At 25.0% G+C, this 247386-nt stretch overlaps 26 protein-coding genes and 1 further gene across 29 annotated transcripts; 12 read left to right on the top strand and 15 right to left on the bottom strand.

The window, feature by feature from the left end:
* Nucleotides 1-762: 762 nt before the first annotated feature.
* On the bottom strand, nt 763-1971 carry Bm17594 (Uncharacterized protein; the record flags this gene model as incomplete). Of its 2 annotated transcripts, XM_043079625.1 has the most annotated exons (5): nt 763-832; nt 1258-1308; nt 1401-1422; nt 1602-1694; nt 1845-1971. In XM_043079625.1, 5 exons carry the CDS (start codon nt 1969-1971, stop codon nt 763-765), a joined length of 363 nt encoding a protein of 120 aa, XP_042935559.1. The 2 variants fall into 2 exon arrangements, with proteins under 2 accessions (XP_042935559.1, XP_042935560.1); XM_043079626.1 differs by lacking the exons at nt 763-832; nt 1258-1308; nt 1401-1422 and having other exon boundaries at nt 1594-1694.
* A 5196-nt stretch (nt 1972-7167) lies between these two features.
* Nucleotides 7168-14265, bottom strand: Bma-asd-2 (the record flags this gene model as incomplete). Its single annotated transcript, XM_043079624.1, has 10 exons — nt 7168-7250; nt 8686-8882; nt 9042-9292; nt 9410-9595; nt 9901-10044; nt 10183-10299; nt 10695-10828; nt 11071-11196; nt 11985-12060; nt 14257-14265. The coding sequence occupies 10 exons, from the start codon at nt 14263-14265 to the stop codon at nt 7168-7170; spliced, it is 1323 nt and encodes a 440-aa protein (XP_042935558.1).
* An 11810-nt stretch (nt 14266-26075) lies between these two features.
* Nucleotides 26076-26198, bottom strand: Bm10198 (Uncharacterized protein; the record flags this gene model as incomplete). The annotated part of the gene is made up of 1 exon (XM_001894129.1): nt 26076-26198. One exon carries the CDS (start codon nt 26196-26198, stop codon nt 26076-26078), a length of 123 nt encoding a protein of 40 aa, XP_001894164.1.
* Nucleotides 26199-36045: 9847 nt separating this feature from the next.
* Bma-tre-1 (Trehalase family protein) lies at nt 36046-40930 on the top strand (the record flags this gene model as incomplete). Its single annotated transcript, XM_043079623.1, has 13 exons — nt 36046-36074; nt 36311-36411; nt 36930-37153; nt 37530-37630; nt 37847-37939; nt 38106-38226; nt 38502-38679; nt 38876-39073; nt 39365-39483; nt 39684-39788; nt 40005-40154; nt 40289-40429; nt 40787-40930. 13 exons carry the CDS (start codon nt 36046-36048, stop codon nt 40928-40930), a joined length of 1704 nt encoding a protein of 567 aa, XP_042935557.1.
* Nucleotides 40931-43898: 2968 nt separating this feature from the next.
* On the bottom strand, nt 43899-44649 carry Bm1383 (S1, putative; the record flags this gene model as incomplete). The annotated part of the gene is made up of 2 exons (XM_001896710.1): nt 43899-44032; nt 44574-44649. 2 exons carry the CDS (start codon nt 44647-44649, stop codon nt 43899-43901), a joined length of 210 nt encoding a protein of 69 aa, XP_001896745.1.
* A 4264-nt stretch (nt 44650-48913) lies between these two features.
* Bma-mam-8 (Uncharacterized protein) lies at nt 48914-53729 on the top strand (the record flags this gene model as incomplete). The annotated part of the gene is made up of 13 exons (XM_043079622.1): nt 48914-48962; nt 49310-49471; nt 49580-49722; nt 50194-50316; nt 50513-50611; nt 51157-51260; nt 51546-51674; nt 51803-52026; nt 52130-52212; nt 52385-52784; nt 52961-53124; nt 53343-53474; nt 53622-53729. The coding sequence occupies 13 exons, from the start codon at nt 48914-48916 to the stop codon at nt 53727-53729; spliced, it is 1920 nt and encodes a 639-aa protein (XP_042935556.1).
* Nucleotides 53730-56132: 2403 nt separating this feature from the next.
* On the top strand, nt 56133-58289 carry Bma-aho-3 (MGC83647 protein, putative; the record flags this gene model as incomplete). The annotated part of the gene is made up of 6 exons (XM_001895500.1): nt 56133-56296; nt 56521-56616; nt 56808-56965; nt 57376-57504; nt 57734-57930; nt 58077-58289. The coding sequence occupies 6 exons, from the start codon at nt 56133-56135 to the stop codon at nt 58287-58289; spliced, it is 957 nt and encodes a 318-aa protein (XP_001895535.1).
* Nucleotides 58290-62376: 4087 nt separating this feature from the next.
* Nucleotides 62377-75387, bottom strand: Bm10200 (PAN domain containing protein; the record flags this gene model as incomplete). Its single annotated transcript, XM_043079621.1, has 20 exons — nt 62377-62463; nt 62820-62945; nt 63078-63256; nt 63382-63529; nt 63783-63910; nt 64034-64128; nt 64258-64333; nt 64519-64676; nt 65225-65352; nt 65565-65650; nt 65884-66159; nt 68144-68273; nt 68553-68728; nt 69269-70068; nt 70221-70512; nt 71520-71655; nt 73136-73270; nt 73533-73647; nt 74779-74950; nt 75282-75387. The coding sequence occupies 20 exons, from the start codon at nt 75385-75387 to the stop codon at nt 62377-62379; spliced, it is 3549 nt and encodes a 1182-aa protein (XP_042935555.1).
* An 8085-nt stretch (nt 75388-83472) lies between these two features.
* On the bottom strand, nt 83473-90566 carry Bm7352 (uncharacterized protein; the record flags this gene model as incomplete). The annotated part of the gene is made up of 14 exons (XM_043079620.1): nt 83473-83625; nt 83900-84054; nt 84176-84279; nt 84442-84501; nt 84914-85036; nt 85233-85357; nt 86133-86227; nt 86747-86826; nt 87095-87186; nt 87527-87632; nt 87954-88061; nt 88800-89024; nt 89427-89625; nt 90539-90566. The coding sequence occupies 14 exons, from the start codon at nt 90564-90566 to the stop codon at nt 83473-83475; spliced, it is 1653 nt and encodes a 550-aa protein (XP_042935554.1).
* Nucleotides 90567-105874: 15308 nt separating this feature from the next.
* Bm3861 (GDSL-like Lipase/Acylhydrolase family protein) lies at nt 105875-110171 on the top strand (the record flags this gene model as incomplete). Its single annotated transcript, XM_001893723.2, has 12 exons — nt 105875-105979; nt 106147-106210; nt 106455-106599; nt 106968-107193; nt 107565-107664; nt 107796-107923; nt 108027-108119; nt 108357-108502; nt 108585-108699; nt 108937-109143; nt 109406-109621; nt 110094-110171. The coding sequence occupies 12 exons, from the start codon at nt 105875-105877 to the stop codon at nt 110169-110171; spliced, it is 1623 nt and encodes a 540-aa protein (XP_001893758.2).
* A 2032-nt stretch (nt 110172-112203) lies between these two features.
* Bm6011 (Uncharacterized protein) lies at nt 112204-113473 on the bottom strand (the record flags this gene model as incomplete). The annotated part of the gene is made up of 4 exons (XM_001893722.2): nt 112204-112373; nt 112635-112716; nt 112794-112880; nt 113345-113473. 4 exons carry the CDS (start codon nt 113471-113473, stop codon nt 112204-112206), a joined length of 468 nt encoding a protein of 155 aa, XP_001893757.1.
* Nucleotides 113474-113690: 217 nt separating this feature from the next.
* On the top strand, nt 113691-115824 carry Bm5095 (Uncharacterized protein; the record flags this gene model as incomplete). Its single annotated transcript, XM_001893721.2, has 6 exons — nt 113691-113762; nt 114106-114229; nt 114384-114493; nt 114908-115001; nt 115131-115293; nt 115620-115824. The coding sequence occupies 6 exons, from the start codon at nt 113691-113693 to the stop codon at nt 115822-115824; spliced, it is 768 nt and encodes a 255-aa protein (XP_001893756.2).
* A 1337-nt stretch (nt 115825-117161) lies between these two features.
* On the bottom strand, nt 117162-118965 carry Bma-fitm-2 (Protein C20orf142 homolog precursor, putative; the record flags this gene model as incomplete). Its single annotated transcript, XM_001893720.2, has 6 exons — nt 117162-117320; nt 117681-117797; nt 117913-118069; nt 118263-118326; nt 118533-118644; nt 118756-118965. 6 exons carry the CDS (start codon nt 118963-118965, stop codon nt 117162-117164), a joined length of 819 nt encoding a protein of 272 aa, XP_001893755.2.
* A 1137-nt stretch (nt 118966-120102) lies between these two features.
* Nucleotides 120103-122667, bottom strand: Bm9589 (Uncharacterized protein; the record flags this gene model as incomplete). The annotated part of the gene is made up of 7 exons (XM_001893719.2): nt 120103-120328; nt 120993-121068; nt 121336-121403; nt 121504-121592; nt 121841-121968; nt 122231-122353; nt 122571-122667. 7 exons carry the CDS (start codon nt 122665-122667, stop codon nt 120103-120105), a joined length of 807 nt encoding a protein of 268 aa, XP_001893754.2.
* A 942-nt stretch (nt 122668-123609) lies between these two features.
* On the top strand, nt 123610-125783 carry Bma-oxy-5 (Uncharacterized protein; the record flags this gene model as incomplete). The annotated part of the gene is made up of 7 exons (XM_043079619.1): nt 123610-123623; nt 124011-124077; nt 124317-124514; nt 124781-124845; nt 124964-125013; nt 125235-125374; nt 125748-125783. The coding sequence occupies 7 exons, from the start codon at nt 123610-123612 to the stop codon at nt 125781-125783; spliced, it is 570 nt and encodes a 189-aa protein (XP_042935553.1).
* An 873-nt stretch (nt 125784-126656) lies between these two features.
* Bm6766 (NADH-ubiquinone oxidoreductase 39 kDa subunit, mitochondrial precursor, putative) lies at nt 126657-129394 on the top strand (the record flags this gene model as incomplete). Its single annotated transcript, XM_043079618.1, has 8 exons — nt 126657-126696; nt 126849-127048; nt 127251-127453; nt 127554-127691; nt 127917-128046; nt 128439-128629; nt 128719-128901; nt 129256-129394. 8 exons carry the CDS (start codon nt 126657-126659, stop codon nt 129392-129394), a joined length of 1224 nt encoding a protein of 407 aa, XP_042935552.1.
* Nucleotides 129395-129999: 605 nt separating this feature from the next.
* Bma-ccpp-1 (Zinc carboxypeptidase family protein) lies at nt 130000-142280 on the top strand (the record flags this gene model as incomplete). The annotated part of the gene is made up of 23 exons (XM_043079617.1): nt 130000-130034; nt 130379-130508; nt 130789-130926; nt 131436-131511; nt 131937-132080; nt 132203-132331; nt 132881-133009; nt 133252-133413; nt 133569-133699; nt 136078-136208; nt 136333-136409; nt 137136-137386; nt 137540-137643; nt 137884-138027; nt 138239-138317; nt 138397-138556; nt 138809-138950; nt 139291-139387; nt 140039-140249; nt 140809-141023; nt 141298-141465; nt 141649-141810; nt 142170-142280. 23 exons carry the CDS (start codon nt 130000-130002, stop codon nt 142278-142280), a joined length of 3126 nt encoding a protein of 1041 aa, XP_042935551.1.
* A 2825-nt stretch (nt 142281-145105) lies between these two features.
* On the top strand, nt 145106-148929 carry Bma-ceh-8 (Homeobox domain containing protein; the record flags this gene model as incomplete). The annotated part of the gene is made up of 6 exons (XM_001893714.2): nt 145106-145196; nt 145444-145546; nt 146454-146562; nt 146922-146963; nt 148017-148211; nt 148735-148929. 6 exons carry the CDS (start codon nt 145106-145108, stop codon nt 148927-148929), a joined length of 735 nt encoding a protein of 244 aa, XP_001893749.2.
* Nucleotides 148930-154969: 6040 nt separating this feature from the next.
* Bm4240 (glycine cleavage system H protein) lies at nt 154970-156401 on the bottom strand (the record flags this gene model as incomplete). The annotated part of the gene is made up of 4 exons (XM_043079616.1): nt 154970-155079; nt 155420-155615; nt 155863-155942; nt 156287-156401. 4 exons carry the CDS (start codon nt 156399-156401, stop codon nt 154970-154972), a joined length of 501 nt encoding a protein of 166 aa, XP_042935550.1.
* A 1565-nt stretch (nt 156402-157966) lies between these two features.
* Nucleotides 157967-160128, top strand: Bm5986 (alpha-1,2 glucosyltransferase, putative; the record flags this gene model as incomplete). Its single annotated transcript, XM_043079615.1, has 3 exons — nt 157967-157982; nt 158458-158593; nt 159006-160128. The coding sequence occupies 3 exons, from the start codon at nt 157967-157969 to the stop codon at nt 160126-160128; spliced, it is 1275 nt and encodes a 424-aa protein (XP_042935549.1).
* Nucleotides 160129-160989: 861 nt separating this feature from the next.
* Bma-sqv-5 (chondroitin disaccharide polymerase, putative) lies at nt 160990-167824 on the bottom strand (the record flags this gene model as incomplete). Of its 2 annotated transcripts, XM_043079614.1 has the most annotated exons (13): nt 160990-161205; nt 161374-161556; nt 161675-161836; nt 162189-162327; nt 162705-162941; nt 163106-163260; nt 163492-163900; nt 164148-164360; nt 164625-164701; nt 165525-165659; nt 165817-165924; nt 166611-166801; nt 167818-167824. In XM_043079614.1, the coding sequence occupies 13 exons, from the start codon at nt 167822-167824 to the stop codon at nt 160990-160992; spliced, it is 2232 nt and encodes a 743-aa protein (XP_042935548.1). The 2 variants fall into 2 exon arrangements, with proteins under 2 accessions (XP_042935548.1, XP_001895395.2); XM_001895360.2 differs by lacking the exon at nt 167818-167824 and having other exon boundaries at nt 166611-166769.
* An 11003-nt stretch (nt 167825-178827) lies between these two features.
* On the top strand, nt 178828-182275 carry Bm5676 (Protein kinase domain containing protein; the record flags this gene model as incomplete). The annotated part of the gene is made up of 4 exons (XM_001893704.1): nt 178828-179331; nt 180119-180369; nt 181102-181484; nt 181950-182275. 4 exons carry the CDS (start codon nt 178828-178830, stop codon nt 182273-182275), a joined length of 1464 nt encoding a protein of 487 aa, XP_001893739.1.
* Nucleotides 182276-184581: 2306 nt separating this feature from the next.
* Bm6864 (ATP-dependent helicase DDX1, putative) lies at nt 184582-191597 on the bottom strand (the record flags this gene model as incomplete). Its single annotated transcript, XM_001893705.2, has 19 exons — nt 184582-184703; nt 184849-184969; nt 185183-185321; nt 185760-185832; nt 186089-186161; nt 186291-186361; nt 186522-186618; nt 186709-186810; nt 186880-187020; nt 187493-187636; nt 188061-188220; nt 188536-188735; nt 188942-188995; nt 189315-189541; nt 189901-189984; nt 190159-190290; nt 190809-190926; nt 191052-191115; nt 191530-191597. 19 exons carry the CDS (start codon nt 191595-191597, stop codon nt 184582-184584), a joined length of 2190 nt encoding a protein of 729 aa, XP_001893740.2.
* A 1447-nt stretch (nt 191598-193044) lies between these two features.
* Bm9586 (LIM domain containing protein) lies at nt 193045-197173 on the bottom strand (the record flags this gene model as incomplete). The annotated part of the gene is made up of 10 exons (XM_001893706.2): nt 193045-193176; nt 193473-193541; nt 193738-193920; nt 194180-194278; nt 194532-194872; nt 195034-195127; nt 195332-195469; nt 195645-195965; nt 196079-196234; nt 197015-197173. 10 exons carry the CDS (start codon nt 197171-197173, stop codon nt 193045-193047), a joined length of 1692 nt encoding a protein of 563 aa, XP_001893741.2.
* Nucleotides 197174-213648: 16475 nt separating this feature from the next.
* Nucleotides 213649-219943, bottom strand: Bm5143 (transporter, putative; the record flags this gene model as incomplete). The annotated part of the gene is made up of 11 exons (XM_043079613.1): nt 213649-213855; nt 214503-214595; nt 214789-214865; nt 215120-215246; nt 215374-215481; nt 215955-216130; nt 216700-216802; nt 217007-217150; nt 217253-217375; nt 217687-217800; nt 219710-219943. 11 exons carry the CDS (start codon nt 219941-219943, stop codon nt 213649-213651), a joined length of 1506 nt encoding a protein of 501 aa, XP_042935547.1.
* Nucleotides 219944-223546: 3603 nt separating this feature from the next.
* Bm16777 lies at nt 223547-223638 on the bottom strand. The gene has a single exon (XR_006228093.1). The product of XR_006228093.1 is annotated as a pre-microRNA Bm16777 (primary transcript).
* A 17141-nt stretch (nt 223639-240779) lies between these two features.
* On the top strand, nt 240780-246522 carry Bm7205 (PH domain containing protein; the record flags this gene model as incomplete). Its single annotated transcript, XM_043079612.1, has 16 exons — nt 240780-240866; nt 241204-241223; nt 241688-241803; nt 242199-242290; nt 242593-242703; nt 243122-243255; nt 243487-243586; nt 243742-243852; nt 244034-244153; nt 244368-244542; nt 244709-244824; nt 245078-245171; nt 245283-245368; nt 245609-245720; nt 245850-245944; nt 246184-246522. The coding sequence occupies 16 exons, from the start codon at nt 240780-240782 to the stop codon at nt 246520-246522; spliced, it is 1908 nt and encodes a 635-aa protein (XP_042935546.1).
* Between the last annotated feature and the right edge of the window lie 864 nt (nt 246523-247386).

Here is a 247386-nt window from a genome sequence, read left to right as displayed (position 1 = left end):
AGAAACTGAATACTTGAAGAACTAAAGTCTCGTTGAAACTCACACTCCTCTTCTGTTCGAGAATACTTCAAATGCGAAAAAAAAAGAAGGCAATGTCCAACTAGGTACAGTCCAATTCTTTGTTATTTAAGATTTCAAAATTTATTTCAATAATTTCTCATTAGCTTCAAGTAAACAACCCCGCCACAGTTCCCCTTCTTGAAAACCTAACACCTACCGACTTACCCATGTGACACTGAGGCAAATATTACGCAAACATCAACTCTCGTCTTCCCTCTCTTCCCCAGTATTCCCAGTTATTTCTCGACCTGAATTCGATAGACGACAAATTCAGTAGCATATTAGTACCGATACCAGTGAAAAAGGAAGCCCTGGATTTTCATTTTGGGTGTTTTCCCCACCAGTTATGGTAACTTCGTCACTTCCGTATGAACCAACGACAATTCCACCATCTCCAAGACGACAACCCGGCATATGAATTTGATGGATATGTAAAACAAGAATCGATAGACATTTTATTGTGCGTTTGAACTTCTCTTGCAAAATATTTAACTTGAACATGAATGATTGTATTCACTAGGATCACATATTCACTCTCGCCATAGGATCAATTTTCGGATTGCTTGGTCACTCGATCTCGACTTCTCGATTATCCGACCAACACCAGTCATTTGATTGCTCGACCACCCGGCAACCAACCCTACACTCGACTGGCCATCCGAACTCGATCCATCGATTAGGAATGACCACGGATCATATCACTTATGATTGCACCGTCACGCGGAACTGCTGAGTACTATTCATGACAAAAAGCTTGAATGATGGATAAAATCTGGAAAACTGACGATACATACATGTCATAGATTACTGATCACTTACCGAAATGGCAATTGCACTGGTCTCGATGTTAATAAGCGATTTCCGTCGAGATTTTCAGGAATCGGCAAGTGTGTGTAAATTAAATTTCCTGTTCCCCAAAGCGCGTTAGAGTGCCACACTTATAACACAATTTCCCGAGACTCAAGTAAACTAAAAAAAAATTCCAAGTAACTTTAACATACTGGGAGGGATGGCAGGCGATTTAGCTTATCCTGTTGTTCTTGCGATCCGACGATGTTAACTTCCTGCAAGTATTCCGAGATAGCAGACCTTTTCAGTCAGGTTTTTGCATAATTTCTGATATTCGAAGACCTCCCCAATTGCAACAATCTTCGCATGAATTTGTTTTATCAATAAAGCAATCTTGAAATCATGTACCTTGATGTTGCTACCTTGATGTTACTTGACAGGAATACACCGATTTTTGGGCTGGAAAAAAAAAAGTTACATTTGCAAAATTAGAATGTTGCACTCACTAATGATGCATGGTACTCTTTACAATTAACTCATTTCCAAAAAACCTTCTGCACACACCTGCCGATCCTGAAATAACCTCAAATTTAACCTGATAGATAGCTTCATAAAACTTTAGCGATTTAATGAAAAAAAAACCTTACGACTTAGACAAGCGGCTTAAATCTTCAACATTTTAGTAATCAGAGCTATTATTACACCAGGAAATCTTGGTTGACAACCTCTTCGTGTCGAGAAACCTTACAAACCGCAGTTTTTACGGAAACTGCCATTCACTGTTTGCCCTGAAATCCGTGTGTGAACCATCAATTCCGGTCCTGATTTCAAGCCACTCCATTCGTCTGAATGCTTTAAAATTTCCAATTAGCTCATCCGACCAATTTACCCATTAGACAGATCCGCCACATGAATTCATACCTTGGACGATTCGTGAAGTTCGGAAGCCCTACCAACTCACCGCCCAACCCTTGCCCAATCAGCTCATAGTCTACCTACCCGCAGAGATTCGTTTCTCCAAGCTTTGCCAACCAAAAACGTGATCCTCTGCCCAACTTTTGCCAAAGCAAACCTCTCCAACTCACTCGCCCATACTGCCGCAATGCTTATGCCCGCAACCATTTCAACCGATATCTAACCTCTACCCAACCCACGGGATGCCCGTCACGTCGTTACCCATCACTGCCCGTGCAAATGTTGTGACTGGAAGAATCTCATCCTTTATATAGTGGTTGTTTACAAAAGTATAAGCATGGCATGAGAGTTTTCCTTTCTTTTTTTTGTAATTCAGCGAGCTAATAGAACAATAGGAAAATCTGTTTACAATTAAGTATAATTCTCAGAAACAAAGAATTTACAATTATAATTTCTTCAACAAATAATAAGAATGAAGTAAAATGATTGTTCATCATATGATTTCTAAATACATTTCAACAAATTATGTTTTAAATTAAAAACAAAAAAGGGATTGTGAAATTGGAAGATACAATATTTGAAATGCTGGAAGTTTCTAATATTGAAAAAATGATCGGTTGGATGAAATGATTCATCATATTACGTACTGAAATGTTTTGTCAATTTTTTTTTTTTGTTTTTGTTTTTGAAAAATATTCGAAATGAAATAATATTTATGCTCAAAATTTCTGAATTATGAATTTATTTTGGTTATTTCAATATTTTATAAAACATTTTGATTTTCACACAGTAACTCAAAAACTCAAATTATTAGCAATGTTGGCAATTTGGTCGAATTTATTATTCAGCTGAAATGCTTTAAAATATCGAAGGAAAAATTAGTTACATTTGTAGTTAACGCACTTTTTGTGTTAATTTTAAAAATCTATGATAGTATAAAATTTAATTATAAAATTAACATTTTGTATGTATATATACAGTTGATATCAGATGTTACTTATTATTCTATTCGAAATTCTTCAGAGTAAATATTCATAGTTCTAAAGTAAGCAATTTTATACTTTTGTAGAACTAAGAAGTTTTTTTTTTTTTTGCTACTAGTTCTATACTTAATAATACTTTTGATAGCATTCTTTGTACCTGTAATGTGCTTTTCTTATTGTTCATAGTTTTGTACATTTATGATAACTTATCACTGATATCGCATTATCACAATAGGTAAGCTTTATCTAATGAAACTGATATGCTTTTTTGTACATTTGTGATAGATCACTTATCACTGATATCGCATTATCACAATAGGTAAGCTTTATCTAATGAAACTGATATGCTTTTTTGTACATTTGTGATAGATCACTTATCACTGATATTATATTATCACAATAGCTAAGCTTTGTCTAATGAAACTGATATGCTTTTTTGTACATTTGTGATAGATCACTTATCACTGATATTATATTACCACAATAGGTAAGCTTTGTCTTCATTAAACTGATATATTCGTCCCAAGCATTTCTATGATCACATATTGTCCGGAATCATATATTACTAACAGGATTGAATTGTATATTTTCTTCTCAATTTAAACACTTTCCAAGCTCAAAAAAAAGAAAGTAAAATGATTGTGCAATGGTAAATTGCTCATCCATATTTTTATCAGTAATATGTAATTGAAATCGAATTATTGATGAAATTTTAATTTTTTCTGCTAATTCTAAATCTTTCTAAAAATATAAATTGTTCTTCTCATTTTAAGGAGACTTCTTTGGATACTTATCGGAATTACTAAATTATTTGCTATTTTGAACTACTTTTATTTCCACATTAGTAACTTTAACTTTTTCTATTGCTGACTAATTTGCATATATTGATTTGAAATAATCCATAATCTCATTTCTCTTATTCAACCATCGCTTTTCGAACAACAACAAACCAATCAATCTATGAATAATAACTGCTAAGCTTCTTTATAGATGAATGTTGGTTATAGCAGATTCTATCAGTTCAAGCAAATTCGTTTTACGATCATAAATTTTTAAATTCTCAATGCTATCACTTTTCTTTTCATTTCTTTATCTTTATCAGTGTCACAGAAAATTTTTAGGTCAAACAATTATTTTGCCTTCTTATGCACTATTGAGTGGATATTGTAAAAGAAATATAAGTAAATTTTTTAAGTTCAATTTTAAAACAGCAATAAAATCTAAGTTTTTCCTTTTTTTTTTTTTTTCAAATTAAAATAAGAATTTTACATATGATATTCTTTGTTATTTTGAAATATAGAATAACTTATGGTTTAACTGATTTGCAAATTTAGCATATCTGGAAAACAAAACAGTCCAGTTACTAGGGTTACGAAGTTCTAAGTGTAGTTTTGTATCTTAGAAAGTAAAATTTGAAAAAAAAAAAGGTATAAATTGAGAAATCGTCTTCATCTCTCAGTAACATTTCAAAAATTAATTAATTATCAACTAAGTTATTAAATAACTTAGCTGGTTGTGATACATTTCCTACAAAATGTTATCTGCATAGAAATAATGGATCTGTAAAATATATTATGACGGAATTTGAGGAAAAAGTCTTGGCAAATATTCTTTGGATATAAAAGTTTTGTAGAAGAAATTCGGGTAAGTGTATTCTTTCAATTATAACTGTAATTTTCTGTAACGGAACTGTAAACAAGAAAGAAGAAAAAATTTCTATGACAATTTTTATTATTTCCACTAAAAAAAAAAAAATTAGAATTCAAAAAAAAAATTAAGTAAAATTCATTGATCAAGGCAAATTTTAATACAAAAAACAATTGAACAATGGGGAAAAAAAAAAACTCAAAATACAAAGAGTGCATCTTTTAAAAGGCACAGAAAGAAAAACATATATAACAAAAAAGAGGAAAAAAGAAAAAAAAAAAAAACTGATGAAAAACACCCAAGGAGGTTTCACGCATAACAGCGATCAAGGTGTGCAAATATGATAATTAATGATTAAAACAATTGTGGACAGTAAGACTTAATAAGCAAACAAAGCACAAGCATATAAAATGACAATGATAAATAGAAATTGAAGAGAAAATACTGAAAATCAAAATAAGCATAGTATATTGTTAATTAAAATTAGAACTTTTTTGAAGAGTTAATGAGATGGAGAAGTAAGTAGATAGTTCCAACGGATTCCTTCAAACGAAATGAATTCTTTTTTCAAATCATACTTTTTTAATAGATTTTAATATTTGATTGTTTTATTAGAGTTTCGTAAATTGAAATATCTATCAATTTATTGCAAATATTGATATTAAAATGAATTGTTGAAGAGAGAGAGAAGGAAGGAAGGAAGGTAGAAAGGAAGCAAAAATTCTTTCTTTCATGGGATACTTACTATCGGATCCGCAGGCACTTCAAGGCATTTTTGAAGAGAGACTACAAAAAAGGAAAAAAAAAAAAAAAAAAAACAAACAAACAACAATTTAGATAGATAGGAGAGAAAAGGAATATAAGAGTAAAAAATGTGAAAAACAAAAATTTTGGGCACCAATTTCCTCAACATTTATATATATATACATTAAGCAAATAAAAAAGAGAAAATATACAGTTACTGCTAATTCATTATGCTTATAGATATTCATTATCATTTAAAAAAAAAAAAAAAATCTAAAAAAGTTCATTCGTTTAAACTGAAAATTCTCTATCTAAACTTAAATTTGTTTAACCAATTCTTATGATACATATAAATGAATCTAGCCTATCAAATTTTTCATCCCTAAAAGAAATTATAAAGACTAAAGAGAAGAAAATTATGGTCTGAGGAATAGGTGAAGCCAAGAAACTAAGAATTTGAGTAAGTTAACCTTGTTTAGACTACTGTAAACATGAATACTCAAGTAGTAATATTGATCAATAAATAAATGAATTAATTCAAAATATAGTTGATATACGACGTTAATAAAGAAGCATAAGGTTGCTAATAAAGACTTATTTTTGACTTACTTTTTTTAAGCTACTTTTCTTGCTCTTCTAAACTAATAATTGAAGTGTATTTTGTCAGCAATAGAGCTAAAAAAAAAAAAAAAAAATAATTTTGAACAATTTGAAGCTAAGAGTCTGAATTTAAAGATGGATTTCAATTCATGATTGTTACAACAAAAAATAATAATACATTATGAAAATTATAAGATTACGCGAGTTTCCGGATCTTCCCACTTTGCTCCTAACAAAATCATCATCCCAACGGAGAAGGAAATGTAAAAACTAAACATGCATTTTGATTTGGAATGTTAGCAATGAAGCTTGATAAAAGCTATTGGATAAAAGATATGCACACAAACCGCTTTTCATAATTTTAATTAAATTTAAAATTATGGAACCAACAAATCCATGATAGAAGCAAGTCCGGAAATTGATTCTTTACAATGTCATGACACTTCATTAAAAAGCGATTTTTCTGGATCATGAATTAGATTAATGTGAAATACAGAACTTGATGATAAACCACATCAATCACCTTATACAATAAAAACTTAGCAAAACTGAAAAAGCATGAGCTAAAATTGCAACAAAGTTTAAATTCATAAAACAAAAATCTAAAAATAAAAGAACTGAACAATGGAATTAAACCCAGCAGATGTGAAGATTCAAAAAAAAAAAAAAAAAGTGGAAATTATGCTAACAAAAAATAATAAAGTTAAGGCACTTAGTGAAAGCGCTACACGACAAATCAGTACGAACAATGATAATAGTAGCAGTAAAAGCAATACTAGTAGTAATAGTAGTAGTAGTAGTAGTAGTTGTAGCTGTAGTTACTAGAAGACTGAAATAATGTTTAAGCATATAACCCAGAAAAATACCTGATCCAAAACAACAATCCTGTAAGGGATATGAGGTTGTTAGTTGTTGTAATTTTATGGTGGTAATTTTATTATAAGATGCATAAGAGGGCAGTTGCGACAATGTTGCTTCTGCCATAAAATACACTTCTGCCATATATTAGCACAACGGCACATCTAGGACTAAGCAAACTGTCTACTAATATTTTAGATTTAGAAGTATTCAAATCAAAAAAGATATGAAATAATTTCTCATCCATCTAAATTTCAAACATAAAGTAAAACAAATCGAAGTAACACAAAAATGACCCAGATGTGCTCATACAAGTTAAAATAGTATTTGTTGGAAAAGAATACGTTAACAGTAAGATGTAAACACAAAATTTTATCACGTGCAATCAGCGCTAGCCAACTATTTCAGATGACATTTTGTGATAAGCTTTCTTTCTTCTACAGGTTACTTCAAATGACAGAGAGTTGAAAACAAACCGTGTTGGTTGGTACTTTGTTTGTTTTTTTTTTTTTTTTTTTTTGCTTTTTTTTTGTGGTAAAGAAGAAGTAAGTTTTGTTTGAAGTGAGAAATTTTATGAAGTGGCTGACTTTCCACTACCATATGGATGGTCCCTGGACTGACCAAGCACACGTCGTTGATTACACAGCATTGCACCTATAAACAATAACTTCTGCAAAAATCTTTCTGGTTAATTTTGGTTAAATGATAATGAATAAGAAGTTAAGGGTTGATTCCCTAAAGCTTACTATGTTAGGGCCTTTGATTAAACAAAAACAATAGTAGGAAAAGAGTGGAGATGAGAGGAAAGGTGAATACTAAATCTTCTATACCAATTCCATCTAAAATTATTTCTGAAACAATAAGATGCAAATCTAACTTCTAAATGTCACATATTCTGTCCTGTTGCCTTTTATCATCTTGGATTAACTAAACTAAAAATCCACTTCATTTCCTTAAATATACTGTTATAATTTACTTTTAAAATCACATGAGAATCACCACTTCCTTTCCTTCCATTCTTGGAAACCTAACTTAACTTCGTAATAAAGATATGACCAAATCAGTGCTATGGTATAAAGTGAATATGAGTGTTACTATTGGGTGAAAAAGTGAAGCCAGCAAACTGGTACCTCGTATAAGTGAGAATAAGTAAATAAGTAACTTAGTAAACAAAAAAAAAGATTGAAGTGAGTATGTCAGTACCAGTGAGATCAAGCGCTAAAATGAGAACTAATTATTTACAGATCAGTAGACATTTACCCATCTGTATGTTTATATTTGTTAATAATTTCTCTGCTATAATATATTCCACTAATATCAATAAATAAATTATCCGCGAAATTGGAAAAACTGTTGTTAATACTTATGAAAGATTGAATAAAATTAAGATATCCTATGTTTTATAGCATATCTTTAATAAAGCTTGTTCATTCGACATACTTATCACAAGCACTTTAAATCTGAACAATTATAAAATCCAATATAGGCCGCTTTCATCTATGGATACTTTTCATCTATGAGTATAAGAGATCAAAAGAAATAGGTGAAGAAACAATATCAGATCTCGAAATACAATAAAAATTTCAGAAAAAAAAAAAACCTGTAGGATATGTCTCAGAAAAGTTGAGATCTGTTACTAATAACAAAAACAATAACATTAAGAGAAAAATCCGAAACGGACAGAATATGAGATGAAAGGAACTAAATAAAGCACTTCAAAAAGATAATTTTTTTAAATACAATCGAGTAAAAATTTGTAAAAAAAAAAAAAAAAATTGGATTATGTGAAAGATCGTCATCTCTTCAACTTAATTAACTAGCAAGAACTGATCGATAAAATAATAGATTTTATCGATCAGCTTTAAATCTTAATCTTGTCACTGCTCTGACTTCAGATTAATATTTTTTTCCTCGTTCTATACAGCTTAAATTTTAATGATTTCAAATAAATTTCATTCAAATTCCGTTCAAGCGTTAACAATTATCCCTTTCCATTACACTTAAAGCTTATTAATGATAAACGTTAACATCCATTCAGGATATCAAAGCTCATTTTCCTGATTTCTCAGTTAAAAAACAATTTACTGACCGGCATGCGATATATCGACTGATGTATAATCGCCGATATATGCATTGGCACCAAGCATGGCAGCCGCAGCCGCAGCTGCATATTGCTGCTGCTGTTGCTGTTGTGCTTGCGCTTGAGCTTGAGCTTGAAGGGTTGCGGCAGTGCTGCTTACCGGTGCTCCATAACCTGCTGCACCCGACGGATCATATGATAACGAGCTGAAAATATTGAAATAAGTTAAAAATTGCTAAATTCTTTTCAAAGATTGCACACGATTACAGTATAGTAACATCCGAAAAGCAAATCAACATGATGCATTAAAGGTAAGAGAACGACCTCAGTACATCTACCACATAAGTTATTACTGAATAACTTACCTGAGGTACAGTTGACCATACTCATTTTGCGCTAATGCTGGATTCTGCAGTAGCTGTGCTGGCAATGTAGCTACAGCAGCTGGTCCTTGTTGTGTGAATGCAGCTGCAACATTTTGTTGCTGATTTGCTACTGCTTGCAATTGTGCTGCAAGAGCTGCGGCTGCTGCGGTTGCAGCAGTAGGTGCAGCACCACGTGAAGGCGACAGAATAATTGGTGCTCCAGTTAAACCAGGTGATCGGAGATTATTCGGCTAAAAAAGGCCATTTATGCAACTACAAATAAAGATAAGGATGATAATTATTAAAAAAAAAAAGCACTACTACAAATTGCTTATTGTAAAATATTTACAAGAAATTCATGAAATCACCTGTGTAGCAGCAAGAGGTAGCGGTGCCATCAGACGAGCTTGTAAAGCAGCCAATGAATTTTTGTTAACTGCAGCCGCAGCTGCAGCTTGCGCAGCAGCTGTTTGATTAACAGTTCCAGATCGATAAGTTCCATTAATGATCGCTAATTCCATCAGCTGTTTACGCTTTAGCTCATCATCGTCTGACTACAAAAACGATCAGTTGAGAAAGCTCTAATGATATCATTTATGAAATGATTTAAAAAATCATGTTAAGTGTATTCCCATTGATTTAATTTGAACAATTCAAAATAACGAGAGGAATATCTACAGCTAGTCATTGTTAATATAACTGAATCACAAAGAGGTTTCAATTGAAAAATTCAAGCTAAAGAAAGCACAAACATATTCAAGAATACTTGGTACCAATATTAAACGATACCATTATTCTTATATCGAAAGTTTAAAGCACATTCAAGATAACATATTATTTCCAGAGGAAATGAACTCACCGAAGGCACAAGTAACTTTTTTACTTCAGCTGCAGCTCGTTTTAATTTTAACAATGCACGATTAGGTGTGTCTTCACACTGTATCAAAACATGTAACTCTTCTGATAAATGTTCCCAGTTAGGTTTTCCGCGGTTTGCTTCTTCCTGCAAATTCAAGATACGAAATTCTTGAAATTTAGATGTAGATAAAATATATATTTATGAATACAATTTTATGAAATTTTAGAAGCTGAAACATGAAATTACTAATCTAAGAGATTAGACATAACAAGAAGTTCAAACCTTAGCTTTATCGCGCATTGAACCCTTGCCACGTACCATTATTTTACAGCCAGTTTCTTGTTCTAGTTGTTTCGCTGTCATACCACGTGGACCCAGTATCCTTCCGACAAAATTATACTGAAAAGAACTTATGAATTAAAAAAAAAAAAAAAAAAACAATAATAGCAACTAAAGAATTTTTTTTTATGCCATTGAAATTTCGCTTCAAATATTGTAAAAAATGAGGATTTTTTTTTAACAACAAAATATATCCGATTATCATTCAATACAGCATTTTATCCATCTGTAACTGAAAATCGAATACGGTCGCATGCCGCCGAAATGAACCGATAAATCATTTTTATTTTTTTATTTTTACTTTACCTTATTACTGATTAAAGATCATACTTCTTTAGAAAGTAAGCCATTGTTATAATGAAACTTTCAGTCAACTCAAATACATGTATAAAAAACACATAAAAATTAATAAGGAAAAGCAGTGTATTGTTTATGAGTTTGACTTAAACACTTACATCTGGATGTTCCTTCACAGGAACAAATATTTTTTCCGTCATGGTGGTAACGTCACCCTCTGGTTCTGGTAAATTTGACATTGCATCCTTTGCAAACTCGAATTGAAATAACGATACTCGAACTCTGCTGATTTCTGTATAAAAAATTTGTAATTGAAATGCTGAATTTTCCAAAAAAAAAAAAAGTCACTTTTAGAATCAGGACTTTCAGTAGGATTACTTTCTATCAAATATAAAAGCATTCTCTCAGATTTGAAAAAAAAAAAAAAAAAAAAACCAAGCCAAAACGTTTGAAATAACATCGACTGCTATTTCATAAATATTACAGATTTACATTATACGGCTATTTCTTCTAAATAAAATAAAATAGAAGAACCTTCTTCAGCGAGACGATCGAGATGATGGAAAACATTAGGGAATGCTTCCAGCTGTTTCTTGTCTTTCAGTAACTGAGCCAAATATTCATACGTATACTGCGTTTTGCTACCACCGCTCAATTTCCCTGAATTAAAATATAAAACTAATTCATGAAAAATTCAAAATAAATATTTTTCTCTTAAAAAAAAAAAAAAAAAAAAGAATTGTTTATAATAGATATTTTTTTAATGCTATATATTTATTTTTTAGCTAAACGTAACATCCAAATAGCAACGGTTTTCAAACACAAAGTGCTGTCTACAGATGTATGGAGGAAGGCACTGAAGATTAGGCATTGATCAGCTAAAAAATCAAATATTCGAATTATAATCAATTAAAATACTTCATTTTTTCTTTATGATCAATTCTGATCAGACTGGTCCTTTCTTCATCAACATATTTAATGAAAATTGGCTCATAACACTCTTTAAAAAAATTTTTTCTTTTCACATGTGATATGACAGCTGATAGAAGATTTGTCTCAAAACATTTTGTCTAAAATGATTCTTCACGAAGACTACATTTCCAATATATTAAACTGTTTCATGATATTTCGTAGAAGGAGACTTACTCATTTGTCCCTCCTTTTCTTACTATTCGACATTTTCCTTCCCTTTTCTTCTCTTGTTACAGTTTAATATTTGATAAATTTTTGAAACTTTAACTGGTTTTGAGTTTAACTTTATGTCGTCAACAATTACAGTAATGACACAAATTATCAATGCAAATGAAACAATTATAATGAGCTTTTGTGATGATAATGATAATGATAGTTTTAGGAGCAGTAGTAATAGCAATAGAAAAAGATAGAAGCAAATAGCGCGCAGTAAGTTATTAAATTTGTTAATATATTATGTAAGTAATTAGGCTTACCATTTGTTGCGGGGGCGTTTGATGATTCTGATTGCGCATGCGGTGAGATTGGCGTGTTTGTTGAGGGTAGGTGCCCCTGCAAAATACCAACAGAGCCAATATTAAATTAAGGAATAGAAAATAAAACTGATATATTACTAAAGATTATGATGGAGAAAAAAAAAAAAAAAAAGAAAGAAAACACTTGTTTGTTAATATTATAATTACCAGTAATCGTTATTATCATAAATTAAAACGCACTGCTTGCTTTTTTCTGTAGCAAAATGTAAGCTTATGTAATGTAGTTAATGGTGTGAAATCCATTTAACTTTTTACAATATTTAAATGCTTGAAAGTATAGGTATCTCCTTCGCACCACATAGCAGCAGCAATAGACAAAAAGAGCTAATAAGTTTGATTTGTTGTAACATTTGCAAAAGTTTTTTAACACTTCACAGCGTGATTCAGCATACCCAAAATTTCAATTTTAATTTAACATCTCGTTCACTTCTTGCTTTTAAAATTGATTTTACGTTGACTCACCTGTCTTTCTTCCCTGTTTTGTTGGGCGGAAAAAATTTCATACTGATGCAATAACCAAAAAAAAAAAATTTTCCTTATATTGCATGAAAAGATGTATTCCCTTTATGAAAATAATCATTTTGTAAATGCAACACACAATTTAGTATGTTTCATCTTACTCAAAAACATAAACACATATATATGCTTTATTCCATGTCTATCACTATGACAATTGAATGTTACAAGAAGTATAATCCAATTGTTTCCTATGAATAATGAAATATCTTCTATCTCTCTACCACTCGCAACACAACCATCTTTTTTATCAATTTTATTTTATTGAATATAATTTTAATTTATATTTTATGTTAAAACTGCAAAGCGCGTTATTTCATAAAAGAAGAAGAAAATCAATTACAGTTTGTTATAGCTCTGAAAATATACACTTCACAGAATTAAAGTGCAGTGCAAATGCAACGAGCATAAAAGCAATGTAAAATGCTGCCATTTATTCTCATAGAATTAAGAACGAAATCGTAATTTTCTATTAAAACAATCCTCTCCCAATTATTATTGTTATTATTATTATTATTATTATTATTATTATTATTATTATTATTATTATTATCATTTTCATTATTATCAATTATCAAGTTATAAACATTGAACTATAATTCTATAATTCTTTCTATATTTCATCTTATCATATTTCTTATCCTGAAATAAATAGTAATTTGAACATTCCATTCTTTTTATGAAATTAATTTCACTTCATTCCTTTTTCCAGGCTCAAAACTAAGACAAATAAACAAATAGCTTAACTAAATCTTTTTATTTCTCATGCATTTAAACACCTGGCCACTGTAATTCAAGCTATCAATATATATCTTATCTTAGAATAGATAATGAGAAATGCAATCATGACTAAATTATTAGATAAATTCAAAAAGTTTTTGATTATAAAAATAAAATGATGTAAGTTGAAAATAGGAAAAAAAAAAAAAAAAAAAGCATAACAAATGAAATGAGGAATTATTTGCAGCCAATATGTGCAAAAATTTATGGAAGAATAATATAGGCAGGCGATGGTGCAATTTGCTTTAATATTTGAAAAAATATTCAGTACAGATGCTCATTTTTGTTTTCAAAAAACAAAAAATAGTACTATTATTATCTTTTTATCTAAACAAATTTTCCTATCCTAAGATAATCATTCAATAAAATTTTTTCAGAGACTAAATGATTAATTGAACGTATCAAATAGCTAATCCGAAATGAACGATAAAATAACTAATTGACATTAACAATATTAATGCTATGTATATATATATATATATATATAAGGGGATCAAATTTAGACAATCCAAGTTGAGTATTCTTATCAACTGAAATGATAATGTAATTTAGTCTTAAAGGGGATCAAATTTAGACAATCCAAGTTGAGTATTCTTATCAACTGAAATGATAATGTAATTTAGTCTTAAAGGGGATCAAATTTAGACAATCCAAGTTGAGTATTCTTACCAACTGAAATGATAATGTAATTTAGTCTTAAAGGGGATCAAATTTAGACAATCCAAGTTGAGTATTCTTATCAACTGAAATGATAATGTAATTTAGTCTTATCTATTATCTGTTATTCATATCTGCTTAAGCTCTCTATGTTTCAAAATTTCGAAAAAAAAAAGTTATTGGTGTAATTGCTTAATGTTTGCAAAATTTTTCTTAAAATCAATAAAATTTTATCAAATAAAAAAAAGAATAAACATACGTTTTCCATTGTTTATATGCACATATCATTCATTAATCAGGACTAGCGAATTTACAGTTTCGTTTGTCGCTGTCTAAAAAAGAAAAAATATATAAGAGCTTTTTTTATCCGTCGTCATTTTAATCGGTTTTTTTTTTTTTTTAAATTATCATTAGAAAAACGAATATCGAATAAGGTAAGAACAAATAAAATTAATATCTGATTAAACAAAATGATAGTTCAATTGTTGAAATAGCAGAATTATTACATTAGGTAAGGACACGTGTACTTTTTTTATTTATTGAATTTGTCTGTCCTATTTACTTCATTGGTATTGGCATGGTATAAATTAAAAAAATTAAATAAAAGTTTCATTTTATCAACAAATCAGATGCTAAAGTGTAAAAATCAAATTTAAAATACATTCATCAAAGTTGGTACAAAAAAAAAAAAAAAGGAGAGAAAAATAGGGAGACGTGAACCTCAACAAAGTCAAGGTCAGCAAAAGATCACAGCGCAATCACCAGTGACATCTTTTACGTTTTCGTTTAACCTCTTCTTCATCATTAACTCTCTTTCTATTCTTTCTCTTTATTCTACTTCTGTTGAAAGAATAAAAAGTTGAAATTTACTAGCATTGATCAAAATGAAAGAATATCAAAACTATTGTAGTAGACTTCTAAGCAAGTGTTTTGTATTTTAAAACAAATCAAAATGAAAAAAAAAAAAAAGACAGAAAAATTCTAAAATTAGCAGAAATAAATGAGTTGTTGCGTTTATTTTAAAGACTCAAAATCAAACATTTTCAAATGACACTCACTTTAAAGAAAAAAAAAAAAAACGAAAAAACATTCCATTGGAAAAGGAAAAAACGAAAAAAAAAAAAAAAAACTTCTGAAAGAAAGTGAGAAGTAAAAAAGATTTAAAATTGTTGAAAAATGAAAAATTTATTTTTGCTACCTTAAGAAATCTTTCTCATCAATATGATATCACAATATATTAAAACATCTGGAATTTCAGTACATTACGGCTGCTGCTAATTTCTTTGAAAAGCTTTAAAAATTTTTTTTTTTTTTTTTTTTCACGCAGGGACAGATAAAGTAGTAGTTAGTGTGGATTTTATTACTCAAAAAAAAAAAATAAATAAATAAATAAATAAATAAAAAGATGAAAATGAAAATAAAGTAAACAATATTTCCATAAATACATACATATATGAATAAAAAAGCCACTGAAAATTTTACCTTTCTTTACTGAAATTTCCATGTTAATTTTAGAGAATTAAAAAAGCAAAAAAAAAAAAAAAAAGGATATTTGAAATTAATAGCTATCTCATAATAATAACATTACTATCACCACCATCATCATTATCATGTTAAGAAAGAAAAAATCTATCCTCTTGATGTTCGCTTGAAAGTTTTTGTAATCTGAAAGGAGAACAAGAAAGGAATCTTGAATATACTACTACCCTACTGAAACAACTAAAAACAAAAAAAAAAAAAAAAAAAGAAAAAATTTAAACAAGAAAAAAAAAAAGGGTTAACGAGTTTTATATAAATGACAAGTCTTCCTTCTTCTTTTTTTCTTTTAACGATCAGATGCTATCAACAAAACATTCATGATTTGGTTTTGGAAGAAAATGTATAGCAAAAGAGGCAAAAAGAGGAATATACAAATGACTGAAAGAAATAGATTCTATTTTACCGGAAATTCCTGATGTAATTTAAATATTATAAGTGAAGTTTAAAAAATTCAAATTAAATGTACCAGTTTTTTTTTTTTTGTCACCTTAAATAGAATTAATGCAATGCAAACAAAATTTTGCCGATTTTTCACCAATTAATATTGCTTTTGCGTTTTTTTTTTTTTTTTTTTTTTTTTCATATAACATTCGAATTTTTAAATTATTGACGCTAATCAGACAATATTTTTTTTTTTTTTTTTAAATCATTTAAAATTCACTATCCCTCGTCTAATGATCAGACAATTTCGATTATGGAAATTATGGAAGAAATAAAATAGTAGCTAAATATAGAAAGCAGTGTTTGATACTAAAAAATTTCAATCATTTTTCCGTCCTGTAAACTAATTCAGTAAGATATAATCAATTACTGATAATATATTAGACATTTCATATTGTACAGATTTTCAAATTAAATTGAAAAGAATTTAAAAGCCCAGAGAGAATAGATCCATTTATTAGCGATGTGCACCAAACACAAAATGCTTCCTGTAACTCCGGAAATTCTTGCTTGCTAAGTGCCAGGAAATGTGGAATGTTTAAAATTATAAACTTAGTTGAAGGGCAATAAAAATTGTATCACAAATACCAGCAAAACTAAAATAAATATTAAACTAAGCTATTACATCTAACCAATGAGATGAAAAGAAAAGAAAAGAAAACGGTTAACGAGTCAAATACATCGGTCACTTTTGATACACTCAATGATGTCATCCATCAGACAATTAAATTAATGATTACAACTCCTACAAGGAACTGAAATTTCATAACTTAATCTGAACTGTTTAAAGTAGGAAGAATCTTCAAAGAGTAGCAATGATGTGTCTTGAAAAATTTGAACAGCTGGTTTGTTTGAAAAATATGTAAGAAAAAATTTTTTTTTTCGATTTAAAAATTGAGAACAGATGACGTGACGTGTTCCTTTCTATCTTTGAATGGATAAGTCAAAGAGAGCATAAATGTAATTTTTTTTTTTTTTTTGTAATTTAATAAGCATACATCTTACTAATAAAACCAGTGCAAATCCTTCTAATGTACTTTTCCATTCAAGATTTCCTCCTAAGGTCAACCAACCACTGTTAGTAGGTGTAAAAAGCAATTCCAACAAAATTGGCTAACATCTTTTCTCGCTGAAAAAAAAAAAAAAAAAAAAAATTAGTAAAGAAGATTAGTAAAATAAAATTAGTAAAAAAAAAAGAAAAAAAAAAGTAAAATAAACATAAAAATATATAAGGCATCATAAAATAAAAATACAAATAAAGTTTGAAAAAGCTTCGAAACTATGCAGCAGGTATTATTCATATCACATAATTAATAGCTTTATTTTTTTTTACAAAATGTTAAGCTTTTTAATCCAGTATGGAAGCTTAATCGATAAATCTGAGTTAACAACCTAAAAACCATTTATTTATTTATTTGTTGATTATTTAATTCGAATGCAATATATTATTGAAGAGGAACAATTGAATAATTTTAGAAATGGTATATTAGTAAATGAATGAGAAATGCAAATAATACAAAACGAATTTAACAAATCCTATCACTTAACAATTCATTTTAAAAATTACAAATTGATATATCTATGAAATTGAATTTTGTGGTGCAAAAAAATATTGAAACATATATATATATATATACTTCATCTTATTTTATTTCATTGCCTACAGTGGAATAAAAGAATTCATGTAACCTTCTTCCTCTTTTCATTTTAGTGATGAAGAAAAGATTTGTGAAAAAGATGCTAAAAAACAAGTTTGTAATGAAGAAGAAATTACTTCAAAAAAAAAAAAAAAAAAAAAAATGACAGAAAAGAGAAGTAAATAAAAAAATATACTATTATCGCAATATGGATAGATAGATAGATAGATAGATACATGGATATATTAAAACTGCTAGTGCTACCTACCACTTTAGCTCTTGATTAATCGTTAATCGCTTTATGTTAATGCTGCGTAAATAATCAAATTAACCTTGTCGCAGAAGAATAAACGGAAAGATTTATACACAGGGACAGAGAGAAGGAGAGAGAGAGAGAGGGAGAGAGAGAGAGAGGGAGAGAGAGAGAGAGAGGGAGAGAGAGAGAGAGAGGGAGAGAGAGGGAAAAAAAGAGAAATTCTGTTCTGCTGTAATCTGCATGATAAGTATCTATTTATCGAAGCGGAAACTTTCAATCTTTTATACATGGATGGGTTATTTGAACAAAGCATAGATAGCATTTCTATTATTCATGTTTCTTTTTTTTTTTAAAAAAAGTAGCTTGTTCACATTAATAAATGAAATGATATAACATCAGATTAGTTAACAATACACACCTATTCATAATTGTCATTGTCATTTAGCATATGTCAACCGTTATTTATTATTCACAAATAATTGATAGTATGCAAATGAAAAGGTTGAAGGTAGTGATTATCATTCAATCATATGACAAATATTATTCACTCTATCTATCGCTATTATTAATTATTGGAAATGTCATCATCAAAATCAAAAAAAACATTTCAATATCAAACTATCACCAGAGCTGCAAAACTTGAAACATAATTTATATTATTATGATTATTATTGAATATCATCCTTGTCAAATAGTAAGTTATACAAGTCATCCAAGTCATCATGAAAAGTAGTATAAAATGAAAGGATAACAGCTAAAGGTTCAAAATAAACACAAAAAGATATAAATGTCATTGTTTTAACACAAAAAAAGAAATTCAAGAAAAACAACATTAAATATTTGGGGCATATTCAATATATCGAATGGAACAAAACTAATTAATCTTTCTATGTTTTCTAAAGCATGCTATATCTCTCGATGTATCAACAGAGAGAAACATATATACAAGGCTAACTCTGAGTCCCAATACTCAAAAAGTTTATAGTTTTTTTCATTCCGATCTAGCTTGGCCATGCAAAACAAATAAGAAATGTCCAAATAAAAATTGCATTCAGTTAGGCTAAGAAGTTATTAAATGCCAAGAATAGTTGACAAACAAAAATGACAAATTGATAAGTGTAAATTAGGTATTCGAGGAAAATATTAAACTACTAACACATTAATTTTTTTTTTTTTATTCAGAAGATCAAAAATAAATTAAATTCTCTTAATTCATAAGAAATGAAAATTAAAATTCCAAAAATCATTTCACATTATAGTGCAGGAAATAAAGCAAAAATATTTTATCATTACCTAAAAATATACAAACGCTTTGTCTTAGTTAAATTTAGTGAAAGCAAAATTGACGATAATAAAATCATATCGATAATCTTACAACTGAACAGTTTAACTCTATGGTATAAGTTTTTACAGATTGACATTCTATATGCAAATATTTTCTTTTATCATTGATAATTAAAAATTAGATAGCATAGTGTAGGATATATTTTACAAACTAAAAGTATCCAAATCTTCATTTCAGTAATCATTTATTTATATTCATCTTTCTTCATCTTCAACATTTCAATACTTTCCTACATTTCATCGCATTTTTGCATATATCACTCAATAATAATACAATGTAATATAATATCATTAGGTTAAACAAGCTTATAGCTTATTGATTAGTAATATAAAATAAAATTTTGATTAAACAAAAAACAAAATCTGACTAAATGAAATAAATAAATAAATAAATCAAATTTAGAACGATTAAAATAATTTTGATAATAAATCGAAATGAAAAATTATATATAACAGACTAAAACTACACTATAAGTAGACATTTTGTTATGATGAAAAAGCAAAAATCTAAAACTTAAGGTTTGAAATTTTCAACAAATGTTATAGAAATCAACGAATGATAAACAATGCTACTACATAAGACAATTCGTGCAAAAGTGGGAAAGGAGAAATGAAGATGAAAAAGGTGGAACAGCAAGAAAAGTAGCAGTTGCTCTCACTTTACAACAAACATCAAATGAGCTCGAATTCCGCTTCACTTCAAGCTAAAGCTAAAGCTATAGAAGTTGAAATACGACAAGGAAGAAATGAATGATTGAACTAACTGTTAGCAATTCCAATAAGCTCAAATTTTAAATTTATTCCTTACTTGTTACTTAAAAACAATTTCGCTTTCTACTTTAACTTTCTATGCTTTATAAAAAAAAAAAAGAACAAGTTGTGAGTGCATATTTCGGTTTATTTGAAAAAATATACTATGTATTAAAATAGGTTGAAGTATTCATGCATCATTCAAGTCCTCAGGAAAAAAAAAAAAAAAAAATTCATCAGTTTGTCATCCTTCTTTTTAATTTACAAAATGACAGTTGGAGAGGCTTCTTCGTTTGAATGATTACAGCCAAAATGTAATGAAACAACCACGTATTAATATGTCACCTTTCATGACTGTCATGCCCCTTGTCACGAGTGATGAACACAAAACAAATGGAACGAAGAGATGTTTTGTTCTGACATTTTTAATGAATTACGACATGTCAAAATGGAATATTGGATGAGCATTTATAAAAAAAAAAAAAAAATAAAATAAAATAAAATAAAAGTGCAGATTATAAATAAATTTTTAAACTCTACAACAATATCAGTACTGATATTCGAGAATTCTCAAATATGTGACAAATTCGAGAATTCCCAAATATGCAACATATTTTATCCTTAGAAATTATTATAGTCTATTTTTCAACTTCATTCATTCATTCTAATACTCCATCAAGTTTTCCGGGGATTTCCATACTTTTTGTAAACATTACCATTACCAGTCTTTTTTTTTTCTTCGCATATTCTGGTACATAGCATTCTAAAATTGATGTGTGTAAATCCCGGAAAAACTTGATGGAAAGAAGGAAATTCTGCTCCTTAGCAGTCCTAGAAAATTTAAATTGATGCCATTAGGCAATGTAATATGCTATAGAATCAATTTAAAAGAGAACAAAAAAACAAAAAAAAAAAAAAAGTGATATTAAAAATTTGAATAACATTTAAATTATCCTACACAAAAGAAAGCTTCAGATTAATTAGCATCTAACAAGGATAAAAAAAATCACCCATACTGGATGATATGAATATTTCAAAACAATCATTTCATTCACATAAATTGTGACAGTAAAGTTATCAGCCATAAATTTCATAAAATACAGTCAATAAGAAATCACTGATTGAAATAAAATATAAAAATCATTGATTGAAATTTTTTAAATTGAAAAAAATCCCTCCTAAAATGAATGCATTACTATCGTACATCACTACGATCATTTTTTTTTAGGGATAATTGCTAAAGCAGAAAGGGAATAGAGCCAACTTAACAGCAATAGTTCGATGATTTATTGCTCTACTTGGAAACTTAATTATGCAATAATAACAAATTTGATATTGAATATTGAGAGTTATTACATCTATTTCACTTTTTTTTTTTTTTTTTCATCAAATTCTTTTAGAAATTATTAAACTAGAATTTCAAAAAATTGTATTTCATTTTTTTCATTGTTAGTTGACATATAGAAAATCGTTACTGTTAATACAACAAAAGATAAAAAACATTTACATGAAAATATTTAAGAATCATTTTAACCAAAATAGAAGCAATCAAATCTCATTAACAGGATTAAACATGTATAGAAATTATACAATAAACAATATTTTTGATAGAATGATTTAATTTTTAGGAATGAAATTTTTATAAAAAGATAAACCTGAATTTAATCTAACCAAATGTATTATTTATTTAGCAAATTTATGTACTACAAGCAAATCTATTGAATTTTTCGAGTGTTATTTTGAAATGAAAAGATTTACTTCAGCGTATTAATAAAATATTCAAAAAATAGAAGTTATTTTCATCTTCATTTTATCATTTAGCCAAGGAATTCTTACTACTGTTATCAATAGTAAACAGAAAAAAATAGCTATGATTAAGTATCATGCTAAAACAAAGATCAGGGAAAATCCATAGCAATTAAAACATTTGACTCAGTCTATCATCATCATAAGAGATCATTAGTTGAATGATTTGATGGATTAAATTTTAGCTTAGCAACATATACCTAAAATGCTTCATCACATTTCAAGACTATTTAACAATTGGTTCAACAATAGAGAGATAAATTTCAGATAGAAATTTTGCAAGTAAAATATCAATTTATGATATTCACTAATTCTAATTTTATATTTACTATTTATAAGACACGCATTAAGGAAACTATATAGTAGTATCCGTTCGAAAAGAAAAAAAAAAAAGATCCATTACTAAGACTACTAGTCAAAATTTACAGGCAATTTTTGCCCTTATATAACTAAATTAAAAGGCAAAACCTGATAGCTTTATTTTTCATCACTGAATTCTCAAAATAATATTTCAACTAAAGATCTATACGATACTATCTATTTTCATGAAAGTTTCAGATTTTTTTTTTTTTTTTTTTTAATCCATTTCTCTTCTTTCTTTCTCGTTTTTATCTGTTAAGAAGAAAAAATTAAGAAATTGAATAACATACTTAATGAAATATCCATTGAAATTTGCCCATCTAAGGAGAATAAAAGTTCACATAAATATATGCATACAATTATAATTTTTTCTTTTATCATTAATGAAAAAATGAAACAGTAATTACATTCTTTACCTTTTAGTACAGTTATACTTTAAACTAATTACAGTTATACTTTAAACTAATTACAGTTATAATTTAAACTACCTATAACATTTGGTAATTCAAAGTATAACCGTATTATTCCATTTTCTCTTCCTATGCATTCCCCAAAAAAAAAAGCAATCAAAAATTTTTTTTAGTCCTCATTATTAGAAATTAACACTAAATCAGTATAAGTGAAAAATTTCTAAATGCTAATCCAATGTTTCTATAAAGAATTATACGACCGTTTAAGCAGATAAATATACCAGAGAATACTAAAAGAGAACCAGATAACAATTGATATAATTGGAATGACCTGCAAATATATGTATATTCGAAGGACACTTAAATCGGTTATTACGCCTTGCAGTTGATAAAAAGTAACTAAAGGAAAATCGATGAATAAATAGACAATTTTTATAAATTATTTGCAAAAAAAAAAAAAACATAATAACAGTGTAGAAGTGCATTTAGCCTTTTGATAAGCAATCTTTCTAAAAAGTAGATGGAAGTTTATAGGAATCATCCAAAACACCAGAAGTTTCTCTTATGTCAAACAAACAAAACAAAAAAAAACGCCCTATGACCTCTACCCTTTGCAAAGATTCAAAGAATATTCCAATTTAGGTGCTGCACAATATGCTGGTTAGCATTATCTCGAACTAAGTCACTCTTCACCTCACATCTAATGAGACCTTACTAATTTAAATGACATCCTCATTAGATCATGCTAAATTCCATTTTTTAAAAAAAAAAGTGAAATTTGCTGTTTTTTACAAATAAATAATTTTTTTTTTTTGCATTTTTATAGAATAATAATTTTTATAAACAAATTACACATATAAAATCAGCAATTAACAAATTTAGAATAGAAGATGAGAGCGAATTTGAAATTGATGCGACAAATTATTTCTCTGATCATTCAAAAACCATAACAATAACATTTCTTAAATAATTATTTAAATAATAATTATTATTATCATTAAATAATTATTATTATTATCGTAGAAAATAATTATCAGAATCATAAAATTTCAGTTCTCAATTACAGGTAAATTATACAGATATTTTATCAGAGGATAAACTAAGACAGTAATAGAGAAAATGAAATGGAATACAAAAGAAGGACCATAAACAGAAGTAGTAATGAGAAAATTCCATTTTTTTTTTTTTTTTTGATTAAAACACCGTAACATTTCTTTACATTCATATCAAGCGATTATTTGTCAAAATTTTGATAAAAAATTATTCAGATTATAAAAATCAATCATGTTATTAAAAATTTATAAACTGAATCACAAATAACAAACTACTATTATTGCTATTTCACTTACTTTCTTCACTAATGAACCACCTTCCTATACATCATATAGTGAATGATAAATGTACTTATCAATTAATTCATAATTTAATGATAATATATTCTCAATTTTAGCTTAACATAACCAATATCAATCTTTATAACTTAGACAACATGCAACACTAATCGTTTAAGCATTATACATTGATGCTTTTTCAATGCTAACAAAATTTAACTGTTTCATTGATATATGTATGTATTATAGAAGAAAACATCAATACAATACAATTTGTTTGTATTAGAAGAATTATCCTATTTGTATTAAAATTGATTCAATCATTAAATGAACCAAAATTACATATCATTTTCTATTATAAATAACAAATGATGCATATTTATAAGTTATATTTCAATTACTGCAAAAAACCACTTAATAGTGCTATCTACCTAATAAAGCGCTAAAAAAAAAAAAAAAAAAAATTCCATCCTATAATAGTAGGAAGGATGGAATTAAAAAAGAAAGTTGAGAAAATTAATGTTCAGGAAGTTATAATTTTACAGCCTGCAAACACTGTAAGACCACCAACATCTTTACGGCGATTTAATTTCGCTACTTGACAAGAAAAGAAATTGGAGGACATTTATCAATATGCAAAAAAGAATGAGATGGATGGGAAAAAATGAAGAGAGAGAGAAATTTAATTTAATAATTTTAAATTAGTCATTTCTAAACTTTTTCACATATTTTTTTTTCAATTTTTACTCTCTGATTATTTTAAAATCATCACAATTAACAAATTTAACTTTAATAACTTAACATAAAATTAACTTAAAACTTAAGACTAACATAAAGCTACACCAATTGTTTAAGTTTAATTTTGCAAAGCAAAATTAAAATAAGAGATAAGTTTGAATTCAAATAACCTTGACTCTAAAAGATGTAGCAGTAGCCTTTGAATTTCAAATTGCATTCAGCATTCAAAAGCGGTAAAATCTAACAATACAGAAGCAATAAACAACAACTAAAAATTGTAACATAAAACGATCCAATAATAAAAGTTTACATATATTTTGTGTGTTGTTGACTTACATATTCTATATTTTATAGTTATACTTGTACACAAATATAATGTAATAGTAATTACATCAATAGTAATATGTTTTTTAAAAAAAAAAAAATCATTAAAAAAAAATTTTGCACCTAACAAAAATCCCTCACAATCCATATTTATGAATAATCTATTGGATTTATTTAAAATCATTCTCCTTTTTTTTTTTTTTTTAAACCGATATCTTTTATTTTCTTACATGATATGTGCAGCAATATTTTATGTTGATTTACATTTTTTTTTTTTTTTTTTTTTTTTTTTAATAGAGAAAATGTCCGCAATTGAAATCACTAACACTTTTTTAAAGAATGTTTGCTAGGTATAAAAATGAAAATATTGAAAAGAAAGAAAAATACGAAATAGCTCTATGATGATATCAAATTCATCATTCTCGATGATCATACCAGTTTCAATCAACATTAATAATGGATATTGAACATGTCGAGCATATCTTCAATAATCAACACTTCAAGCATATATTTTCTTTTTCTCCCTCCCAGAAAAAAAAAAAAAAGTGCAACAATCACAATTTCCTTTTTGAAATATTCCGTTTCATATCACCATCTAATCAAAAGTTAATAATGTTAAAGTGAAGTTAAAGAAAACAATTAAAAATTAATAAGTGAGAAAAAAGAAAGTGAGAAAAATAATCGGCTTCCTCTTCCTCTTCATCATCATCTTCTTCTTCTTCTTCTTCCATCTTTTCTTTACTTTCTAATTTTCTTTTCTTTTCCTTTTTTTTTTTTTTCTTGCCATAAAAATCAATAAAAACAGAATTAGTAAAATAAAATAGTACACGAAATGTATGTAATACTCAATAAACAAAACAAGCAAAAAAAAAAAAACATTTTTTTTTTTTTTTAAAAATACTATCTAAATTGGATGGTTAAATGTTTTTTTTTTTTTCTTCTTTGATTTTTGAGAATAAAAATTTCGAAAAGAAATGAAATTTAATATGTAAGAAGTAATGGAGGAGGAGGAGTATACAGAGAGAGAGAGAGAGAGGGAGAAAAAGGGAGAAAAAGGGAGAAAAAGAAGTATAAATATAAATAGATTCATATATATGACGACAAACAAACATTACGGATAGACATAACAGAATGTTAAATTTTTAAAAATGGGTGAAATAATTCTCGAAAGTAACATCAACATCTACATCAACAGCAGCATCAGCAGCAGCAGCAGCAGCAGCAGTAGTAGTAGTAGTAGCAACAACAGCAGTACTACTATACATACTGCCATCGAGAAGACATCAAATCTACTTGTGAGTGAGTGAATGGAAGATGGCAAAAGTACCGCTCACCCATTTGATATTGGAATAAATGATCAGTGGAACAAATAATGATCAATCGTCAATGAAAACTGCCAACTCCACCCTAATCGAACTTCTCTATACATTCCTCATTTTTCAATCTTTTTTTTTTTTTTTTTTTTTCATTAGGTATCATAGCATCTAATTTCTTTTTTTTTTTCTTTCATTTATCATCTATCACCTCATTATCATTATTATTATTATTATAAGCATTTTGTTTATCAATCATTCATCATTACTGCACAGCAAGAAAAACAATTTTAATTGTCACACAAACACACATACACATTATTAATTAACCTAACAACATTCATTGCTTATCCAAGAAGTTTTAATTAAAAAAAAAAAAAAAAAGAAAACATTCGCACAATTCAGCTGTCTTCTTACATCGATGAAATGTCATTTCCAAACGACATCTGAATATGAAAAGAATATTAAATTAAAATAAATAAATAAATAAGTAAATAAAAATTTCGAACATAACACCTCTTTCACTGCTTAAAGGAAATAAGAAAAATAGAAAGTTTCTATTACAAAGAAATTAAATATATGCATAACTTTTAAATGTTTTTTTTTGCGCTTTTCACAAAGAAATAAAAAGTTTTTTATAACATTGCTACTATCTTATCATCCTTAAAATGTTTAAATTTCTTCAATTAAAAAATTTAATACATTTTAACTATTGAAGAGGATCTTCTCCTTTTGTTTTCGATTTTAAAAGTTGAAACAATAATTGATAAAAAAGCAAATATAGAACGAATTTAAAAATAAACTATCCACAAAATTTACTTATAACATCTATTTTTAATTTAGGATTTCGAATTAAATATTTAATATATATAGCTTTACTAAATCAAATTACTATCGTCATTTAAAAAAAAAAAAAAAAAAAAACACAAAATAGTGATGAATAGAGCAAAAAGATAAAATCACATTTCGTGCCAATTAACAAATTCATCCATGCAATGCATAACATATCATTAACAATCTCACAAATTTTCATTTTCTAAAAAAATACCTCTCTCAGTTTTCCAATTCATCAAACTTTAAATTCGTTAATTCAAACTTAATGAAGGATAAAGTTTGTGCAATTTTCAGAAGAAAATTTTCGCAAAATACAAAAAATTAGAGTTTTTTTTTATTATTATTTTTTTTTTCTAATCATTCGAATTGTCAACCATCATCATTTTAGGGATTCAAATTACTGAATAACATCATGTCATTTAAAAAAATTTATATTAAAAAAAAAAAAAATATATATTTCTTGGATGCCGACTATTTTAATGAAAAAAGAATGAACTAATACTTTTGATCGTATTAGAAAACTTTTCCCTAATCGATTTACACATTTTTTTTAATATTGTAATTAGCAACTTTTTTAATTCATTTGTTTATTTCTTAATGAGACATAGAGCATCATACTTTCAACTAAAAATTTACTACTTTAAAAAAACAATATTAACTGTTATTTTCAATATAGCTAATATTACTTTCAAGTTTCTTCCATCTTTCCGTCTCATTTCATAAATCTTTATTCGAGTATCTTATTTCATTTCTATCTTCATTTAAATATGACATCTTTTTTTTTTTCATAAAGTTTTTTAAAATACATCTGGAAGGGATATGCATTAAAAAGCATTTGAAAAATGAGATGGGAAAATAATTTAATCGTTTTGCATTGACGGTAAGGATACCAGAATTAAATCAACAAACAGATAAATTTTTTTTTTTTTTTTTAACGCAGTTTCTGGATAATAAAATTCATGTTTCATTCCGATTTGACAAGAAAAGAGACGGAAATAGAAGAGTAGGATAAAATTTTATATACGTTTCATTTTTTCAGTTCAACTAAAAACAATAGAATGACTTATCATATTATATCAAAATATGAAATGATATTTAAATACAACAGAAAAATTACAAACATATTCGATTCATAGAGAGAGAGAGAGAGGAAAAAAAGTGGATGGTAAAAGATGGAATAAAATGGAAAAGTTTATCAGTTGTTAAAAAAAAAAAAAAAAAAAAAAAGGAAAAACTGGAACCGGAAATGATTGCTGATGGCTAGGATGAAGCATGATGTATTTACGATTTTATTAAGATGTCATCAAAAACTTAGAATAGAAGAATAGTTTGCTAGAAAAGGAAGAAGAAATGAAAATAATATAGGTAGATGTGACAAACAGAATTATTATTCGAAACCGGTTTCACATTTCAGTTCTACTCAATTCACCTATCTACTACTATACTGCACATAGATAAACAGTCATATCAGTGTCAAAGTGCGAAATTACCAACTGGACATCAAAGCTTTTTAAAAAAAAAAAACACAGGAAAAAAAAGCTATAAAATGAAAGAAATCAATAATACAGCACATTGGAAGTTTACTATTCAATATTTCGATTTTCATACAAAGGTAAATTTTCATCTTTTCATGCAAGAAAAGATGAAAAATAACGGGAAAAAAAAATCATTATTAGTGGAAATTGTTGAAATTCACGGAAATCTTTCAAAACTTCATTAAAAATTTACTAAAATCAAATAAGACTGAATTCACAAAAAACAAAATGTAGTAGATTCGGGGATTATTTTGGTCTACATTTAGATGTCGAAACATTTAAGCATTTGAGATAAAAGAATTTGTAACTATTTTAAATTATGAAAGTGAAACTTTGCAATTCATTAAAATAGAAATCAAAAAGTCTGCATATGAATCATATCATGTTAGAGATATTTCAAAAGAAAAAAAAAGAGAACTAAAAAATAATTGAAAAATTTTAGAAATGTCTTATACTGAAACAAATAAAGTAATTAAATGAGGTAATTAAGTTCCTAAAATCATTCTTGCAATATTGTTAGCATAAGTACAAATTATTTTTCACGAAATTTCGAGGAAAAAAAAGATTAAAATGAATTTCCTGAAATATTTTTACACATTGTATTTAAAGAAAAAATATGCCATACATTACAACCTCAACTTTTCCACTTTTTTTTTTCGCATAGTTTTTGCTTTCTCAAAAATATCTTCAAATTAAATTCAAATTTCTAATCAAATTTTAAATTTTAACCAAATTAATTCATTCATTTAGAACTTTATATTTTCCTATTATTTACTAATTAACACTAAACATTAATATTATTTGTGATATTACAAGCTATATCAGTATATGATAGAACAAAACTTTATGTGAATATATAAAAATAGCAAAGTTGGAATGAGAACATACCATGAATAATATGATTTTCATATATTGAAAGTTAGATTTTATAGCTAATAATTACTAATGCTGAGATTAGGAAAATAAAAATGAATTATTCTAGCATATTTCATTTGATCTCTGATATTTGTATGCAAATTTAGAAAAAATTTTATTTCTGTCCACTCTTACCTATTTACTAATATCATACCTTTTAATTTAACCATCAATTCCGAAATATATTTTTTTTGCTATTTTTAGATACTTAATGACAGTCCTCATTTTAACGACTATTTCATGTTTCACGATTGTTTCTCATCTTTCATCTCACTTCATTTTTTTCCCTCCATTCATTGGCTTCTGGTTTCTTCCATTTTCATTTTATCTCTCTCTCATCTCATTTCCAAATATTATCTCCCGAAAGACCTTGGCACAATTAAAGATGCAAATGAAGAAAAAAAAAAGTTTTTTTTTCCCTCTTATTCGTTGACTAATGTGAATAATCAGAAATTAATTGATATAACCGTTCCAGAATACTTAATGCATTTAATCATCAACAAATTACCACTAAAAACTTTTTATGAAACATGAAAACACTGGAGGAGGAGAAGTAGTTGAAGAAAAAGCAATCATTTTTAGCTTGCAATATGTTCACAAAAGAAGTTGTAACTCAATTTAGAATAATTGAAAATAGATGCTAACAAATTGGCATTATTAAACTTTAGAAAATAAAATTAAAAATCTTGTAATATTTTTTCATGGCTTTTTTTTCAAAAAAAAAAAAAAAAAAAATCTAAAATACAGGCTTACAAGTTAAAAAGTAGAAATAATTATTACGAATTGTATAATTTTGTTTCTGAAAATAATACACTACTAAAAAAGATATTGAATAGTCCTAATAGCATATATAATAATCTAATTTCTAACATAGAAAAAAATCAAATCAATTTTGCCTTTTCATTCATATAAACTTCTCCGTCAGATACTTTATCATTGAATTGAAACAATTTTCAGTTTGAATAATAGACAAAATTTTCTAATGCACCAATTTTTGATAAATTTTTGCTCATTAGCAAATTTTTAATTTAATTTCATTTATGGAACAGAAATAAATGAAAAATGAAAGATATCCAATTTATACATACAGCTACTCATATAAAATAAATGAATTGCAGAAAAAATTTCAATTACTTGAATTGAAAATGAGAACATCAATTTATACGTAAAGTATTTTTTCGAAAAGATTTGGAAAATGCATAAAAATTCCTAGAAGACTACAATTTGTTGAGAGAATAATTTATAATTTAAAAAAGAGAAATAAATTCAGATGTCGATCGAGTGAACAAATATAAAAATCACAGCTCCTTTTAATTTTTGAGAAATACGTAAAAATTCAAACGTTTCTATGCAATGAAATATTAAAACTAATTTAAGATTTAAACGAAAAAATTAAAATAATGCAAAATACAAAGGATTGATGCAATCTTCTTTATTAAGACAAAACTGAGCAGCAAATAATTCAAAATTTATATTATTTTTGACATTACTAAAATCCGATGTGTTAATAACGTTAAAGTTTTTTTCATTTAAGGAAATCAACCAACCTACCAAATTTGGTTTTAAATATTACCAGTTTAGAAAGTTTAATCAGATGATTTATGAATTCATATGTTATTCCTTGTTATCTAATATTAACTTCAACAACATAAAATATCACCAAAACTATCTTAAAATTTTAGCTACTCTATTATTTGCGCAAAATGAATTTTTTTTTTCCCGAAATGACAAATTTAATTTATTGAACAAAATTTGTTTGTGAAAGAAGAAAGAATGGCAGCTATCGCAGCTATTGAAGTAATAACAGTGAACGAATAAAACTTTTTTAAAAATAAAAAATAACACAGGAAATTTTGTAAACTATTTGTTTGAGTACTACTATTTTACAAGAATAAGCATTTATTACTCCTATATTCAATAAATATTTCATTGATACTTCATCACAATAAATACTTCATTGAACAACTGTTCAGTTTAGTCTAATTAACTTCTTAAAGACAAACTTTCTTTTCTTTTCTACTAATTTATTTCTTCCGCTATCAACTATCCCCTACTCTTACAATTTACTCATTAAACGAAAGCCAAGCTAATAAATGATATTTTAATTATTATCAACACTACCATCACTAATTTAACTTGGAAAAAAGAACAGATCACAAAAATACAAGACTGTTCATAATCGTTCGAGAATTTACCAATGTGGAGGTAAATATTTAACTAAAAAAAAAAAAACATTTGTTACTATCGTCCCTCTAATCAATATTAAATTATAAATAATTGATACTAATACTACTAGTACTACTAACACTACGATTAATAGTATATCTATCATAACTATTTTAAGTGCTACCAATATTTCACAATTGGGATTTGATGAGAAGGACGATGACCGTACAAACTACTGTCGGTCAGTTCAAATATATAGAACAAACATTTTGCTACTGGTTTTCGATAATTAATCATAAACTATGCCATGAAAGGCTTTCAAATGATGCATCAAAATAGAGAGAAATAGGATGAAAAGAGATTGTTATCAGTGAGAAAAGATAGACGATAAATCAGGCCAAATCGATCTTTTTTAATTGTGATCCAAATCCAAATAAACAAAAGCTATATTGATACTATTGTTACTATTATTTTATTATGAATAAGTTACGCATTGATTAATTTTAATTTACTAATTGAATTTAATTTTAGGAAAAAAGAGACAAAAAAAAAAAAAAAGAAAAAGAAAAAAGGAAGAAATTAAGCGAAGTGATATTCCCTAAGAGACTTTTAGCGCACTATCTTCACTATATTCAAAAGCTTTTTTTTTTTTTTTCATTTTTCTTTTTTATCAATACGAATATAAAAAAAAAAAGAAGCATTTTTATTGTTCTGAAAAGATTTCTTTTCTTTATTCCAAAAAAAAGAAAAGCAACATGTTTCTTTTTCTGAGAAATATTTTTTCATAAAAAGGCTTTTATGTTTCAAAAAAGAAAAAAAAAAAAAAAAAGTTTAACCCTTTTTTTTTTGCAGCAAAGAAAACTTTTTTGCTATTCCTTTCCTTCATATTGATTCTATTATAAAAGCTTTTCCTCTTTTCGAAAAAAAAAAAAAAAAAAAGAAAAAGAAAAACAGAAAAGAAATTAGTTAACATATGAAAGTAAGGCTGACATAAATATGACACATATACTTAATTTCAAATCTTGTCTTCGACTAACTTCACTGTCTATTCTATGATTTGCATCATTCAGTTATTCTTGCTTTTGTCAATTGCTTTTCAAAATTTCAAAAAAAAAAAAAAAAAAAAAACAGGATTCCATCAGAAGCAAAATTTTTCAGCTGGCATTTTTAAGCAATCAAATATATGACAAATAGTAATGCAGTAAAACAGCTGGTAGATTTGAGATGAACATTTTGGTTGTGTAAAAGTTTCAATAACTCGATATCTGAGTAAAAAGTTCGGTAAAATTGTCAAATAAATCTAAAATAAATATGTTAACAAAAAAAAAAATGATTTCATTTACTACAGTCAATTTACAATTTAACTACAATGACTATTTAAATTCAGTTAGACTGTTTGCTTTTAACAAGTAACACAATCACCAAATGATTCCCACTTTTTTACTTAAATATGTTCAAACATAGCTAAAGCATAATAAATTAATCTTACTTCATATATAAATATATTATATAATTCAGAATTTGCCTACAAGAAAAGGTGTAAGTTGAAAAGATTTATTTCTTGTTAACAAAAAAGAAATAGAAAGGAAACAATTACATGATAATGTGAAAACATTAGTTTTCCATCTTGCTTTGCAATATTGAACTTATTCATCAATTTTTTAACATGGCCAAACTTAAGTCACTAACACATTGATGAAAAGAGGGAAACAACAAATAGTCTAAATCAATTCATTTATTTCTTTCTCTTCATTTTTACTTATTGTTACTTCTTGCATTTATAAAGTTTAACCATTTATAGCTGAATATATTATTAAAGCTTTAAGGAAGAGAAAGAATGAAACTAGTTTTGAAACATATGCGATGCAATCTTTATTCTTTCCTCATCAAAGCTAAAGCTGACTGATATCAAATGAGAAAGATTTTGATCTGTCAAAGAAGTGGAGAAGAAGAAGAAGAAGTAAACCAGATCTAATAAAATAAAAAGTAGTAAAACCATTTGTTGATTGATCAATTTGTGAATATCTAACCCGAATTGAGCATATCGCAATTATTAATAAATTGTTTTAATTGAAAGCATTATGAAATTGGCATTTTGGAAAATTATTTAACAACAATATTTGCTAGCTAAGTGATAAGAAAATCTATTTTAGCAAATCAGGAAATGATAAGGGAAGCAATCATATATAGCAATAAAATGTTTGTATCTATCTGACAAGTTGAATCATGAAAGCACTTCATTTCTAAACCTTTCTCATCCACTCTAATGCAAGTAACAAATACGTAGATAATTCTGCGAGTTCGATTAACACATTTAGACAATTTTATTATGTAAGCTTGCAAAACGAAAATGCTTATAAAAATAAAATTTAACAAATTGAATTCTAACTTGAATGTTGCAGTGGAACAAAAATAGTTTTGACAGATTTTTTATTGTTAAAATCTGAGCTAAAAAACTATGAACTAGAAAACTACTAATCACTAATTAATCATTTAACAGTTTCGAAAAGCTAAAAATAAAAATGATAGCAGAAATAGTACGAATAACTATTCAACAAGATCTCAAAAAAAAAAAAAAAAAAAAAAAAAAAAAGGAAATTCTGTAAAAAGAAACAAATAATATTCAAAATTTTCATATCAATACAATGCAATAGATAATTTATCGCTGATAAATCGGAGGAGTAATCATTAAAACTTGTATCATTTCACTATTAGAAATGTTTAAATTTAAACCAATAACTAATCGTTGCATTTCTAATTTTTACTTTATTCAATTAAATATCTCTGAAGCACTCTATATATGTGTTAATTCCATCAAAATCGCAACTAGGAAAAGAAAAAAGAATAAAATAAAAAGAAAGAAAAAAAAAACTTTTTGATAACAAAAATTATGCATGAAAATAGGACCACCGAACTATCATCATATCGAATCTGAATTTTAAATACATTACGATTTAAATTTCGTAATACGGATCCCGTGATACGTTATGTCATGAGATGATGGTACTGTAATTGTTTAGCAATTATTGCTTACGATCTAGGGAACGGTGTACTTTGCATGACTTTGACAAAATTCTTCTCTAATTATCTTTAGTTTTTACCGTTCCTATCACGTAACACGTACGTGATGATGATGAGTTGATCGTATCAAATGCGATGCTGTTAATATGACAGTGAGAAATTAGTGTGTGTGTGTGTGTGTACAGGTGTAAAAAAAAAAAAAAAGAAAAACGCCAAAACTTTTTCGAAATGTTTCTTTTTTTGAATATTGTTGTAGCTCTCGGATTTTTTAAAATTAATTTCAAATCTCTTACATTCTTTGTCACATAAACACTTGACATTTGTTGATTACTTTTAGATATACGTGACGTAGTTTTATATAATAGCTTCATATAACTTATCTTATGCTCGTTAAATGTAAGAAATTTATTCCGTTTTATACATTGATTTAGACATTTAGATATAGCAGACAGTTACTAATGTTAAAGAGAGAAAATGAAATTAAGGGAAAAAAAAAGGACACCTTTCCACTTTATCAAAGATATAACTTGATTTATATTGCTGAGTAAATGGCAGTTTTCTTAGATGACAATGAATATAGAGAATGAATCAGACAGAAGTAGACTAGCAGTTAATCTAAAGCAGTTAGTCTGGCATATTTCATATATGATTGATCACATCTCAAAATTTTTATGTTTGATATGTAAAACGATAGATTTATGAAGGCGAGAAAAAAAAAAAAATTAATAAAGAGTACATCTTGAAACACATTTAGAAATATAATCTTTACCTGAATAGCTTCGTAATTGTATCTTTCTTCTATTTTCTCTGAAATGTCATTTAGCAACAAAGTAGTTTCATAATATTTTCTTTTTTTCTTAATTTTCATATTTCAGGAATTTGCTCTTTCCACATCATTAGAAAAGCAGTAACAACTAGTTAAAGAAATTATGAACAGATGGTTTAAAATTTTGAAGCTTTTTGAACACCTGCGGCAATGATGAGGTGATCTAATTGCTTCTTGTTGTGAATCCATCATCATGGTATTCAGTGATGACGATGCTGGCAAGAGATATTTGAAGAAGTACACATTTCGTCCATTGCGCTTCTCCTCTGAGACTTATTTGCTCTTGTTATGTTTGTATGTTTCGACCATGTTTTCGCTTCTCAACCAAAATTCAACTTTCTCCCAGTGATTTTCTTAAAATCTAAGTCAAATTTTATTTTCTGAAATTCTTCATTTATTCTTGGTCAGTATTTGCTTTAATTTGATTTCTTTCTGATCTTTTTTTCATTTCTTGGTGATATAATTTGTGCCAACTCGTGTTTTAATTTCTGTTATAAAGAAAATGCTTTATTACGTGATCACCTTATTAAAGTAAGTTTATGCTTTTGACGGTTTTTTTTTTTTTTTTGGAATCGACTTGATTATTATTAACAGTTGTAATAAGATAAATTATTGAATTACTTACACAAGATAGTGATTAAATGATAAGGAAAGCAAACCAACTACACAATACAAAAGGAAAGTGTAATGAAGTATTTAAAGTGTTTTACTTTAAATTGTTAGGTGTTGGATTCCTTTCTGATCTCATGAAATTGATCCGATTTCAGTCAAATTTACTGTGATGGGCCAATTTTGAAAGCTGTTCAGGATGCACATTTATATCCGGATTCGAAGCATTTCGTTGATATGCCTTTAAAATATGATCCAGGTACGAAATATTTTTTCAGAACCTGATCATCTTACTAAACAAATCTCCAAACTTCTGGAGATATCAAAAAAGCCGAACGAAGCTTCGTTTATTGTGGCGATTATAACAGTGCTTTGAATTTCTAAAAATCTTTAACATTTGCAATATGTTTCCAGAAGTTAATCTCTAGAATTTATAAAGTAAAGAGGAATGAAATAACAGTTAAATCGATTGGAGTTGACGATTATCAGTAAATTAGAAAGGATTCAAGGTTCAGAGATGAAAATTTTCAAAATTCCTATTTCTTTTGAAATTGTTTTAAGGTTGACGTATGCAGCATTTTTCAATTACTTTCACTAGTCGTCAACTCTGGCTTCTAACAGTTGATATCACCACATTTTTTTTTTTTGAAATTCATACCGGCTTATAGTGACTGCACGTTGAAATGTTCTTGTTTATCAAGTTCAAAAATTTTGAAATTGATATCTCCAGAATGTAGAGTTCGATCCATTTGAAATTTTGATGTTTCATTATTTAAGTGACAACTCTGAAAGATTTTGGTGATTTTGGCGAAAAGTGGAAGAACAAAACGCTATTGCAAAAATTCGTGGACGAACATTTTGATCCTCCCGGGTTTGAGCTAATGGAGTGGTACCCAGAAGACTGGATAGCCTTCCCTTCCAGTTTTCTCAAAATTGAGAATTATCACCTGAGAAGATGGGCATTACATTTGCATAGAATATGGAGAGACCTTTGTAGAAGGGTAGGTTTTAATTTAGAGGAGTTTTGCAAAAGTAGTGATAAAAAATTTTTAAGTATAATTTTTAATAGCAGTGAATTATTTTTATTTTACACCCTTTTATCTTCAGTGCAAATATCTGAGAGGAAAAGTTAAAGTCGATTTTGAGTAGGTTTATTTTCAGTCGATCATAAAGCGAAAAAATCTTATAAGCAAGTGCTAAATTTTTTTGGCTTCAGTTTTATATAAGATAGAAAAGATTGAATTGCACCAGGAACTACGATTAAAATTATCTAAGCTTTGAACACTTTGAGCAATCAAAGTCATACCAGTGATTTAATTTGGATTTTATTTTTACATAATTTATCTCTGTTTCATTTTGATCTTAATTTCATATAAGATAAAAGAAGATGTTAGACGGCATCAGGAACTTTATTCTTTGCTTTATGTTCCTCATCCTTTTATTATACCAGGCGGTCGATTCCGTGAATTTTACTACTGGTAAGTTTCTTTTTATATTCAGAGGTATCACTTATAGTTTGGGAAAGGATATATGGAGAGTCCTCCTGCAGCTTTTGATTTTTTTTGCACAAGCATCAAAGGGGTTCAAACATTTTACTTTTTTTTATTGTAGTGTGAGCAGTTTTCTTTGTGGGTAGAAGAATTTCCGGTCAATCAGGCAAACTGTTTTCATCAAATCATAAATGTTATTTTTAGGGATTCTTTCTGGATAGTGAAAGGCTTATTATTTTCGGAAATGTATGAAACAGCAAAAGGGATTGTTCGTAATTTAGCTTATATGGTTGATAAGTGAGTTATCTTTTTCTGACATATTTTAGTGTTTTAATATATACTTGAGGTGATAAGTTTCTTTAACTAGCATTGCCTAATGTATAATAAATGTATATCAATAATAATTGGTAAATTAATGAAATAATAATTAACGAAATAATAATTAGTAAACCAATACCTTCAGTCATGGTTTTGTACCGAACGGTGGTCGTGTATATTATTTGGTCAGATCCCAACCACCATTACTCGCTCCAATGGTTTATGAGTGTTATTTAGCTACCGGTGATTTAGATTTTGTGCAAGAGGTTAGCGTATTTTACCATATTTTATATGATCATGATGTTCACTACAAGTTTTCCCTAATAATTTTTGATTTTTTTGATGGTTTCCGAAAAATCGCGAAGGTCATAGCTCAAATCGTAAAACTTTAATATGATATATATTGTTTCGTAACTTAATTTTCTAGCAATAGAGACTAAAGATAAGTTCAATTTTTCTATGGAGCGAGCTAATTAAAAAATCATATAAGCAGTTCTATCCTTCACATAAATTGTGACTTTTTATTTGTATATGCTTGTAGATTCTTCCGATGCTTGAGAAAGAGTATAATTTTTGGATGCTGCAACGTGCCCAAACACTTCATGATGAAGAACGTGGTGTAAATATTTCATTTTTCCAATATCGTGCAAGCATGAAAACACCACGTCCTGAATCTTACAGGGAAGATTTGGAGTTAGCAAAAGATCTTCATTCGATGGGTTAGTTTAAAACATTAGCATAAAAAGTACCAATTTTATTACGTTTAATACTTGTTAACTGCATATATTTAACATTTGTTATTCATTTCATATGTTAATTTATTGTCCGTTATCATTTCAGTCATTTTTTTTCTTTGATTTTAACCTCTATATTTTATTGGAATAAATGAACAAAATTGACATTTCTAATTTCCAGCCGAAAAAGAATTGATGTGGTCAAATATAGCTTCAGCAGCTGAAACAGGATGGGATTTCAGTACTCGTTGGTTTGCCCAAAGTGGTCCAGAAATGCATGACATGAAATCAATTCGTACTTGGTCTATTGTACCCGTTGATTTAAATGCTTTCATTTGTATCAATGCCAGAATTATGGCTTCGTTTTATGAAATTATTGGTATGTTTTTTTTTTTTTTTTTTTTTTTTTTTTTTCCTTTTTATACAATCTTCTTCTTACATTGACTATGCTTTGTCAATAAACGATTTGATTTGAGATAATAAGCCATGTCAAAACCATATCACTATGATTTTTTTAAATATTCATCTTTTATAATCCATTTCAGTTACTTGTTCCTTCTTATAATACTTTTTAGAGAAAAATTTTTCGTTATTATTCTCTTCCAATATTTTATAGTATGTACAGCAAATCGAAATGAGCATGCATTATCAGTATGAATTTGACTTTCAGGTAATTTCCCGAAAGTATTACTATATCAGTCGCGCTATGAAATGGCAAAATTGGTGATGAAAATTCTTCACTGGAATGAAACCGATGGGATTTGGTATGATTACGATCTGGAAAAAAAGGTTTTTTTTAAAAAAAATAGAGATAATATAAGTTTCAAGTTTAAATAGAGTCACTTTTTGGCATGAAGTTTTTTTTTTTTTTTTTGAATGAAATATGTGTAGTGAGTATTAAGTGATATTTCTTATATTTTATTCATATTCTTTTTGACTGTGAGAAATTTACATTGAGCAAATTATGCATTTTAAATACAAAATTTTAGCTTCACTCCAACACATATTATATTTCGAATGCTCTACCCTTGTATGCAAAATGTTACAATGATGAGGACGAAATCATTCCACACAGAGCTTACGAGTACTTGAAGGTATGTTTTCTGGGTTTCTGAGTTTTATAATAATAATATTTAAAATCCTGATAAATTATAATCTGTTCATTTAAATTCCATCTTATCTTTATTTTGCATTATATTCTTTTAGCATCATTCCTACTTATATTTGAAAACAGTAGTATAGAGATACTTCATGCCTATAAACACTTCACGATTTTTTTTTTTTTAATTCTGATTTTAAAAAGCATGCAGAGAGAAGGAGTGTTGAATTTCACCAAAGGTTTGCCGACTTCTTTGGCCATGAAAAGTGAACAGCAATGGGATAAGGAAAATGCGTGGCCGCCAATGGTACATATGGTCATTGAAGGCTTTCGTACTACGGGTGATCCTGTACTAATGAAGGTCTGTGTTATAGTTTTCAGTGTTAATCATTCTTTTAAAGTGTTTTCCGAAAATATATTTACTCTTATTAGTTTATTTGGCATTTGATATTTTCTACTCTGCATTTCATTTTGATGAATTGGAATATTTTATAGGCAGCTGAAGCTATGGCAACACAATGGTTAAGTGTAACATATAAATCTTTTATTCGTACTCATTCAATGTTCGAAAAGTATAATGTTTCGGCAATTTCTGAAGAATGTAGTGCTGGTTCCGGTGGAGAATACGAAGTGCAAGTTCGTTAAACTCTAAATTTAAAAATTGATTTCTATTTTAACCTGAATCAGAGTACAAGACTTTCCTTCAGTGTGAAGAAAAGTTCATGTATTTTTCACTTCTAACTTTTAAGTTCCCTACATATAAACCCAGAATATTCATTTGACCAATACTCAAAAATAACTCAAAATAAAAGAAAAAAAAGAATACTCAGAACAAAAAATTACTCAAACTCAAAAAATTGACCATTACTTAATATTTTAACCGTATATTTTCGAATTCCTGGGCGTTTAATCTGTCAACAATGATGCTCTCAATTGCAAGCTCTGATTGTACAAATACTAAACAAATAGAAAGTTTTAAATAAATCTTTGCAGACTGGATTTGGTTGGACAAATGGTGTTATACTAGATTTGTTGGACAAGTATGGGCAAATGATGACTTCAGCAGCGCCTGTCCGGACACATTGCATGTTTTTCGTTACTGTTTTCTTTACTTTGTTAGTATTTTCAACTAATTAAAAGTTTTGTTCCAGCTCCTTTTAAAATTCCAAAAACTGGTAGTCTATATTGAAATATTATATTTCTTTGATAATTATGCTAATTTGTATTTAAACAAACCTTTGAATGTGTGTTTGCTTTCTATCATGTATATTCTCAATAAGTTTCTCCGTTTTTTTTTATCCAGATGTCATGCTTGTCATACCAGACCCTCCAGTTTAACACTTGTTTTTATCTTCTTTCTCCTTGTGACTTATCGTTTTCAACAATACTTTTGCATGTTTTATTTTTGTAGTAAATTCACAGATAAATGATTCTGAAATTTCAATTCATGTGATTTTTAATTTTAATATGTGTAATTAATAGTGATTTTTTAGACAGTGTTAGTTGTGACAATTTTTTGTGAATACGATGCATTGGTGCCTTTAAATAATCAGTTCATTTAGTTTATTTATTTTATCATTTTTCAGTGTAAATAGATTGTAGAGTATTTTTTCTTGTGGTATTAATCATATTGCCTATCTCATTTAAATGATATAGTTTTATTTAATATAGTTACAATAAATCGCATTGGTTGTGTCAAGAAATTTGCCGAACTGTTTGACGAATTAAACTGATAGCACTTTCTTTGTTAGATAAGAATGTTAAAATGTCTAGCTTTCTCCTTCATATTTTTGTATTTATCAATCACTGATAAATTCAGCATTAGTAGTAAATGGACAAGAAAAACATGTTTTAACTTTTCGTCTGAATTTTACTATGTAAAAATTAAAATCTGATTTTTTATTTTTATTTTTTATTTTTTTTTTTTTTTTGAACCATTAATCACGTTTCTGAGCTAATTTAATCAAAAAAAAAGAAAGTTTCACATACATTTATTAGTATGGGGAAGTTCATCATTACTAATTCGATAATTCAGCAAATCAGTATCTAAACTTATTGCTAAAAATAAAGCAGCTACGACAGGTTGCTAATTTACCGTATATTTGCTGTCTCAATGATCTTTTTAATGACGAAAGTAACTGGGTGCTGTTGAAACTTAATTTTGTTATGCAAACAAACTGCTATGGATTACGGTCAATTTCATTACAAAATTGCTCTTAGCACTTCAAAAAAGAAAACAATTCGTCATTAATTATCATTGTTTGTTTGTTTGTTTGTTTTTTTGTTTTATCAGTTCATCATGACAAATCAACGAAGTGTTGGATAGTAATGTGAAGTGTTTGTTTGTATAGTATATATTGATGAAAACTTATCACTTCACTATCCGATGAAAGAGATCCAAAAAAATATAGCAAATATTCGTTAGAAAGAGAGAAAAATTAAAAACTGTTTCAATTAGTGAATTTATTACCAGAAATATAGTAATTGAGAAATGAATAGAATTTATTTACAAATGGAAAAGTTAAGAAATTAAGCACCAATTCAATTTAATGATAACAAGGAATTTTATCATTAAATTAATTACTTTAAACTAATTTTACATTATATCGATAGTATAATTGATGAAAATTGGAGGAAAATGAACATGATTGATTTTTTTTTTCCAAAGTTTCATTTTCTTCGAATTCAAATTTGAATTTGTTCCAACCGATAGACATATTCGATAGATTAGTTTTTTTTTTTTACCAAAGTTAATTCTCTAAAATCTTTTTTTTTTTCCATAGCAAATAAATAAAACTTTCAATATTTGATGAAACGTTGTATTTCATCATCTTATTTCAAACAATTCAATATAAAGAGCATTGATTTAATATCATAAAAGTATAACTTTGATCCATTTTACCAATTACTAAATTTCCCAGAATTTCTAGTCATTTCTTTTTATACATAGAAATTTCTCGCAATAAAATTGATTAGCTGAATTTTATTGATTTTTTTCAAATACATATTACTTATCTTATCTGGAATTTCTATTAGCCACTATAATTGAATGATATAATTTGGAAAATATCATAGGTCCTTAAATAAACATTTGAGATTTTCAAAATTTAGCCTACTGCATATTCTGAATATTGCTTGACCACTTTTTGGTACCTTTTGGTAGCACAGCGAATATTTATACACGAATAACTATAAACTAAAATACTAAATAAGTATGTAATGTATTTTTTTTCATTTATATTTGGAAAGAAATAAAATAAAATTCGAAGACATATTTTGAAAATTTGATAATTTTATTTTTAGTTTATTTTTAAACTTTTAGTATGATTTATTAACTGTTAATCGATTCTGTCTTTTTCTCTTTTTTTTTTGTATGAACAATTTCAGTATGATAAAAATGCTTATGCAATTGTTGTATGAGTTATTGGAATATATGTATTGATTATAAGTTTGATGATTGGAAATAAAGATGAGAGTAGGATAAATGAATGATTCATTAGATTAGACACTTGTGACAATCATTTTTATTCATTTTATGTGACGAATGATCTAAGATGAATGAGAAATATTTGTAACATAAATTATTTTATTATTTAGATATTTTTATTATAAGTTATGCTGAGGTTTACGATAGTTAATAGTTTTATATTTTATTCATTTTTTTCTTTTTATTTTTTTTTTTTTGGTATCTGATTATTATCCTTGAATATTTCACGTAAGTTTTTCTGAAAAAAAAAAAGAAAGTATACTATTTTTAACTTTACTATAATTATTTTGTTGATGATATAACTGCTAAAGTAATGAAAATTATCTTTTTCGGGTTAGTTTCCAGAATTTTTAGTTTTAGTTTAGAAGTAATTAAAGAAATTGATAATGTTTGTTTGAGAATATTTCAAGTGTTAGAAGATTATTTATGTAATATTATTTCTGTATGCTTTTTTTTTTTTTTTTTTTTTTTGTATAAAACTCATTTTGTTTAAAATTTGTATTCACGCATAATTTTACAATGAAATATTTCAAAATTAAAGAAATTATTGAATTATTTGTTTAATTATCTATCATTCTGTAAGAGATGGACGATCTTTTCCAGTACCGACATCTATGTCTATGTCAACGTCACAAAGGTCGCATGTGTTCTGACAAAATATGGCACCTGTTTCGAAAGCAGTTTCAGGTGCACATCTCTTTTCCAGTTTAATTTACAGTTCACATCTCCTTCCTCTTCCTCATCTACGCATTCTAAAAAAGATTCATAAAATTATATTTTTGTATTAAAATATAAAAGTTTTAGATATGTGGAGCATTAAATGAGGAATAATTGGTTTAGAAGTCTATACAAATCCGTATAGTCTGAAGTAGATTTGAATTGTTGCTGAACTAAAAATTAAAAAATGAAAAGCTGTCAAATAATGAGCAAATTTAAATATTTCAGTGTTGTGCAATGACCAATTTCCTTTGAAGTATTTTTCAACGAATTATTTTTATGAAATAATAAACAAATAGCAAAAGTATTTCGAACTATTCTGGTAATCATTCTAATTCTATTCCATCAACTTTTGTCAGCTAATAATGACATAAACGATTGGTACTTCTGCGACAAATGGCAATCTCATTTCACAATACAATGTAGAAGCATTCTTAAAATTAATGAAATGAGCAAAGTAATAATAAATTAGCATCTTTTATTAAAAAAAAAAAAACACAAATGTGCTTTATTTCACTACCATTTTTAATGTAAATTAGTAGGTGAAATTGTTTTCATACTGTAAAAACCTTTTACCGTAATCAGAAAAAGCTTCTCCTTTGCCAACGATGAGAACAATGCATGCTAGAACGACTGTAAACGTTGAAAACATTGTTGAAAGTAAGTTGTAATTGAAACTGAAAGTGATATATTAAGATATAACGTGCTAATGAATGAAAAAATTGATCAAAATCTAAATTAGCAGCTTTTACGGGTTACTATCAACTTGTACCGTATGCAAAATGGGAACTGTTGGGATTACGGTAGGCGGCACTCTTCCCAAAATGATAATCGCGGTAAATTAGATAGACTTCTTGGATAGAATTTCGTTTGAAATGATATGTTGTGCTCAAATTTTGAAACTTTTAAATGATTGCGAGAAAGACAGAAGTGAAACTAACCTTCTATTATAGTAAACTATTTTTTAGTTTATACAGCCATTTCTAGAAATTTCATTTAGAATAGATAAAGTATTTCGGTTTACACATCCGCTCTTAAAAATTTCATTTAGAATAAAGAAGTTTTTTTTCTCCTCATTAAATTCCATATAGAATTTATGTGAAACAATTAACTACATAGCATTTTCATCTTACATCTTTAAATTAAACGTTATGAATTAATCATATTTATACTGAAAATGGAAAAATGGAATTGTTTATTGTTTGGTACATTTAAAATATGATAGAAATAAAATAATCAAAACATATGAAAGTTTTATCACAAAAAATTGCATTTAATCATTGCAATCAGTAGTGTATTGATAAAATGCATCAGTGCATCTGCGATAAAATTGTTGCACTGATAATCTCTGAAATTAAACTTTCGCAAACTGAATAATCTTTTAGGAATTGATGAAAAATATTGCTATCCTAAAATTGTTTTTTTTTTTTTTTTCTTCAGAAAATAACAAAAAGATAAGAAATAATCTATCTGCTTATCACTTTAATCGCAAATGATAATTCTTCTAGAATATTATTTGAATATTACATAACATCTTTGCTTCAATAAAAATTTAGTATTTCTCATTATTTCATAAATATGATATTTTTATTTTAAACTTAATGATTCTCTATATTTCTTGATTGAACCTTTCCATATAGTAATGTAAGGTAATGTCACAAACTCTAACAGCATTAGATAATTTATTTCTTGACTATTTCTGTTTTGAATATGACATTAGATAATTTTAATTCTAAATATCATTGATATAATTTGAAGATGCACCACTACAATTATTCTAGAATTGTCTTCACTGAATGTTGATAGTAGTAATTGCGATCAATTTATTGCTATCTAAGGAATTTTTTTGTGGATTAGTTAATTTGTTGATTATATAATCTTGAATTAGAACCTTGAATCGTAATCTTCTCGAATCATATTCGTGAATTTGAATGTAATCTCGAATCATAATCTTGAATTTGAATATAATCTCGAATCATTATCTTGAATTTGAATGTAATCTTGAATCGTAATTTTCCCGAATCATAGTCCTGAATTTGAACTAGTGCTGCAATGGTTGAAATTATAATCATTGTTAAACATTTTTAAAATTATTTTTTCCCTTCCTTAATTTAATAATTTTGAAATTCTTTACTTCTTTATAAGTATACATTCTCTTTTTTTTTCTTATCCAACATATCAATATATCATTTAAGTCATACTAACGATTCTTTTTCTAACTTCAATATTATTAACATAATTCTTCTCTTGGTAAGCGTTTATTGATTGATGTCTTCCTGAATTTGTTTACACTTAAAATTTCGCTGAAATAATTAAAAAATGCAAAAATAGTTTGATTCTTTGAATATAATTTTATAATATGATAAAATTACTTTGATTATTTTGGCACTTACTTTATGCAATTTTGGGTAACTTTTAGTTATTGCATAATTTTTATTAACTTTCCTTCTTCCATACTTCATTTCAATTATTTTTACTTCTTTATTAAAATACATGACATTCGTTATAACTTTATTTTATCTTTATTATCAGAAAAATTCGACATTATCAATCAATATTCTGATCTTCTCTTATCTTCTTACATTTTTCACTTTATTTTTGAAATATTTCCCTGATTGTAAAATAATATGAGATCACAATAGATTGCAATATTTTTGATACACTCATCTATTATTTAACTATTATTAAATTTAAATGATAGTAATAATATCAGCAAATATCGGATTATTTCCAGTATCTACCAATGAATAGAGTTATGTGCCATTTGAGGATGATCACTTCCGGAAATGCATTTCTCATCTTGCAAACCGGTTTATTTCAATTTAATCCTAAAATTTCATATTTCTCATATAGATATTATAATATTTTAAGTTAGAATCATTAAAATTTTTAATAAGCCATGCTTTAAAAAGTATAGAGATAAACAAAGATTAAGTAGAAGCGATCGTCGAGAAATAACCTTATTTAAATTTTTGCAAAAAAAAAAAAATAAATAAATAAATAAATCTAAAAGTTGACCGTAAATTCTGTTAACTCACCAAAATAGGTCAACTTTTGCGCAAGCCTTATTTGGGCCCAAAATTAAATCGTTCCTTTTCATGAATTTTCAAGTAATTAAAATAAAAATTAAATATATACACAAACATCTATATAATGAATATTAGGTTGATTATGAAAAAAAAATATATATATTTGTAAATTTTCAAAAATTTTAAATTTCTCTTAAAACTTTGAATACTTAATTGAAACAATAAACAGTTTCATTCTATTTTTAAATTTTTTTTTTTTTTTTTTGAAAACATAGAATTTAAATAGAAGCAAAGAAGAAATATTCATTCATTGATGAGAAATAATAATTCAATGATGCGATTACGATTAAATTATAATTGTAATAGTTATTGTTCATTGTCCACAATTAGTATTATTGTCAACAGCTCTAAACAGAACTCTTTGTAATCGTTGCAATGTGCGCATTTGCGCATATTGTCCATTAGCCTAATTACGATGATGAAAAAATTTAAACATTTCGTTTCAGTTTAAAAGCAATGATCAATGCAAATTTAAATTGAACAAAATTTTATCGCAGCTTTTTTTTTTTTTTTTTTATTCAAAAATTTTAAAAAAGAGAAATAGAAAGAAAAGAAATGTGAAAAAAAAAAAAACAAAGTTTAAATGTATAAAAAAATCGTAAAGAATCGATATTTGATCGTATTTACTTACTATTATTATCATTTCAAATTCAGAAAAAACGGAAAAAGCAAAAAAAAAAAAAAAAGAAAAAGAAAGTATAAAAAGGAAAGAAAAAAACTATTTTGTATACATTTTAAATTTAAATTTAAACAAAGAAAAAAAATTATTTTGAAGAATAAATAGTAAATTACATTGAAATAATTAACTGCCATAGAATTAAACAGCCATGTTTGTTAACAATAATGCTAAAAATTTTGTCTTAAAAATAAAAAAAAAAAAAATTATTATTGTAGCATTAGTAAATTATTTTTGAAACTTAATGTGAAATGAAATGAAAATGAAAACGCTAAAATAAATTGTGAAATGATTCTTAAACTAAATTATTTCATTTTACTGACAGAAAAGTAAATAAATCTATCATTGAAAATTTAAAAAAAAAATTAGTAACTTTTTGAAATTAAAATTAGTTTTAAGTGATACAGATTTTTAATATACAAAGTATTTATTATATCAGTAACTAAAAAAATTCAATAATTTCAGGAAAATGCCAACTATCAGATTTGAAAATGTGACGTAGAGGAAATAAAATTGTTTTCAAAAGTGGTTTTTTATTAAAAGTAAAAATATTTTTCAAAATTTTAAGTGCAATTTTAAATGAGCTTGGTATCTTAAACGAAATAATGTTGTAATTAATTCAAACAAAAAAAAAAAGAGGAAAAGAAAATTATACAATAAAGAATTCTACGAATAAAAAAAAAAAAAACTAATGTACAACAGAATTTCTTTTTTTTATTAAATTAAATCGAATCAAATTTGATATGATTGTTCAATGGAAAAATGAATTTAAAAAATGAACATTAGTTAAAAATTAAAATTTCATTCTAATATAAATAGCTAGAATGATAATTTTAATTGGAAATAATAATATTTCAAATTTAAAAAAACATTCATCAATTTTTAAGTTTGATTTTATTTTTAGCAAAAATATAATTTTCATTGTGAAATATTTATTTTGTAATGTATTATTAACTGACCATTAGCACTTTTCCAATAAATTTTATTTTTAAGCATTTGCTTTCAGGTAAATATGCCTCGAATGACCCATTTTATTATTTATTGATGTATTTTGTGGGATTTGAATTTATGCGTTTCCATCCAGATTACATTGTCATCTGTTGTCACCAGCTAACAACCGTTGTTGATTCATCGTTTTACCTACCACAAATATGAAATTTGCCTCAATTTTCTCTCTCATTTCCATAGTAATTTTCCATGGTAAAATTTTTTCATCTAAATATTCTCAAATATATATGTATTTAAAATTAAAATAAATATTTAAAATTATTTTCAATTCTCAAAAAACTTGTTCAGAAATTTAAAATTTAAATTTATTCTTATTTTTTTCAAAAAAAAAAAAAAAACAGAATTGTGAGTTTTTTTTTTAAATAATAAAAAAAAGTTGAAAAATCATTCATATTTATTTAAAGTTTAATAAATTGTCATTTTCTATAGAGTAATATCTCCTTCAAAAAAAAAAAAAAAAAAAATGAAGAAAAAAACTTAAAAACTAATTTTTAAGTTTGAAATATTTCTTCACTAATTTAACATATTTTTTTTTAAAGTAGTAATATCAATTAACGAAACTGAAATTCAAATATCAAATCTATCGTGTAATTTCGATGATGGTACTTTATGCAAATGGCGATCTGATTCTGATCTATGGCTTATTGGTGTTGATATACCAATTAATTCATTTCAATTTATTCCACATTCCTCAAATACAAGTTAGAATAATTTTTTCAATTCTTTAAATATTTTATTTTAATTTTTTCAATTCAAATTTGATATTAATTTTTATAATGTAAAAATATGAGTTATTATTTTGATTTTAGATGGTCTTTATGCATATGCAAAAGGTGGTAGAGCAGTACTAGCTGAAGGACATTTGATTAGTACTGAAGTGGAAGAGTATGATGAACGTCAGGCAACCTTATCATTTACTTATTGGAAAAGTAATAATATATCCAAACTTGACGTAAGTTATCACTTTTTACTTATTCAATTACTTGATGTAAGTTATTATTCTTTACTTATTCAATTACTTGATGTAAGTTATTATTCTTTACTTATTCAATTACCTGATGTAAGTTATTATTCTTTACTTATTCAATTACCTGATGTAAGTTATCACTTTTTACTTATTCAATTACTTGATGTAAGTTATCACTTTTTACTTATTCAATTACTTGATGTAAGTTATCACTTTTTACTTATTCAATTACTTGATGTAAGTTATCATTCTTTACTTGTTCAATGATATAATTATTCATTTTTAAAATCTTTTTCATAAGTTATTGCAACATTTCTTTCAATTTTTTCATTAATTTATTTTCTTCAACCATATTACAGTATTACTTTTATTACTTTAGTAATACTATTAATAACCAAATTTGAAAATTTTAATTTTCATAAAAAGATAAAAAATATTATTTGCAATATATTTAAGGTATGTATTGCACAACAAAATGCTTTTATCTGTACCTATACGGCTCCTGATCTAATCCATAAAGAATTGCGATGGATAAAAGAAAAAATTATTCTTTCCAATAATTTGTCGACGCCATTTAAGGTTGAATGATTTTATGAAAGTTATGAATTTAATAAAATTTAAACTGAAATGAATAATAACGAATTTGAAAAAAAAAATAAATTAATAAAATTATAATAAAAGTTTAAATTAAAAGGTTAAAAATTAATTAATTTAAAAGTTAGATCAATGGAAATAAAAATAATTGGTATTAATTAGGCGGTAAAATCATTTTTAGATTATATTTCGAGCGCGAAATATTTTTACATCGGCAGATATTGTAGCTATAGATGAAATCGAATACAATAATAATTCTCCAAAAGTACTTGCATCTTTGGTTTGTTTTCATACAAATTACTTTTTTCTTCTTTTTAAAATATTCTTATCAATAATAGTTAATATTCTTATCAATAATCAATAACAGTTAATCTTTTTGAAATATTTCTTATCAATAGTTAATTGTCACATTTCAGTGATGCAATAGCTTTTGGTATTTTTTACATTATCAGAAATTTTCTGATAAGCACAAATTATATTTTAGCTTATTTTGTTAGCAAAAAATTAAATCGAATACTAAATTACATTCTTGCTAGAATTATTATATAACCGGAATAATTTGAATTAAAATAATTAATTAGCATAAATATTAAAACGAAAAGATTGAATCAACTTTATGTTTATCGATCGCCATCATAGTATGCATTGATCAGGCGGAAAAATTTTTTCAAATTATATTTTATGCAATCAAATTTTGGCATTCTTCCTTTGCTTACTTAAAAGATAATAAATATTTTCAAAGTAATACTTAGTAACTAAAATTTTTAAACTATCTTTTTGATATTATACCAAATGAATAATATTTTTTTTTTTTTTTTGTTGCAGATTTCGAGAAATGTTGTATTAGAAAAGATTTCATCCAATAAACAAGCAATTTCTAATTCATGCCTTCCTATTCAATGCACATTCATTAATTCATCCTGTGCATGGTATTTTACTAAAAATTAAATAGGAAAAAAAAATGAAATGAAAAACTGGAAATCAATCATTTAGTTGTATTTAAGTTATTCTTCGTTTTTTTTTTTTTTTTTTTTTTTTTTTTTTTTTTAGGATTTTAAATGATTCTTAGGTTATATTTTGTATAGCTTAATTTTTCATACTAATTCTACTAATTAAAATAAAAAATCCACTACATCTTAAAATTTAAAATTCTCTTAAAATTTCACTAACTTCTCATCTTAGTAAATATCCAAAAAGTTTTTATATCATATCAGGACATTGGGATATCCATGGCATCGATTAACAGGTAATATAGCCATAGATGGTGAAGGTGAAGGCCTAGTGAAAAGTGATTTCTTCATGGTTCCTCCTGAAGCATTCGTCGAAATGGATGTTTGGATGAGGTGAAATTACTGATTATCAGTGATAGTGAAGTGTTTAACTAGCTGATAATCGTTGATAATGTCACTGATTACTGATAAAAGATAGATAGCTGTTTTATTTTTAACAAGAACCAATAATTTTATTTCAGTGAAAATGCTTTATTGACTATTTTGGAAAATATGGAAAATGATTTGATGATTTGGAATCGAAAAGGATTGTACAATGATGATGGATGGTATCGTTTACGAATTCCAATGAAAACAAGCAAACAACCAGTTCAATTGTTAATAAAAGGAACAGTACCAACTAATAATTTCATAACTATTTCTAATATTAAACTTGTAAACAATGATGGGAATGAAATTAGTTGTGGTAAGTTACTGATTTTAATCTTTTTTTTTTTTTTTTTTTTTTTTAAAAATAAAATTTTTAATATCTTTTCATTTGCTATTGTTGATAGTAAAACTTCTTGCAGATGTAAGCACTTTAAATTTCATCAAATCACAATTTAATAATACAGAAAGGCTAACTGCATTTCAACAACTGCACACAAATCAGGTTATTTGTTATAAAGCATTATTTATGATGTGTGACAGGAAATTTAAATTTTAAGTTTAAATTCGATTTTTTTTTTTCTTAAAAAGCTAAACGAATGACACATGAATTTAAAATACATATAGCAAATAAAATAAGAGCTAATTCAGGCACTATAAAAAAAAATTATTTACAGATAAAACCTACAACAATAATTCGGAAAGACAGAGAAAATGAATCCATTCGTTCACTCATCAATAACATCATTCCGGCACAGAATTTCATTCGCAGAACATCTTTTACTGCACCAATGATAAATTCAAATTATACTTTAGCATCTAATTCGAAATTCAAAGAAATCCGGAAATTACAATTGACAAACAATAAAAATGGAGAATTTTTAAAGGATCAATTAGGGCTTTCATCTAAAATCATAAATGATCCTATCAAGCAACAAGGTCAACAACAACAACATAAGTTGAACCTTACCTCTCCACTATTACCATTTCGAGAGCATGATGGTCTTACTCCGGAATTTGCTACCTTTACTCAACCATTACCAGAAAAGTTTTATGCAGAAAGTGATTTCTCACTAGGTTAATTTTTGCATCATTTCAAGAAAAAAAGTTAGCTCGAAATTTTCATCCTAAATAAGACTCTTTGATATGTATAAGTTCAAAATCAAACCTGAATAAGCATGCAATTATTTATTGCTGAAAAGAAAATTACGGAACTAATACTATGTTTCCTAAAAATGAAATATACAATTTAGGACCAATTATAAATCAATATAGGAGAACTAATGCTTCGGCAAAACATAGCATTATGAAAGAATTAAACACATTGCTATCACAAACTGATGGACAATCCGTTCCGGGAATGCAACTCCGGCAACTTGCACAACGTTTCGGACTTACAGGAATGAATGCTGAACAGGTTTAATTATCGTTAATATTAGTGTCTTCAATACAAGATTTACCAGATGATAGCAGATTACCATACCGGAAATAGATGTATACATGATTTCTGAAGAATTCTTATAAACTGTAAAATGATTTCTTTTTCGTCGATTAAGTGTGTTTCATTATCATTTGTTACACTTTTTTACACAAAAATTTCACTTCCAATCTTTTTTTTTTTTTTTTTTTTTTCAGAGTTTGGAATTGGTGAAGAATTTTATGAACTTAAAAGGATTACAGTCTAAAATAGCAGATGGTGATGATCAAGAACAAAATAAAAAACCTGAACCAATAAGGCCTATTAATGCACCACCTCATTTTATATCAGTAAAAATTTCCACTATGTAAAATTATACAAAATTTATTATAATCTAATTATCATGAATTAAAGCTTTCCAAGTCATATAGATCTACTTGAATTGAAACAAATGTCACTTTCATTACCACTAATAATAATTTTAACTATTATTTCAGGGTACACAATTTCTCCCTCACAATGGTCAGTTGAATTCTCTCCTCTCTTTGCTACCATATGAATTGCGGAAAAATTTTTTGGGTGAATCGAAAAATTTATTTGGTTGAAATTTAAGTGATGAAACTATGAAACGTTTAGATGTCGTATTGTTCACTTGCATTTAAACATTGACAAACAATTGTCATCCAAAATCACAATGATTTTATTATTCATAATTCAAGTATTGCTAACGCAACTATTTTGTTACATTTTTAGTTTATAAATAAATGAAATAATGCATTTGTCGCCTTTAGTTGACATTTTATTAATTGCAATAATTATTAAACTCACTACTTTGTAATTTATCAAGCAAGCTGTATTCTTTTCGTCTGAATTGATTACTCTCTAACAATTAGTAAACAAAAATGAAAAAAAGAAAAAATAATGCAGCTAAAGATTACTTCATCTATCATACTACCAAGTTACTAGTCGTTACACACTTTAATTAAGCTTATTGACACTAACCTTTGTAGCTTTTTTTTCCAACTTTTAACTAATCATTCTTCATTTAACCCTGCAAAAACAAAAAGAAAAAAAAAAGATTAAGCAAAAAAAAAAAAAAAAAAAAAAAGAGAAAAGAATTAATCCATTTGAGAATTCAGTGATGTATTATTTTAAATCAACGATGTAAATAATACTTTTGTCGTCATTTACAGCAGCAGCTCTATCTATTGTCAATTATTTATTGCAAAATGTCAAAGTTATTAGAAATTTCAATAGAATATGATGCTTAAATGCTTAGAAAAAGATTGATGAACATCATCAATTTGCGTTATTTGCGTCATTTGATTAAAGCTTTAATCCTTTTTTTTTTCCAATTGCATTATTCTATTCAAATCATTTATAATCTATCTCATTACAATCAAAAGATTCAAAAAAGAAGGAGGACTAAAGTTTCATTTATCACATATTGAAAGAAATGATAATAGAAAGAGTAGAGAAATCAGATAACAAAATTTAATGATATTTAGAAAAAAAACAAAAAAAAAAAAAAAAAAAGGTTTGACACATCATTATCTCTTTCATCGTTTTATAACAAAGCATTGAATGTGTACATTTCTTTTTTTTCTCTCTCCCTCTCTCTCTCTCTCTCTCCTTATTTTCATGACGTCATAAAAAGAGTAGAAAATACTTTCAGTCCATAATAAGTGTCACCTGCAACAATTAAAAATATGTTTCTTATCCTACGGTACATCTAATTTTTTTTTCTTGCTTAATGAATTATTAATTTTTATCCTTTTCTATCTTTTTATTGAACATTCATTTCTTCATTGAATAAAATAAACACTTTGTCATTTAATTAAAAACTTTTATTAAATATACATCAAAAAGTTTTATTAAAAAAAAAAAAAAAAAAAATATTATTTAAAAAAATGTCATTTCTTCATATAAAGAATTAACTATTTTACATATATTTTTATTTTCAACGTTCTTCACCACAGAAAAAAAGGGATATTAATGACTTTAAATAACCAATAGTTTTATTTCATATAATTTAACAATCGTTTAATTCATGTAATAGATTTTTTCAAACTAACTTTCAAGATAATTAATTATTGTCAAAATGAGCGAGCAACTGTTTAAGTGATTGTTTGAAACATATAAAAAAAAAAAAAAAAAACTTACAAGTTATATAAATCAAACAAATTGTAAAATAACTGACGTAATATAACGTACGCCTAACAGACTACCAAACTATCACGTTAAAAGACGTAAACGTATCACTTAACTCTTATAATTCACGTCAATAAGAAGTCACTCTGTGCTGAATTTTACTATGACGAATATTACTATCATTGTTGATGGGACGAACTTTACAAATTGATGTGTTTGTGTGTGACGCGCGGGGGTTTAGTTCCGTTTGTTGGTGGTTTCTTTTTTTTTTTTTTTTTTCAAATTTTTCAAATATTTGAAGAAGCAATGGAATTCTTTACGTAATTATGTGTCAACCATTTTTAGTTGTAAGTATCATTGCTACAATATTACATACATTATTTTTCTATAATTCATAAAATAGTGATAAAATTTTGCCAGATTATAATCATTTTATGAACAGTGGTTTGTAATTTTATTTCTTTACTTAAGAAATTTACTCTATGATTGGAATTTTCTCCTTCTTTAAGATTATTTGTAATAGTGATTAGATAGAGAGATTGACTTAGAGGAAAACTTTACATCTTTGTTTTGCTTTTTAATGGTAAAGGTTCAATTCAACTCTACGAAAAATCTTCTAAATGTTTTACAATTTTGAACTTTTTAAATTTCTTCTTAAGTAGGTGCTTTTAGATATTGCCATGATAAATTAAATGGATTATTATTGGTAAATCTCTTAATATGAAGAAAATTGATTTCAGTGCTAAAAGTAGTGATCTATATTTTTAGGACTTTATCTTTTTTTTTTCTGGATCTCTCATTTCGATTGACGATGGTTTACTATTGTGTCACTGCAATCAGATGTTGAGGTCACCACGATGACGACACAATTAGCTTCTCAGAATGGTGCTGGTGGCCGAGTATCCATGAAAGATTTATGTTGCCTTTTTTGTTGTCCTCCATTGCCTTCTTCAATTGTCTCCAAATTAGCCTTTATGCCGCCCGAACCAAGCTATCGCATTGTAAAGCACGATTCTCAGCTGTGAGTATTATTTGCTTTGAAATTGTCTGATTTAAAATATGTGTCGTTGGTAAAGTGATTTTTCAGTTGATAATTGTGTGCGACAAGTAAACTCAACTTGACGAGATTCGGCTGGACATGTTATTAAAGTTTCTTAGCTGCGCAAGCTATGTACTTTCTTTTAATAACAGCTTTACTTTTAAAAGCTTATTGATAAGATTTTCTCTATAATAATGTTACTTCAGCACTTCACTAGAGTTAATGGATGGACGGGCAGATTGGCCGCATGGCTACGATGAACTCCGTAACATCGATGTCTTCCACACTCGTACACGAAGAAGGTGAGCTTAAACATACTTTTGCTGAAAATTTTGGTCCCTTTGTTATTTTGTTGCAGAAAATGAAGTAAGGAAATATGTGGCTGAAAGGTATATTTAGAACGTTAATTTTTATTAATGTCTTCAAAGTAGTAAATGGATTGTGTAATATATCATTTCAATAAGTTTTAAAGGTTTAATGAAGTAAATTTCAGAAATGATATTGTTTGTATGTATGTCAAGCCATGTGGCGATGCTCGTTTCACCTTATTATTCTCACATGGCAATGCAGTTGACCTCGGACAGATGTGTAGCTTTTATTATGGACTTGGTTTTCGTCTCGGATGCAATGTTTTTAGCTATGATTATTCGGGTGCGTGCTGCTTTGTAAATGCTTTATTAAGAAAATCAAAACTTTAAAACCGAAAAAAATTGTGGTAGAATAGAAAAAATGCCGGAAATGAAATATTTTGAAATCCTTATACCTCAAAATTTTATCGAGCATTAGTCAACATAAAATTGGTCAACTGAAGCGTCAGAAGTTACGAAAAATACTTGGTAGATTTTGTTCTGCGGTGATATCTTTTTCGTTTTTAAAACTATTTTTGAGGGCTATAATTTTGAAGGTTGTAGCGCATATAAATGTTCTGCGAACTTATTTAACTAAGCGATTTCTTCTAAAGTTAATGTTAAGTAATTTCACCTTTAGATGTTTATATCCTTTCCGACTTGCATGTTCTTCATGAATTTGTCAAAAAATTCTATTATGTAGTGTATTTCCAGGATATGGCTGTTCTAGTGGTAAACCATCAGAGAAGAATCTTTACGCTGACATTGCAGCAGCATTATCAGCATTACGTTCAAGATATCAGATGCCTTTGAATCAAATCATTCTTTATGGCCAGTCAATAGGTAGATGTGGTTTTGTTTGATGTTTGATTTGTTATTTTATTTCTTTATTTCGTTTATTTTAAAACATCTAATAATGAAATGTATAGTTTTTAAGCTTTATAAAAAAAGAAAAAACTAAACCTTTCTGTAAACCATTAACCAAAAATAGTTGAACATGTTCACTTTTTATTAACATAAATTAAATGGAGATGCAATTTCTAAAAACTTTACTCTACTTTATTCATTTCAGGGACTGTCCCAAGTGTAGATTTGGCGAGTATCGAAAGCTCTGTAGCAGCACTTATTTTGCATTCTCCACTAATGTCCGGAATGCGTGTGGCATTTCCTGGAACACAACGAACGTGGTGTTGTGATGCATTTCCATCTATCGACAAAGTAGCACGTGTACGTTGTCCAACACTGGTTATCCATGGAACTGACGATGAAGTTAGTTGTTATTGCAGTTTACTTTTTGTCGATTATAAACTCGAATTTATGTTTGTGGTTTCCATTTTCTGTTCATTGTGATTTATGATTGCATTGTATTTTTGATTAATTTATCTGGTTAGATGATTATAGCTGAAATTACTTAGGTGATCGATTTTTCACATGGTGTGTCCATTTACGAACATTGTCCTTCATCAGTTGAACCACTTTGGGTACCTGGTGCAGGACATAACGATGTTGAACTGCATGCAGCTTATCTCGATCGCCTCAGAGCATTCATTGAAAATGAAGCTTGTAGAGGGAAAGAGACCAGTACTACTACAACAGTAACTTCAGCTGTATCTCGGGCTACTTCATGATTAGATTGGTAATATCTGCTGACTTTTTCATAGAAAAATCTTAAAAATCTTAAGGATTTTAAAGTGACTTTTTCATAGCCGCTTTAAAATCCTTAAGATTTTTAAAACTAGAAGATGATGGGTAACTTTATAAAACCAACTAAATATTTGATGAATTGAGTCAGATTTTAAATTACGAAAAGTTATGTTTTATAGGACATTCCACTTTTGTTTGATATTTCCGAGTTAACTATAAAAGTACGCTTTTGAAATTTTCTTTAGCATAAAAAGATATTCATTAGAAATTGTTGTTTGAATATGAGTTATTGTTTCATGCACCTAAAAAGAATTCTGAAAAAATTTTCAATTTTTTCAAACCTTTGTATTATCATAGTATTTAGAGCAGTCCGTTATTTATTGGCATGTTTTTAGAAGAAATCGGATGGAGCTTATCACAGAAAAGGAATTATGCTGTGCTTTAAAAGTTTGTTTCATTGAACTTTCGAGTATTAAAACGTCAATGTGATGTGTGCAAAATGATAACTATTCAATGTTTCTGGAATGGTTTAAAAAAGGATGCAAATATAATCTTTATAGGTGGAATCATCTTTTTTGACTTATTACTTTAGTTTAAAATGAGTATGACTGCGCTTTTTCTTCAACTTTTTGCTACTCATCGAATACTGTTAATATTTTATGGCAAATATTTGTTCATGTTTAAGTGCTTTCAAACTTTGTCCTTTTTTTAATGCAGGAGTTAGCACTACTTATTGAGGTTTTCCGTTTTTCTGCATCTAGTACCATTCCGCTACAATTTCCTGCTGCCATTCAATATTTTCATTCTTTTACATCCTCATTTTTGCAGAAATTTGGAACACTGTTTCATTACTCCATTTTGTCATCATAGATTCTTCATTACATATGTGTCTTTGTAACCTCTGTTGTTTCGACAGAAATAGATATAATGTTTGGGTAATGACTACTTATCACTTCTGATTTTAATAGTTAATACTATTCTAAAATTGAAATTAGAAATACGTTCAGTTAACATTCAGATTTAAATTTTGAGTATAATTTCTATTCTAGCTTAAAATCTGATTGCAATTTTTGATTGCAGTTGAAAATTTCCAGGAATTACCATATGTCAGCAATTACCAGTTTATGCAGTTCCTCACTTTTCTTCTCTCTTTCATTATGCTGTGGCTTATCTATCTGCACACGTTTAAGATTACTCATAATAGTGGGTAAGATAAGCCAGGAGATAATTGCTTAAAAATAAAGCAGTTTTGTAAAACGTCTACTTGTGTTAATAAATCGGGTCCTGTCACTTTTGATTTCAATTTAGTTGTAAGCAAATATTTAGATGGTTCTTCACTTTTCTTTAATGCACCTTATTAGCTGACTTTGCTTGAAAAATACGTCTTTATTCACTTGTCACAGGTCTATGTACTTATGTTATTGGAAGTTACTTGATTTCGGTGATTCATTGTAACACCAACTTAGTCCTCCTCTTCATAATTCTTTTCGCTTTAAATTATCTAGAAATGTTATTGTTCTTTTTTTCTTTTTCTGTTCAAGTTAAGGAGGTTTCAGAATCTCGAATAAATCATGGCGGACCAGTTTTTTAATTACCATTCTTATTTTTTTACTAAGAAATTCGGAAAGCATAATATTTATTTCAATGAGGATTTTTTGCGAATAAGAGGCGCTTGAATTTGGGAATCTCGCAATTGCTTTCAAAACGAAGCTTTTCCTTTTGTGATTAAGGACTTTGGTGTCAGTGAATTATTAAAAGAACTAATTCAAGAGACGAATGTTCCATGGTTGCATTGTATGGACAATTCTAGAAAATGATCCAAAAATGCTAGAGTTTGTGGTCAGTTTTTTGTGCTTGTTGAAGACTGTAAACTGGCTATTTCTGATTGACAAAATATTAGTGATATAATTTTATTTTGTATGGAAATGTTGGGAGATCTTTAATACTGGTCTGGGCAAGTTTTACAAATTTCTGCTATATTAATTACAAAAAAAGAAAAAGACGAAAAACATGCAGCTATTGCATTTTCATGGTAACGAAATCACATCTTCAAATATTTGTATTAATTTATTTTGATTTCATTTTCCAATTTTTTAAATTCACCTTAAAGCATTATTAACTATCGGATTGTAAGGTTCGCCCTTTAATATTTAAGAGGAGATGTCATGGTTTTGCATTCCAGCTTCATTTTTGGCCTTATCCATTATCATTATTTAAGTGATCATCGTCAACATGTATATGTGTTTTGATGACAAATATTTTGTTATTAGTTTAATTAGTGATTTTTTTTTTCTTTTTCTTTTTTTGTCCACTTGCAAATATGGTTTTTGTATTTGTTCTTGAATTAGTATTTCCTCTATTCATTATGGATTGTTTTTAGTTTGCTGTTGAAAAATTGAAATGTTTAACACGTAGTAGTTGGACGAAACTTCCAAGAAAATCTTACCTCTCAGCAAATCGTTTTTTAAAACTTCCTGTAGTTTCTTCCATTTATCATTTTTAGAAGTTTTTTTCTTTGCTGAGTTTTTTCTTGAAGGAATTTTTGTTTAAATGTTTGTCTAAATCATTCTGAAATTGCAAATAATGATCAAGTTGAAAAGAAAGAAACAAGTATTCCTTAGCCATTATTCTGCTAATAAGATATTTTGCTTTCTTATATTTTTGAATTAAATGATTTTTAAGAAGTAAAATAATTTTCATTTATTTCTTTAATTTCTACCATCAATTGTTTAATTTTTTGACACTCCTTGTTTTTATACTTTGGTGTCATTTTCTTTTTTTTTTTGATTTACTGAAACAATTCATTCTTGATATTCTGGAATGAAAATCATTTTTTTTTTTTAAATAATTTTCAGCGAATTGTTGATTTGATCAAAATTTTGGCTTCAGTTTTTTTTTGTTTCGTTTTTGAACAAATGGTTCTTTGTTTTCACTATAATTATTCTGGCATTTCACTAAACAAATAAATTAAAAAATTCTGTTTCAGTGGTTTTCTTGATATCGCAAGTATAAAAGTAGAATGGAAAATTTTCTAGAAAGGAAAAACACAACGATCAATTAAGATGTCTAACTTAGGATGCTCTATACTTTTCCGATTTTTCCAAAAAAAAACTTTTTAATGGCTCATTACTAAAACAGCAGTTATATATATATACGGAATATCATGTGACGTGAATTGGATCCGGAAAATATTTTATTACTTAAAATATTCGGATTCAGTTTATTGTTGCACGAACACATATTATTCCTTCATTAGCTTTATTATAAAATGAAGAATTTGTGGTGAGAAGTTTAATCAGGAAAGCAAAAAGGCGTTGACAAATCGTTGCAAAATGCATTGATGCAGAAGAGCAAATGAAATAAAGTAATGAATTTATTAAATCTTTTATTTTTCATTTTACTAAAACAAATATGAATCGTTAAGTGTTGATTTTCAGTATGTTTGAATTCAAATAATTTTGAGTGTTAAGAAGATAAGTCTTTGAGTTATGTGATCATGAGTCATCGTTCGAATAGATTAGCTAAAATTTTGTGAATTTATTTGAAAATGTAATACGTCATAGAAATGCGCTACAATTTGATTAATGTTTGAAAGAATTTACAAATGTAAGAACTAACAAGAGCAAATTATGACTTATGAGTGATAATCATCTTCCCTGAATTAAAATTTTCTCATAATTTATAGATTAATTGTGATGTCGAAGTATGGCAAAAGGATGCGATCAAAGATTGTAGTGTAGCTGGATGATTATAATAATATGGGAAAAAAATTTTTAAATTATTTTTTAGGTTACTTTTTCTTTCAATTAATCTTCATTTAAACTTAAATGTGAAGATAAGATTGAGAAAAAGATAAGGGGATGGAAGATGAATGGTAAATTTTTAGATATTTATTTTATTTAATTTCCTACATTATTTATGTGGAATCACAACTTCAGATATATGATGCTTATTACTTAGTCCAAATTCTCTAAAATAAAGATTTCAAAGTTCTTCAAAAAAAAAAAGAAAACAAAATCTTGAAACTTTAACAACTGAATTTATCATTATTTTAAAACTTAATTTGAGATATTAAATATGCATTTTTCGCGATATTAGAATATTCTGATGCTTTTTATATCCATATGTCCGAATCGGATTTGTTTTGGACACTTGATCCTGGAAATTTGTTGAAAATTAATAACTGTTTTGAAAAAGCTATTTCAAAAATCTGTATACTCAAACATTAGATGTTAATTTGCCTCAAAGTAGTAGTAATATGTTCTTTACAAAGGCTTTAAAATAATCTTCTTGATAAGATGACTCATCAGTAATGAAGTAATATTCTTAGGTGACTACTCAGCATTAATGAAATATCTAAGTGAAATAGTATTCATAGATGACTCATCACTAATTAAATAATATTTTTAGATGACCCATCAATAATGAAATAATATTTTCAGATGACTCATCACTAATGAAATAATATTTTAGATTACTCATCACTAATGAAATAATATTTTTAGATGACTCACCACTAATGAAATCTTTAAACAATCATCCAAGCCAAAATAATCAACAACTGTAAGTGTTTCTTTCCTTAAACTATTTGGTTGGTTTCGTTTTGATCGGCTATTCAATATACAATTATCTACTTTTTGCTGAAAATTTTATTTTATACTTTTTGCAGAAACATTTTAATTAATAAACTAAATGAAATTTTTATTAAATATTTCACATCAACAGAATAACCAAAAGAAAGTTGGAAAAAAAAAAAAAAGAAAAAAAAATACCTCATAAAAGTACATTAGTGAATGGCATTGAAATGTTTGACCATCTTGAAGTGACCAAAAACATTTCAATAAACATTTCACTAATGTTGACGTAGTTAAAATTGCATCAGGAAATGTGACAAGTATTTGCTGTGGTTGACGCTCAATTAACGCTCCATCACATAATTTAGCTAATTGCTCTAAAAGAAAAAAAAAAAAGTAAAACACCTCTAAAAGGTAGTTGAAAAAGATGAAAAAAGGATAAAATTTTATAGAAAAAAAATGATTTGAAATGTTTTAAATTTGAAAAGAATGATTAATTTACCTGAAAAGCAATGTTTTTCATAGTAAATAGTGGAAGTGTCACGAATCAAAGTATTATTTGTGGGTTGAATTGTTGAATATAAACTACATCGACTTGAATCTTCGTCAAATACTGCCGAAGAACAATGATAAGCTATATTCTTTTTATACTAAAAGTTTGAATTATAATTTAAAAAAAAAAAAAATTTTTTTTAAATTTAATTTTATAGTATGATTGGAAAAAATAAATTGAAATAATTTCATACTATTAATTTGGTAATATATTTACAATATGGGGCACTTTTTTTTTTTTTTTTTTTAAAAATAAAGTTAACTTTTTCTATAGGAATGTGATTTTATTCTTGAAATTAAATGAAATGAATAATATTTGTAAAGTAACAAGGAAAAGTTAAACAATTTTACTCGATTATTATAGCATGAGTCTAAGCAATCTGTTTCAGTAGTCAAATATTTTCGTATACGACCATTGAATTTTGCTATTCTCCATCCTGGCGCTTTTGTCACCACTACATTTTCACCATTTAAGCAATCTAAAAATTTTCAATATTTTGATTTGTCATACAAAAATCACTCAATGCATTTCTAATCTCTAATTTTATTTTTTGCATCTAATCATTAAATGATTAAATGATAAAAGAATTTAGGAAATTTACCGTATTGTTTTTTCATTTTGCTATAATTTAATAAATTATCATGACGAATGGAGGATATCTTCAAATTCATTCCATTTGCATTCATTTTTTGCTTACTGAAAAAAAACAAAAAACAAAAAAAAAAAACTTTTAAATTCATTGTCATTAAATTAAAAAATAATAAAAATGAAAGTTTAAAATAAACAAATTGAAAATAATTTATTTTTCAAATATAATTTCAATACAAAAATCTTTGCGCTGCTATTGGTTGCTTTCTCTTACGAATTGCTTTGTTCACTTTTAGTTGCTTTAATGAACTCTCTGAAAAATAGAAAATGTATATTAAACTTTAAATTAATTTTGAAAATTTCAACAATTCTAAAGCATATTATGATTGCTTATTTATTATAACATTAACATAAGAATTTTATTAAAAAAATAAAAATTAAGTTTTAATTGGACAGTATAAATATTAAATTTAAAATATAAAATAAATAATAACAAACCTATAAAACATTCAGGTGCATTATTATTTGCTTGTGGTTCCAAATAATAATTCCATGCCAGCTGCATCATTTTTTTTCCTCGTGAGCCAAATTTGAAATGAAATGTATCACAAATTGAAAAGCGTGTTGAATACGAAGCCGAAAGACAGCCAAGTAAGCTTAAAATTTGAAATTAATTTAAAATTTGAAGTAAAAAAAAAATTTTTTTTTTCAGCAATAAATAATAAAAATTTAATATTAAAATTTTTTTCAACAACAAATACTAAAAATCTAATATTAATTGCAAGAAAAAATCATCTAGTATTACAAAAAATTCCAATATTAATTGCAAAAATATTTTAAAAAAAAACGAGAAATCAAAAAGTTTTATAAAGTTTAATTTAAATTATAGAATTATTTGGGAGAAAAAAAAAGGAATAAATAATATTCAATTTTATGGGAATAAATAATATTCAATTTTATATAAAAATAATATTCAATTTTATAGGAATAAATAATATTCAATTTTTTTTTTTATAAAAAGGAATAAATATTATTCAACTTTATATTAAAAAAATGAATAAATAATATTCAATATTTGATAATATTCAATTTTATTACTGCATATTTATCGTCTCAAATAAGTTTACATTACAGTTTATCACTAAAGCATAAATTATTTGAAATATTTCATATTTTTTGAAATTTTATAAAATCTTCGTCAAACCTTGAACAGAATTGTGCGCATTCCATTAAGCTAATTCCGATCCGTCGTTCGAATGGTGCCGTTGCGGAAAGAGCGCAATTGTTCATCACATAAAAGCACTGCTGCGCATTTTGATATTTTCCTATACCCTTCAATCCATTCCTTATTTATTTCTCTTATTTACCAGGCATTTATTTCTAATAGCCAACTAATTGAATCGATTTGTAGGCAATTTGCACTGAAATTCTGTCATTTAGAAAGAAAAAACAAAAACTCAGTGAAATGCGAAATTTTCGAGAATTATCTTAAAAAAAAAAAACAAAAAGAAAAATGAAAATGAAAAAAAAAAAGTGTTTCATACTTGTAATTTATTTCTAACTGAATTATTATCCATTTCAGTATAAATTATCAAAACAGTGCTTTCCTGTTCATCACTATTATTAAAACCTGAAATTTGCTGCCTAAATTTAACTTTTGAAAAAGAAAAAAAAAAAAAAGAATTTGAAATTATTTCTTATTAATATATTGAAATAATTTGTGTGAATTTTTTATTAGTAAAGGAGAAAAAAATGTGATATTTTTGCAAATAATTATTATATTTATCAAATTTTAAAATATTTATTTTAATTTTTTTGTTTAATTATTCATTTTCACTTACCTGTTATAAAATATAAGCTAACCTTTCTCATCATTTAAACAAGCTTTAGCTAATTCTTTTTTTCGATTCGTTCGATCCATAATTAAATTTTCATTTTTTCTTTCCTTCTTTCTCTCTTTGCTCATTTCATTTAATCGTTTATCATTTGAAATTGATTTTACGTCAAATATTTGACGTTGTTGATGATAACGATTATTTCGTCCATCCATTTGCGTTCTTTCAACGTTATGTATTTGAGCTTGTAATGGCTGTAGAAAGCCATTTATTATGGCACCGGGATTTGCTAACCAGTCGTGACCTACGTGAACATTACGTATTAGTTTAATTAGTCATGAATATTACGTGTCACTTTAATCAGTTGTCAACATTACGTATTAGTTTAATCAGTCATGAATACTACGTGTTACTTTAGTCAGCCATGAATATTACGTATTACTCTAATCAGTCGTCAATATTACGTATTACTTTATTTTAATCAGTCGTGAATTACGTATTATTTTGATCAGTCATGAATATTACGTATTACTTTAGTCAACCATGAATATTACGTATTACTCTGATCAGTAGTGAATATTACTTATTACTTTAATCAGTCATGAATATTACGTATTACTTTAGTCAGCCATGAATATTACGTATTACTTTAATTTCATACAAATAGATGAACTAGGTAGAATTAAACGATATTTATCTATATTCGTTGCTAATAAAAACGTATTTTAAATTTAAATGAAAAAGTATTTCGGGATGCCTAACTGAAAAAAAAAAAACAATAGAAATATTTGAACAAATAAAATTTCAAAAAAATCAAAAAATCATAAGCTTAACTGATAAGTGATAAAAAGAAAAAAAAACAGCAAAATTTGTTTAATTTCTATTGTTTATATCAACAAAAGTTAGCATATAATATAAAATAAAAAATGGTTAAAAAAAATTGATAATTTGGATTAAATATGAAATTAAGCGAATCTTAATAATATGAAAATTTTGTTAAACTCAATCGAATTCATTTTCTATGGTTAATAATACAATCAAATGATTTGCTACAAAATCAAACTTAAAAAAAACTCATTTAGAATAATAAAACTTATAGAAATGTTATATCAATTAAAGTGATCAAAATATCATTATCAATTGTGATAGATCAATTTTGTGATAAGAATTTAACGATATAAACAGTGAAATCAATGTTAGGAAGAAATATTAGAAAAAAATTAATGAGCAATTATTTCTGTATTTGTGTTAAAGGATACTTAATGAAGTATTAATTAAGCTTAATGAATTGATAATTACGTAATTAATTACTTAATTGATAATTTGATAATTACGCATAATGAAATGTTAATTATATTTAATGTGATATTAATTACTTTTAATCTATCATTACACAAATTCCTTTCACATTTTCATATTTCAAAAAAAGAAATTAATTTCATTTAACATACAATCACTTTTTATCTTTTAATTAAGTACAAATTAAACGGTTTCACTTTTTTTCTAATATCATTTTATTTATTTATTTTATTTATTATAAAATTATTTATTCTTTAATAATTAATTTCCATTTCGTTCTTTTTTTTTTTCAAGATCAAAATGAAATATGAATGCACAAATTATATATGAATTACCTTTGGTCATTTGCATAAGTACAGTGAAATGATGATATTTTGAATTGTAACGAAAAAGAATTTCGATTTTATTTTATTTTATTTATTTTTTTTTTTTTGAAAACAATTTCAAATATTTAAAAGAGTAATTTCAACTTTTGTTATGAAAAATGCTACAAAATAATTTTGCAAATTGCTCAAATGCAACTTTCAAGAAAATGTTAATTAGCTTATTGAAATTGGCTAATATGCAATGATAGAAATTTGATATTGTAATTAAGATTTCATGATTAATTTATTATTCTTATCACTATATCACTATGCTTATCAGCATCATTCATCAATGTTTTTATTACTTTTGGATGAAAATTCATGATGCAATTTAGAAGACATATAAAGTTATAATAGTGATAGAAATTAATTTGAAAAATTTTTAAATTGATGCAAAAAAAAAAAAAAATAAAAAGTTTATTCAGTGAATAAAAAGAATTTCATTACATTTGACAAAAATTAATCTTTTCAAATTTATTTTTAAATGATAAAAAAAAAAAACAAACAAACAAACAAATAAATGACTAATTGATTTATATTTTTGAAATGTAATATATAAAGTAATAATACAATTTTAATAATTTTTAATCATTTTAAAATTTATATATAAAATAAATTTTTTACCGTATATTATTGGATTCCATAATTCCAAAGTGACAGGTTTACCAGCAATAAATGATTCTTGTTTTTCTAATATTTTTCCTTTTGTTATTCCACGTTTGATTGACAGGCCTGTGTTATCAGCTGCATCAATCTAAATTTTAATTTGTAATTTAATTTTTTTTTTTTAAAAAAAAAAACAAAACTTTACTCCATATATGAAAATTTTAAATGATTTCAAAGTTGAAATAAATAAATTATTAAATAGGAAAAGTTCATTTTTCCTTAAATTCAATTTATTATTACCTAGTAGCGTTTTTTTTTTTAATTTGTTTTAAAAATTCCTGAAGTATCTTTCTTTTTTTTTTCTGGAAAAAAAAAAAAAAAACGAATTTGTTAAAATTAATAAAAATATAAAAAATATTTTAAGTACCATGACAGTGTTGATACCATTTTGTTTTGGTAATTGTGCAAAGATTAGCCCTCTTATCGAATTTTCATATTTTGGTATTGATATACCCATTTGTTGCTTCTCGAGATGAATCAAATTACTGAATGCGTTATCAATTTGATTACCCAAAATGGATGATAACTCGACGGAATTTGAACCTATCATAATGATAATAATAAGAAGAAGATGAGGAAAAATGATATGATAATGATAAAAACGATATATTTGAAATAAGCTTTTCAAATTTAACTAAATGAAATTCATTAGAAAATAATTGAACTATTGAAAAAATTTCGTTTTAGAAAATAAACATTCCCACCTTAGTAAACTTTTAAGCCATCAATTTTTATCATACTTTTAAATTTCAGACACTGTCTTCCTGGTTTTTTGCAGATTGTAAATGAATAATTAATACAAATATATTAAAATAAACTGATAGCTTAAAAAAAAAAAAGAATTTAAATTGTTCAGTTCAGTTCTTAAGTAAACAAAAAAATTTTATTTTGTAACTAAATTTTATTTCAAATTAATTAAATATGAAATATAAATGTTGAATTAAATTTAAATTTCTAAATCAATATTTTAGTATTTTTTTTTTTTAATCATTCAATTAGCAAAAATTTTTTCTAATTTTATTTTCAATTCTTAACTTTTTTCGTTTTTTTTTTTTTTGATTAAATAAAAATTTGATAACTAACTTAGTTTATTGTTTGGTAAATGAGTTGTTGAAATTTTATCAATCAATATTTTCGCTTTTTTTGTTTGCCATTGTTCATTTGAATTTTGCATTAAATTAGTTTCAATTTCCTTCCTGTTTAATTTATCAAATTCAACATTTTTGGCAAATGTCGAATCTAAATTTATTTTTTTTCGATCGAAATGTTTTTCATTTGCTATTTTGTTGATTTTTTGATTGTTCTCAGAATTTAATTTAATTATCTTTTCATCATTATTTGATAGAAATTTATCAGCTGGTGAAATTTCCATTAGATTATTATCATCGATAGCTGCTATCGTTGTTGTTGTTGTTGTTGTTGTAGATGATGCTGATAATGATAGTGATGATAATGATGATAATGTTGATGATGGTATTGTTGATGTTTGTAAGTGAAATACAGAAAATGATGAAAATTCCGGAGGTTTTTGTGATTTTTCGAATAAAAAATTATCTTCCCTCATATTCAATGTCAACTCTTCAGCATCAATAATTTGATTAAATTTGGAAGAATTAATTGATGTCATTTGCATTTCGTTAGAATCAACATTACTCTCTGTCAAATTAATTTTTTCAGTGGTAAAATAAAATTTATCAGTTTGTTCTTCAATAGTTAAAGTTTTAGAAAGTAAATTTTGACTATTAGTAGAAATAGTTTTGATATTGAAAGCAGTTGTAGCAATGAATTTATCGTCTGAAATATTCAAATTATTTGTTAAAATATTATTGTTGGCAGAAATTGTTGATTGCTGATTAATTGTTTGAGGAAGTGATGAATTTTTCCTGAAATATCATCAATATAAATTATATTATATAGCATTAAAATAAACACTCAAATTAGACTGATAAATAAATTTAGGTACACTGATAAAAAATAAACTTTAAAAAACAAAAAAAAATGCTAAGTGATTAATTTTTTAATTAATTTAAATTACTTGAGCATAGTGAATTCATTTCGAATAATGTCATCAGAATTGAATTTATTGTTGTCATTGTCACCAACATTTGTTGTGCTATCATTTTTAGCAATATTTAAATGATTGAATTCATTTCTTCCAGTAGTAATTTGAAGTGCTGTAGAAGCTGTCGTAACACGGATAATTGATTGACCGGAATCGGTTCGTTGCATTTCCCAGTATTTTAGTGCAAACGGTATAGTTGAATAATTTTTTTGAAGTGTAAAATTTCTATCTGATATATTCACTTTTTCATTTGTATTATTGAAATCTAAAAAAAAAAAAAAAAAAAAAAGTGCTAATAGTAATATTAGCTAAAAAATAATAATTAAAATTGTTGCATTTCATCAAAAAAATAAAATAAAATAAAATGCTGAATGATTTGTTTAGCTTAAAATATGCAAATGAAATTTTATTTTTATTTCATTTTAATTTTTTCTTTCATTTTTTCATTCTGATATTCTCATATATATTTTTTTGCAGCTTTTTATTCTGTAAATAATTTCAAATATAAGTTAAAAAATATTTCAGTAAATAATTTTTATCATTACTGCAATAAATTTCATTCGAAATTTGTAAATATTTTTTTTTTTTTTTTATAAATATGAATAATAAATAGCTGTTTCTTATTCGTTTTTTTTTTTTTTTCATACTACCACTGATAAGTTTCTTTTTTTAGTTAAATTTAAGAGATTTTTTTTTAGTTAATTTTAGAAGATTTTTTTTTTAATAAAAATTGTGCAAAATTAATGTTTTTTTTTTTTTCATTTGATGCTTAAAACAAGATTTTAAAGTTTAATTGAATCAATTTTAAGTTTTAAATAAGAATTTTACAATTTAATATTTTACTTATTTTATGTGCTATCAAAGAAATATTAAATTCAAAGGACAATTCTCAGTAATATATTAAGCAATAAAATATTCAATTGCAAACTTTTGAATTAAATTTTTTGTTGTGAAATGATAAACAGCAAAATTGTTTCAATTATTTGCAATGATATGATAAGTTGTTAAAATGATAAGTGTTAGCTAAGCACAGAAAAGTCGACAACTTTTGAAAGCTTTTCTAATTTATTAGCACTTTTTATCATCGATAAAATGAGTTGCACATTTTTGTTTAAAGTAGAAAACATTCATCAAAAATAAATAAATAAGCAAATAAATAAATAAATAAATAACCATTAGCAGCTATTAATGATATCATTCTTTTTTCATTCTAAATTAAGTAAACAAATTTTTATTAAAATTTAAACTGAGAAAAATTGTCAAGAAACATACCATCTAAACGAATTGTCGTAGATGTTATTAATTCTAGTAGTTGTGGTGTTGTCACTGCTAAAGGTGACAGTACTGATTGCAAATGTATTTTGTTGACATCAATTATTGTAGCAGATGGTTCAGTGGTTAAATAATCCTCAAATAAATATTTTCACAAGTAAATGTATAAATTTTTGAAATGTTAAAGTAAGCATAGATTTTATTTATTTTTAATATAATTTTTTTACGAACAAATATATCTAAAAGATTTAATTTATTTATTTTTTTTTTTTTTGTGCTAAGAAACGATGCAAAAATCGGAATTTCCGGAATATCTGATTTTGATTAAAGAGGAAAAAAAAATTTTTGAAAAATGTAAAAATTGTGTCAATGACAATGATAATAACATTTGAAAATTGGAAAAGGAAATAGCTATATTCAATGATATATTATTATTATATTTTCTCATACAATGAAATGAATAATATTTTTTTGGATGATTTAATTTCAATAAATGCAATTGATTTACTTTTTAAGTGAAAAGAAGAAGAAGAAGAAAGAATAAACACAAAAGAAATCAGAAAAAAAAAAAAAGAGACACGTAAAGAAACGTAAATAATGAACGTAAACGTTTAGAAGCGTAAGTGTTGAACGTAAAAGAAAAAAGAAAAACGTAAGTGTTGAATATTAAATCTTATGATATTAGCATAAAAATTTTGAAAAACGATTTTATATGCAACAATAAATGAAAATGATAAGAGATCAACAAAGATAATAATTAATTTGCATCTAATAGTTAAATGTTAATGATAAAAATTCATTTTATCAGTAAATGCATATAACTGATAATGCTGTTAGTAATTTAGAATATAATATTTAGAATTATTTAAACTGTTAAATTTTTGATAGCATAGTAAGAAATTAAAATAATTGAAATATTAAATTCTTTTTATTAATTTCATAAATTATCTCTAATTAATTTCAATATGTTAGAAAAAAAAAATATTTCTTTAATTAAACTGAATAGTGGAAATTTCATTTTTTTTTTTGTTATCATATCACTTATTAAATTGAGAAATTTATTTACATATTATTATTACTGCAAGATTCACTAAATGATTAATTGGCTGATTGATTGATTTATTGATTGATTAATTAATTAATTGATTGAATGATTGACAGTTAATTAACTTATTGATTAACTGATTCGGTTAATTAATTAAAATGTGTAAAATTGCTCCATAAAATTGAAACTTTTTAAATGTTAAAAGTTTAAGCGAATAATATTTTTTCTTCAGAACATAGCTTAAATAATAAATTACTTTCACTGTAAATACTTGTTAAATGATAATAAAATTTGTAAATTACTTTTTAAAAATGATAAATTTATTTACATATTATTTTTTATTGCAAAATTTACTAAATAATTGATACAATCGCTGGGCGAATTAATTTTTAAAATTCAAAATTTAGGACCATTGGCACTTTATAATTTTGCTTAATTTGCATAAATTATTAAATTTATGTATGAAAGTTTTTTTTTTTTAAATTTAAATAATCGAAAATTCTAGAAATTATCTTTTTGATGAAAAATGAGAAAAGTAATAAATGCAAGCAAAGTTAATAAAATCATATACCTGAATATTTGTTATTTGAGGAATTTCTTCGTCTCTATTAATCGCTTCCGAAAAGTAAGTTTTATTAATTTGTTGATAGCTTTCATCAAAATTATCATCTTGAAATGAACGAAATATTGCCTCATTTGTTGTTATCTGAAAATATATACAACAACAAAAAAACAAACAAATAAACAAACAAAACGAGAAATGAAATAATTGTTGAAAATTTAAACATTTTAATGATTTGATGAAAAAAAAAAAAAAATAGTTTAGAATTTATAAATTATAGATAAAAAAAAAGAGAAGAAAAGAAATAAAGCAAAGAATGTACTTTTCACATATTTGACAATTTCAATTTTTAGAATTTTTTTTTTTAATAAAAATTTTTTTTTTTTTTTTACAAATGAATAAATACTTCATCCTTTACGTTGAGATTTTTTGACTTTTCGTAAAAATTATTTGCTAAATTTTCTTCTTGTCTTCTGTATTTCGATGTCAAAATTGCTGATTGTTTGTTATCATTGTAAACACTGAAATTAAATATAAATTTAAAATAATTTTAAATATAATTTGTGAAATTTCGAAAATTAATTTGAAATTAAAGGAAAGAATATTTCACTTTAAAAATCAAATAAGATAGTTTTCAAACAATATGTACTGTAGAAATGGAAATAAATGATTTAAATTTTTAAAATTCATTTCAAATTATTTCGTAATATTCAATTGAATAATTTGATAAATTATTTTTAAGTAAATTATAAAAAAAGCAACGTATTGTTATCATATGTCTTTTTTTTTTTGAACAAAACAGCATAAATTAGTTAATTAATATTTATATATTTTAATTGACAAAAAAATAAATAAATAATTTCATTTGCAATAAAATGAGTAAATAAAATATTTTCACTTATTTAAAAGCATTTTTAGCAACAGTTTAATGCATAATAAACTAATTTTTCTTTTCTCAAATTACTATTTAAAAAATGAAAAAAAAAATATGCAAAATAATTTATTTAATACACTAAAATGCTAAAAAGGCGCAAAAGTGTTTAATCAATTATTTAAAATTTATTACCCACAAAATTACTATTTCAAATTTCAATCTTTATACTAAAAAAAAAAAGTTAAATGATTCATCATTTAATGCAAAATATAATTTTTATTTTGAGAAATTTATTGGCGACATGTTGGCATATGCAATAATTGAAAAATTATCAATGCCTAAAATCGTTTTATCAGTATGTTTCAGTGAATAATTACTGATCATTTGATGATTACCTTAGAGAACGGAAAGAATTAAAGGAATTAAATTACCTAATTTAAAATTTGAATCATTAAAAGGTATGGGAGAATTGAAGAAAAAAGTGTTATAAGGAAGAAAAATTAATTCATTTTATTTTTATCTAATTGAAAAAATACAAAAAAAAAAAAAAAAAAAAAAAAATTAAATAATAATCGAATCTAATTAGCAAATAAGAATTTTTGTAATACAAAATCGAATCAATCAATAAATCAATCAATATTATATCCAAAAATCTTATTTGTTTAATTTTGTATTATATGCAGAAAAGTGTTATCAAAAAAAAAAAGAAGGAATTCGAGAATTAATTAAATTATTATTTATTACTATTGAAATTTTAAATTTTAACTGTATTACTTACCTTATTAATGGCAGTTTTTGAGGTAATGACGGAAATGTAGGATTATTTGATGTTAAATTTGATATTTGATCCAAATTGTATGCAAGAGTTGACAATTGATTTTGTTGACTTAAATTAAAATGAGAACTTCCAGAGAGTAAATAGATCGGTGCTGCTGTTGGTACATATGGTTCTATAAGTTTTCAATTATTTTTTAAGAATTATTTTAAAATTCTTAGAAAATTTTGATGATGGCTAATCTTTTTAAAAGTTTTATAACTTTTGCAAAACTTTTTTAAAATTAATAAATTTCAAAATTTTAAAATAAATCGTACAAAAGTTTACTGATTGAATGGATATGGAAAAGTTACATTTATTTTGTAATCTTTTTCGAAATAAAATAAAAATAAAAAATAAAAAACAGATGATAAGAAGATAATGAATGTGTGCGCAAATGGATGAGAAGAAGAAAATGTACAAATTGCGCTTTTACACATTTTAATAACTATTTATCAAATTTTTACCTGAATTAATAAATTGCTTAACAAATGATAACAGTAAAATCAAAAAGATAAGTGAAGGCGTTCCATTCGACATAATGACAAATGCGCTTTTCATAACATCCATCATATCAACGTTGTATTGTGATAATTTCCTTTCACTTTTTATTGATAAAGAATTTCTTATCAGAAAAAAAAAATCGCCAATTTATTCCATCAATCACTAAAAATTATCAAAATGTTTTTTTTTTTTTTTTTAAATTTTTGACAAGAAAATTTAAAATTTTATTTGTTACATTTGCATTTAATCTTTAATATATTTCATTTTTTAATTTAAATCCAAAATTAATTTTGCTAAAATGCAAATGAATTTTCATTTTTCTCATTCTAACATTTAAATTCATTTTGACTTTTTGTTAAAAAAAAATAAATAAATAAATTTTTGATTATATTATTACAATAAGAATGAATTGAATGATTAATTGCTGAACCGTAATGTATTAGAAATGATATGCATATGAGCGCTGTAGTCTATTTCGTTTTGAATTTTAAATGCGCAAATGTCATTCTCCTTATTATTATTGCAGAAAAGATAAATGCTCGGTCAAAGAGAAAAATTTGCTTTCTCAAAATGATCAATAAATGATGATTTATTTATTCATTGCTTATAATTTTGATTTCAATTATATCTTTTTAAGAAATTTCAATAAAATAAATTTATTTAAACATATTACAGTGCTTGAAAAAAAAAAGGATTCAATTTCAGGTTTTATGAAAAGTAAGTTTCAATTTCAAGATTTTATGAAAAGAAAAAAAAAGATTTCAATTTCAGGTTTTATGATAAGAAAAAAGATTTCAATTTCAGGTTTTATGAAAAGAAAAAAAAAAGATTTCAATTTCAGGTTTTATGAAAAGAAAGAAAAAGATTTCAATCTCAGGTTTTATGAAAAGAAAAAAAGATTTCAATTTCAGGATTTCATAAAGAGAAAAAAAAAGATAGTATAATCGTTCATTAATATCAAAATAATGGATCAATGATAAAAACATATCAATAATATGTGAATTTTTTTTTAAATTAACATTGTATAATAATATATAATGAATGATTAATATTATCTTCATTTGAAATTAATTATTTTATTTTTGTTATATTAAATTTTATATTTAAATATGTAAATTTCAATTCGTTGGATTATTTTGACGATTTTTGCAAAAAAATGTGCATTTATTTCTTTTACTTTGAATTTTCAACAACAAATAAGTAATTAATATTATTTCAAACTTTCAACAACGAATAAGTAATTAATATTACTTTGAACCTTCGATAATAAATAAGTAATTAATATTACTTTGAACCTCTGATAATAAATAAGTAATTAATATTACTTTGAACCTTTGATAATAAATAAGTAATTAATATTACTTTGAACCTCTGATAATAAATAAGTAATTAATAACACTTTGAACTTTTGATAACAAATAAGTAATTAATATTATTTCAAACTTTCAACAATCGAGTTTTGGTTTAGAAAATATTCAAGAAATAACAAGAAATAATAGTAAAGGTAAATTAATTGTTATTTTTCCTTCACATTTATCGTTTCATTAAATTTGCATGAAAAAACTGCATGCAATGTCCTTGCAGAAATTTATGCATGCATTTCTTCTGCATGCACTTCAATTTGAAAAACACTATGATCAATGTAGTCGCAATAAATAATTTTTTTCGAATTTATGATTTTCAACAATTTTAGACTAAATCTTAACATATTTATAACTCGACAAATTTTATATTCAATCATAGTTTGAAATTCAAAAAAAAAAAAACTCTTACAAATAGAATTTAAAAAAATAAGAAGAGAAAATTCAATTTATAATTTAAATTTAATTTATAAATTTTAATTAAAAACGGTATAATAAATTTAGTATGATGAAGTAAAATGTGAAATGAATTGAAAAAAAAAAAAAAAAAATCATAAAATTGACAGACAATTATGGGAAAAGAAGAATGGATGAACGAACATGAATATAACACAATGAATTAACTTAAATAATTGAATTAATAAAAGAAAAGTTAACGATTTTTTTTTTTTAAAAAAATGTGAGAAAAGTTTTTAAAAAAAAAAAAAAAAAAATTGAAATGTAAAGTAGCTTTAGTGAGTATTAGTGAAGAAAGATTTAAATTTTGTGTGTGATATCGTAGTATTGGTTGAAAGATGAAAAGAAATGTATTTAGGCCACATTTTATTTTGTGAAATATTCAATTGGTGTATTTAATTTTGTTGTTTGAAATTTCATCGACTGAATCAAATTGAAATTTTGTTATGGAAATGATTATCTAAATATGAGTCATCATTATATGAGTGGTGTAATGATAGTATTAAAATTAATATTACTATTATTATTATTTTTCAAAATTTTTTTTTATTTGTAAAAAAGCTATTTCATATTAATATTTAATAAATTATATCAAACAATTATTTTTGCTCATTTTTAATTCCAATTTTTTTTTTTTTTATCATCAAAAAAATAAAATTTTAAAATTGTTAAATTTTGATCAATTTGTAACATAATGTTATCATTTTATTACTATTAGTAGCAGCTAGAAGTACAAAATGCACATTTGATTAATTTTAGGTTGACAATGAATAAATAATTACATTAATTTTAGGTTGTTAATAAAAAAAATTTTTTTTTTATTTTTTTAATTTGATCATCCATTATAAATTGTTATTATAGGTGACACTCATTAATTTAATAAGTTAAAATTTTTTTTTTTTTTTGTATGAATTGATCAAATAAATCATTCCAATCGTTGAAATCGTCAAAAAAAAAAAAAAAAAATTTACTTAATAGTAAATTTTATTGTATAAGAGAAAATTAATTATAAGAAAAATTATAATTAATTCTTTTTTCAAGCATAAAATTTTAGCTGTTAAAAAAAGTTTTAATTATTTGAAATAAATCTGAAATAAAAGATTATAAATGCAAAAAAGAGAAAATACTGATTAATTGCAAATTATAAATACTTGAAAATAATTTTCAAATATAATAGAAAATTAATAAGATGAATAGAAAAGTAGAAAAAAATTAAAATGAAAGATCTTTTCTTAAAAAAATTCATTCATAGATATAATCACTTTCATTTTTATAATTTATCAAAATGTGACAGAATAGTTGCAATGTGACAATTTGATGTGATAGTTGTAATAATGCAAAAAGAAAAAAAAAAAAATTGGATAATAGTATACGTCAATTGCTGGTAGGCAACTATAATAATAATAATTATAATTATTATTATTACCTTTTTTTTTTTTTGAATAATTTGAAATTATTTAAATTTTTTTCTCTACTTAATGTGATGATTAAAACTACTTATTTACTACTTCGGAAAAAAAAAAAAAGAAATTAATATTTTAAGGGAATATCTCAAATTTATTTTGTATAAGAAAATAAAAAATAAAATTTGAATCTCAAATTTATTTTGTAAAAGAAAATAAAAAATAAAATTTGAATTGATAACAAATGATAAGATAATAGAGAATATAAATATTATTATCACTTATCACACAACAGTTTTTTTTTTTTTTGATATTTCTTCCATTTTATACGTTTATTTCATTAAAGAAATGATTAAAGTAGGAAGTGATAAGATAAAGAGAAAGGACGAGGGAGAGAGAGAGAGAAGAGAAAAAAAGAAAGAGAAAAAGTTTTTATTCCTAAATTTGGGATAAATTAAAGTCTAAAAGGAAAAAGTGATTGATAATAATAAACATTGCTATGACATTTAAATTGAACTTAAATACACTTATACCAATGAAATTTAAGTGCTCCATTTTGAGTGATAAGTTTTCTTAACAACAATGATAGAAAGTATTATCAGTTGAAGTAAAATGAAAACAGGATGAAAAGCAAAATTTTCAAGTTTTAAATTTAGCAACGAAAATTCGAAAATCATTAATGAAATTCATTCATTCACGGAAATTAACAAAAATATGAAATAACTTGTTTGAACAATTAAATTGTTAATTAAAAATAAGTGATATGTTAAACTGTGCTACACCTGAAATTAATTATAAATTTCTAAAATTTGTAACGAACAAAATAAACTTATAATAATGTGTGGATGGAAAGAAAATTGATGTAAAAGAATTTTAATTTTAGTTTAGATTAATTGAAAAGATATTTGAATTCATCATGAATACAAATTATTTCTTCTCACTTCTATTATCCAATTAAAATTTGTTAATCATTAATTGCTGAAAATTTTTAATTAAATTTTTGATTGATGAGAAATAGGAAATATTCAGAACATTTTTCTCAATGATATTGAAAGAATCACCTAAAAGATATCAGTTATCAAATAATAATAGTAACAATAACGGATGCAAATATTTTAATTTAATTTAATTTAATTTTTTTTTTCTTTAAAAAATTGAAGAAACGAAAAAAATTTTTAATATTATAAAAAAGAAAAAAGATTTGTATGAAATTTTTGGAAAATGCATACAGTTGTATAATAAAAAATAAAACTTTTTTAAAAACAAAAAAAAACAAAAAAAAGTTTTTTTTTTTTAAATTTTTGCTAAATTTTAAGTTACTTTGAAATTTTCAAATATATTTTTCTTCTTTTCTTCTTTTTTTTTTGCTTTTCAACATTTTGTAAATGTATGTTTGCGAGATTTTATGAGCAATTATTGATTGATGATAATTGAAAGTATTTTCAGTGATGATAACTGATAAATACTGATAATGATGATAAAGTTAAATTGATTGAATGAGGTCAATAATTGCTGACAGTTAAATTTTTCAGCATAATGCAAGAATGGAAATTAAATTTAACAATTGTAGAAATTAACAATTGCTCTGTTAAACTGAGGAAAGAAGAAGAAAAAAAAAATTAAACTAACGATGAAATCTGAAATAATTTTTTAACTATGAGTTTGTCCTCAACCTAAATTCAAATTCTCTGTCTTCTAGTTTTTTTTATTTTTTTTATTTAAATATGATATTGATTTTTAAAATGAAAAAAAGAGAACTTTTGAGTGAAAAAAAAAGCAACCAGTTTTTTTAAGTAAACTTTTAAAATATGCCAATGAAAATGAGTAATTTTACTTGCATAAATATTGAATTTATTATTTCTTTTTTTCAAATTTTTATGATCAAATAATATAATTTAAATAAGAAGGAAAAATTTTTTAATAAAACTTTTATTTAAAATTACTCAAATTAAAGAGAATTGTAAGACAATAAAAATATGTATTACAAAAATATTGTGAATATTGGAAATGAAAAAGACATAATTAATTACTAAGAAATGGAATAATAGAATATGTGGCATTCAAGTTTTATAATAAATATTGTATTTTATCAGTATTACAAAATAATTATGACATTTGTCACTGATATTCATTCATTTCTTTTCAAACTAATTAATTAAAGCTAATTTTGAAAATACAAAAAAAATTAATTTTTAAAAAGATTTCAAATTTTTTCAATTTCCAGAAAAAAAAAGAAAAGAAAGGAAAATTCAAGTATGTTAACCTTTTGTTCTGTAATCATTTTGTTAATTTTTCTTATTAAAATTTTTTAAAAACATTTTTTTTTTTTTCGCAAATAAATTTGAAAAGTTTTTGATTGTTGATTTGAAAGAAGAATAAGAATTAAAATTATGATTAATTCATTTTGCGAAAAAATATTTTTTAAAAAATGTAAACTTTTGAAAAGGAACAAAAATGAGAAAGTTAGAGCAGCAGCAGCTCTTAGTAGAAAATGAAATGTAAAATGAAGTGATCCGATTTGAAATGAAGTGATCCGATTTGAAATGAAGTGATCCGATTTGAAATGAAATGATCTGATTTGAAATGAAATGAAATGTATGAATTAATTCATACATTTCATAAAAATTCAATGGAGTAGAAAAATAATTTTTAAAATTACTTTATTAACTATTATAAATTTCCTATAAGTAATTTTGTGTGATCTTTCTCATCAATTAGTTGCTTTTAAATTAAATGAAATAGTTCATTATTTCATTTAAATTATTTTAATTTATGCATGAAAGATTTTCACTATGAATTTTTTGAAAAAAAAAAGAAAAAAGTTGCTGTTATCAGTTAAATAGTGTAAAATTGTGTAAAATGATTGTTATTATAATGATAAGAATACTGATATGAATCACATAATCATTAAGTAGTTCTTTAGAATTTAAAATTCCATAAAATTTCATTTTAGAATTGTATTTCAGTATAAACTGGGAACCACAAGTAATAACAGTGCAAATGATAACATTCAATCTAATCATATTATCAGTATAATGATAAAAATACTGATATGAATCACATAATCACTAAGTATTTTTAGTGTAAACTGAGAACTACAAGTGATAACATTCAATCTAATCATATTATCAGTATAATGATAAAAATACTGATATGAATCACATAATTATTAAGTATTTTTAGTGTAAACTGAGAACTACAAGTGATAACATTCAATCTAATCATATTATCAGTATAATGATAAAAATACTGATATGAATCACATAATCATTAAGTATTTTTAGTGTAAACTGAGAACTACAAGTGATAACATTCAATCTAATCATATTATCAGTATAATGATAAAAATACTGATATTAATCACATAATCATTAAGTATTTTCAGTGTAAACTGAGAACTACAAGTGATAACATTCAATTTAATCATATTATCAGTGAGTGTTTTGATTGCAAAATTTAAAATATTTTTTGAATTTGTAATTTCATTGTTAATTGCTCAGAAAATTTTATCAATTCCTTGATATCTTTTTTTTTTCTTGAATTTTATCAATGAAATTGAAAAATGAGTTCAAATAATAATCTCCACTTGGAATGATTTAAAATGAAGTGACAGTTTAGTTTGAGGCAAAACTATTGAAAATTTTTTAAAACTTCCTAAATCATAAATCAGATTTTGAAATTTAAAAATTTTGTTTGTTGTAAAAATATTACTTTCAAGTTAGCATTTTTCAGTGAAAATTTTATCAATATAATATTTGATTTTTTTTTTCTTAATTTCAAGTGAAAAACATATGCAAATTAAGAAATTTGAAATTATTGCATTCCTCATCGAATCGAATCAGAAAATTTCAATCTTAGTAATCCCAGATATATTCAAAATAACATTATAAATTAAAAATTATGTATGTATTCAACAATTTACAAATGTTTAATCTAGTGAATAAACAAAACAACCACGAATGCTTACCGTTTTTCCGGTTACGAATAACGGAAATTCTTTGTGGAGTATTTGAAATTTTTGATTTCATGTTTTTTTCTATTAAAAAAATAAAATTGAATCATAAGAATTTGAATAAAATGATTTTCTCAAATTTAAATGAAATACAAATATCACTTGTATTCATTTAAAATTTATTACATTTACTTACTTATCTGCAAAAACAAAACAGAATGACAATGTATTTTGTTTATTTATAAAAAACAATAAAGCATTTCTTTAAAAAAAAAAAAATTAAATTAAATTAAATTTTGAAAGGAACAAATTTTGTTGTTTTGAACATTAAATGAAATTTGTCAAATAATTACAAACATAATTCAATTGAAACAATAAAAAAAAAAAAAAAAAAAAACAAATTCATGGAATGATATGTGCATGCTAAAATAAATTTTTATAAAATATAAGCCAATAAATTCGTCTTCTAATTTTTAATATTAACATCAAAGAATTCAAATTTCTATATTCGATTGAAAATTAAATAATAGTTCATTCTTTAACATTAAAAATAATCTAAATTTTAAAACAATGAAACACTAAAATATATTTCATACAACAATAACTCAAATTATTACTTAATTTTTTCTGCTAGAAAAAACTATCTCAAAAGAACAATGTGACTAAATAAAATTTTAAATTTGAAAAGTTCTAAAATAAAATACAAAACAATTCAACAAAAATTAATAATAATCCCCTGCTGCTATTGCTATAAAAATTAAAAATTATATTTCTTGCCTCTTTTCATTTATTTTAAAAAATATTAAATTTTCAAGAAAAAAAAAAAAATTTCATAACTTTTAAAAATTTTTGTAAAAAAATTTGTCATATGAAATGATAAAAATTTGAAAGAAATGAAAATTAAATAAATATCAATTTGAGCATTTCAATAATTCAAACCAGTAATTATACAATTTGAATAAATAATAATAAAAATTAGTAATTAAAAGGTAAGAAATGAATATTGAAGGGAACGTATTTTTGGTAATGAATAAATTGAAGCAGTCGGTGGCAAAAGATGAATGCTTGATGGAAAGCAACCAAAATATGGATGCATCATTGCACCATTTGCTGATATACGATCTGTTGGATTTAACTTTAAAAAAAAAAAAAAAAATTAAACTAATTATTTAAAAAAAAAAAATATTTATAAATCAATCAAATTTTAAAAAAAAAAAAAAAAAAAACAAACCAAAACAAATATTTCAAATAAAAAATTGATGAGAATAAAAAAAATTTTTTTTTTTCAAAGTTTATTAATTTTATATTTTAATATTATTAAATTTTGTTAAAATTAATAATAATTCTTTTTTTTTCTAAATAAAAAAAAATTTAATAACAAAATTAATAATAATTTAGATTATACATACTTGTAAAAAATTTGATAATAATGATTGGCCACTTTTTAATTTCACCAATGATTTATCTATTTCACTCCAATCTAATTCTTGATATGGTGGATGAAAATTTGGTGAATAATGTGGTAATTTAAGTACTTCAGGCCATTTTTTCGGATCAGGAATACCTGAAAATAAATTTTGTATTTCTTTTCTGTTTTTTGTTTTTTGCTTTTTAATATAAATATTAATCAATTAATTTTAAATTTTTTTTTTTTTTTTTTTGCAGTCAACAAATTTCTTTCTTACCTCTAATACTAAATATTCGATCTAATTGATCGGTGACATTATTTGTGACACCCTGAAAAAGAGCTTCACCGGTACACATTTCAGCGAATATACATCCAACACCCCTGAAAACATTTGACAACTTCTACCCAACAAATAACTTCTACCCAAATTCTACCCGAAATGTAGACAAATAAAAAACAAAATTTTGCTTTTTTGCTTTTTAGATATAATATTTTAGGAAAATTTTTGATAAATAAATGATCAACAAGAGAAAAAAAGCTAACCATAAATCGAGTGATGTCGAATAGTCCGTTGAGCCGAGTAATACATCTGGTGGTCGATACCTGATAAAAAATTTACTTTAAAATTTATTTAATCATTTTATTAAATTATCACTTTTATCATTTATTTACTATCAGTGTTTAATTTCAAATGCTTTTAATTAAATGCTAAAAATTGAAGTTACAAAATATTGAAAGTTCATTTGTAAATCTGCAAAAAGACATTTTGTGAAAAAAAATAAACAATTTCAATTTGAGACTATTAGCCTAGCAAATGAATTCATTAAATAAGATAAAGTTTGCAATAAAATTGCACTTCGTTTAAATATTTTTTTTTTCATTTAAAATTACTGCAACAATTATTTTAAACTCAATGCTAATTAATATTTATGATTGAATTTATTTCAACAATTTTAAAATTTAATAAAATCAATAATTTTACTAATATTTCGTATACTATGAAAGAAATACTAACCATAATGTTACCACTTCATGTGAATAAGTTCGACTTGGTACTGATTTTGCTCGAGCTAAGCCAAAGTCAGCTAATTTCAATTCACCATTACCATTTAATAATAAATTTTGTGGTTTTAAATCTCTAAAAAATAAAATAAAATAAATGAAAAACAGATTAGACATTAAAAAATTACTTCAAATATATTAAAAAAACAAAAAATTCATTTTGCAATTTTAATTTCTCCTCAAAATTTACATTTTTCAGTGAATAGAAAATAACAATTTTGTTATTTTTGAAATTTTAATGATTAAAATGAATTAAATAATATGGCCAATACCGATGTAAAATTTTCTTAGAATGGCAAAATGCAAGACCGCGAAGTAATTGAAATAAAAATAATCGAACTTGCATCTGCTCTAAGCCAGTTCTATGCTGTTCCAAATATTTGCTCAAATCTGTTTTCTGTAATTGTAAACAAAACTTAATTAATTAGCATAATAGCATTCATATAATTAAATATTTAAATTTAAATTTATTCAATTAAGTAAGCATGTATATCTTGCATGAAATAGTATGCGTGAATTAATCGCATGAACTATCATTTTTAAATGTTAATTAAATTATCATTTAATAAATAATATATTTAATATTATCATTTAATAATTGATTAAGACTCAATGATAATTTGTTTATCATTTAATAATTTATAAAAAAAAAATAAACAATCTATCATTTAATAAATAATATATTTAATATTATCATTTAATAATTGATTAAAACTCAATGATAATTTGTTTATCATTTAATAATTTATAAAAATATAAAAAAAAAAATAAACAATCTATCATTTAATAAATAATATATTTAATATTATCAGTTAATAATTGGTTAAGACTCAATGATAATTTGATAATGCTCAACTAATACTATAATTTATTTTAGCTTTTTTAAAATTGTATCCAAAATTTTGTCTAATTATCACTTTTATCATAACAACTTTCTCAAAATTTACATCCATAAATTGCTATCATATCTCTAAACTGAATTTAAGCTTAGTTTTTATCTAATAAAATGTTACAATTCTTAATTATACCTTCAAAATAAGCTCAAGTAAAGTTTCATTTATTAATTTAAATTATTCTTTCCTTTTTTTTTTTAAAAAAAAATAGCATAAAAATCATTAAATTATATATAAAATTTTTTTTTAATAAAATAATTGTAAGCACAACTTACTTACCATATATTCAAAAACAAAAACCAATGAATTTTGTTCATGCACAATGTCATGTAATGTGACAATATTGGAATGTCGCAAAGCACGCAATAATGATGCTAAAATGAATAAAAGTAAAATTAAAAAATTTAAATAACAAAAAAAAAAAAAAGATAAAAAACTTTTTGATTAATTAATATATTATTCCCTTTCTCTTTTTCATATTTGCTTCTTTTTCATTTAAAACAAAAATTTTCAATTCTTAAAAAAAAAAAAAAAAAAATTGGCAATTGTCAGATTATTTCATTAAAAAATAATTGGAGAAAAAAAAAAAGAATTTATCCTAAAATTTAATTTATTAAAAAACCAAAAAAAAAAAAAATTAATCAATTCAAAAAATTTTTCAAATAGTTATTCGTTAAATGGAATAAAAAAAAAAAAAAGCATTGTTAAATTGATTACAAAGAAATGAAATTGAATTTGCCATCGTTATGTGTTGCAAATGTCATCACCGATATTTGATTAATTTTTAAATTTCATACAAAAAAAAAAATAAAATAAAAATAAAAATGATGACAAAAAAAAAAAATTTTTTTTCAATCAAATGATAAAAAAAAAAAATGGCACTTTTATCTGACCTTCTCGTATGGCAGTGAATGGTAATCCTTCTTGATTATGAATTTTAATTTCTTTCAGTGCAACAATACTTCCATCACTTCTTCAATTACACTTTTTTTTTTTTTTTTTAAATTTAAAAATGAAAAAAAATGAATATTTAAATTAATATTTGAATATATTGTTGTGTAAATTTTAAATTTTAATTTGTATAATTGCTTCATTTTAATAATTGAAATTCCATTTTTTTCTTTTTCATTTTTTGACATCAAAAAAAAAAAAAAAAAAAATGATTGATATTGTAAAGTATAAATGAAAAATAAAAATAATTGTAATTATTTTGATGAATGCAAAAAAAAAAAAATTCTTACCGACTTTCACATTTGTAAACAACAGCATAGCTACCTTCACCTAATTTCTCAATTCGCCTATAAAGTTCGCTAATATCTTGCACCGGCATTTCCTAGAAATAAACTATTCAATTAAAATAAAATTTAAAAATGAAGAAAAATTATTTTAATAATGAAAAATTTTTGCTACATAGAAGCGAAAATATACAATTGTTTTTTATTTTATTTTTGTTTTTCATTTTTGATAGCAAAATTAAATCAAATAATCATATTTTTTAATCACTTAGTAAATACTAAAGCAAATGATTAAATACAAAAAAAAAAAAGTTTTTCCTCAGATTGATAATTTTAGTTTGTATCAAATATGCATTACATTAATTATTCGAATTTTTAACTTATTAAATTTGAAATGATAAATTTCAAATTTTAATAAGCTAGTGAAATTATACTTACTCTGGGCGGAAAGACTAAAGTATTCGGATCCAAGTGCGCTGATCGTGGCCTTCGTCGACGAATAATTGATGAGCTACGCTTTTCTTCCATTGAACTTAACGTAGATCTAAAATATTTTTAAAAAATTCATAAAAGAAATCCATTATAAATTCTAAAAAATTTCACAAAATATTTTTTTTTTTTTTTTTTCTGATAAAAATTCGTTTTTTATTTAAAATTACTATATCGTTTGTTGCTGCATTTTTAAATTTTGTCAAAAAATTAAAACAAAAATGAAAGAAGTGGCAAAAAAAATTGGTTTTTCTTCTGAAGAAAAAAACGATTTTTTTTTTTTTCTTTCAAAATCTAAACATTTTTCTTCTCATCTCAAAATTTAAAACTTTCAAAATTTAAAATCTACTAAAACTAGCAATAATAATAATAATACCTCGGATCGGAAGCAGATGATGAACAACAAGGATCTGGATAAGCTGATACAATGCAATTATTGATGCCCGAACGTGATCGTGTTGTTCGAAATAAATTAAACAAACTTCTAAAAATAAATAAATAAATAAACCAATTTTACTAAACTACAATAAACATTGTCACTTGTCACTATCATTACTATAATCCAACTCAAAACGAGACTTTTAACATTTGTCAACGCTTTTTTACGACAATATCTATCGATAACATCATCAGCACTCGAATTGGCTAATGATAACTATCATTATCTTAACTGTTATCATTACTACCACCGTCGTACTATGATTTTTGACTGCTCTCACTAACGCTGCACTGCCGATTCGATTGAAAAAATTTTGAAACACAATTACTGTCATCAGAGACGACAAATGTATTTTTCTTTTTTTTTTTCAGATAAAGACGAGAAGATATTGAAAGAAAAAAAAAAAAGAAAAAGTGGAAAATTTAAATTGAAAAAGGTACAGAAATACTTATCATTTGCAATGATTTATGAAGACATTTTCAAAAAAAAAAAAAATTTTAAATTACATTTTGAACGAACAATGAAATGAGATTAAATTTTAAATTTAGCAAATATAAATTTTTCTACTAATATTTATCAGTAAAAAATTGTAATTTTCATTTATCGACTAAATTTTTTTTTTTTTTTTTTTTAAAGATAATTAATAAATAAAAATATTAATGTAAATAGATAGTACAAAAAAATATTTGTTAAAAATGAATAGAAAAATAATTAATTAGTAAAATAATTTTTCAAAAAAAAAAAAAAAAAAAATAATAAATTTATATAATAATAAATGATTACTTTGATGAACTTAAATTAGACGATTGCCATGATTGTGCCATATCATCATTTTTTAGATTGGATAAAACAGCTGGTAATGGTGATTTCTTATCATTCCTGATTTGTATCTTATCAGGATGCTTCTTATAAATACCAGAAGTATTACCACAAAATTTTCCCTTATCACTGTCATTCTCGTTTGCTTGTTCATCTTTTTTACTACATTTTTCACGTTTTCTTGATTTTCTATAACAAATAAATAAATCATACATTTATAAAATGATAAATGATATTTATTTGATAGCTCTTACTTCTTTTTTTTTAATCAAATTATTTAAATTTATATATGTATTATAATTAAAAGTTAATCAAAATTATACATGCATACATTTTTGCCAAAATAATTTTTGATTATAATTCATTTTAAAATGCACTCAAATATAATTTTTATTAAGAATGCATCATAGTAAATAATTATTAGAAAAAATTATTTTACTAAGTTTAATTTATATTATAATTGAAAATTTGTTAATTGTTTAAATGTTTAAGAAATAAAAAGAGATAAATTTTCAAAATTTCTATAGATTTTTATCAGCAAATAAATTTACATACATAGATGATAAAAAAAAAAAGAAGATGAAAAATAACCTTAGATTAAAAAATATGGTAGGTTTTCGAGTTGTAGGTGGAGTGACATGTAATACAACACGGTGCAAATTATCGGAACTTTTAGAATTTCTTACAATTGATAAATGTCGCTGATTAAGAACTGATAATGAACAACTCTCTCGAAGTTGTGCTTTTCGAGTGTCATCATGATCACGGTCCATATGCGCCAACCATAATCCTAAAAATTTTAAGTGATAATTAAAATATTAAATTTATATTATTATTATTATATTGTTAAAATTTACATGTGGTTTAATTTGATGAACTAAATTTGTAAATAACTTTTTTTTTTTTCTTATTTTAAAAATTAAATTTTTTTTTTCTTCGTACAACTAATATCATTTTTTTTTTCTTTAATTATTTAGCAAATATGTTTTTCCAAATGTTTTATTATCAAGCAATAAAATAAGTGACAGATTTTTAAATTTCAATAAAATTGATAGTTTCTAATATTTTTAACTTCAAACACTGAAGCAATTATCTTATGAAAGAAGGAATAAAATATTGATTTGAATTTTAAAATAATGCGAGAAAAAACAAAAAGCACTTCTTCTCTCAGTTACAAGATAAAATGATAATGAAAATGATAAAAAAAAAAAAAAAAAAAAAAAACGAATTATTCTCATTTGTGACAATTGAAGATATCCCATTTTCATCCATTTTGTTTTGTTTTTTTCTTTTTTTTTTTTTTTTTTTTTCACCATTAAAGTAAATTGAAATAAATGTAAAAATTTAAAAGAGTCAATATAGAGAAATTCTAAATAGCAAATTTTTAAAATGTGATTTAGTGATAAAATTATCAAATATAATTTCAATGAAATTTATCAAATCACTCTAACTAATAGCTTAGAGAGAAAATAATGCTATGAACAAATTGCTCAACAAATAGTTCTTTTCAATTTGCTTATTTTTTTAATCATTTTCTCTTTCTTTTTTTATTTATTTATAACTAATATTTTTTTTTTTTTTGATATTCATATGAATATTTGAGAAAGTAAACAAAATTTAAATTGATATAAAAAGAATACAATATAGGAAATATTCATAATTATTGTCTACTAAATTATTGAAATATATAAAAATAAACAAACCAATATGAGATGTTAATTTACTCCACATAATGCTTCTTGTTTACAAACGATATATTTTAAAAGATGAATGATAAGTTGGATGAAAAGGCATAAGTGACTATTTGACTTGAAATTGTCATTTAAAGCCATTTCTGTTGATTAAAGAAGCATAAATTTGCATAAAATATACATTAACCTGAAATAATACTGCTATATGATATTGATGTAAATAAAGTGATAAGACAGAATTGAATGAGCGCAAAAATGCAGAAACAAACAAGCAAAATTGATTAAGTGATAAGAAAAATAAAATAGTTTGATCTTGTAGGTCAACCCTATGAACTATGAGATCATATAATGCAGTTAGATGATATTTGATAACAAAGAAATAAAGTATTGTACTAAATGATAGGAGAAGTTATCATAAGTGATAACAAATTATAGTTTTTTTTTTTGCAAATTTTATTAGAATTTCACTACTATTAATTAAAACATAATGTAAAGTTAAATTTGAGATAGTTAATAAATAATAACTAAAAACAACAATGTCTACAAAAAAAAAAAAAAGAATTACTTTTAAAAGTTGCATTTAGAATATAATTTGAGTTATCACGTCAATTTTTTTACGATTACTTTTTAGCTAGGATAAATTCTCACGTTAAACGTAAAATGTATGATTTATAAAAAATATTTAAAACATTTTAACAAATTCAATATTGCAAATTTCTTGGATAATTGTTGTTTATATGCATAATTTCAATAAGATAAACGATGAGAATTGTTTTGTTCATGTTTATTTAGTTAGTTAGAAACATTTTGAAAATTTTTCATCAAAATAAGCTTATAAAAGTAAATATGGAAGTAGATTTGATATCACTTCTTCATCAATATTTGCAGTAGTAGTAGTAGCATTAGCATTAAATTTAAGATGAAATCAAAATTTCCATCTTTAAATCAATATTAGAATTTAATTTTTTTTTTTTTTTGCATATTAGAGGAGCTCTTCCAGTAATTTCTTCTTTTCATCACTCGTATACGGTAATGCTTTTAAAGCTTCATAAATCGAAACATTGTCGTAATCGATTATTTTATCTTTTAATTATTGTCAACTGCCTTTAGCTCACTAATATTTAGCAAATGTATTTGAAGAATATTTCTATTAGAAGTAAAAATATTAAATAAAATGATATAAGTAAAGTAATATTAATGTATCAAATAAGAAATTAATAAATGTAAACTGTTAAATTCATTTTTTTTTTCTTTTGTCTTATCTTTCCTAAAAATTATTGAATGATAATTTCATAAATCATTCGATAACATAAATAATATAATTGATGATAACAAAAATAAATAAATGATAACATAAATTATCATAAATTTTTTCTTTCCTTTTAAAGCATTTTCAGGATATTTACTGTATATTTGAGAAAAATATGTTAGTCTAAATATTAATTGCTCAATCAAATTAGTCTAAATATTAATTGCTCTTTTCAAATATTACAAATTATTATTTAATGTGATTGATTAAGACTCTAAACTTAACAACCGGACTGGTTAACCGGATTGGTTGTTTCTTTTTTTTTTTTCTTTTTTTCTCCAGTTGACACTATTAGGTTTCTTTTAGCTAATTCATCCATGGATGGCTTTTTTCATCAAAGTCTAGCAAAACTCATCATCATCTTCCATTAAAACCATTAAATGACTGGAGAGGAAAAAAAAAAAACAAAAAAACAAAGAGGGAAAGAGAGAGAGAGAGATGGACTGAGTTACCCGACGATTTTGCCCGAAATAATATATTCACCAGAAGTGCTATCATTAAAAAGTGAAATGGGATGAAAGAAGGATATAAGAGCATCAATATGTTATTGTTATAGCTAATTTAAGTTAGAAAAATCAAAATAATTTTATTCCAAAACTACAAATGGTAAAAATATTACCAACAATTCTTTAATTTGTTTTTATTTTTAGCAAAGTAAATGATTTTACAGAAATAAATTAATTTTAAATTGATACAAGAAATAATCGTTAAATTAAGCTTTATAAAATTGAAATTGAAATTATGTAAGAAAGAATGAGTTTAAAAAATATCGAGCAGTCCTTTTTTTTTCTAAAAAAAAAAAAGGAAGAAAAGCTAATTATGAGAGTGCAACAAATCATTTATTAAATATTGATGGAAAAGGATGAAAAGTTATTATTTAAATTTTAAGGAAAAGGATGAAAAGTTATTATTTAAAATTTAAGGAAAAGGATGAAAAGTTATTATTTAAAATTTAAGGAAAAGGATGAAAAGTTATTATTTAAAATTTAACTCTTATCATAAACTTATCATTATTAAATAAAAAATAAAGTTTATTAATGATATACTTTGCTAAAAACTTAAAAAAAAAAAAACAACAACAATGATAATTGAAGGAAACTTTGACAAATAGCAATGCAATGCAATTTATAAATTTAATTTATTGAAACTAACAGCATTTTCATTAATTTGATAGTATTATAAATCTTAACAAAATGAAATGTAATATTTGATAAAAAAAAAAAAAAAATATTCCAAAATTGCTAGTAATCAAATTAATAAAATATCTATCAAAACTTGTTTAATTACTGTAACAGTAATGAATAATTCGATGTAAATATAAATACTAAAAAATTAACAACAAAAACGAAAAAAAAAAAGAAATATAAAAGATTGAAGAAGTTACCGGAGAAGAAGCTATATGAAGTAACAACAACAGATCTAAAAATTATTCTTTCCCCTCTTTTTCTTCCTCTCCCTCCCTCTCTCTCTCTCTCTCCCTCTCTCTTCTTCATCTTACGTCAATTTCCCTTTTATGCGTTCCTTTCTCTCTCTCCCTCCCTCTCTCTCTCTCTCTTTTTTTCCTTTTTTTTTTCATTCTAAACTAAATGGACATGTGGTACTGCTGCTGCTGTTGGTGTTGGTGGTTGTGGTGGTTGTGGTTGAAATAAACAGCACACAGCAATGATCAATCCTATTTCATCCTTATTTAGTTATTACTATTACCGTCAATCATTACTCTCTCTCTTACTGCATTTGCATTTGCATTTTTGCATGCACATTTGCATTCACAATGAAAATGATGGGTGACATTTGCATGCGACAGTAATATGTCAGCAAAGCAAAGAAGTCCTTGAGATGGAAACAGGAAAATTTCGAGTGATTTTACATCCAGAAAAGATTGTCATAACAATATGTTTTCTTTTCTCTCCCTCCCTCTCTCTCTCTCTCCCTCTCTCTCCCTCTCTCTCTCTGTGATTAGAAGGAAATGAAATAGGAAAAAAAAGAGAGAGAGAGAAATATAGTTATGTAAAAACTTTAAGCATAACAAAAAAAAAGCATAAAGCTAGTAATTTAAATAATAAAAAAAAAGAAAAATTTTAATAGCTTAATTTTTTTTTTATATTTAAAAAAAAAAAAAATTTTAATTATTTAAATAATTATTATAAAATGATTTAAATGGTTAATATCGATTATAAGCTTATTTATCACTATTAGTTGCTTCTTCTATCGAATGCTAATAATATATGACCAAATGTCCATCATTAATTGTTGTGATTGAATGACCAATCAAAATAATTCCATCTTAAAATTTTCACACTTCTTCACTCATTTTTTTTTTTAAAGAAAAAAAAAAAACTAATTTAATTTATTTTATTTAAAATTTTTATTCCAATAAATAAAAAAATAAAAAAAAAAAACATTCGTATGTGTTTTTTTTTTCCTTTTTTATTTTCTCTTTAACAATTATTTTAATGAATAACAAATTAATTTTTAAATAAAATAAGTTAACTCTAAATTATTATTATTATTATTATAAATTATTTTTAAGTTATACAAATAAAATAAATTATTATCGTTTTATTTGTATAATTTTCATTCAATCATTTAAAATTTATTCATTCATTGATGAATGAACATTCCACCGCATTTGTCTAAATAGGAATTTTCTCACTGTTTATTTTGATACCATTCATTTTCAAGGTGAATGCTCAAATGGTAAATTCAATTATAATTTTTCACTTTTGGATGATCTTTTCCCGCATTTCATTTAAATTACCTTTAAAGTAAGTAAGTAAGTAGTAATAGTCATTTAACCTTGTCATATATTTAAATTATCTCGTAAATCTTATCAAATTACTCTCATTTGCCTTTTTTTTTTTTTCTTTTCTTCAACAATAAATGGTTTGTTTTTCGATTCCTTTAAATGCATCATTTTTCCGGAATAAAAAAAAAAAAAAAAAGGAAAAGGAAAAGGAAATTCCATAGATTTACCTTGTTTGCCTGAATTATTATTTCTATCTTTATTTGATAAAGTCAAAAAAACTGGATCGTAAGATCGTTCGTTACCCAATCATAAAAAAAAAAAATTACCCATTTACTACCCAACCTTAAATAATACCCATTTACTTCATCCTTCACAATTTGATACTGATCAAATGAAATTAATTTCTACATTTTTTCAAAATCTAATTGACTACAATTTATTTCTCTTCCTTTTACCATAAGTTTTGCTTCTTTCTCTTAGATATTACTGATAATAATATGATAATGATGATAAAAATCAGCGAAAAGCTAACAATCAGCTAACACTCACAAAAATACAAACAAAATATTATAATAAAGTAATCCATTTAAGCCATAGCTAAGAGTTATCGATTTTAAATTTGAAGAATTATAAGCTTTAAAAAGATATATTTTATATAAATTTAACTAATTCAAGAGGATCCAGTAAATAAACTAATCACTGTAAGTCCTAATCAAAAACTGTGACAATTAATGAAGAAAAAATTAATTAGAAATTTTAATTTCTATGAATATCAAATAAGAAAGACTTTAATCACAGAGTATTTACTATCTCTCATTTTTAAATTAAACTAAAGTATAAAATTTGCCAATAAAGCTTAGTGAAGAAGAAATGAAAGAGAGCAAAAAAAAGAAATATTGTGTCAAGTTTGAAAAATAAAAAAAAAAAAAAAAAAATTCAATTAACTACTTTCATAGTTTTAAATTGATGTAGATGGTGATGATGATTTAGAAGAAATAATCAGATTGCTCCTTTATCACACTTCTAAATATTTTGATAATTAAAGATAAGCAACAAAATCTTATCAATACTAATGGGTATGAATGATATCTGTGATAAAAGTATTCATTTTTATCTTTTCCAAAAAGAAAGAAAAATCTCCGACAATTTGTAAATAATTTGTTTATAAAAGAAAATTTTTTTTTTTTTTTAATCACAATAGCCCAGTTTTTAAATTTATTAAATTACTTTTTAACTCTTTCTTCAATCCTTATCACCAATAATAGAACTTATACTTTTCCAAAATTTTTTCTAATTTCTAAAATTTTTCCTATCAAAAAAAAAAAAAAACAAAAAAGTGCAAACTTCAATTTTTAGTTTTTTTTTTCGATTTTTTTTTCTAACTCTTTTATAAAATAAAAAAAAAAAAAAAGAGTTGTAAGAAATGAGAAATTTTTTTGATAAATCAAGAAATGAAAAAAAAAATAATTTATGCAAAGATAAAAATTTAAACATTCAAAATTTGAAACTTTTTCACCTTGAAATTGAAAAAAAAAAAAGGTATTACAAAGTAATTCTAGAATGAAACTTTCACTTCCACTTCAAATTTCCTACGGATTTATTGAAGAGAAATGTTTGAACGAAAATTGAATTATTTGTTAGTTTGACCATTTCCATTCGTATACTTTCAAAGACATTGAAAAAAAAAAAAAAAAAAAGGAAAAGGCGACATAAGTGGTTGAGGAAGAGTGAAAATTTTAATGAAAAACTTTGTTGAAATGAAATTTATTATTACAAAATGAGAATTTTTTGTTGAAATTATTAAAGGAAATATATGTTTACTGTATAAATGATAATAAATGCAAAAGTAGAAATTTATTTTCTTTGTAAAGTAAATAAATAAATAAAAGTTTTTAGTATAAACAATAAATAGCTCAGATCAGATAGAAAAAACACAATTATATTATAAAAAGAGAGGTCATAATAAGCTCATTTAATTTAAGAATCAATAAAAATCAGAACTAATTTTTGATCTATCTTTTTTGATCAATGCAAATTGATCTTTATTAGAAATCATACAAAAAAAAAAAAAAAAAAAAAAAGCTAATGTTTTATTTGGAATCAATTATTTATTACAATTTAATAAATATTAGTTATAGCATTTTTTTTTTCAAAAAAAAAAAATTATTTCCAAATCTTTTAGATATTTTGAGAGAAAATGAGTGAAACAATTTCTATGATTTGCTTCTTATCAATTATCATTAAAAATGCTTCAATCATTATCAGTGTTTGCTTATTCTAAACAATTTACTTATCACATATTTCTTCTTTTAATTTTTTACAAACTTAAATCATTTCAGTTTTATTTAATTTCACTCATAAATATTCATAAATGTACTAAAATAAATATTTGATTTCTGGGAATACTCGAGATTTTTTTCAAGATTACAATCTAATATTTGAGAGAGTATTAGTGCAAGTAGACAATAACACCAATTGTTACAAGAATTAGTCTTATTGCTTGCTAGTAATTTTGCAGAAAAGTTAAATTGTGACAGAAGCAACTGCGCCAATAATTTATGCTTTGCCTAACAGCTGTTTATGCTTAAGTAGCGCATTTGTAAGTTGAATTAAGGCTAATTTGCGCATTTCTGCTAAACTATATTATCCTCAGACAACTCATTGGTGCAGCAAAATGCAATAATTATTGTTATTGTTGTTGAAATAATTGTTAAAGAAATAAAATTGCTTATAGCAGTAGCAATTGTTATTATTATAGCAAACAGTTTTTTTTTTTTTTTTTTTTTTTTTTTTTTGTTTCTTTTTTTTTTTCAAATTCATTTATTTACTTTTCTTACATTTCAAATATTTGTTTAGTTAACTATTTGAAACTTTTTACTTATCATTGGGAAAATTTAGTTTAAATCTCTTAGCAATAATTTCTCGAACTCTTCGATTTTGAACAAACATTGCAGTGTAACTCTCGTTGACCACTTCTCACTCTTTAATTCTTCAATTTTTCCACTTATCTAATGGTCATTGTTGAATTGCTAAAATTTGTTTACTTCATCATTTGCATTTTGTTAAAATTTCGCTCTCTTACATGCTTAAAATATTAAATTTTAATCCGTTACGCTACTCTTTAAATAATATTAAAAATATAAATTTGCAAAATTTGAAATGGCTTAAATTTCTATAAAATTATTGCAATCAATAAAAAAAAAGTATAAAATGCATGCAAATTCGATCAAAAAAAAAAAAAAAAAAGAAGCAATAGAAGAAATATATTAGTCACTAAAATGATCTCAAAAGAGAATTATCGATTGATTGACTGATCAATCGATTGATTAATTAATTGACGTTTCTAATATTAGCATGAAGTATGCATTAATAAATATTGTACAGGTGTCATACAGGTGCACTAATATCATTTCTAATTAAGCGTTCAGCTTTAGGAAGGTTTTTTAATAATATCTGGAAAGGTTATAGACGGAAATGTGACAAACTGAAAGGACAATATATGATTTAGAATTTAAGCACAAACTTTTTTCAGGTTTTACTGAAATTTGATTACAGAAATAAAAGTTATAAATTTTACATCTTATCTCATTAATAATAAAGCAAAAGCTCATAAAGGATTTTTTTTTTTTTTTTTTTTTTGTATTTGCCGGAATAGAGGAAAGTACGATTGAGGGTAATGACCTTTATGACCTTTATCAGTGGTTGATCACTTCAAATGTAATAAATATTGATGAACAACAAAGAAAATTTCAAACTATTTTAGTTTATAATCAGATAAATTGAACATTACAAAGGAAAATTTAAAGTTGCTTTAATAGTACTAGCAATTTTGCTAAGATATGTTTTTGAAGAAAGAAACCTAAAATTTATTTAAGTTAATAAAAATTTTATTAAACAAATTTCTCTCAAAAAATTTATCACAAATTATTTCAGAATTTATGATCTAACAATAAGTTAGCTAAGTTTAACAATGTTTCTAACAATAAAACGATTTGATCATTCACAAATATAATTGTTGATAATCGATTATTAAATTATTCCATTAATTTAACATTTAACAAATCATTTAACAAAATTTCTGTAAACAAAGGCATTTTTTTTTATAGTATAAATTAAAAATTAATTGTTAACAAACAGAGAAATGAAAATAAAACAAAAATTAAAAATTAATTCTTAGCAAACGAAGAAATGAAAAAAAAAAAAAGAAAAGAAAAGAAAACGATGAGCAATAAAATGAAGTATGTATGAATGAAAATGATCGAAACATGCTTTTAGAAGATTTATTTATTTTATTTTTAGTTCTTTTATTTTTTTTTTTTTTTTGTCCCAATCGAGAATTGGTACTATTCATTGAACCGAGACAACACCGCCAATCTCATTCTCTCCCATTTTTTTTTTCATTTCAATAATTTCATCTATCTAATATACTCCTATCAATTCAATAATTTCATCCATTTAATATAAATATTGTCGATATTTTCAAAGTTCCAAAATGCATTACAAACATTCAAATATTTTATTTGTTAATAATAGAAATGGACAAAAAAGTAAAAAAAAAATAAAAATAAAATTTGGCATTATTGCTAATTTTTGAATATATTATGCAATTTAATTTTATAGAGTTTAATTTGGAAAGAAAAAAAAAAAAAGGTATCATAAAATAATTAATAGCTATAAGTATCACTTCTAAAAGCAATATTTTGTCTTATTAGCTAACTAAATCAATGATAATCAAATTTTCCTAAAAGATTATTCTTATTCACAATTAATTTTATCAAAAGAAATGTTTCCGTAAACAATCAATAGCAGAAATATATTATTATTATTATTGGATATTTTCAAAAATTTAATTCCTATCAAATATCATTTAATATTTAAAACTATAAAACATAATAATATCATTTTAAAAAAAAAAAAAAGAGAAAAAATGAAGTATTTACAATCAATTATCATTGATTAAATTTAACAATAACCCATTATTGTTTTATTATCAATCGTTTCTCTGTCAAATAAACAAATTAAAAAAAAAAAAAAAAAAAGATAGAAATGAATAGAAAAAATTATTTTAGATATTATTTTAACTATTTAAATATGAAACATTTGTGAATATCAAAAAAAAAAAAAAAAAAAATTATTTATTGATAAATCAATTATAATTTTCATATTTATTCCTCTTTTATTATGATCCATTAAAAATATTATAGTAAAATTTGTCATTGGCTCTAATGCACATGGACACATTCATCTATCTAGCTAGCTAACTAGCTAACTAACAAGCTAGTTAGCTTAACATCGATGCATAAACATGGCGGTGTTCAATTTCAAATGATTGATGACGGTTGTAAATCGATCCAACAATTTCCACCCATCATATTGCGCTTTTATGCCCAAAATTATGTTATATTGTGGTATGTATCATTGCGCTCCAATTATTATTATTATTATTATTAGCTGTCGGATAAATACTTTAAAATATTTCATTGAAATTATCGTAAATTTCCGCATTAGTCAAATATATCTTTTAATTAAGAAATAATTTATTGCAATATAACTCTGATGAATATACAATTTATAAAGAGTAAACTGATATTAAATTAAATGTATTTGAATCAGAAATTTTTAATCTGAAATTTTACAAAGTTTCAAAGAGTTTGTATGATTACAATTTCATATAGAACAGATTTATCTAATGGAAACTGAGAAAAAAGAAAAAAAAAAAAAAGAATAATTTAAAATGTAATGTAAATTTTGCAAGAATAAAAAGGAAATTGATTTACTGTTGTATAGTAAAGTAAAGTAAAGTAAAGTAAAGTAAGAGAATGTTAACAATTAAGTAAACAAATAGTATTTTATCGGATGAAATAGATGATGGTAATTAAGTAGCACTATAATTAATTACTTAAGAATTGATTTTGACTTAAGGATTAAATAATTCTAAGCACTTTCTTAAATATGAATGAAATTTTAAAATAATATATTATATTTAAAATAATATAGTATATATTTTCGTAGAATATATAAATACAATTCAGACGTATTCAAACGTATATTCACGTATGCATGCATCTCGCATACGTGTATCTCATATATGCTTATGTGAAGATTTATACACATTTATATACGTTTACATACATACATACATATACATACACACATACATATACATACACACATACACATACATATATACATACACACACACATACATACATACATATTCAAATAGAAATACATCATTACTAAATCCTTTTTATAAACTACGGCAACAATAAGAAAATGTTCAGAAAACAAATCGGTGAGACAACTTTCTCTTAAATCCATACACACATACATACATACATACATACACACACACACACACATACATACATATAGATAGACATAAACAAACATACAAACATTCACAGACACGCACGTGCACACGGAGTCATATACGCGTATACAAAGACACATGAAACGCACACAGACATAAAGTACATACGCGCAGGCAGGCACATCACACACACGCATACACATACACACACACACGCATACACATACACGCAGACACCTACGCCGAATATCAGAGAACAAATTGAGGAAATATAATGTTTGGAAGTAAGAAAAAAGAATGTTTTGTGGTAAATATTTAAGGTAAATTACTAGAAGTTATAGTTAATGATGGAAAGTTTTAGAGATGTATTCGTAGCTGAGAGAATTAATTAAAGAAAATATTATGCATTTTAGATTTAAGTGGGATTTAAATTTAAATTGAAGTTGAAAGTGAGTCTCAATAAATTGTGTTCAAACATCTTGAATTAATCCATAAAAGTGATACTCTTTAGTTTTTTAGTTTATAAAAGATTTGTAAAATTTAGTCGAGAAAGAGAGGAAGAGAGAGGGAGGGAGAGAGAGAGAGAGAAGGAAGGAAGGAAGGAACAAAGTGATTTTCCACTATAAATGAAAAAGACTCAATTTAGAAATTCGTTTTTCAAAGCTTTAAAAGTGCCACCTGCTCACTGTCTACTAGCAAAAAAAAAAAAAGAAAGAGAAAAAGAATACTAAAACACTAACAACTTTTACTTAAAATGAAAGACTTAAATTTGAAATTATTTAAAAGAAATTTTCCTTACTTAAAAATAGAGAAAATAGTATTTAAAAAAAACTGAAATATTGGGTAGAGTAAAGATTATAGCTAAAATAAACCAAAAAAATTTCCCAGCTAGGAAGAATTCTAAAATATTTATTGTCAACAATTTTGCTCTTTATCATTGTCTAATCACAGCAATTATTGATTTCTAATCTTGATTAGAAAAAAGATTTGCAAAGGAACTAAACAATTTGTATTTTAGAACAGAAACAGATGAATTGATAAAATGATAAATTAATATGAAACACATAAAAAAAATTCTAAAACTAAGCGAAATAAATGCATTTAATTTCATAAATAAATTTAAAATGAAAAAAAAAAAAGAAAAAGCTAAATTTGAATAAGATAATTTGAATCGGTAAACTATGAAACAAATAAAAGTAAAATGTATAAGAAATTAAATAAATTAAAAAAGTGCCATATGAGAGAGATAAATAAATTTAAGACTATTTCATTGCTTAAATCATTGATAAATTGGAAGGAACTAAAAGAAGAAAGAAAAAAAAAAAATGGACAAAAACAATCAATGAACATTTAAGTTAAACTAAATTTTCTGTTTATTTTTTTTTCCTTTTTTCTTTTTTTACAAAGGAATGTAAGGAAACTATCAAAAAGGTAGCAAAACAATTTAATGATTCTTATCTACGATAATGTTGAAAATATCACAACAAACATTCGATAGTATTTTGATAAATTTAAGATGAAAATTTTAGAAAAATGTAAAATTAGAATAAGAAACGATAAGAATTTTAGATGTATGACAGTGATTTGATGCTCAATTAAGAGCCATTGATTGTATAAATTTAACAATACCAATACCAATTCTTTCAAATATATTTGAAAATGTAAGTTCACTTGTAAAAAGATTGCATTTGAGTGAAAAGATTTTCAAAGAATTGATGAATGAATCATTCTTGACAATATACTATTGCAGTAGTTTGTGTGGTTAACGCTAATTTTATTTCACTCTTTTAAAATTACACATTTTAAGAAATAATTTCAGGAATTGATGAATCATATTTGAAATTTTTAAAATTGATATTTTTGCATATAATATAAAATGAATCGTTAACTGTTCTTTCCATTAATTTATCACTTTTTTTTTTTTTTTTTTTTTTTTTTTTAATGGGATTACATTTGAAGAGTAAAACATAAATACAAAATTATTTTTATCGGTTAAAAAAAAAAAAAAAAAAAAAAGAAAGAACAGAAGCAGTTGCTCATCAAAATTACAGAAATCTAAAAAATGCTTCTTTTTTTTGTTGTCAATTCGATTATTTGTTAAATAATAATGTGAGAGAGAGAGAGAGAGAGAGAGAGGAAGAAAAGGAAAAAATTAAAGAGTAATAAATTAAAACAAAAAAAAATGAAAAACTATTGGCAAGTTATATTTTTGACGTAATTAAACAACTACATATCATCTAGTAAAATGTATCACATCAAAGTCCTAGAAAACCTAGAAATAATACTAAAAAAAAATCCTAAAATATAATCCTGAAAATTTTTATCTAATTCGGTGCTAATCTATTCTACTTAGATTCAGATATAATCAAACAATTTGAATAGCCTAATTTAATAAAGTATTATATTAACAAGTTATTAATCATACTTTAATCCAATATTCATATATTTAAATAAACATTTTCTAAAATTTAATAAATAAAATGGAAAAGAAAAAAAAAAGAAGGAAAAAGATATGATCTATAAATTAATTGTGTAAATTAATTTCATCCTAAATTATCCATAAATTTTATGCCAAAACTCTAAATTTCAATTCGATTTTTCACAGCATTTAATTTATTATTGTTTAATAAACAAACTGCATAAAGGCAAAATGTAATGCATAAGAACAAAAATGTTGTCTTGTAGATATATCATAAACATTTTATGTGACTCTTCTGAATTGATAAATTCATCAAAATGTTTTGTTGCTATGCAAACAAAAAAGAAGAGGAAAAATTGTATGATTGATTCCATAAAATTAGAAAGAAAAAGGAAAAAACTCTTTCTAAGCATATTTTTACTTTTTATCTCTAAAATGAATAAATAATATCGTTTAAAAATATTTTGTAAGAAGAAAAAATTTTATTTTTTTTTATAAAAAAAAAAGAATTCTTTTATCTGCACAACATTCACAAAATTCATAAATTATTCTAAGCATAAAAAGAAGCTTTGAAAAAAAAAAAAAGGAAGAAATGGATGTTTTGTTTTATAAACATTTACCGCCTCCACAAATGCGCCTTTCAACAGCATTATCAAAATGTCAATTTTAGTGCAAAAATGCTACAAAATAATTAGAATAAAATCTTTTAAACTCGAGTTTAAATATAAAATGAATGACTCAGTGTTTTCTTCTAATTCTTCATCGTCACATCTTTCATACATTACAAATGTGTAAAATCGGAATTAAGGAACACCTGACGCACTAATTTGAACAGAAGCGCACATTGTGATTAAATTTCAAGCAGTAATGAAATACCACTAACTTCAATAGTAAAAATCAAAATTAAATATGCCAACAAACAATATCGCAAATTTTACAAATCAGGTAATTTATCAGGTAATTATGAATCCAAAAAGGTCATAAAATTGGGAACATTGAATAAAATTTCATAGTTTCTAATTTTTTTTTTTTTTTTTTCACTCTCTTAGTTAAACACAACGCTGATAGAGAAATCCTCAAATAACTTTGTATTTCTGTTGCAATCAATTTTATTTGTATGTTTTTGAAAGAAAAAAAAAAAAATAAAATTAGATAAAATTTGATTATATATATTAATCAAATGGCATTAATGAAATTTTTTATCACTAATTTGTAGATTAATCAAAGATTATCACATTTGAACTGATTAATTCTTTTTTCCACTTTGAAAGAGAAATAAGGTAATGTGTAAAATCTTTTTGTAAAAAAAAAAAAAAAAAAAAATTAAAAAAATTTGAAGAATTGTTGATTCCTGATAAGATAATACGTTCAGGATTTAATGAACTGAACCCGTTTGGGTAACTTTTAATTCACTTGCTAATTGATATCTTAATGATAAATTGTCATCCATTCCTTTTGCACCTTTTCAGGACCTAATTTATTCGAAATATACAACTAAATTAGTAATTGCTTAAAATAAAAATAAACTTAAAAGCCTAACCTTACATCAAATCTATATCTGATATTAAATAATGATACAATTAAATCATAGAATTTAATTTAAACTAAGTGGAAAATTTAGAAATCAAAAATTTTTTCATGTAATTTTTTCCATTATCTAAATTTTTGAAAAGCTATGCAAATGCCTCCTTATCTGGCATGTTATTAGAATTATTCAAATGAATCTGTTGGAATATCATCATGACTTCTCCGTTTTTCATCCGGAAAAAAATGACAAATTGCTAAATTAGTGAAAAAGAGTGAAGAAAATTCAGGAATTCTTAATTTGATGAATCAATTATCTTAATTGCTAAGATTTAGTGTTTGATGACTAATCTTAATGAATACTGAAATCATACAAGATGTAATCGTTAACATCTTATATCATCATTACAATAATAATGATATCACCACCATTATCATTATCATCACCGCTACGATCACCACCATTATCATCATCTAATCGTTGTTATCATTTTCATAATCACCGTTATCGTCATTATCACCACCACCACCACTACAATTATCACCATTACCACCACTTAATCATCATTATCATCATCATCACCATCATCATCATCATCATCATCATCATCTGCTTAATCATGCAAACATTTCGACGAGACAGACAGATCAATTATTAGATAGACAGAGAGACATACACACACATATTTGAATAATGCAATTTGCTTGGCTGCGGATGATTCTCATTTCCTCTCATCGAACCGTTTCTATTAATCGATCATCGTCTTCCATCGTACTTTGATCTTTAAGCAAAAGTTTTGAAATTCTGATTTATTTGATCCAACTCAAAAGTATGTACAAATAAATTGCTAACATTACTCCAAATTTTAGTTTAATTCAAGAAGTTTATAAATCTTCTCAGACACGAAAACAATTAGAATCCATCCATTATTTGAGAGGTCAGTGAAATTTCTCGGAATTATTGATTTCCTCTTAATCAAAATAATCTTTCTGCTTTGTTACATTAATGATAAGAGAGAAATTTCAGAGGATGGATGATGAATACTTGCAGAATAGGTAACAGTGTGATATTTTTTTATTTGGCGCTTCTGTCATACACTATAGAAACATTCGGATATTTAGTCAATGCACCATCGGGCAACGTTGGTTCATTTTATTTTCACTTAAATTTGGTTCAAATTTAAACGTGAAAGTGATTCGAGACTTAGAAATCGGGACAAGTTGCTATAGCAAAATAAGATTCTACGAAAAATATAATTCTTGCTTTTAGAAGTTATGGAGAAGAGTTGAATTTTTTAAATAATTTTAGACTAAAAATTCTGTGAATGATTATCCCAAAGATGCATCAAAATTTATCTCCACACCTCAGCAAGGTGAGTGCTTTTTCATTTGACTGTCTTTTCTATCATCTTGTATTCTGCATGTGTTAAATTCATGAAAATTAAATGCGATTTATCTTCTTACTATTATTATATGAATTGTTTGAGGAAATTATAGCGATATGTTATGTAGTGCAAATGTCACAAAGTTCAAAGTTCATGTCAATCATCCTTATAACTATGCTATTTGTAATTGTGATAAAAATAGTTAGAAATAAAATTGTGTCATATATTTTAGAGATGGGACAGCCTGGAAAGCATTTCAAGGGGAGGATGATAGAAGATGATCGTCGTGTTCATACTAGTAAATCGGAAGAGGACAACGAAGGGGAAAAGGAAGATGAAGAGATTCATCCAAATGACAGTGATCTAAGCGAAGAAATGTATGTCATGCTTTATGTTTATCTCTTAACTGATCCTGTACAAAGACAAATATCATCGCCCTTAACAATGATATCAGTTAATTACTTTTTCTACAAATATAAAACTACATTATAGATTTTTTATTATTAAACTTTTCTTTGCTTTAGAAACTTTAAGGAGTTTTTTATTTTCTATTTTACTTGCTACACAGCTTTATTCTTGTTGATTCGTATAGCAATAAATTTGAGGAAATATCTTTTATTCCCTATATCTTAGGAAATATCTTTAGAAATATCTTAGGAAATATCTTTAGAATTTCAAAATAACTCTCTTTTCTGTTAATTATTCATTGTAACTAGATGAAAACATCACATAGAGGAAGTTCTAGGGATAATGATGAAATCAATTCAAATTTATCTCCGGCACAACTTCACGATTCGCTGGGTTCGGAAGAGCCGCAAAATGATGCTGTTTCCTTTATTCATAATTCATTCATTAGTAGGAAAACATTCAGTTGTCCAAAAATCAAAAATGATTTCGTGACTGGTACAGATACGGGTGATTTGAGTCCGGAGGATATCGGAATCATTGCTGCAATGGGTGATTCCCTTGCCGTATGCTTCTTCTCCTGTTGTAATTAGTTATTTACTGCCAGTAGTTTTAAAATTTTCCTAAAATCGATATTTGGAGAAGAGAGTTAATAAATTTTTTCAATAAAAAATCAATCAAATAACATTGAGTAGATTTCCATTCGTTAGAATTTAATTTTTTTTATCGAAATATATCTAAATCGGTCATCCGGAATCGGGAGATCGGTTTGAGATTTTTCTTTCTAGCTAGTTTGCTTCTTTAAAAAACAAAATTAACATATGGTACAACTAACATAAAGTGAATTTAGCTGGCTGTAAAAAGAAGCAGTTAAATTTAACGACCATAGACGATTGGTTTATTAGGAAATGCTTCTTTTTTTTTTTTTTTTTTTTAGACTGGAACAGGATTATGGCCTCAAACGGATATCGAATTTCGTGGGGCTGCATTTCCAATAGGTGGTGATGCAACCATTGATGGACTTGTTACTATTGCTAGTATGTCACAATTACGTATTCATTTATTTACTTTTCAGTTTTTACTTATATATAATTAACCACCGAACTTAATTTCATTTCTTTTATATTTAAGGTACAGTTATCATTGCAATCAATTTCGAATATTCCAGATATACTTCGCGAATTTAACGATAAATTGATTGGTGTATCACACGGAATGGGTACAAGATTTCAGTTACCTTATCACCAATTAAATGTTGCGGAAAGTGGTGCTACTACGTCCAGTATGCCTTTACAGGTTGGTTATTACTTTGATACATTGCAACTGGATTGTATAAATATGATTATCAATATTATCCGAATTGCTACAATTATTCTATGAAACAAGAATTCTGTTTTAGGCAAAAGAGTTAGTCAAAAGGCTCAAAGCATTACGCGAAGTGGATGTCAACAATGAATGGACATTGGTTATTATTACTATTGGTACTGAAGAGGTAGAAATCCCTTCTAAATATCTGTTACTGTCCAAAAATTAACTGATTAAATTGACAACACCTACCCTTTTTTTTTCTCTCTCTCTCTCTTATATATATTAGGAATTTAAATTAGGTATGAACAGAACCGCTGAGTTTTGTACAAGAAACTTCTCGATTTACTTGCAGCAACTAATCAATATTTCGAAATAAGCTTACCATTAATTTATTTTTGTCAGTTAATCTCTTTTCTTGCAGATTTGTAAAGTTTGTCAGGCTCCTGATTACAATGCTCTCTTAGAATCATTGCTGATCTTGAATCAAGGCATCCAAAATGCGCTTGTGGTACTTCTTGGACCTATCCACGTCTCATCCTCATATCATCGAGAAGCTAACTTACTTAAGTAAATTTGTTCAAGTTTTTAATCATTTTGATGATAGATATTTTATGTTAATGTGATTTAGAGTTAATATTGACAGTTCTAGATCTCGTTGTACTTGTTTCAAAGAGAAATCGGATGAGGTCATGAAAGAATTAAATAAGCAGTGGACTGAGGCATTTCTTCGGCTGCAGGCCCATTTTGAACAACCATATATCAAGGTGATAACAATTATTTAGTGATAAGCGATAAATTGAAGGAGCAAGTGGTCTGTTTTTTTTTTTTTTTTTTGAAAGATCTTAGTCAGATCCGTATAATGCTCGGTACTCGAATTATATCCCAAATATAAGTATGGAAAAAAACCACTGCTCAAAACTTATTTTAGGTTGGGTTTTAGTTTAAATGTTTTCAAATGGATATGAATAAAATTTAATGTTTTAATCTAATCTTATTTTCAGCGACAAAAATTTGGACTTCTGACATTGCCAATGCTAACGGTTACATCTCGTTATCCATCTTCATTGTTTATTCCAAATCGTCCACTTTTGAGTCGTAAAGGACATACTTATGCTACCAAATGGTTATGGAATCGGTTGATGACTGGACCTACCTACAATCTTTCATTAGCTGTACTTTCTGAGGACTCATACTACTGTCCATCGATGGTAATTTCCTTTTCTCGAATTTTTCAAAAGGGAAAGAAATTAATGTGCAAAAATCTGGAACTGAAATAAAGCAGATGGAAATTAGCGAACTAAAAAATAATAATAATAAATGATGGAAATAGAGAGTATCAGATTATATTATCAGATGATAAATGGCAAAACAGTGTTTATTAGTGTACATTTTTACAAACAGTGTTGTTGGTCATGATCTTAAATAAGTTTTAATAAATCTCTGAAACTGTCATAATATTGGGACTTTCAGGGATGTCCGTATTTTCGAACACCAGCAAATCGACAGTATTGTCGACTACTTCGTCATGTCGATGTCAAAAATCAAGACGAAGAAACTGCATTAGGAATTGATAGACCGATGAGGAGGTCAAGAGAAAAACTGTATACAACAGCTGGTGCTGTTGTGCTCATTTCTTTTCTCACCGTATTGCTCATTGGTACTTTACTTTACCAAAAGAGTAAATATGTAAGTTTCTTAGTTTTGAAATTTATTTGCTTATTAATATTTGATAAAATAGAAAAATAAAGAGCCACATGGCTAATGAGGAACAAGAGGTATGGAATAGAATTATGAGAAAATAGAAAAGTGTTGGAGATAAACATTAAAGGAATCTTTAAAGAAGATTAAAGGAAATCTTTAAAAAAAAAAGGTTTCACGTAGAGAAAATAGCGGAAAAACAATAATTTTCCATGGAAGTTTCGAAGATAATAATATTACATAAAAAGTTAGTGTAATATTATTATTATTATTTAAGTCAATATTATCTTTGACTTAAATAGTTAACAGTAGTATTTCTCGAGATTCAAAAACTATTTGGTAGTGGGAATGTTTTAGTTCCCAAATTTTCACAGCAGAAGCATAAGACATGACAGAAGTATTTCTTATCAAAGTTTTCAATTTCTTCAACAAATTTATTGAAATTTTCAATATTTCCCAGGAAAAACGCATTAGGTACAGGAAAAGTTTATACGAAGACAAGGAAGGAGTGTTCGATTCACTAACATCCAGGAACTGAATGGTAAATTCAACTTAAAAAGTGAGGAATGAAACATTCTACGGTAAATGCTGCTTTAATTGTGATTTACTTGTGCTATTGTTTTAAATAAAAATTGTACAGAAATTTTGTTTTTGATAATTATAAATAATTCTTCATAAGAAATAATAACTTTCATCAGTATCCTCGAATTGTGTACATCGTTCCTCAGTTAAAGGAACAGTTCTTCATAAAACACTAATTAACATTGCACCTAGTAAAAGTTTCTCAAAATTCTGATACAATTCATCCAGTCATTATTATTTGGTAGAGTATTTTAGGTATTCTCGTACTGAGCTTCGAAGAAACTAACAATATTAACATTGCATTATATGGTGCCATAAGAAACTTAGAGATAAAATTAAAGTTACTTTTGTGATTACAAATATTTAAAATGGAAAGATAAAATTAGCCTATAAAAAGGGCGAAGAACTTTGGTAAGTGAAAATAAATGACCTTAATTTTTTTTTTTTCGAATGATCTATCAAAATTCCGGCTGAAATGAACCAAAAAAAATACATTCATGAGAGAAATGACCAAAAATAGCACACAGTTGCTGTATCTGTTTGGAAAAATGTGAAAATTACTGAATAGCTCTGAGTTTTATTACTATATTAAATCTAGATCCAAGGAAGAGGTCCATGTTTCCGTTATAAAATATGAATAAAAATGTCTACTTCAGTGATAAAATTTTTACTTCTTAAATAGCACTTTATGATTACTGCGAGGATGCCATGAGCCAAGTAAGAAGTTCACTAATTAGAAATGTCGATTGATCTCATGTGAATGCTGTCGTAGAAATTAACAGAAGAGAAGTAGAAGAACAAAGAAGATGAAATACATATAATTACAGGTGTAAAAGAAACATTCTTAGTCGCTGAATGAATTATATTGTTGGTACTTTCTCATTCACACACTTCTTTAATATTACATATTTAATATTGTTACAATCGTAATTTTACAAGTAATTCTATGTAAATTCAATTACAAATCCACAATAGTTTAGGATTGACTATCTAACTACTAAAAGGAAATATACAAACTCTTTTAGCTTAATTAGTTTAATTGCTTCACACACAAATCCCATTGGGATATCATGTTACAACATTTTAAATTGAACAGTTCAATCTATGCAATTTCAAATCTCCCTGGATTTCATTCTCATATTGCATAAACAATGAGAATTTTTCAAAATGCTCTTTATATTTTCACATTTATTTGAAATCTTTAGCAGTATTTAGCTCTCTCAAAATAGAATTCATGTAATTTAGCTAGTGGATATTCTTATAAATTTCTGTAGCTAAATCCCAAGTGGGCTTATTTAATCAAATAAAAGAAGTACGTTCTCTTCAAAAGTCTATTTATATCGATTCTTGACAAGAATACACAAATTGAGCTCAATTTTTTAATTTCAGATATGCATGTACAAACATAATTTGTTACAGTAAAATCAATAAAAACATAAGTCCGACCATATCATGTATATTTAGGTGAGAGATCCAAAGTCCTTGTGATTTCGAGGAAAATCAAAGATGCAGAAAAAGTACACATTTAACAAATAATTAAATACTAAAGTAGAATTAACCAATCAATCATGTTATGTAGACATCCAAAATTGGTTATACTTTAAATTCCAAACCAAAGTTCTTGTGATTTCCAGGAAAATCAAAGATGCGGAAAAGTACACATTTAACAAAAAATTAAATACTAGAGTAGAATTAACCAATCAATCATGTTATGTAGGCATCTAAAATTGATTATACTTTGAATTCCAAATCTTTTTCACTAATAACATGAAGGAAAGTTAGAGTTAACTTATTATGGCTGATTATGGCTTATTATGGCTCACGGTTGATTGTCTAACTATCGATAATTAATCATGGAACTCTCAAAAACAATTGAAAAAGAAATGAAACCAATAAGAAAAATCATTAAAACAAGGTAGAAACAAAAAAAAAAAAAAAAAACTATTCAAGAACTTTCAAAACTACGAACTTATATAAATGCTGTCCAATCAATCATTATCTTCTTCATCGTTAAACGACAATAATCTTGAATTCGACGCGGCTACCTCCTTTATTTCCTCCGTATATTTTCGTTTTCCCGCTGTTTCTTCCTCAGAGTGTTGTTCTTTCCGTTTCACTGGTTTTTTGAAAACTATTTTCCCTTCTTCAATTTTTCGTCCTGTAAAAATATATTCATTTAAATTTTAAAAGAAGCCTTCCGCAGACATTCATATCTATCAAACATTTCATTTCCTTTTCATTCTAAATAAGTTTTAAATTGTAATATACCTAACTAAGCTTCAAATTATAATAATGCACTTCGCAGTACGGTAAATTTGAAAAATGCATTTTTCCCAAACATTACAAGAAATTTCCTCAGTTTAATCCAAAACTAGTCCCACAACATAAAAATGCGAGAGAAATCTTCAAAATAACTTACGATCTTCTTCAGCACGTTTCTTCTCTAATTCAGCTTCTAATTCCTTCTCATTCAAATCACTTTGAGCATTCAAAATAACGACCTAAATGATAACGTTCAAGAAAATTCCACTATAACCTAAATGATTAAGAAGAATATTCGAAGATAAGCAAGTGTTACCTGAGGTCTGTCCTCTTGATTAATTCGTGATAAGTCATCATCTTCTAGATCATTTTCAATATATCCTTCACCCGCTGTCTCAGAGAACTATAAAAATGATACGAAAATTCTTAAAGTTTTTTCTCATGAAATTTCAATATTATTTTAAAAATCCATTGAGCATCTAGTCAGCAATTAAAGAACATTAAAAATAAACTTCATATTTGATTTACAACCTTTGTATATGGTTTTGTAATTTAACCTGGCCAATTAACAATATGATTTAGAACTTATTTACTAAAAAATGAAAAAATAACTTCCAATCGCTCACAAATGTCTGTTATCACATGATGTATATTTACTACATATTTGTCATTATGCGAATACATAATCATTTGTTGCATAAATAAATAATACATCTTATTTCACTATTTTTCTTTTCTAAACTCGTATAAAAATTTTACTTTCAACTCAAATATTTTTTGGCTTATAAAAATAACTTATAAAACAAGAAATTAACTAGTCACAATTAATTAATTAATTCAAAATCAATGCAAAAAGAAAAAAAAAACCTTATTTTCAATTGTTGGCGGTGGTTTGTAGCCTAATTTCTCCTTAATTTTTTGTATAAATGGTGGATCTGTTTGTAAAATAGCTGTTATCGATGAACGCTCCTTGTATGTTAATTTTCTTTCTGACATCTTTTACACAATGCTAAAAAAGTTTTGTTCAGCAAATAAATGTAACAAAATGAAATAATCAAATAATACATATCTTTTTGGTATAGGTAAATAGGTATAGGTAAATATTCACTATTTTAATATCTATTCTATTCCATTCCATTAACTTTCACATAATTTCCAACTCACAACGAACATTTAACCACTCCAATGGTTCCGTATGAGAAGAATTTTGCAAATGCAAATCGATGAGATAGTTCGAACGATTCGAATCGTTTTTATAGTGTACTCTCGAGAATCAATCATTAAGGTAGTTTTACTTACTTATTAAGGTAATTTTACCTACTTATTTACTTACTTGTATATTTAATTATTGGCAATAGTTCAAGTAGTATCACATGTTTCTCGAGAGTACACTATGAAAAAAATTTTAGTAGAATCAGAATGATAATTCATTTTTTACGTATTAAATTTGAAGGCATATATAGAATTAGAAAAGCTGTTTCATTTCTGAAATGTTTAATACATCTCTAAATTTTTTATTTTCTAAGATGACCTAAACCATAATATGTTGAACTATATTACTCTTACATCAAAAAAAAGTGTTGAACTGTTACAAGTTTTTTATCTTCACAAATATGCATTTGCTTTAGATTTCCAACTGTATGACAAATTTAACAGAATCAGAATTCACAATTGTTCTTACGGGATTTGGTCCATTTGGATTCTTTGACAATAATCCCAGTGAAAAAGTGGTACAACGAATTGCCAACGAAGGTACAGCTTTTTTTTTTTTTTTGACTAGATTGAATTAAACTCATAATACTTCTTCTTGGTATAGATGTACAGGTGATATTGGTCAAATGCCTCCACTCCAGTAGTTATGATAAGAAATTACATTATGAATTTGCATAGTCAAATTTAACTTAAGGTATCGATGATATTCAACCAAATGCTAGGATTATTGTAAAAGTGATGCCAGTAGCATATGATGATGTGCAGTGTATAGTGTCTGAGCTCTGGAAGGAATATCATCCTGATGTAAGTTTCATTCATTGATATATTTGCTATATTTCAGAGTCTGAGCTCTAGAAGGACTATCATCATGATGTAAGTTTCATTCATTGATCTATTTAACCATATTTTAGACTATTAACCGTGAAATGCTAAAAACCTTTAGTATTACTGTTGCACTAGGATATTATTACATTTTCTCACTTTAATTTTCTCACATATGTTTATGTAAATAGTATATTATGCTACAGGCATAGAAATATGTCTGACTTTGAGATTGTTCATAACATTCAGGGCTTCTATTTTTTACTGGTTCAAGAAGTGCAAGTTTACATTTCTACACTTTTTCATAAATAATCATCGTAGTCTCAACATTAGCGATGATATAGATAACTAGAGCTTATCAGTTACATATTAGTGACATATCAAATCGTTTTGCAGCTTGTTGTACATTTGGGTGTTCATTCCACTAGTCGTGCCGTTAGGATAGAAACAAGAAGCTGTGGAATTGGCTATGATCAAGGCGACATTAAATGTAATTTTTTGGCTGTTTTGATATTGTTTGCATATTGAATGATCAATAAGTTGAATTCTTTCAAATTTTTATAATCTCAACTGTTGTTCATATTATCATTCCATTTTTTTCATAATGGTCAAATTTCAGCAAAAACACCCGAAGACTACAGATGTCCACTGGCTATTTGTTCTTCTAATGAAGAGGAAAACATCATATACACTGGATTAAATTGCACGAAACTTGTAGAAGCAATGAGGATGGAATTTGCCAAAGAAAATATACAGTTTGAGTTGTCTGATGATCCGGGAAGGTTAGAACTGTGCTGCTATGTTTTTCCCATTTTAACTTTTGATTTCTTCATAATTCACAAAAAATTATAGTTTTTTCACAAGCTACCATATTCTTTCTGGTGGTACGTAATCTAAGATAGTGACTCATTTATGATAACTTCACTCACCTAATGAAAACGACATTTGACAAGGTGTCACTTTGTCTTGGATGCGTAAGGGAACTTAAGTCCATCCCATTAGTTTCTCCCAATGATTAGTCTGCTGATAATTTGAACTTCATAAATGTTTAGTCTTAATATAAAAATAGTTCTGATATAAACGAAACCTAACACGAAATGATTCTCAGGTATCTATGTGCGTATTCCTACTATATCTCACTTCGACATGACAAGAACTGTTCACTGTTTATACACATTCCATCTTTCAATAAGAGCTGTACTCTGGAACTTCTTACAAAAATTGTCAAACAAATCATCCGATTATCAGTATTGCAAATTCTGAAAGCACGCAAGAAAAAACCCGAAAGCCTTTGCAAGAGCATGCAGAAATAGCTACAATTTATGACGAATAGCTTGTAGGGAGGGACAGTTCTTATTTTTATTTTTTTTTTCTATGCTTCAAACTCCTCGTTCCATTTCTGGTATTTTTAATACGTGTAGATTTATTTATTTTGAATTATTTTCTGGTATTTTATTATAGCTTTTATTTGAATTGCATAAATTTGATTTTCATGTGAAATAAAACGTTTGATTCCCAGTCATATGAACTGCAATTGCTTGACTTAACCGCCTATCTTCATTTTTTCCGAGACCATGACAAGATACAATTTTCCTAACTCAGCTTTTTTTGTGTTTTATTGTAGCTTTTTGCTATTAAGATATTAAAATTTATAGTACAGCATCTTCAATATTTCGAACTGAAATGTCTTTTCCTGCTATTTGCTATTCTTTTATTGAGAGTCTACAAAAAAATGTAAGGTAATTTTCAGTTAAAGAAAACACAAACAAAAAAAAATCGGATCTATTCTTCTAAAAAATGTTATAAAAACCTGTGTACAAAAAATAACATTTCTAGCCATTTATCACTACTAGTTTAAAGCATTTGATATAATATCATATATAATTAATATGTAATTAAAGAAAGTTTCTGCTTTATTACTCTGGCTTAATTTGAAAACTTGTAAAGTAATTTGAATATCATAGAAATTTATCATTGAAGATAGCATTAATGATTCAGCATATTCTTCATGCTTACTAAAGTATTCTCTTCTTTCAAAAATAGAAAAGCATAAAGCAGAATGCATGTACTGGCATGGAGTCAACTAATCATGTAAATTTTGAACAGTTCGAAGTTCCAAGATTTTTTAATTGTAACCATAAAGTTGTACCCATTTAGCATTCAAAAACTACTCGTTCTATTTTATCCTACTTGTACTACAATGGACTGAAGTGTTTTTTTTTTTTTTTTCAAAATATATAAAGCACAAAATATATGAATAAGATGAAATCGAATAGGCTCAGAGATGATAGTACGAAAAATTTATGACTGAAAGTTTCCCACTATTATTATTATTGCAAATCTCCATTTCTTCAAAATCAAACCTTGGAACTTCATGACTACTTCGCTGCATTTTACATAAAGTTCAATTAAAAAGTGAGAAAAGACCTATAAATTCTAGCGATAATCGGTAGGACAGACAAAACAAATGGTTAAACAACGAAAATCATCGGTAATTTAAATACTTCACAACATTCAGTTTTACGTTACACCAGCCAGTAAGGGATACATACTCTTGATTCGCTGGCTGTTTAAATTCCTTATTACCTATAGGATCAATGATAATCCATTATCAGAGTAAATCAAGTACTTATAAAAATCAGTAAGTCACTTATATCAGTTTACGAGGTTGTAGTGGCAACGGTGGAATCCCAACTTTCCTGTACCAAATATGATAGGTAAAATACCAGCAAAGCACGGCGATTATTGCACCCATCATTTTGTGATAAATGTGATGATAGTAAAGGACCGAAATCAACAGTTCAAAATCCTGCAAAGAAAATAAGTTGTTTAAAAGAATGTTTAAATTAATTTAGAATGAATTTTAGCTGAGTTCAAGAAATGCACATATCACAGAAATGATCTTAAAAATTGACAGCAAAGATGGTTATAAGCAGAAAGTTTGTTTATTCGCAAATTTTTCGGTCAAAAAAAGATTCATCGTAAGTCGACAGAAGCGTTTATTAACAATTATGCATTCTTAATAAAATTTGTTTTACGTCTAAAGGATTCCATTACAAATCACTGAAGAACTATTTTACTGATCAGATATTTTTCGAATTTCTTCCCGAAAACCAGAAACAAAAAAGTAACTCTTGGTGTTTTATTGCTAAAAATGATATATCATTACCCAAAGTAGGTGAAGAACACACATAGAAAGGAAAAAAATTCTGATAAGATTTCCATTTTTAACCGATGGCATCTTTCGAGTACGATGAATTATTGTTATGTTGCGGAATGCTAATGCCTGAAAATTGAAACATTAAATCAAAGTTGATAAAAAAATATAACCAAACTGAAAATAAGATAATTAGAAATTCTAGAAATTCCTGCAAATCTTTTGACAGTAACAAATAACTTACTTCTTCACATATGATAAGAGAACTGTAGATAAGGATAAAGCAATGACCACTGATATCGAAGCCAGGGATCCACTTGCCACCATCAACAGCACATGATGAACGAGAACTTAGCTTAGATCCATGGCAGTGACCTGTCATCTGTTCAAATACCACAAATCTGAAACATATGCCAAGCTGGTCGCATAAAATAAACGTTACTACTGATCTCTAAATATCGTTTAGATCCTCATATTACTAATATAATAAATGGAAAATGTAGTATAATATGTAAGTTTCAGTGATAAAGTTAAAGATAAAAAGTGAGAAGTGTAAGAAAAAAAAACTCAAAATGTAAAGTACTAAAATCTTACGAATGAGTGCAATAGTACCATATTGTTGTTGCGATTACCATACGGCTTAAATTTTTTATAATTCCTGAAATTCATGAATTCCTCCAATAGAAACATTAAAATTATATGAAAATCAAAATCATCACTTAAACGAATAATTCCAAGAGATAAGAAATACATAGAAAATTTGAAACTTCAATTTAATATAATTTGCATCTTTTAACAGAAAAATGAAAAGTGCTTAAATTAACTGAAAATGAAGAAAAAGAAAATAACAGCTAAAGGACATACCTGACATGCTTTGCCCAACAGCAGTAGAAATATACCAAATAAATGGACAGACAACGACACATGTCCAGAACCAACCCAATTTAACAAAATAACTATTCAAAATATTATTCTTCTATAAATATTCGATATTAAACCTTAGAAGAATAAATCTATTATTAAACGGGCAAATTTGTTATTGAGAAAAAGCAAAAATTCATCTAGCAAAAAAAAAAGAAAAAGAAACCTTTACAAAATAATAGTGATTTGGTAAAGGCACAAAAGCAGCGAAAAGTGATAATACAAAAACTGCCAGAAGATGGAATATAGCTTTTCGATCTGTCCTTAAGTAGAGATATTTACGGGCAAAATGTATCGATATGCCACATAGCGCATCACATGCTTCAGCAATATTTGAATGACGCTGCACAGATTGTCTATATTTAGTTCTATCCATCATTGAACATTTGCCTTTGTGTGAGGTAAAAGGAGATTAAAAATCTGTTAGTAGCTGAAAAAATCTACAGTAAGCTTAAAATGTCGGCATCTTTTTTTAATAGTTGTTTAAAACTTTTACAAGTTACATATGACTTCACAAAAAATATAATGCACAGCTCTCGAATAGAGGCTGTACATTGTCAATGCTTTAACTGATGTAATTTAAAAGAAAAAAAAAAAAATACTATCCAAGCTACTGGAAAAAAAGAAAAAAATATTGAGCTTTAAAAGTAAATGGAAAAAATCCGGTATGTATTTCCATAAATCGTTAAAGCTGCCTCACTAATTTTTGCGCTAGTACAATTTTTCTCCTTACGACCGACAAGATTCTTTCAAATCAAAATTATCGGACCAATTCATTCAGAAATCTAGTTTTTTCAAGAAACTTTAAAAGTTTGAAGATCAGTGATATTGTTCACTCCAAGTGCTACAGTAGATTATCTAATTTCACTCAGTCTTTCCATCTTATCATCTTTCATTTCACAAATGTACCAAGGTATCGTTCCGATGATCTTCCAGTTCTTATGAAGGAAGTCTAATTCCAATTGTTATAAGTTCATAATTAATCATTTCAAAAATTAAGAGTATTAAGTAAAAACAGAAAATGTATTATATTAAAAAAATCTTCTTTACCTAATGAAAAAAATGATACTTTCTGGAAAAGTATCCATGAGAGCCCCTTACACGATCACTACCTTCCAAAATCGGATACAGAATAATTTAATAAGCACCAATAATAGAAAATCCGTACGCAATTTAACAACATGACAAGCTGACAATAATACAAGCAACCCTGGAAATTATATATGCAGTAACAAGTATTAAAATTATTATCCTACTATTATAAAACAACAATGAGCATGTAATAATTTACGATTGATATAAAACAAATAAATGGTGCTCGCTAGATCAACATGCTAAAAAAAGAGGTGATAAAATGTCTAAATATCATCCAACTATTTGAATATCCTGCACAACTAGTTCAAATTTGTCTTATTGAAAGATATGGACATACTTCTAAAGGTTAAGAAAAAATCAATTTAAATTCTAGAACAAGCAATAATGTCTACTGTCACCCATCGAACAGTTATATTTATCAAAATAAATCATCATCAATATCATCATCTACACGACTTCTATTCAACATCCACTTTCCAAACCATTTACTCCGAATATGATGCTCTTTCATAAATCTGTACAATTCGCTTTCTCTTTCTTTCTTCAATTCGATTTCAATGTTATTCTTAACACATTGATATATCTCATCGGTTGATAAATCGTAAAACAGAGAAGCACTAAAAATTGCCAACGACGACAACACCCTGCAAACTATTCTATTTCTTTATGTTTTATGTTTGGTGAGTATTCAATGGCCAAGAAGTATGCATTTCACATGCATTGTGCTAATGTTTGAAAAAGAATGAATTAGTCAAAAAATTAGGAGCATCCTTAAAAAAATGGAAGGATCAGAGATAGGATCTAAGCCATTTGAAAGCACAAATACATTCATATTATCACTGATCAAATCCACATCAACAAATAAGGATAATAATTACAATTAAGTCTAGAAATTATCTAATGTGCGCTCTCTGCAAAGAAAAATTCATATCTTGAGCAAAAATTTTAAATAATATGAGAAAGGTCCTCTTCTAAATAACTAAATATATATGACAACAGTACAGTATATTTCAGTAAAATTTTCTTTTCATTATCTAATGTCCCATATGCAAAGAAAAAATTGATTTCACTATCAACAAAATTTAAGCTGATTAAAATACTAAGTTCTAATGGATCATGCGATAATCACATACATTGATTATGAGGGTTCATGCAATAGCGGATTAATATTAGAATAACAGAAGTCTGATAAAATTTATAGAATTTACTAAAGTTCACTATATGTTATTGCATGCATAATACACTTTCAAATCAGAATATGCTATTCTAGACATGAGTGATACTTAAAAAACTACTAAAAAAACCTACCCTAACATTAGTCCACTTTGTATCGCTTGTAGGGGTTTCACACTCAATGAATAACTGAGAATAGCTGGAATAACAGCTGAAAGTTTGAATTAGCTCAATGAAGGAACAGAAATATGCAAACAGGTAAATCATACTGAAATCTGTACAACTTTTCATAAAATTTAATCATTTCGATAGTGCCATCTTTGGGGCTGATAAGTAATTTCTAGTATCTATCCCAAGACAAACTCCAATATCGAACTGTGCTGAACTTCAATAAAGTTATTCATTTCTCACAGTAGTATTTGTGCTATTTATAGTAGCATTTGCTAACTTGTTTCAAAATTTGTTTGAAAACACTTACTCGTAGCACATGGAACAGTCCAAATTGAAAAATACTCACGCCATCTTGCAAATTCTGTTATAGAAATCCTGCAAATTAATTCTCTAGCTCATACAACTGCAATCTGCTACACTTTGAAACTACTTCTAATTCCTTACAGTACATCCACAAAGCATTCAATTTTAATACATTATGAATCCAATGTTGACGGCCATAGCAGCGCCGCTAAAAATGCTTTTCGTTAAACACTTCCTCAATCCATTACTGATGTTACTATCCTGAAAATTTAACTTTCTTTCCATTCAGTAAACCTTAATTCAATTCAATTCACTTTGGAATCTTTCTTCGATTTTTGTAGAATTATAATTGTGCACCAAAAACAATTAGAATGCAGTGAAATTCGATAGATGCAATCAAATGAAGTAAAGCTAACAACAAAAACTATTTGACTCGTTTTTTGGCTTAAATTATTCATGTTTCTAGAGGAAAAGTGCTGAAGGTAAAAGAGTAACAAAATCGAATTTACAGGAAAACTTCTCATGTTTTGTTGATTAGCTTTTGCTAAAATTGCTCCCGTGATTACACTAAGTACAGTTTGACCAAAAAATGCTCCTTTCATGCTCTTTAACGTTATCCACTTCTCGAAATTAATATCTGCAAAAGAGTTGTAAATAAACGAACTCACCAGAAAAAAATGCTGATAAACTGGAAAATTAATTAATAAGTATATATGAGTATTCACCATAATTAAGGCCTTCCTACTCATTTAAAAAGTAGCTCCTAAAAAGTATTTTGAGAAAAAGTCCATGTTAGCTCAGTCTGGAATGACAAAATGACAAATCTCATGTATTCTTTTACTGCTGTACTATTCAAATTTACTAATCAGTTAACTACGATTTAAAAAAAAAAAAAGTACTTTCATCGGTGCAAAATTCTTTCAATCTTTTGAACATATAAGATGAGGAAAACGTGCTCTCATCATCATTTTGTCCACTTGCTGCCACATTAACACAAGCAGAATTACTGTCGTTTACATCATCTACAATGTATTTGCATAAAATTTCACATTTTAAAACCTCATTCTTTTCACAGTTACGTGAAATTCATTTTATGACTTGAGTGCATCATTCTAATCCTATTTTCATTTCATTTTCTGGAAGAATTTGAGAGCAACTGTTGTTCAAAGAATTTTCAAAAAATAAATCAAGCGCATACGGAGTTGATTCTTAATATAAACAAACAAAAATTAAACTAACTACTAGCTGATTTTAAATAATCCAACCATTTTCTCATATATAATGGACGAAATATAACTGTTGCCAGCAAGCTGTTTCTATTTTCATCACCAAACATAACAGATTAGCCTGTATACTAAATAAAATAATTTAAGCGATGCTTCATTTAGAAGATAATAGCACTGATTAATTCACAAATACATAAGTACCTAGTAGAAATTTAGTAACAAAATTATTAGTGATAAAACAAATTTTAATTAAATAAATAATAAACTTATACATAACAAGCATGTAGCATATTCTATCTATAAAGCAATTTTTGGGATGAAAGTTAAATTTCCCACTTTAAAAAAAATAATAATAATAATAAATTGCTTGAATTCGATAAATGATAAAAATTTATGAGTGAAATTGCTAGAACATCGATGTTATTATAATAGAATTTTCATACTATATTTATCATAATTTTAGAATTACTTTTGATAATATGCGCATTGAAGAAAACAACATAAAGTTCAAATTAAGTTCAAATCAGACAGATATCAAGAAATGAGAGATTCAGTATGACGGAGAGTTTATTGTCACGAGACGTACTAACCAACCACTTTCCACGGGCCGTTAAAGCCGGGCTTTTCTACCGGAACGCTCTTACGGACGTTTGTTTCATTGAGCTGATTTAGTAGGATAGGGTCAGCTGGTTGTGCTAAAATAAACTTTGTTTACATCAATAAGTTAATGATCTTACTGCATGGAAGAAGTTTTTCTCTTCAATGATAAATTCATTTTATGCATTAATTTTAAAACTTTTCAACTGTCATATCAATTGTTAGTTATTATCTGTTATTTGCTCAGTAATAAAATTGTGCTAATTTAAAATAAACATTGCCATAACTAAGCTAATGATAAATACAAAAATTGGGGAATATTTTATATTTTAGCTGAAATAATATTGATGAAATTTCCAGTAAAAGGAATCATTTCAGATGTGGAAAAACGATGAAAATTGAGTGCAGGAGCAAACAATATCTTCTGCTAGAAATTATTTCGCCAAATAAGCATTATGGTAGCGAAACGGTTAAAATTTCTATTTCATTTCTGTGTTTGAAATTTTTTGAGTGAATAATCTCGTGTGAACTTGCATGCAGTTTTTTTTTTTTTTTTTTGTGTGTTTGTGTTTGTATTTGTTACAGGTCGAAAGTAGTTGCTGTCTTTGTAGTGATAATTTAGTTACTTATAGTTTCGTGGATTGATGATCAACTAGTTAAAAGAATTCTTGTTCATATTGAAGTATCTCTCTTTGTGTCGAATGAATTGTGTTGAATCCTAAAAAGTGTGAAGGTTAGGATGAATAGCTAGACAAATAAAATCAGTCATCTCGCACCGACAAAGCGTGGAAAACGTGTAACTTCAAATTTCTCGTTTCATATAATGTTGTAGGGTTGAATATAATTTCATTTTCAGGTTTTTCTCGGTTTTTCATTGGCTTTCTAAACTGTATTGTTCAATTTTTCAAAGGGAATCTTTCAAGGTATTCCTGCTTTTCAAGATCATTCAAAAATTGGTATCCGTTAAGATCTTGTTTTCTCTCAATCCTAATAGTTGTGTAAAAGTAATAGAAATTTTCACTTCTATTAATTGAAAGTTTTTCCTAATTTATATTCTGCTTCAAGTTTATATCCTCACAATTTTTTTCAAAGTGATTTCTTCGAACTTGGTATATTATTTTGGGAAAATTCTAGCAGTATGTTTTCTTTTTATTTTTTACAGAGATTGGAGTCGGAAAATTGCGTTGGAAAATTAGGAAGAACTAGTGAGGCATTGATTCAACGTAAACTTGAAGAACCTGGGAATATTTGCTGCAGTAGTACTCAGAACAGAACAATACATCTCAAAAAGTTTGAGGAAAAGATGAATTCGCATTTATCAGTAGTTGTGAATAATTTATCAAATAACATAATGCTTAGCGTTAGTTTCAAGTTTATTTTTTATCGAAGCATAAAGTAAAACTTTCCATATATACTGGTGCTTATTATATCATTTCGGCATAATTCTGACTAAAAGTTATTTGTACACAACTTGCTTTAGCTGTTTAGTAATCATATGAATGGAGTGATATAATTGTGCTCGAACTGCCTTTTGACCTCCGGTTATTTATAAGACGAGATAGCTGTATTGATTTAAGAAAGTGTTGTCTAGTTTTCTAATTTGCATGTCTGATTTTTTGTTTTTAGAGTCACGTGCGCAAGCCCTTAATCAAATTCGTTGGTGCTCGACTTCCACGACCTCACTATGATCGGTATATATTTTATTATTCGTATTCTGAAGCGGCAAAATTCCATCGATTAGTCAGAAGTATTAAAATTATCCAAGGTTTTCCATATAGAGTTGTAGCAATTTCTCTGTCACTTTTTTAGGTCAACCTTATCACCAGTGATACGTGAATCAGAATCTTCATCAGTATCTGGTTGGTCCTTTATGTTAATAATACCCTAGTTCTTATTCTGATTTGATCCATGCAATATTTTCAGAATATTTCAGAAACTTCCGTCGTATTCAACTGAACTGGTGTGAGTTAAAATAAGTTATTTAATTTAGCTTAATCAATTGAACTGAGATTTTGTATTAAAATTAATCTTCTAGTAATCATTTGAGATGATTTTTCTTTCGAAGAAATTTGATTTGCAGAAAAGTTGCTTTCTTCATCGAATGTATCACCATCGGCAGTAAAAACTAACATTCAACGAGGCGAATTAATTGAAGATTGGCAGCTACCTTCATTTCTTCGTCGTAAGCAAATATCCGAGGAAGAATGTCATGTTATCAATGTAAGTCCATAATTTTTATGAATTTCAATAACTTATTTATTTTTTTTTAACGTGATGCAAGTTTTCTTTAGCATTAGGGGGAAATATTATCTGTAATTGAGTTTTGAACTTTGACAAACCATCTTCAGTCATACTTATTTTAGATGTAATTCTATTTCTTAGATAACCCATTAGTAGCTGCTTCATTTTATTCAACTTTCCAACTGATTATATCGATCAGAATCCCTATGTTTATGTCTATGAGCGTTCGTAGCTCTGTCGATCCATATTTTTATTGTTATAGACAATTGTATGTAGGTATGTGAATGTGTTAGTTTATACATGTATATATCTTGTTGTCATGGTAACTTTGCATTAAATTATTTATGTTTAGAATGGTGGTGCGTATGGACTGGATAATTCTTCCTGAGAAAACTACTAGACGAGTTCATATCTGATACGTTCTATTTCTTATTATAGGAGCGCGCCTTATACGTCACCTCATACAGAAATAAGTGCTCAGATTTCTTCAACAAATTAACTAGCAATCAATCGACGTGTTATTTTTAGTAACGTTTTGCTCAACAGATTGTTTTTAATGATATTGACTAGCTTTACAGTAAAGATTAGCGGGTAGTCAAAAACTTGTTATATTATTGACTTTTTTATTTATTCATATTTTAAAGAATTTTTTTGTGATAATATGTGTAATAATAATTATTTGCTAGACAAGTATTGAATTATGATATTTTTGTAATTTTAAGGTATTTTTTTTTTCTTCTGTGCTGTTGTAAATTTAGCTTTCAGTATCATGTGCATGTATATTTATTTCTTGAGTAGTAAATGTGTTAGGATTGATTTATTTAGGAAATGTAGTGAAATTGATATTTATGAGGATTTGCCATGTACTGATTTTTTTCTTTGCTCACAGTGCAAATAAATAGTACCATTTCTTTTATGAATTGCTGAACAATTATGGATATGCATTCTTTGCTTAACTATATTTTGTTTTTTCGCATAATGATAATACCAATTGTTTAAAGGCTAATACTATATTGATCCCTTCAAATTTTATAAATCTAATATTTGAGAGCTTACCAGTTGTGAAAAAAGTGTTTACAAGAAATATAGAAATGGTTTTCAAGTCACCGTATGTATATGCTGTAACAATGGGTGTTAACGATCCCAATTTTGTTCCAGTGTTTTAGATTTTTTTTAAGAAATTGAAATTCATACATATATTTGTAGGTTTCTCAAAAGAAACATTTTCAAATTGAGAGACTTATTTTTAGAGGAACTGAAAATGCTCATTGTTGGTAGTATCCGACGATGTCGTATATTGGGTATTGAAGGTAACCTTTGCAAGGCACTTTATTGTAGTACATCAGCCACTCAACTTGATTTACCGAAACCGAGTCCAACGAGTAAACTTGCTGCATTCAGAAAGGTAAACATTATTAAACTACAAGGATCTTGGTGTAAGACGCATTTCCAGTTTTATCAGTTTTAATTTTTGGCTTTTTCGAACATGCATTACAGGGAACAGGTGGTCGATGCAGCTTCTCTGGCAACGTTGTAACTGTTTTCGGTTGTACTGGATTATTGGGCAGGTTACTGATAAATAGACTTGCAAAAGAAGGTCATCAAATTATTTTGCCAAGTCGACAAGATCCATATTACACTCGACAACTAAGAGTTCATTTTCTCGTTTTGATTATTCTCTTGAGTAAAGAGTTTTTGGGATAAAAGATATTTTTCTTTTTTTGTTTTTCCGAGGTCTAAAATATGAGACATTGCACATTTAGTTTACAAAATTCGTTTTATTTGATTGTTATGTAGGGTGTCAAAAAATCTATGTAAGACTTTTGTCATTTTAAAAGCAAATCTGATAATTTAGGTACATGGTGAACTTGGTCAAGTACTGCTATTACCATTTCAATTAAAAGATGAGGAAAGTATTCGACAAGCTATCAGATACAGCAATGTAGTTGTAAATTTAATTGGTGCAAGATACGAAACAAAAAATTATTCATTTGAAGAGACTCATGTTGAAGGAGCTCGACGAATCGCTCGGATTGCCAAAGAAATGGGAATACAAAAGTCAGCGTCACAATTTTGTTAAAATTTATAGTTTAGATTTGAGTTCTATTGATTTCAGAGAAATTATCGACTGGATCATAAATATACGATCTTTTTTCAGATTTATTCACATGTCGGCAATGAATGCTTCTAAGAATACTCCACCGACACTATTCAATAAACCATCACAATTTCTTCGCACCAAAGGACTTGGCGAAGAAGTTGTCCGTGAAGAATTCCCAAATGCTACTATCATAAGGTTCTAAATTTCTAGGAAGTTACTCTATTTTTAAAATTCTAATAGTACTAACAGAGTGTTAAAACAGGATAGAAATTACTATTTGTGATGCTTTTTTTTTTTTGAAATATTCTACATCACTTGAAGTATTCAGGTTGATACATCTATTAATTAGCTACAGAAGTTTGTATAAAACTAATCAGCCTAATTTTATATGTAAGATTTTTCAATGCACCGAAATTTCAGACCAGGAATGATGTATGGAGGGAATTACGATGCATTTATTAATTATTTTCTAGCAATTCAGCGCATTCCGCACAGAAGCCTGATTTTCGTCTACAGGAAGGGCGAGCATACATACAAAATGCCCATCTGGGTAATATCCTTATGCTTTACATATGAAATAAATCCCAAATTTCATCAGTGTTGCAAATATATATTTGCGAGAATTGCAATGTAATTAAAGATCACATTGTTCTATTAGTATTGCATTACTTATGTGCAGATACTACGATTTTTATATGTAGTAGTTAGGCATTCTTAACATATTTGCTATGTGATAGAAGAGAAAAAGGAATGGAATATGTATTCGTTTCTTCAAAAGTAACGACAAGTCAATTTCTACAATCGCAATGTAAATTCAGTATTGGTTATCCAATCAGAAATTTGCTTACAATTTTCCAAAATGATGAGATTTTATGTCGTTCCCTTTGCCACTTTCAATCATTTATATATGAAAAAGCTATACAGTAACGATATCACTTACAGGTTGGTGATGTGTCAAAAGGTGTTGAGAGAACTATCGTAGATCCACATGCTATTGGTAAAACATACGAATTTGTTGGACCACACTGTTATAAACTGTCTGAATTAATTGACTATATGTATGATCGAGCTCATCTATCATCACGTTTCTTGCATCGAAATTATCGTCGTCGGAATTTAAATTACTTATATAGGTATTAAATTTTTTTTTTCTCATAAAATTTGGTTTACATACATATCTATGATAACTGGTAAATAGTTTTTAAATCTACGTTTATTGCAGGGCATATGTAGCCGCTGTTGAATTACCATTTAAGTTCTTCCGTAATCCGTCACCACTTAGCATAGAATGGATTCGAGTGGTTGAATGTACAAGTGATGTACTTACTGGATGTCCAATGTTAGAGGATCTTGGGATTACTCGGCTTGTTGAATTCGAATTAACAGGTGGTAAACACGCATACTTGTAAGTTACCAGATTGTTTAGTATCTCTATCTATTATTATTCATCTTGCTCAGTATTGTACTGTTACAATTAATTTTATGAGAGATTTTTGATTATTTTTTTGCGCTGAATACTGAATATAGCACTAATTTCTGATTTAGTTGTACTTATTAGCTTTGGTCCCAATCCAAAAAGCTGTATAATAGTTTAAATCTATCGACTAAATAATTGTAGTGTAGGGTGATCTTGTAGCTATCTGTAGTCTTTTAAACTTTTTATGCTAATTTTGTTTCGTTGTATATTAAATTTTTTGTGTAGGTTTTTCAAGTGAGAAAATACAATTTATGAAGCTATGCTAACATTTTTTGATCTCAGCTGTGTGAATCATTACAACGAGCAAGAAATCACTGAACCATATCCACTGCCACTTCGATCACCACCTTTATATGCAAATGTAAAGCCAAGTAATGATATCGTAACTGAATCGAAACCGTTTACCATGAGTACCGGATAATATAGTTATTGATGTTATCATTTTTATATGTTCACACGATAGCTCACTACTGGATGACTTAATAGATTATCTATGCTTTCATTGTAATTGTCGATAATGTGTAATCATCGATGAATGATGCAACGGTAAGTGTCGTAAATTTTTATTTTAGAGGAGATCATATGAAAAATTCTTAAACGTAATACTGAGGGAAGAAATGTTGAATTTTAATATCTATAAGTTAGCTAGTAATCTATTATTTTATTATGTCATTTAAACTTAATCGATTTCATATTACTTTCATAGTTCATCTTTATCTTTATCACTTTCAGTGTTTGCTTCCAAAGGTACTACGTAGCTCACAATTATTATATTTAATCTATGTGTATATTAAGGATTTATGTTTGAATTTAATAAACCTTTCTTTTTTCTGCGCACTTTTCTTTCTTACATCTGTAATAATCGCCTTCTTATTCTGCCATATGATTTAATCATTTTTTTGCTAAATAATTTCGTATTTAATGAAACAGGAATAGATCTGAAAGATTGATTGTTGATAAAATTATAAGTGTTATCAGGGACTTAAAGGATGTTTGTACAGATGGAATTTATCTAAGGTCAGAAATATGCCCAAAGAAGATTCACCAACATCAGCACTCGAGTTTGTTATTTCTTATTCTTATAGGTTATAAAAAAAAGGCGAATTTCATTACGTCAAACATTTTGATTTGTTTATTAGCAAAATAGCGAATGGCTGTGGGTAAACTGTATCTTTGAAATAGCTGTTTTCTGTCGATTCTAATAAATGATTTTGGGCATTAATACCCACGCTAAATTTGCAAATTCTGGATCTTATAGATCTGCCTGAATTGTTAGACAACAAAATTTTTGAACACTTTTATTCAGAGATTTGCATTATTATGGTATTTATTAATCCTCTTCACTCTTTTTGATTACATATATTTCCACTATTCCCTCTCGTATCGTTTTTCTTTTCATTTTCAGCTATGGTTGTGATGTTCAGAATTCATTATCAGCATCCGTAATACGATTAATTCAAATGGTTTTAAAAGGTGATAGCGAGGCGAAACTGCATGAGCAAACAGAAATCTCTATCAAGTTATATAGCGAATCGGTTGGTTTATATTATATTGTCTTATTGTTCATCTATTTATTTTTTATTTCTTCATTACCTTTCATTCTGAAACACCAAAAACCATCTCAATGGTGACATTTTTGCTGATTGACGACATTTTATAATTTATCTTTTTTGAAAGGTCAGTATAGCAAATGATATGTTTTTAGTTTACTTACAATTTTTTGAATTATGTTTAATTAATGTTCAACTGTGACTCTGTAGAAATCAACTACCAAATGATAATTATATCAATTTATGTAAGATAACACATTTATAGGCTGCGAAAAATATGTCAAGCTATCGTTTTTTATTGAAAGGTACCGATCAGAGTATGAGTTTCTCGACTGCTACTTTCCAGGATGTAAACAATCGCTCAACTGATGAATATTTGGGTCAGCTGTTGAAAGCTATTGAGGTTAGTGAACTCTTTACCCTTACGAAATGAACTGAATCATTTATGTTGGCCTTTATTGATCGACTCATGATTACGCCAATTTGCACTTTTTTTGAACTTTGTTTTTTTAGTTTTCAGTGTTTTTTTTTTTCCTAGTATTGCCTTTGCTATTTTACTATAATTATTAAAACCTCACATATTTGATTATAGAAGTTTTTTACGTCTAATATGCATCATAACAAAATATTAGCTAAATTAAATTGATTGATAGTTTGGAGATTCTTTTCTTTCTGGGGTCTTTTGGGATGGATTTATCACTGGAAAATAGTACTCAAAGACCTTAAGTATGATTAAGAAATTGGACTTAATATTCTTATAGTTTTCAACAGTCTGTTGTTACATCAACAATAGGCATTGTAGTCGAACTATGTTCATATTTCGAAGTGCTATAAGGGATTATCATTTAAATGGAAGTTTTAAAAATTCAAAGTTTGACTTCAGTTTTATTGCTGTGAAACATTTTTTCCCAGGTATGTCGCAGTGAATTAACAACTTCGTTCTTCTGTCAACTTCTTTTAGGCTTCATCACTAGCTGTAAACCTTCTGGTTTGTTTTTCTTTTTCTTTTTTTTTTCTTTTCGCTATGGATTGAAAAACTATTATTATATCATAAAATATTTACAGTTTCACATTTACTTGCACACTTACCTTTATCAGGAATCACATAAAATGTTATACCTTATAAAATGCTAAGTTAAATTCTTCAAGTATACCTTAAAAATCGAGACTGTAAAATAGAATTAGTATTTCTCCTTGTGCTATGCAAGCATAAAGTGTTAGTGTGTTATTGTAGCTCATACAATTGAATTTTTATTAGTTATTTTGAAGCATTCTCAAAATTCACTTTTTCACTGAACGATTAGAAAAATTGGGATTAAATCCTAATTTTTTTGCTGCTTTATATCTGCTTTTTCTTATAAGTTTACTCATTTCTTTCAGGATTTTTATCCAGTATATTCTAGTTTTTTTCAGCATCACTAATACGTCAGCGTCGCATAATTCGTTTAGATGGAACAAATTCGCTCATTAGACGTTTTGTGTCATTTATTGCCGAATCAGTATATTGTAGCAGTATTGATATACTCTCTTCTCTTCTTATTATGTTATATGTTAGAGGTAATATGATTGACAACTCTCTTAATTGATTAAATGATTGCTAGAAATCTATTATTTTTTTTTTTCAGAGTGAAATGAAGGCGATAATAATTTTCCTAATTTGCACTTTACACTTTTTGCAGACAAAAAATTTTGTCTAAAAGTTCGTTTGGACGGTTTGATTATGCTATTTCGAAAGAAATTATTGTTGCTTGCTAAGGACAGGAAAATGATATCGGTTTTGCAATTATGTTGTTGCTGTATTCGTTCAGGTATATTTTTGTTTATTATTTAATAATTGAGTTGTCAAATAGTAAAACAGATGGTTTTCATAATTAAAACGGCGGAATTCCAGAACTTTGGTGATTAAGTTCAAATCTAAGAGATAAAATCACAGAGAGAAAGTGATTAAGTGACAAATAAAATGTAAAAATAAACCAAAAAAAAAGGCCATAAGAAGAAAAAGTGCTATGGTATCTATCTTTCTCCACTTGTTTTCGAGTGCATTTTGTTCTGTTTTCGTTTTGAAAGAAGTAGAATTGAGCAGTTTGATTAATTAGAAAATTTGAAATATCGTTTTTTTTTTTTGTTTTTTGTTTTTATTTTTTTCTTCTTGAACTTTATTGCATATAAAGATGCCCAACCAAGATTAATTAGAGCAGCGGTTTGGTAATTGATATATTTTTCTGAGATTTCTGTAAGGAGGTCAATATTCAGCAATGTGATCTTGCATTCATTCAGAAATAACTTCAGTTTAAGGAAGTGAACCGTTCATGATTGAAATTATAAAGTTGAAAATTATTTCAAATATTTTAATTCAGTGCAAAATGCGCGAATGTTTGGCAGAAGTCAAGAATTTGTAAAAAACTTGATAACATCAATTATTTCTGGAACAGATGCAATAATTGTGGCTCGCCTTACAGAAATACTTTATATTATCATCAAATTCAGTACGTGTTTTATTTTATTTTATTTTATTTTTTTTTTTTTTTTTCATATTTTCAACTATAGCATCAATTCAGCAGTAGTAGCAAAATTTCTTTTGTTATTTATCTTCTTTATTTGTTTATAAAGATGATATTTTTATTGTACTGTCATATTTTTCTGACTTAAGGAAATATGGAATGTTCATTTAAAATATAAATTTTATATCGTGAATTAGTTCATGTAAATTTAACAGCAAAATTTCCAGAAAATCGTCTCGTAATGACTGTGCTGGAGTCAAATGATATTTTCGCTATGTTAACGAAAACGTTTCAAAAGTATTTTCAACAACAATTCATTGCATCTGAACAGACTCTCCTCGAAATTTGCTTGTTTACAGTGGCATCGTTAAGAGATTTAATGAGACTAAGTAACTCTAATTAATTAATTAATTGCATTTTCAACTGTATTTAAGCAGTATTTCTATTTTGGAGCTTTTAAATGAAGAAAATGGTTTTTTTTTTTCCAGTTCTGTCCTTAGTAAGAGAAAGATTGTGATAAAGTACTGGTATTGTCGGGATTTAGAACGTAACAGAGAACGCCTACTAGCTATTGGTGCAATGGAAACGTTTGGTTCAGCTATTTCATTCATTAGGAACGACAACGAATACTTGGATGATAATTCACAATTGGGGCGGTCTATTATAAATCTTAAGGTTATTTTTTATAACAGTAAACAAAATCTCTTATAAATTTCGGGTTTAATTCATTTTTGATGTTTTTCGGATTTTAGAAATCAGTACTTCCAAAGGCCTTTGAATTTTTTTAAACATTTCAGAGATTGATAAATATGATAACTAATTCAATATAGGTACATTAATTCTCTGAAAATTCTAATGTTGTTGGAAGTCAGTGTCTGACCTCATTTTCTTTTGAAATTATTATTTCGGTTTGAATCAAATCCTTAATTTTCCATCTTTTTGATATAAGGATCATTTATGGAAAAATTGTGGAATGTCTTAATACACTTTCGCATTATTCTTTGTTACTACTTACACTTAAATTGTGTCTCAAGTTATCATATACATCATAAAAAGTTGACAAATGCATGATATCCTCTTCGCTTCAGTCAATAACTCAACTGGTCAGTAAGCCTGATTTGATAACTGACACCAGAACTCTTTAGGAGATTTATTTATGAGCTTGTTCAAGTGTCATTGCGTCATCTTGATAACTTAATTCACTAAATTTTGTCAAATTCATATTCCACTCTCACTTTGTTCTGAGTTAGCTTCTCTACTTGATACTTTGTTATAACTTCAAATTATAAAATACTATCTAAATCTTATAAAAAAGTAAAGTTATCCAAATCTTAAAAATGCTATGTAATCATTATTAACAACATAATGGTTGAATAGCTACACATCAAATACAACGAAGTGCTGAATACTCATATTACCAGTCTTAAAAGAAATTTTCATACTCTCACGATGTTGAAGTATAAAATAATTTCAAATCATAAAATCGTAGCTTCATTAAATGTGTTTTTAATCAGAGATTCAAAATTGTCCATTCAACTGCCAAATCAAAGACTCTTATATTATTCGTTTTATTCATATTTTTCTATTCATTTTATTTGAATCAGATCTGATACTGCTGACTGTTTGAAATGTTCCCAAGCTGTTATAATTGGTATTTTGTTTCAAAATGTCGAATATGTTTGTTTTTGAGTCTTTAAATTCCAGTTTGGATTGAATCTCTCATGAATCTACATGAAGTTCCAATTTTTTTTTTAAAGTCGTTTTTTAAATTTTTCTTAGCTTATTTAAATTTAATCAGATAATTGCAGTGGAAAAAAGAAAGATCTCAGAAATTGAAATTATATTTCAAAGAAAATTCTCGTCAATTTTGAATTTTCAATAATAATCTTTTTCATTAATTTAGATGTATTGCAAAGGAGTACTTCTTATAGTAGATGCATCATATCTATAGCCTAACTTATGGTCCGAGATTTGGTAAAAACATCAGTTCCAAGTCGTCTAAAGTAATTACATTTTGTCATCTGAAACAATTTTCCAATTTTTTTTTAATTTCCATGCTATGGAACAGTTTCAAGTAAAAATGAAATTGAATTTCGTTGTTGAATATAAGATGAATGTACATTTCAGCAAACAAATTATATTTTTCATCCTCATTTCATAGTCTTCTCTATTCTCATACTATGTTTTCCTCAGTTATCGTTATAAATATTTTAATTGTAAGTCACTGGCTCGTTCTTTTATTATCTTTGATATTTATTGAATTTGTTCTATTTGTAGTTTTCGATAAGTTATCAGTTGTTGTTATTCTCTGGAGCAAAGACAAATTTACTGAATTATTAATAAAAATATATAATTATTTTTCACATTTAACAAAATTGTTTTAATTGTTATTTTTGTTCAAACTTCCAGCAAAACTTTATTCTCAACTCCGCCCATCACTTTAGCTCTTATAATCAATGCAAAACAGTTGATTTAAAATTAAAAATCTCTCAAACAGATGTGTTAATGTTGTTAGACACTTGTCTACTAATTATCACTGTGTCTGATTGTTTGATTGTTTGTGAGATTCATTTCAAATTAACAATATCATCTTTTCTATCAATTTATCAGTCAGAAATAGAAGTTAGCCGTCTCATTTATCTCTTATCTTTTATCTTTTCTAACAGTTGTGATATACAGGTGATTCAAAAAAAAATTTTTAATTCGACTATTTGTGCAATTTTAAAATAAATACTTATAAGAAACAATGGTTATGGTGAATATAGCAGCTTATTTTTCACTTAATATTAATGCAATTCAATCTAAACTTTTTGCTAGTATCATACTTTGATATCTCATTAGATTTCATTGCTCTTATTTTCACTTTCAGTTGTTTAAAAATTTTTCTTTCAATAACATTCTTTTCATTAACTCTTATTGTAAAAATTAAATTTAGATTGAATTTCAAATGTTTAAACATTTAAAATTATGTCTGCTTTTCTAAATTTTACTTTTTATATCAATTTTTAAAGGCTAATATTTTGATAAATCTAGTAAGTTTCAAAATATTTCAGGATTCTTTAATTGCATTGTGTATGAGTTGCTTACCTCTTCGTCCATTTCCAATAGCCTCATCCACACCACCACCAATTATTTTCCCACTTCCTAAAATAGGTTGCAGCAGTGCACAACAACAATCCACTTGGTATGTTTATTGAAATTTATCATTTGTATTCTTTCACCTGTATTATATTAAATATTAACTCATTTTTATTTCTTTGAAAATTTAACTTTATTTATGTGTGTTTATAATTCATAATTCATCTTAGGTTGCATGGAAAAAAAGTTGAAGAAAATTTCTTGTATACTTCTCCAGTACAACAAGATAAGCCTACTTTAAGTAGTGGTATGGTTTAATTTTGTTTGATAAGGAAGGAATTGATTGATCAAATAAGTAGATTCTTATTGTGTCATAACGTTTAGAAAAGTGAAATGAGTTATGTTATTAGAAAAAAAAAAAGAAAATTATTAATTATAAAAGAAAAAGATGAAATGAGTTGTTATAAATGCTGCTAGTTATTAATTATGATTAAAAAGTTATTAGAATTAAGACGCACCAAAATATTTAATAAAATATTTGATTCACAGATCAACTTCAAGAAGTATATGATTTACATTTTGAAATTTTAAAAAGAAACGAGTTTTATATTAAATTTTGGTTCAAAATTTTTGTCTAGATATGAAAGTAACGATCGATGAAGTATAATGAGCATAACTTGGAAGTAGTTTAAAGGCTGGTTATAAGGTTTTTTTTTTTTCAATGAATTTACAGTTGTTAACTATAATTATTAAAGTAAGGATATTCATACTATTAAATCGATGTAAGTACTATAGATAATTTAGCTTTTACAAATTAATTTTCATGCTTCATCACTTTAGAATCCTTTTTATCGATACAAGTTAAGAAAGAGTAAAAAAGTATGACATTTTGATAAATAAGATGGTATTAGTACTTGAAATATTAGTATTAAAATAAGTTTAAGGTCTAAATATTCATATTTAAATGCTAGATTTTAGTTTTTGATTTCACACATAAAATTATGCTTAACGGGTCATAGGTCATGGTTTACAGATGAAGACGATGGTGACGAAGAAGATGAAGCATTATTTACAGTAGCACCATTGCATGACAATGACAAGGATAGCTCACATCCAGTATCTGCGTGCTTCCATCACCATCAACTCTCTTTAACTGAGTTAACCGATGACTATGTTCATTATTTCACTGAATTTTTTCAAGGGACTATTAGAGCAGGTTCATCTTCAATGACGACAATTTTGGAGACAGAAGTGGAAAATTTCGCAGATTTGGTAGCAAAAGCAGTGAAGGCAAATATTATAATTGATTTATTTTAATTACAAGTTCTTGAAATGAAAATCAGCTTTGAAATTTGATTTCAGTTTTAAATTTTTGGTACAATGCATGCATAAGTGCTTGTATTTTAACACATAATTTGTTGTATTAACAAATTTCAGAAGACAAGATCGCCATCAGTTTTCATAAAAATTGCTTATCCAACAACAATTTCTCCAACAAATTTATTTTCTGTTTTGCAACCACTGGCAAAGATCAATTCACGGTATGAAAGCATTTGAATTATTGAATTCAATTAATTTTTTACCTTGTATATTTGTAAAACTAGTTCCATGAATATTTTTTTCAGTTACTTATGAAAATTCAGTTACTTGTTGAAAACAAGTGTGAACTTAATGCGAAGTTTAAAATCTAGATTCGTTATTCAACTCCTCATCACTTCTAAAACTAGTTTTAAAAAAAGCTGAAAAACCTTCTCGCATGTGCATAAGTTTTATTCTTTAAGAGATCTATTGATAAAAGATATAGCACATTTGCAAGAGGAATCATCATTCTCTACTCGTATTGTTTATGATTTGGATTGTTTGGTTTGCGATAAAACTAAAGTTCTTACAACCTGGAAAACAATTGGAAACGATGATGAAAATCGGTATTATCCTTATATTAATTAACTTATTTGATTTTACTCTTATGAATTATTTGTAATTTGCTATTTATAAGTTCGCATTAATTATTAATTATTTCTAACTCTACGAGTAACACCAAAATATGGTTTGGAAAACAGTAAAGCAACTTCAAATAATTTAAGAACTATTGTGATACTAAATGTGAACTGAATTACTGGTGCATTTTCATTTCAGGATTGGCAAAATGGATTCCAAAAATCATTTGCTATTTGAGAGTCGATTTGAAGGTGGAAATTTAAGACGAGCCATCCAAGTATTATTTTTCAATATCTACAAAGTTGTAAATGACCATTTCAAAAATTCACTTTATTGGGAGAGAATTGTTGTTTTAGGTAAATAAATGGCATTATCAGTTAATACTGTCACCAGATATCAACCAGTTACGGTCACATTTTCAATGGTTCTTTTTCGAAGTTTCCAACAATGAGGCAGACGTGGATTATATATTTGAAATTATTAATTGCTTCAAAAAGACATCAATGTTTAATCGTGGTAATTATTTTATCTTGACTTTAACTATTTATCAAATCTCTTATATTTTAGATGTATTTTTTAGAAGATACTTTCTTCGAAGAAATTTTTCATAACATAAATAATTGCAATTGTTTGTTATGATTCCAGTAGAGTACACTAAAATTGTGCAACAAAAATTTAATTCCTGAAAAATAATTAACGATATTTACGATAATATAATAAATAAAGCAAAGATGGTTATGAATAACTCCAAGAACTATTTGTTTGTAGGTATGCAACCAGTATTATTCTCAGTTACAGAAGCTTGTCAAGGAAATCCTAAATGGGTACGTACAGGTTCAGCAATATGTTATTGTCGTAATGCTTTCATCCGCAATGACTCTCGAAAACTAAGTGATGCATCTGCTCCAAGGTATTTCGATTCACAAATTTGTTATTTTGAAGATGAATATATAGTGTTACTAGTGAAACAAGTTCGAATTCGAAGAGGCATAATACTTTGTCAGATGTTTGCGTTTTTCAAACATTTTTGTCTTTGAACAATATTCATTTATTCAGCATTTTTGGAGTTTCAACGGTATTATCATGTGGCGTAGCAATATGAAATTCCATATTTTTATCAGAGAATTAAAACTTCAGATTTTTTTTATGCTAACAATCAAAGCATTATTCATGATTTTAAAGGATGGAACAAAGATAAATGTGTGAAATGAAAAAGTTTATCTCTACTATATGATTCTCTATTTTTTCAGGCACTATTTTTCGCTGTATTTTACAATCAGATTTAAATATCGCGCCGATGTATGCTATATTGCATATCATTTCCCGTACACATATTCGATGCTTCAGGTAGTTCATCTCTGAATTGAATTGAAATTATTTTAATGATGATTCTGAGTTCGAATGTTAAGATGGAGCAAATTGAACTTGTGAACTATGAACTACGAGTTAATTGAGCTTATGAATTATGAAAAGTCAAGCACCTATTAAATAGCTAAATAAAACGAGCTAGAAACAGATGACCTAAATATGGTGAGCAGTTATATTATATTAAAAAATGAACAGAGTTTAGTATATCTTATATGACTGTGAGCGTAATATAATACAAACTATATTACTATTTTATTTAATTGGAAAAATTTCAAAAAATACTTGGTATATAATCATGAGTCTTATATATCTACCATTTTTCAATTGTATTTCTAGTTTTAATCTTTTTAACTTTAAACTTAAAAGGATAACTAAGGCATTTAAGAGGAAATTGCTTAGAAATGCTAACTTTATTTAGTAATAAAAAAATGAAGAGATAAGTTAGATATAAATAAATAAATATATATGTATAAGTTGTATGATGTAAGAATAAATTGTAATATTGTTCAAGCGACAGATTTGTATCTGCTATAGAATACTTAAATATGCATTTATTATGTTAAAATTATCAGATAAACATTAGTATTAAATGCATTTATAGGCAGTGTAAATTTTTATGAATAATTTCAGGCTACCTTAGAAAGATATTTGTCGAAAAATGACACGAGAGGACAGCGCTATGTTCGTAATGATAAACTCTGTACATCATTAGCTGGTAATAGTGTGTCACTCCTTACAGTGACCGCTAATGGTACTAAAAAACAATTAGATGATCGCCAGATCATATTGATCTTTGCTAGAGTACATCCTGGAGAAAATAATACAAGTTGGATTATGCATGGTACACTTTTTGTATGTCTATGAATAAACCCAAAAGTAAGATAACGTACTTAAATGAAAGCAAAATAAATTAAATTGTATAGGAAGTGCTTTGAATTGAGTATTTTTCTCTTTTCTCTCTTAAACTTTTTCTCTCTCTCTCTTAAAAGTATTTTCTCTCTCTAAAAGTATTTTTCTCTCTCTTAAACTAGTAGCTAAACTATATATCTTTAATATTATATAACATATACGCTTAGTGGAAGTAATTTTTATTTTTTAATCTTTTGTTCATTTTTTCTTTTTTCTTTTTTTTTTTTTTGATCTATAATAATGGGTAAACTTACTCTCAAGGAAAGAGTTATCAGTAATGAAAAATTTAGTTTAAATCTGAATTTGTAATGTAATTGATGGAAAATGATTTTGAATTTATAACCGGATGGTTACTGTGTTTTACTAGGAAAACGTAGATTACATAGGTTTAATTTAAATTTAAAAAATCTATTTACGAATATTTGATGTTATCATCATCTGTATATAGCTTCTAATTAAGTTAAATTGTTGTGATTGATCAAAATTTTAAGGCATTATGGAGTTCTTGATGAGCGATAAGGAAGAAGCTATGGAGCTTCGTGATCAGTTCGTATTTAAATTAATTCCAATGTTAAATGTTGATGGTGTAGTGAACGGTTCACATCGTTGTAGCTTAGCTGGTGTAGATTTAAATCGAACCTGGGATCAACCTTCATCAGTATTGCATCCTGTTATTTTTCATAGTAAAGCTATTGTACAGTATATAGTAGGTTTTCTTCTTTTTTTTTTTTTCTTGTCTATTTATTCTTAATCACATTCTTACGGTCTAAATTCATGTGCCATATTAATTTTAGATTTGTGTATAATTCATAAACTTAATCTTTCCTTTTTGAATCAAAGGAATTTTGACTTTTTTTGCACTCTGAGTTTTGTTTATTAATAATACTTGTATTTAGTGAATTAATAATGTTTGATTTCTAGTATTTATTATATGATTTTTACTTTATTTCTAATAAGAGATGAAGAATTAAAAATTTCAGGTCGATGTACTTGGAAAGAAGCCATTTTTATTCATTGATTTACATGGTCATTCCAACAATTTCAATTTGTTTCTTTATGGAAACAATCCTGATAACTCATGGCGTATTCTAGATCATTCGCTTCCAGGAAGAAATGATTTCATGTCGCTTCCATTGCTTCTGCAGCAGGTATAATTTACAGATGATTTAATTTAAATAGAAATATGATATATTCGATTTTAATGGATTAAGTACGAATGTATTTTTTACTACCAAAAACTTTGTCATATGTAAAATTTTACTAAATTCTTTTCATTTTCTTTTCATAATTAAACAATTTATTCTGTTAAGTCACGGGAAATTTTTCCTCAGATGTGTAATTACTTTTCACTATCAAATTGTCGATTCAATATAACCAAAACTAAAGAATCTTCGGCTCGTGTAACACTGTGGAAGCAGTTTGGAATCACTCGATCGTATACTCTAGAATCTACTTATTGTGGTTTTAATTGTGGTTCTTTGAAAGGTTATCAGGTTGGTATTTCAGTGTTGTGGCTAGCTGAAATTTAGTTTCTATGGCAGGTTATTTCAAGTGATAAAGTTAATCATTTCTTCTTTTTCATATGGAAATTTTGTTGTTTTTTATAATTTAAGGATATGATCGTTTAGCATTAAAAAAAAACCATTTTTTTGATAAAGCAGGTTGTAATTTATTGTTAGATAGAAATTATTTAATGCCATATGGTGAAATTTGAGTTGTCCAACGATTTGGTTATTATCGGAAAGAAGGGAAGAGAAGACATATTCGTCTAGCATGTTAAATTGAGTTTGAATCTTTGTATCTTTGTTCTTTTTTTTTAAAAAAAAAAAAAAACATTATTTTATGTTTTTAGGTAAATATTGAACATCTAATGGATATGGGTAGACAGCTGTGTAAGACATTTAGCTATTTGAAGAACGATAACCCTTCGAATCAGAAGACAGATGATGACGATTCGGAGTAATTTGATCAAAAACGAAAATATGTAAATCGCCTTTCTGTGGATTTTATTATCAATTGCTTCTGAATATGGAACATAGTGTGAATAACTGTGACACTTGACATTTCATAAATTTGAAATATCGGTAACTGCGATATGACTGAATAAATCTGAAAAACCTAAATCTTTACACTTTCATATGTCTTAGTACATAGTTTTAAATTCATAAATCTCAGGTTAAATTAGCAACCTAGTTTATAAAACCCTTTTCCCTTTCCTGTGTGTTTAACTTTCAAACATTAATTCAGCTTAATTGAATATATGACTTTCTTAAATCAAACTTACCCAATCTGAAGTTTAAGAAATTACGCTCATCGTTGTTTTCCTTACGAATTTATTGTTATTGTTTCGTGTGTTTAAATGTCAAAATATTTTTAATCACATTTATTTTCGTTCATTTGTCCATCTTTCTTCTTCAATGATTCTCATTTTTAAATTGAATTTTTTGTGCTGTGATTGAATTTCCACATAAATTTCCTACTGGTGGTGTTATGAAACAAATATTAACTTTGCTATAAATCAGAAATTTTTTAATTAATAGTCAATCAGTGAAAGTTTTTTTTTTTGGAAAATTGTTCTTTCATACAGTTAATGTATCCAATGCACTTTAATTTCTTTAGGTATGGTATGGCAGATAGTTATGTTCGTGTTCGATAGACCAACGCACTTCGAATTTATTTAAATATAACTATGTTTCAAGTGATGTTTATTTATTTGTTGTTTGTATATGTGTATGCGTGTATTTACGTGTATGTTTACGTGATTTATGTGTATGTATGTGTGATAGTTGTTCATTTGTTCAATCGTGATTTTTCATTTGTATACTAGTCTCAATAAATGTATATATATATCTTTTATTGTATTGTGGGTGATCGAATCTCTCTTATAATAAGTTTCATTTTTATGTTTTGATCTCGGAAATCTCTTTCGTAATTGTTGTCTCATGTATACAACTAATTTGACCTTAGTCATTACTGAAGTATTTTAATTTAAGATTTTATACTGTATTGTAATGCTGTTAAAATGATTGTTAGCTTATGGATAAAGAGGAAGTTGAAATGAAAAGTAGGTGATGATGATGATGATGATGATGACATATTTTAATTAAAATTTTTTGAATTTTAGAAAAATGTTTTACATTTTGGTGAGAGTTATATGAAAAAACAAAGACTAGTAATATGAAGAGATAATGGTTGTACATAGGGTTTATTTATTTTTTACAGGAATTGAAGAGGTTCTAATCTTTAGCTTATTTATTTATTTATTTATTTTGCTTTTTTTTTTTGTGCTAACAATTCGAGGAAAAAAAAAGGGCTCTAAAATGAATTATAAGTCGACATATGGCATATTTACGGTAACCTTGATTACTATTCACAGGTAGCGTACTCCATCAGTAAATTGCCTATTTTGATTTCGGCTTCAACCTTTCATGTGAATTTCAACAATTTATGTTTAAATAATAAAAAATAACGCATGAGAAAGCATAATTTTGAAATTATTATTTAGTACAACTTAGGTTTTTATTTCTTGTTACTATTATTAATATTTACTTCTTTTAAAAATAATTGCAAGAAAAAAAATGTGAAAAGACTAATCAAATGGCTATTAAGTGGTAGCGAAAAATAAAAAGAGTCAATTCGAGAAACTAAATTGAGTTTCTTTCCTCTTCGAAATTTTACCTTAATTGATTGTAACAACAATTTCGTAGATTGGACTTTGCTATGCTTACCAATAATAAATTAAACTTTTAATAGTCTAATTAGATTTTAGAACCGTCAAACAAGCCTAGACTAAGTTAATAATGGTAAATTTTTCCTCAGCCCCACTAACTTTTATAATTACAAGTTTACCATAGCCTAAGTTATTTGTTCATCTTATTAATCAAACATATTTCAAGAAAGAATTTATTAATTTTTTAAGGATTAAAGATTGTCATTACCATTTGAAATATGTTTCCTCCAATTCATTCTACTTTAAAACAGTAATAATGTCAAATCATTACTAATCAAATAATTACTAATTAATGAGTATTTTTTTTCGATATTGTTTATTTACAACAATTGCATTTATTCAATAAAATAATAGGTTTAAACTTTTTTTACTTATTTACCCATTAAATTATTAGTCAATCATTTTCCTTCCATTTATCTTATAATTCCATATTAAAAAAAAAAAGTGAAATTAATTTTAGTTTCGTTACACTAAAGGAAGACAAAGTGGGAGAGGGAGAGAGAGAGAGAGAAAAAAAAAAAAACTTTTAAATACAAAGAAGCAATGATAATGAATGAATGATACAGTAATAGTTCATAAAAGAGTTAGAAGACCTTATTGTCATCAAATGTCCTACATTTCATATACCTGTCGTTCTCCCTTTGACTTTCCTCCTTCCATCTATGGAATCCATTAAGAACCAGCAACAATCCATTTTAACAGGTATGATGTTGATCGTATTTTTCTCTTTCAATCTCTCTCATTTTTATGCTATTTCAAATGTAATTGTACTAATTGATAATGCATAGCAATATGACTTAAACTGAGGTGAATAATTTGACGAAATGCTCTTCTCTTCTCTTTAAAGCATATCGTCAAAAGTGATAATTGGATTAGCATTTTCCTAAAATAGTTCCATTCTATGACACATCGTTCTCCTTTTTCATTCAACCAATAAGATTACCTATCTCCGCCTCCTCCCCAACCTCTGCTACCGTATCCATGAAATGATGTGACAAATTGTGGTTGTCTGGATGAATGGATAGATGGATGGCAATCAAGATGATTATGGTTGCTAAATGATGGATGAGTTGTGCGGTAGTAGTGCTCTATTAACTAGTACAAGTCATCATCATCATCATTCTATTAGCTCATTGATACAACGAAATGGTCGGTTATCTTTTACGCAAAAATTTCATACAATTTTCAATTAATTCTAATTAGTATGATTAATGTGATAACAATCTAAATATCATAACAGATAAGCTTGTATCAATTTATTTTAAAAGTATGAATGGTTCATATGTTGATTGTAAATTTAATCGTTTTCAAATAAAATATGGACATTTTTATCATAAAATAAATGTCGTGATGATTAGCAAGAAAATGGAATATTTGAAAGAAGGAAAATTTTCAGAAATACAACATGGACATGTAAAAATTCCGGATTTGATTACTACTTCAGTAACATCAGGAACACATCAACAACAACATAGTGATGCTAACAAACGTAGGGATAGGTTAGTTAGTAATTTTCTTTTTCCAGTATAACGAAAAAAAAAATTATAGTACAATCATTGTCAGAAATTTTATATGTTTAAAAATTCTAAGCATCTCCATTGATGAGAAAATGAATTAAATTTGGATTTGAATTTAAATTTTTAACTAAAATTTAAACTTCAGACTTTAAAGGATTTATTTATCTTTATTGTTTAATTAATTAATTATTTGATTAATTAATTAATTAACTCACTTGTTTAGATTTTAATGTCTTACTAGATGAATTATTCTTAAAATAACTTTGTCAGTACTTCTTTACCTTCTTGACATACTTTTATTAACATCTACTTTTCTGCATCCAAACATTCACAATTTTCTAAATATTTTACATTGTAAGCATTAATATCACCAAATTCCCTTATTAGCAGTGCTCTCTTCATTTAGGTTTAGTTACAACTTTTAATAAACATAGTGTAAATTCTAAGTATATTATAATAATAAGTATAAGTTAGTTATGATCATAATAGCATATTAAAAATCACTAAATCCAAAAATCAGCTCTTAAAAAACACTTATCAATTCAATGATATGCAGAACTCACGCTTAGTTTGGTTTATTTAAATTATATTTAAATTTTTAATTGAAGTTTAAACTTAGAGATCTACAAAATTTGTTCATCTTCATCGTTTGTTATTTTTTTTAAATTTCAATATTCAACCAAAAATTTAAATTAAAAGAAATTAAACTAAAAATTTAAATAAAAGTTTTTTGTACTTAGATTTTTATTCAAAATTTTGTTCATTTCAGAAAAAAAATGAAATACTTTATTTTTTTTTCCTTTAATAGCAATATTTATAATATTTATGATTTCTAGATGGTTTTCCGGGAAAATATTTTATTGAGAAAGTTCGGTGATTTCTATTTCAGAGAGTCAAAGAAACAGAGGCGCAATAGGACCACGTTTACAACATTTCAGCTTCATGAATTAGAGCAAGCTTTTGAAAGATGCCATTATCCTGATGTTTATGCCAGGGAGGTATGTTATTCGATGAAATTCCTAAATTTTACTCTCTCTTCTTAATTTGATTAAATTTTGAATTACTGTACTTGAATTCATACTTGAATTGCTATAGTTGTAGTTAAGTTGTAGTTCAATTACAGTTTTTCAATGAATGATATTGTTGCAACAATGATAAATGATTTTTCTCTTAAACTATTTCAAACAAAAATTAGAAATTTATATTTGTCCCTATTCTATTACTTTTTGAAATGAAAATATTTCAATTTAAGGCAAAACTATTAGCAAGCAATCCTTCAAATTTTTTTAAAATAGCACTTTATCACTTTAAATTTTATAGTAAAAAAGATCTTTTTTTTATTTTATTATATTTTTAGTTATTGGCTCAAAAAGTGAAACTTCCTGAAGTTCGTGTCCAGGTTAATTATTCATTTCATTTCTTATTTTTATATTTTCTTCTTCCTCTAGCAATTTATTACATATATTTGATGTTATCTTTAATTTTATTATTATTTTTTTTAATCTTTTAAAAAGCTAAGCATTTGTAAGTTTATCACTATTTAATAGTTTTATATAAAATTAGAACAAATACTTTTGAGTTCCAAAACATTGCATTTAAAACTTTAAATCAACTAAACGTTATATTGTGATACTTTTGGAATTCTGAAACTTTTTAATTTTATCTTCTGTAGAAATCTTTATGACAATCTTAAAGTTTAAATGGAATGATTAAATGTAGGAATAAACGAACTGGAATGAATTTATTTTTTAATGAAAACATGACATTTATGGTCATCATCATCAGCTGATGACATGTATGACCTTCCAGAAAAGGGGTAATCTGCTTGTCTTATTTCTACTCATTAATTAATCTACCAAGTAGTGATTGTGAGAGAGTACCAAATAATCTCAAATTTCATCCCTTCAAACTGTCACATCTAATTGTTATTTCCTTCTTTAGCCCATTTCTTCCATACACCAAAACAATGACATAATGACAAATCTTTTCAGACTTTTCCGACTTCTTTCCGATTAATTCCCATTAAGATTGGTTGGTTAATCCGAATTAGCCATAAATTCCCAAAAATTTATGTCTACAAAATGGACAAAAAAAGAAAAAAAAATTTCTATTGAATTGACAAACTATTTGGGTTATAGGAATATAATGGGATGGTTTTTACTTCTTTCTTTGTTTTTTTTTTTTTTCTTTGAAAGCTATGCTATAAAGAAGTATTGAATGATATGCCAATAATTAATAGTAATTAACAAACTTAAAGCATCAAATTTACTAAAAAACTGCAAATGTTAATTTTCATTTAAACATCTCATTGAGTTAAGCATTAATAAATCAATAAGCATTATGAAAATCAAAAAATGAAACCATTAGAGAATTAAATTAAAAATTAATAAATTAAAGTGAATTCTTCGAATTAATTTAATTTGTCTTCAATTTATCAAATTTATTTTTCTAGGTATGGTTCCAAAATCGACGTGCTAAATGGCGTCGTCAAGATAAGGCAGAAAGTAGCGCAATTGCTGATTTACCACCTGTGCGGCACAGTACGCCAGGAATACCGTCATGGGCATGGATGACTCATCCGGATGATTTTTCTGGTCTAATGCATCCATTTGTTCCGCAACCAAATGGTTTACCGGGTTCAGATATGGTTTGTTATATATTTCTCTTTATATTCTGTCTTTGTTTACATTATTCTGCTTATTATTTGTCTTATTCCAAATGTCTAACCATTTCATTACGCTTACATCCGTGTATATATGACGTGTGTGCGTGTATGTGTATACGTGTACGTGTACGTATGTGTGTGTGTGTGTGTGTTGGATTCAGCAAACTAATTGGTTACTTACTAGTTAAAAGTTTAATCTTTTGATTTCAGTCTCATTCATACATATATAATTTTTATATTTCAAATCTACTCTTCTCAACTTTTTATCTTATTTCAATTTTAGACTAAATTTTTTAACATACTGACTAACTCACGTTAACGTATTAAATATTTTTCTCGAATTGAGAATTTGATGTTTAGTCGTTTCCTAACTTAACTTTTAAAATCTTAAGTTAATTTTATAGACTTATTTACTCGACATAATTTATACTTTTTAAAAAAAAAAAAAATTAGTGCTATAATCACTGCTTCATTTGATAAATAAATAATTCAATCATTTTTCTAGGTTATGAAAACACCTTCATCTTTCTGTTTCGGATATTTGCCAACGGCAACGCCTACGGCAAATACGTATGCAAGTGTTACCGGTTCAGGAATTAGTGGTACACAATCATTTCCTGATAATGAACTACAAGGAGGAGGAGTTCATAGTGAACAGAAAAACATTTATGCTAATAATATACCTAATATAAATGTGTAAATTAATGAATAGTTTATTATGAAAAGTGGAAATTTCAAATTTGAAATGAAATAGTAATTAAGTCTTTTTCGAATATATTTTTTGGTTAATTTTGTAAAAATTAATGAAATGTGATAATATTAACAGATTATTTATGTATTAACGTTTATTTTATCTTTAAAAAAAATGATTAAAAAACTATGAAAATAATATAAATTAAACGTAACGTAAATTTTGTAAGCCTAATTTCTTATTTATTATTAATAAAAATATTTCCAATATGCTTGCATTGTTAGAAAGAAAAAAAAAAGGCAATGAAATATGTGAAATTAAATTAATTTACTCATTTATTAGTTGCTAACTGTTGAATATCAAATAATATTAATTAATTATAAATAATTTTGTCATTAATTAGATTTACTAAAAACAACAATATTTATTATCAATTCAAACTTTTTGTTATCAGAAATAAAAAGAATGTTTGTTATTAGTTAATTTCAGTCATTTAAATAATTAAAATTTATCCATAATCTTTCTTTCAATTTTAAATTATTTTGAAAAAGATAAATATTAATTATGACAGTTAATGATAATTCTAAAGTTTGCCTCAATTTCATCTTTTATTTCAGTTTTATTTTTAAATTTTATTTTTCCAAAATAAATAAAATAGTAAAATGTGAAAGAAAAAAAAAAAGGGAATAAATACAAATAAAAAAAAAAAAAATAAACAGCGAAGTTGACATCTAATGACAATTTCACTATTCACTAGCAAATTGTATGTAATAAAATGATATCTTCAATCTTATTATCATCAATCATGATTGATAACTTTTATAATGATGCTGATAACAGGTTTATTCGAATCTATCTTCACATACTTACATTTTTTATTTATCTTTGATATTATTCAGGATGAAGAATCATCAACTAATTCACAATTTTTCTTTCTTTTTTTTTTTTTTTTTTGGATCAATCATTTATATTATACCTCCAGCAATATATCATTTTAAATTCTTTTCAATTCCTGTCAAAAATCTATCAAAACTACTGTTCTGTTAAATTTTTGCCATAATTTTTAGAAATTTTTCGTCTTCATTAGAATTTAATAATAATTTAATTTAATTTTTTCTTCTTCTTTTTCTCTGTCATTTTTGCTTCCTTTTTGTTTTTTTTTTGTTTTTTTTTTTTTTTTTTTTTTTTTTTTTTTTTTGCTGCAAGTAATTTAAAAGAAAATTTATGTGAAAAATTTTTTCATGTGATGCTTTTATAAATAAAAAAGTTTATGAAATATTTGTTTTTTTTTTTTTTTTGCTTTTGCATTTGAACATAAAAAAGTGAAAAAAAAATTTGAATGCATTAATTATTAATTAAATGTAATAATTTTACAATTTTATCATTTCATCTAAGCTTGTTTATTGATTTTATATCAAAGTTGTGATGTATATTAAATTAAAAAATTAATTAATTAATGAACAATTTTAAAATAAAACGATTAGTTGACTTTTTTTTATTTACTAATTTTACTTTTACACTATCATTCATTTGAATTCATAATTTCCATTTATTTATGATTAAAAATTATTTATAACTAAAAATTAAAAAATCAAAAATCGGAAAGAAAACGGAAAGAAGAAAAAAGCTACGGTAACAGTGTAAAATAATATTGTAATTATGAGAAATTGAATGAAAAATTGGAAGTATTTGAGAAAAATAGTAGTATAAAAATAAATGCGAAGGAATTATTGTTATCATTAAAGTTTTTTGTTTTAAATAATCTAGTGAAATTAATTTTTTGTGTGATATAAAAAGTGCCGAATAGTTGAAACATTATTCATCTCGAGATCAAGATTAATAATTAAAAAAAAGTTGAAGAACAATGATTAGAGATTATCAAGATTAACATTAACTATCCATGTTGATCTTTTGAATGGGAATCAAATGAAATTGTTGTTAGGTTAGGGTCAAAGTTCAATTAAATCTGTAGGTCAGGAGGGAGAAAGAGAGAGAGGGAAGAGAAATTTATGTTGTTGGTAAGAATAATTTGCAAATTATTTTCTTATACAAAACAATTGTCAACAATAATTTTCAATTGTAAATAAATTTTATTAATAGATTGGAGAAATTAGAAAAAATAATCTTATTTATAACTTATAAAGTTTAATTTATCATTTATTAATTTTCATCAGAATATTTACATATTTTGCTTTAACAATTTTTAAATATTTTAATTATAACAGAATACTTATATTATAAAATTAATTTAATTTTTCCAACTAACATATTTTTGTTAAAACCATTAAATGGTTTTTTTTTTTTTTGTAACTAATATTACTTCAAATATTTTTAGCGACAAATTTAATAAATTTAAAATTCATAAATAACTGTGAACTAATATGTTTATTCTTTCCCAATTTTTTTGTCATTCTATCCGCATGGGCAATATTGTGATGTTTTCCTTTTCCCGTGAAACCTACTAAAATTCTATATTCCAATTAATCTGGATTGTTATTTCGAGTATTTTGCATTATTCAATTCACATTTTGCTAATTAATTATTATAAATCAATATGGTCAAATTAAATTAGCAAACAGGTACAGGGTCATTTGTTTTTTTTTTTTAAAAAAAAAATATGCCACAAACTTTTAATTTTTGTTTTTTTGTAAAAATAAAAACTTGCAAAAAAAAAAGATATTTGAATTAACTGACAGTTATTTCATTTTTTAGTTTATTACGAATGAAAATTTTTTTTAACTGTTTAAATTAATAATGTCATTGAAGCATTAGCTGACTTTTAAATATAACTGAATGCAGCTATTTTATCATTTATTTATCACTTATTTATCACTGCCATATTTTCTATTAACTTTAGCAATTACTTTCGGACGAATAATCAGCTGAGAGCTTTTCAGTTAACACTCACTCATATTGGTAAATTTCATTTACTTTTCCGTTTTTCATTTTTCGTTTTTTTTTTTTTTTTTTTTTTTTTTGTTTCTTATAACCCAAATGTTTACTTTTTTTTTCATACATTTAAAATACTTTAATAAAATGTTTATTCAATCATATTAAAATGATATGTAAAATAAAAATTAAAAATTTTATTTTACCGATAGATATGATAAGAATATACATTTTGTTAGATGGAATACATTTTCCTAATAAACTTAGGAATCTAAAAAACATAATTAATAAATTTGGAAGTTTACTTTAGGAAGAGAAGTAAGATATGTTTACAAGTAAGAAGATAAATATTGCATTTGGATTTGTTATCTTCCAACAAATTCTTATCAGTACATCATATCATACTCAAGACAAATCTAGGTATTATCTTTTCACTTAATTAATTTGGTCGTTTATTAATTATAACAAAATCACTTACCCATTAAATAATTTGCATTTCAAATTATTTGAATTGATGATTACTGTGTAGCAACTTGATCATTAATTAATTGTTCAAATTAAATAAATGGAAATGATTAAAGTAATTTTTTACTTTATTTTCTGCAACATACCAGGAAATTTAAATATCATAGAGTAATAATTTTTTATTAACTTCATATAAATGGTTGATTTTTTTGACGAAAAAGAAAAAAATTATTTGTTTTCCGAACTGTTAGAAAGTACCTCTGAGACAAACAGTTTGTTCTTAAGATAAATATTAAATTTTTCGGATTTTTTTTCGAAAAAGAGGTATTAAACAAATTTTATCAAACTTTTTTTTTTTTTTTTTTTAAGCACAAATGACATTCACAAGAAGGAAAGCACTGAGGAAAACAAAAAAAAAAGAAAAAAAAATTTGTTATTTGAAAACCAATACACAAAAAACTAATTAATTATAGGAAAGCGAGAAAATAGCATTACTGTTACTTACTTAACAAATTAATGAAAATATGGAATGATCTACAATATGAACTTTATGAAATTATAAAGTTATCAATCAATAATGCACATTATCATTTGAGTGATAATCAAGATAAGAAATCAATTAAATGCACCAATGTTTAGATATAGAAAATTTTAAAGTTTGTTTATGTAATATTTACTTATTATGTAGAATGTAATAGTATTTCATAAATTTCATATTAAAATGTCACATTTTTATTTACTATTTCTGTTCTTTCATTCTGTTACTTTATTTTCATTTATTATCAAAAACAAAATTTAGAGTATAGCAAAATTGATTTTCTCTTGCACAATATATGCAAGTTAAATTTACTATTTGAACTACTCTGATCATCAATCTTATTAGTAACCAAGAAATTTATGCGGTAGGTTATTTTAAATTTGAAGCAGTAATATTTGAGTGATATTGAGATTTTGCTATTGTTTAAATTTTCAACAAATTTAGTTAATTTATGGAAAATTTGAATTTTTAGCAATATTTGAAATAAAATATATACAAGATGATAGTGAAAGGGTAAAAAGCGCCAGCAATATCTAATCGGTAAAGCAACATCAGTTATCTTATCAAAAACATCAAAAATACCGCAACTATATAAATTTCATACATCTGACGTAAAGGTAAATGCATTTGTCAACTGTTTATACCTTTCCTATTCCATCTATATCCTAAACAAATTTTATTACTTCATCTATATGATAGATGGAAATTTTATTCATTCTATTCTACTTATTATATATATATAATTTATTATTTAGAATACGTTGCAATAACTGGTGCTAAATTTTATGATTTTATGATAAAAATATTTCACAAATTTTCTAATTTTCCAATATTCCATAAACAGACTAACAATATGATCAACGATTATCGGAAATGTTTTAATAAAGTCTAACGTTAGTGAAACATTTACTCAAACAAAATATGTCATTTTGTTCTATTATATCGTTATTCGTCGAAGTGTTTCATGATGTGTCGAATAATAACTTAAATTTTATGAAAACACTAATTTTAAAAATCACTGAGATGAAAAAGCAGGATAACTTAACAACATCGATAGTTACAAATCCGGAATACTGCTCAAATAATTTCAGTGTGTTGCAAACAAATTTTAAGAAACTTCGAAATCATACCTTTTAGGTCACTAGTAAATTACAGAATTTAATCGACAATATATTCAGAATCAGGAAATTTAATTACGCTCATTACTTCCGTAGCTCGGCAAATTTTAACGGGTGAATTATCTGTATTTCCAGTGATAAAATAAAGTTCGATAATTGTGTAGTGAAATGTTAAATTTAAAAAAAAAAATTTTAGAAAAAGTTTTAAAAAAAATTTTAAATTTGAAAAAAAAACTTGATAAATAAAAATATCAGAACAGTAATTTGGAACTGTTTCCAAAGGATATGCAATAAGTAGGAGAATTATCTGAGTAATATACTCTTATTGATTGAGTGTTTGTTTATAAGAATAGACATTAAAAAGTACGCATAATACTTTAAACAATCAGAGCTTTCCAAATTATTAAATCCATCATTTTTTCTAGGTGAGTTAAAACAATGACTTAATAAGAAAACAAATTTGTTAATATTACCAGAAGCAAAATAAATTATTTGCGAAAATCGCTCATCAAACCCACAATCGATTCATTGTTGTGTATGATATATAGGTGGTAAAAGGACGAAAAAAAAAAATGATTTATTGCTTACAAAAATAAAGAAATTAAAAGAAATGAGAAATATGAGGTTAACAAATGGAGGTAAAATATAAACAAATCATTTTAATCCTAAGATTATATTTCTAAAACATAAGAGAAAAACAATATAAAATAATATGTATTAAGCAGCATCATTTCATCACTGAAAACTCAACAGTGAAGATTTATCTATTCAACAATTTCAACAGTACAATACAAGTCTGGGAATACTTGATTGATTATCTGCATAATCTGATAAATTATCTGCACAAGTAATCTTTTTACCTTCAGCTATATAATTATTTCCTAATTATGATCAGTTATGGAATTTGTAAACGATATTCCAAACGAACTCTCTCATTTCAGCTAAATTATTCTAACATTTCACAAAACCCTAAAGATACATTAACAAAGTGAGATAAAAAGTTAAACAGTAGCGGCTAGGTTGAGTGACATTAAGATATCTAATGAGCAGCTTCTTGCTCTTCCATTTTCTTATATGCTTCATAAGCTGTCTCATTCATCAGTTCTTTCAATTCATTTACATCTTTTACTTTCAATTTGTACAACCAACCTACAAATATATAATAGTTTATCAAAACTCCATCACACTGATACAATGACCAAAATGTGTCAAGCAAACAAAGATAATTTGAAATAGGAATTAAAGTCAGTAATCCAGGGTAAAAAACAAATCACATCCAATAAACTTTAAGCTAAGTTCATGCAACTGTATGGTTCCTTCAAAAATAAACCTTTCTTAAAACTCGTCCTAATATTTCATTTTTCGGTTAAGTTAAAAGCAGAAACAGTTATTTTCCCTACTTATATGGTTAAATCATTAATTCTTAACTAATGAATGATCGAAAATGTTCTTTCACTTACTGTAAATAGTGGATTAAAAACATTCGTACCTTTATCAATAGCAGACTTATTGATCAATGATGGATTGCTTTCAACTTCGATGTTCTTTTCCGTAACTATTCCAGAAATAGGTGAATAGATGTCAGATGCTGCTTTTACACTTTCCACTGCTCCAACTGAATCACCTGCATGCAATTCTTTTCCAACTTCAGGCAGTTCCGCATAAACAATATCACCAAGTGCTGCCTGAAACCATTTTGTAATTAATAAAAATGTACTTTTTAAGGATGATTAAATTTAAATGTGATAGAGTGACTGTTGGTTCAGCATAGGGATGAATGCATGATCAACAGGTAATGCTTGGATATCCTAAAATATCCCGAAATCCTAAATGCCCAAAAATAATACCCTGCAAGAATTCTTATAAAGCAAGATGCTATGTAATATCAGTCCTTTAACAACTTGTCAAATCCAGCCGTCAGAAGTACTAAACCTGCGCAAAATCACTGATTCCAACAATTGCTGTATTACCTTCGATGATAACCCATTCGTGCTTCTTTGTGTAATACCGATCTATAAATATTCTTTTGAAGATAATATACTTTTCTTTAAATGATTTAAAACTACTTATATTTCTAAAATATATACAATTCACAATCCAAAAAGTATTAGGTAAGAAAGTATAGTATAAAGTATTGGGTAAGATTTACCTAATACTTTATAAGAGAGGAACAATTAGGTAAAATGAAAGTATGATAAGGACAAATAAAGTGGACGTTTGAATGAACTTGTCTATTAACAAACTAATAGATATACTGGATAGCTTAAACTATATTCCTACAAAAGTTACAACTAGCTAATTTAATTACTGTTAATGAGTTTTAAACAGTTAATACAAAAAATAATTCGTAACATACCAGAAAATGAGCGCTTTGACATAACGATGGTGCGATACATTGAAATAAACAACGATTTCGATGTGACAACAGACGGAAAAAGCCTTTGCACTGCTCGCGTGTAGTACGTTGCCATATCTGTCAAATGTTTGAAATCTTCAAATGAGTTATCATTTGCTTTCAAATATAATAGATGACTAACACAGCAATGAATTAAAGATTATTTTTTAATAGCATATGTGAGAAAAGTATGTCCAAATTACACAAATTAAGTTCCTAATCCAGCATAATTATATCGTGTTGAATTGAACTGAAATCAGATGAAGCAAATAGTTCGAAGAATCGATTATATATGATCTTATTATATATGATCAGTGCTATGATGTTTTTATGCTAACAGTTCATGCGAAATTTTTAACTAATTCACTTCAAAACATATTTAGCGATCCACTCTATTCATCAATCTACCTTATTTTATTAACAGGTTATTTCAACTGACTGAGTGAAAATGAAAACTGAAAGAGTTTTTATTCTTATAGGAAAGAAACAAGATCAAATACAGTGATATAATTTAAGCTTCCAACATTTTTCCTCTCTTCTTTATGTTTCCTATTTTGAATGCAAAAATTACTTCTTCTCACATTATTAAAGATATAACAGAAAACGATAATGAAGTTAGATTTCGACGGACCTGAAGTTATTCCGCTAGTGATAAGGAAACGAAATATCAGATAATTTATCTTAGTTTTCCTACATTTCCCTTATTTTCTTATAAATGTCTTTCCTATATTCATTTCCTCTCTGTATTTACAAATTTATATAATCGTTTTAATATAAACAATAATTCTTGCATTATTTTATTTTATGTACTTGCCAATATATTAAAAAAAAAAAAATATATATATATATAGTGCAAGAGGTATGCTTGGCATAACTTTAGCTTTTCTCAATTTTTTTGCTCTGATAAAATTTTGCGCAATTTTCCTCTGATAAAATTTTGCGCTTTTCATCGCAAAAAACTTATACCCAAAAATTTTTTCATATTTTCTAAATTATTTTAATAAAAATCGAAGGATTCTATTTAAATGACGTTTTGTGTCTTTTTTCTAACAATGATTTTCGTGCTTTTAGATTCAACTTTATTTTTATAAGGCAAAAACAATATACAAATATATGATATGAACAGTACCGAATTGAGATAAATATTCATTGATGGCCATTATCAATATGCATTAATAAACATTTATAATAGAAGTGAAATTAATTACTAATGACATTAAACGACTATATGAGCCAAGAAGAAATAATGGGACCAGTCTTACTAGGCCACATTCCCCGCTTCTCCGTTTTGTTAACAGTACCCAGTGATAAGCCATGAAATGTGATGTGACTCATTCGCTAGTAGTTGGCACGAGAAATACAACGCTTTCAATGCGAGATTGTGTTGGTTGTACTCATATGGAGTTAGTATTTCCGGAATTCCGGACGCATTCTCGTCAGTTTCATTATTATTGATCCGTTCTACTTTGTTTCCTTTACAGTTATGCCAAACATTAATAAAGAGATATGGATGTTACAATGAACAGTTGGCAAATGGAATGAGTTATCCTGAAAACAGGATTAACTCTCACGAAAAAAAAAGGAAACGAGTAATTGTTTGGATCTAGAAAATGACTAATTCATATAATATTGCGAGAAGGAATGAATAATAAGATAGGTTTAGTATTTTTGCTATTTTTTTTTTTAAAAAAGTTGTGGTTTAATAAAACTCGTACTTATCTCGGGAGAATAAAATGGCATGAAATTATTTGACTACTAGATATTGCCCGAATTGTTTGCCGACTAATTTCATGCAATTGGAAAAATCTAAAAAAATGCAGTAGACAAAAGGGAAATACATTTTCGTTTGACGTGAATTTGACTTTCAGAATTGATTAAATCATTTTATCACTTTTGTTCAGCCTAATTAATTTTTTTTGAATACTAAAGTTTCAAATGTGATGAAATACATGTTTTCTGCTGCATCTGTTTTTATCACTTATGCACAATTTTGTTGATTAATTTTATTATTGAAACAATAAAAGTAGATCTTTGCTGTCTAAGAAGACGAAGTATTTTTTCATGAAATTATGTAGTAGCAAGTGGATTACAAGTAGAATTACAATTTGAAAATTTGACTTTTTTCTTTTTAGATTGGTTTATTGGCACTTTTCTTGGCGTATTACATTCGTTTCTCGTGAATTATGTGTACAAAGTGGTACCGGAACCGTATATGGATGAAATTTTTCACATAGATCAAGCACGACGTTTTTGTGCATCAAATTTTACGTCAGTTTATGATTCTTATTTGATTATCAGCTACTTTATCAATGGGACAATACTTTTTCTCAGTTCTACTTTTTCAATTTAAACAATTTTAAAGCTAAATTTTAATGCGTATTTCAGAAAGCATACACAAGGATTTATACTCTTTACAAATAGATTATTTAAATGAAGGTGATGTATTGTCTCAAAAACATTATAGGCGGATAGATTAGCCGGAGTGTATCTAATTTATTTATGTACGAATGAAGAGAATTTTATTTTTTTTTTATATTGTAGTTTAGAATTTTAGTTTGTTCTACTGCAATTAATGAATGATATAACTGCTTTATACTTATAATCTTCCTTTATTTCAGCGATTCCTTTCTATCCGTAATTCATTAAACGAATTTTATAGATTATTGTGAAGACTTTTCAGATGGAATCCAAAAATCACAACACCACCAGCTTTATATGTACTTTCGCTACCATTTTTTTGCGGTTATGAAAGATATACGAATTCTGCTTTGATTCCGTTTGCTTTTGTTGGTTGTATGCAATTCCGTCAACTTTTCCAGAAGCCTTTTATATCCAAGTTAAATTTTCGTTATCTGGAATTTACACTAAGTTCTCTAATTGTCTTACTGCTTCCTGTACTCTTTCAGTCTTCATTGCTGTATTATACGGATTTATTATCATTAACCACACTGCTATGGGCTTCTTCTCTTCAACCAAGTATATTCTCTTCTTTTATTTTTGCTATTTCTATATGCACCAGGCAAACAAACATTATTTGGGCAGCTATCTATGGCTTAACTCATTTGTTTATTTTATTTAAAAAGCTAAATAAGGGTACTTCATCAATAATGATACTGATTAGAAGCTTATTGCATCTTTGGTCATTAATACTGCTACCCGTTGGTTTTATCATATTTTTCATGTTGAATGGTAATAGTGTAGTGCTCGGTGATCGTTTAGCCCATCAACCAGTGGCCCATTTCATGCAAATTTGTTATTTTTTGATTTTCCTATGTTTCAGTTCAGCACCTTTATTGGCACTTTCTCCTAAAACTTATCGATGTCTTGGGTATATCATCCGTAAGCCTATTAAATTATTATTTTCTTGTTTACTTTTTACTTGTTGCGTTTATTTCTTCACATTGCAACATCCATATCTCTTAGCTGACAACCGCCACTTTACTTTTTATATCTGGAGACGGTGGTTTTTACATCATCCATATTGTAAATACATTACAATAATTCTTTATATCATAGCACTTCAGTTATTTAGCCAAATGATGGAGCATATTCCGAGAGCTCTTACTTTACTATATATTTTGGGAACAGCGGCAGTATTAGTACCAGCACATCTGCTGGAACCAAGGTATTTTATCATACCTTACATTTTCTGGCGTCTTAGCTATCCAGAACGACGTTTTCTAGTAATTATTCTAGAATTAATCTACGAGATTATTATAAACGCTATTGTTTTGTATATATTCTTGTATATGCCATTCGAATGGTTACATGAACCAGGTGTTAAACAGAGATTCATGTGGTAAGAAATGCATTAAAACATCAATTTTTTCTTCGTAATATAACCGAGAAGAAATGATGGCTTCTATCCAAAATATTTCCATTTTAAAAGCAACTCAAACTTGCTCATTATATAAAGAAAAGAGTTTTAAGAAGACTTTCCCACTAAGTTTTCTTTATATTTAAATTTTAAGATTTCTGTCATTCGCTGTTTCTGTTTGTATTTGTTCTTGAACGATTAACGGTTTAAACTTTTTATTAGATGTTTTAAGTGAATTGTTGAAACAGTTCGTGGAATATTTCTGAAGTATTATATAATGCACAATTTAGGCTCACGATAAAACTTCTGTAATGAAAACTGAGCTTATATGAATTCCAAATTGAGAAGCTTATTGCAACCTTTTTAACACTATGCAATAATTTAGCAGGTGTGATGATAAGTGAAACTGAAGGAATTGTCAATCTTATGTATGTTTCTTAATTTAATTGAACTATTTCAATGTTTTTGTTATTGCCGTAAGCCTGGACTGGAACAAAGTTATAATCATGCGCTATAGTTGTGATATATGCAACTTTGTACATGTACAGCGCTTTTGAAAATTCGTTAATAAAACAAAAAAACAATAACTGATATGGTAAAAAATTAGAAGTGAGCAGTAGTGAATCGAAATAAATTACAAAATTTAAAATAAGCTCAAATTAGGTAAGCCTGGGAGTAAGAATGGGTAAGCATGGTTACCTATGACATATTTAATTCATAGTAAATTAATTTTCCTATTCAATTATTAAATAAGTTACTTAACATTTATTCGGTTATTTTGAATGGAGTAATTTAAGAGATGCAAATTTAATTTTAATTTTGATAAAAACCTAGAGTTGAGCAAATGTTAGGAATATGCAGATAATTGGTCAACCAGAGAATCTAATGATGCTAAACTTGCAGCCTTTGAACCGATACACATAATATATTGTTTTTCTGGAAGTGATTCAGCACAGTGTATGGTATGATAGATATGAACAAGACCCGGATCCGGTGCACGCATTATACGTAGCGGTGAGTGAACACATCTCTCAAAGAAATCCACATCTTCCATGCCCCATCCCTAAAATGATATCTTATTTCAAAATTTTCCTACGAAACCATTTTTCATTCCATATTAAAAGTTTAAAATTTCTTTAAGAAAAACACAATTTTTTTAAAAAAGAAAATTTCAAACATAAGCATTAACAAAGCCTGTAATGAGGATAGTAATATGTACATTCAAATTCACCTGTATATTCAAATTCATGCCTCCAATGAGATCTAAATCGGATTTATAAATTGACACTAGTCCAAATCCGAAATGTCGAAAATAGCCTCTTTTTCGACCATAATGAAATGCATCAGACAGTAATCGATCGCTATCTGACCATGTTTCTGGTGAATATTCGCTAAATACTATTGGAAAATATACCTGAAATTCTTTCATTTATTTTTAGTTCTTAAATTTTCATTGGAAGAGTTCACTTCTTCACTGCTTAAAAAAAAAAAAAAACGATAAACAAATAAGAAAAATGTTAGAATTAATTTACCTGAGCACCACGTACAGTATTGCGTATGACCCGATCAAGAGTATCACAAGTGAAAAGAATGTCAACATCAATAAAAAACATTAAGGCATCTGGTCCCAGAATATCAGCACCACGGGAAAGTGCAATGCCACGATTGAATGGTTGTGAACCCATGTTGATTACCTGAAAAACAAATTGTTTATTCTAGCAGTAATTTTTCATTGCTATACAATGATATCAAAATCATTTTTGATCAGAATTGCTACCTTCAACGTTTAAATTTTATCCTTTAAAGAAATATTAGCAGTTAGCAGCTATTGAAGTAACATTCTCTCATATATATTCGTTCATGAATACTAGATATGCCAAATATTTGATGTTGTATGTTGTAAATCAAATCATCAAAAAAAAAAAAATTCTCGACATATCTTCAAAATATGGAAGATAAATTATTCAGATATTATTTCGATCAGCTTTTTAGATCAGATAATAACTATTGCAAAATCGATCAATTTTTATAGAGTATATGACGAACCTTAACATCAATTTCTAATTTAAGTTCATCAATCAATGCTGCAATTGCTGTATCCACATCTGGTACCGAATCATAAATCACCAAAATAAGTGAAAATATCCGTTTGTTGAGACATACGGTTCTCAGATTATTTGCAAATCTGTACAAATATTAACGCATAATGGTTATTATCATATTGTTAAATTATCAGCTATAATTATCAGTGGTTTGTAATTATCAATAGTTATCAGTAGTTTATCAATCTCTCACTATATCTATATTCCAGTTTAGATTTAATTATTAACATATAGAAATATCTCATAATTTTTCGAACTCAGTTATTAGATCTCAAAATTCTAATACAAAAAAATTGTTAAATCTTTGAAGATTAAAAAAAAGCCTAAAAGCATTGGAAAGATTTAGATAATATCTTTGTTCTTATCCTTAATAAAGTCTAAAAGTTTAAACAAATCTTTAAACTATATATATATATATATTTTTTTTTTCAATTGTTTTCTTAATTGAAAAAAAATTAACCTTTTAAAAGAATCAACTCTTCCAGCAAGTGGCACTATCATATGTACGTGAAAATTTTCCGGTGGTAATTTCATTCGTTTCCAATTAAAATCTTTTGATTCATTTGTTTCTTTCCATAAACGAATACTTTTTGCAATACGTTGTCGTAAAGTGTCACGAAAAAAACTATCTGATATAATTTCCAATGATCCAAATGTTTGTTGAATATATGCATGACGACGTACAGAAAGTGTTGCTCTATAAAAGATAATCATAGTATGTATGGGTAATATTTCAATTACAATCTAATATAATTTTAATTTTAAAATTTCAAATATTCTATAAACAAATATTTCGCAAAAGGAAAAAAAAAAACCTTTATCAATTGAAATTTGAAATTAATTAAAAAAGAAAAGATTAACCTATGAGGTGGACGAATTTTTTTGAACCATAATACCATGTCAAGCACATAATCTACACCATGACGTGGTTCAACTCTCATATAACCGTACTGAATATTCTGAAATCGTAGTACGCGACCTCTTTGTCGAGCATTTGCATTGAATTCATCGAATAGCTTAAAAATATATATATATATATTTCAAGTTACCGTTTTAGTAATGGTGAAATTAAAATTTTAAGTTATGAAGTTGATAAATTGATATTTGTGCAAAGTAGTTATCAGTTAATGATTGCGACCTAATAATGATCGAAAAATGATTAATAGTAATAGTGATAATAACAATTAATAATAGTAATGATAATTAATAATAACAATAAAATAATAATAATAAATACCAGTAATAACCTGAGTGATAATTTCATTAAGTGCCATTCGTATACTTAAATCAAGCGTATGCCTTGGACAGTTCACTTGTTGAGCACAAAATAAAATATTGTTGGATGAAATAAAATCCCAGTGGAAGAGATCACGTGTTGAATTTGGAATATGACGTATAAGTGATGGTGCTTTTTGGTTCGGTAATTCATTCAACAATGTAATACGTCTGGAACGTAACATTGCAAGCCGAAGGATACGATTGTGAACATGAATTCGGCGCATTGTTGATGGTTTTTTGACTGGATGTAACGTAATGGCATGACGTAACTCCGTCAAACTACCTTGATAAGCATTCGGTACCGTTTGATTATTGTGAAATAATGTTTGCATTTCGTAGTTCCACGTACACGTGACACCAACATGCTTACGGATACATCTAAATAATATTAAGCATTTCAACTCTAATTTCAGTAAGTAAATGACTACTGGTCACGTCAAACCGATTTCTAAGCAAAAATTGCTTTCGCAATGAAAAAAGAAAACCTGAAATTGTGCTCAATGAAATTGAAATTGAAACGACAATAATGAAAATGCTAGTACAATAATAGATGATTTTACTCAGCTAATAATTAATACTTTTCCTGGTAGCTTATTAGCAACGCAGTATCACGCACAAATAGTACCTTCCAAGTTCAACGTCTTCGTGCGTGGTGAACATTTCCATCAAACATGAACGTAAATGTGGAGCGACACGACGTAAAGTCATCCGAGACATTACAATACCAGGTCCACCCATACAGTAATTGTCCTCTTGACCAAGAGCCAATTGTCCATATTCGGCTGTATTACCCAGTCCAGCTTGGCCAATTAAATATGCCTTATCCGAGTCCAAAGATCTAACATAGAAGCATTATATCCATAGGATTTGCAGATGATAAAACTTAGAAGAGATTCTCTCTCTCTCTCTCTCTCTCTCTCTCTCTCTCTCTGTCTCTCATTCACATTTAATAATCTTTGTTGTGTAAACAATCATTCATTATATTCATCCTAATTGGTTAATTTTTCAAAACTTTTAAAATTTTCACAAAATTATTTGAAACTAAACATTTTCAATTTTAAAACAAAAATTAGCCATGCAGAAAATTATTAGAAAAATAAACCTTAGCAATGTTTCCAATTGTTCTCCTCGCACATATAAATCATCATCTGCTCTCATAAACCAATTGAAATCATCCAACTGAAAATTTTCTCAAAAATTTATATGAAATAAAAAAAAAAAAAAATATCTTTTAAGATTTATGAGAATGTCTAGAATTTAAGAAATTGCTAATTAGATATGTTCCGATAAATTGATAAACCTTAAATAATTCTCCTAATTCTTTAATTTTCTATCCTCAAATGAAAGTTAATTTTATCTTATTCATTAATTTAGGATTGTTAACAAATCATTAATATTCTGATCTAAGAAAAAAAAAAAAAAATTAACACTAACTTTCAAAAAACTTTTTCTTTTTTTCATTAATTGTTTAATTAATTGTTAACTTTTATTTTAATCCAAAATTTTTCATTATTTAACTATTATATTATAAACTTTTCGAAATAAATGAAAATTTAAAATATATTAGAATAAAAAATTTTCTGGTTGAAAGAATTAAGAAAATTTTCTGTTTTTTTTTTTTTTTTTGTCAAATAAAATTGCTCTTTCATTTTGTATACGACAGAAAATGATCATTCTTTTGTCCCATTTTATGGATTCCTCTCACTATTTGTTGTTTCTTTCTCATCATTCTATCAATTTCCTTTATCAAAATTTTCAAAAAAGAAAAATGAAATTTCTTTTTTGTGTAATTGAAATTAATTCGATAAGTGATAATCCATTTTGACTATCTGATGTGTCCTTTCTCTCATACTCATACAGATAATATTTGCAAAAAATTCACTAGCATTGATTTTTTGAAGTTATCTGCTGAATTATCTAATAAATTGAAATGTAAACAATAAACTAACTTTATCAAATTTAAATCTATCATTTATTTATCATTCAATTATTAGCAACTAACATGATTATCAGCCATCCATTTTAACATTGCAAATGATTTCTTCTGTGGTGGATACACATCGGTGACACCTTTTAAACGAATTATTGGCATATCGGTATGAATTGTTATTGTACCTTCGGCTACGAAAAATAGTAGCTAAATTAAAAAAAAAAAAAAATATTCAGAAAAGTTTTTATTTTTAGAAAATTTTCATAATTAATTTTTTCACTAAATTTAATTTGAAATCTTAAGTTTGCTTTTTTTTTTTTTTTTTTTTTGTAAAATTTTTTTCAAAAATTTAGAACAGACTAACTTTTCCTGGAATACGTTGTGCCCATGTTTTCCAAACCTCATAAGCTCTTGTGTCCACATATTTTGCCGCTGTCATCACACCAACAAGTAATAATTGTGGTTCTTTATGCTACAAATAATATTATTAATTAGTATAAATCATTACAAAGTTATCACACATTATAATTGTATTTAAATTTAATTTTAATTTTGCATTTATAAATATATTAGTTAATTTAAGTTAGATGTTAAGGTACAAAAGAGTTGAATGATATATACACATAATAGTTTTAAATTTGGTTTTAAAACTATATATATTGTATTGCATAATATAAAAACAATATTTTAGTTTGTGAATCAGTGTCAACTTTTTTTTTTTTTTTTTTTTAATTTTATGTTATTTTAACTTTGCTGGTTTTCACTGCAATAAACTACAATAAATACTAAACTATTGATTATTTAATTTTCATTATTCGATCATTTAAAATAAGTGCATGAAATGATTTTAATTTTAATAAAGTTATATAATCAGTAAGCATTTTCTTCATTTCAAATACCTATCGATTACTTCGTTATTTTGCTATTTCTTCTTTAAATGGATAAAAAAATTGAAAAAAAAAAAGACGAGTAAAGATATGATTAATCATACATTTACACTTTTAAATTGTTGATTTAAAATATTTGAAATGTATTCATTCAAAGATAAAAATTGAAACTATTTTACTACTAGAATGAATGATAAGTAATACTAATTCACTGAAATGATTAATAATGTTAAATTTTAATTTTTAATAGTGAATTGATAACAATACGTACTTGTACTAGAAGTTTACTGCATATGTCATGCGGTAGACGTCGTACAGTTGTAAAGATCAACGTTGCTGATATACCGAGAATCATACCGAGTAACGTGGGAACGATAGGTCGCGTCATTCGTCGCAAACGTCCCTTGCTTTTACGCCATGTCAATGCCATTACCGTAACCAGGAAAATAGCAAACGTTGAATCTAATAAAACCTAAAGTTTATGGTGTGAAAAACTTCTAACCTATTTAAGTTAAAAATAATGATAATTTAAAATTTGCTTAGAATTAGTTTAAAATCAATTGGAATTAAATTACAATTTTTTTTTTTTTTTTTTGAGACTAAAAAATTATCAAATATAATCCTATTTTGAAACTAAAATATCATTTGATCATGAAAAATTAACAATAGTTGAATAAATTTTACTCATATTGAATTTTAAATTAATTATTACAAAATGTTTTTGTTAGTATTTATCATATTTTAAATTTAATTTCAATATTATCGCTAGCAATGACTTATAAATCAATGCAGTAAAACTTATATGTAATAAATTAATGAATTACTCAATGAATAAGTAGTGAAAATTTTATCAATAAGTGATTTTCTTTACAGAAAAAAAAAAAAAAGATAATTTGTTGAAAAAAATAAAACTATTTTAAAGGAAAAGCTTATTTTACGAATGAAAATATTCGTTTAAATTGAGATTAAAATTGAGTTATGCTTTACGACATTTTTTTTTTTTTAATATTTGTTTTTATTTTGTGTAATTAAATTTCATATCACACTATTTAAATTTTAAGAGATTTAAATTTTAATATGTCATCCTTGAGATAACTTTTAATAAAAAAAAAAAAAAAAAAAAATTTCTGTAAGAATAAAGCGCAGAAAAAATTACTCCTAGAAAAAATCTTTCAAAAAAAAAAAAAAACGAAAGAATTCGTTCTTCTAAATTTTGTAATACTTTAGATTTTAAAATTCTCAATTATAAATAAATAATTCATGAATTTTTATCAACTTTTATAATATAAAATTAAAATTTTACTTGAAAAAAACCGGAAAAAAAATAAACGAATTGATAAAATTATTTTATTAAATCAACATGCAACATTTTAAACAAATATTTATAATTTAAAAAGTTAAGCTAACAATAAATTAGCAATAAATAATTTAAATTTGAAATAAAAAAGCAAAAAAAAAAAAAAGAGAAAAATGCTAACCAATCATTCGGAGTGATTAAAATCATTCATTCATTCATTCATTTGTTCATTGATATTTTGTTTGAAATTATTGAATAATAATATCATCTGAAGCCATTCTCGACGTTATCACTTTCGTCATTGACATTAACGATTCGATTTGACCTATTCATTCAGGTCACCTACAAATATGTCACATATCACACGACAACCTAAACTCTGGTAAACTGGTAAACATTAGTCATTCATCGCTCAACCAATGTATGCACAGGTAGATTTATGCATACATATGTATGTATATTAGACACGTATGTATACATTTTATGCATGTATATGCATGCAATGCATGCATTAGTTATTGTTTCATGCAGAATAAGTAAGTAAGTAAGTAGTAACTTCCATCTCTTTATCCAATTTAAATCTTTGAGCATTTAATAATTATAATTAAGTAAGTATAAATGAAACAGTAAATTCATTTTGGGATGAAACGTAAATATTAGGAATTGTAGAATAGACTTACACTTAAAGTAATATTTTCTGATTTCTTGAAGTAAAGATTAAGTAATGAATAATATTTATTGACATATATATGTATATATGCAAATTAAATAAGTAAGTATAAATGAAATAGTAAATTAGCAGCAGTTATTGTTTCATGTACAATAAGAAGTAAGTACTAACTTTCATTTCTTTATCCAATTTAAATCTTTGAACATTTAATAATTATTATTAAGTAAGTATAAATGAAACAGTAAATTCAAATTGGATGAAATTAAAAATGAAATGAAATTAGCATTGCAAAATGGAAGATTAATTTTACAGATATTGCATAAATTAAATGTATTGTCCATTTTTACTGATAAAATAATAATTTAATTTGTTTTATCCTTTATCTTTACAAATTAATTATGTAGTAACTTAGACTGATTGAAAATACAAATAATTAGCAAAGTTTGTTGCAAAAAATTTGGAAGTAATTTTTATTTTCAAAACATTTTTGAAAATATTCATATAACTAAGCAATAGCATTACACTAATTAGCTATACATTTGCTAAAAAAAAAAGAAAATATTTGCACATTTTAAATGATACTAAAAATTTGAAATTATTTTTAAATTTATTTCAAATATTAAAAAAAAAAAAAAAAATCCAAAATATTCCCATTAATTTTCACTTATAATATTCATATAAGCTTTACAAGTTATTTGCTCAAAAAAAAAAAAAAAAAATTCCCAATAAATAAAAAACGAACATTATTGCAAAATAAAAATTTTTTTAAAAATTATTTTTCAAATATTTATTTTACATATTACATATGAATAATTTAGTTAATTTGATAAAGTAAAAAAAAACAAAAAAACAAAAAAACAAAAATTTTTTCATAAAATATTTTAAAATTGAAAACAACTATGCATAAGTTATTATATGTAAAATATACCAAAATGCTTGTTACCAAAAGATAATAAAAGCATTTTATACAAAAATGAAATTAGATAAAATTTAAAATGCACTAAGAATGGATGACACATCTGCTTCAGCTTATATTACAAATAAATATAATGAAAACCGTATGTTTAACAATGAATTTTCTTTCTAATAACATAAAAAAGAAAGAAATTTTTTTTTTTTTTCCGAAATGAAAGATAATAAAATGAAATAAAAATAAGAATAATATAATGAAGAAAGGAAATATATATATATATATCTCTACATACAACTCTTAAACATTTGTTTCATTTCAACTAATTGATGCAAAAAGAGACAGATGATTGAGGGTAGAGGTCGAGAATGTTAAGCTTAGCTAGCTAACTAGCTACTTCGATTCACTTATTACACCATCAAAACTCAGACATATCATTTCTATCTTATCTTCCGATACGAGCATTCATTAATTGCACCAGCAAATTAATTTTCTAACTTTTCCATATGACACTATCACTAATCAGTTCATTTCAAAAAATTCTTTCTTCTTCTTTTTTTTTTTTTTCAACTTTTTTATTATCTTTGCTCTTAATATTAACCATTTAACAATTTAGGATTATAATTCACTAATAATATTTTTATAATTTTTCATTCTTTCTTTGTTTTTTTTTTTTTTTTTTTCATCTTTTTTAAAATAATTTAAACTAAATTTGAAAAAATTTCAATGCATCAATAAATGGATAATTTCTTTAAAAAAATATTATAAATATATTGTAGTTATTTTATTTTATACTTTTTTTTTTTTTTTTTTTTTTTTAAAGAAATTTGTAGAAGTTTACACTATTTCAACTAAATGAATTCACATTAAAGTATTTTTATAGTTTAGTTCGAAATTGCTCCGTATGGAATGAGAAAAAGATTGAATGAATGAGTTTTAAATTTTTTTAAATTGTAATTGTTTTTTCTTTTTTTTTTTTTCTTTTTGTTTTATTTGCTTACTATTGATTGGTCAACTAATTAGACATATTGCTTGCAAATAAAAAAAAAGAAACTTAGAAAATGTTTTCATTATCATTTCACATTTATTTTTCTTATTCAAACTAGTATTTTACATATGATTTGCAGTAAACATCAACAAAGGTCACAATAAAATTGGATGATCTACACAGAAAAAGAAAAATTATACCTAAAATTTTAATAAACTAAAAGGAAAAAAAAAAAAAATTAATACACTGAAATTTTGGCATTAAAATTTTTTAATAATTCAAAAACTAGTGATATCTTTTAAGAAATAAATTTTTTATTGAATAAAATTCTAATATTTTTGACCTCGAAAAGAGGCAATTAAATAAAATTATACAATAAATGATATTTGATAATATCTAATTGTTACAAGTTTATCAATAAAAATATCAATTAAATAAGTTGCAAAGCTGAAAATAATGTACCATGGAAATTTTCATCTTTTTTTTTTAAAGTAATTTTAAGTAATAAGTAAAATCATCCTTTTTTTTAAGTAATTTTAAGTATTAAGTAAAATCATCTTTTTTTAAAGTAATTTTAAGTAATAAGTAAAAACATAAGTTTAAAAAAAAAAAAAAAAATTTGTAAATTAGCATTAAATAATGGGTTAACATTAAATTAGTGCATTTTAGAAAGATAGGAAATAATATAGCTGATATTTATTTAGAACTGTTTACTAAAATAGACCTGCCATAAAATTGAATTTTTTCAGGTCAATCAAAAAATTTAATTTAGAGGAGAAAAATGCCTCTCTCCTCTCTTCTCTCTTCTCTCTCTCCTCTCCCTCTCTCTTTCCTCTCCTTTTTCTAATAAAGAAAAAAAAAAAGACAAATTCATAAAGGAACGATTGAATTGTTCAAAAAATCCTTTCTTTTTTACGCCTCTCTAAACCATCATCTCATCTGCTCCTTTTTCTTTATTTCAAGGACACTTCACTTTACATCTGATCGTCGATAATTTAATATCAAAAAAAAAAAAATTGCATTAAATTTCTCGGTAAATTGAATAATTGTTACAGTATTATTTAGTGCAACTTATGTGAACTTTTTTACAATTACCTTTTCTTTTTTTTTTTTTTTTTTGCAAAATTTTGTAAAAATTTAAATAAATTAGAAAAAAAAAAAAAAAAAAAAAGATCATAGAGAGAGTATTTTTCTCTTTTTTTTTTGCAAAAAAAAAAAAGAGAAAAATGATGAATAAAAAATTCTCATAATACATATTAAAATAATTTAGTGAAATAAAGAAAGAATTAAAAGAGTTTGAAAAAAAAATGATTTAAAATTTTATAAAATGAAAATAATTTATCAAGAAGACATCAAATTACAATTTTAATTTTACAATCAAAAGAAATAATCAGTTTTTTTTTTTTTTTTTTGAATTTGAATTGGTATGTAATAACTTTCATTTCTTTTTCTTTTTGCAAAATAGAAAATGAAATATTGTTCAAATTCATTTCACTGATCAAAAATGACATAAATCCATTTTTTCTTTTCTTTTCTTTTCTTTTCTTTTTTAGAATTTAGAAATTTAGAAGTGAAATATATCTGTTATTCACGGGAATTAGGTAAAAAAAAAGGAGAGAGAGAGAGAGAGAGAGAGAGAAATATTGTTGTTTTGAAAAGAATGAAAATTATTATGTCATCAAATTAACCACTAAAAATTAAATTGATCAAAATTGAGGCGAATTACAAACTTTTTTTTTTTCTCGCATTTACACAATCAACAAAATGATGATTAATTGAGATTTATAGAAGATTGCATCAAATAATCATTTAAAAATTTTTTTTTTTTAAGAATTGCTAATTGATAGAGTAATAGTAATTATTGTTTGATAGTAAAAGAATCATATCAAAAAAGATAAGTGATAAGATCAATATAAAACTGATTGTATTGATCTTATCACTTATGCTATCTCGAAAGTGAAAACAATAGAGATTAGTTATCGTCTGACATCACTTTTTTGTGTTCATTGTGAAGTTAAATTTTTTTGTAAAATAAAAAATATCATTGTAAATGCTAACAGATGCATTCTCATATTTTATATTTGAAAAATATAAAATTATAAATTTGAGAAATTATTATTTTTCTTTTTCTCAGTTGCATCAAAGAAAATCGACGGAAAGTTTGATTCGATACATCAAAAGAATATTAAAAACGAAATTTAAGCACCAAACTGTAATTGATACATTAGAAAATGAAATAATCTATAAATTGGTAATTTGATTGATAATCGAATGATAATAAAGTTAATAATGATAACCATAATGATAATGATAATAATATTTTATTACTGAGAAGCAGTTAATTACTTATTTAAATAAATAACAATGTTATCATTAATGATGACAATTATTAGTGTAATTTTTTGAAAAATGTGCACTATTGATAATAATTATTGAAAATTATTAATTAGTTAATTTGCTAATTATATTTGTAATCATTAGCAAATAATTTTTTTTTTTTTTTAAAAAACAAACAATTTGATATGACTTTTGATTTTGATATTATTTAGATAAATAACAATGTTATCATTAATGATGACAATTATTAGTGTAATTATGATTTTGATATGATTTTTTAAAAAAAAAAAAAACAAACAATATGATATAATAATAAGAAAAAGAGGAAGAATGTATATATTTTGAAAAAGAAAATAGAATTGAAATTAAATTAGTTCACAATTCACAATAAAACTTTTCATTTTGAACTTAATCGATCGGTGCCGTAGTGATTTGATCTAAAGGAATGTATGGATGTGACAGAAGGGTCAAATAATAATACATTTTGGTCAATTTGTTGGATGAATTGCTCTGATAATAGAAAAATGAAAGAAAGCACAAGAATTAATGACCTTGAAGAAATCATTTCTGTACCAAAAATGAACCATATCTTGTCATATTAATAAAATAAAAATGAAAAAATAATTTCTGTTCATTTTTACAAATATTCAAAAAAAAATTTTTTTATACATTTTTTTTTTTTTTATATATACACAAATATTCAAAATTTTATACATTTTTTTTTTTTATAAATTATTCCTATCAAATTATATCATTTTAATATTAAATTATTTTTATAACATTTCGGCATTTTTTTTTTTTTTTGAAATTTTCATTCAATTATTATTAATTAGATTGATAATCATATAAAATATAGATAATCATATAAATAAGTTAATAAGCAATTTTATCATTTCAAATATTTTGATAACAATTTTTTTTTATCAATAAACTTTTTTTTACATTGATAGAATTAATTTATTATAAATGTTTTTGAATCATCATACTCTTTTGCTTATTTATTTACACAACTTTGTGTTCTTCAAATTTATTTGTTATTGTAGTTTATCTCTCTCTCTCCCTCTCTCCCTCTCTCCCTCTCTCTCTCTTTCTCTTTTTTTGAAAAAAAAGAGTATTATGTGTTATTTTTTGATTTGATTTTTTAGAATTATTCGAATAAAAACTTTTTTTTTTTCAAATAATGGAACAAATTTTACATAAAATTGTTGCAGTTTGTTTTTTTTTTTTTTTTTTTTTTTTTTTTTAAAAAAAAGAATTATTTTTTTGAAGAAGAAAAAATATGTCATATTTTTTTTTTTCGAACAATCACAAATATAATACGGAAACAAAATATGAGAGAGAGAGAGAGGGAGAGAGGGAGAGAGAGAAAAAAAGAACAACAACGGAGAAAAATCAGGAAAAAAACGAAGGAATAAAAACAGGAAGTAGTGGGAAAATATTGAATAAGATTAGATATATTTAATTAAATTTCAAATATAAATAAAATTATTTCTTTTTAATAAACACTCATTGTTGTATATTTGAAATTTTAAACTTTTTATATTTTGATGGATTTAAATTCAATGAAGATTTGAATTCCAATTCAAAATTTTGTCTGATTGATGCAATAGAGATTAAAGTTCAGCCTTTGACTAATTTATTTTTTCCATTTAATTAATTGATAATTGATTGATAAGTTCTTTAAAACATGTCATCCCATTTGCAGATGACCTTCAAATCAGGATGATTTAACCAAGTTAAATTGTAAAATTAACAATATGAGCTATTAACAAGTAATTACAATGATAGAATTAAAAGTTGAAAAATGTTGAAATATGCTGGAAAATGATTGAAATGGAAATAAATTGACTTCAATTTAATAAATTCCTTCCATATGATTAGCTTAATTTTGATTCTTGCCAATGTAACAAAGTAATTTAAATGAAATTAAGGTTGAATTAAGCTAACTAAAAGCTAACTGCATAAACATCATACCTGAAAATTATACATTAGAAATGTAATTTTAGCTTAATTTAAATCAAATTTTTAGTATTACGAAAATTTGCAAATGAACAAATTTTTTTTTTTCTTTTTGTTAACAAATTATGTTAGAAAAAGAAACTTTTATGGCTTTTTAATTTTATTAACAAAAATATATGATAGCAAAAGAGAAATATGTATTGAAATTATGCAAATTATTTTATTATGATAATAATAATTATTATTATTATTACTTTATTTTATTTTATTTTATTTTTTCTTATAATTTATTCAGAAACAAAAATATTTCTTTTCTTAATGTATTGTGAAATGTTTTTAGAAAAGTGAATTGCGAAAAAAGTGTGATAAGAAAATGTGATAAGAGTGATAAGAAAAACGAAAATGTGATCAATTCAATAATTAAAATAATAACATTTCAAAAAAAAAAAAAAATTAAAAAAAAATCAACTTGCAGAGGTCTTTTAATTGCAATTTAGTAATAACCTTTTTATCAGATAATAATTATCAATCAGACTATGCTTATCTTATCTGTTCGATTATTGATTAATTTCATTGTATTCGATCTTACTGTTCGATCGAAATGTTTACTTTTGTTTTAAAAGCAAATACTTTTAATACCTTTCAACACTCTCTGGGTGATATGTGATATAAGCATTAATCACAAGTTTGATCATGATATATTGATCAGAAGTTTGATTATGATATATTACTAATCAATAATTTGACTATGATATATTGTTCAAAAATTTGATTTTGATATATTATTGATCGCAATTTTGATTATGATATATTGATCAGCAAATTTGTCTATGTTATATGGATCAAAAGTTTGATTTTGATATATTATTGATCGCAATTTTGATTATGATATATTGATCGAAGATTTGATTATATAATTCGCAATAAATACAATTAGTGCAAAATTATTGAATGTTCACATAAAATTGCGCAATAATGAAAGTTCAGTAATTTCTTTTTTTTTTTTTTTTAATAATTTACTAACACGAACAAATTATTAAAATTGTCAGTAAAATTAATTCATTTTCCTTGACCTATCACTGATTTTCTTGACACAATTTACAAATAACAATAAATTATTCAAGAAAAAAAAAAAAAAAAACGAATGCACAATTTTTGGTTTAATTTAACTTGAATAAAATTTAATTTAATCTTAGACAATTAAAAAGAAAAAATTACAAAAAAAAAAAAAATTTTATTTTTTATGCTAATTAATACAAAAATTTTTGTTAAAAGATTATGACAATTTCAATGATTGATTAAATTAATAAATGAATCAATCATAAATAATTCTTACAAAATAAATAATGAACTTTTATAACAGTCAATTTTTCTTCCCCCAATTATTCTACTAATTTTGAAAATTTCAAAAAAAAAAAAGAAATCAGTTTAAAATGATAATAAAAACAGTGGCGGTCTATTTTTATATGACAAAATGCGCAATTTGTGCATTTCGGACATAAATTTGAAGTGAAGTGGAAAAGTGCTACCTATTTATGATAACATTTGGTTGACAGAGGACATTTCACATTTGATCATCTACCAAATATGTTAAAATACAACTTATCATATGCAAATGAAGTAAAACAAAATTAATGATTATCCCGAGATTTCTTAAAAGAATAAATTAAAAGTAAAATTTCACTTCAAATTATTTCATCTCATTGAATATAACTACTAATTTGATATTCATAAAGAAAATTTAATTCTGTCCAAATAACTTTAAATTAAATTATAGCAATAAAATAAAAATTTTAAATCGTAAACATTAAAAGAAAAAATTTTTCAAATTTCATAAAGAAATATTAAAGTAATTAATTATGAAATATTAAAGTAATTAAGTAATTAATCATAAAGAATAATTTTTGATAAGTAAAAAAATTTGACAGAATAAATATTTTTTAACATTAGACAGTAAATGTAAGTAATACTATGATTAACAATAAGATCTTAATAATTTATCGATTTTTTATTATTTTAGGTTAACTAATTTTATTATAACTAATAATAATAATTTTAAACAGTCTATATGAAAATTTGTAATTTATTAAATTTTAAAAGTATATTTATTAATTACAAATTATTTTGTGTAGTAATAAATGTAGTAATACTATGCTTAACAAATAAACCTATAGAATTCAATATGTTTATTGATGTAGCAATAATGGTTCACATACAATAAGATTAACTTTTGAAATTACAACACACAATAATTAGTAAATGAAAATTCTACACTTAAAACACTACTGAATTTATTGCTTAATGCTGGTCACTTAGATTTGAGTGACCAATATGAAATAAATATAGGTTAATTGGTCATTTTAATGAATTTACAGTCACTTGTTTTAAATGTTTCATTTTCTAATTACACCATTTATTTATTTAAGTAAACATTTTGTGAAGAATATTAAAATATTAATTTATTCAATGAAAATGAGGGAACAATCAAAGGTAATGGGAGAAAAGGAAGTGCAAGAAGTATTGGACTTGGTCAATGACCTTGACCTAAACATTGTCATTTCATTTCGGAAGAGTAAGCACAACAAAAATTTAGGACATTCTAAGAAAGAAAAGGGATATTCTTTTAAGAAAGCATATAGTGCCACTTTTTTTTTTTTTTTTTTGGCATTTAAATTTTTTTTAAATTTCAAAAAAAAAAATACGTCAATTTTCATTTTGAAATATTTTTAATAGTTTCAAAAATTTTTTTATTCAAACTTTTTGAATTTTTTCTATTAGTTATTGTATCTTCAAAAAATTTGAAATATTTATTTAAGTTTAAATTTATTAAATTTCCAGCAAAAATTAAACGAACATTTTGTGTAAGTAAATTTTTTTTTTTGCAAGAAATTAGCAAAGTTTCTTTATTCATAATAATTTGTTTTTCTTACTAAATTTTTATCAAATTTTTTTTTGTTCTATTACTAATTATTTTCCTACTAATTTTCAATTTTTTAATATTCTTCTTTCATATATATATCCAATTTGTTTTACTTATTTATTGATTTATTTACTTATTTTTTTACTAAATTCCTTCATGCATAGTTTAAACAAAATTTTTGCTACTTTACTTATACCAATGTCATCGTACTTTGTCTTACTTTCAAATCCCTATAAGTAATTATGATTACTTATGTTCATTGATATTAATAAAACTCTTTTTTTTTTTAATAGCAATAATTTCTTAATATGATAACAAATTTAGTTGAAAGATGATAACATATATATTTCTCAAAGTTAAAAAAGATAGCAAAATAATTTATCACAATGTTATCACTGTTACTAATATATTTTTCAAGTAAATTAAACAGAATATTTCAATGTTATCATATGCTTTTTAAATTTTTTCCATTGCTAAATTATAGTAAATTTAATCATTTTTCAACAAAATTTGTTATCAATGCTAATAATTCCATAATTTCATTTTAATTCCTAATATTCTGCCCATGTGAGATAACTTATCAATTTTTTATCAGTTCTTTTTGTCTCTTTCAAATATCTTCCTATCCTTGCATCATTAATTACATGCATGCATAATGCACTTTATAAAAGATTTATGATAAGGGAAAAAAAAAAAGAGAAAAGGAAGAGATAAATGAACTAATAGCGCAAATGGCACATATCTTATCATTATCGATCTTTTACATTAAACCGATTTTCCGGTTCTCTTTCTTTTCACTTATTTTTGTTTTTTTTTCCTTCAATCAAATTGTTTTATTTTATTTGGTTGTCTACGACCAAAAAACTGTTTTATTTCCTGTTCTGGGATGTAGTAATGTCAATATAATTTATTTTCATACTTTATCATCATCCATTTACTTACTTACTTTGTCAATCAATATAATGATACCTATCTATGTTTTACCTATCCGTTTGTCACCATCATCATCATCATCATCATCATACTCTGTCACTGTCATTGTTATTGTTTATCATTATCATCATTATCATTATCATTACCCATCTTCTCATCTATACAAAAGCAAAAGAAAAAAAAAAAAAAAAAAAAACTTGAATAAATTCAACTGTCAATTACATATAGGTTCAATCATCAACCAAAATATTTCATTCCTTTTCTCTGTTGTTAAATTCTTATAACATTTTTTGATGAGTAATGAGAATTTTATGATTTAAATTTTCTATTCAAATCTAATATATTTTATAATATTTCAGTTGTTTTCATTCATTTCAAAAAATAGAAACCATAAACAAACATATTTACAGGAATTTTCCTTTTTTTCCTCTTTTTTTGTTTTGTTAATATCAACTTGTAGTAGTGAAAAGAAAGATGAATGATAAGGAAAAAGAAGATGGAAAAAGGATGAATGAGCAAGAAGAGATAATTCGAGCTGATATTTGTTCCGCAATCCGGAATGGCTTAATGGAAATGATGATTAATTCCGCTAAGGAGCAAATGTCTTCTATCAGTGTACCAACAGCTAATTTTAAAATTCGAATTAAAGCAGAATTTCGTGGTGAAAAATTTTGTTTTGAAATGCATCGACCGGTTATTTTTGATGAATTACAAATGCATCTAAATTCAAGATGTAATTTTAAATTAAATATTTACTATACTTTGCGTAATCATGAACTAATTGTACCAATACGAAATCAATTAGAATTAGATCGTGCAATTGAATTAGTAGATTTTGATCGTACGTCACATCAACGAAGTTTACGTCTATTATTATCACGTTATCAATCTGATACACGATTATCAACATTATTTACATGCTCACCAATTCCGGATGCATCTGGAACTTTCTCAGTGCAATCATCAAAAATTATTGAGGTCATTTTTTTTTTTTTTTTATTAAAATTTTTACTACAGATAGCAAGTAATTGTTGAATTTCAAGCAGTTCAAACAAAATTTTATTTTTACTTTAATTAAATACATTTTTTTTTTTTTGCTACAACAATAGGAAATATTTAATTTTTAATTTAATCAATCTGTTTTCTCAGTTAATTGATTCTTTCTCGATATTTCTCGAAAAATCATTTTCAGTGATTCAAATTTGATATTGAAATAGAATCTAAATGAGATGAAACAAGTGGAAATTAATCATATAAAAGTATGTAAAGTAGCAGAAAATGCTAAAAATCAGAAATAATTACTCGAATATTTAGGAAATTAATATGAAAAAGAGCAAAGTACTTGAAAAATACTTTGTTAATAAACGTTTAAACATTATTTTAAACTTGTAAAAATGAATATCTTTTTATTTTAACATTAAATTAATTTATGAACTTAGATTTAAAGTTTGGCAAAAATATTTACGCACATTTGTTTCGCTATCACATATCTTTGAAATAAAAATTTTGAAATTTCATTGTTCCATTTTTCAATTCACTTCAAATTTCAATTCAAATGCAAGCCTGAGAATTTAACTTAACTATTTCATTTCAGAATTATCTGAGGAAATTTAAATGTTAAAATTAAAACATCAATAAATAGTAGCAAAATAATATAATCAATAGCAATTTCTTAATAACTTAAAATACGAAATTTGAATTTTAATTTAAAAATTCCTGTATTTCTTATTTAACATTAGCAAATGCATCAATGGTCAGTTTGCAGATTCCGTATTGCGAATGTCGCTCATCCGGTACCAGTACAAATACCGGATTGATAAATAGTCCTAGGCAAAATGGTAGCAGTGTTAGTAGTGGTGTGGTACTTGCTGATTTTGATGAATATTGTCAAAAAGATACGAGCACGCCATGTGCGCCAACTAATTGGAAACAAGGCAAATGCATTGGTTCCGGAGCTTTTGGCAAAGTTTACGTATGCGTTGACGTGGATACCGGAAAAGAAGTAGCACTGAAGAGGTTGTATAACTATTGGTAATTAGCAAACAAAGTGGAGTTTTGTTAGTTAGAACTGATCATGTTGATAAGATGAACTTATCAGTATGTGTAATCATGAAGAACGGATGATAACATCAGATATCATTTAATTAGATATAACTTTTGATAACATTAGATAGCATTTAAGATAAGATGAATCTGAAGTATTGATTAGTAATTATTTTAATCTTACTTAATCTTAATCTTACTATAAGGATGACATCTAATCTTTATCAGTGTGATAATGACGTCTGTGATAAATTGAATTTGAAAAATTGCAATGCCGAATTTTAGAATTTATCAAATGCTTAAAGCGAATTTAGATTAGCGTAAAACACCATAGCAAACTTAATTTGAAGATAATAAATTTGAAATCAATAAATTCAAAAAAAAAAAAAAAAACAAAAGGAAAATGTGATGCAATAAATTTTCTCACATAGAAAGCAACAAAAATCTGATTCAGATAAAATTTCCGGTATTTCCGGAATTTTTGCATGTCTTACTCTGCAATGCCATTAATGATTTATAGAGAGGACAAAAATAAAATTATTAATTAAAAAAAAATATTACATTTTAAAAAATTTTTTAAAATTTTAAGTGAAAGAATTATCATTTTTTTGCTGCCATTAATCAGTAAATATTTACACATAAATTATCTTATTTAAATGTAAAATAATTTATATATTTGTATTTAATTACTAATTAAAATTTCAGATTTAACATTTGCCGTAATGATAAACATTTGAAGAATCATATTAATCAATTGGAAAATGAAATTAATTTATTAAGTACCATACAACATAATCGAATTGTGCAATATCTTGGTGCACAACAAATCGATGAATCAATTTGTATATTTATTGAATATATGACCGGTGGTTCAGTTAAAGATTACATTGCAACTTATGGATGTTTGAGTAATACAGTTGCTGGTAAATATACCTATCAAATATTACATGGCTTAGAGTATCTACATCGTAATGAGATTATTCATCGTGATATTAAGCCAGCTAATATTTTACGTGATTCTAATGGTAATGTTAAAATTGGTGATTTTGGTTCAGCAAAACGATTACAAGCAATTTGCTGTCAACAAAGTATGTTTTTTTCTTTTTTTTTTTTTTTTTTTTTTTTTTTTACAATGAAAGTAATTTAAAGTAATATTTAAAAAAAAAAAAAAATACAAATTATTACTATGATTTATTAATATATGAATTGTTGAATAATTCTTTTTGTAAATGTAAATAAATGTATGCAATAAAATAAAGTAATGCAATAATAAATTAAATTGTTAATGTTATACAATAATATAAAGATAATATAATAAAAATTGAATCTTTTAAAACGATTAATCAAATAATTTTAATTAATGATATTATTGAAAGTAAAATTAAAAAAAAAAAAAAAAAATTCTTGCATAATTCTTTTTATAATTCTTCTTTTTATATTCAAATTTGATTAGCATTACTTTAAATTTAATTAATAGCTATTTATAAAAATAAACTATTTAAATAGTTTATTTATTGAATTAATCAATTAATTAATTAATTAATTTCTTTTAGCTTCACCATTTATTGGTACACCAAATTATATGGCACCGGAAGTTGTCCTTGGCCATACAAGACATGGTCGTAAAGCAGATATTTGGAGTGTTGGTTGTACATTGGTTGAAATGTTAACTGCAAAACCACCATGGAATAATCTTGAACCAATGGCTATTATTTTTAACATTGCCAAACATAATCCCACTTATCAGTTACCAATAGAAGTTGATCCTATCTTATCATACCTTATCAGTATAACATTTGAACGTAACGTAGACAAACGACCCAGTGCCTTACAATTGCTCAATAATTTTGATTTCAACAAATTTTTGAATACTTCCTGAATAGTAATTTTCATTCAATTAAATATGAAATTAATTAATGCTTAATTATTTATCGTTTGATTAATCAAAAATACAACAATGTTATCTTTAACTTTTTAAAATATCATTAAAAAAAGAGTTAAAATAGAAAAAAAAAAAGTTGAAAAGTAATCATTCTTATTAGAAAATTTTATAAGATGTATCTAAGACAAAGTAATGTATTTACAATCAATAGAATCTCCTAAATTTAAACTAAATTTAAATTTTTATTCTTTTTTTTTAATCTTAAAATACTCTATCACAATTCCTCCTGAACGATTATTTGTATATAATGAATTGCATTATTTGGCATTTATTGTCTATTAAAATTATTCAAAATAGAAATTATTTAAGGATGAAATTCAAAAATTGTTTGATATTGCTAATTTAGTAGTAGGTGATAGTTCAAAAGGTCAATCATTAATTACAGAATGATTAAGAGATCATCTAATTTTCATCAAATTACAAATAGTGTTTGAAAATGGAGACAAAATGTTTAATTCAATTCTTGCTTTTGTTATATTCATAGGTTGCAAATTAGCATATTATCAAATAATTTATAAATCATTGATTTTAAATATATCATTATGATTACTAATTAAATCTATAAGAAGTAATCATTCTGCTCAAAAAAATTATTCATTCATTTCTAAATAATTTAAGTAAAAAACTAGCATAAGCTATCCTATTTTAACGATCATTCTTTTTTTTGGGATCATATAAAACTGAAAATTTTTACATATCAAAAACTAATACTTAAATTGCAGAATACCTGGAAAATATTTTATAAAAGCAGAAATTTGCAAGAAAAAAAAGAAGCTGCCAAGATTAGAAAAAAAAAAAAAACTGAACAATTTAAAATCCTCAAATTTTTTTTAAAATTGGATTCAAAAATAAAAAACCTTAATAAATTTCAAACTTAATCTTTCGTCTGATTGTGCAGCATAATCTAATAAGTGCCTGAAAGATCAATTATTTGATCTAATGACAACAATTATTGATAGAAGAAATTTACCAAAATAAAAATTTCGATTTAATTTCCAATTTAGTAACATAAAATAAGTAAAAAAAAGTATTAAAATTGATAAATAGTGATGTAGCAGTATAGTTTGGCTTGTTTTAAATGAAGAAAAAGAAGAAAGTTTTGTTTCTTCTTTAAAAAAAAGTAAAAAAAGAAAAAAAAAAAGAAAGAAATTTCGAAAACGATGTAAAGCACATCGTTAAAATTCCAAACATTCCAATCAATATTTTCGAGATAAAGAAAATAGCAGAATGAAGTAGTCAAGAGAATTTAACAAAATTTTAAAAAGCAAGAAAATTAGCTTTTATGTGTTAAAATAAGCTAATGCTTGAGATTGTATAATATGATATAGAACATTTGAAAATTTACAAAAATGGAGCTATAGCTGAAAATAGATAGACTTGAATTTTACAATTCATTTCTAGTAGATTTCAAGACCTTATTTAATTCTTAATTTCAATGAGAAATTTCAAGCGCATTTTAAATAAGCCTAAATCGCATTGGATAAGTTAAATTTGGAATCAACGTTGATAATGATTAAATTTGTAGACTATTTCTCTAAGGTTATTTTCGTCTTCCTCATGTGATCAGTTAGTTAACTTTGTAAAACTTACTCAAAATTATCGCTTCTTTAAAACAAAATATTCAAGTAACTTAATTCAAAAGAATCAAAATAACTAAACTGTCTTTTCATCATTTAATGGAATCAAACGACTGCATGTTTTTGGAGTAATTTAAACTTCTTAAACAAAAAGTTAATCTTAACAATGGCTACGATAGCTACGTCTTTATATGTCAGATAATCAATTTGTGACAGTAAAAATTTTAGAAATTTTTATATACTTCTTGAATGTTATAACATACATGATTCCTTGACTATTTTTTTTTTTTTTTTTACTCTTTTTTCATAAACATAAATAATCTTTGACCAATAGTGCAATTACAACTTAAAAAATATGTGCTCGTTACTTACGAAATATTTTGAAACCAATCAAAGATATGAATCGTCTCACTCATCATTTCTTAATGAAAATACGAAACTTTAGAAATAAACCATATTCATTCTGTTTTGCACTAAAGTTCTCATTTAAGAAACAATTAAAGAATAAGATAACAATGAAACTGTTATAAAGAAAAGAAAAAAAAAAAAAAAAAAAAAAACAAAATCTTCTAAGCTATTAAACACGAAACAATAATTGCGCCAAATACTCGTTTGAAGATCAATATCACTGCAATCCACTCTCTCTCTTTCTCTCTCTCTCTCTCTCTACTTGCCCTTTTCTGCAGCAGTAAACATTCTCAAGTATGATAGTTGCAATGAACGTTCCAAATCTGCAAGTTGTGCAACTGCTCCGGATAATTGTACTGCATGTCCCTCGTAAAGAGAACCTAAAAATAAATGAATTTTTTTTATAAGTTATAATTAAAAATATCTTAAAACGACTGAAAACTTACAAAGTTAACAAAAATGAAAATATATATACATATATAATAACACTGCGAAATAAAAAAAGATGAATAAAAATTAGCATACCAGCATTAGTTCGTTTCGTTCCATAAACAACTTTACCATCAAATTCATCAACTGGTACGATGAAATCATTATCGATCTGTGGAACAGTTACACCCAAATGCTCTTCAATATCTTCCAAAAGCTGAAATTTATGAACGTAGAATTTACGCTTTCTTACAAAAGAGCAATTACAAGAAGAAGTAACTAGAGAAACTAAAAAAAAAAAAAAAAAGAGAATTGTAGAAATCTTAAATGACACTGATCGTTGATCAACATTTACAGAAATATTGAAAACATTAACAAAAAGTTTTCAAATTTAATCAGAAAAAACATTTAAGTAAACTGGAAAACGAACTTTCGGTTCATCGTACCAAATTGCACAACCACGTTGTGTTATCAAAGCTGTATTTGAACAATTAACACCCCGTGAAGGACATTTATGATACCATACCTTTTCGGGATATGCTGAAACTAGAGAGATCGCCAAACCCATCCTAAAATTCGTCTCAACTTAGGGTTCGAAAAAATAGTGATCCATCTCGAATTAGTAACAAACAAACAGGTAATACGAATTATTGAGTAAATGTGATCAAGATAGACAAATTCAAGACATCTAAAGATCGTATTTTATGAAAAGTCGCAATTAACGCTTAAAACCAAGAGGCTAAGGAGAAGATTTCCATGTAAAGTTTAATTATCTATTTACTTGTTTTTACCTCTCTTCTTCTGTAACCCCTATATAAATACCTTTCTGATTTATGGTTAGTCATTCCATAACAATGAACCGTTTGCTTAAAATGCAACTACCAAAAAATTGGAAAATTATTAACATATTAAATATTTGATATGCTAAAAGCAACAAGAAAAAGAAAGAAGTAAAAAAATAAAATAAAATAAAAACAATTCGAGAAGCTGTGAAATAAAAAACAAACCTTTCTGCGCGGCCCACACGACCAATTCGGTGAAGATAATTTGCTTTTTCATCCGGTAATGTTACATTAATCACTACAAAATGATCGTTACAACACGAAATAAAAAAAAAAAAAATGCACAGAAACTTATACTAGTTGTTTCTTGAAATTCCCGTGATAGTGACATAACTTTGGTTTATAACATAATTTTGCAGTTACCAAAAGTAAGACTGTTACACTAAATATTTCTCAAACAAATTTTCTTTGCTATGATCACCTATCAATCATAACGGTAATAAAAAGGTTATACGGCAATAAAATTATAAAAAAAAAAAAAAAAAGAAACAGACCAAATGGAATGCCTTTCACATCGATACCACGCGCAGCAACATCAGTGCAAATGAGAAATTTTGCTTTGCCTTTCTATAACTAATTTAATTTTAATAAAGAAAGAAAAATATTCATAATAAAAAAAAAATTGTGGCTGAGAAAAAGTTTTTTTTTTTTTTTAAAGGATATGTTTAAATTTTCTTCTTTAAATCACAAACGAACTTTAAAGGCATCCAAATTTCTGGTTCTTTCATCCGGTCGACGATCACCGTGCAGGCAAACGCATGTGAGATCTGAATAAATGAACTAATAGCATTACAAAATCAATAAAAAATTAAGTTCAAAACTGATTACAGATAAATATGTCATGAAAAGTTCAATCCTAAATCGATTTACTGATTATAATTTTCCTCAAAACTCAATTTTGTAATATTTTACAACTCTCAACACAACCTTGTGCTTTACGTTTCAGGTACCTTTCCAGATTATCGCAATCAAGTTTTGTACGACAAAAAATGATGCCCTGATCCATATTACATTGACGAATGGCCTGTAAAAGACAACGAAATAGCTAGAATAGAATTTGAAAACTTGAAACCCTGTGAAATGTAATGGAAAATGAAAAGAGACAAGAACATACCTTTATGACGTATTCACCTTTTAGGATCTTTGTGCCTTCCGACAGAGTTTCTGGGTAATCACTTCCAGGACGAATTTCATCATTTGCATGGATGCCATCAGTCTGAAAAGAAAAATGAAATATATTAGAAAATAATCTAAATTTGATCTACAAAAGATTATCATAACATACCTGCACTCTTTCCTGCGGTTTTAGACGTATCCACATACGGTCTATCTTGGCATCAACTTTGCAAACAACATGATGAACGGTCTCCGGTACAGAATCTTGTCCTTTGAGATCTACCCACTGTGGGAAATGCATCATACGATCCTGTAAAAAGTATCGTCAATGTCTGTTAACATTACAAAACATTCCCAAATCAATCCTCGTTGACAAGCTAAAACCATGTTACTTTACCTCATATTACTTCTGTATAACCATTGAAATGTCGTTATGAGATTGTCAAATTGAAAAAGTTCATTTCAACATAACTTATCCGCTAAAACACAATAGCTTCTCAACACACTTGAAATTTGGACCTGTACATTAAACTGTGCTTCATACTTTTTAGTATTATCACTGCATGTCTCGAAAAAATAAGGATGAACTTCCAACTCAAGCATATAACACTCCTAATAATTATTTCACTAATCTGAATATATCACATTCTTAAAACAATCCATCAGGAATATTAAGAATTTCAGTGGGAAAAGTAACTGATATTTTCAGTGGCTAGATAGATCAGATAATTAAACAAAATTAAAATAAATAAAAAATGACAAAACCAAAGAATGATACTTACAGCAAGCTTCTTAACATCAAAATTATGCAGCGTTGCAGAGCAAACAATCATTTGCAAACGTTCTCCTAAAGCCGTTATCTTCGGCAGCGCAGCATGAATACGCTCGATAGTAGGCAAATGATTTTTTGCTGATACTAAAGAATCCTGCAGTTTTGTTTATTAGCATTTTAAAGAACGATATCTCATCAATGAAACTAATCCAAAGAAGAAAACTTTTTACAGGCTTCATAATTCTCGAAAGATTTTACGCACTTAGAAATATAAGGTATGCGTTTTTCTGAAGTTTTCCCTTTTTTCTTTTTTGTCAATTTGCAAATATGTCATCATTTAACAAAAAATGGTATGAATTGCAGTTGACTTTCAAATATGCATGTCAAAAGTATTAAAAAATTCATTGATGAATTAAATAAAGGATTAATAATTTACGAAGTTAAAAAAAATTCGTTAAGGAAAACATTGAATAATCAAAGAACAAATGATGCACTTTGTAGCACATTATAGTTCAATAACTACTGAAGCAAAATTGTAATAAATTAAAGCAAAAAAGATATAAATAATGTATACTTACAGCTTCGTCTAAAATGAAGAACCGAACATTCGATAAAAGAATTTTACCACTTTGGATGAAATCTTCCAATCTTCCTGGTGTACATGTAATTATATCTATGCCTGACATGATAATTCTTAATTGTTCATTCACCGGAATACTGCCTATGACAAGTGCATTCCTGAAACCGACGTTTATTCCTTCTTCATAAAAAAGATACAAAAGAATAATAAAAAATTTTCAGTGTTATTTAATGTCAATGTATCTACCTGATCTAGAATAAAGATGCGAACATTGGATGTTGAAACTGCTAATTCTATTAGGAAACAGCATATTAAATTCAAAACAATTACAAGTTGGAATACCTTTAGTAGTTTGCAAGAATATCTATTGTAACCAGACACTAAAGAACTTTTACTAAAAAACTTCATATGTGAATCCGAATTAGTTAAGGCAATAATTGAAGCAAAATAAGAAACTATCATCGGATTATCACCTGATAATTGGCTCCTTAAGATACTTTTTGAAGGTTTTCAACTGACCATCTGTTTGTTCTGCTAACTCCTTGGTAGGTTCAAGTATGATACAAGCTGGTGCATTTGGTTCTGTGATTTTTTTTCTATCGTTAACATTTGAGGAGCCATTGGGTGAAATAACAGTGTTTTCTGATGAAGCCTTGCAGACTGCTATGTAGCCCTAAATTTCGAAACAACCGTTAATCTGGTAAGGTGCTAGAAAACTAAATTGCCTTTGGAATCGTCCTTAAAGTTGCTAAAAACTTACGTTTGCTAAAACAATATCAACGGTAACAGAAGCAATCGAATCAGTCTACTTCTCCAATTTCAATAAGGTAAAAATATAATTCCCTAAAATTCTTTTCAAAAATTGAAACTGCCACAAACCTTCGAAAGATATTTGAACTCTGTTTCACCGAAATTAAATCGAATTTCAGCATTCTGTAATACAAAAATAATTTGCGATGCGGTTAAAAACTATTTCATAATTTCGAAGCTCAAAAAATGGCACTAATCAATCTGTGAACACGCGAATAGAGCCCCCAAACATCGCGCCATCATAAACGACATTTCGAGATATTTAAATAAAATAAACTGGATTCTCTAATGTACAGAATAAATCCCAACATGATTTCTAATATAATATGCTGCATTCATTCTAGGGAATATGCATAACTCTTGGAAAAAAATCACAAAAACAAAATGCCACTAACTAAGAAATAAAAAAACCACACTAAGAAGAAGAAACTACATATTTTACCTTCAAAACTACAGCCGGATATAGTGCTGTATTCCGCAATGCTTCTGGAATATCAAAAGCTTTTCCTAAATGCTTGCCATTTTTTGAAAAAGCAATTGTTCCATTATCCAAATCCAACATGCAACCAATCGTATCACTCAATGTGAACGAAGTACCATAATTATCGAACTGCCGGTTATAACTTTTTTTTCCAGTACCACCATAACCAAAACTTTTATTATCAGTACCTTAAAAATCAGTATCAAAATTAAAAAATCATCTTTCGTACTAAAATTATATAAATTATATGAAATCAATTTTCATTATTAGAGAGAGAAAAACAGCACTGCTTAGAGAGATTCTCACACTTGAGAGCTATATAATTGAAATTAATCTGCTTATTTTTCTTGTTCCAAAACTTCATTGTATCAGTAAGTTGAAGAAAACTGCAAAATATGTGACATTAAAACTGAACTGGGCTATAAGTTAGTTTGTGTGCTGCAAAGTATAACCAATTTAAACTAGCTAAAATTCCAATATAATTTAAAAATTGATAAATTAAGCAATTAATAAAGAAAAAAAAATTATACAAACTGAAAATGAATACCTAAATCAAGAACAGCATTCGCAGCTGACCATCCAAGACGGCATAACCCATCATCAGTAACTGTACCTTCATAGTAGTATTTCCCTACAAAATTTAAATGCTTTTTAAAACTTTCATTTCGCTAAATTTATTGGATTTTAACATATACGCACTGGCACTTGGTACTATAACGTACAAAATGATGCATATATGCATAAATTTGCCAAAAATCATACTAAAAAAAGAGAAACAAACAAAAAAAGATGACAAAAGCAAAACCTTTGCCAACAACACCGCGAGTACAGCGTGTTCCATTCCATGCCTTTGGATCGCGACTTTGACAAAGTAATCCATCCGGATCAATCGCAAGATTGTTGTCTCTATCATGTACATTTAAGCACCACCTTTCACCTGTAACATTTATAAAAAATCTTCTGTCATGACTATAACTAAATTGAAAATAAATTGGAGAAGATCTGAAAATTTATCAATGTGTAATAAACGAAATCTTATTTTTCCTTAACTACTATTTTACTCACTTTAAATCTGAAAAGTGGTTGTGCATATTTTTAGGTATCTTATTCTGGTTTTTGAATAGTTTGTTGAAGGATAATATAACTTGAGATGTCAGGGCATATTTTAACTCAGGCCATATTTTAAAATCTGCTATGCCCGTGTACTAAATATATCTCTACTCTAAGAGATGTAAATTAAAGAGTTACTTTCCAAGATATCCACAAAATATTTTTAGATAAGGTGTGAACAAACACTCTTTTCCTAACATCCAAACCTATGTAAATTGCTCAGCAGAGGGACAAATACTTAAATTTAATGATAAGCCTTCAGCACAGAGGAAGTAATTCTTTGAGGTAAACATTCAAAATAATTAAGTTAATTTAGTTAATAAAACAGTGCAAAGATAAAATTACCAATAGAATTAGTCGATTTACGTGCTTTACCCAACATTGAATCACGTAATGACTCCCAAACGATTTGCAGTACGGGAAGACAAAACGCACCTGTTTTACCACTTCCTGTTTCTGCTGCCTGAATCATCACTATGATGTAATCTTTATTAGCAATATTTATTTGATTCCTAAATTTTTCCAACATTTTGTAAAACACAAAAGAAAAACCGATTCGAATAAACAAAATGAACAGAACAAACATACCATAAGTACATCACCGCCACCAAGAATTGCAGGAATTGCTTCGGATTGAATATCTGTAGGCAATCTGAAGTATCAATAAATCTAAGCTACAGGTAATAATAAAAAAAGCTCATTCACTCATTAAATACTTGATTACAATGAAATTTGATGTCAACTAAGGATAATATCATTTCGTCCTGTCATACAATTAATATCCATAGATAATGCGAAATAAAATCATCGCATACTGCATGTAATACCAAGCATTTTATTCACAAACTGCAAATCTTTTTTCTTTTTCTTTTCTTATTTCTGAAGTAAACTTCAATCAGGAATTTTTGATTAGAAATTTTATGAGATGAAATCGCAATTTCTTTAAAAAAAGACTTCCAATTTTATTTATAAATAAAAGTTTTATTTTTATTAAGTCATTTAAGCTTTTAACTAATAAATGATAAATGAAACTTGAAAAAGATTAAAATAGTGTTGAAGAACTAACGTCCATTCCATTTCGTCCACAGCTTTGCCCAATTCCGGCAGTACACCCAATTCTTCGAAAGCTGTCATCCTTCTTAATTAAATATTTTCCTAATCCAAAACAACTGTTAACCGGAAATCCAATAATAACCGGAGATGAATATAAATGTAACACATACAACGGAAATACTCGTCAACTGTTGGCTACACGTAACTAACACGTACGGCTTGTGAAAATTATAATCCCACCTGACTATTATGTCGGAATCCGTGCCGTTTTATACTACGAGATTCCGGATTCTGTACTATTGTCGGTTTCAGTAAAAAGAGAAATTTAATGGCTTATTATATTTTAATATTCTTTCACTATATTTATCATATTTTAATAATACAAAGTAAAATAAGTAAATGTAAATAGAATAAGATAAGCAGTAATTCTTTAATAATTTTGATTTTAAAATGTCATTCTTTTTTCCTATTTCATTGTTTCTCTTTTTTTTTTAAAAAAGAAAAAAATTATTTTACTTTTTTTCTTTCAATATAAAAGTATCAAGGAAAGATTGAAAAAAGTTTATTAATTCATTGAAATTTAATGCTTCCCACTTATCATTTGTAAGCCAAATTTTCCCTTTTTTTTTTTTCTTTAAAATTTACTTTGATGTTTCTTATATTAAAAATAAATAAATAAAGACTATTTGCTTTATTAATCCTCAAATTTTTAATTATGATTAAATGATTTATAACTGAATAATACGGCAGTATGATATATAAATGTGTAAGTACAATGAAAAAGTATTTTTTTTCTGATACAAATTATTGTATTCTTGCTAATTTCTTCAAAAAAAATAAAAAATAAAAACTTAAGTTTGTTAATTTGTATAGCATTAGGATGACATGTTTATCAATTTAGGTAATGCTTTTCAATGTTTGAGAGTTAATCTTAATGAGCAAAATTATTTTCATTTAATCTTCTAACAAATAATTTTTTAGTATCTTATTTAGATTATAATTTTAATTTTTATTATTTTTTTTTTAGTTTTATTTTTATTTTCATTATTAAATTTAATTTTCCAATGCTTCATTTCTCTCTTTTCAGATGTGTGAAATGATAGCAAACGTGTCAACAAAATGTGGAAGTGATCACATTCAGACTTTTTACTTCATTTGACAATGGAATATAAGTGACAAAGTTTAGTATATTTATAATATTGATAAAAAAAAAAAAAAAGTATTACTTAAAACAAACAATATTACTTATACAATTTTGAATTTGCCGAAAAATTTGACAAAATAAAAATGCAAACGTCAAAGTTAAATTTTTATTTTTTAATTTCAACGTTAACAAAATTTTTTTTTTTTTTTTTGTCATAACCGGATAGAATTTTAGTATTGTACATAATAATTACGATTATTGATTGTTCGTAAATTTGCAAAATTTTAGAAACTATTGGTACTATTGACAGCAAAATAGAACATTTATCATCAGAGAAAATTTGAAATGAATAGCAGAATTTAAGTGAAAATTTTTTAATATATTTCATAAATCAGTGATTGGTTTTGAATCGCCACCGGTTCGTACCCAATGTATGTGACAATTTTTGCATAGAAGATGATCATTTAATGGATAGCAACGTTTTTCCGGTTCATCCGTTAATTGCATACCGCAACCCTATAATAATAAAGCAAGTGTGAAGTGTGAAAGATAAATAGAAATTAAAATTAGAAATTAAATTTTTTAAATTTAGATCATATTCTTTCCTGCTCTCTCTCCCTCACTCTCTTTTATTCTTTGTGGTTTCTTTCAGATTACACAAAAATTGCATTTTGGATCAGTAAAAATCTACAATCAAAACAAAACTGACATATCTATCAGTGAAAGATTCCTGATAAGGAAAGATACCAAAAAATGATTTTAAAAAAAACCTGAAATGATAGTTTAAACTGCATAATTGAGAAAATTCTTACCTTACAAACATAGCATTCAATATGATAATCACGATTGATTGCAACAACATGAACTGTCTCTCCGGTTTCCTGAAAATGAAAGAAAAAATTTTTTACTGCTGAATCCCGGATAAACTACAAATATGATAATATTAATTTCAAAAGTTTAATTATTGCTATAAAATGATATCAGTTAATTCATTTGTTCTATTTCTTCACATAATATCAAATTATTTGTTTAAAAAAAAAAAAAAAAAAAATCATAATAAAATATCTTAAAAATCACTTTATTAGGCATAATTGCTTTTTGACATGCGGCACATTTTGGCGCAAAAAGTCTATGATAATCTTCCGTACAGTATATATGACCTTCCGGATCCAAAGCAAACGGAACACCATCCAAACAACTTTTACATTTTTCACAACGAAAACATCGTGGATGATAGGATTTCCCAAGTGCTTGTAAAACCTATCAATTTTTTTTTTTTTTCTTAATGAAATTTAAAATAATAATAAAAATGCTTTTCTTAACAAGAAAAAAAAAATGTTTTTTTTATTTAATCTTTCATGTGCTATTTTTAGCTAACTTTGAAATTTACATTTTTTCTATTGGAGAAATTAATTTTAATTTATTGCACAAATTTAAAAGTAACATTTCAAAGTTAAGTCAAATTTAGCAGTAACATTTCTAATTAATCTAATTATTAATTACAATGATATATATATACCATATCCATAATAAAATGTGAGCATGCAGCACATCGTTCTGCACTTTCATGCATTCCACTGTACAGATAATCTTCTTCACAATATTTTTTCCCTCGAGTCTAAAAATTATCAATTTTATCTAATTTATTAATTAACTAACTTAAAATGCATTACATTTCAAGATTACTCTAAGATGGAAATTTTTACTGTAATTGAATAAGTTTTAATTATTAATTGTTGCGAATTTCAAAGTTATATTAAAATTAATTTTTTTTTTTTTTAAGAAAAAAATTTTAAAAATTGAATAAATTCTAATTATTGTAATTGTTGTGAATTTCGAAGCTATATCAAAGTTAATTTTTTATAAATTACTTTATAAAATTTTTTTCCTCGTAACGTTCGTCCACATATATCACAGGTAAAGCAATTCTGATGATATAACTGTCCAAGTGCACAGGTAGCATCCATTTCTTCCATAATAGCTTTTTTACATAAATCACAGATACCAATTGGCTTTCGATTTAAATTTAATTGTTTTTCTAAGCTATTCGTTATCTCGTCATATTTTTTACGTTGTACTGATACACCGGAATCGGTGGATGCCACTGAATCCATACTCTTTTTTCGCCATGGTGGTATTATAGTGAAAGTATTTTTCGGCTGTTTATCATCATATTTGTTTGGAATATTTGTTGAAGGAGGTTGTTGATTTGCTTAAATTTTGTTTGTTGAGAGGAAAATTTGCATGATAATGATTAATCATTTTCGTTGTTTAATTTAATGTTTAATGTTAGTCTAGTTTATAATTTAATTTAATTAATAAAGTGAAGGAAATTAAATTAGCTAGTAGAATTCTATGAATTTTTAAAAATACCGTTCAAATGAATGTTATTTATGCTTTTCTTTGTAATATTTCCATTCATCAATAACCTCTCATTTCGATCGATATCTGATCCATTAATCGAATTCTGAAACATGATTTTTTCTTTCTTGAAGACTTTTTCCGTTTTCAGGAAAGCTCATCATTTATAGAGGAAAATTCTAAAGGAAACAACAAATAATGAAGTAGTGCTGGTAGCTATATAACGATATTCATGTTTCGTTTTTTGAAATTTTGTGAATATTTCAATTCAGAATTTCAAAAATTGTTTCGGAAAATCATAAGGAGCAACCCGATTTAATCGCCGAATTGGTGGTCCACTGTGATAGTATGTTTTAGCCGGTGAAATCAAAGCATGATAACCACTATCACTACTAGCAGCACATGGTGTTGCCCGATAAGTATCTTCGTTTGGGTCAGTCCAATTAGTCTTAAAAACGGATGTTTCATCAACAAAACCGGAAATCGTATTATTTTGATTCAACTGGCTTATTTGGAGAATAAGGAGCATATATGGTGAAGGAAAATAAATTAGACGGATTTTCAAAACTATCATATTCCATAGTCCCTAATGAATTTATGCTAATTTCAGAAAATTCAGATACCGTGCTTGATTCACTTGTTGAAATTGATGAATGTGAAATTTCCGTATTACTGGAAGCACTTGCTGGACTTATCGAAGCTATATTTTGGGTGTAACTGGATTTTTTTCCATTCATTACACCGGATACGGTATTTTCACCGGATACTGTAGCCACATTGATATGATGATACTGTAGTGGAGTTTTCGTAATGACTGATGATGAATGCTTTTCCTCAGCATTCAAGCCTTTGCGGACAGTATTTCGAACAAAATTCGCTGATCGTGTTGGTGACTGATGTTGATGTTCGTACCATGGATTTAATGGACGACTAGCTGACACTACCTGAAATTTGAATTTTACAATTTGTGTTTAATTTCATCTGATTTATATCTGATATGAATTAAATTTTGACAGCAATAAAAACAAAAAACTAGCTATTAATTCCAAATAATTACCTGTTCTTTAAGTTTGCTAATTTCCTCCTTACTCATTTCATTTTTGTTATTACTTTCAACAGGTATGTATGGATTGCCGCTACCATTTCTGTTAATTAAACTTTTCCTACTAAATGATGTTCCTGGTTTTGAATTCCATGTACCATTTCGGACATGCTACAAATGAAGGAACAATTATATTAGTTAAAAAATATATATATATATATATATAAATATAAAGTTCAAACTATGGAATTAGATTCAGAAAAAAAGAGTTAAATTTATTCGCATTTCAAAAAGAAATTTTTCGTCAGGAAAAATTGATAAATTTCATGAATTTTCATGTTTTATTATATAAAAATCCATTAACTTTTATTGCTAAAATTTACAAAATTTTCTTCACTTCCCACATTTATCTGACATTCGTAACGCTAACAATTATTAACATTTTTGATTTGAAAAAATAGTATATAGCTATATCAGCAATGCCTATATATTGTGATATGCTAACTGATAATTTACTGATATACTGATAATTTCGTAGTGCATCTATGAATGAGATGAAGAAAATGGATGAAATGATGAGGAATTTAATGAAATTAAATGAATCGAACTGTGACTTACTGATAAAGAAAACCTAAGAAAGTGATGAAGATAAAAGATTTGAATGGTTATATAGTTGACAAATGACTTGGATAATCTGTCAAAAGCAGAAAAACAAGAAGAAAGCAATGATCTTTTTTAATTTTCATACTATCAAATAGCAAAAAATTGCTTCTCTCATTGAAAATTATTCATTTCATACATTATTAAATTTTATGTTTTGTTTTTTTTTTCTTTTTTTCATTTTCATATTTTCCATTTTTTCTTTTTTATAAAATTACTTAATAGAAGTAATAATAATAAATTTAATAGAAGCATAATATAATAAAATTAATTAATAGAAGCATAATATACCTTTTGTTTTTCTAAATTAATATGATGTAATTTTAGTTCAAATTCTTTGCTCATCGTTTTACTATCAGCATCACTAATAAGACGTTGTGGTGGTGGCGGTTGACCGAATGTGTCAAGTTCACGTAAAAAATTACGTGTTTCCAATTCTACATCCGTCATACCAAATTTTTTTGTATTGCTGAAAAATGTAAATTTACAATTTCATTTATGATAATGAATTAAGTACGTTTCAAAACAAATTTCATAATACTTATGCTAATCTTATCGGTTTTTTTAAACAAAAATCTATTTCAGTAATTTCAGTGAAATTTTAAAGTTTGAGTAATAAATAAATTCTAGAGAAAATTTTTTTAATTTTTACACACCTAAATCTGAATTAGTATTTTGTAATTCCAAAAAATATCCTTTAAAAGCTTTTTTTTTTTTTTTTTTTATGATTTAGAAATTTCAACTATCATTTATAACATTTAAAAGAATCACTCAATTGTTAGTTTTAATTACTAATGCATCTATCAACAAAGTTATCGAACATAGAATTAAATGGTATCAGCGAAATGATACTGAAATGAAAAGAATGTCAAATGAACTTTGTGAAGGTCTTCAATAAAAACATTATTTATTACTCAAACAAAAATTATTGAAATTTTATTATTCCAACAAAAAATTAATTTTTGAAAATTGAATGAGAAAGAAATACGATTTTGCTATTTCGAATGCAAAGAAATACTATTTCGAATGCAAATTGCTTCAAAAGATGAATGAATGAACGAATACAATTAGATTGTCAAAAAAAAAAAAAAAATAATAAAAAATTTTTTTCTATCATTAAAAAATATGAAAAATAAAAGTGTAATCTGGCTAAAAAGTTTAAATTTAAATATCAATTTTAAAAGTTAAATTAACCAATAAATTAAGAAATAAATTGTAAAATAAGCAATTGTTTTAATGCATTTGTATTTTTTTTTCTCATACAATTAATACCATAACAATAAATTTTTTGTCTCTTTTTCAAATGATTATTTTGCAAAATATTTGAAAAAGACCCTTCGTCTCATACATAATTGACAAAAAGGTCAATAGTAAAAGCGATGGATGTAACTCTGAGATGAAACGGACGATGTACAATTTGTAAAATTGTAAAAATTGCTATTGAAAAGAATGAAAATGGAAGTTGAAATCATTTCACTTCTTATTTCATTTCTATTTCTTACAGTATTAGTTGAAATTATGGATTATATATTAGTCGAAAATTACTCAAAAATACTTTTAGATTTAAATTTATTAATATAAAATGGACATTTTCATTCATTCATTCCCATAAATGCATCTAATTTTGAATGCATTCATATATTCTATAATAATTGCAAACTAACTATTAGAATTCATGAATAAAATGCAAACAAAGATCATTCGATCGATCGATTGATTGATTGATCAGAGTAATTAATCATTTGCAAGTTAAAATGATTGAAAAAAAAAAAAATGCGTGAAAATGAAATAGATGAAATAATGAAATGAAAAATGAACTGGATATTTTCATCGAATAACTTTTAAAAAAAAAAAAAAGAAAAAGATTTGGAAAGAAATAATCAATTTTTTTTTTTTTTTTTTTTTATGGAGAAAATTAAGAAATCATAAATTTTTAAATTTTTTCTAGAAAATAAAAAAAAAAATAATAATTTTGAATTTTTATAGAATAGTTATAGAGAAAGTAATGATTGAATAAATTGAAGAAATAGAGGAAAAGAAAAATTAAACGAAAAAATGGCGAACAGATGTTTTTCAAATTTCAAAATTTTCGTGCCAAGTTAAAGTACAAATAATTTGTTTGGGAAAAAAAAAAAAAAAAAAGAAGAAAGGAAAATAGAACTGAACAGTAGATGATATGAAGCAAAAAATATGCTTAAATGATGATGTTAAATGCTTTTATGCTACTAATATTATGTTTTTTTTTTAAATTTAATTTAAATAAAAATAATTAAAATTTAATTTTAAATAAAAAAAAAATTTAAAGGAAAAAAAATAGAAAACAAAATCTTATTATCATTTGAATAAAACTAAAAAGTAAATAAAAAAAGAACCAAAAAAAAAAAAAAAAAAAAAAACAGAGATCAATAAATGAGAGATGAAAGAGAATGCTTATGAATAAAATAAATACTTTTTTATAGATTAATAAATATTTTATTAAATTAAAATTTTAGAAAATATTTTATTTTTTTAAGAAAAAAAAAAAAAAACTAAATCGGAATGGAAAAGAGAAATCATTTTATGATTAAAATAAATAATAATAATAATAATAAAGACAAAAATTTTTCAAAAAAACTTTTATAAAAAAAATTACTAATTTCTTTTCTTTTTGAAACATTTAAAAATTAAGCAAAAAATTAAATAGTAAAATAAGTAAGTATGAATAAAATGTACTTAATTTATTGACAATTAATTAAAAAATTTTAATGTTTTTTTTTAAAAAAAAAGATTTGGAAGAAATTAGTAATTGAGTAAATAAAAGTTTTATTATTTCTTTGAGAAAATATTTTTTCGATTTATTAATGAATCATCAAATTCTTTTGCTAAACTGATGATTATTTAGTATTGATTGATGATCACTTTTGATCAATATGCCATTTCGATACTTTTTTATTATGAATTCAATTTAAGTTTAATTTTACATTTTGTCATAGAACAAATTTCAATATTTATTACTTTAACTTTTATTTCATTTGTTAGAAAGGAAAAAAAAAAAAAAACAATTCAATTACTTTAAGAAATTAATTGATAAATAGCAATAAATATATTTTGGAAAAAAAAAATTGAAAATCTACTTTAATTATAATAATATAATTGTGTGAGTCACACAAAAGTTAATATTATGAATTCATTTTCGTTTAGTTTCTTTATCACTGATAATATCAAATACTTCAACAAATTCAATAAATGGTTTTAACAACAATTAATGATTAAAAATTAAAAATTTAATCAATAATTCCTTTTGAGCATTCTCTAAAAATTTTGAAATTATGTCATCAAAGAGTGCTTAAATCTCAGAAACACTGATGCAAAAAATGCAAAATTTAAATCTTTTTTTAAAATTTTAAATTTAATTGAAATAGAGAATTGAAAACGTGTCCAATTAAAAAGTTTATTAATTTCGCTACTGAAATATTGTTAAAACTTTACTTATTAAGCTTCTTTAAAATTTTATTTCATTATCTTATCAGTGATATCATTTACTTTTAACAGTATCATTTGAATGAGCATTTAGAAAAGAATAGTTGACGAAAAGTTGCATTTCAGTTAATAAAGTACGTAACCGATTGCCGTTTAAAGGCGGTAACTTAAAACGAAAGTAAAATGTCAACCAAATGTCATCCCATGGACTACTAGGCCGATTATAGATGATCGAAATGTTTGGAAGATGTTTGTTTGCATTACTTTTGAATAAATTTACTACTTAAACATTTTGTTTCCTTATGCAAATAAACTAAACATCAAATTATATCAATAAATTCTATAACAATTTGTACTAGCATTGATCAATTATCAGCAGAATGATATGATATGATATGATATGATATGTATGTGAAAAATTAAATAAAATTATTTATTTTACACTGAAAAATTTGAAATGTTTGCTTAAGAAATATTTGAAAATGATCGTTTTTCTACTTTTAAATGGCAGTTATATTTTGCTGATAAGTTTGGAAGGAAAAAAAAAAATGGATAACTTAGAAGCATCAAATAGCATAAAAATAAGTGATAAGAAGTACTTGTTAAGAAAATGTTGAGAAGATGATAAGTGATAAAGTAAGAATAATGAAAGGGGAAATTTAAAATTGAAAATAATTCCTAAAACAAATTCAAATATTTTGTATATACAAGAATCAATGAATGATAGCTTTATCAAATAACACAATATTATTTAATTAACTTATAGAAATTGAAAAAAAAAAAAAGATGAAAGAAAAATATTTTTAATTAAAATGAAAAGTTTAATAAATATATCTAATTTTACATTATCTTTTAATAACAGCAAAAAATTTCCAATATAAATAGGCCTTTTAAATTATCCAATAAATGTAAATATCACAAATATGGTAGGTAGTTTTACATTTGAAAAAAAATAAATTAATCTAAAAGATACATTAATTTTTTATCTAAGCTTATAATTTATATTAGTGTAAATTTAAATACTATTATTGAAATTTGTTTAAATTTTGAGAAAAATATTTTCCAGTGAAATTTTATGAGAAAATATGCAAACAATAACGAATAAAATATTCAGCTATTAGCTTAGATGCTTAGAACACAAAACAAAACAAAAAAAAAAAAAGAAAAAAAGAGGCGCAAAAGTTCATTGGCATGTATGTCATTCACCGCCAAATCAAAAAAAAAAAATATTTGAAAGCAATTAACGGAAAATTAATAATAAATAATAATTATAAACATGTATGTGTGTATTTGTATGTGTGTCAGGAGAGTAGTACCAATTTTAAAATAATATTAAATCCAATTTTATAATAGTTACATCTATCAGTTAATAATTTTTGCCTCCAATTATCATTTTAAACGAATGATTTTAAAAAAAGTGAAAAAAAAAAAAAAAAAAAAAAGAAGCGACAAAAATAAAAGATCAATAAAATGTGTACTGATAAAATATTGATAATAGAAAGTGATAAATTAACTTTTAAGTGTAATAAAATGAATTACTATTAGTGTTATAAAATGTAAGCAATGATAATCACTTAGTAAAATGAATTTTAATTTAATTTAATGCAAATTGATGAATCATTGCAAATACAATTATAATTGAACAAAGCATTTCATCCATTTTTTTTTTTGTTTTCTCATATATAATCGATAAAAATGAGCAATAATTTTTCTTTATTTAAGATTAATTCTTTCTTTTCCTTTTCCTTTTTTTTTTTATGATAATATATTTTTGTTTTTTTTTTTTTTATTTTTCGAAAAGTAATAAATGAAATTAATCATTTCATTTCATTTTCTATGATTAATCCTTTTTAAAAAAAAAAGGATTTATCAGAATATTTATTTCTTATTTCAAATTATTAAGCAATTTTAGTAAGATAAAAAAAAAAAAACATATAGGAAATTATTTTTTTAATTAATTCCAAAAAAAAAAAAAACAAACAAAAATTATTTGTACGAATTTTTTTTATAGTTTTAGTTGTAAAAATTAAATTTATAGAAACTAATTAACTAACTAACAATATGGGAATCATTGATAAATTTGAATTTTTGTTGAAAATTTTTTGAAATTTTACTGATATAGCATATACTATTTTTATTGATAATCGATTTAAAAAAAAAACAAAAAACAAAAAAGCAAAAAAATTGCTCACAGTTCGATTATTTGTCATAAATTTTTTAAATTCAAAAAAAAAAAAAAAAAAGAAATTCCATCTTTTCAAAGATTTGAATTTTGAAATTTTGTAAATAATTTGACATTGAAAAAAAAAAAAAAAAAAAAAAGGAATTTAACGATAGTCAATGATCCCACAACCCACAATTTTAAACGCTTCTTTGTAACTATACACACATACATACATACATACACATATACATACACATACACACATACATACATATACATACACACACACATACATACATACACATATACATACACCCACATACATACATACATATACATACACATACACACATACATACATATACATACACACACACGCATACATACACATATACATACACCCACATACATACATACATATACATACACATACACACATGCATACATACGTACACATACACACACACACATACATACACGAAATTTTAACTTTTATTCTTTCTTTCTTCCGAAATTTCTTTATGAAATAAATGGTATTTTTACAACGAATCATTGATACTCGTAAAGAACGCATTTATTTCCTTTTTTTTTCATTTTCATTTTCCGTAAAATCTCACGCAATTAGTGATCGCAACAATCATTTTCCTTTCTTTTTTTAAAAAAAAAGGAAAAAAATAGATTAAAATATGAGTTTTAGGGAATTATGTGAAATAGTTCAGATTGAAATTTGATGAGAAATTCGTTGTTTATCACACAATATTGATAACATTTTGTAAAAAGATTAGAAATAAACATGCTTAAATGACATATAGATGATAAAAGATAAACGATAAAATTGAAAATGCAATGGCTTAGTTTATTTTGCATTTAAAATTTTTGAATTAGTCATTCAAATAAAAATTTTTGAAATGAAGATGAACTAGTGGGATGCCCACAAAGATATCAAAGATGTAGAATTGAAGAGAGAGAAGAAGTAGGTGATCATTTTGGTAAGAAATACGATAAGATCTTCTCAAATTTTATGTTTATTTTCAGGGTGATGTTTATTTCAAAAATAATGTACTGAAAAGAAACTGGAAGAAAGATAAAAATTAAAATGAATCATTCATTTCAAATTTAATTAACAAATTGGTTTATTAAAATGAAACAACCATTCAATTATTTATGTTAAACCATTTTTTTTTTTTTTTGAATAATCGAATATTAAAGAATTATGATGTTTAGTTAGCAAGAAAAATTGGAAAACGGAAAATAGCACCGGAAATGGCTTACAGGAAATGCAAACAATAGACTTTTTTCAAAAAGAAAACACCGGAATAACAATTTGGATTGGTAAGAAAATAAGCAATGAAAACATTCGTATAGTGCTTTTAAGAAATTAATCATTTAAAAAAAAAAAAACGGAATACTATGAGAGAGAGAGAGAGAGAGGGAGAGAGAGGGAGAGAGAGACTTATATAAAAGAAATGACTACAAAGCTATATGATTCATTTGCATTTTTAAAAGATAAAAAAAAAAAACAAAGTTTTTTCGTAACTGTCAAAGTTTAAAGGTTTTTTTTTTTTTTAACTCTGACATAAATTTGAAGTTTCATATGCAATTCTATGTGGCATTTCAAGTGGATGAAGAACAAACATAAAAAATTTCACATTGATATTTGACCATACTAAAAATGAGTTTAAAAGAAAAAAAAAAAAAAAAAAAAATTTTGAAATGAATAAGTTCAATTGTAGTAGTAAATGACAATTGCACTTCAATTTAAACTTTGTAAAATTTTGAAAGTTTACGAATAATTGTTAGAATTTTAAGTTTGGTTTATATCTAAATTCTAAACTTTCCGATAATCCTTTGCATCAGTTTACCATATGAAAAGCTCAAATTACCATAATTGTTGTTTAAAGTTTATTCTTTAATTAAATTTATAGCTATTATAAACTCTTCAGCTCAACTTAAATCAATCAACAAATATATCATTTGTTGCAAAACTAACTTTTAGGATCAAATTTCAACAAAATTTGTCGTTTCTTTTCAAAAAAAAAAATAGAAAATAAATCAGTAAAATTACAATTTGAACAATTGTGAAAAGTTAAATTTTGTAAATAAACAATATTTGATTAGTGAAAGGGAAAAGTTTCATTTATAAAATGATAATGAAAATGTAAGAAATGACAATATAATATGAAGAAATTTTAAAGTAAAGAAGGACAATAACGTTTCGTTACTTTATAAACAATGTCAAATTTAATGGTCAAACGGAAAGACAAATATAAAACAAACAGTAAATATATGCATCTCCGGTATTGAGGAGACAATAAGTAAACGTATCCGGTAAATGTAAACATTTATGTATAGAGTAACAAATTAAAGGTCATCCAGAATAAGTAATTGAATTTCTTTCTTTTTTTTTTTTTTTACTCCTTTTTATTTTTATAAATTAATAAATAAAATATTCGTCATTTCGTACATTTTTGATATTGATAAATTGAAAATTGATGAGAAATTTCAATTGAAAAATGTGACAACAACAATAATACATTTGAATCGATGAATGAATAATCATTTGGAATAATTCTTTAAATTTAAAAGAAAAAAATATTTGCAATTTATTCGTTTGATTTTAATATAATTAATTCTTCGTTATTAATTTCTTTCTTTTTCTTTTTTTCAATAAATTTTCACTAAATTTTGACTATTTTAATTAATAATAACTCTAATTCGTTAATAAACTATCATTTTTTTTTTCACTTTTTATCTTTGTATTTAGTAAAAAGCATTCAATTTCAATTAATTTAATAAAATTAAAAAAAAAATGCTAATGAGCAAAAAAAAAAAAAAAAAAAAAAGCTAATAATACAATTGAAATGATTGATTTTATGGAAAAAATAAAAAAAAAAGCTGTGAGAAATGAGAAAAAAATTTGTTGATTGGAACACAAATTTTTAAAATGAAAACTGTTAAATCATTGCAAAAAAAAAAATAGTTTAAAGTAAAAATTACTTATTTATTTCGAAAAGAAGAAAAAAAAAAGGAAAAAAGAAAGGTTTAAAAATGAATATTTTAAATTATTTGAAATGGTAGAAGTACAAGATGAAATGATAAATGAATGTTTCAAACTGGGAATGAGAATGATAAATATTCGATCGTTATCATTTGATATTTCAAATCTGATTAAATTTGAAATAATCATATTTACAAGTGATGCTAAATCTTATCAATGAGTGTTAATAAAATAAGACAGTTTTTTTTTTTTTTTGCACCATTAAAAATTTGACATTAAAATTAAAACTGTTCATGTGATATTTTCGGGAAGTTAATGATCATTGTGACCTATAAAAAATTTTTTAATTATTTCTTTTTAAAATTTAAATTTTGTGCTACAAACATTTATCATCATTAATAGTGAAATTTTTAATTTTAATCATATATAGTTAGTATTTTAAAAATTTTTGAAGAATTTATTAAAAATTCTATTCGGTTGCTTTTTCTCAATTTTTTCTAAAGTGTAATTGAATGTATTATTTGTAATATATAACGAAGAATGATCAAAAATAAGAAAATAAAGAGATAAATGATGTAAAGAGAGAGAGAGAGAGAGGGAGACAGAGAGAGAGAGAGAGAGGATTGCTTATTATTGAAGAAATGAAAGTGATAAATGATAATCATATTATAGTTTTTATTTGCTATCATAACAAGTTGACAATGTTATTAGACGAGAAAAGCTATTTCTCTTCATCACAAATTTTATCTTTTATCACCTTTATCACTTTATTGTTATCATTCGTTATAATGGCATTAAAAAGGAAAAACATTTACAAATTATCTACAAAAGAAAAAAAAAAGTATTATTTAAATAACACATATGAATCTATATAAAGAATCAATTTTAAAAGTTCAACTTTAAATTAATTTCAATTAATCACTACAAAAAAAGAAAAAAAAAAGAAAGAATACATTAAAGTTTAACTTTTTTAAATGAAAAACAAACTTATATACTATGAAAGTTTAATTTCATCAAAAAATCTTTGAAGAAAGAAATTAAAATAGAATGAAATACTTTTTTATCAGAAATGTTAAACATTAATAAATTTCTAGTTTTGCTGTAATTAATATCAATGGGATTTAATAATAATAATAATAATAATAATAATAATAATAGCAATAATAATGAATTTTATAAGTTAAAAAAATATATTTTATATTATAAAATGAAGAAAAAGAAACAAATTATCACAAAAGATTTTTAATTGAAACAATGCTTAATAATGAATTAAAATTTTATTTTATTTGTACAATTTAAAGAAGAGAAAAGAATTTGCCTAACCATTCTGTAAAAAGAATGAAGTAACAAAGCAAACGAGTTGAGCGGGGCGGTATTTGTCTCCTGCTGAGTAATCGACTTGATCAAAAGGCGCTTATGAATGACCTTCACGGAGAGAGAGAGAGAGGGAGAGAGAGAGAAATAGCATACTCAAAGGATGGAATATTTGAAAATTTTTTCCTTATGAAAGCATAGTTACCTTAAAGTAATGCAACGAAAAGATTTGTTCATTTTATTGAAATATTTATTATTCAAATTTAAATTTTAATTCTATCTTAAATATAAAACTAACATAAACATCCAGTAATGAAAATATTAAAAAATTTAAATTTTACTTCATCAAATAAATGTATATTTTATTTTTTGAGAAGAAATTCCAGATCATTCAAAATAAAAAAAAAAAAAATGAATATTTTGAAAATAAATTTTTTTGTAAATTTAAAATCTTCACATTAAAGTTTTTAAAAGTTGAATAAAAAAAAAAAAAAAAAAAGAGAATAAACTCAAAATTTCTTTCTTTTCTTTTTCTTCTTGAAAATTTTTAAAGAATTTATAATGTTAAAAGAAAAAAAGAAAAAAAAAAGGAAATGGAAAAATTCTATAAATGTAAATGATATATACTTTTTATAAATAAAATTGGTATGATTTAAAATTGATTCATATTATTGTCAGCGTATAATCGATGTATGTCAAATAACATAAAAAATCTTTCCAAAATTGTATTATTGACATTAAGTTAAGAAATAAGTAAACAAAATAAACAATCTGATGAAGAGATAAACATCATATTTTTAAATTTTGAATAATACATTGTATTTTGATCGAATATATTTTAAATTGGAAATAAGAGAAATAACAAAGCGTTGAATTATTATAATTTTTCAAAATGTTTTAATTAAATCACAAAAAAAAAAAAAAAAAAAAAAAAAAAGATAGCAAAATAGCTCCAAAGAGTTGATTGATTAGTTCAAATAATTGATAACTCTAACTAGGTGATAACAAAAAACGAAAAATTACCTACTGATTTCAATAAATATAATTAGGTGTAAACTTGTATAGTTTTAATTTATATTATTATTTATCATCCATTCGTTGTTTATGTAAACAAAAGGAATGAAAGATTTTTAAACTTTTAAAAGTTTAAGTAATAAAAATGAAATTAATATTTGTTCCATTCATAAACCAATCAAATGTATGCCAGGAATGTGCTTAATATGGAACAATTGTTGTGATAGAATTTCTGATAAGAAACCAATCATATCATTGGTTCAATTTTAAGAAGAGGAAAAAGGAGTGTGACAGTACGGATTGGTGACAGATAGATACATCCATCCTTATGCTGTTTGATTTGAAATGACGATAAAAGTTTGAATATGTCCCCTTGGTGTGTGCCATCGATAGAACCGTTCATATCAGCCATGTAGAACGATTAAATTTTGAAAATGGTTACCAAAATTGATAATACATTTGATAATTAGTCAATCAATCAATCAATATATATATATATTTATGAAAATTTTTAAAAAATTTAATAATTTAATAAAAAAAAAAAAAAAAAAAAACATTTTAGTTATGATATTGTGTAGAAATATAAGAAATAATATTACATATATTTGATTTAAAATAACATTGAAATATTAAAATAATTATATTTTGATCTACTGCAATCATCTAGAAATGATTATTGTTGTGAGGAAAAAAGGCAAAAATTCAAATAAATTTAAATTTGTCGCATCAGTGATTAGCGATGATACAGCTCAATGAATACGAATGTAATTTAGTAAATAGATGAGGCGAAATGTTGACTGATATATGTAAAATAAATATGATATTTCAATATAACAATTGAAAATCAAATTTTAAATAATTTCATTTTGTTATGATATTAAAATGCAAAAAAAAAAAAAAAGGAATTTGTAAGATATATTAGAGATTTTTATTCAAATAATACGATTTTATTTTAAAAAAAATAAAATAAATAAACAAATTTTTATTACATTTTTGATATGAAAAAAAAAAAAATAAATGATAAAACTAAGAAGAAAAATGAAACTAAAATTAAAAAAAAAAAAAAATGAGAAATAGGAAAAGGAAAAAAATTTGTAAGATACATTAGTTTTATAAAAATAATACAATTCTATTTTAAAAAAATAAATAAAAAATAATTTTTTATTATAATTTTCTTGCTATTTTATTACATTTTTCTAGGAAAAAAAAAATGAAAATAAAAATGAAAAGTAGGAAATATTTATGAATTGAAAAAAAAAAGACAATAAAAGTTTGAATTTAAATTTAAATGATAATGAAACTATGTAATCTCGAAAGGAATGCTAAAATATTTTTGTTTTTTACTGTTTTTTTTTTTTAATAAATATGTTAATAATAATAATAAATTGTTGCTCTTTCTCTTACTACAATAACAATAAATATATGTATTAACTATTTCTTAAAACAATAAGAAAAAAAAATTTTTAATTCATTTTTGAAATATTATTTCAGTCAAAATATTTTGTGACAAAAGAAGAGAGAGAGAGAGAGAAAGGGAGAGGGAGAGAAAAAAATTCCATTGAAATGACCGTTTTTTGGTGTGAAATGGAAAAAAAAAAAAATTTAGAAATAAAAGTAAAACATTGAATAGTTAACAAGAAAACAAAAATAATTCTATTTGAATTTATTTTTTGAAATATATCAAAATTTTAATAATACGCAAGAATTAGCTAACATATCTAATCACTATTGATAGAACAAAACAAAGAGCAACATTTATCACTTATCACTAATATATTATAATTTATTGGATTATAATTATTTGATAAAACTAATTTAATTTAAGCTATAATTAATCATTCAATAGAAATATAATTATAATAATTATTACTATTATTCATGATAAATATAATTTGTACAAGAGAAATATATGTCCTATGACAATAACAAATTTCTAATCATTTTGGAAATTCCAACGTCAACTAAGATAACGATCACAGCGGGTGCATTTGCATTGACATTAAGGGTATGTAAAAATTATTTTCAAAGAATTTTTAATTTCATATAATTGAGATAAAGAAAGAAAGAATAAAGATTGATTAAATTAATTTGAAAATTTTGATCAGTTTGATTAGAAAATTGAAAGTTGATCTAATCAGATATTCCTAATTTAAAAAAAAAAAAAAAAAAAAATATATTTAAGAAAAACAAAAAAAAAAAAAAGGCAAATAAAGTGTGACAAATTTTCAAATAGTACAGAAAAAATAAAAAAATTAAAAAAATAAATGGAACATTTGTAGGACAAAAAAAAAAAATGTTATAATTTTAGTGCAAAAATTGAATAAATCTTTTTTTTTTTTGTGTGTGTGTTAGTGAAATATTTGTATGAAAAATAAATTTTTGTGTATATATTTAATTAATCAAAAATCAAATTAAAAGATTAAAATACGACGATAATTTTGATTAAATTTCAAGAATTTATTAAGAAAAAAAAACATACAATTGAATGAAATATTAAATTAAAATTTAATTTTTGAAAAAACTTAATTTTTTTTTTAAAAAAAAATAATAAAGCAAATGAAATAATAAACTAATCTTATAAACATTTGGAAATCTGTTAAGAAATATTAAGAAAGCTCATCATTTCAATTCTTCACTGAATTAAATGAAATTAAAATTGTAAGTATATAGAGTTGTTGACATAGTTCGCAATAGAGACCAATGCCAGGGCGGAAAGTGGAAAAAGGTGCCGGTGGATTGTCATCGGGGAAAGTGGGTGTCACATCTTCAAATTGTCAAATGATAAATTCCCATCTCACTTTGATTATATCTTAATAATGCGTATTATAATATATAAATTTATGCATAGAATATCAAAGAAATAATCCAAATATGGTAAAGAATTCTGACTTATGATAATGATAATGATAATAATAATATTGGAAATGATATACCGATGAAATAATTTAACGATTATTGCCTCCTTCACTTCATTAGTTTTTAGAATATTTTAAGTATTTGTTTTAATGAAACAAAAAAAAAAAATAAAACCATTCGAATTATTCATTTTCAATTATCATTTATAATGTTAAAATACATTTTTTTCTTTATTTAAAATTTTTAGTATAAAAAATGATATTTTGTTTTTTTTTTTTTTTTTTTTGATGATTGAATTTTTATTATTCAATATCTAAAGTAATGTAATTTAACACTTTTCAAATGCACTTTAATTGTTACTTAATCATTTATGATTATTTGTAAACAAACGAAAGTAAAAAATGTAAAAGTATTTTTTGAAAGAAAAGAAAAATGATTGAAATAATTTGTAATTTAAAATGAGAATTTAAATAAATTCGAGTAGATAAAAAAAAAGAAATTTATTTTCTCTTTTTCTTATCTATCACTACAGATAACATAAACCAAAAACAAAGGGAAAACAAAACAAAAAAAAAAAAAACGAAAATTAATTGTTGAGCAGAAAAATAGTAAAATGACAATTGTCAACAGTTTTGCCATTTTGCTGACCATGAAAAGTGAAATTATCAGAGGTTAAATGTGAAAAAAAAAAGGAAAGGAAAGGGAAGGGAAGGGAAAGGAAAGAAAATAAAATGTCACACTGTTCGGGTAATTAACTACTAATCAGATGAGAAAATAATTTCAGATGAAGAAGATACGATTGTTTAATTTTTCATTTCAATAAAGAAAAAAAAAAATTTAATTTCAAAAAAAAAAAAAACTTTTGTCAGAAAGTATTATTATTTGAAGTGGACAAATTGAGTGTAAGTCAAATTAAACTAATAATTAACACTGTTGAAAAGAAAAAAAAAACAATTTAAATTATAAATTTCATTGAAATTTTTTTATGTCATTTTTTTCAAACTATAGTAGTCAGCTTGATATAAAAAAACTTTGTCATTTAAAATTTTCTGGAAATTTTAAAATAAATTTTGAATATGGCTAAAATGAACCAAACGATGAGAAAAAGTTGGATTTCACTGGAACTTATGATATCTTATATTTGTTAATTTTATTTTGAAAAATACAAATAAAAATAAAATTTGAAATTCAATTTGCAACAGTTTGCTTATTTGAGACTTTAATTTTACTTTCATTTTTTAAAATTGACTTTTGTTAATTTTAAATATTAGCAATTTTAGAATGTTTTATTCTTTCAGTTAATTCATGAGTGAAATGCATTTTCTATGAATAATTTATTCCACAGTTTTTAAAGCTTGTTTTCAAATATCCTATAATATACGTTTGAATGCGTAGAATCTGACTTACGTAATAGAATGCCATATTTCACGCAAAATATAGCTTAAACGATTTGCTTGAAAAAAACTTCAGCATAAAATTTAAAATTCAAAATACATTGTCTTCAGCAGAGCACTCTTCAAATAGTTTTAATCAGATTGTCAGATAGTTTTTTTTTTTTTAATTTTATTTTTATGATATGCATTTTAAGAGGACAGAAATTAGTGAGAATCTATAATGAAGTATAAGCAGAAGAGAAATCTCTGTATTATTTAGATTAGAATTGCTGCACCAATAATCCGGAAACTAATCCGGAAATGATTGAAGTATAGGCATGTAAGCATAATAATAATATGAATAATGGCTAAATTTTAGCAGAGGAAATGAGCAAGCGGAAATTACAGTTCTAATCTTCCTCTTTCTTCAAACAATTATTCATCGTAATAATAAAAGCGGAAATGGGAGGCGCAAAACGAAGGGATAAAAACAAAAACAAAAAAAAAATTGAAATCAATTAGAATAGGATCAAAGATTATTGATAAGATCTAACCTGAAATGAGTTATGAAAATGAGTTGAATCATTGAAATGGAATTTACAGATATGTGTAATTCCATATTTTGAGATATATTCTAAATTTAGGAATTTAAAATTGATGGTATATTTAGATAACATTGTTAAGGAGATGAGTTAAAGATGGATCACATTCCCGGTATGCCTCATTGATATCGAGGTGACCTCATTTACATCCCCCGATAATCCTTTGCAAATTAGATATTAAATTAACATTTAAATATTTTATTTTAGATGGTGCAAACAGATGATAGATTTAAGTGATGAAAATATGCGGTAAATATTTTAAATTATTAAAATGTGTACAAAAAAAAAAAAAAAAAAGGATAAGTAGACGAAGAAAATTATTAACAATTTATTGTAGAAATGTCATTAATTTATTGTTTCCATAAACAAAAAAATGAAATGCTTAGGTGGTTTTAATTGATTAAAATTTAATTTAAGTTTCAGTAAATAAATTAGAGAAAGTTTTATGAATAATATAACATTTAAAAAAGAAATAAATTAAAAAATTTGTAGGTTCTTCTTTTGCAAATAATCATAAAATCACAAAATTAGAAATTTTTGCTATCTTTCTCAAGCGTACACGTAAAAAAAGTATCCTCTCGCGTAGATGACGTAAAAATATTGATGTTATTATTAATTTATGGGTAAATATCGATTTACTCTACAAATCCTAACATTTTAAATTATTGACAAAAAAAAAAAAAAAATCCAACTGAAATTGAAATATATTTGTTATGCAAATAAAGCAATGAAAATTGACGTAACTTACGCCAATCTTTCTTGGCTCGTTTTTTTTTTTCACGGCATTTTAATAATTTATAAAATCTTGCTTAAGAATGTATTTCAATCTATGAAATTATTTTGTTTTAGCTTTGATTAGTTCAAATTAGATTAATTGTTATTTCCAATGATTGTTGTTTATTTATTTAATTTAATTCACATTCAGTTTTAATTATTATCAATATTTTATAATTATTGAAAAGTGATTGTAAGCTAACAACACATTAGCATTAAATTTATTTTTATTTTTCTCTTTTTTTTTTCGCAAATAAATAGAAAATTATAAAATATTTCACTTTTATTTCATACTACAATTCGATGAGATTTCAACTTAAATTAATACTTTTTCTATGATTGAATAATATATTTAAATTTATAAAATCATTTTAAATCTTTTGTGGTTCTCCTTTCCACCACCAAAATGAGTCACCGCTTCGCATGCAAGCTTTCACGCGTTCGTCATCTGTCCACCATGCTGCATCTGAAGCTGCTACAAAACAAAAGTAAACATTTGTGATTAGCGAAAAGAATGCATGCAGCAAAAATATGAATCGCCAATCATAAATTGTTCCTTCACCAATTAATGCATTCACCTGTAAAATAAATAAATAAACAAATAAGTAAACAAATAAATAAATAGGTTATAATAAAAAATTTAAACTAAAACGCATTAAATTGAACATTATCAGTAAATAAATAAATTGGTTATAATACAAATTTGACCTAAAATACATTAAATTGAACATTATAAATAAATAAACAAGTAAATAAATGAATAAATAAGTTATAATAAAAAATTTAAACTAAAATAAATTGATTATGATATAAATTTAAATTAAATACATTAAATTGAACATTATCAACAAATAAATAAATTGGTTATAATAAAAAATCTAAATTAAAACGCATTAAATTGAGCATTATAAATAAATAAATTGGCTATAATAAAAATTTTAAATTGAACATTATCAAATTATTAGGAATGTAATAAAAGTTTAATAAAAATTAATAAGATGTAAAAATTTCTTTTTTTAACTAAGCTAAAATAAAATAATGTAATTATTAAATTACTATGTTTAAAGTTATTTTAATTAATTACTATGTTACTTTAAGAGAACTTATTTAATATATTATTTTTGCATTTAAATTTATTAAAATATAAAATTACTATGTGTATAATATAGTAATTTTAATATATAATTTGAACATTAATTAATTTTATTTGTTTAAATAAACAAACCAGAATTGGTGATAGTAACATAGCAATGCACCAAAGAATTTGAATATGTCCAAGCACAAAAGCACTATATTGTCGCGACACTAATGTAGCGCACTTCAAAACAAAAACAAAATTAGTAGTAGTTTTTTTTTTTTTTCATGAAATTTAATTAATTAAAATTGACTAATTATTAATAGATAATTAATTAAATAATTTCAATCAATAAAATAGCACATCAAGAAAAAATACTATCTTTAATTAATCATTAATGAATTCTAATTTTTCAATAATGAAATTTTATTTAAACCTTATTAAAACCAGCTCCATTGAAACCATACATCGATGTTGCTAATGTTAGCAAAATTACACCCGTTAATGGGTAGCCTAAATTCTAATTTTAGTATTTTTAATAATAGTATATGAATAATTAATTCTTTGAAAATAATTTTCTAAAAAAAATTTCAATAAAAGTATATTAATTAACTTTGCAAAATTGATAAATTTCCTAATTCAAATGATACAATTCATTTTTTAAATCATTCAATTTATCAATTAACTACTAACATAATTGTTTTTTTTTTTGAAATGATTTTAAATAGAATATAAGAAATTCTTTTTCAAATTTAAAATTAATTAACCTTGAGGTAAAAAGGCCAAAATAATGAGAAAAAATGCTGAAATACCAAGTGCTATGCTATTATATAAGCGTAATTTTGCAGTTTCTGATAAAATATGTAATTTATCACTGCTATAACCAGCAAAAATCTAAAACAATGATTGCTTAAGAAAATGGAAATTATATTTTAAATTTAAAAAAAAAAAATGCAATTTTTCTGTTCAGCTAGAGAGAAGTTTAAAATTTTAAAATTAAAATTTCTAATATATAGATAACCTTAAAAAGAAATTGAACAAGCACTGGAAGAGCAGCGGAGAAACCGGTATGTTCCACCGAATATCCCAGAATTTCTCTGATATACTGTGGACTAAATGTATGTATTAGCTGAAAATAAAAAGTAATTGTTGTTTTAAAGTAATAAAATTACTCATATTTGTGATATTATTTAATTATCGATTAAATGATAATTAAATAATAAGAAATTATTAATTAAATAATAATTATACATTAATTTATAAATTGATCAATGATAGATCAATATTTGATGCATTTTATCCTAAAATTTATCCAATAGTTATCTTTACATTATCACTTATCAAGCATTAAATTGACATACTATTAAAATATATTTAATGAAATGATATACCACTAAAAAAATGCATATTTAATTAATTAATTAAAAAAAAAATTAATTAAAATTTAACCATTTAAATTAAAAAATTTTTTCTTTTCCTCTATATTTTAACAAATGCAGCGGAAACAAATTTCGTTTTCATTGTTTAATTTGATTATTTCCAGTGCAATAATTAATTCATTTATTAAATTTAATTTAATTTAAAATATTCTACACAAAAAACCTGTAATGTCATCAGATCACCAATTGCTGCTGCCCAAATACCCCAAATTGCTGGTGTAGATAAAATTGCTAAATATGGTATTTTCTGGTGCTTTTTTGCTGCTGATAACATGGTTGCAGTTGATCGTCCACGGTTTATTTCTTCTAATTCAATTTCATTTACTAATGGATGTTCAGCTGAAAATTTTTCGTTTTTTTTTTTTTTTTGAAATGAAATGAAATGAAACTTTTCAATAAAATTTTATTTTTTAACAATTGCTAAAAAAAACATAAAATAAATCGTAAATTGTTCAATAATCGATTTGGCAATCGATTTCTAAAGTATTACTTTTGAGAGAAATATGAGAGAAATATCTATCAAAAATTAGCGCCAAAAGAAAAAGGATAATTAATCATTTAGGATTATGTTTGGCAAAAAGTAAATAAATAAATAAATAAAATAAAAAAAAATAGTAAATAATATATAAAAAAAATATAAAAATAAATAAATAAATAGACAATTTCAGTAGGTTAATTATATCGCCAAATAGTCCGAATGACTGACTGGCTAATTTATTTATTTATTTTATAAAATAAACAAATATTTTTTGTGTTATGAAAGTTTTTTTTTTTTTTTTTTAAATTGTAAGGAGATTTTCAATGTAATAATAACCTATCAAAATTGTCTATTTATTTATTTATTTTTATATTTTTTTTATATATTATTTACTATTTTTTTCTAAGTGAGAAAGTTACAAAATAAAAACCTGGTTGATTTCTGTACAACAATACCCAAACTGCAAATGCAATAAATGATATTCCAGCATGTAAATAATAAACAGCTGGCCAACCGAAACTTGACGTACACAACTTGAAATAACTTTAATAATAATAATAATAATAACAATAATTAAGAAAGTTAGGTAATTAAATATCATTTCCTCTTCAAATTATTAATACAATAATAATTGCAATTTAATTGCAATTAATCTATAATTTAAAAAAATAGCAATAATAATAGTAATAATTGATAATTAATTAATTTTATAAATTTTCATTAAATTTTTCCCATACCTTACCAGATGTAGCCATTGTAAAGACAGCAGCTAATTGACTAAATGATGACAAAGTTGAAATAAATAATCCATTTTGTTTAAGTGATGCCCAACTTGATGTCACAGCACCGGTGGTTGGCATACATATCGTAAAGCTTATACCCTACAAAAATAAACAAAGTGTAAATAAATTTAACTATTTTTCTAATATAATTTTTATTTATTGAATTTTGAAAAAAAAAAAAAAAAAAAAACTAAAACAAACTTGACAAACTCTTAGGATGACAAAATATACGATTCCATTTTGAGCTACTGCAAGTGGTACTAGCATTGTTGTTATAGCTGTTAACATGCCACTCACAAAAAATATGATTCGAAGTCCGAAATACTAAAAAAAGAAAAATTGAAAACATGAAATTAAATTTAATCGTATAATACGGCGAGGATTTTATGGCACAGCGATTATCAGAAAGGATTTTATGGCACATTTATACTTTGGATTATAATATAAAACAATTTATTGGATTATATTATAATTTGCTTCAAGCTGAATAATTTTATAATGAAAGTATTATTATTACATTAGTTTAAGTAAGAAAAAATAATTTAAAAAAGTTTCGTTCATTTTTAAAAAATTTTAATCATATTTTTTTGTAAAATAAAATTTTATAAAAAGTAAATAAAAAATGATTTACTTACCTGCAATGCTTGTGTAACAAATATTACAGTTAAGAGTGCACCAACTGCAGTAGAACTAAATATAATAGTTCTATCATCTTTAGAGTATCCTTCATGACTTGCATTTCGTGCAGACTGCAAAATGCTAGCAATCAATTAAGCAATTCATTTATTAAATAAAAATTTTAAGTTATTCGATTAAGATAATTTTATACAGACTGAAATAGTAAACAAATATAAATATCATGATTTTTTCCACGAATTGTTGACTTTTTCACGGTTTAAAAATTTGCATTTTTAATTTTAAAATTTGTAAATAACTTAAAATCTTTATTAGTTCAAAAATTAGATAAAGATGAAATTATTGGCTAATCGAGTAATGAATAATTGAAATAACCATTATATTGATTCAATAGAGAAAAATAATTTTTGCTATAATAATGCTATCAGTTCTTTTTCGTTTTTATTTCAAATATTTAATGTCAAAAAATTAAGCTTTAAAAACTAATTAAAAAATTCTTATTAATATTTATTGTTTATTTACATTTTCATGTTGTATATATAAATGTAATAATAAATTCCACAGATTCATAAGAATATGCAAATATATCGCATCAAATTTTTTTTTTACAAATACAAAAATTAGCAAAATAAAATTTAGCACTTAATAAAATTAAATTTCAAGTTTGTTTGATCTGAAAAATAAATAAAGGTAAAGGTAAAATTAAGAGAAATAATTGCAATTCTCAATTTCAATAATGGAGGATTTTCAAGGGGTCATCAATACCTCTCGATAATTTGACTCATCCAGTGTCACTCGAGTGCAACGTTGGTCATCTAAAGGTCATCATAGACTTTTTAGTGCTCAAATTTAACTGAACTTCTCATTATGTAACCTAAAATTACTAATAAATATTTACATGGCTACAAGTAAGTTAAAAGGCTAATATAATTTGAAGAAATGAAATAACTTTATAAGAACAAAAATAATTGAATGTAACTTAAACACCTGTTAAAGTAGATAAATTCAGATTAATTTTTGAATTTTTGAAATATAATTGATGGATGAGAATGTAAAATTTTATTCAGATGAACAAAGCTTACAATGTAATAATTGTATGATAAATTATTATTTCAAATTTCAGATTTTAATTCTTTAATAGAAAATAAATTCTAAAAAAAAAAAAAAAAAAAAAAAATCAATGTTATCAGAAATAAAACAGTGCCCATTATAGACAAAATCGAAAAATTAATTAGAAATTGAATTAAATGAAAAAAAAAAAGATAAGAAAACATTAATCTTTTGAAATTAGTTTTTTTTTTTTTTAATTAAAAAAAAATGTATATGATATGAATTTCATATAATTCTTTATTTAGTAATATTTTACATAAATAAATGACAGTAATAATTTTTTTATTAGAAATTTTTTTCAATAATCTTTACTAATAACTTTTATGGAATTAAAATATTAATTTTTTTTTTTGATAAATTCAAATTGAAAAAGGAAAAACTTTTATCAATTTGCAATTAATTTATTTGATTGCAATTAATTTTTAATTAATTTATTTTTGATTTTGGTTTTTAATTTAATTTTTAATTTTTGAATAACCAAAATCAAAAATTAAATTAATTTTTGAAAATTGATTTTTTGATGCACTTATATGTAAATGTGTAACAATTTTGCATTATTATTATTAATTTCTTTTCATTTCTTAATAATTTTAAAATATGTTTATTTATTTATTTATTTATTTATTTATTCTTTTTTGTTAGTTTGATCTTTGCTTGAATTACACATGAAAATGAATTAAACCAAATAAATTTTAATTAAATTATCCATTTATAACTCAAAACAAATGCAATACTCAAATAATACCTATTCACAATGAATTAAATTAATCTCTTTTTTTTCAAAAAAAAAAAAAAAAAAAAGAAAAAATAAGCATTAAAATGAAAATTTTTTAAATAACTTTCCTTTAAAACTTTAAAAAAAAATAAATAAATAAATAAAAATTTATTTTAAAATAAAAATTAAATACTAGCCTGATTAGCATGTGATAATTCTTTACCATATTGTGGTGATATACAAAGAACAGTAAAATTAAATGTGACAATATTTGACATAATCGATGCAAGACATAACAGCGTTGACACTAATATAATATAACGTATTCCACGTATCCGTGAAGAATTATTTGACGTTGTACCACTTAAATCGTTTGCATTTTGATTAATTGCTCCCAACATTATCACATTTTGCTCATCTGATTTTGCCATAATTTGCAAATTACTGCAAAAATATTTTAAAATATGCTTAATTTATATTTTATTTAAAATGCTGCAAAAAATCGATTCACGTAACTTTGAAAATTTTATGACGTAAACGAAAACGTACGTTGAAAATATACTCGTCAATAATGGATAAAATTGAAAAAAAAAAAAAAAAAAAAAAACGAAAAAAGAAAAAATTGTAAAAACTAACAGCTGTTCTACTTTTTTTACTTCTTTCTTCCTGAACATATTAAACTATTAGGATGGTTTCAATGCTTTTTAAAATAAGCCATCAATTGATAATAAATCTTTAAATTTTAAATTTAATTTAATTTTTTTTTTTGTTTTTTGCTACTTTTACTACTTCCCTACGTACACGTTAACGTGCGTTACGTGAAGTTTTAGTCTGATAATCTAATTTTGAATTGATCAACAACACTGGAACATTAGATAGCTAATTATTACATAATTATTTGAGATTTGAGATCAGAATACGCTAAAATTTAAAGTAATTTTCAGATTTGCTAATTATTTGAAAAAGAAATAAAAATGAAAAATAGACATTAAAAATGACAACAAATAATATATCATCGAAAAATTACATCTAAAATACTAAAATTAAGTGTAAAGAAAAATTTTTTCCATCTTTTTTTTTTTTTTTTTTTTTCAAAATTAAAGTGGAAAAAAAAAAACCGCTTCTAATTGATTGATATAAATGATTGCAAATAAACAAAACAAAGTGAAATCAGGTTCAAATTGAAAAATAAATTTTAGATGTTAATAATTAATTTTGAAAAAAAAAAAACAAAAACAAAAAAAAAAAAAGAAATAGTTTTTAAAAAATAGAAAATGAAAATAATTTTATGTTTTCTTTTTCTTTTTTTTTTTTTTTTAATGCATCAAAATTTTTTTCAAAAAATAATCAACAGAAAGCAATTTTAAATCAAATAGAACAATAAAATGTTAATGATAAGCAGAAAGAGTTATATGATATTGAGTGATAATGATAAAAGATAAGAAAAGAACGAATAGCTTTATCTTAGCTTAACTTATCTTAGCTTAGCAAAGCACTTAAAATGTTCTTAACAATTAACAAGTGATAATTATTGATTACTAATGATTTTTGATCATTTGCACTCTATTTTTTTTTTTTTTGTTTTAATAAAAGAAACTAATTAATTCTTTTAAATTAAAATTTAATTTTGATATATAATCATTAAATGCAAGAATGATTAAACTGAATGAGAATGAAAGGAAGAAATGAATTATTAGTATAAAATTTATAATATAATAAATCATTTTGTTAAAAATAAGCGAAAAAAAAAAAGAAATTTTTGATAAATATTATAAAATACAAAAAAAAAAAAAAAAAAAAAAAAAGTAATACAACGAAAAAAATTTTTTTTAATTCTTTTTTTTTTTTTTTTTTGTTCAATGAAATATTTTTAGAAAAAATAGTTTAAAAGAGAAAATGAAAAAAAGATGAAAGATTGATTTAGTTATTTACAATGATGAAAAACTAATTACTTTGCTAGAAATAATTGATTACCAATGATCTAAAATTTAACAAAAAGTGATGTCAACTTAAATTATATAACAAAAATTACTGCAAATTGAAATTATTTTTATTTAGTTATTTTTATTAGAGTTTTAGTAATTTTTGATAATTTAAAAATTTTACTAATTATTACTAAATTAATTTTTTGTTGATAATTTAAATAAAATTTAAAAATTTTTACCAATTAAAAAATAGCCATCTAATTGAGTCATATATTGAGAATTTTAAGTGTAAATTCAAAAAAAAAAAAAACTTTAAAATTTGATAATTATTTTTGATTGAATTCCATTTTTGTAATATATTTAAATGAAAAAAAAATGTATAAATTAATTGCAAAAATTATCTAAATTTAAATTTTTAAGAAAGAAACTTTATTTCATTTCATTCCTTTTTTATTTTTTTTTTACTAAGTGATAAATTTTTTTTATTTTTCAGTTTTAATTTTTAAATTATTAGTTTTTATTAATAAATTTTAAATTAAGAGGAGAAAATACAAAATTATCGTTTTTTTTTTTCACTTTTTTTTCAATTTCCAAAACAACAATAGCATTTTATAATCACTGTTAATTTTAATTTTTTAGTAATAAATTTTCCTAGTAATATTTTTTAGTAATTGTTAGTGATAAAAATTAGTATATATATTTTTTTATTCCTACTTTTATTGCTTTTAAATAATTTATATTTTCTTTTTTTTTCCTTTTAAGAAGTAATTTTAACTTAGATTTAAACTTAAATTTAAAATGCATATACCACTTTAAGTATTTGAGTTTTTTTTTTTTTTTTGTTTATTGTATATTAATGATATACTTGTCAAAGTATTATTTCTTAATTATTCTGGAAAATTTTTTTTTCTGTTTGTTCTGCTTTGTTTATCAATTTAAAATTTCATTAATTAACATAAAAAAATTAATTAATTAGTACTTTAGATTAGATTTATCCTACAACAAAGCACATGGATCTTTTTAGAAAAATGTCTGTTAGATCAATAATAAGTATAATTAATTACCAATTCTTTTTTTTTTGGAGCCAAATTTTAAACTTAACTTTTAAAACCCTTTTTTTTAAAAAAAAAAAAGAAAAGAAAACATGAAAGTTCTACGATCTATGATCTATTGTAGTCTCATCAATAATTAAAAGAAATTTCATTTAAATTCTAATAATTTAATGATTTTTAATATTTTGTAATAAATTATTGAAATTACAAAAATTAGTCAAATCGAAGAAGTGACTCTTTCATATATAACTTTTCAGATAAGGCAGTCACATTTGATTTATTGCGAAAAAGTAGAAGGAAAGCTAAAAGTGATAAATTTCTAAAGTATAAATAGATGTATTCAAAAAAGAAAATGACAGATGGCTAAGAAGAATTTTGCTAGGAAATTTGAAAATGCCCAGTAAAGATTGTTTCATAGCTTTAAAATAATATAATAATAATAATAATAAAATAATTGTAATACATAATAATAAAACAAAAAATATAAAAATAAAAAAATAATATTCCTAAAAAAGAAAAAGAAAATGGTTGAGATTATTCAACGAGGTATAATTTGGTGAAGAAAAAAAAAATAAAACAAAACAAAGTTAAATTTGTTAAAAAATTTAAATTATAAATTGCTAACAGATGTTAAATGATAGTTATTTTTTTTTAAATGAAATAGAAAAGAAAGAGAAAAATAAAATAAACTCTCAACTATTTTGTTTATTTTTAAGAAAGCGAAAAAATAAATGTTAAAATAATTGTGTTAGTATTATTCCATACTTTTTGCATACTTTTTTTTTCATTAAAAAAGAAAAAAGTATTTTAAATAAAAAACATTAATCTTTTTTTTTTTTTTTTTTTTTTTTTATAAAAAATTGAAATAAGCAATCAGTTTATCTTATAATAGGAAAAAATTTTATAATAGAAAAATCTTATAATAGAAAAAAAAAAAAAAATTATTGTACAACAATTATAGTACACGTCACAACGTATGCAACAATTATAGTACACGTCACGACGTATGCAACAATTATAGTACACGTCACGACGTATGCAACAATTATAGTACACGTCACAACGTATGCAAAAATTATAGCACACGTCACGACGTATGCAAAAATTATAGTACACGTCACAACGTATGCAACAATTATAGTACACGTCACGACGTATGCAACAATTATAGTACACGTAACGGACGAAAATGAACGGAAATTCATGAAATACTCTACCCGTACTTACTGCAAATACGTCAGTGAATGAAAAGGCCAATAATTGGAGATGGGCAAATTCTAAGAACGAAAAGTCTGATTGGATGATGCTAGCTGGGCTAAATTCTTAATACGTTGCCTTTTCTTGCTTCATCAGACAACTCCTACTCCTAGGACTATGCTAGTGTTGGACTGATATCTCTCAGTTTAAGGCCAAACTGGTCCACCGACGGTAATCGATGTGTCCTAGGCTAAACGATTGTTTCAGCTAGTTTCTATACCTTCTTTTTCTTTTTTTGGCCACATCCTTTGCTGTCAACCAGTGACTTTAGAAAAAAAACCTTAGAAAGGCGATAATTGCCTGTTTTAGATGTTAGCTATATTTGAAATAGGATAGCCTCAAAATAATGGTAATTCCAGGATGACAATATTGGTGACATGATCAGTGTAGTGGACATTTAGCGAATAGTTTAAAGAGTGACAGGTGACAGGTGATAATGGCAGATAAGCTAGGATTCAGATTCGTACAGATGATAGAAGGACTTCGTACTTTTTTTTTTTTTTTTTTCTTAAGATTTCATGTAGTTTTCTGAATACTATGTTTTGCTAGCTGATTGTCAACCTCGTGCTTCATCGATGGTGACATCCAAGGAAATGATATTTCCAGAGATAAGTAAATTGTTGGATTAACTTAAATGAGATATAAGGAGGAGCAGAGTGAAACTTTTGTTATCTTCAAATTAAAATTTTCAGTTTTAAAAGCTCAACAATTAGTTTCTAACAAACAAAAATGCATCTGCAAAGAGTAATTCTCGGTTGACGTCATTTAGATTCTTGGTGACACTATCAACATTTTCTTCATCGAGATTTGTCGTAATCATTTGGCATTATAGTTTGCAAAGACGTAACTTTATTCCACGTCGTTGATTACGAGAAAAGATTAAGAGAATAAATTGTCATATTCGACTTGACCGAGCTGATCTTCTTATAAAAGCAACAATCTTGAGGAACTTCGAGAACAGTCGGGAAAGTTTTTAGTAGGTATTCTTATTGTTATCGTAAATTTACAACGTCAATAATAACTTTATAATTCTCTTATTGCTCTTATACAGTAAGTAATAAGAAAGAAATGTATAAATTAAATATTAAATTATGCCAATAGTCCATTTAAATGCTCGTTGAACTGTCGTACCTTTGCTGCACCATCGTTTGTTGCAAGTGAATTGGGTGAGTGCATGCATGCGTGCATGCGTGCGTGCGTGCTGCGATGAATTGAATCGAAGCTTAGCTTACAGTATTAGTGCTTTTAGCTTTTATATAGTGCACATTGGCTTATGACAAAGGACACAAATTCGAGTGATCTTTGCTCTTTGACAGATTGGCACTGTGTCAAACTGTGAATTTGAAAGAATTCAACGATATTTCAATGATTGATTGCAAGTGAAAAGCAGTAAATAAATGCTTTTGAGATGAATGTTGGATAAATGATTTGTTAGTTTGAAATGAAATTTTCAAAAATTATTTTACATTGTTTAAAGAATATTCAAATAAGAACAATCTTTAATCTATGAATTTCTGTCTTTTTATAGATTTAAATATAAAATTATTTCGATATATCAAAAATTTATTTCAATTTTTTGACAGAAAGACTCGAAGAGATATTTACTAAATAATAAGAAGAATTTTCAAATCCATAAATCTTTTGAATTTCACTCAAATTTTTCATTTATAAGTAATGAACAAATAATGACAATCACTTTTATGACAAAATTTTATAAAAATTTTGAATGAGTGGAAAATTCCTTATTAAATCAGTGATAATGGCTGATGAGAATGTAAAATGAATGTTTTATATAATTTTAAAATAAATTAGAAAAATAAAAAATTCATCTTAGTGCTTCTAATTAGCTCAGAAACTACATTAACTTTTAGGTAGAGGTGCTTCTGTGATAACAAAATAGTTATTTAGAACTTTCCTGACAACAATTCTCCATTAGCAAAGTGATTCTCAGATTGTAGACTTGTTTAAACTTTTGAATTCTTCTCGAGCAGTGACAGATGGCATCCCAATGACAATAAAAGGAAATCTACAAAAGAGTTTGTACATTTATTCAGAAATGAAAGACAAAAAATGATGCAAATATTCCTAAAGTGAAAGATGAAAAAATTCACTTATTTTAGTTAAATTAAAAAAAATAGATTGTTCATCCCTGAAATTTCAGATTTCTAATTAAATTAAGACTTTTATTAAATCAAAAATTAATTAGAATACTGTTTCTATCATAAAAACATAGTAATAGCATTAGCAAATTAAAAGCTATAAAAAATTCTTTAAATTAATTATTCTTTCAAATATACTTTTGATTTAAATTCCTTTTTAAAAATTCATTTTCTCTAATATAATGAGCTCATTTTAATAGAAAAAAAAAAATTTTTTTTTTTGTTTTGGCTTTTTTTTCGTTGTTAATTAAATTTAATTTTTAAAAATTTCAAACTTCCGTAGCAAATTTTTTGAAAAAAATGCACACAAAATATCTTATAAACAAATTTTTGAAGCACTTAATAAATGTTTGTTCTTTTTCTTCTTAACTTTACTTTAATTGGTCTGAAAAAAAAGAAATGAAATGAAATGAAATGAAATAATGAAGTTAATTTTAATCATAAGAATTGGAAAGTTTGATTTTATTATATTTTACATTAAATTTAAACTTAGTATATTTTTTGTAACAAATTATTTGTTACTGAAAAATTTGCAATAACAAGAAAACCTCAACAAATAAATAATCTATCCTTATTTAATTTAATTATGACGATCCGACAAAGTAATGATCAGATCTAAATTGATCCGATCACTTTATTTATCTACAAATATCTCCAATCGATCGTCATAAAATCAAACACAAAAGTTTTGTCCTTATCTTCAATTCTTTATTTTTCTGGAAAATTTCACCCAAATGATAAATGTAACAAGTTTTTATTTCTAAAAATTATGAATTAAATTAAATCAAACAACCTTAGATTGCAGTTTCAATCAATCAAAATGGATTTCTGAGCTAAATTTAATATGCCATCTGCTATTTGTTTACTTTCATTTCTTCGACTTATTTATTTTTTACACCATGAAATGAAAAAATAACAAACTTAGAAATTTAATGAAATTCACTTTGAAACAATCAAATAGTAATCTTAAAAAAGAAAATTTGTATCATTTGAAACATTAAATTTACTTAGTAACAGAATTGAAATGAGTATTTCAGTACTTTATTATGTGTTACATTAATTTCATATTTTAAAAACAACAACAATCAATTGAAATTTCAAGTGAAATTTGAATTCATTTCGAAGTAACAAATAAAAGATTCAAATTGAATTTTATTAAATATTTTATGCTCAAAATGGCCAAGTCTGATTGTTTGTGCTGATATTAAATATTAAAATATTAAAATTCAATTTAGCCATTTAATGGAAATAATTTTACAGTATGCGTTGACAATTTGATACAAATTTATTTCCATTCTTGCATTTCTATGATAAAACAAAACCTTAAAAATTTTTTTAAAACTTAAATTTTATTCAAATTCAAATTATCAGTAACATCACTGAAATGATAACCGTTATAAGCATTTCAGTGTTTTATTATAAACAAACAAATATTGTGTCACTTTGAATAAATTCTTGGATTTTGTTCTATATTTTAGATTGATCAAAAAAAAAAAACTTATATAATTAGCAATTAAAGCTAATAAAATTTAACAACAAATAGTAAATCAATCATTCATGATAATACCATAAGATTGTGTGTGAAACAAAAGACAATTAATTTTAATCATAAACAAAATCTTAAATCTTTGATCTCAAAGTAAACAAAGGTATCTTATTGTTTCATTTGTAAACAATTAACAATAAGATACTAGTAATAACGTCACAAACTTCAATAGAAAAAAAATCTGTAATTTGAAATTATAAAAAAAAAAAAAAAAAATCAATTTCTGAGCAAAATTTACATTTGTCATATTTAATCACTAACAACAGATCATATTCATAAATCATATTTTAGAATGTCTCATTTCATGTGACACTTATAGGACTTTGATGCATTTGACAATTTGGTTGACAAATGATTGGTAAAAGATTGAAAGTTTCAAGTAAAGTAATACTATAAAACAAAATTAGCCATCAAAACAAACAAAAACAAATATTGCTAAAGTTTAATTACAGTCTCTTTCATCTTTCTCTCTCTCTCTCTCTCTCTCTCTCTCTCATTCTCAAATTTGCTTTTAAAAATTTAAATTAATTAAATCTGAGTTGTAAAAATAATATTATCTGATAGTCAAATAAAAGCGAATATAATTAAATTTAAATATTTTCTGCAAAAACGAAACAATTTTATACTTATTTTTACATTGTTCCTATTCATTAAATTAATAAACTATTGTGTATATTTTTTAAAAAAATTTTTTTATCATAAAAAAAAATGCAAAAAAAAAAAAATTTTAATTTTAAATTTTGATAATAAAACATTTTACAATATTAGTGGAGAAAAAAAAAAGAGAAAAACATTTATTTTATTTACACTTAATTTTATCATTTTCGATTTGTATGTAAAAAGTTAAAAATTAAAGCAAAAGAAGTTCAATTTTAAATTTGCTAAGCAATTTTTTTTTTTTTTTTTTGACAACAACACTTAATGAATATTTTTAGTTCTAAATTTTAACATAACAAAATTTACTTTTAATGTACTGATTTTGATTTTGATTAGCTAAATTATATTTGCAAAAGCAAAATGAGCACTAATTCCTAATGCAATCAAAAACTTTTTCATTTCTTTTTTTTTTTTAAAAAAATGAAAAAAAAAAGTTTTACGGAATATTTTCTCATCCATTAATTTGATGAAAATTGAAATGTTGCAAAATGTGGAAAATTTTGCATAGGATTTCATTTAATGTCATAAAAATTTTAAAAAAAAATATTTTTTTAATTTTCTAGGAAAATTTTTAATTGTTTTTACTTTATTGAATGATATTGAATTATTTAATATTTAATAAAAATTTGCTCAAACTTTTTATCATTTTCTTTTTTTTTTTTTCTTTTTTTAAATCTTACACAAACTATAATTATTGACAAGCAAAGAATTTGAGAGGAAAGAGAAAAACTAATTAATTAAATCTAAGTCTAATTTATTAAAAGCAGCTGTGGTCTTTTCTTGCAGTAAACATAAAATTTACCGCCCGATTGGATAGTAATTAATTAATTTTAATCAGAATTTAATAATAATTACTTATTAAATTTGAATTTGAAAAAAAAAAGACTTTTTTCTATATGCTGTATGTATTAATTTTCAATGATTTCTTATTCATTGCATATTTTTCAATTGTAAAATTGTTATCATTTTAATTAATAGAAAAATTTTTCACTTTGTTAAAATTTGATTAAATATTATCAATTTTAATTTGATTTTTTTTTTTTGTGCTAGCAAAATTTATTTTTTACTTTTGTTTTTATAATATTTCTAATTTGAGAAATATTTTTTTGCTTAAAGGAAATCAATGCTTAATCAGCATAATTAATTTAAAATTTAATTCCTAAATTATAATTAATTATAGGAATGAATGATTGGTTGCATAAAGATTTCCATGTAAACGAATCAACGATTTTACTAAGTAAACAAAGTTAATAATATTTAGCAAAAAAATCTTAAATTGATTTAATTAAAAATGTATAAATAAAAAAATGATAATTTTTAAAGATATTAAAAAAAAAAAAAAAACAAAGATTTCAGTTATTATTTAAAATAATTTTTAATATTGATTTGTTTATTTCATAATATTTTTTTTTTTTTTTTAAATTTTAACTTTTGTTTTAATATTCGAATTTTATTTTACTTTATTCTCAATTCTATAAGCAAAAAAAAAATTTCGCTTTTTTATTGCTTCAAAAAAAATTTTTTTTTTTTTTTTGTTAATATAATCATAGCACATACAATTTTGACATCAAATTTTGCTACTTTACTCAGTTTAACTCTTAAATTTAGAATATTTGAATTATTTTATTCAAACACAGAAAATATAAGATCAATGTTGAATTTAAATATTTTTATTTTGATCTTCTTTTTCATCATAAATAATCATAAAAAATTTCAATTTAATAATATTTATAGCAATTTTTATTCCAAATCATTTTACAACGTTTTTGAATTTCAATCAAAATGGCAAATGGAAAATTGAACATCTGCGCTTTTCATTATATTACTAAGGAAACCATTACAAGAGCAAAAAGAAAGTACATAATAGCCTAGGATGGATTATCCATCCATCAACCCTAAGGCATTTTATACATTTCAATACTTTGTGAATCTTCAAAACCTCAATTCAAACTCACTGATTATCAAAAAGGTTTTTTTCCCTCTCTCTCTCTCTCTCTCTCGAATTCTTCATTTTTCTTGAAATTATAAAATTTAAATACAAAATTTTAAAATTTATCAATTGGAAAAATTTTAAGCGAAAAACTACTTTTTAGTAGTAAAAGAATTAACATTGACTAAAAAAAAAAAAAGAAATTAAAACTAAAATTATTTTTTTTTTACCTTTCTCCAAGAAAAAAAAAAAACAAAATTTTTTTTACCTAATTTTGTAAAAGAAAATTTCAAATCTTTTGTTTTTTTTTTTTCATATTTCAAAGTTAAAGTCGAGGGAATTTTCAAAAAAAAATTCATAGTGAAACATTTAAAATTTTCAATTGAAGTAATGAAATTAATGATTATTTTTTGAAATTTTTTGGTGAAAATTTTGACAAAGTAATTTGGTTGCTATTTTAAATTGCAACAGATATTAATTAATTATTGCCGTTTTCAATTTTTGATAATTCCCTGACATGCTCTTTCTCGAGAATTTTCATTTCACAATAAACCATTCTCGATATTTATTTTTCTATGAGAAATTTAAAATTAATGTCATTTATTGAAAAAAAAAAAAAAATTTTTTTTTTTTTGCATTCATAAATTTATTCAGTTTTATTTTGTGCAAATTTTTTTTTTTTTAAATTTATCAAGAATGAATGAAAAATAAAACGATATTAATATTAAATTTTTTTTGAAATTTCCTTGAAAAATTTTTTGCAACTTTATTTTGCAAAAATTAAAATTCTAAATTCCAAAAAAAAAAAAAAAAAAAAAAGCTGTAAATGAAATGTTTTTTCAAAATTTTGCACAATTTTTTTCAAAAGTAATGATTCTAATTTTATTTTAAAAAACGTTTGACTTATTTATTTTATGCATTAATATTAAAAGGGAAGAAAAAAAAAAGGTTATTTCATGAAATAATAACAAAAAAAAATATTTTAAACTTTAAAAAAAAATTTCCATTTAAATTAAGTAAATGTGTTATCAAAAAAAAAAAAAAATGATCAAATAAATATTCAACTGATATGTAAAAATTTATCATTTTACTGATAACAAATAAATTTTCATCATATTTTAAGTGGAAAAATTTTTTCAACAAGCAAATGGATTTATGCTAACTGAAGCGCATTTTGTCAAAAAACGGAAATTTTATGGAATCAAAAAAAAAAAAAAAAGAAACTTATCCTTTTCTCATAAATTTAACCAGTTAAAAAGAAAGAAAAAAAAAAAAAAAGGATTTATCTCAAGAAATGATGTAATTTTTCAATAACATCTTTAATTCATGCTACCAATTTTTTTTTTTTGTTAATTTTTTTAAAGTTAATTATGCGAATATTTTCATCTTTCTTTTCTTTATTCTATTCTTTCTATTCGTTTTTCTTTTTTTTTTTTTTTTCTCTGAAAAATGACAAGTTAAATCCATTGGGAGAAAATTTGTCAATTTATTATTTGTGGAATGGATAGAAGACAAAAAAAAAAAAAAAAAATTGAATCTATTGAATGAAGCAGATGAATAAGCAATATGTAAGTGTCATATTTCATGCTAAAAATGACTTACATTGTTCAATATTGATAATTTGGAGACCTGTTTCATCATTTTATATATATTTTTTACTTTTAACAAAATAAAAAATTTTTTTTTTTTTAAATTTAATATTTTATAAATTTTTTTAATCTAAAATTAAAAATTGTATATAAAAATGAACTTACATTGTTCAATATTGATAATTTGGAGACCTGTTTCATCATTTTATATATATTTTTTACTTTTAGCAAAAAAAATTTTTTTTTTTTTAAATTTAATATTTTAAAAATTTTTTTAATCTAAAATTAAAAATTGTATATAAAAATGAACTTACATTGTTCAATATTGATAATTTGGAGACCTGTTTCATCATTTTATATATATTTTTTACTTTTAACAAAATAAAAAATTTTTTTTTTAAATTTAATATTTTATAAATTTTTTAATCTAAAATTAAAAATTATATATATATATTCGATCTTATTTTTTTTTGTTAAACTTTTTTTTCTTCTCTCTCTCTCTCTCTCTCTCTTTTGTTTTTTTCTCTTCTCTTCCATTTCATTCATTTTTTTTTTTTTTTTTTTTGATTTTTCTTTTGTAAAATGTCAATTGTTGAATTATATACATATATATAATCCATAATAAATATTGAAGCATAAATATATTCTCTCTCTCTCTCTCTCCTTTTTCTCTTTTCCTTCCTTTAAAAAAATAAAAAAAGGAGGAAAGAAAGGAATTAAAAGGAGGAAGAAGTGCTATTATAATAACGAAAGTACTTACAATTTACATAACCAATCATAAGTAAACTCTACTCTACCTGATGAATATATTTTGTTTACTCTTTCATATTTGGCGCATATTTCAGTCGTTTTTATTAATTGTTTAAAAATAACTTTTTCAATAATAAATTAAAATTATTTAGTAAATGAAGTAAATTAGATGGATTATCTTAAAAGAATTAATTTATTCATTCTTTGTTTGTTTGTTTGTTTGTTTTTTATTACTATTTATTTTCAAACCTATAAATAAAGTTATTTCTTTTTTAGCATAAAACATCCTAAAAATAATTTTATATTTTTTTTTATATTTTTTATATTTTTATATTTTTTAATTTTATATTTTTACAATTTTTTCTTTCTTTTTTCAATGGAAAATAAAATTTTGATAAATTATTGATGGATTAGATATAAATGTTTTAATGAAATATCATTATTTTTTTTTTTTTTTTTCATCTCTTAGTGAAAAGTAAACGATTACAGTATTTTAGGATAATTTAGGTTTAGCTTATTTCAGCTAATATTATTTTATTTTTAATTCTGATTTATGTAATTAATCAAAAATAAGAAAATTATCAAATATTATACTCTTATAACTCTTAGCAATATTTAATTTTTTATTTCATTTTTTTTTTTTTTTTTTGTTAATTCATTTAAATGGATATATTCTTTTTTTTTTTTTTTTTTTTTTTTTTGAAGGGACAATAATTATAGAGTGTAGCCCATTTTCAATTTTAATCTCATTTTCAATTCTTTTCTTTTCTTTTCTTTTTTTTTTCACAATTTAAAATTTAATTTTTAGATATTGAAAGTGTCACATTCAAAAAATTCAAAAAAGTGACATTTATTATTGATTCTAGTTCAGTTAATAATTACAATTTCAATCAGTCAGTCATCGTTTTATAATCCTAATTTATTCAGATGACTTCAATTTACATTTTAAAATAGTGCAATAGTGCGCAATGTATTTCCTTTAAGAAATGAAAAGAGAAAAAAGAGAAAAAAGGCTAACAAATTTTTCCCACTTTAACAAACATTTAAGAAGAACAGAAATTGTAGTGCTAATTGCTTATGCTAGCAGCAATGGATGGATTTTTAGTAAAATGCAACAGAGCGAAATTAATTTATTCGTTTTGCACTGAGAGAGAGAGAGAGAGAGAGAGAGAGAAAGAGACAGAAATATTTACTGAATTGAAGCATTTCAATAAATTTTAGTTAATAATTGAAAATATTTATATATTTAGAGTAATTTTTTCTATTTTTTTTATACTATCAACTATAAATGTTTATAATTTAATTATCAAAAATGTAACAATAATTATTATTGATTTATTATTTCATAAAATGATTTATTGATCAAATGTAATTTAAATTGAAATTTAAATTTCAACTCATTTTCTCTCTTTTATTTTTGTGTTATATTATATGATAATAAGAAAGAAAGTAATAATTAGTTTTCTTTTTTTTTTTTTTTTAATTAATACAAAATGTTAATTAGAAAAAATACAAACAAATAAATTTTATGCATTAAAGCAAAGTGAAAAAAAGAAAAGAAAAAAGGAAAAATTATTTCGAATACGAAATTACTTATTCTAATGAAATCAGTGAAAGTAAAAGAAAAACACACACACAGAGAGAGAGAGAGAGGGAGAGAGGGACAGAGAGAGAGGGAGAGAAATGCAAGAAAATTTTTAAATTTAAAAAAAAAATGAGTGAAAAAGCAAATTGTTGCTATATATGTAAATAGAATGGATATATATTTTCGGTAATGAAATGTTTTATTTTATTAGTGAAAAAAAATTTTTTTTTTTTTTTTGTATGACAAAAAAATTTTTATCAAATATTTCGCATATGAAAAAGTTTTTCTTTTTTTTTCTTTCTTTTCATCATAGTATATGAATTAGTTTAGATGGTTGATTGAGGACATAAAGAAATTTTAATTAAGATTTCCATTTCATTTATCATTTAGTAAACTAAGAATTTTTTCTTAAAAAAAAAAAAAAAAAAAAAAATTTTGATCGTAAGGCAATCTTATAGGAAATAAATAGTAAAATTTTAATTATTTTTATGCTTTTTTTTCTCTCTCTCTCTCTCTCTCTCTCTTTTATGTTGCTAAAATAATTTATGATTAGTTTGATAAGTGGTAAATATTAATTAAAATGTTTTTGTTAAAATGTTTAAATTTTAATCATTTCGCTTAATTTTTGAATTGTCTAACGATGACATTTTTTTTTTTATGTCCAAACTGTTATTCAAAAATAATTGTATTTTAAGTTTTGAAAAATGAAATGCTCTCTTGACTATTCATTTTTTAGATTTAATATAATTTATTTGTTTACATAAATTATAATTTATTCAATCATTTATTTAGCTATTTATTCACTGTAAAATTAATTTTTCCATCTCAATTATTTTTGAATTATTTGTTTATAATGTATGAAATTTACTTCATTTATATTCTCACTAAAATTGCCAGCTCATTTTCTGTCAATAATAAATAATAAAATTAGTATTAAATGAGTTTGATCAGTTTGATTAGTTTAAATGTTTAAATTATTACGAATTTATAATTAGCTATAATTGCAAATTATTTTATAACAAATAAAAAGTAATAATAAATTTGCATCATTAAATTATTATTGATACATTAATAATGCTATAACAATAAGCAAAATTTGTTGTAAATTAAATTGATAACATTCGGATATGATTAATTTTAAAAAATATTTCAACGATTTATATGTCATTTTATGTTGCTATAGCAAATGAAACATTAAGGCTTAGCTTACAAATTAAATTAACTTTTACCAAAGTTCCAAAGTTCTTATATTTAACAAAATTACTTTCTTACTTGAACTTTTTTTTTTTTTTTTTTTTTTTTTTTAAATGTTACTATTAGTTAATGCACAAATTGTATAACAATATCATTTGCTTTTTATATTTTAAAAAAATTTCTTAAATTTAAAATATTTGAAAGTTTATTATTACCTGAAATTTGTACATTTTCACTTTTAAAAACACTCAAATGTTGTTTTCTGATAATTTAAACGATAAATTTAGAATTTCAATCAAAATTTGTTCAAAAAATTAAACAATTTAGTTCAAAAAAATGTTTTTTTTTTTAATTTCTAAAAAATTCTTTTTTATAAAAATCGTCATTTAAAATATAATCATTCTTTTTTCAAACGTAAAATTAAATTAATGATAAGTTTTATCTAGTAATGTCATCATCTATTTCATCTCTGATACTTACTTACTCAAATTTCCAATGCATCAAAAAATATTTGCATAAAAGCGGAATTGTCACACATCACACATGATGTCATCACTTTTCATTTTTTGCACTTTTTGTTAAATTTCCTTTTTTTTAAGAAAAAAAAAATCATTTTTTATAATTTGGTAGTTATTAAAGAAGCATGCTATCATTTTAGTTTGATCGTTCCTTTTTTTTTTTCAGCATCGATTACAATTTGAAATTAAATGAAAAAAAAAAAATGATTGTCACAATTAACTTATCATTTTAATCTACGAGCGCAATTGTCATGACTGAATCATCGCTTGCTTTATTTCATCATTTACGCGGTAATTCATTATTAAAACAGGTAATTTACATTTTTCATTTCATTTTTTAGCTTTTTAAAATTGGTTATTTAATTTTTGAAATTAAGTTAATGTATGCTTTTACTGTAAATTTGTTAATAGTTTATTTGAAATTTTTGCAAGTTTTCAACTTTTAATATTTTATTTCAATTTTTTTAATAAAGAAAAAGGAATTATTAAAGTATAATATTTATATTAAATTGATAGCTAATAAAAAATTTTTTGTTTGCTTAAATGAGTGATAATCTAATTTGATAAAATTAGTATTCTTTAAAACTAATAAATTTTTCTCTTATATTTCTTCAAAAATTTCACATTGAAATAATCACTCCCCTTGTTTGCTTATTTTCATAATCAATAATTTATTATGCAAATAAACTTCCTTAGTTGTTGAGCATTAATTAAATTAGCTTACTGCTATTTTAATTCGTTTATTAACATTTTATCATCAATTTATTTCATTTGCATCAATTCGAGAAATTTCATTTTTTTTTTGCAATAAATTTTCACTTAAAATTCAAAACTTGTTATCAATTTTGAATTAAAATCTTTTAGGTTATAATTATTCTTTTATTTACATTCATTTTTGCGTGATATATATTTTCCTAAAGAAATGCATTTAGATTTTAAATTTAGAACAAAAAAAAAAAAGAAAAAAAAAGGGGGGGGCATGAAAAGCATAAAAGAGATGGAAATTTTGAAAGAGAAAAAAAAAATTCAAATTATTCAAAGATATATTTTGAAGCTTCAAAAGTAACTTTTTTTTTTAGCAATCAATTTTTTTTTTTTTTAAAGTTATCTTTAACTTTTAGATATTTGAGAAGACATTTTCATAATTATTATCAACTTCATAAGTATATCAAAATGATAAAAAGGAGTAATTCACAAGTATAAAAGAGTAATAAGAACACAAAAAAAAATATAAATTTAGTTAAGTAAAAAAAAGTGATAAATCAAAAAAACAAACTTAATTATCAATTTATGCAAATTTTTTTTTTAAATAATTTAAAAAATTTTTACAAATTATTTTATTCATTTTTTACTTATTTCAATTTTTTTTTTCTTTTTGTTTACAATATTTGCCATCCTTATTAGTTTAGCTGTTCAATCATTTATAATTGCTTCATTTGTTGATTAATTTGGAAAATTATTTGACAGAATTTTTGGATAGAAATTTTATCAATTGATAAGTTAAGAAAAAAAAAACATTTTTACGTTATCAATTTTTGATTATCAATAATAATTTGTAGAAATTTCATTTGAATTTGCTTATACGATAAAATTTAAGTTTCATAATTTACTAAAGGTTTTGTAATTTAAAAAAATTTCAAAATTATACGAATTGATTGATAATTTTTTATCTACAAATAATAAATCCCAGAGTGAAATGATTTTTTTTTTTTATCGAGAATCCTTCGAGAAAGATTTCATTTTTAAAAATTGTCGAATTGTTCAATTTTCTTTTTTAACTTCCTGCAATAAAGTGTTAGTTGCATCTAAAAAATGATATCATTCATCATTTTCATCTTTTTTAAAAGCAATGATACTGGATTTTCCTTTTTAAATCCAAATTTTATTGATCTATGAGACAGATTTAATCAGTTTCTAACTTTCCTAAAATTTTTTGATATATAAAAATTTTAAAGTTTAAAAATTAAATATCAAGTTAAGCAGCAGTCAACTATATTCTAATAACAAAAGATGATAATTTCAAAAAAAAAAAAAAAAGAGTTAAAGCATAAAAATAATTTAGCTAATTATAATAGTATTATAAAATTAAGATAATTTTATTTAATTGAAAAATTATTTATGTATTTGTTTCAATTTAAAAAAATAAATTTTAGCAAAAATAATTATGACAATTTCTCTTTCAATATTAAATGTATTTTTTCAAATGTTTTTTTTTTTTTTTTTTGCATTCATTCATATTTGATATAAATTATTAAAATTTGATTATACATTGCTATCATTTATTCATCAATTTTTAATCTAAAATTTTTACTCAAATAACGGAAATAAAAGAAAAATAATTATAATTTTTCAAATGATTATCAATAGTTCAAATATTTCAATGAAAAGACAATTAGTTAAATCGAAATGTTTGCTTGTTTTGCTGAACGAACATTTTCTTTTCTTTTTTTTTTTTTCTTTTACTGCTAATTTATTTAAACTTCAACAAATTTCATTTTCAATTCATTTTCAAATAATACACAAAATAATCTATGATTAGCTTTTATTGATTGCTATTTCAAAAATAGCATTTATTTATGATATAAAATTAAAATTAATTTCATATAAAACAATTAATATGATTAAAAAAAAAAAAGAGAAAGAGGGAATTAAAAAAATATAAAATATATTTTCAACAAATTCTATGAAATATTTGTAGTATTTAGCATAAAAGTTTTATTTGCTAATTTTCTAATTAGTAAGTAGAAAAGATATGAAAATGCTAATTATGAATAAATAGAAAAAAAGAGAAAACTAAATGTTGCAATTACAGTTTAATTTCCCATCTTCTACTCATTAATTCTATGAAATGCTAAGTTAAATGAAAATAATTAGCTTTAAACTTTCCAATAATAAATGAGAAGAAGGAGAGAGAGAGAGAGAGAGAGAGAGGGAGAGAAAGAAAGAAAGAGAAAAGGGGAAAAAAAGCTATCTGTGATTAGATGCATCATCATATTTCACGCTTTATAAACACTCAGCTTTAACATCATTTTTTTTTTCTCTCTCCCTCTCTCTCTCCCTCTCTCTCCCTCTTTCTCATTTCTTTTTTGTCCAAATAATTGTTTATTCTTATAAATTTTACAGTTTTAAGCTTTTGAAATAAACAATGCTTTTTTTTTTTAACAATTTGATGTGAAATTTGATTTGAAAAAAATTTGAAATTTAATGTGAATTAAAAATTAAGTTTAATTTATTTTTAAAATGGAATTTATGCATTCATTCAGTATAAATTTTTAAAGTGTTAACAAAAAAAAATTAACAAAATTCTTATCAGAAATAAACAAAAGTTGAAATATTGATTGTGAAAAAAAAAAAAAAAAAATTGAAATGAAATGAAAATTAATCTACGTACAATGAAACATGAATTTTTTTCATAATTTTTAAATTTAAAAAAAAAAAAAAAAAGAAAAATGCTTATGACTATAATACACGCACAAATTTTTGGAATGTAAAAAATGCAGCAAATTTCTTGCTGTCACGCAAATTAGTTCTATAAGAATTATTCGGTTATTCCCGAGTCTTCTCGAATTAGTTGACTACCTCTCGACTTCCCTGAATTTGTTTATTTTTCTCGACTTCCTCAATATAGCTCCTTTTTTCTCTCTCTCCTATATCTTTCATTTACAATGAAAATTGAAAAATTTAACTGAAACTGATTTAATTGAAACTTTAGTAAACAAAAACTCATTGAATATTTAACTCTTTTATCTAAACATTTAAATGCATTTACTATTTTATACTCTATTTACTATTATCAAAGATATTTCAGCATTTTACACTTAATTCATTATGCAAAAATAATTTATGAATAATAAATGATGAAAGAAAGAGAAGATGAAATTATAGTAAAACAATTTCATTCTTTTTCATTTTGATGTTTGTGCATTGAATTAAGCAAAATTTGCAAATTGGAATTTTATTTAAATTTTATTTAAAATCAAAATTTTATAATAAAGTTATTACTATTTTTTTTTTTTTTTTGAAATTATGTTTGAATTTATAATAAATAAAGTTTATTAAAATATATAGTCATCATTGTTCTACCAATATGCATATCATATCAGATTTCATTCTAAATTTTTGCGCCCATCCAATTTTTTTTCTTTTTATTTTTATGTGAAATTAGAAATTGTCATTTCATCAGTTTATTCCTTTTCGTAAATGTCATTGCACTTCTTAAACTTCACCATAAATTGTCAATTTGAAATGTGAAAAACTTGATTGCTTTATTAGCTTCTTTATTTAAAACATTATTGCTATGTGATTTTATGCAAAAGCGGTAATGTCCTATTGCATTCTTTCGATCAATGCAAAAGCGGTAATGTCCTATTGCATTCTTTCGATCAATGCAAAAGCGGTAATGTCCTATTGCATTCTTTCGATCAATGCAAAAGCGGTAATGTCCTATTGCATTCTTTCGATCAATGCAAAAAAATTTTTTGGTTTCAAAATGTTTAAAATAATTCAATGTCTTATAAATAATAGTTTACAATAAGATAAATGGCTAAATGATTTCTCATGAGAGCTATAAAAGATTTTTGATCTTTTGCACTCAACAAAATGATCTTTTTTCATCCGGAAAAATTTAATTATCGATAAGAAAAGTAATTTATGCGCTTTTCTGATCAAATAACTTCTTGCATTGATATATTGTAGCAAAATATTATTAGGAACAAATAAATAATAATAAGTAAAAAAACGAAATATTAAAATATTGTTATAAAATTAATGCCAAATTAATTAATTTGAACATTTCAAATCATAATTGTTAAGTTTAAAAACGATAAAATAATTTACAAATATGATATGCAAATATGAATTTGTATGTGTATGCATAGAACTTATTTGAAACATTGTTATTTTAAAAACAAAAAACAAAAAAAAACAAAAACATGAAAAATATTTGTTATCTAAACGTAAAAATTTAAAATTTATTTTTTTAAAATAATATTAATCTTCCAGGAATAGTAAAATCGAAATGATTGAATACAAGATAAAGGTATGTAAACAAATCTTCAATAATTCGAATTTTAATTTAATTACAAAAAATATAATTTGAAATTATAATGTTACAGCAAGAAGAAACTGAAGTTCAAACACTTCATCCAAACAGAGAACAATTAACTCGACGATATGCGCTAGTACCTGAACAGGTAAGAATTAATTAATTAATTTTTTTATTGCAATATTCCAATTTCATATTATTATTGTGCATTTTGAAAAAAAAAAAAAAAAAATGAAATTTGTATCAAAACTACAACAATTATATTATATTTCAAAAAATACTTCTCTCAATGATTCATTTTTTGCAATATTATTCATAAATCTTTGATCTTTTGATAATTCTAGAAATATCATATAATTAAGCTAAAGTTTATTGATTAACATTTTCTCATTTCTATCAGTAAAATTAAATGAACTTATCAATTCTTTATTTTCTTGCAAAATTTTAACTATATTATCACTTAATGCTATGATATGTTTATTTAGCCAAGGATTCAACAGGATGAGTAAGTCTTCCAAGCATGCATTTCAAATTGAGTTAATTTGATTAAAATATACCTTTAGCTTTTTTCTTTCTTTTTTTTTTTTTTTCTTTTTTTTTCAAGAAGATCAAAAAAGATGGATGAAGAATAATCCATTTCATATACTATCATCATTCTTTTATTTCAACTTTTTTAGTTCTTAATTTTTTCATTTTTTTTTTTTATTTTTTTTATTTCTGAAATCAGCATATTCAATATGTTTAAGCTAATTTGAATTTTTTAAACTAAGCAAATTTAATTTGTAATTGAAATTATTGGTGATGTAATTAATATTATGCTAACATTATCTCTGTTTGTTACATATTATAAAAATTTTTTAATTTTTAATTTAATTTACATCATTGTATTTTCTTCTGATAGTTTGCACGAAAATGAAATGAAGATAAGTAATTAAAAATTTGAAAAATTATATTGTAAATTTTTTGCAGTGCTAATGTAGAAGGTTGTTCGGATAATGTTATCATTGTACCACATTTAAAAATCTCTCCCAATGATTCGCAACTTTTTAATCGAGCAATCAGTTCTGGTGGTGGACTATTAGCTGGTAGGTATTTGAAATTATCTGCATTCAATAAAGTTTTGAAATTTATTCAATTTATTATAATGAAGAGAGATGATCTGATCTTTTCTAGATCATTTTTATGATCTTTTGTAAACATATCTGAGTTATTAAAATGTATTTCATCTGTAGGAGTAATTGTAATCATTTGTTTGAGTTTAAAAAATATTTCAAAAATTAAAATTTATGAGTTATATTTTTGAAATTATTCGGTTTTGCTTTGTTTTTTTTTTTTTTTTTTTTTTTTTTTTTAACGATAATAAAATTTGATATTAATAAATACAGTATACATAGTATATGTAAGTATTAACAAATAAAATTATTTTCAAATTCTCATAAAAAGAAAAAAAAAAGAAATAAATGATAACTTGAAAATTTAGATTTACAAAGGGCGACAATTGCAACTCAAGCATTTTATGCTGATGCAAAAGAGCAATCAAAAACTAGATCACCGTGGATTTTGAAACGATTGGTATAGTTTTTGAAAGGAAATTAATTCAAATTTAAATTTGTTATTTTTCTTTGTGATAAAAATGGATTTAAATATTTTTGAATTTTAAAACAATGGATAACGATGGATGTTATTAGCTATTTAAAGAAAAAAAAAAAAAAGAGAGAGAGAGAGAGAAGGATTATGTGGCCAGAAATTAAGCCAAAAGGAAAAAAGATAAGTTGAAAATGAGCCTCTTCATATTTAAATTTAATGAGCTATCATCATACCTAATCCTAGCAAACAAAAATTTAATCAATAAGAGAATTTATCATTGTTTCCAGTACGAATGGTCACATCGAGCCAAAAGACGTGAAATAACAAAACACGTGCAAGCAGCGTTAGAAACGTCTGGCGATCCTGAATTTGATGATGAGGAATTGGAAAAATTACTTGTAAATTATTCAAATTGTTAAAATCTCAATAAACAACAATACAATTAAGATATCGTGAGAAGTCCAAGATATAGATTTTTTTTTTTTTTTTTGAATTTGTTAAATACTTCATAAAAATTGCATAATATTTACAAAAATCAAATGAAATTTTCAAACCTAAAATTTTAAAAACATTTAAATTTTATACTTAATATATTATCAACAAATTTTGTTTGTACTATTCGAAAAGAATTTATAAATTTCAATTCATTGTTTTATGCATTATTTTTATGGATACTGAAATTTTCTTTGTTATTTTATTAAAAAAAAAAATTTTTCTTCAACATAGCGAAGAAAATTTTTGAATTAAAAAAATGCAAAAATTATAATAATTTAAATTTTAATTAGATTTAATGAAATTTTGTTTGATATTTTATAGTTAGTTAACTGGGATCAAATATTTGCTGTTAATCCGGAAAATTTGGATTCAATTGATAAAAAACGTTTACAAGCTGTATGGGAGTTATTTCATAGTGAATTAATATTTCTTCACAAACAACTTCTCGTTTTGAGGTTTATTTTATTTAATCGATTATAAATTAAATTAAAAATGAATGCAATTTGAAATTGATTTCTGACGTATAACTGCAACGCAGGTCACGTAACTCAAACTGCTAATTGGTTTACACTTATCAAACATTATTGGAATGAATAATTATTAATATTAAACTTAAATAATGCTATCGAGGAGAACACATTTGGAAATTTGAGATTAAAAATCTGAAATTTGATTTTTTTTTTTAGAAATGTTTACAAAGAGCCGTTGAAAAAATGTCAAGTTGAGGGATGTTTATTGACGGTGGAACCGGATTTACTTTTCGGAAATCTTGATCAAATATGCCGGGTTTTTAAATATATATTTTTTCTATAATTGATTCATAATGAAATAAAAACTGAACTTCGAATTTCATTAAAATTAAACGAAAATGTTTGATTTAAAAATTTTAAAAATCAAAGATTTGATAAGTAATAAAAGTGAAAGTTTTCTCTTTTTTGCAGATAAGTTGGTCATTTTGCAAATCATTTCTTAAAATAATGGATGAAGTTGGTACGATTAGCAAAAATAACGAATATAATACAACTAATCTTATTGTTAAATTATTCGAACGGGCAAGTTTTCTTCAATTCTAATAAAAATTGAAAATAAAAAAAAAAAAAAAAAAAAACAGATTAGAGAAGAAAATTTAAAAAAAAAAAATGATCCTTAATATTGATATATAGTTAAGTTTAAATTTTCAATCTGTTAATTTTGAAATACTATAATTACCTATTAAATCATCCTGAATTAAAGTTTTCCAAAGGACCATCAACAATATCAGCTTACCAGGCATATTGCATTAATTATAAAGCCACGATGGAATATTTGGGCTCAATACGAGAGAAAGAGGAACGTTTTACAGAATTTGAAGGGGTAAATTTTATAAATTTCCATTTTCAATATTCACATATTAATTAACTTTTTGTACTTAATTAATACTTAATCACTTAATTAATATTTGTGTGCCTTTTTCTATTTGATAATTAGCACTAATTTTTTGCATTATCTTAAGAAATTACAAAAGCATACATATTAATTTGACTTAGTTTTAATTTACTCATCAAATATTTAATTTTATTACTTTCAGGTATGTCTTACAGATCCGCGCTGTGAACGGTTACAATTAGAAGATTTACTAATAGCGCCATTGCAGCGCATTACAAGGTTACCTATCCTGTTGAAGGAAATTCACAAATATACGAAAAATAGTGATGATAAAGTACGGATTGAAAAAGTTATCGAAAATATGAACGAATCATTAAGTAAGCACAATTTATATTATAATTAAAATAAATGTTAAAGCTATTGTTAGATATTATCATGACGAAATATTATGTGTAAAAAATAAGTATTTCATATGTCATCTGATATTCCAGAATTCTGTCTTAAAAATGATTTAAAAAAAAAAAATGTTTTCTTTTTATTTAGGATCAATCGATGATTCTGTTCAATGGTTGCATAATTTTGAGAGATTACAACAATTGCAAAATTCAGTCATTTGGCCATCAATCATTGAATTAGAAACAAAAACGTTTATTCCAGAGGTGTGCATTTGTTACCTTATTATATTTTATTTTGTGGTTTCAAATTTTAAAATACTATTTGAAGTGAAAAGTTACATCTAAAATACCAATAGATAATTTTCAGTCTGAAAGTCAATTTGAATACTTATTGTTGTTGCAATTTTATTATTACATATAATACATATAATGTACATATTTGTTGCATAAGCATAAGCTTTACCTTGCTATTACTGACTTTTCTTAACAGTATAACTTGATGTTTAGTTATTTACAGTTCTTACGAGTAGCAGTATCCAAGCAATTTTGTGAAAATCTTTTGGCACATCCAAGAAGGAAATTAATCCATGAGGGTCATCTTGATCTTGTCGGTTAGGTTATTAATGAATTTCATTGATTTTGTGGCAATTTATTTCTTTTATATAAACAGCTAATCTGAAATACTTTTTTTTTTTTTTTTTGTTATTTTTAAAATTTTGCAGAAAATGGCAGAACATGTGACTGTTATGCATTCTTATTCAATGATATGTTTTTACTAACAAAAATGAAGAAATGCACAAGAATTAAAGTATTTCTTTTGAATTCAGAATTTAATTTAAATAAAATTTAATTAGAAAGATCTCATATATGAAACATCTAATAAATCATTTTTAGGAGCCTTATTGTTACAGAGAATTGAATTTAAAACCTTATTACAGAATTTAAAAGAAGATTTAGTTATTATTAGTTGTTTTGGCCTTATCAACATAAATAACATCATTAGTACATTATTATTTTTTAATATTACTTACACAAATATTAATTGAAGAAAGGCACAACGCAGTTAACAAAATCAGAACAATATGTTGTCCAGAAGCAACCAATACCACTTGATTCTTGTGTTTTCTGTGATGCTGATTCGAATGATTCCTCTACCAGCAGTTTGTTTTTCGTTTCGATATTTGTAAAATTCATTGTAAACTATAGTTATAGCTATCACTTATAGTTATCTGAAAATCATTCACAATTTGCAAAAAATAACTCTAACCAATTGTTTTTCTTTTTTTCAGTGTCATTAAAATTTGCATTTGTGATTATCCATCTTACACGATACTATCAAGTGGTGTCAATTTTTACCTTACAAGCTGCTAACAAACATGATAAAGTAAATCATAACATTGCTTTATGCTAACCAATGTTTACTTTTAAAACAATTATCATCAAATTTAAAAAAAGTGTTACAAGATTTAAAAGAAACTAGTTTTTAAACTTCAAAAAACAGAAATAGCAAAAAGTGAAGTAATGATAATTAATGACCAGAAATTTTTAAATCGTTTAAAGTAAAAATAAAATTTCAAAAATCTTAAACATATATTTTTTAAAAAATTTTCAAATTCATTCCAGGAATTATGGATTGGAAAATTTCAAGAATCAATTGAAAACTATGAATCGATCCAATTAAAAGATATGTTAAAATGCACACCACTTTATTCCAGTTTATCCTTGCGACGTTGTTCATCATCTCGTCTAATGCAACCGAATACATGCATCAATCAAAATGTCAGTGATGTAAAACCATCACATTCCGGTATGCAACTGGAAAAACCGGTAGAGAATCAAGGAGTGAATACGGAAGAAAAACATTGTGAATCGGTTGAATCGGCAATGAATGCTACTACTGAAATTAATAATTCAGTATTATCAGATGTACAAACAAGATGTCTTGATATTGAAACAATTTGATAATATTTCCTTGACTCTTATAATAATAATCTTTGTAGTACTTTTGGCCTAAATAATGAAGTTTACTTAGACTAAGCATAAAATTATAACCTCTTTCGAATAACCAAAAAAAAAAAGTTGTAAAAATTAGGAAATGCAAACTAACTATCGTTTTTATGATGAATTTTAAGAAGAAATTGCGAGCTGACTAACAATCAATACACATCTCTATAATTCCTATTTCAGGTCTCTTTTGATATATTCATTCATATTAAATTAATATCATTTTCTTTATTTGATTTATATTTTTTTTTCTCAAATTCACGAAATGAATGATAATTTTTTTTTATGTCACTAATGTTGTATTTCGTATTTTGAACAATTTTTTCTTCCTTTTTTTTTTCTTCATTTTTTTTTTTTCTTTTTTTGTTTTAATTATGATGTAGTACAATGTGATAAATGATTCGAAATACAAAATGGAGCACAAAACAAAATACATTACTAATTCAGTTTCGTTTTAATTAAACAAAAGCAAATTTTGAAGCTGAATAAAAGTGCTGAATAGGTTCGAAATATTTTTATAATTTAATCAAAATTCAATTCTAATTCGTCGTATTTTTATCAAATTCGTTGTCAGAATTAGTTTAAAATGATAATAATTGAAAATTCTAAAGTATATATTAAAGTTTATATACTAATCGATAATATATAAATTCTAATTTAATCAATTCTAAAGTTCGAGATTCGAAAACTTCGAGACTAGTGGGACATAGGCATTTGAATAAAGTTGAATTTAAAAAAGGCCGAGTCATTAAGTAGTACTTCGTGGAACAGCCTTCTGCTATTGCTAGGCATTTTTGTGGTAGTGTCGGGTGTCAGTTGCAG

The sequence above is a fragment of the Brugia malayi genome (genome assembly GCF_000002995.4).
Source record: "Brugia malayi strain FR3 genome assembly, contig: Bm_v4_Chr3_scaffold_001, whole genome shotgun sequence".
NCBI lineage: Eukaryota > Metazoa > Nematoda > Chromadorea > Rhabditida > Onchocercidae > Brugia > Brugia malayi.
Note: the sequence above shows the minus strand (reverse complement) of the source record. Positions and strands in the feature narration are given on the sequence as shown.